The sequence below is a fragment of the Ochlerotatus camptorhynchus genome, unplaced genomic scaffold (assembly GCF_037179485.1).
Source record: "Ochlerotatus camptorhynchus isolate MF236.1 unplaced genomic scaffold, CSIRO-AGI_Acam_v1.1 ptg000443l, whole genome shotgun sequence".
NCBI classification, from domain to species: Eukaryota; Metazoa; Arthropoda; class Insecta; order Diptera; family Culicidae; genus Ochlerotatus; species Ochlerotatus camptorhynchus.
This window is the reverse complement of record NW_027040929.1, coordinates 4,037,461-4,325,818: the sequence shown is the minus strand read 5'-3', so window position 1 is coordinate 4,325,818 and position 288,358 is coordinate 4,037,461. Positions and strand designations below refer to the sequence as shown.

The following is a 288,358-nucleotide window of genomic DNA, read 5'->3' as shown; positions in this document are numbered from 1 at the left end:
TCCGGGAAAACTGCTGGACAACGGAACACGTGTACCACCTTCGAATTGGATTAGTGTTTTCCGAGGAAGCGCCTGGCAGTGGAGTCCAGTGCGCCAAGAGTACTACCTTCATCAGTTTGTGATCAAACAGCCTGACCTGAATTATCGCAGTGCCAAAGTTGTGCAAGATATGAAAAATGTGCTTCGGTTTTGGTTGGAAAAAGGTGTTACTGGATTCAGAGTTGACGCCCTACCATATCTATTCGAAAATGAAACAGTCAATGGAGTGTATCCGGATGAACCGAAATCAGGAACTACCGACGATCCGGATAATCCAACTTATCTCGAACATCCCTACACACAAAACCTGGACGAAACATTTGAAATGGTATATCAGTGGCGCGAGGTCTTGGATGAGTTCAAAGCATCCTCAGGGGCTACCGATGATCTGATTTTGATGATTGAAGCTTATACTCCGTTAGAAAACATCATTCGATTGTATGGTTCCGGAGACCGGCGCGGAGCTCAAATTCCGTTTAACTTCGAAGTTCTGAGCAACATCTTTAAAGACAGTACGGCTGTAGATTTCCACAAATATGTCATGCGCTTTTACGATGCTCTGCCGCCAAATCAGTATGCAAACTGGGTGGTAAGTAGACCTGTTTGAAGCCAACATAGCTCTTCACCCATTCCATATGCAATTTTCCCGATTTCCAGCTAGGAAACCACGACAACAAGCGTCTAGCTTCCCGACTGGGTGTCGCCCGTGCCGACCTGTACAACATCGCCCTCAACACGTTGCCCGGCATAGCTGTGGCCTACAACGGTGAGGAGCTTGCCATGGAAGATGTCTACATCCCCTGGAAGGACACCGTAGATCCAGCTGCGTGTAACTCAAATCCTCGAGACTTTATGCTGTATTCTCGGGACCCAGCCAGAACTCCGTTCCATTGGGATGACAGTGTGAGTGCCGGGTTCTCCACTAGCTCCAAAACGTGGCTTCCGGTCTCCCCCTACTACAAGCAGAACAACTACAAGCTGCAGAAATCCACCCCGAGAAGTCACGTGAAAATTTTCAAATCCCTGCTGAGACTGCGCAAACAGAGGACCCTGAGAGAAGGGTCGTTCGATATCAAGCTGGTCGACGAGAATTTGCTCGTTTACAAGAGGGAGCTAGCCGAGGTCAGTACGATTGTGGTCGTTCTGAACTTCCATAAATCGGCCCGAACGGTGAATCTGTCCGAAGTGTTCGAGGGATTGCCGTTGGAGTTTGAGATCATTACTTCCTCGTTGCAGACGAACTATATCGATGGGTAAGTTAGGGTTAAATTTTAACTATCTAATGACATACGATTGATAAGTGGGAAGATTATTCACTGATTTCGATGCATTTTTTTTTTCTATTTCAGCTCCGTTTTGGACCGCGATCAGATCGTTCTCCCAGCTGAAACGGGCATTGTTCTAGAAGGAAATGTCAAAAATGGCGTCTAAACGTTGAAATACAATCAAATGCTAGTAAAATTCTAGATTTTGTTTACTATATTAATTATTAAACTTTACTTGGAAAAAGTTATTAACGCTTAGAATTTTACTAAATTTTCGAACTCCTGAACTCTAGAAAAATCGCGATCGGACAAGAAGTAAAAAAGAAAATGATCAATATGACGCACAGCACAAATTTTGGGAGACTCAGCACCATTTGGATTGGGCTACCTTTTATTTAAGATTCTGGGCATCAAAGAGTTTCAGGGTCGAAGATTTTCAGTCTTTCAACAACATTGCAATTAATTTTAGACAATCATCTGAAACTCGAGGCTTCTCATCCGGGTCAGTCATTCGAGGCATACATTCTCATCTTATCAAAGCTCGAATCTAGATCACCCACTCGAAGTATTATTCAAGGTTTAATGTCAGAAGCTATTATATTAAGCCACTCGAGGCATATGGGAACTATCTGAGCCACCCAAAGTTATCATTTGAGTCAGCCATTTGGAGCGAACAAAAAAAAATCATTTGATGCTTTATATAAAATATAAAAGTATTTCATGAAAAAAAATATTGCTTAGTTCGAATCGGGGAGATATGAGCGCCCCTCATATTTTAAACATTTTCATTCAAAAGAACATTCGGTAAACAGTGGCAATTGTGAAACCCATGATTACTTACCGTGGGTAGATCACCTTTTCGTGGTACGAAACAAACACATCTTAGTCCTTGTTACTTTGTATGCCTTGTTAATAGTGATAAGTCCTCGGGTTGCCTGGACCGAGGATGATCTTGAATCAAGCAAAACATGAGTTTTTGTAACACTAGTTTACAGCATTTTCGAACTTGGTAAGGTGATGATCATTTCCAATGCAAAATCCTACGCTGAATTCAATGCCGTGGTCAGAAAAAATTAAAGTAGAGCCATTTTTGAGATATACAAAAATTTTGATTTTTTGAATTTTGGACAAAAGTACGATTACTAAAATGTCAATATCTTTGGAACTAGTGCAGCAATTTTAAATCTTTTTTTATGGAAGTGAAGCTAAATAAATTTGCTATCGTTCACTAGAATATTATGTCTTAATTAAAAATTTAATTTTGAAGTCATTTAAAAATTTACAGCTTTTTTTTATTTTTCCTGCGAATTTTGCATAAAAAATCTTGTTTTAATCAACATTTTTAATGGGATAAAAAGATTCAAAAAATAATTCCATAATTTATTCTTAAAGTCCATTCAAAACCGGAGAAAATGAGCCTTTAATGGATGAAATCGGTTGGAAATTGTCGAACTTATGAGCACTTTTGTAAAACACTTAAAAATGTTGCTGAAATACAACAGCTTTAGAGTTCCTTTTCTAGGTGTCGTTGTAAGCATCCAAATCGCATGTAAAGTTTTCATGGGAGATTCTTTTCTCTACATATCAATTTGATTAAGGCATATCAGGATTTAAAACCGAGTTGATACAAAAGAAATTTATTTAGGTTTTATTAAAAATGATTGAGAATCGAATGACTTTGTCTTCGATGTTTTGAACTTGTTTCTCGAATCAGAAACCAACAATAGTCACCCATCATTGCTTCATCCCAAAACCCTTGGTAACGACGTTCCATCATCTTCATTTGTTGGTGAAAACGTTGGCCGTGCTCATCACTCTCGTCACCAAGATTTTCCGGGAAAAAATCCATGTGAGAAAATGTATCTTCAAAGACATATTCACACCTGTGTTCAGTGAAATAAAAGGATTTGAAATTAATTATATGTAACAAACACAATATTTTTGATTAATACCTATTTTCTCATAATTTTTGAGCAATTCATGGACGGCTTCCTCATAATCTGGGCTTCTGAAATTTCCTCCTTCTTCCTCATCTGGTGTCAAAACTGTATTGAATGCGGAATCATTGAGCAGTTTTTTGATCTGTGGGCCAACAAATACACCTTCCTTTATCTTTGCGTCAGATAAATTTGGAAATACTGATTTCAAGTACTGGAATGCCGGCCCTTCTTTTTGCAACGCTTTGACGAAATTTTTGAATAGCCCAAGTTTTATATGTAGTGGTGGAAGTATTATGCGTTCTTTTACCACAAGAGGATCATTTTTAACGTTGTCTTTACCAATTGTGAAATTATCCCGTTTTGTCCAATCTTTTCGGACGTAGTGTTCCTTACGAGCTCGACTGTCCCATTTACACAAAAAACACATATATTTTGTGTATCCCTGTTGCAATCCAGTCAACATGGCAACCACTTTAAGATCGGAACAAATTTTCCAATTGTGTTGATTGTAATTTATCAAATTGAGCAATAGAGCCATTGATTCATACGTTTCCTTCATATTAACGGCATGAGCTAATGGAATAGAAGGTTTCTCATTCCCTTGATGCAGTAAAACGGCTTTCAAGCTCAACTTGCTGCTATCGATGAATAAACGCCATTCAGCTGGATCATATGGCTCACCAAACTCTTCAAACAAGCCGTTTACGTCATGGCAAAAACATGCCTTGTCCTTTGTAGAATAATATTTGTCAAATTTCTTGTGACGATTCCTGTGACAAGAAATTTTGACCTCCTTGCTCAGCATGTTGTGTTCTTTCAAGCGTGATGCCAGCAATTCGGATTTCTCCTTCGATAAGTCGAGATCTCGCACCAAATCATTAAATTCGGATTGTGTAAACAGTTTTGGGTTTCTTTCCAATTCCACCTCGAAGTCTTCCTTGCATTCCTCCTTGAATTCCTCCTCACTTTTTGTAACGGTCGATTCAACAGAGGGCGCTCGTTTCCGCTTTGGATAAACAGGATACGGGACCGAACTTGAATGTGGAACAGGTTTTGTCATAGAAGCCACTTGTGGATACTCAACTGTTTTGTGACGTCCTTGTTGCTTAACTTTTGTCAAGCAGAAATAACAATCCGTTGCATGACAAAACGGTCGACGCCATATGGTGGGCATGTCAAAGGACAAATAGCGACTGACAGATAACAAATAAGTGAGTTAGTAAGTAAGACATTAACACTTATCAAAAATAGATGAAGTAAGATAATGTCGATCAGGAAAGAACAAAGCACTACCATGCTGTACATAAATTGTTTATATGAAAGTTATTCAAAAATTCAATTTACCTTGCGCCTGACATCCACCTAGCCAAGCACGTTTTGCACGAACTACATAATACTTTTGGAATCCACGGTTCGTCAAAGTCTCCAGGATCAATTTTAAAATAAAGCCTGTATGCAGTTTGCAACGAAGCAGTGAAATTGACCGATTTTGTAAATATATAGTTGCCACACGCGTAACAAAACTTTTGAGGATCATTTTTACACTTGAATTCACGTTTTGTCGTATACATCGTTAAGCAATGTTAAAGAAAGAAAGCTGTCAAATTGAGTTGGTTGCGTTAGGTTCTCGCCGAGCGGTCTCACAAACACTAGCGTAAATAATATTGTTGAAAATATCCCATTTAATTTTGCGTGACAGCTGGTAGTGTTAGTGAAATGCAACATATGCGTACACGTCCGCAGAAAGGCAGACTGGAAGTGGTGCATGAACCTAGGAGCGGGACAACGGCCAATCTTGGAACATTCAATTTCCATGATTTTACAAAAAATTTCATAACTTCGACAATTTCCAACCGATTTCATCCATTAAAGGCTCATTTTCTCCGGTTTTGAATGGACTTTAAGAATAAATTATGGAATGATTTTTTGAATATTTTTATCCCATTAAAAAATGTTGATTAAAACAAGATTTTTATGGAAAATTCGCAGGAAAAATAAAAAAAAATTGTGTAAATTTTTAAATGACTTCAAAATTAAATTTTTAATCAAGACATAATATTCTAGTGAACGATAGCAAATTTATTTAGCTTCATTTTCATAAAAAAAGATTTAAAATTGGTGCACTAGTTCCAAAGATATTGACATTTTAGTAATCATACTTTTGTCCAAAATTCAAAAAATCAAAATTTTTGTATATCTCAAAAATGGCTCTACTTTAATTTTTTTCTGACCACGGCATTGAATTCAGCGTAGGATTTTGCATTAGAAACGTTGGTCAACCACTAAAGTTCACACTTTTTATGTTGTTTTGTAAACTAGTGTAATCAAAGGAACACATCTTAGGCTTTTTTTACCCTTCTTACAAAGAAGGGTATAGATATCACTTGAAAAACCGACTATCGATCCGAGGCCCCGAGGGCCGAGTTTCATATACCATTCGACTCAGCTCGACGAGATCGGAACATGTCTGTGTTTGTGTGTGTATGTGTGTATGTGTGTATGTGTGTGTGTATGTAACGAAATGAATGCGCTCACGTTTCTCAGCAACCGCTCAACCGATTTGGACAAACTCGGCGCCAAATGATAGATCTTGAGGTCCCATTGAACGCTATTGAACGGTGAACCGATTCCGGAGATATGGTCGGAATAAGATCCGGTGAATATGGGCCTTCACGCTGGATTTAACGGAAAACGTATCAAAACCATCATATACCATTCGACTCAGCTCGACGAGATTGAAACATGTCTGTGTGTGTGTACGTGTGTATGTGTGTATGTGTGTATGTGTGTATGTGTGTGTGTATGTAACGAAATGAATGCGCTCACGTTTCTCAGCAACCGCTCAACCGATTTGGACAAACTCGGCGCCAAATGATAGGTCTTGGGGTCCCATTGAACGCTATTAAACGGTTTTGGAATCGGTGAACCGGTTCCGGAGATATGGCCGGAATAAGATCCGGTGAATATGGGCCTTCACGCTGGATTTAACGGAAAACGTATCAAAACCATCATGCGACACATCAAATTACTACAGAATTCAAAAATAAGATCAATGCAAGTCGTGTTAAGTGTTCCAGACCACATTGGACACACTTGGACATGTTCCGGGTACCCCGGGGAAGTTGCTTGAATATGAATTGAATTAAAACCCATTAAATCACATTAAAATACGATGATAAGGTGATTGGTAGCCTCACCAAATAGACTACACCCGGATATATTCCGGGTACCCCCAGGCAGTGGCGTAGCGTCACTGGATGACACGGGGGTGGGAAGCTTGGTCACTGATAATGACAATAAAATAAATAAACTTGAATAAGTAAGAAGGGTCTGATCACACCATAGGTGGATAAATTCGGGTTTTTTACTTTCTTTTTGCCTTTTTGATAGTGACAAGACTCGGCTGTGCCCACCGAGGATGATCTTATAATAAGGAAAAAATGAGTTAGGTAGTTATTTTTCATCTACGTGATTCCTAATCTTTTATTCGCTTTTCTCTAGTTTGAAGTGGTTAAGACTACACGGCGAATGAAAACGACTCAAATTTGAGGATTCTGATGCATGGTCATTGTCGGTGTTACTGCTTGATTTTGTTGCAAAGGAATCCGTTTTTGACTGACAAAGGGTATAAAGAACGGCACCTTACAATTAGAGTCGGATCCTTGCGATAAAGGCAAGAATGACAACTGTATCAAAACCGAATACTTCATCATTTATCAATAGTAATGGAGTAATAAGGCATGCACTAAACTAAAGACACGGGACAATAGATCAAATAACTGGTGTATTGGTCTGGTGACAAAAACAAAAGAGAGTGTTGTTCAGAGAATGTTAAAAAACCTCCAAAGGTTAGCAACTCTCTCAATAACAGGTGCAATGAGAAGCACACCATTGAAGACATTGGGTGCTTTGCTTTATATGCTACCATTGCATACCAGCCGAAAAGTTTGCTCTAATGATTACAAGGAGGACTTCTCAGGATTCTAAAAACTGTTAGTATCACCTTTTATTTGGGGTCTGATGTTAACATGTTTAGCGCTTGCTGGTGGCTCTCTTGGTGTGCCGGATTGCGTGTCTATAGATATACATATGTCTATGCAAATAGACTACCATGCATCGTGACCATGTACAATCGCTATAAATCAATGGAAACGCATAGTACACTGGAGTCGCTTTTTACGCGGTTTTTTTTTACACGGTTTTTTTTACGCGGTTTTTTTTTACGCGGATTTCGGAATTTACGCGGTTTTTTTTTACGCGGATTCCGGAATTTACGCGGTTTTTTTTTACGCGGATTTTGGTTTTTTTTACGCGGATTTCAGAATTTACGTGGTATATCGCTTTTTACGCGGTTTTTTCTTACACGGTCTTTTTTTACTCGGTTTTTTTTTACGCGGATTTCGGAATTTACGCGGTTTTTTTTTACGCGGATTCCGGAATTTACGCGGTTTTTTTTTACGCGGTTTTTTTTTACGCGGGACGTATCACCCGCGTAAAAAGCGACTCCAGTGTAGTCTAGTCACATAAGAGTATTGAGCGAAAATCCAAAACTTTACAACTTCAAAAAACTATAACTCAAAATAGAAAAAAAAAAACACATCGCTGATTTATATATGTGTTGATATGTTGTGTAAAAAAGCCTAAATTGTCAAGGAAAAATTTAAAAACATATTGTGCCCTCTGTCTACCAACCATCAAAACCATAAACAAAGTATTAGGCTGATGTTTTGGCAAAAATGTACAAGTGAAACACATGAATAAAATAATTAATTTTCATTTCGTGTAGAACATACGGTTTTCAAATGGCTCGCAAACGCCAAGCCGAATGAGTTCTCACCACTAATGTGTTCATGCCAACTTGAAGTTTCATTCGTCCATAGATTATATGAACGAATCACGCAGAATTTGACAACTTTTTTTTTATCAAAGAAAAGGTACTAAAATACTTAACAATCACATTTTATCAAACTTATTTAAAACAAGCTATAACATTAAAATATTGAGACCATTATGCATCCATTAGTTAGAATAGAATTGAATACAAGAAAATCATTAATGGATCCACTGGCTTCGGTGTCTTCAATGAAAACTCTAGCGCCTTCCGCAAACTTCAGGAACCTTGTTCCGTTTTTGTTGCTGAGCTGGCAGCAATCAACTTCGCATTGGGGATGATTTCCAACATGCCCACAGACCATTACTTCATCTTCTCGGATAGTCTCAGTTCGATTGAGGCTATTCGGTCGATGAAACAAGGTAGGCACTCATCTTATTTCCTTTCAAAGGTAAGGGAGCAGATGTGTGTGCTGGTCGAAAGATCATATATGATTACCTTTGTATGGGTCCCCTCACATTGCTCAATCCCAGGCAATGAGAAGGCGGACTCTCTCGCAAAGGTGGGCGCGCAGGAAGGCGAATTTTATGACAGGCAAATTTCACACGATGAATTTTACCATTTAGTGCGTCAGAGTACCCTTTCGAGTTGGCAAACCGATTGGGACACTGGAAATCTTGGACGGTGGTTACATTCAATTATTCCTAATGTTTCTTCGAGAGCGTGGTATAAAGGCTTGGGCTTAAGTCGTGACTTCATTCGCGTGATGAGTAGACTTATGTCCAACCACTACTCGCTAGATGCTCATCTCAATAGAATAAACCTCGTGGACAGCAACATCTGTCGGTCTGGAAACGGTTACGATGACATCGAACACGCAGTTTGGCAATGTACGGATAATGACGCCGCCAGAGAGCGACTTTTGAATACCCTCGAGGCCCAAGGAAGACAACCCTATGTTCCTATCAGAGACGTGTTGGCAACCCGTGATCTCTGCTATATGCAGTCCGTTTATGTTTTTCTTCAAATGTCTAGTATAAGAATTTAATTCCTTTTGTCTTTTGTCTCTCTTTATTAGTTTTTGTTTGTCTTGTCCCCCCGTATCGATGAGTCTCATCGTCGCCCACTGGTCACCCACCATAGCCGGTCGAACTCCGGACGAAGCTAGAACAGCACTACCATTCATACTGGCGACAACACTCTGATGAGACAACGAAACCCTACCCCAAGCTCCTCCCCTGATCCTATCCTTCGAAAATGTACCCTTCTAACCTCGAGTAAGCCGCGAGTAATCGGCCCAACTCCTACTAGACATAGAATTAAGTGAATCTTGTTACACACAGTGAACAATGAATTATCGGCTCCGTAAAGCTAACGCGATTGAGCCTTCCAAATAAACGAACTAGATAAAAAAAAAAGAAACTCATTTTCTGAGAAATATTGACCATTGAACATCTTGTTTATGTCTGGTAAGGTCTGTTACAAAATAGTTAGTTTTGGAAAAAAAAATCGCTCTAAATTATGTCATTGTTTAAACACTTCTCATGTATAGTCTACATTGGCTTGACGAACTGAATAAATAAATTAAATAAAAAATTTAAACATCTTTTAACGTATTTTAACCGTTGCCACTTTGTGCAGCATATTTTTAACAAATATATAGGGGAAATGGATGTGCCCCTAATTTTGACCCATCATACATAAATTGAGCGATCGACTAAATTTTCAATAGCGACCAAAAATATCCATTAGTACCGTCCCAATGACGCGTTCATCTAGACAACATTGATAAATAGCAGATTTTTAGCGATGGGCCCAATCTTAGATCCAACAAACATTGAATGTTGAATAAGAGCTTATTCAGGCAAAAACAAGCTTCTTCAGCTAAAAAATAGCTTATTCAGCTGTTGATCAACTCAAATTGTTTGTTGGGATAGGCCAACATTAGAGCCATTTCCTCTATTTCTTAGCTTTTACTGGTGAAATTTAGTTATGTCTCTTACCGGTTCGAAAATATTGGTTCACTTTCTCTTATTTTTTCTGAAATTCACATACAAGGCCAATGAGATCAACCCAAATTTGAGTTCAGTTTACTCATAAATCGCAAAAAGTGCAGTAACTCAGCGCAGATATTTTTCATATTTTGTGATAATTGTATAATATAATTGACTTTATTTAGCGCGTTTTATGATTTTTTAGAAAGTTCCCTGAATTTCTACGAAACTTCCCTGAAATTAAAAAAAAAATCCTTGCTGTCAAAGAATTTCCCTGAATTTCTATAAAATTCTCAATTTTTCTTCAAACTTCGAATTTCTACAAAGTTTAATGAATTTATACAAAATTAAATGAACTTCTACAATATAATTAACACTGTTTCGAAGTTAAATAAAGTTCCATGAACTTCGCCGAGCTTCTGCAAATTTAGCTAACCTTGAATAACATTTGCTGCAGTTCTAGAAAGTTTAATGATCTTCGAAGTACTACGAAGTTCAGCGAAATCAAATTATATTCACCCGGTATCAGTCAAGACAAGGACATTTCGGCCATCTCGTTGAAGATTTTTTTATACCTGCCATCCCTGTTTTCCACAACAAAATATGCGAATGCGGAGTGCCGAGTACACTCTCCGATCAATGAGCGGTAAACAGGTGAGGCAATAGACTTCTCTGGCGTTTGTTAAATGGACAAAAGTATTAGCGCAGAACTTGAGGTAAATTATAAGTATTAGTGCAAGAAAACCTTTGAAGCTACCCAAAGTTCTGCACTAAACTTGTGCAATTCGCAAACGTCAGCGAAGGCTATGTGAATTCGTCGTTATCCCACTGTTTAAATGGTTTCAGTGAGTGTGATGTCAGAGAGGTTCTCACCTGTTTACACTCATTGGGGATAGTGCACTCACGCGAACGTCGCGACGCTGGAGCACAGTGTCTCGTTCTGCTTCTGTCAGATTTTCGCGATAGGCAACAGTGACAGGTTCACTAACACTATCGTATACTTCGCATCCCATGCGCATCTGTGTATGTGATCGCGTGAGAACGCTTTTCTTTTTCTAGCCATCAAACTCAAACCCCATCAGCACCCAGCAGGCAGCAGCAGCGAGCAGCATTTTTATATCATACGACGTCGTCGCGGTCGCGGTGGATGGATTGTTGAGGAGTTGAGTTGTCATCGTTCGGAGTAGTTTTCCTCGGTGGAAAAAGAGTTGGAAAATCTCCGTCGTGGATCTTTTTTTCTGTGCTCCGGAGTTCTAGGCTTGGAAGTGTCATAACATTCAACCAGGGCGGAATACACGAACAAACGAATAGTGCAAAAGGAGTGCCGTGCGTCGACAAGACACGGAAGCCAAAAAAGTGGTCTGCGACGCTCGGGAAAGGAGAGTAGCAGTAGGACGATTGTGATTCCTTGGTGCAAGGTTAAGATTCCGAGGCTTTCGGAGAAAGGCGAGCATGGGTAATTTTCTTCAAAAAGAATCTTCCAGAGAAAGGAATCGATTACGCTTTGATTGGATTGCAACATCAGTGTTTTTTTTCTTTGAATGATTTTGGTTGTGTCAATGAGCGGTAGTTGATTTTTAGATTTTTTTAAGAAAAAAGTTGCCTTCGTATGACATAGCGTGAGTTGTTGAACTATTTCTGTATTAATTCGACGGAAGCGCCGACTCGAATCCCTGGGTTATCGTTTTGCTGTGATGAATGGATCCTTTGAGCACACTTTTTCATTGCTATTTTTATAGATTTAAAGCGAACGTCCAAATATGAACCACCGCTCATGTGTCACCAACAGGAACGTCACTCGCTTCTTTTATTACTTGATTCATAAGCAGCAAACTGGAATGACTAATGAATGTTTTTTTTTGTGTCGCTCTCATCTCCGTTCTGAATTTCAGCGTGTGTAGAATAGAGCTATCCGGGCCGTTACGTCTACTCGATTAACCTACGAGCCCTTCGTGTATGCTCGCTCTCGCTGGTGATAACTAGTCGCTGTCGTCGTAGTTGTGGTCTTCAGCCAGTAATTGAAGACTAATCTAATCAATGTGTGCTCCCAGTTCATCATAGCGGAGGCAATCCATCGGTAGCGGTAGCATCCCGGGTTCTAGCTAACAAAACTGATGCTAATTTGAATGGAGTTACACAGCGAACAGCGGCAGCAGCAGCAACAACAACAACAACAACAATATCAACGATAGCCTCGTCGTCGGTATGCGGTATTTTGGTGATAGGCGTTCCCGAGTTTGTTATCAGAAGCGAGAAAGACTCGGAACGGTGACGACGTCTACGGCCCGTATCGTCAAGTGGTACCATCATTATTGACGTTGAAAGAATCTGATTACTCACCGGAGGGCATACGGATAGTTATTATCCGTGCGTGCGTGCGTACATGTGTACATTCAAAGAATCAATACGAACAAACGAGTAATAGTTGTTCTCAGTCTGGATGACGTTGTGGTAGGCAATTGTATCCTACTCGAATATACAGTTTTGTAATCGTTCGTAATACCACCATTTACCAGTTAGTAGTATCGTTTTAAAGTGCTCAAATCAATCCATTGATTGTTGGTGGATAAAGTGTGTGTTAGGAAGTACCTATACCTTCGACCAACGAGAAGACTCCGTGTGTAGCTTCTCGCAGTTTTAAGGAAGCCAAGTACAATCATGATAAAAGCATGTCAGCAGCGATGATCTCCATTGTACACTGTTTGGCAATAGGGATACTGATCTTCTGGTGCGGGAAATGGATCGTGCACGCGATGGCCATCACCTATGGCAAGCTGAAACTACACAAAAAGACCACCTCGGCGACGCTGCCACGTGAAACACCTTACCCATCGGTTTCCATTCTGAAGCCATTGATGGGGATGGATCCAAATCTCTCCAGCAATCTGGAGACGTTTTTCCTGATGGACTATCCCACGTACGAGTTGCTATTTTGTATAGAATCATCCGACGATCCCGCAATCGACGTGGTGAATCGATTACGGGAAAAGTATCCAAACATCGAGACAACGCTCCTACTGGGAGGATCCAACGTTGGCGTCAACCCAAAAGTAAACAACCTCTATCCGGGCTACCTGGTGGCCAAGTACGAGCTGATTATGATTTCGGACGCAGGAATCCGCATGAAATCCGACACCCTAACGGATATGGTGAATCACATGACCGAACAGGTCGGCCTCGTGCATCAGATGCCGTTCGTGTGTGATCGGGAAGGTTTCGCAGCCGCTTTCGAGAAGATCTACTTTGGAACAGTCCAATCGAGGATCTACCTTTGTGCCGATCTACTCGGCATCAACTGCCACACGGGAATGTCCTGTCTCATGCGGAAGGACGTCCTCGATGAGCTCGGAGGAATCCAGTCGTTCGGATGCTATCTGGCGGAGGATTTCTTTCTGGCCAAAGGCTTCCACGACGCCGGTTGGAAGCTCACCATCAGCAGTCAGCCTGCCTGGCAAAACTCCGGCATTTGTGATATTAGCAGCTTTCAGGCACGACTTATACGCTGGGCGAAACTGCGTGTTGCGATGGTACCCACCACCATCCTGCTTGAACCCCTGTCCGAGTGCATCATCGTCGGAATGTTTGCCTGCTGGGCAGCGAAAATCCTATTCCGATGGAATCCACTCGTGTTTTTCCTCATCCACACCCTGTTCTGGTTCCTGTCGGACTGGATCCTGCTGTCAATCATCCAGAATGGGTCGTTACCATTCAACAAGTTCACCTTCTTTGTCGGTTGGGCGTTCCGGGAGCTCAGCGGACCGTATCTCTTTTTCAATGCCCTCTGGAACCCGGCCATCAGATGGCGGACGAGGGTCTACAAGCTGGCGTGGGGCGGAGTGGCCTACGAGCTAACCTCCCAAATCAAATCGTAGCTTACCCACTCACAACACGAAACCCACAAAGCCCACACTCATCTAACTATTATTATTTTGTGTTAACGATGTATAAAGTCTAATTTATAAACCAATCCTACACATAACGATATATTTTCGAACATTTTACCTATAGGGAAGTTTGTTTTAGCGTTTAAGCAAAAAAGATTCCAACCAAACAGTCGAATCGCGGTTTTCTACCTTTCGTTCGTACGCATCTTGTGTAAATATTTATGTAACTGCTAAAAACAGTGTTATTTACTGAATTAGAACCCCCCGCGCATGTTCCCTGGTCGCTACGTTCCTTTCAGTTAAGGCAAGAATTGATTAATATCAAGGTGAAGATTCGATACGCGTCTAATAAAACAAACAAAAAATGTCCAAAGCACTACCGTCAAGTACCTGTAACTCTTATTTATTGAAGAAACCTTGAAGCTCTGACTTTTGGTCACATTTCGTCGACTGATTCGTGTAGTAGTGGGAAATGGGTTAAGTCAAAAGCACTATGGCATTGATTAGTCATCTCGGCCTTTTTTTGTATACTGTTTCAACTGTGTAAACGGTCTTTCTTATCAGGCTATCGAGTGGGGAACGTCGTCTCGTGGTTGCGAGAGTATACGATAACAATCGCTATTTAGTTAGCTCGGTATGGTACACACCTACTGCTGCAATCTCTATCCTGGTAGCGCGCGACGATTCATAGATAAATACTTATTTCCCACAAATTTCATACGCCCCATCAAGGAAAGCATAATACAACATTCTAGAACGATGATATGCTATCTTAACTCTGTGCTGTGGTTTACCTGCTCGGTCTTAGCAGGTTCGATTTTTTATCGATTTAATTTACATCAACTGCGATAAAACCGGTTCCAGGGAAATACCACTAAGTCACTTTTCGATTATTTCGAAACGCGTGAAATATTCGTATATGCCGCGGTTTAATCTCAAGCTGTCCTTTTGGTCGACGTTAAGTCAGCGGGCACTAGTAACCAAATTTAAAGACATGAGATAATGATACCAGCATTGAATCAAGAATTACCTCAGTTACAGTTCACTGTTGTCACATTTGGTAGATGAGCAAAATTAGCACGCCAACTCACGAATCGATTTTATTTTTCCCTCTCCGAATTCCATGAAACTTCGTTGATACACGCCTAATTTTTCAAGAAGGCGGATTTTCCTATTTTTCAATAAATCATAGCACGAAAACGGCTCACCTAATCGAAATGACGTCTAAGACTAAGTTGTAGTAAACTCGATTACCATTTCAGACAAAAAAAAATCACAAATTTTCATATTTGAAGATGCTAATTTTAAATAACAGACTAAAGTAGGGGAGTTTGGTAAAGAGAGATGATAAAACCGATTTTTACCTTCCTTAAAAGTTGTCCTTGCTCACTTTCTACTCTAAATACAATTTTCACACTGCCGTACTCTAATGGTACTATCAACTCTATACTTTCATCATACAAAACTTCTATAGTAAAAAAGTACATTTTAAGATTTTTAAGCTTAATGTTTATTTGAAAGCTCATAAAAATGCTAACTTATCTGAAATAATTGATAAATCATAAATTGTCTTTTAACCGTTATGTAATTTGATGAGAGCATCGTAATGGTGAAAGAGACTGGGGCGTAAAACTGAGAGTTCGCTACCTAACAAAACATCCTGAGTACTGCTCTGGGTCTGACTTAACACCGACCATTTGTTGTTGCATAACCCCGCATTCCAACATTGAACTTTAATCTAAGTTCTGAAAAATCGAAACGGAAACAAACCCGAAAACATGAATAGAACACACCGCCGCCAGAATGAACAGCAATTTCATCACCCATCGCTCAGGAATAGCTAGGTAGCGAAGAGCAAAGTCAGACCCGACCCCGATAAGGTGAGACACACAGCGCGGTAGGGGATTAGGCGTCCGTTCGTTGGGATTCGTCGTGCGATAACAGAAAGTATAGCCGAACCAGGCGCTGTTGTACCAGTTCTGTGCTGTAGCAGTAGCACCATCAGCGCTGATGATTGAATCCAACAAGTAGAATGAACCGTGCCTATCCTCCGGAACGGGGAAGGTGATAAGGGTATCGGGAAAGCCTGTTGCGTTTGAACAGTGCAAATTATATATAAAATTCATCAGCAAAAAAACTTTTGACCTCACCCTCAGCAGAGGAGCAACAAGATGCGAGAAGACCCGAACCAATAAGTCGCCGCTGGTAGGTAATGTGGGTACGTGCTATCTCCCATGGCAAGCAGGGGAAAGTGGGGCAAGATGTCCACCCTAACGACAGTCGAATGAAATTTCACTATTTTAATCAGAAAATAATTCTTACAGAAGCTTCAAGGGTTAGTTTTTTTCCTATGAACTTTGATCATAACCTAGTCTTAACTGTATGACGAACTTGATCAATTTCATTATATTGTGTTTTTGTAAAGAGCATGCACGCTGTAGTGGGTACTCCGTTACTGATCAGAACCAGTGAAATTGCACAGAGGACCACATAGATGGAACTTGGGGTAAGATTTCCGTCTTCAATGTACAAGTTCACTGATTAATAGATCAGATCACTATGTATAGATCAGTACCAGATCAGCATCAGATTGCAGTGAATTGATTGTTTTTCTCTCGTTTTAAAAATCGAGATGGAAGTAAATGGGATCGAAAAAAATATCGCTGTGCTCAGAAAACGAATCCCATAGAAACCGATTAGATCGTAAGTAGTATTGATCGATTCTTTTAATCGAAATTGTCTTTGTTTATAACTTGGCTACAACACCGTTTCTTGCCGTATTAGATGCCAGATAGAAGCTACTTTTATCGAACTATGTGTTGAATATACATGGCCGTGAAGCAGTGTTGTAAATTTTCATATCATTCGGTTGAAGATGAACCAATACAACCTTTCAATCAATTATGTGTAAACGAATTCTAACATGACCATAATTTGAAGAGCCCCTTTCTACTTCGAAGCTCATTGTAATTGTCAATTGAGTCACTCACTATCATTTGATATACGACAGTGGGGTGTGGAAGAAACCCAGCAAAATGGTCCCGAACAGACAAGTCGACCCGTTGTCGGATCAATGTAAGACGATTTCGACCCAATGTCGTGTTGTTGTCGGGTCAATTTTGGTTTCATGCCGGGTTAACATCGGGTTGGGGTTTGGTAGAAGTCAGGTTGGTGTCGGGTTGAATTTGCTTTTTCACCGTTTATGTGTAGGTTACACTCAATTGAATAATATATAGCGTTTCTCAAATGAGAATGATCCATGCCTTCGTCAAATGACTAAGCAACTGATATCACCCATTCAAAGGAGGTCCTCTTTGATAGCGAATAGCTACTTTTCTCATTTTCATCAAAAATGATCAAATAATTTTGAGAATTTACAGCACTGCCGTGAAGATGCAAAGAGAAAATCGACGAAGAAAATCTGTCAATGCCACTTAGGACCTAATCCATTGTTCTGCTTGAATTGCCAAGAGACGTGGTTTAGACATAGAGGTAACTCTAAGACTAGAAGGTCCCGAAATAACGTGCTCAACTTTTTGGCTCAGCTCTGGTACTCTCTTCGGTCCCAAGCTAATCGATGCACCCCTTGAAACATAGGAAAATCCACGAGCCCCTCATTTTATCTGTCAAACTTTAATAGCGAATCAAAACAAACCTAGTGTAGTACTAGAATTTCGACTAGAATGGGATACGTTAATCGTTTGCTTGGGACCAATAGGCTAGTCAAGTAGTGAGCCAATTTGAAATCGTTAGTTTCGTATTGATTGTTGGTTTAGAGGTGATCCACGTCTTGTCCCATATGGACATCGTACCCCACTTTCCCCTACAACGGTTCGGACAAAGATTCAAAACGAAAAGGCACGCTTGTTTGCGCTGAATTTAGGTACAAAACACAGAACAGAAGGGGAAGTGCAAACAATTCGGTGAATCAAAAAGTGGTACGTTTTTCTGCTCAACAAGCGATGCGATGTGGTAGCGTTCCACACTGGATGTCTATGCGCACTCACACTATCATGTCATCATCTATGCGCACTTACACTATCACTAGTGTTCGCCAAATAATAGTGGGGTCACTTTCTGATCCGAAGTTCCACTTCTGTTCTGTGTACAGAACTAACCTATTTGCGGAAGACATGGAGGAAGTAACGACCATTGTAAGTGATAATTAAAGCTTATCTTCCGCGTCTTTGAATAAGTAATGAGTAAAGAAGAGTGTTTATTTGAATACACGCGTGGTCAAGAATACGACTCATTATTTGGTGGGGTGCACGATGGAAAATGACAGGTGGGCAGGAACTCACAGTCTCCCAGTGTTGTTGAGTTCTTTGCCGTTAATGTTCACGAAAAGTTCACTATTTTGCTATACAGAAATTCAAAACAAAAATTTTATCTGCGGATTTGAACAGTTTTTGACCTGTTTCATACTACCGGAAGGTGTATGCTGGTCACAAATGCCGTGCCGAACTGATTTCCTACTCAGTTAATCAATCTTTGATGTGAAATTCGCTAATAAACACGAGGCGCATTTCTTATAGCAAACATGCCATAACAAAATGGGCATGGTTCATTTAAGTAAACAAACTAACACTTCTTCCGACTGTTACACCTATGTATTAGCCGTCTCGGTCTCGGGTGGGGTGTGTACATTTGCCAAAATGCATTATCAATCGCATTTACGTTGTGAATCAGCTAATAACAGTTATGGATCAGTCCATGCTTTGTGTTAATAAGAGGCGTCGCGTGCCTCATTTTTTACCAAACTGTATTCGTTACCTATTTAGCCAATTTACCACACCCAACCGGGAAATGTTAGATTCTATTAGAGATGAAAAGTATGCAGAATTAGCAATATTTCGCGACACAAACAGATTCTGGTTCAGATTCACGACACAAACAGAATGTGGTCGCGGGAAGGTTTTTAAAATAAATCTGTTATTTTTATGTTAACTTATTTTACGAACAAAGTGTGTTTCCCCAGATGTATTACGTCTAGAAAATCATCTCGTGAAGGTTTTTACAAAAATATGCATTCTGGAAAAACATGAACTTCCATTGCATTTGTTGTATTAAACATATGCAGAGGATGTAATAAATCCGGGATTACTACAAAAGGCCGAATCAAAGAAGACCGAATCACAAAAGGCCGAAAACACAAAAGGTCGAATCACAGAAGGCCAAAAACACAAAAGGCCGAAAAAACTCGAGAAAGCGACACAATGGACAGTCCACTTTGTCTTTTTCCCGAATTTTTCCGACCTTTTGTGTTTTCGGTATTTTGTTAATTTATTTTTAATAAATTTAATAACATTATTAAAGTAAAGTTACAATAATCAATATTCTGCATCTTCGAAATAGAATAAAATTGAAGCTACCTAATAGCCATTCGATTTCCGTAATGAAAATTAAAGAAAAACTTAAAATTTGAGTAGTTTTGTTTGTGCAGACTTCTTCAGTGTCTTGTAATGTAGTCAAGTATTAGCAACAATTAATACGAAACTAACGATTTTAAATTGGCTCACTACTTGACTAGCCTATTGGTCCCAAGCAAACGATTAACGTATCCCATTCTAGTCGAAATTCTAGTACTACGCAATGTTTGTTTTGATTCGCTATGAAAGTTTGACAGATAAAATGAGGGGTGATTGGTTTTTCCTATGTTTCGAGGGGTGAATCGATTAGCTTGGGACCGAAGATAGTACCAGAGCTGAGCCAAAAAGTTGAGCTCGTTATTTCGGGACCTTCTAGTCTTAGAGTTACCTCTATGGTACCAGAGCTGAGCCAAAAAGTTGAGCACGTTATTTCGGGACCTTCTAGTCTTAGAGTTACCTCTATGGCGCTACTGTATCTGTCGCTTGGGTCGTTCTCATTCGCCGTGTAGCGAATCAAAACAAACATTGCGTAGTACTAGAATTTCGACTAGAATGGGGTACGTTAATCGTTTGCTTGGGATAGGCTAGTCAAGTAGTGAGCCAATTTAAAATCGTTAGTTTCGTATTGATTGTTGGTAGCGCTGCGCTCGAGTGAAGGTGGAAGTATTGCATAGAAATATGATCAAATACACAAACCTTTCTTCCGAGGTTGTAATCTTTGCTACCAAATTCGTTCGAAGCATTTACCTTTGCACGGCAGATGACGCGATTGTGTCGGTCTCATAGCGCTCGTATGAGAAAATTGAAGAGTGGCCAGTCTTCTTGATATGTTTTCTTCGCCTTTATGTAGAGATGGTTGCAGTTTTCTTCACACATCGCTTTCAATCATAGTAACATCCCGGTTACTGCTTGAATTAGCGGCGCCGGTGGTGTAGTGGTAAGCGTGATTACCTCTCACCCCAGCAGGTCTAGGCTCAATCCCAGTCGGCGCCGCCGGAATGTTCTAAGGCATAACATCTCTGATCACGGAAAGGGAAGTAAAGCCGTTGGTCCCCGGTTCATGAGTTGATGGGTCAATAGGTAGGGTCCAGGTGTGGAAGCTGGCTCCCTGGCGTCGGTAGCATTGGTGCTCAGCACGGAAAACAAATCAAAGAAAAAAAAAACTGCTTGAATTGATTACCTGGCGCTGATCTCTGTTAATATTTGTGAATTTAGAAAAATGCGTTGCCCTCCCGTTTTAGGCACCACGCGATTTATGTTTTTTGCGAGGTTTTTTGGCATTCTAAAAAAAAATGTATCGAACGCTTTTTTTCAATTTAGATTGTACTGGATTAGAGGTCCATGTGGTATTTCATGAAAAAATGCCCAGAAAACACTACACTCAAAAAATTCTACACGTTTGATTCTCTTGATTTTTCAAATGCACATTCAAATTAATTTGATGTGTTTTCAACATTCATTTGAAGTGCTTTACACTTAAGTTTTATGTGTTTTGAGCTATGAAATGTTGAAAAATCTTACCATATCAATGTGAGTGCATTGCACGGAATTCATTTGCACAATTTATTAAATCCATAACATAAGAATTTTGGTATGATTTGCTTGTTCTGCAAATGTAAACAACAGAACTTTGTTTGCCACCTGTCAATTGCATAAGTTGATTCGAGTTTTCAAATTGTGTTCTGTATTATCCCAGGTTTTATCATTCAATTAGCTGCTGAAGAAGCAGCTGTGATCTTCACGATATTGTTCAGGTAATTCATAATAGAAATTTATGATTGATTTTCTTGATACATCCTTGATTTAAGCAGCAGATAAGGTACTGTGAAACCGAGTTTGGATTAATTTTACTGCAAACAAAATCGGGATGGTAATTTGTTCACAATATGCCACCTAAACAACTTTTTTTTGTTCAGAATCGATGTAATTCAGGATTGGCAAGGAGATGATCTTTGGTGAAGAAGAAAGGTGCAGTTCAATTTTTGTCAAAATATTCGTAATGTCGTTGTCGAACGAAATTTTGAAGAACGATCATCCGCATGGCGATTCCAGTCGTAGTCACTGCAGCTGGAGGAATATGTGTTCCTTTCGCGTGATTTCTCGACCGTAACGGAGAACGGGAGTAAGAACGAGGCATGTCTGGACCAAGCAAAATGAATTTCAATAATGTTCAGTATTATTATCTTTTGTAACTTAATAAACATTTTAAATAAACTATAAAAAAAAAGATTAATATTATGCAGGACACTCAATTCATATATGATAGACAATTTGATCACAGACAAACAGACATAACACTCGAAAATTGTTCATCGAACAAGCATTTAACGGACAATTTAAAAGTATCGTAGTTGGTAGTACCGGCACCTGTGGCGCGCATACTCAATTCCCTTGCGTTTGACGTTTACACACTACCGCCATCTGTTCAGCGTACTACCAACAATCAATACGAAACTAACGATTTTAAATTGGCTCACCACTTTAGTAGCCTATTGGTCCCAAGCAAACGATTAACGTACCCTATTCTAGTTGAAATTCTATTACTACACTATGTTTGTTTTGATTCGCTATGAAAGTTTGACAGATAACATCAGGGGTGTGTGGATTCATGCAGAACATGCAGGGGTGAGTGAAATAGCTTGGGACTGCTTGGGACCGTTGTTCTGGTACTGAGTGAGCCAAAAATAATAATGATTTTCTTCGGGACCCAGTGGTCTTAGAGTTACCTCTATGGTACTACCCACCACAATGTACTCAACAGATGGCGGTAATGTTTTAGCGAGGATGTTTTACAGTGAGAAATATTCAATGTGTTATGTCTGTTTGTCTGTGATATGATGTTGAGAGTAGAATATTCGAAAATTATGTGATTGGTTGTTGACACTGACATTTGAAGTCCATGAAATCCGAATGTGTAACAAATGGCTTTATAGCTTTACCACAGACAAACAGACATAACACTCGCAAGTTGTTCATCGAACAAGCATTTAACGGTCAATTTAAAAGTATCGTAGTTGGTAGTACTGCCACCTGCGGCGCGCATAGTTAGTTCTCTTGCGTTTGACGTTTACACACTACCGCCATCTGTTCAGCGTACTACCCACCACAGTGTACTCAACAGATGGCGGTAATGTTTTAGCGACGATGTTTTACAGTGAGAAATATTCAATGTGTTATGTCTGTTTGTCTGTGGCTTTACTGAATAGATTGTATCATCTAATTCACACAAGAAATATATGTGTTAAACAATTTGCGCGAAATCAAGTGTGAAACACATTATAGTGACGTGCTCATTTTTTTGAGTGTAGTAGGGGCAACAATCAATACCAAACTAACGATTTTAAATTGGCTCACTACTTGACTAGCCTATAGAGTTCTCCAGATGCACAAAAGTGTGCGTGAGACCGCGCGCTACCTTTTTAAGTAGTTGTGATATCGCGATACGTTTTTGGCTCTTCTTCTTTTTCATTTTTATATATGGATGTTTGGATTTTAGTGTTCGTGAGATTGCGCTTGGAGATCTCTATTGGTCCCAAGCAAACGATTAACGTATCCCATTCTAGTCGAAGTTCTTGTACTACGCAATGTTTGTTTTGATTTGCTATGAAAGTTTGACAGATAAAATGAGGGGTTATTGGTTTTTCCTATGTTTCGAGGGGTGAATCGATTAGCTTGGGACCGAAGAGAGTACCAGAGCTGAGCCAAAAAGTTGAGCAAGTTATTTCGGGACCTTCTAGTCTTAGAGTTACCTCTATGGTAGGGGAGAGTCAGTTAAGACGGACACTGTAAAAAATATAGACATTTACTGCTTTAAATTAAAAAAAAACTTGTTAGAATAAATGTATAACTACAATATAACCTGAACTAAATGAATTGGTTTGTTTATGTTAAAAGAATGCAGTGCAAAATCTGTTGTTAAAAAATATTTGTATTTAAAGCAGCAAGTGTCCATCTTTCCTGCTATGTCCGTCATTTCCGACTTTCCTCTACATAGGGGAAATGACGGCTTCGGCATGCCAGACTATTTCCGGCAACCCAAATTGAAACACTATTTTCACTGGATTTTCTTACGAAAACACTTCGCTGAATGCATGCAAATGATTCTTTATGCTTTCAGCTTCAATTTGACTATATTTTTACCACTGAGAAAAAGCAATCTAGCAAGGTTTTCTTGAAATGAAACACACGCACTACAAATTGTAGCTAATTTCGAGTTGCCGATAATAGAACAGCAGATTTACATGCAGTTCAAATGGAACGGTTGCCGAAGAAAAACTGGTTGCCGACAATACTCGCTCTCACTAGAGAAGATTGGAGCTTTGTAAAAGCGTTTCAAAACAGTTTTTGACAATTCTTTCGACTAAAATTGTTAGAGCAGCTGGCAGCAAAAGATTGTAAACAAACCAATACTGCATATGTGTGCGTTCCTTAGAGAAAAAGGCTATAGAAAGAAGGTCGCTGCTTAGGTAGCCGATAATACGTAAATTCCCCTATATCTGAGGCTTGAGGAAAATAATAACTGATGCGTCGTGTTGCCAAAAATGGTTATAGGCACTGTTTTGATTTTTTTTAATGGAAAATCAGGGAATATCAAGGAATTTGGTTTTCTTCACACCCTTTTATAAAAAAATATATCACGCAGTAATTCGTTTTTCATGCTTAGAAACGTTAGTGCCTTTTCCAAATTTTAAATCGAATTATCTATCGGCAATGTAGGCTAAATCACGGCTTCGACAATATGTTTTCCAATATTCATCAGTGAAGTCCTTGAGCGCCCAGTTTTTGCATGTGCATTCCGAGGGGGACGACTCTATCTACGATGCAGAAAAGATTGTGTTTTGTTGTGGCTAGCTGCACGCACTCTGAGTAGATAGAAGGAAGATTTATGTCGATTTTGAAGATTTCCTGCAAAAAGATGAAGCGCGATGCAAGTAGATGCGAGAAATGAAAGATGATTTTTCGAAGATTGATTCGCTAGTGTGAGATTTTTTGAGCATCTAGAATTGAAATTTAGATGTGTCGCCCCCCTCGGTGCATTCATCATGTTTCAGAGCATCGTTTGGCTAAAATTGATTGCTTAAGAACTTCGTCATTTACTCTATCTATAGTGATTTATACTTCAGCTTAAAAACTTGCTCTTGAGATGGAGGTTGGTGCAATGTTACCAACGACAAACTTACAGCGAATAATTCATTGTTTGTTCTAATAAGTCCTGCGTCCAACGTCGCGTCCAACCGCCTTTACAAATGATACCGTCTGGCGTGTGAGCCAAGAAACTCACCATTCATGTTACAATGGTGAGCCAAAACTACCCCTCATCTGAAAGATCATCGTGACCCACCGGGAAGTGACAGTTGCCTTGTTTGTGTTTGTGTGGTTAGTAATCTCGCGAGAAAATCGTAATTTTCTCACTGCTTTTCTTGGTTTTTCTCTCCGGAAAAACACCACAAAATCGAGTCGTGAATCGCCGTGTCCTCGTCACTTTGCTTTTTCAGCACGCACTCTTCACTTTTTCATCGGTCGTCTCGCAGTCGCGGCGGTGGCATCTCGGAAAAGTCTTGTCCTTGTTCGACGAATGATAATATTTTCGATTCAGTCGGCAACAATTATTGCATCGAAAAGTGAATTAGAAAGTGCCATTAGTTTTAATTTATGAAGGCTCGCCCAGGGTGGATTATTTCGTGTGCTTTACGGTGGGAGGAATTGGGCATCCTTGTTTTTCCGCTGTTCGGAGAAGAGCGTCCGTGGAAGGAAAAATTTTCCTTCCTTAGGTCAGGAAGAAAGCAATCAAAAAAGAGAGCGCATTTATGAGTGGTGCACAACAAGAAGCGAGTTGAAGAAAATGTTGAAAGGAAAATAGTTCTCGGAAAAGTTGAAAACTTGGTCGTTTTTCGTTTTCGTCTCTAATATGCTGTGTTTGCTGTTAGCGCTGCGTGTGCCATCATCATCGTCGTAATCATTACCGCAGTAGCAGAAGCAGCGTAGCACCGTCATTGTAGACAGGCCACAAAACTCTTGTTCACATCTCGGAGTCTCGCAGTAACAACACGACGACGACAACGGCGAACGGCGGCGGCCGCGGCAAAACGCGAGAAAACAGAGCTATTTTTAGAACGCATCTTCGTTTGCGAGCGCGATTCAAAGTCAGAAACTCCAAAGGAAATAGCAGCAGAAGAAACGAACCGCGCGCCTGATGCCGTCTCGATTTGTGGAATAGGCATTTTATCACCTTCCTCCCGGCGGGGATTAGAAGAAGCACCAGAAACACAAAGGAAGCCGCAGCGGCAGCAGCAGCAGCACATGACGTCACGTCATTACAACTTAACAACACTGTTCGGTCTCAGTGCTGCAATGTGCCCTGCATCGTAAAATGAAAAGGTGGGTAGCAGCTAGCTAGTTGGTGATGTTTTCTTTCCTAAACTGTCAAGAACGCATCAGCATATAACATACTATTATTTTGATTTACTGTCATTAGAATTGTCACACTAATTGTTCTATTTCCATTTCATTACATTTCAGGCTGAAAATAAGCCGTTTTCGCGGAATTGGATAATGAAAAGTCGCGCGCGTACAGGTTCCAGTGGGGACAGCTTCTTTTGATGTGACTAGAATGTGATGAATGGCCGCGGAAAAGAAGTGACTCGAAGAAAACATAAAGAAGTACCATATTTCATCCGCCAATACTAGGCAGCGGGGAGAAGATACCGTACGATTATTCAGTAGTGGGAGAAAAGTGCAATATCGTAACCAAGTTCTAGTCATCAACGTCGTAAGTTTCGCGACGACAAGTACTACACAGCCAGAAGAGAAATATACACAAATGTTTGTTTAGTTTTAAGAGCAAGGAGAGAAGTTGTGCAACGCTGCAGAAATCTCACTAGCTGAAGGGATGGTGTGTGTTGTGTAGAAAGGGTACCTAGCTCTAGTAATGCTTCTTCTGGGTTGGTGTTCTGTGTGAGAAGAAAAGTCATTTGCCATAGTGCCATAAATAATAGAGAGTTGCAGAATTTTTATTACAATTCTCCTTGAAGGAGACACTCGGGAAAAATTTCGTGTCACACAAAGAAAATGGATTGTCAAGTGTAGTGAGAGAGTGCAATACGACGAATTAAAATCCAGTCATCAAGTTAGAAAAAGATTCCATATTTTCAATGACCTACACCATTATCGGCGAAGGAGCGAAATAATTTATGTTCAGTGCTAGCCGCAGTCGCATTTTTACGCGTAGTTTTGTGCTGTTGATGGCCAAAGTATGCCAAACACAAACGAAAATACACATTCCGGCTCCTCCGGTGACGACCTCGGCAGTACGGATGAGGTGAAAGTATTCAAAGACGAAGGCGACCGCGAAGATGAGAAAGCCTCGTCCGAGAACCTGCTCGAGGAAAAGTTCAACCTGATCGACCTGACGGAAAGTGCAGAGAACCTGGTTAAGAACTCTTCCCGCCAGGATCTGAGTCCACCGTATGCTGGCGGTGCCAGCGGTGGGAGCAGTGCTGGAAAGCTAAACTCTCCCGACCACTCACCTGGCTTCAATATGGGATACCTGCCGCCTTATCAGTATTCCAGCGGGACGGCTAGTGCAATACAGGGCTCGATGAGTAAAATAGGTTTATCGCAGTTCTTCTGCAACGAGGACCCCCTCTCCAACCCACCACCGGCACATTGTGGAATCATTCCCTACCAGCTAGATTCTAAAGCGATCGGTCTCTCTGCGCGACAATCGCTCTATTCCTTTTCAACTAGTCAGTATCCCTATCCCATACTATCCTCCAATATGCTACCGGTGCCTCCTTCGTGGCATACTCCCTCAATGTACTCCACCGCTCCCAGCTTCCGAAACTCGTATCCTTCCTCACTTCAAATCTACACCACCTTAGCTAGCGACCTCTATTCACGCTACCAATCCTCGTCCCTTCTAAACTCGGTACACCCACACAATGTGCTCAGCCAGGTGAAGCAGGAGGTGTCCCCTTCCCAGGAAACTTCCCACAACTACAGTATACGGCAAACCAATCATCACCCAGCCGGTAGCAAATCCAACGATATGCCCCAGGAACTCACAAACCGCTATTCACGGGCTTCGATCGGTGGTAGCACCGTACCCGGCAGCAGCAGTAGTTCCAGCAGTGGTGGTACCAAGAAGAAATGCTCCTCCGGTGCGGACCGGCAGCAGCCGCAGAACATCAAACCACATATCAAAAAACCCCTGAATGCATTTATGCTCTACATGAAGGAAATGCGAGCGAAAGTGGTAGCCGAATGCACACTGAAGGAATCGGCTGCCATTAACCAAATTCTTGGCCGGAAGTGGCATTCTCTGACGCGGGAGGAACAGAGTGTGTACTACGACAAGGCACGCCAAGAACGGCAGTTGCACATGGAAATGTATCCTGGCTGGACCGCGCGGGACAACTACGGCTACGGTGCGAAAAAGAAGCGAAAAGCGAAAAAGAAGGACCAACTGGGGTCGGAAGCGGCAAGCAGGTGAGTGTCACATCATTTTTTTTTTGTCTGTTATTGTTATGGGGATGGAAGACAGTCGCATCTAGTGGGTGCAACGTGAAGTGTGATAACGAGTAGGGGAAGATGTGTGAGTTTACCGAGCTTGCTACTGCGCCAAAAACGGAATGGTAGGGTGGGGATTTTGCACCATGCTGGTAGATGTGGGACCTGTTGAATTCCGGTCGTGGCTTTTTGGCTGGCGTGTGGTATTATACCTATACTTGTGGCACGAGTGTCTCTTGATAGCAACGAATCTTTTTCAGTCAACATCACGGAAATAAGCATGGTTTGGAAATTTACTGACGTCAATGTGAGACCGGCGGGCGGTTGCGTGCCTCCATGCGTTTCTATTGAAATGCTTACAGATCGATGGAGGCGGCGGCAGTTTGTTTGGTGGATTAATTCGAAGCAGCGTGCCGTGGTGCTAATAAATTGACAAATTCAAAATTATATTTCTCAATGGATCGCTACCTAATTGGGGAATAAATTGCAATTTCTTAGCGAACTTTTAAATGTACTGTAATTTACATACTATGTTACTAGCAATTTTTTATTAGGCCTTCTAACAACTCTTAAGTAGAAAGAAAACCTGAATTTATCGACCTATGGTGAGATTAGTCCCTTTTTACTACTTCTTATGTAGTATAATGGCTTTTCTCTGCTTTAGATCATATTTCTAGATAAACATTTCAAAAGGTCCTATCCTATCTGCATTGATCGATTCTCTTCATTGACTTCCTCTTTCGTCAATAACTCAGCTACAAAGTCTTTCCCTGCTGTATTTGACGTTTTTGACACTAGATAAGAACCTCCTTTATCAAACTATGTGGTAGAATTAGCGCAAAATACGTTTGCATAGCAGTGGTTACGAAAAGAGAAAGTCGATGAAGAGAATCGATCAAAGCAGATAGGACCATGTAAAATGTTCATCGAGATTTAATCATCTGCTCTATTATTGCACTGATTATTTTCGAACAAATTACTTTTGTTTACGTTCATATGAGTGGAGACCCAACAACGATCAAGGGTTCCCTTCACCGCTCACTCCAAAAATTAACTTAAAATAGACATTATAACCAATAGTTCGTAACGAAGGCGAGTTTTTCTCAATATCTAATACCTCATTACTTTTTAATCACCGCCTTAAGTTCATCCACCCCTCTATACAATTTGCTATGTAGGCTGGAGCTCCATCTTGCTAACAAGAGTAATATTCTGTAATACATTTTCAGAACAGCAGGCATTATTTTTCTGTAATGTTCGATAAATTTTGTCTGTCACACTTTCTAATGAAAACGTCATATTATGACATTTTGTATAAGGGGTGGGCTTCAATTAATTCTACTAAAATCCTCAAGTGTGGTCCACAGGTTTATTTTGTTAATTAACATTCATTTGAGCAATATAGTGTAAATGAGGGCTTCGGCAATACCTTTGCCTATTATCGTCAGGAGGGTAAACAAAGTCCTTGAGTGCTCAATTTTGTTCAAACAACGCTCAGAAACATGCTGAATGCTCAAAACTTAAGTCTTAAATGGACCCCACATGACACATGTTTCGGCAACACTTCCGACAATATTTTCATTTTTCACATACATCTTTCCAACAATATTTTAGCTGGATTAACAATACAGGGCTGCTCCTCACAAAATTTGATTTATCCGATTGCCTAATCCAAGACACATGACAACTTTCCTGTCAAAAGATGCTCAAACGGAAGGGGAAAATAAGCGGAAATAGGGTAGAGAACCACTTCGGTCTAATCGCCCATTTTCGGCCTATTGAGCAGAAAACTTCAAATTAATCCATGATTTCAGAGTTAACAAGTCAATTATGCGTTTGGTTCGATACTTTAGTTAATAAGCTACGGAACGAAGTCAATGAGAACGCGTGATATGAACGTTTGCACCCATTATTCCCAAAAACAAAAGAAGCGCTCCGACCGAATCAATTTTTATCTTCATGCGATAGGCCGAAGTGAATTCATTGGCGTTTCAATGCGTTAGGCCGAGTTTGGAATCCGTAGGTCAAGTTTGGCGTCAAGAAGCAGTGTTAGGCTTTTGACAATATCTCAACGAGGGTCGGAGGCGAACCAGCCTAAGGCTGAAAGCCTCCTAAATAAAGCTAAATTAATTAATCTCAACGATTGGGTTCTCTTTATCAAATCTTACGGTACGTATAGAAAGGTAAATAAATTTATAAGCCATCAGTAATAATAACATTCCGTTTGGTGCTAAACTGCGCTAGATTAAGAAAGACTAAGTGCGGGTTGTGCTTAATAGGCCCTATTGAAACGCGAAATGAAACTTTTCAATATTTTCGTCATCAATATTATTGACAACTCTTTTGAGTATTGACAAAATTTGTGATCGTGTGGTCGAAGTGCTTTATGTTAAGCAAACCCCACACGTATCAATATATGAACGCGGAGGGGAATTATTGACAGTAAAGGGTGGAACGGTCAAAAATTGGTTGACTCAAATTTGGCGAATTTTTTTTAATCGTGCTTTTAAAAAACTTCAACACCCCTCATTTTGTAGGTCTGTGTGTACGGAATGTTCCCTCTATATTGTTTTTGTATTGGCGTTCCGTAACCTCACTTTTTACCTGTGCACCAACTTTCAAAACCAGATTTAATGCCATATTCATACTCGAATCGGTTGTAAAATACACTTAATCTTCTAGTCTACTCGATATCTATCCATTGCAAGCAATATTTTGATGATTGTTTATGTTTTGAAAGTTGGTGCACAGGTAGATTGAGGTTTGGGAAACGCCACTGTGTTTTTGCCATTTTCCTTTCAGTTGTCAAAATGGCTTCGAAGCTAGAGGGACAGCTTATCAAAATTTTGCCCGCGCATAACCGAAGTCCAAATTATTCCCATGCAGATTGATTGCGTGGGAAATTTTATTGCGTTAAAATAAACGATGAAATATACGTCAAGGTAGATTTCAAACAGCTCCCAGGTCAAGAGTTTACACGGCTACCGGAAAATAAAAGGTTCAAAATAAGTTTAAGCAGACAAAGTTGTCAAAGTTCCCGAGTGAAAAACGAAATTTTCGTGACAACTGCATTGCCAGCCAAAGTATTTATGAAAAGAAATGTTTGCAAAAACGATTGTTGCTTACTTTGAAGAAACTCAGTTGTTCTGTGCTGTTTTGGCCAGACCTGGCTTCCTGTCACTACGGAAAAATGGCTCAGGAACGGTATCACCGACTAACCGACATGAATGACCATAGCAAATACAATAAAATTTCTGATCAAAGCACACTCTTGACATCTCGCTCCGTGTTCGTGGGAAATATTTAGCTAAGCCATGAACCCGCATGCAAAAGTTATGAATTTGTTCGGGTCTGATCAATTCTGGACAAATTATTTTTTATCTAGATCAAAAATTTGTATGGTTTTGACAGTTCGGGTCACTGCAGATTTAAATCGGCCATTTACGATTTTCGGGCATAAGTCAGAATTAAGTGTCATGTCGGTTTGTCGGTGACGGTATACTGCCAACAACGTGCAAGTCGTACCCAAGGACAAAAACCGTCCAAACTCGCCGGAGCTGCACTCAATTGAAAAATATTGGGCAATCGTTTAGCGGAACCTCAAGTAAACTCAGAAAACATTTGGAAATGAGAAACAATTCAATGAAAATTGACGTTCAGCATCCAATAAGGTTGGAACATAAGCGGTACAAAATCTGATGGAAGGTGTGAAACTTAAAGCCCGACAGTTCGCATTTGGAAAATCGGAAGCCTAATCAAATAATTTTCCTGTATTTTGTAGTCATTGTACTTCAAAAAGAAATAAAGTTTGATCATTTATACAATAATCAGTGTGCACTTAATCATGATTGACCAATTTTTGACCGTTCCACCCTTTATTATTTGTTAATTAATTGTTAAATTAAAATCACTCATTCCAGCCAAAAGGGAAGTTACTCAAAAATAAGTAAACATGCTTTTACTCAAATTCGAGTAAACGTGCCTATGGAGGAAACAGGGTAACGGTTACTCAGATTATGACATTTGACAACTGAGTAAACCTTACCCATTTCGGTAGAAACGAATGAATGCCCCATGAATGCTTATGTATAAATTGTTTTGTCCAGGAAATATAAAAAAAAAATACATAATGAAAATGATAATTCTGTATTTATTGATACCAACGAACTATTTCTTAGAGTTTACCAACTGCTTCACTTCTAAGAACTAATTTTCAACTCACTTCGTAAAAATCGCCTGTTCACAACTTCAAATTGCGCCATTTCGAACTTCGGAAAAATTGATATCAGAACTATTTACCCAGAATCTGGGTGGATTCCACCCATTTACTCATTTTTTGACAACTCCATACATGAGTGTGATCTACCCAGTCACTGAGTAGCCTCAAAATAGCGTGTACAGAAATATTGTCAATATCGATGTGTTGACACCAATGAATGTATTTACAATACGATTATTGTCAATAAAAGCAATCGTGTAGGGTCCACTTTACTTTCATTAAGTGGACCCTACACGAAGCTTTTTATTGACAATAATAGCATTGTCAATACCTTCTATATTGACGTCAAAACATCGATATTGACAATATTTCTGTATTCACATCATCAATATAGTTGGAGGCGAACCAGCCTAAGGCTGAAAGCCTCCTAAATAAAGCTAAATTAAATTAATCATCAATATTATTGTCAATAATTTCCCTTCCCGTCAATATATTGATACATGTTTGGTTTGCTTAAGATATGCTGTAATTTCCACAGAATTAATGTGGAAATCTTGTAAAATTGTATATTCATGTCGTGCGGACGACGCAACTAATATTTTTCAAGGCGTAAACGCTTTGCTAATTTCATTTATACAGCCTTGTATTCAAATACTATACGATATGAAGCAATTGTTACTGAACCTCTACACATCCAAATCTTGCGAACTTGGTCAGCAACGTCTGGCTTTTTGAACAATCCCTTATTGCACTTATTGCATATTATTTGACATTTTTTATACAGCTGCTATTCAACACTAAGCAAAATTCAATGATTATTTTTATTTGTCCCACACATGATTTTTTGCACATGATATATATGTGGCCGGCACATAGTTCTTATGTGTACACATAAAATTCATGTGTAACCACACAAACTATTCATTTGACTCATAAATTTCATGCGTACTTCTGAGTGGATTCTGTTTATGTGTGGACACATGAAAATCATGTGGAATTTGACATGGAAATTCGCCAATAAAAATTTGTCGAATCTTATGAGTGTACTGTTTAGATGTGTGTGAAGTTGAAAGGCGTTTATTCAACATTTTCCTGAGTGTCTAATAATCACTATACAGTTTTATATTGATTGAGAAGCCCAGATAGGGTATGGCACTTCGGCTGACCACGGTTATTTTGTTTACTGCATTCTTAATTTAACTCGTGAGCGAAGAATTCGATGCATGAATGTTGGATGTAGCTGTTTGTCTTCATTGTTTTTACGCGTATGACGGAAATGGGTAATAGGGAAGAGCGCTACTTCGTCGTAATCGCCCATTTCCGTTCTATCGAGCAGAAATCATCAATCATATCAATGATTTCACCATGCACAAAACAATAATACGTTTGTTCCGATGCGTTAGTTCATTAGCTACGACATAAATCCTATTAGAGCGCATTGTATGCATATTTACGCTCATTGTTCTCAAAACAAAACAAGCGCTCCTAGCGCATCCCCTTTTTCTCCGTTTATCCGTAGGACGAAGAAAATCTAATGGCGTTTCAATGCGTTTGGACGGCATTGAAACGCGTAGGACGAATTTAGAAGCAAGAAGCAGTGTTAGATTTTTAATAATATCTCAACATTGTTTGACTCTTTATCAAATCCAACGGTACGTACGGAAAGGTGGATAAATTTAGAAGTTATCTTTGATGAAAACATTCCATGTTTTGTTCAAACGCTTTCCAAAAAGCGTGGTAAAGCGCGGGATGTTCTTAGTAGGACGGAAATTAGATCAAAAACCCTATAGACCCTAACTATTGTTTTTACATGGTGGCGAATTCCCTTCTTTCTTCTTCGCACTTCAAGCTTATTGCATATCGCATATTAGCAGCTTATTGCGTGCTCTCAACTTAGTGTTCTAGATGCACTTCCACAGTTATTAATTGAGACCTTTCGATGCCTGTACCATTTTTGCTTTGGTATAATTGTGGGGCAAGTACAATCATACTCTATGCCCAGGGAAGTCGAGAAATTTTCCAACCCGAAAAATTCCTAGACCGGACCGGGAATCGAAGCCAGCCACCTCCAGCATGATCTTGCTTTGTAGCTGCGCCTTTACCGCCTGAGCTAAGGGAGGCCCGGGTGGCGAATTTGTTGCTTTTATTTTAATGAGATTCAGATTCGTCTAAATTAGTTAGAAGCAACGTCTAGTACTATTAAATACCGCGTCCCTCGGGGAACACTTGTATTCCCTCCAGGGGTTGATAAAGTGCACGAAAGGTTATTTATGACTATATATGTTTTAGAAGAATAAGGATCAGAGTTTGTATCGTAAAACTGCTGTAATATATTTGTTTTCACTTACCTCACTGTATGGAGTAGAAAAAAAAAATGAGACATACCACAATTGGGTTCTTTAAGGGTATTGAGGTAAATGCATATTCGTAATCTGCATTAAAAATGGAACCAAAACCCGAAATTTCATCAATTTTGGTACACTGGAACTATTTTAAATAAATACGATAACATTTGCAAAAAATCACCTTATTATCGCCCCTCGGTGTCACTTTGTATGGGAGCGAGCTGTCAGTTTGTTAGTTTAGTGTCAAACAGTGAAGTTATTATTTTGCTTTAAATCTTGATTTAAAAATCGATATGAAAGTGTGTGGGTTCGAAAAAAATATCGCTGTGTTCAGAAAACGAAGCTCTTTCAGATGATGTATAAAAAACAATACATTTTTCAAAATTAAAGAACCCAATTGTATAGCGAAAAAAATCTTTTTCTGCGTTCTTAATTATAATTCAATATGTTTTCATGATAGAAAACGCTTTCACGAAACTTTTGATGCAAAAGCATCTGGTTTATGTTATATTATTATTTTTCCAGAGAGCCTCAAAGTTCAACTTTAAAAAAATCGTTTCAACTTGCCCCGGTGTACACAGAAAAAAATTCTGAATTTTAACTATCGCGTAAAATCTCCCCTCGTTTAATTTTGAGCTACAATTGGCATAAACAACGAAATCGTTTACAAGCTTGCATACAATATTGCTAATTTAAGCGATATTGCGCTTACATTTACACGAAATATCGTGTAAATTTATGCCAAATCAAGCGTTAATTTTATGTGCGCTATATCTCGCAGAAATTTACATGAATTTTTCAAACGGTGTACCTTATTATGATGTCTTACTTTTGAAACCTGTCAATTTCAATTTTTGAAAGTCACAATCGGTGATTTATAGATAACTAAATGAGCAAAAAAACATAAAATATCTGATTCCTACTCTTATGAAGCAAAATTGACAGGTTTTATATGTCAATCACATGCTTTGCAACCACTTCTTGTATCTTACAAATAAAAAAAATATGATCATAGAACTTAATGAATGCATAATTCCGAAAAACGTTTTTATTATTTGAAATGAATACACTATTTGTAACCTTGAATGATGATACTCCGGACGATCTGGAAAAGTAAGACCGCCCGACACAAGGTACGGTGGCCCTAACCGAAGAAATTGTGAAATCGAATACAAGCAACTAATGGAAAACAAAAAAAAACAGCACGGGTGAGAATGTGGAGCGTGGAACATGCAAAAATCAGGATCGATATCGTGAACGGATGGAATAGCTGTACCGCGTGAACGACAAAAGAAAGTTTTACAAGAAGTTAAACAGTTCACGCAAAGGCTACGTGCTATAAGCCGGTATGTGCAGGGACCTTCATATGAACTAGTGTGAGATGACCGAGAGGCAGAAGTAGTATGACGAGCACCATAACGGCGGTGTAGGTAAAGTGTAAGGGGCCTCCCTTAGCTCAGTCGGTAAAGGCGCAGCTACAAAGCAAGACCATGCTGGAGGTGACTGGGTTCGATTCCCGGTCCGGTCTAGGAATTTTTCGGGTTGGAACATTTCTCGACTCCCTGGGCATAGAGTATGATTGTACTTGCCACACAATTATACTAATGCAAAAATGGTAGCAGGCATCGAAAGCTCTCAATTAATAACTGTGGAAGTGCATCTAGAACACTAAGTTGAGAGCACGCAATAAGCAATAAGCTTGAAATGCGAAGAAGAAGAAGAAGAAGAAGAAGAAGGTAAAGTGTAAAACAAAAGTGGCACAGCAACAGACTTAAAAAAACGTGCAGAAGACGAACGACAAGTTCCCGACCCCAGACCTACAGATGAAAGAAATCGGTCGGTTGAAAAACGATAAAGCCGCTGCCGTTGTCCAACTATTAAGCGTGCTATTAAAATACGGCTGTGAAGCAGTGGCTAGAGGGCTACACTGGGTAATTGCCATGATTTGGGAGGAGGTAATTCCGGATGAGTATGCTGTGTGTCCAATGTACAAGAAGTTGTATTGCGCTTAGCGTGCATCTTAGTATTGTTCCGGTTGGGTAGTTATCGAAAACCATTTTCACCGGGCTGTCGTCTGAAATTCTTACGACGTGCCCAGTCCACCTTGGTCGTCTTATTTTTGCGGTGTCATCGGTCACATCGGTTTTACCAGCAACTGGTGCAATTCACGGTCGATTTGACTTCTCTACGATCCGTCTAACTGCACCACACCATAAATGGTACGCAACAGTTTTAGTTAAAAAAAAAAACATTAAGGGCGTATTGGTCCTTCACGATAAATCCTTGTCTGGTGGTCGGTACAGTGAACCGGGAAAAAAATCATGAATTTCGACGTCAAATCGGGAAAAAATATACGTCGTCCTCTCTTCGAAAAAAAATAAGGCTTCGAATAAAAAATCATGACCTTTAGAGTGGATGAGATTATCAGGGTAAATCACTTTGAAGGACTATTAAGATACTGTGGAGGCGAACCAGCCCCAGGCTGAAAGCCTCCCTAATAAAGATAAATCAATCAATCAACTATTAAGATAATTTTGATGAAGACTCCAAAGGAATATTGTTTATTTTCTTTTAATCTCATCTGAAATCGCAAGATCAACAATTGAAATGGCCTTAACTCCATTTTGTAAACAAACATTGTAAGACCATTTTCTCGCGAAGCCATTTCAATTGTTGGTCTTGATCTTATCTTAATGAGGAATACGATGGGGAAAAGTCACTTTGAGTAAACCTTAACTAGGATCACACAAAGAGGCGAAAAACCCCATATAATAAAAAATTCAAAATGGTTAAAATCAATATATGCATAAATCAATAAAATTGTGTTCTTTCCGAGGCAGGCATCGGTAGGTCACCATGGATGTTTCCCATAATTCAGATGCGCGTGGACCGAAAAAAAAGAGAACAGGAAGCAAACATCATCAAAACTTAAAATAATAGTTAGTCTGATTTCAAACCTGATTTAGTTAGTCTTCTAACAATCGCTGTTTCAGTCTATTTTTGAAATCTGATGCGGTGGTGGTGTAGTCAAACAGCTCATAGACTTTGTTGAACTCCCGACGCATCGCAAGTATAGGTTTGTTCAGTCCGTAGTCCGTTCTCCGAACGACGTAAAGAGACTGACGGAGCTTTGAGGTTTATTTGTTCGAGAATCCAAGGTGCATCAACAGCACCAAGCAATAATTTTCCTCCAAACAATGCTCTCGAGGAGTCACGTCTGCCATGTAAAGATTCCATTCCAAGCAAGCGGCGTCGAACTTCGTATGATGGCATGTTCTTTTCCTTTATTTAACGTCGGTCTCTGTTTTGCCATCGGACATCGATTGCCATCCATTGACGGCAGCCGAATGTGCAGGAAGGCAGCTTCCACACCTGCGTAGGATATCGCACCCATTCACAACACACATGGGCCGGGACCAACGGCTTTACTTCCCTTCCGAAGGAAGACGTGACCAGAGATTTTTATGCCTCAGAAAAATCCCACCGACCTCGGCTAGGATTGAACCCAGACCCATTGGGGTGGTATGAAGGCATGTTAACTATATTGTTCTAAGGAAGCAGCCTAAGAGCATATCTGGTGAATTTAGCCTGTATAGCTTCGATTCTGCTCATCCAGATGTTGGTATGCGAACTTCACACAGCGCATGCAGTTTCTAGAGTTGAACGAACAAGTGAGTAATAAATTAATCGTAAACTGTGGGGATCAGTAGATTGCATGATAAATCCTAGATTGCGATTGGCTTTTGCTATTATGTTGAAATAGTGGTCTCATTTACCCGTTGTTGAGGAGATTTCAGAATCAATTCAATTGATAAAACCAAGAGAGTTTTGACTAGAACTTCAAAGTCAATTGTTTACAAGGTTATTTTTTGAAGAATTTTAGAGGAGAACTCCAAGGTAATTCTGTGACAAATTTTAAGACAATTCTAAGGCATGGGAAATCTATGGAAAAAATTAAGCGATTTTGAAATAAAATGATTGAATTAAGCTATTCAGTGAACTCTTAGAATAATTATTAAAAATTCGATGAAAATATTGGGATGGGTTTCATGACTTTTTTTTAAAGTGTTTTCCATATAATTTCTGACAAGGAACTTCTAGAAAGAATCTAAAATTGACTATACAGGAATTTTGAAAAGAACTCTGTGAAGGGGAATGATTCTAAAGGAAATTCTTGAGATCATTTCAATAAAATTCTGTACAGAGTTGTGAACGAATTTTAGACCTAGATTATTAATTAATTTCGAAGCCGATATCATTCTGATATGATTTATCGACTGCTTTCAGGGCACTTGCATCTTGCACTTATGGCATAGTAGTCTGGATTTCTGCCCTATTAATCGCACCAAGTACACCAATGTTGCCTGCTGAGCAGTTTATGGAGCATGTCAGAAAAATATCATCTTCATAATAAATTAATAACTACTTATCCTGACGTTCAATTCAAATGTGGTCTAGAGCAATTTCTCGACTTCCCTGGGCTTATAGTATCATCAGTGGCGTCGCGTAGCCTCACTTTTTACCTGTTCAACAACTTTGAAAACGTTATTTAGGGTCATGTTTACATTCAAAACAATTTCAAAACGCTCAGGGTCTCCTGGTTTTACTTGTTTGTATTCATTGGAACCAAATATTGTTTTATTTGTTTAAGTTTTGAGAGCTATTGAACAGGTAGATTGAGGTTAGGGCAACATTACTGAGTATCATTGTGCTTGCCACACAATATACAAATTCATGCATTGGTATTGGCATCGAATGCTCTCAATTAATAACTGTGGAAGTGCATTCAGAACAATAAGTTGAGAGCACGCAATAAGCCAATATGCGCTAAGCAATAAGCTTGAAATGCGAATAAGAAGAAGTACTAAAGCAAATTCGCAGATGAGAAAATTTCACATTAGTATAGATAGCAAACTTTTCCACTGATCATTACAGCGAAGGACTAGAACTATGAAAACGAAAAGTTCACTTTCCCATAGTAATTCCCATATAAACTTCAGTGCACTATGAGTTTGCATCTAAATGAGCTCAAAGTTTGGTAGGATTACCATTTGAAATCGATTGACTTTGGTGGAGCAGTGGGTATCTAGAACATTTGTGTAGAATATTTTAAAACGACGTTTCATCCCTCATTTCGAAAATAGTTCTAGTAACTAGGCAATGCCTTCTGCAGGCAGAGCACCTTCGTGTTGCAAGTTCGCAGTTGGCATAAAGATTTAAAAAAGAGTGGTATCTAAAAAGCGTGACGTGTTAGAGAATTGATGTATTTTAGACTTTAACTCAGGAGACCTTAAAAATTTAAAATATGGTAAAATATCTCTGTTATCAAAAGTCGTGTTACACAGTTTTGTTAGTTGTTAATCTAGTTGTGACACATCTTGCATCATAAACTTTTGGCGATTGCGTACAGTTAGAAAATCGATGCTTGCCTTTTTTGGATGACTGACATATCAATTTTCATGATTCTATTTTCGACAGTTTTATAATAATTTTTAAGTTATATTTTGGTCACGTTTACGTCACCTTTTTAAATGAGTTTGGTCACTAACTCACTATTTTTTATTGCTTAATGTTGCCATCAGCCCTGCAAGCATAAGAAGATACATGAAGTTTGAAGGGATTTCTATGTTGTCTTTTAATTTATTAACGGTTAAAGTAGTGTTAAGTGTTTTATGTTACATTCAATCAATAATTTGTGACCTTTGATCAGTATAATATCTACAATGTTCCGAAAAAGGTTGTTCAAAAACACGTATGAACAACATTCAAACTTTGTTTTTTTTTTCGAGAAAATTATCTTGTATGCACCATGAACTCTTCTAGGAAATGTAACGCGCTTTCTAAATAAGTAGAACTAATTTTCAAGGTTTTTTTTTTCAGTTACAGCATATAAATTGGAAACGTTAAGTCAAACATTTGTAACGTCACGTGTCACTTCTAATGTTTCTCCACTTTGGATGCATAGTGCCTAAAATAAATAGATGCACAAACTTCAAAAACTCTCCTAGTAGAACAGTTAAATATTAACAAAAGCAACATGATAAGGTCAAAATTTGAAAGGTAAGATCAGCCAGACAGCGAGTATATTATTTTCTATGTTGTTCTAGAAATAGTATCAATTGTGCTGAATTATGAGTATAGAAATCAAATTAGACGTTGCAAATGTTTCTGAACCTCGCAATGCATTATATCAAGTCATTAAAACTTCTGGTTATACCATATGGCAGTAGCCACCATGAATGGATTAAAAATACTGGGCTCAAGTCAAAACTCACACATCTTTCAGATTCGTTATCACTATTGTAATCACACGCAAATTAATCGCACGCTTTCGTGTACTCTTCTCACTTATATAAATATACAAATTATTCCACATCCTGCAGGCGAAAGAAAATTTGTATACGAAACGACGAATCCGACAACTACGACGGGACTCGTATGTCGGATGATTACATGAGCAATTACGGTACCGTAGTGTAATATTGAAATGCGCATCGCATCCTACCGAACAACCACAACAACAACAACAAATCCCACGCCTATAAGACTTGAACGCAACCGGAAACGAAAATACCGAACATTATTCTTCGCAAAACCATACAAAAGAAAAACAACAGAAAACGAAACGATCCCAGTTTACAAACCAAATCTAGTTCAGATAATGCAATGTATACCAAGTGAACAAAAATCTCAAATCGTTATTTTAATTTTAGCTAATTTATTGAATTGTAACAAACAAACCAAAAATGGACTATCACAATTTCTGTTGTAAGAAATTATTCTTCCCCTGCTGTCTGGAGTCGAATTTTCGGTTTTTTGTCCCAGCATGGAAAAGGGGTTTCCGTACTTAACTTTAAACTATACACACTATCGTTTAGGCCCGTACTATATCAATTTTTATGTTCATTGATAAGGGAGGGAATGTCACCTAGAAAGCAGTGATTTTCAAGGGGAAAAAAGTAAAAGTGACGAAATACTTATTAGATAAAGAAAAAGATAACAATCTGTGGTGTTTTTAAAAAAAAGTAATTTAAAGTGAAACCAGTGGCGACAAGGTGAGAATGAAAAGAATGAGTATGACAAGTCTTTAGTCGAGTAAGGTTAGAAATGAAACCAAATAAAAAAGGTATATAGATATAGGTATATTAGATATTTAGAGGGTAACCATTTAACTACAAGTGTAAGTAAGTGTTAGCATTAGTTCTGGTGGAAAAGATAACAGAAGTACAGCAATAATGGTATCATTTGAAGAGAAATGAGAATTATTGTTATAATGCGAAGTAAGTAGACGAAAGAATATGAGTATAAAATGAAACAGGGAATGAAACAGAACACTGGCATTGTTCGCCGGTCGGTTTTTGAATGGCAATTCGTTTCCGCTGAAACAATTAGGATCTCTTTTGAGGCGGGAAAACATGGAAAATACGACGATGCTGATGATGAAGATGATGATGATGATGATGAAGAAAAAAAAAACCAGTCGTAAACACAATACCGGGAAGGGGAAGTAATTTATTTGACTTATTTTCAGGGAAGTTTATAATCTTCCTTCACCAACGAGCTTATAGGAAAATTATGGTACTACTTGAGCGGAAATGAATTGTTATTTTATCACTCTTGAACGCATTAGGTTTAGGAGAGCTCGCATGTAATTTTTCGGGCGGAGTGCGTATCGGTGCTTTCGTATTGTTCTGATCCGTCAATCCAACCTCCTACCCTCCTCGTTCTGCGTCTAGCTGTATTTATGTATGTACGTACCGTCATCCTCATTAGGGAGTGAAGTGCTCATTTCGCTATTGCTGCTTCTGAACTGGAGAGAGAGAGAGAGAGAGAGAGAGAGAGAGAGACAGAGATTTGATTGAAATGTTATGATGATAGAATGGAAATTTTCCCAAGTCGACCAACAATTCCTTATGTGTCTACAAAGGATGTGTTGAAAGTGTTTCAAATACTACTGTTGTCTTATGAATCAACCTGGGTTCATTTGTCACTTAACGCTTTCGTTTCCAACTTGTACATCGCTGACAAAAATTATTTCTTTGTTCCTTAAATTTATGTGCTGCCTTCAATGTGGCCAATCGATTTCAGCAATCATTTGGATAAGGGGCTGTGCAAAAACTACGTAGATAGTTTTTGATAGATTTAAATACCACCATCTCCGGGGACGGGGGGCTCCCTCCGTATAAAGACAGACTTCTAAAAAAATGTAGACCGTAGGCATTTACCCAACTCCCCCTTCTATTTCGTAAATTGTTTAGGTAGTTTATGTACAGTCCCTAAATTAAAGTGTTTTTTTTTTTAATTTGCGATGTATTATTTTATATTACTAAATTACACAGTTGTACAATGTGATTCTTGAAATGAATCTGGAATCCTCTACAAATATTCCAGTTTCTGGAAAAATCAATTTAATTTCTGACTTTCTGAAATTTTTTTCTAAGGGACCATGTACTTATTACGTAAGATTTTTCTATGGATTTTCCCCCTAGGTCAGATCTAACATCGAACTTTAACATGTTTTGAATTCTTCATGTTATTCTTTATGATTTCGTAAGGTATTTCTGATATTTTCAGACTCCCTGATAACAAAACGTAAGACAATTTATTTTTAAAACCTTACGAAATCAGTGGATGGTCCCCAATTTAAGGCGTGTTGCATTTTTTAAACTTAATTATTTACTTAAGTATCCTGGATAATTTCAGTGGTAAAAATAAGTAACGTGAAAAAAAATATTCAATCTTTGCGGTACTAGCTTTAGCTTTAACATGGGCCCAGGTAAAATTCCTATCGCCGCAATGAGCCCCTGGGTCTGCCTGTACTGCGATGACCTACCGGGTCTAATTTAATACAAACGTTTCAGATTCCGATATAAACTATATGTGAAAAGTCCAAAGATTTAATAAAGTTGAGAATCTAAGCCTTGCAATCCCGTTGGGGAAATGGAAGTAAAGCGTATTCTTTACTTCAACACTCATCGTCCAATAGTATTTGTTTCGAACGGCGATGGCTCAAAACAATGGGGCATTCTTCTGAAAAGTTTGGGAATCTTTTCAGAAATTGTGATACAATTTCAATCAACCTTTCACGTAAACTACGTTATTGTTTTCTAAGTATCCCTTTCCATTCCAAATTATGATTTCAGGTATGTGATGATCTTGATGATTTTGCATACTTTGTTTTGATAGAAATTATTTTGTTCTAGATTAAATTAGCTGATTAGGCAGTTTTTTACATAGTTGGAGATGCTTAACGTCAAATATCAGACTTACAGGGATCATTTTATACGATAGATGAGCAGATGAAAGTATAGAGTTGATAGTTCCGTTAGAGTACAGCAGTGTGAAAATTGTATGTAGAGAGTAGAAAGCGAGCAAAGGTCAATTTTGAGGAACGCACGAATCGGGTTGATCATCTCCTTTACCAAACGTCGGTCTCTGTTCCGCAATCTAGTGCCAATCACCGACGGCAATCGAATGTGCAGGAAGGTAGCTTCCACAACTGCGTAGGATATCGCATTCATTCAACCAACGGCTTTACTTCCCTTCCAAAGAAAGACATGACCAGAGATTTTTATGCCTCAGAAAAATCCCACCGACCTCGGCTGGGATTGAACCCAGACCCATTCGGGTAAGGAAGCAGTCACGCTTACCGCTACACAACCGGCGCTGGCTTTGTTGCATCTAGTCTATCTAGTTTTTTTTAATCTGCATTATTCTGTCGAAAAATAATTTACAACTTTCGACCAAATTTGGCCACAAGCTAACTATGATAAACATTTCGGCAAAATAAAAATTAAATAGTTTGTAGTTAACACGGCATCAACTTTTGCAATTATGAGCAAACTATAAACTTTTCTTAAAATCACAGAGGAAGCTTTTTATAATATAAGCAAACTTATTGAAATGATTTCATCATCAATTGTTTTCAAATATTCATACTCGCAGTGGCTAAACTGTATATTTTTTTCGTAATTTCGTAATAACTAGGGGCTTGGAAATTACTTCTAAATAGCATGCGAGTTTTGGTAGATCGTTTAAGGGTTAATCATCATGAGCTATCATTAACTCACACTATACCCAAGCTCCTTCGTATTATTGATTCGTTAGGACATCAATTCAGCAGATCAATTACCAAAACGAATCCTACTGTAATCCCAACCCTTTTATCCAACATCCCAGTAATTTCTCGTGGAAGTCAACATATTCCTACCCATTCCTTTCTTGACCAGCATTCGGACGGGGCCTTTGCCTGTATTACCTAGTTTTACATCACCAGTATTTACACATTGAGGATGATTGCTAGTCCCAAGCAACGTACATTAGTTCTTTGTGTTATTACAGCTGATCTGGCAATATCGGAGTTGCATCCTCGGGCGGTTAATCATGCTCATGCTCATGAGCTATCATTGACACCCACCAATTTATATACAGGATGTCTACTACCTGGAAAAACCTGGAAAACCGGGAATGTACAGGGAATTTTATTTTTTCTGGAAAAACCTGGAATATTCAGGAAATTTTGGTTCCACTCAGGGAATTTTCCAATTATCACTTCATTCGCAATTCAAAAGAAGTTTTTCGTTCAGTTTCTCGAAACGTTTCTTAAGGACACTGAACTTGACAAGCATCTGACAGCTAAGACAACGTGTGCGAACGAGACAAGTTCATTCGGAGAGTCTTGTCACGCTCGCTCTTCGCTGATTTGTATGTGCAGGATCAAAATCGTCGTAAAAAAGAAACAGCCGAAAAAGAGAGACTGGCAACCGTCAAAAGGAAGCATACGAAGCATGTATTGTATAAGAATAAGCATGCGAGACAGCAGGTCTGAGAACCTACATAGATTTTTTTGAGCTTCAGAGAGGGTCGGAGATCTACTGAGAAATTTGTTGAGCTTCATGGTAGTTCGTAGATCTTGAGAACAGAACTACAAACAAATTAAAAGTTATTAACAGAAATTCATAAAAACAAAATCACAAGAGAGGTCGTAGATCTTCAGATAAATGTTCAAAGAAATTTACAAAACTTCAAGCAAGCAAAAATAAATTCAAATCAATTTGTAAAACTATAAGTGAAATTTTGCAAATTTTCTGGGAAATTCGCATAACTTCAGACAAGTCCAAGAATCTACAGTGAAATATAAAGTATTTCACAGAAGTTTGGAGATCTTCAGAACAAAGCTACAGAACTTTGGAAAAAAATAAAGGACTTCTGAAAAAATCACAAGAATCTCAGAAATGTTAATGGATCTTCAGTAAAAATTGCAGAACTTCAGGGAAGTTCAGCGATTTAAAAAAAATATTTACACGATTTCAAGAAAATTTGTAGATCTTGAGAGAGACATTGAAAACTTCAAAGAAGCTCAAATTTTTTCAGATAAATTTTGACATCTTAGGTAATCTTCAAGGAAATTTCCAAATCTTCAGGGTAACCCGAGAGAAATTTACAAAACATCAGAGAAGTTTGCAGATCTACTGAGAAATTTATTGAGCCTCAAGTTTTTTTTTTTTTCAAAAACAAATCGCAGCGAAGTACAAAAGTACAATATTTTGCAGAACTCCATGGAAGTCGGAAATAGATAGATCTAAAGAACTTCAGAGAAGTCCGTAGATCTTAAGAGAAGTCCGTAGATCTTAAGAGAAGTCTGTCGAACGTCAGAAAGTTAGTACGTTTTTAAAAAAATTTGCAAAACTTCAGCAAAATTCACAGATCTTCGGGAAAGTTCGCCGATCTTTAGATCAAGAATCCACAAAGAAATTTAAAGAACTTTAGAAAAGTTCGGAGATCTACTGTGACATTTATTGCACTTCAGGGCAGTTCGTATATCTTTAGAGCAGAAACACAGTACTTCAGAAAACTTTACAGAATTTGAAATAAATTTTAGGAACTTCAGAAAAGTTCAGAGTGTAGATCGTAAATCTACTCAAAAATTAGCTGATGTTTAAATAAATTTTCAGAATTTCACTGCGTTTCTTGGATTTTTAAAGACATTTACAGAACTTCAGGTAAGTTCGCTGATCTTTAGAGATATTTACACAGCTTCAGAAAAACTAGAAAAACTTCAGAATACTTCCTAAAACTTCCAGAAAACTCAAAAATTTCTAGATAATCTTTTAATGCTTTAGAAAATTGTATAGATGTTCAGAAATATTTGCAGCTATGCATTGAATCATGAAAATCTGCAGAGAAAATTAAAGAACTTTCGATAAGTTTGTAGATTATTAGAAATTTTGTGATCATCAGAGATAATTGTTGATCTTCAAGGATCTTAAATCTTCAGGGATTCAGGAACTTTGTAGATTTTTAGGAAAATTTGCAGAACTTCTGAAGAACACACAGAACTTCAAAGAAATCTGCAGAACTACCGAGACATTTGCAGATTGTCAGGAAAGATTGTTGATCTTTAAAGAAATTTTACCGAAGAACAGAAACAAAACTTTAGGGACGTTAGAAGGTTTGAAGACCTTAGATAAAATAATAATGTGTATAATTTGTAGGCACCTGGAATTTTTTTCATCCGACCTGGAAAAACCTTGAAAACTCAGGGAATTTGATTCCTTGGATTGAGTAGACACCCTGATATATTTGGCATGAACAGAAGTTGATGTTGTTCCAATGTTATAATTCATTTTGTATGAATTCCTTATTCATTTTAAACGTATGGAGCGCAAAATACACGCTACTTCTGGATACCTAAACTCAAGTTGAGTAACAGCAAATGATCACATACCACAAGATTCAACGTCTTATGCTGACGTTTCTCGTAAACGGCAAAGCTTCTCCGATCACGACCCCCTGTCAACGGCAACCACCGTCATCTTCGTCAACCGGGCAAATGATTATTAAAATACACGCGTTGCACGGAACCTGCTTCCGAAAGGGGAGGAGGGAAAAATCAGCATCAGCAGCACCAGCCACGCTTGAAGGATATAATTTGCTTTAAATCGGATCGAAATTTCCTATTTGCCTGTCGCTCTAACACAGGGTTTGATTTTGCTCTCGCCATCCGTCGTCGTTCTCCAGCGACCTCGTTCACCCTAGCTCTATAATTTGAACTCGATAATCCTGATAACCTTCAGAAACAGAAACAGAACAACCATATCGACGACGTCGACGGTCGTCAGCAGAACCCCGCGCACCCACCGCCGGCCGTCCTCGTCCTGGTGAGCAACATTCTCTAATTACCGGGAAAAGGGAATCCCTGTGCTACAGCAGTGGATGGGTTTTTTGTTTTCTTATTGCCAAGATGATGCTGCTGCTAGGTGCTGCTCTCTACGTCGAGGTCGTTGATGTTGGTGCTGTTGTTATTGGTCTGGTGGTGAACCCCAGATATGCTTCTTTCTTATATTTTTCGAGGGGTCGAGCGAGGCAGGAGGGGGAAAACTGCACCCGGGGAAAAACAACGAGAACAAGAAATCGCTTCATGTGTTTCGAATGAATAATTTTAATCTTCTAAATTAGAATTGAGGGGAGGAATATCCCCTTTTTGCTGCCAGCTAGGTCTCGCTGGCTCCTGTGCTGCTCTGGTTATCCTGTGCATGAGTGATGATACTTGTGGATGCTATATTGATGCTAGCTGCTCCTTATGAAAGCATTCCATCCGACCCGTGTGCGGTGTATGTTCAGAATTGTGTGCGAGATGAATGAATGAATGAAAGAAAAACGAGAATGCTATTTGCATTCAGTTAGTTGGTCACACAGTGGGTCAGAGGGCTGGTTTTTCTATGTGGAGTCGTGTGCACTTTGGATTAATGTTATGAAGGATTAATTTTGAGATTGGAACCTTGTGGTCTACTTAAAGTTCTATCGTATATCCAAACTAACAGTAATAGTGTTAAAGTATTTCGACTTTTGAACTGAGTCCGTCGAATCTGAGCCTTTTCTTCTTCCTGGGTTTTAAACTCTTGCACGAGCTTACGCTTACGCTTAACTTAGTGTTATTTGAAACATTTCCACAGTTATTAATTGAGAGCTTTCTTAGCTATGCACAGGGAAGTCGAGAAAATGTTCAACCCGAAAGATTTTCTAGACCGGATTGGGAAGCGAATCCAGCTTTTACTAACTTGGCTATCTGAGGCCCCATCATTAGATTGCGTTGGATACACGCAAAACAAATAAACATAAACATATTTATACAAAACCTTCACGAGATGATTGTCTAACCGCAGTATATTTGGAGAAGCAAACCTTTTTTTTCGAAATTCGAGCTAATATATAAATTACAAAATTATTTAAAATACCACATTACAGAATACTGGCAAACATTACAAATTATGCATACTTTTTATGTAAATCAGTAATATAATCTTACATTTCCCGGTTGGGTGTCTTGAGAAACACTAAAAAGGATTTCTTTGTAATTATGCTATTTGGCTTAATCATTGTTTATTTTACCCAATAAATTCCTCGCCACCCACTGTACATCAATGATGGTATACATATATCCATGGAGCGATCCAACTTTTGCACTAAAGAAATGAATATTACGAGTCTACTCAAGTGTATACACAGTATGATGAATGTTGGATTCCTGCCTGTCCCACCCCTCCTTACCAATCATCCTTAGCGGGAAGCATCTTGGGTATCCGAATGAAAATGATACTATTTCTCCCTATTCTCTGTGCAGTTGTACACCTTTCCTCCTGGAAGTTCCCATAGCTCCACCACAACTACCACCTCAGAGCCCCGTGCTCTCACTATTCGGAGTATAGTGCGCCTTTGTGTGGAGAAATGCATGAACTCCCATTATTCCTAAATCTTATTTTTATCCCCAGAACCAAGGACTCTGGTTTTCTCTTTCTCATGTGTTACCCCTCTGGTTAGTTAGTAGCGAGCACCTCGGAGTTTTCCAAAAGATGAGGATATTATCATTATTATTATTATTCTGATGAATTTACTATGCACACAAAGCACCCACCCAACTCATATCGCACTCCTTCCTGGTAGAATAGGATGTAGGTAGGGTAAGATGGGGTAAGATGCACCCCCGGAGCTAGATGATTTTTTCCCAATTTTGAATTCATCAATATATTTCCGTGGATTTATCATGCAGCATTGCTAGTTCAGACATTGAACATGTTCCTTAAAAAAGGTAAGAAAGGTATTTTAACCGCCAAAAAGTCATCTTGCCCCCATTTTACACTACATGATGCGAGATGATGGTTTCGCGATGAGAACGTGGTGCTGGTGCAGTGGTTTGGGAGGTCGCGTATTTGCACAATTCAAATGCAAACAACACAGTAGCTTCGCAAAGCATCAACACACACACACACACACACACACACACACATTCGGAGCGAGCGAAGCTAACAACAACTGTCGGTTGAAGATGTAAATAGAAATGTAAACAATACCGCTCCTTCCAACCATCCGACCACTTCCATACGGTTGTGTTTCGGCAGTCTCTCCGATGGAAAATGGAGAAGAAACGAATGCGAGTGTAACATGGTTCAGCTGGAAAAACGGAGCGGAAAAAGGCCACATGAACCCATGATGAGCATTGCTACCGTATGGTGTGTGGCAGTTGGTGGGTGATGAAATCAGAGGAATACGAGAGGTAGGAGCAAGAGAGGACTCCCGAAGAAAGGCGGGAGAGAGAGCTTAATTGTGTAACGTAGAAGAGTTTTCCGATTGTTTCTGGGAAAAGTGATACAGGACGAAGGAGGATGGCGCATATGGAATTGAAATTCAAATCCGCCTCGTTTCGTTTCCTTGTTGTTGGCCGCCACCACCGCTCGTCGTCATCGTCACTGTGGCCCAATCCGGTGTTGGTGCTTTGTTGTTGTGCCGACTAATATGTTGTTTTTATGACATGAGAGTCGCAGTAGGTGCAAGGCTCGGATGTGTTAATTTTAATACGGTTAATACTTTTGCTGGAAACCATACGGTTCAGTTGATGATGATAAAGGGAGCTACTTTCCTATGTTGGAACTCAAGTATTTGGATCTTTTTTCTTAAGAATTAGAGTAACTGTGGCCCCGTGGTAATTTAACCGGTTTTTTAATTTGAATCCATCTAATCTGCACGCCGTGCAAGCTAAAAATGGCTCAAACGTCATTCAGTGGAATGAAGTGAAGCGAAACAAAACTGCAAATAAGGCTAGGTTTTTCCAAGAAAAAATTCCCGAATATGGGAAAAGTAAAGATTGGATTCACTCAGTCTATTAGTACTACTCCTAGACTGAATAAAATTTTCGTTAATTTCCTCATTTTCCGGTAGATTATTGAGGTCTTCCACAGGAAACCATGAGGCTGAGTTCCTGTACTTTTGGCTATTATGAGTGAACCAAACTCAAATTTGCGTCGTTCTCACTCGCCGTGTACCAGAAATACGCTTTTCTGATGCTCATAGCGTTAATAGAAGTTCCAATTAAAAACAAACCCCGTTAATATGAATGAAGTGTTGTTCAGATTAGCGGGAGTCAACGGTACTTACTTTTGCCTACTTACAAGGTGTTTGGAAATGTTACAATCTTACTTACGATTTTTACTTTCTATTTTTTTTCTATGGGAATAGCTATTTTAAAAGTTTCCTGTGATGAAAGTTTTATGAGAATTGATAATGCTATTTTTTTTCAAAAAGACAGACGTGGGATTGAACCCAAGCCCTTTAGCAGACGCTCGGGTACTGTTACTCCGAATTCGTCAGAAAATTAAAAAAAAAGCTAGGCTGACTTAAATTACAGATATGAGTACTAGGGATTAGAATTCTGTAACTTCGTTAGCTGTAATTCGCTTACAAATATCCCAAACAGTAACCAACGTTAAACACACATACCTAGCTTTGGATAATCACGTCGTTCTAGAATATCCAGAGCATTTATTTGTAATAGCCAACGTTTTAGAAGATATGTGACTCCTAAGATTAGATTTCGCGTCATGTTCTAAAAAACTAAGCTTTAGGTCACAAATGACCTCGTCTAAAAGTGTCGTTCGATGCCGTTATCTCTTGGGAAACATCCACAATGTTCACCTACATTTAAGCATCTGAATCTGAATTCCCTACACAGATTAGGCAATTTGATTTCTCAATTGCAACAATAAAGGGCGAGGACGTCATAATGTATTTAAATGGAATCCTAGATTTGAGTAAATGTTAATTTTCTCCTATTTACCTGCCATCCCTTTCATCAAAAAATCCAAAACAAACCCCTTTTCCCGCAGTCACTTGTTTCTCGTATCATCGGATCAACTCCTCTAATACTCACAACCAAAGCAGCTCGAAAATCGTTACAACGCTTCCGGTCAAGTGCCAGAAGGGATTTTATCATCAGACTTTCAGAGATTTCCATCATCAACATTTGTAAACATTTCCCCACAGATGCGAAAACTGTTTCGTGTGCGGTCCGTCATCAGCAGCAGCGTGCCGACAGCACAGAATCAGTTTCAGCCATCCGGAAGCGTATCGTTCAAACACACTCATAAACCTGATCCCACCATCCCCCTTGGTTGTGTTTCGTGCACTATTTGGTCGTCCTCGTCATAAACATTCAGAAACGATTCAATCCTTTTCCGATAGTCAGACACAAACTCCGGGCCATCATTTCATTAGGGCGAAACTGTTTTTGTTCAACCACCGATTTCTCACAGATAAAAGTTCACTCCTGTAAATTAACGATGCCAGCTGGTAGAGGAAACATTCCTCTACCTCATAGTGTCGTTACTTTACATGTGTGACCATTTATTCGCGAGAAAACGGCGGCTAAAGCCATTGTTTACAAAAGCAAATTTCGACCTTTTTAAATCTTGATCAAGACTTGTTCTTCTTCGATATTCATCCCTTTCCGTGCACCACGAAACGGACCGGAGCGGACTCATATGGGATATAACATTTAAATCAAACCAACCGACCGACAGAGATCGACCGACCTGACACGCCACACCGACACATTGACTACCCCCGTCTCTGCAAGTGGCAGAACATCCTAGTGCGAGCCATATTAGGGATGTCCAGATTATCCAAAACGATAAATTATGTTTGACAAAACCAATTGTCCTTATGACTTAAACGAAACCTATCGAAACTCGTCCTCCCCGATCCTATCTGTTGATCCAGTTCGACAAACAAGAAGCATCTCTCGGGTCTGTCGAAAGCGGATGAATTGAAAGCAGCACATCATCTTCCGTCTAGTACTAGTAAGCCACATCACATCAGCAGGAAAAGCTGTTGAGATGAGGCGATGATAGCATCCCATGATGCCCCGGTGATGGTGATGATGATGATGATGATGATGAGCATGCGGAAAGGAATAACATGAGACAGACAACGGGTGTTTTCCCGACCTGTGCTGCTGCTACAGTAGTTCGGCATGGCATGGCGGCGTGGAACAACGACAAGGTAGTAGACGTGAAAAATAGAGTGGGCGCGCTGTGTACGTTTGATGCGACCGGTGCACGGTGGGTGTAAGGTGGGATGAAATCACCCCGAACTGAACACTGGATCTATCGGGAATGCATTGCAGGACATGTTTGAGAGTAGCATCGTTCCAAGGCTTGAATGAAATGTGAAAACAAAGTGCAACATTAAGCGCAAACGCAAAACTCGCTTCGAGTGACATTTGACTTATATTTATGCACATTTTTTTTTTAAGATCTTATTTAACAGTTTAATCAAACAGTGTGTCGCTTGGAACAATGGTTTGTCTAATCTCAGTAATATTGTCGATATATGAAGTCAATTTTGTATGCTTTTCGAAAAAGAAAATGGAGATCTAAACATGGCGCATTTAGACTGGCCCACAAAAAATAAAATTTCTGATTTTTCACTAGGAAGCCCCTAGATTTGTTCCTTTTGGTGATAAAACCATTCTTTGAAAGTTTCAGCTCATTTGGTTGTAAGATAAGCTGGTGCCAGGCATGGAAAATCATTTACATTAATTTCATGCATTCATTTGCCTCTAACCTTTTTCATCAACAGCATTTCGCAAAATGATGTATGCAGCTTTAGTAGGTTTTGTTATTAGCTACAACTCTTGCTCATAACTCAAATCTGTATCTCTTATACATCACGAGTTAGAGCGGGCAGAACTTGCTACTGTTTTTCAGTGAATGTAAAATACATTCACTGAAAAACAGTAGTGGCTTCTGTTCGCTCTGGTTTGTCATGCAAATGGGCAAATGAATGTGTTAGGTGCAAATGATTTTCCATGCCTGGCTGGTGCTTTTAGTGTGAATTTTGAAAAAAAAATACACCCCTACACTCTTTCGGTCATAAAAAGGTTTCCTTATTCTCGATTTGATTCAGATTTGTAAAACATGTAGTTCAAATAATGAGTAACAACTTTGCTAAAGACTGCATCATGAATTCAGTTAGTTTTATTGATATATTCGCTTTTGAATATATGAACATTTCAACTAAATTCCCTAAATAAACGTTAAACCAAAAGCACCAGCCCGTGTTACGCCAAAAATACCTGAAACCATGATTGGCATATACAGTTTTGGTCACGAACTGCTCATTTGCTAATAACTTTGCACAGAGTTGACGAAACATAGTTCTTTTTGAAGCAGTAGATAGAATAGAGTTTAAGCTTATTATAGATACGTAACAAAAAGTTGATTTCAATTCTAGTAATAAACTATATTTGTTTTTGCGTTGTAAAAATGAAGTGAGAAATGCTCGCTGCACATCGCGCACTTTAAGTGTAAAAATTCATTGGTGTTGGTTCAAATATCAAGATTTACCTACTCTTTGCATATCTAAAGTAAACTATGATCCTAATCTATCAATTACTTTAAAGAACAACAAATTTCAGCAACTGAGTGAAAAGTTGTCAACAAATGAGCAGTTGGTGTGTACAACTGTGCATGCCAAGCATGCCTGAAACATTCAGAGCGTACTTATCACACCTAAAGACACAAGTCTGTGGAAAATATTAATTTTTATTTTTAGTGGTAATCTTATTTTGTTGCAATTTACCAACAAAATACACATATAAATTCAAGAATGAATATTTCCATATTACTAACTTGAATCGTGATGCAATGTTGAGCAATGTTGTTCCTTATAGTTTAAGCTACATGTGCTGACATTCTGGGCTTAATCGAGTTTGCGGAACCAGCTCTGTGCTCTAAAGAGTTATTTATCCATCCATTTCAACCAAAATCCCTATATAAACTTTAAACCAAAAGCGTCAGCTCGTGTTACATCCGAATGATCTGTAATTTTCAGAGAGTGGTTTTCTCACCTAATGGCACAAATCTGCGTAAAATTTCACAGAAATCTGTGAAATAATCTTAGTGTGTAGTTTTGAAACTACTATTGACCCCGCGAGTAAGCACAGGCCCAGAAGCAGTAGCGTCTCCCTTTGCCTCAATCTATTATTATTATTATTTAACTTTATTAATGAGGCTTTCAGCCATGGGCTGGTTCGCCTCCAAGATGCCTCAATCTACCTGTTAACCAACTCTGGCTAATTGACTATAAATTATGTTTACAAATTAAGTTAACAGTTAATAAGTGACGCCGCTGCCCAGATGGGAAATATGCCTAAACCCAATGTCCTGGGGTGGGCAATGAAAACTAATTTTATCCTGGGTCTCGGCGTATAGTAGGGGAGGTTTTCGGTTTAGAAGTCCTAATGAAAGAAACTGAACTTGAACTTTATGGATTTTCATTAGATTAAAGATCAACAAAGACAACAAAATTAACAAGATGGCCAGTTTATCGATGAACTCATACATACTGTCTGTCACTTTCAGTCAGTCTCTATCACTGTTTCACTTTTCAATAAAACACAGTCTCTCAATAAAACAGCAAAAAAGGTTATCTTCCATTTAATTCCACTTAATTAATTTTGGTATCCATGACAGATACGTATTTCGACTATAATGTGCAGTCTTCATCATTGTCATTCCTCTGTTTTATTTAAAGCATTCCGCTAACAACCCAATTTCATTACTTCACAGTCTCTCAAACTTTGATGTTTTTTTGTGGTTTGTTTTGGATCCCCCACGCTGGTGAAAAATGAAAGGGATGCAACAAGTAAAACAAGTGAGGTTAACGTCTTTTCACTGATCTAAATATGGCTGGTAGTGAAGACATTACGTCAAGAAGAATTAGAACTTTTCCAAAATTCAAAGGACATATACTCTAGCGCAGTGCTTGAGCAAAGGTTGAAGCAATGAATGAGCAATACGCAAACCTTTCATCTGTGGTTGGAATTTTTGCTAACAAATTCGTTCGGAACATTTACCTTTGAGCGGTAGATGGTGCGATTGTGCCTTTCTTATGATTGTCAGTCTTCTTGATATGTTGTCTTCGCTGGTACACTTAACTGAAAGCTGGAAAAATGTATAGTTTTTTAAGCTTCGGATGGTGTACTTGTGTGTTAAGAGAAATTTATTTTGATACAGATGAAAACAGTTTTTTATGCACATCATTTCAGATTGCAAACAAGGAGTAGAGTCAAATGTATTTAAATAATGATCGTCTGTTTCTGCCGCATGTTTTAAAGATTTGATACCAGTTTGATTCCTTCAGGATCAAAATGCTTATGCATTAATTCGAAATCCAAAGATGGGATCTTAGCATAATTTTCTGTGAGTTACTTTAATCGTCCATGTGGTGCTGATTGCTACACGGAAAATAAAAATACCCTAAATGTGCGATCGTTTAACTGAAATTTAAGTTGAGCCTCTCACCGGTACACGTTATTGTTGTCAAAACAGGAACAAGAGATTCGTCTCACTATCGTTCAATGAGGTACTACCTAGTCAGCAATTTGAGTCAACTGAACTTAATTTTGGGTAGGAAAAACTTTGTGAGAAAGTTTTTATTTGTACACGTTAATCGCAAACTGTTTACTCAAATTTAGCTTATTGAATGGAAGTTGGGAGATGGGTGAAATGAACTTAATTTTAGGTTGTTTTTCATTTCGGTGTAGAGACTTGAATTTGCGAGACGTAATATAGGGTCAGTCAGACTAGGTGAAGAATTGTAAAAACTCAGGTGGCCAATCGGCGAAAGAGCCACGTGGAGTCGTGGGATTGTATTGACAGGAATGGTCACGAACGATGGCGGGCAGAAAAGATTCCGTGTTACCAATCGGGTGATCTGGTCCAGCAATAGGACCGAGTGCTGCAATAAAAAATGGTCAGTGATGATCCCGTGCAACAAATCGGTTGTTTTGCTTTGGTAATCGGACTACATGGTGCCCACAGAACCGATCAATCAAAAATCGACAAAACCGTTTATATGCTAATTTATATATTTCGATAGCCAATATCCCACGCACTATGAGAAAACGTGAGGGACTTAGCCTGTAGTCATTTTTAAGCATGGGATACATACCACGTAGAGAAAGATCTACCTAAATGAAAAAAATAGTTTGCTAAAATATGTTTAAATATGATGAATAAACAGTTTTAATTGCGATACCATTTACAAAAGCTACGAGAGAGGTGATTCTATACCACACTAGGCACAATTGTGTGCATACTGAGAAATTTGAAATGGATTATTGGCTTTGAAAATGTTAACCGTTCCAATCGACCAACTATCATTCAAATTTAAGTTGTATTTGCTGACACGGGTCGATTTAAAAATGATGTGCACGGTATTAGTTTGCTCCCTCTCTTTTGCATCACGCATTTTCCTATACCAATTACACGTATGGTTTCGAATTTTAGAACACCCCCAACATCCACCCCTTCCAGCGTGGTCGTCGTTATTGAATTGCCCCTATAAGGATGCAGAACGAACGTATGAGCCGTTTGCTACATCAAAAGTGCTCCACAGAGGTAATCCCGATAATCCGATATTGTGCGAAATCATGTGACTGTTCACACGTTTCAGTCCTGTGCAATTGCATTGATTACCATCTAGCCTAGCCGTATGTGAATTTCAAGCCAATTTGCAACCAATTTTCACCCACAATGCAACGGCGTCGAACACCGGGGAAACCGCAGGAGATGGGCGCGAGGGATAAAAGTTAAATAAACAAATATGTACTTCAATGTATAAATAACCGAAACAAAACAAAAACAAAAAGATTAATGTTTTGTTGTGATGTTTTCTGCTCAAATATACAAAATTGGACCGCTAGCAGGCTTGGTCTGATGTTGGCCGCTCATCGAGCTGCTGCACGCTTTTTGCGGATATGTTTCTGAAATGTTCCTACTCGATCCGGGACATAGCTATGAGTAGTAGCAACAGCAGGTTCCCCAATTTAAATATAGGGTAGATGTACCAGTTATGGCTATACGTTCCTATTATGGTGGGCTCCAATTATTATGCCCTATCGATATTCCCATGGTCCATCATTGGAACACACCATAATAGGAATGTATGGCCATAACTGGTACATCTACCCTACCTACATTGGCACACAACACACATGGCATATGGAGCGTTGTGTATGCACCGCATGGTGTGAGCGATTTGAGGGAATTAGTGAGTAGCCATCACCACACGCTACCTGATACTTGTCGGGTCTCCCGATCTAGGCTGACTGATGTTGACAATGAGAGGGAATGGGAAAATTTTGTTTGTTCACCTCAAGTGATTGTAATGCATACACTTTCGTAATAGCGCATGATGCAACAGACTAGCTAACCGTTTTTTTGGGGGTGGAAATCCAAGCTGCGGTTCGATTTACATCCCATTGGGACACGCATGCATGAACCGGAAGACTGATTTTTATGCTTTCGGAAATACCATACGAGAAGTCATTCGTAGATATATCTAAGCATTCGCAAAATTTCAATCAATTTGCACTTTTCTTCACTCGGTGGTTTCCGCAATTTTCCCGCCTCTTCCGGACAGATAGATCGAATATCTGTTGCGAGGGATTGTCCCTCCTCGTATGAAATTCCTCACATAACCAACGTGCACCGCAACGGACGAAAATTTATAGCCATTCCTTTTGCCTTGACCCCTTTTCCATCGCAACCTCAACACTACATCGCCTTCAATAGATATAAACATCATATAGGTATTTGACGTAACGCAGCTTGCATTTCTTTTTCTTTGATTTCACCGACAAGAACATTCCACTTTGTAATATTGTCGCTGTTGTAACGTAACCCGTCATACTCCTAGCATCTTGTATCGCAGGACTATTTCCCGACATGGATTCCCTGACACACCCACCAAACGAAATCTTAGGTGCTCCTCTTACATTTGAGGCGTGTAACAAAATGTTTTTTCAATGACACCGTGTGGAGTATGTTTTTGACGTACCTCGACCATGGTAACTGCACTTGTTGATTAGGAAATGAAATTATTAAAAAAACATTAAATTGTGATATTCACTATTTGATCCAAAGTTGACGTTTACCTTTTGTCAACGGATGAAAGCAATACAAAAGAGATCTAGAAAAACATCACTCAGCGTCAGTGACGAAAGATGGCATCCTGTCTCGCAGATTGTAGGGATAGGAACAACGACACAGTAGTGCCGCTCCTCACATCAGAAGAAGTAGCATGAAAAAAAATACGAACGTAATAGTGTGAATAGGCGGATCGCGAATGTGAGGAGCTTATTCTCGCTCGCAGAAATGTCTGAAGTGATGCTACTTTATGAAAAGGTTTCTAGTTCTCTTTTTCCTGCTCTCTTCCGTATTGTTTCATCTGGATTCTATGTGTGGATGCACTAATTAGCATCATCGAGCAGTGCTGGTAAGATTCCAACTACTTGGAACTTGGGGGTTGAAGGCAGTGTAGTTTTTGTTTTTGTTTTAGCTATACGTAAGAGTAACAGTATATCGCTCGTTGTATAACCTTTTTCATATTGAAAAGATTGAAGTGAAACTTGCGACATATTAAAGATCTAATAAAAAATAGTAGTTTAAAAGCGAAGAGGTGTTTTAATAAAATTTCACAATCTTCAACGTTAAACAATACATATAGGGGTTTTGACCCAATTTCCGTAATACTAATTTAAACCCATGAAAATTGCATTATTCTTTAGCAGATGCCTTCCAAATTTATTTACCTTCACCAATTTTTTGGTAAATTTTGTGGTAAAACCGTTGACTTAATCAAAAAACTGTCTTCAAAAGAATTGTTCACAAAAACATTGCGCATATTATGACAATTACCAATATTTGTCATGGCATACTATGAAAAAAATAAAAAAAACTAACTTTTATTGCAAAAAAGATAGAAGGGTAGTTTTTTTCAGCAAAGTTGTAGTACTCACAAAAATATGAAACTTTGTTGCAGACATCAAATTTGTATGACGAATAGTTTTGAAGATATGAAGCGTTGTTGATGAAAACCCCATTGAATTCAGTTTTTTAAGTATAACCTTTTTTATAACAGTTTTTGAAGTAAACAATGTTCCAGAAAAATGTAAACAACTACAAATACATGGTTTTGCTCAAGACAGTATATGGCTAAAATCATCCCTTTCAAAGTTATAGTACTTTTTACATTTATTTTTCTTAATTTCAGCTGCATATAGGGGAGAAGGTGGCAAACCGGGGCACAGCATCAAGTACCCTTTTTAAAGCTTAGACTCTGTACTACAAAGTAGTGAAAGTTTGGTTAGCGCCAATTCATAAGTGAGTGAATAGGGTCACGTTGAATGTTCACGTGTTTGGCCTTTTTCTATATAAAAATGTCTGTCTCCTCATTTATGACCGGTAAATTACGGATTATAGAAACAGATATTATCAAACTCATCCGTGAACAATAAGGAAATTTTCTCTATAGCGTACAAACAAGTTGTCCAGAATAATTTTTTTCGCATAAAACTCTGACGAAAATTCCAACGAAAATTTTAAAGAAATTTCCCCAAAAAGTTGGATGATACTTCCATGCGAACTTGGAATAAAATTGAAGTCTGGAAAAACTACTGATGAATATTGAAAGAAACTTCCGTGAGAAGAAGGAAGACACTTTCAAACAAAGCCAGAAATATGAGTGTGTTAATTAAGAAAAAAGTTCCAAGAGAAATTAGAAGAATCTTTTCGGGGAAGTTGGAAGTAAGTTCTCAGAGAAGTCTGAATAAATTTACAAACGAGTCTAATGAAACATCAGTTCTCTCGTCAGTTCAGGTCAGAAACTCTCAGTGCAAATTGGTATACTTGTGGGGTTTTTTTTACAGGATGCTTCCGAAGAAATTCGAAAGAAACTTCTGATAGAAGCCAGATGCCCTTCTCGGAGAATCTTCGGAGAGAAGTCAGACGCAATTTTTGGAGAAAGTTTGAAGACAGGAAAAAGCCAGAAGGCCTTGTGGGGGATGTTTGAAGAAACATTCGGGATAAATCAAAATAATCTTCCAGGAGAAGTTAACAGAAAATTTCAGACGACGCCCAGGGTGGCTAGCAAACCGGGAATACCGGGAATATCGGGAAATATCCAGGAATTTGAAAAGTAACCGGGAAAAACCCGGGAAAAACCCGGGAATTCGATGAGAGAATCGGGAAATATAAATTAACCATACCATAGGAACAAATTTTTACACCAGAATTTCAGAATAAACCTTAAAAACAGAGTGATTCTTTACCAAATGAATGTCTTGCTCTAGTTGCTGCATAATTTTCTTCAGTTTCTCGTCTCACTCAGCAATATTTAAAAAAACAATTGTCTCTATTATAGAGATTTTCAGCCTTAGTCAATATTTCAGTCTCTTATCAATATTTCAAATTGATTTTTGGAAGCAAATATTTGTAAAAACCGATACTGATTTATTCTTTTCCGGGGTTTTAATTTTTCGTTACTCAAAATTCTCATGATATGAATTCTAGAATTAATTTGGAATTCTGGTCTGAATTATCATGGATTTTTTTTATTAATCAGAAAACACTCCGCGTAATAATTGTTGGAATTTCTTTGAAACCCCTTTTAAGAATTTGATTGGAATCCATCTTAGAATTCCCTTGAACCCATTCGGCAACTTTGATTCTTTTGAAAATCGTTTCAAAAATTTCTTTTACCTCTATTCAAAACAGCAGAAATCTTTCGAGATTTTACTTAGAAACCCCTTGGAGTATTTTAAAGAATTTCTTTATAATTATCAGCAATTTATTTGCAATCAATTATGTTGGAGCTCTGTGATGAATTTTTCGCTCTAGGGTTGAGATTATTGTTCGAACACTCTTAGAACTCTGTTTCTTGTTGAATTCTGATCATAATTCTATTGGAATTCTTCTTAAAATTTTTGTCATTTTCCTCACGATCCCCATACAAATCTCCTCAGAATCACGTAGGAAGTTTACTTAAAGTTTTGTTTCTCACAACTCCTTTACGTAACAATTTAATTTAGAAATTGCATTCTTTTCCACAGAAATCCCTCCAAATTCATCTAACAATTTTTAAGGAGTTCATGTCAGAATAATTCTGGAATTCTGCTCAGAACTTCTGCTTCAAAAACTGTGTGGGAATCCTTCTCAATATCTGTTTGAAATCAACACTTTGAATTATTTTAAATTTTATCAAAAATTCCAGGGTTTGTCCGCAAGATTCTACAGATTGTTCTGTAATTTGTTATAACCCTTAAAAGGTTTCCAACTCTCAGAGCGTGACAATTATGAAACCACGACTCATAAGTATGATTTTATTTCATTTTATTTCAAATCTGTGACCTTCAAAAATTTTCAAAATCTCTCAATTTAATTATTTTTTCTCCAAATCTAGCATCACGAAGATTGTTATCAATCACAAATTTTGAAGAAAAGTTATAGTTTCAGACTATACACAAATTTCATAAACCCAGAATCTTGGGAATCTTCTTAAATTACATATTTTTATCCTTTCAGTAAATTCCTTTCAGCACGTTTTAAAAAATGCGTTCAATTTCGTTTTTTGTTTAATATTAACAATCGGGAAATTTTTAAGATTTGAACCGGGAAAAAACCGGGAATTTCAAAATGAAAATTCACCGGCCACCCTGACGCCTGATGAAACTTCTGGGAGATATCGAAGAATCTTCCAAGGCAAGTTAGAATAAACTTTAGAGAAAGGTAAGAAAAAACTACCTGTCATTTCGAAAGACAGATCCAGGGGAAGACAGAAGTCGGAACAAACTTCCAAGTGAAATCTATAAAACTGATAGGGGAAACTAAAAGGACTTCTGTAACAAACTCTCGGAAAAATCTGAAGAAATGTCCAGGAAAAGTTGAAAGGTGACTTTTGAATGGACCATTCAACAGAAGTGAAATAATGAACATCCTGGTGACCTTAATGTTATAACTGGTCACTGAATAATATTGTCTCTCGTTTCCCGTGGATTACAGGAAATACCTTAAGCTATTTCCCGATTCCAGAAGTACCAGGTAGCCAGACGTGTTTGGGAAGTAGAAACACTGTTTTGAACGAAAATAATTTTTGATTTGCTTACAGATGTACGACGGAAATTAGCGCCGCACGATTGCAGACGTTAACGCCGACGCTATTGACGGTTATCAATTAACAACTCTGGTTTTAACCTACCTATATACAAGGTGTAAATAAAATAGGTCTTTTGGTGGTGTTAGCTTATATGGGAAAGCTAGTATTTTTGAAAAATTGATGCTCGAATCCATTCTTTACAAAAGAACTTACGACCATTTCACTATTCTTCCTCGATATTTTCCTTTCCATCTCAAATAGTCAAGTATAAGGACTGTTCACTTTATAAAACGGACACACACTTTCAGTAACAATTTATGTGATTGTCTACTTAGCTGAACGCTTTCTTGGGCAAGCTCTATTTCTAAGCTGCATAGCAACATTTGTGAACAATACATTAGAAGTAGCCTGTATTTTTTACAATATTTTAAATTACGTTTGCTCTAAAATGCAATTAACAACATGTTTCGTACTCATATCGATGCAGCTGGAACACCTGGGTGAATTTTTGATTTGTGTCAAGCCAAATAATTTTTTTTGTAATTTAAATTCTCAATAATTCCATTTGAACAATATAGAAGCACCCAGCTAGGATTAAGAATATTAAGATCAGTTTTAAACAACAAGGTTCATGTACAGGATGAAATTTTCCAACCAATAATAACTGATCTTTTATCTATTATTATTATTGCAAATTTGATAATTAATCTTTATAAGCTCTGATCTCAGATGTACTGTTCGAATGTAACGTTACAAAAAGTTTAGAAAGCTATTCACTGACCATTTATTTTACTTATAACATTATTTGATTAGAAACCTCCAAGCTGAAATTTTCTTTAAAGCTACCAAAGCGATATTCTAAATCAAAGTAGGAAATAGAAAACAACAAAATTTTAGATAACTATACTAGATTACATTTATTTTTAGTAATTTTGCTACAAGATTGTCAAGTTTGCCCGGTCAAAAGAAAAGAAAGTACAGTCATCATACGCTGATTAGGACGCAACTGCAACCCATTTACCGACTGACATTCGATAGTTGGAAATGTTTCAAAACTGAAAAACTGTATGCAAAATAGTTCTCTAAATCCTTTAAAAATTATAACAATGCTTTAGTTTGCTACAACTACGTGGCTAATAACTACTTTTTAGTTGAGATGTCATGCAATTTGTGAACTCCTAACTTAAAAACACTCCAACGAGAATGACGATTTTTTACCACATTTACGACCTGGGAACGTTTTCTCAAGCGTTAATGTAAATTGGGAATTCAGAATAATCCAGATTCAGATTTCAGATTTCAACCGTAACCTTATTACTGCGATTGTCAGTAACATCACCCAACGGAGGTTTGTAAGATTTTCTTACAGTTTTGCATATATGATTTATATAATCTGTAGTAAATTACCTCGTAAGGTAGCAGACTTTTCAATGAATTATGTAGAATTAATTTTATCTAATTTAATAAATTCGATTGATTTGTATGGAATATTGCCAATTTACGTGATATTCCGTTCAATTAACATGAATTATAGTGTACAATTCAGGTAAATCTGTGTCGCAGAAATTTACATTTTTTTTAGCACTGTTCGTATTAAAATGTTAACTCAGGATGTTTACAACAGTCTGATATACGAACTACTTTATAGGACTACTGGGTATAGGAAATCAATTAAGTATTGGCCGTGAATTCTAGATATAAAATCTTGATTAATATAATAGGATTACATTGAACGGGAATGCATTGAAAAATATCTCCGAACCTTCTGCATAACTAATTTTATTTACATTGCAGTACATTTTTAGGCTGTTGCCATATTGACGCGGAACTCGAAGCGAAGCGTCAAATCGAATGTAAGGAATAATATCAATAACAAAAATTCCTTTGCATGGGCGACGTAACGCTTCGCTTTTCGCGTCAGTATGACACCGGCCTTACGCCCAGTTTTTAGCTTTGAGTTGCTTATATCGGTGAGATCTCGTCATGAAATGCATACGTGTATGTTGAAGCATGAATGTATGTGCCCGACTGGATTGTAGCGCAGCTCCACCTCCAGCTGTCCTGGCCGGTCATGCACAGAAAACCGTGCAAAGGGGCTGTCCATAAATAACGTTAACAGTTTTTTTCGAGATGTTGATCCCCTCTCCCTGCGTAGGCACCAGCTCACACATTTTTTTTTTATTTGTTAAGGACCTTAGACACTCGCCAACCCGTCCCAAACTGGCTATGTAGTTTATGGACTGCCACAAACGCGTATTATAATATGTCACTTGACATATTTTCCCGTTCAGCGGGTTCTGGCTCTGGCTTTTATTTTTCCCTCTATTGCGCGCACAAGTACACACATCTCTTCATGTCGTCGTCGTCGTCGTCGTCATCATCGTGGATGGGAACATAGTACTTGCTCTGATACTCGAGCCACTACAGGAGAAAGGAGTTGATGCACACACTTCCACCATGCACTAGCTAGCTGTGTCGTCTTGTGCAGCATTTCTTTTCTTTCACCCGGCACTTTCCCACAGGCAATGGGTAAAAAAAGACGGTGATAGGTTGACGTTTTCCACCACCGACCGTTTCATTCAGTTTGCCTATTTTCCTTGCATTCATCCTGTGGCATGGTTTTGTTCTAGCTTGACTCTTTCAATTCAGCATTTTCTCCAGCATTGCTTCCTATGTGTCTTTGACTATTATTTCCAGTTGGGATAGAATAAGAAAACTTTTGTCGTCAGTTTCCTACTGGCAGAGGGTGAAGGGGGGGCAGAGAATCCACCTACATCGCCCACTTGTTCATTCATTTCTCCCTTTGAGAGCATCCCAGGACTGCAGCTGCATTATGCATATTTGTGTATAAATTCTGTAATATTTATTTGTTTTTCCATGACACATGGCGAAGATGGGTGCCGTTGTTTTCGTTGCTTAGCCCCAGCACAGTCTCCTGCGCCCAACCGAACTCAGATGTTATTCACCATTTTGCAAGCAAAGCTATTTTTGTGACATTTTTAAGTTTAGTAGTCAGTGAATTGCATCTGCTCGGGAAATGATTGTCTGGCTGTGATGTAATTTGTTTGTCCTTGTTTCCATGGAAATGTGCACAGTAGGAAACCATGCGCTCCCATTATTGGGGAACAAGCATTAATGCAAACAGGGGGGTCTCAGATAGCCTAGTCGGCAAAGGCGGGTTCGATTCCCGGTCCGGTCGAGGAAGTCTTTCGGGTTGGAATTTTTTTTGACTTCTTTGGGCGTAGAGTAGCATTCTGCTTGGCACACAATATACAAAATTATGCATAGGTGTTGGCATAGAAAGTTCTCAATTCAAAACTGTTAAACTGCATCTAGAACACTTAGTTGAGAGCCGACAAAACGCTCACTACAAAAGTGTAAAAATCCTAGAAGAAGAAGATTAATGCATAAGTTTCATAACAAGGAGGGAGGTCCTCAGAAGTTATGACCGGGTATGTATTAGGTATAGAAAAAAACGCTACGAGAGTAGAGATGGTGATCCAAAATGTAGTAAGTCATATATGGATGGTCCTTTACAAGACAATCTTAAGGTATTATCAATTGTTATCAATTGATATTAATAATGCTTTCACCAAACTGTTACAAAAATTAAAAATAAAATACCGGATTCCTAGAAAACTAGTTTGAATATAAATTACATTGTAACCAGGACCAAACATACAAGCGTTCATACGTAAAACGCTTCATTCCGACTTCCCCAGTGAGGCCCCTGGTTTTCATAGGAACGAAACTTTTAACACAAGAGCTCAATTATATGGATTTTATAGAGGTGTAAGACAGTCCAAGTATTACGTCACGCTCTAAGAGGGCTTGGGCTTAGAACTCAGTGACAAGCAATGCATAAGGCATAGGAAAAACGAAGAGCAGGGGAGTCTAATTGTTCCTAAATTTCGTGTAACGGATCGGATCACGGATTCAGAGAAGCCAAACTACAATTTTGATTCCATGGAAAAGGGCTCTGAGCTTCCGTGAATAACCAAACCAACTTTCCATTAATCGTAATGTAGAGGATAGGTTTATATAATATATCTGCTATAATTCATAAATTCACCCAGAATGTTCCAGCCACCGCCTGTTGGTACAAAACGACGAGGGTTCACTGATTTCGAATCCTCTTATCGTTATTATTATTATTGAACCTAATCTCGCGGTACGAATTCCCAGTGCAGCAACTCGTATTCAGCTCGAACTGCACTCCACTCACAACCGATATTTCCATATCATTGCAAATTGAAATCTCGATTGATTGCAAAAAAGCAAACGTCACCGATCCTAATGACTGCGCGCTCGTGAAAGTACATTCATCAGACGACTGCAAAGTGCATCTCCAACTGCTTTTCCAACTTCCACGATGTGCACACGTGTTTGCGTATGTATGAGTGCATGCAGTGCATCCGCCAGGCAGGCCTTATTTCAAACATCCACCCACCCATCATCCACGGCGGAATACCATTACCGCACATTACCGACTTTGAGTGCGCTTCGCTGGCTGCATGAGAAATGCTTACCTCTGCCAATGTGCTGCACGGTGGCATTCCCTTCGATCCATCACGACAGATTTTATTGTGCGTATACCAACCGACGAGCAAGCATCGTCCTTGTGAAATGCACCTGTGCTCCATGGGTGGGGGAGAGGGAATGACGGATAAAGTCTCCCTATCCGACCCACCCTCTGGCATACTCCATCCGGATAAGGAAAGAATGAACAGAGCAAACGTCAAGGTATAAATAACAGGTTACAGGCTTTCAACTGGATTGAACGAAGGATGAAATAAAAAGAGGCCATACCTGCTACTACCACTCAACAGCATCAGCATCAACGGTGCAACGTCTCGTCCAGTGTCGGCGTGCCAAAGGATCTGGGAATGGATAGATTGTCCTATACGACAGACACCCGGCTTCGGGGTGAAGTAAAAAAGTCGTATTAACACGTTAGGCTAGTATGATTACTAACTGCTGACGTTTTCATTTCCTATTCTCATTTTTTCACATCCCACTCGGGTTCAGGAAAGGGCTCCTTTTTCTACGAAGAGGGCCTTTTCCCAGCTTCCAATGATGGACCACATTCAGCTGCTCCCATGGCTCCAATGAAATGTTCATGTTTGTGTATGTGTGTATGTCAACTTGTGGTGTGTTGAACTGGTTTTAGTGCTGTTGTTGATGTCGCTGAGGTTCCCTACAAGATATTCGTACACCACCCGGTCGGTGTGCCGGGTGGGTGTAAGACTGCGGGAAAACAGGTGGTTTCTGCTCGCATGTTGTTGGTGTAGGTTCGTTATAAAATGACGACGACGATGACGGCAAGTGCAGCATAAAGAAGAAGAAAAACGACAAGTCCTCCGCACCGGGGTGCAGCAGCATTGTAAGTGAACTATAATCAAATAGATTGTTGGGATGGAGTTCGGGATCGGGAAAATAGGGTGGCATAAAAGCGAAGAAGAGTACAAACGGCGGCGGAGGGTGAGACGACTTCCTAGGAAATAATATGTCGAATGATGGAAACCGAGAAAGCAATGTGAAACTCGGTGAAACCAAGTTGTGTACGATCCAATTTATATGTACTTTTTCATTTAAAAATAGTCGCTTTCATTAGTTGGAGAGGACTCGGTTGGATTTCTTTCTTTCCGTCAATGCTTTTCATCGTATAACATTGAGCGGTGTGCTTCCTGTTCCTGAGCCATAAGGTTGCGCTCCGGTTGGTTGCCTGCAGAGGTAAATCAGCGACATTTATAATGGGGAAAAATCACTAGCATTTACCACAGTGGAGCGCAAGCAGGAAAATTACCGTTCTGACCCTTTTCTATAACGATGGGATGCCATTAGTTTCAAGAATGTAATTGTACAATCTATCAACTGTTGAGAAAGCGATACAATGAGAAAAAATGCCATTCATGAGAGGCTTTTGATACGAAATACAGTTTCCGATTTGTTTCCATGTCCAATCATTTCGAAAGTTGTTATGTGGTTAGTTATGAAATCATTTTAAAATCGGCCGTGTTTATCCGATCTTTGTAGAATTATTGGCATCACGTGAATCAGTTGAACATGGTCAAACACCATTAATTTTCACTATAAATCGATAGCTTGCTACTTGTAAATTCACTTCCGTCGTAAGTTACTGATCTTTTTCTGCAAATAGGAAACTCTTGATATTAGAAAACTCACTCGCTTACGCTTTCCAGTAAAATCGTTTATATCTAATAAGGAAATGCTATCCCTTTTATGTCAACCAACATATACTTTAGTGAAATACAATTAACTTCCTAGAAACAACGTCAGTTTTTTTCTTCTGCTTATAATCGCTAGCCTAATCAGAATAGGAGCGGTAAAGGTCCGTTTCCCAATTTATTCAAGATTTTTTTAAGATTAGAAATCTTCTCCACTTTCCTAGACAGAGATGCAGGCTTACACAGAAAAGAATTCTGAATTTTAACTATCGCGTAAAATCTCCCTTCGTTTAATACTATACTTGACGTAAACAGTGCATTTACAAACTTGCATATATAGCGTTAATTTTATGTGTGCTATATTTTACAGAAATTTACATGAATTTTTCGAACAATGTAGAGAGTAATCTTTCGCTTAACAACTGTGTAAAATTCCCGAAAAACATTGAATTGAGGACATTCGTAATGTTCCAGTTGGGTCGTAATTGTCAAGAAAAAGATCCAAATAGTGATCCAATCAACCACTCTCAATCTCAATTTTCCAATTGCGTATTAATGAGTCCATTGCCATGACAGACAGCTGCCCCCTACTGGAGTCGAGTTCAGTAACACTCTAATTAAATTTTCAATCTGCTGACATTTGCACTAGCTGCAGATTTGTAGTCTACGCACCAAGAACAGCAAGAAGCACCATCCATCCGAGAGCGTAATCATCAAGTCAAATAATCACTGGAGCTTAATTTCATAAAATTTGTTTAAACTGTGAACCCCCACTGGTTGGCTGATTCCGTTCGACTGGTTAGGAGTCAAGCTGAAGACAAAAAGAAGCGCACTCATAACGAAATCAATCCCTTCGCCCTACAAACCTACGGTGCGCGGACCGGAAAATTGTATAGGACAATGCCAAGCACTGTTCCAGCTGTGATCGAATCGAACAGGCGAATCCAGAGTCCAGATGACAAAGTTATTGACAATGACATTTATTAGATTTTACAAGTGGAATTTACAGCAGCTCTCTTTCTCTCTCTCTCTCTCTCTCTTTCTCTTACTTCAGTATGAACGATTGCCTAATCGATAATGGCAATTGGCCGGATCCTTATCTATTTTTGTTTCCGAATGCACAAACCTACTGAAATGATTATTTAGCTAACGGACTAACTTCAAGCGTTCGCAGTACATACAGAAGCAAAACGAGCAAATCACTGTTGGTCGTCCTTTTTTATTTGCATTTATGCTTTCCCATTTCGCTCCGATGGCCTTGGTATGATGCTTCTCCATCATTATGGACGTGGACCAGGGACGGGAGGGTGTGGATGCGGAAGAAAAAGCGTTGACGAATGCCAGAGCGCAGCTATCCATCGCGACTAACAAGGCGCCCTTTTCGCTACCCTTGACAACTGGCGACGAAGCGAAATTTTTAATGAGTATTTACCGAAAGCATCAAATCAACGTGCTTGTTTACAATACTGATTTATGCTATTTATCTACACAGCACCGGTTGACTGACTAACTTACGCTACATGCTAAACTGGTAATTGTGATGATGTTTATAATGTGCCAAACTCACCCGCTAAAGATTGAGCCAATGTTCTGTTCCGCCGGAAGACAGCTTTCATTTTCATATCGTTTCGAACTCGAATTTTCTCGATTTGTGTGCCAAACTAGGATTCACGTTACGTTTCCTCTCATCATGCAATATTATTTAACTAGTCAAACGATGCAACCATTGGCCATATAACTAATTTAGTTCTCAAAGAGAGTCAATCGAATTTGCCAAAAAATGTAAGTTCTACCAAACAAGAGGGTTATTTTAGATTTGTAATCAACAAAAAGCAAAGAAATACTCGAATTTCAAAATACGGGAGGGCAATCAGATTGTTCTTTATCGATACAGGGACACCTTGATCGTCGGAAGATCTCCTACTTTCAAAAATATAGTCAAAGTCTGTTTTTTATAGAGAAACACTCAAACCAAGCAACAAATATAATTATTGTCGATATATTTACATTATCATTTGAAGACCACCAAAAAACTATGATGCAATAGTAGTTATTATTGAAGAAAAAAAAGCATAAGACACATACACACAGTGAAACCAAATAAGTAACATTGGATAAAAAATGTATACCTACATTCTCGGATAAAGCAAGCAGCAGAAATTTGATGACAAACACTTGATACCGGACAAGTATTAAGTGAATAAATAAAATGATCGAATTTATCATAAAGTAATTATTTAAAATAATAACTTTTTTATTTTCCGTTTTGGTAAGACTTAAGTAAAGTAATAGTTTAGCGAAGGAAAAAGGTCAATATTATTGAGGAAAAAACCACGAGAAAAATCAATTAATAAACCCAAACTAATGTGCAGCATTAAACATAGCGATCCGAGTAAAAGAAAACATCACAGAACAAACAATATTTATTCAAGCAAACAATAACAGACAATTTATACCAGTCACCGAAAAGAAAAATAAAACATTAACTCCCAAAACAAAACCAACCAACATAAAAATAAAAACGCAACGGTGACGCAGGATGGCAAAACCAAGAATCGTGAACAGGCGGATAACATGAGGTAACACAAAAAAGAAAGCAGAGAATATGCTATCGAGATGAAACCAGAAGAAGAAAATATTTGTGCATAAAAATAGAGCTATATATACAAACATAAACTGTAAAACCACTTTAGAAGAACACTGTACATGTTATTGTAATCATTTAAAAAATGCGCTCGCTTGTGGATTATTTATTGGGTAGAGAAACTCCTTGACAACATTCCACCCCGTGGAAGCAACCGATGATCATCTCTTGTAAAAGTCTCAATTTGCTTCAATTGTCTACCAGTTCCAGCCTGAATTAATCAACAAGGTAAGTCACCGAAAAGGCGTCTGAAATAAAATATCACATTTCCTGGTGCGTTGTTCACATGAATATTTATTTTCCCAAAAACTTTATTACATGGTTAAAAATCTGAAAAATCTTTTGCTGATCAAAATAGGTACCGTACCACACGCCGGACGATTTATTAAACCGGACTTTTTTTTTTTAATTCACAATTACATCCACTTTGCAACATACTAATTATGTTAGATGAGTACAGGATCATTATATAATTTACGAGGTATTTAGATCATAAAGTTTGCTTAATTTAGAATTTGGTTGCACAAAATAGGTCATTTCTCCAAGAGGAAATAACATACATAGACGCTAAAGGGTATCATTTTGTAGGTTTTTTATTCAGCTTTATGAGAAAAACAATTCACCGGTTTTTTGGATGAGTTTTCGAACTTTTCGTTGAATATCTCCCAGCATGTCTTGCACAGTAGTACTGTCAACCTTGGCTGCCATATTGTTTCCACCACTTCTCCAAATCAGATGGTGTTTTAATTGTTTTGCCATATTTCTTCAATTTACGCCCAGCATTTTTCGATGGAACGAAAATCTATACAATTTGGTGGATTGATACTTTTTTTTAAAATAAAATCGACATTATTCTCATTATTAATCACATCCCTGCTGTATCGAGTCTGTATGCAAAGTCGAGCCAGAACTTTACGGAACCTTCGGGTGACTAAATGAATGACAAAATTCTCTTCTGGAGACATTCCTCCTTGTAAAGTTGTCCATTCATAGTCATCCCTGCGATGAAAACCTTTGTTTTCTTTCCACAACTGTAGATGCTTTGCCAAATCATCAACTTCTAAGCAAATTTATCTGCAGACTTAGTGAACTTACCCGGAGCATCCCCTTACATTTGGCAACGTAAAATGTTTGACCCGGAATTTGTCCAAAGTCCATTTTTACGTAAGTCTCATCGTCCATAAAAAAACATCCGTTATACTTGGTCAGAACTTGCTCGTACAGCTTCCTTGCACAGTTTTTGGCAACCAGGTTTTGTTTCAGCGTCCTTTTTGGGATGTCTGCTGGCATGGTTCGACCGAAAACCTTCTTGCATACAGATTTACCGAACTGTACTGTGCGCCGCACTGAACCTTTCCCCCAAATCACGTCCGGAGATCTCAGGTTTCTTTTGGACTGCCCTTATGATCTTAGCTCGTAATTTCCGGTCATATGTTCCACTTTTACGTTTGTTTTGTTTTGCGCGATCCAACGTTAGTGTCTCCCGGTAACGTTTAAGTACGGTATTTACAATCTACTCTGTCAACAGTTTCTTGCTACGACAACTAGAGGCGCTACAATTAATAAAAAGAATAGGCCAAATACTAACTGGAACAGACTTTATTTGCCCTTAACAATATTTGTTTAAAGTTTCTGGGATTGTGGACTAAGTGTTCCGATGCCTTAAGGTAGCCAGTATCCCTCAAAATTGAGGTACCTGGCTGAAGACCATAGAGGTGCTGGAAGTGGATGTGACAGGAGCAGAGCTACTGTACACCGTTCGAAAAATTCATGTAAATTTCTGCGAGATATAGCGCACATAAAATTAACGCTATATTTGGCATAAATTTACGCGATATTTCATGTAAATTTTAACGCAATATCGTAAACGATTTCGTTGTTTATGCCAAGTATAGCTCAAAGTTAAACGAAGGGAGATTCTACGCGATAGTTAATATTCAGAATTTTTTTCTGTGTACACAAGCTGATTGATTCCTTTATTTAGGAGATTTTCAGCAGTAAGTTGGTCATCTCCGGAATCGTATACATGCTGCCATCCCACATGCTAGAGACACGCTCTCTACCAGATCATAAGTGCAACTTCCTAGATGATCAGAATATAAAGGTATAGCTTATACACGAAGTCCACATGCAACTACCCGAGCAAAGTTAGAGATCAAATTGAAATCAGAATTTGCTGTTATGATGTAACTTATTTTGAATACTCCATTTGATCTCATTTTGGTTGATTTAACGGTTAACACAGCAAAAATGAGAGCAAAATTTTACACTGTTGAATCAAACGGAAAACTAATTCTGCTTTCAATGAAATCAATTTGATTACTGATTTTGCATTCATAATGTTTGACTGAATACGGGCCTGTCGTTAATGGTTAGCATCCTTGCTTCTCACGCTGAAAGATTTGAGCTCAAATATCACCTCGGGCTAGTCACGAATGACCTAAAATACGTTAAACAAATCAAACAAACAATAATGGTTAGTTCAACGACAGATGAACTTAAATCAAATTTTAAACAAGAAATTAACAGCAGAACTTCAAGTTAAGTTGCTTTGATTTAAAAAGTCTTGACTGCATAATGAAAGCACAATAAGATATCAGACTTCTGTCGCGACAATTGAAATCAAAATGAGCTTTCATTATGATAGGAACTGCAAACTTTAATATCGATTTGCTTTCATTTTGTTAATCGACTTTGCTCGGGTAGAGCTGCGTAGTGAGAACTGATTACATTATGAACTGCTATGCTTTCACGAAATGGCCTTGACCAACAACTTTGCCGCAGACAATAACTCTATATGGAAAGGATCACGAAATATTCCCCTAAGGGTGACCAGGGGTAGGTCAACTTTATATGGTGGATCACAAGCCCCTGCCCCCACAGTTCTTTCGATTCGTATTGGGATCCCCAAACGGCGCCGGTGGTGTAGTGGTAAGCATGATTACCTCTCACCCCAGCAGGCCTGGGTTCAATCCCAGTCGGCGCCGCCGGGATGTTCTGAGGCATAACATCTCTGATCACGCCTTCCTTCGGATGGGAAGTAAAGCCGTTGGTCCCCGGTTCATGAGTTGATGGGTCGATAGGTAGGGTCCAGGTGTGGGAGCTGCCTTCCTGGCACGTCGGTAGCATTGGTGCTCAGCACGGAAAACAAGATCGACGGAAAAAACAAACCAAAGGAAAAAAATATTGGGAACCCCAGCAACTGCGCTAAATTTGAATGAGTTCTTTAAATTTGTATTGGAGAATGTATTGGAAACGGATAAAAACCAGCCTTTTGCTTGACAAAATTTCAAAACTTGATCAATTTTTACCAAACCAGGGACTTAGATCGAAAAAAAAAAAACTATACAGAACAACTTCGTCGAAGACTGCACATCGATTCGAGTGTGCATAAAGTTGTTATTTTTTTACTATCGCCCTGGTGCTCTGCGCATACCTACAAATTTATATGCACCCCAAGAGGGTTGGCGCGGAACACATTGCCGAAAATTTAAAAAAATATATATAAATTTTTGCACAGATGTCGAATCGATTTGCGGTCTGTATAATTTCGTTTCCCATACAATTTCCCTAAAAAAAATTAAAACTCACCCGCAAATCCAGATCGTAACCAAATTCGTTCAAATTTCGAATCGAAAGAGCTGTGGGGAAGTAGATGGTTGTTAAGTTGATCCACCCTAATGACCGCCCTTACCCCGCATGATTTTTTTTTTTTGTATCATTATAAAACATCATCGAATGAAAAGGCTATTTAGCCTGGAACTGCTAATTTCTTCAATAAACATCACCGTTTTCTTCATAGGTCAGAAGTAGCCTTCGGACGAAGACAACATATCAAGAAGACTGACAACTCTTCCATTTTCTCATACATCCGCTATGAGACAGGCACAGTTACGTCATCTGCCACTAAAAGGTGAATGCTCCGATAGAATTGTATAGCGAAGGTTCTAACCCCAGAAGAAAGGTATGTGTATTTGCTCATTTTCCTATTCGTTGCTTCCACCTTCGCTTAAGCGCAGCGCTACTGTATCATTTGTTTGCAAACCTGGTTAATTTGTCATATTTAATTATCTTAAAGATAAATCGTCCAGCTCGAACCTGTGTAGGGATAAGAGGTGGGACCATCATCATCATCATCTGTCGCTTGGATTCTTGTTGCCAGTCTTCTTGATATATTGTCTTCGCTTTGGGCCACATAAAAGGACACGGCGGCTGCGTGTTGGGCGTCTCTGATCTACGATGTTCTGCGTGCATAGTTGCTAAAGGAGGCTACATTGAATTCAAATAGTATGTAGTTAGTTTTCGAAGATCGTGAGATTGTTATTTTCTAGAACTGTTTCACTGGAACTGGAACTGGAAGTATAGACCCGAACTGATTCAATAGTTTTCCAATCAAAAAGTGTTTTGACACCACTTTATTTATTTCATCGAGCATATTCATGCTATGAAATATTGCAAATACAGCAAGGTATTGCTTTATTTCTTTGTAAAAATTACTATGTTTAATAAGTTTCACTTAAAAAAAGCTGTTTTTCCAAGTATTCGACCTGCAAACCAATCCAGGCCTGAACTCTTACCATTAAATTGGTACCAATGTTTCTGTAAATATCTGCCAACGGAATAAGCAGAATAATTTTGACCTAGCGTAAATTTAGAAGTTTTCCAACTTTTTATCAAAAATATGTGGTTAGATCCAATTTAAACCTTAGGAAACTTACTGTATTATGTGCATTTGCTTAAGGGAAAAATATAACTCTACACAACATAAAATTAATTTGAATAATCGTGTCGAAAATATGGTGTAATATTACTTGCCAAAAAGGAAAAATATTATCATTAATACAGTGCACCAAAAAAGCTCAAAACTACCACTTACTCATCTGTCATATCTCAAAAACTATTTACCCTTGGAAACACATCTAGTACAAGAGTTTTCCAAAGTGTGGTGAAAATTTGAGCTCAAATATTAAGAAATAAAAAATCCCGCCCATGGTGAAAATAGGCCATTTTTTGACAATTTGGATACCTGCCGGTAATCAGTCTGTTTACTGTAGTTACTATAACAAAACCAAAATTTTTGTACATTTATAAGAATTAACATTAAATAACCTTCAAATTGACGTTCTAATATTACGAATAGCTTATTTGGTTGTGAAGTAATCTCTTCTGAAAGTTGCAATTTTCAAAAATCTCGAAAATTCAGGTTTGTAGCCCAGAAGGATCTAGGCACTTCAGAGTAAAACCAAAAAAAGGCGTTTATTCATAATGCCAAAATAAGAGTTTTGGCCAAGTTTAGCTCAAATCGGTGACATCGACCACAACTTTTTTAAATTCTGTACCCACTTGAGCTGGGTGACCCCTATGTTAGAAGCTGCATGCAATTTTAACGAAATTTTAAATCACATGTGCTCTAAAATGCAACTTTTATACTCATGTCGACGCATGGAAAATCATTTGCATTAAATTTGTGCATTCATTTATATTAAGCTTTTGTAGTTTTACAACTTGTGTTAATAACTAAATCTCTTATGTATGACGAACTAGAGCTGACAGAACATGTTATTGTTTTTCAGTGAATGCAATTTACATTCACTTGGAAAACAATGGTGGGTTCTGGTCGCTCTGGTTTATCATGCATAAGAGATACAGATTTGAGTTATTCACAAAAGATGTAACTAATATCAAAGCCTACAAAAGCTTCATACACAATTTTAAGGAATTCTGTTGACAAAAAAAAAAGTTAGAGTTGAATGAATGTCAATGAATGCACAAAATTAATGTTATTGATTTTCCATCCCTGCTCATGACAATATAATTTGAGACGCGAGAGAGCCAATAGACGATGTTTGAGACTATAATTCATCCTCAAAGTGTAAAAACTGGTGATCTCAAACTAGGGAATACCAGCGCCGGCAGCGCCCGAACGCAGGTCAAGAAAGGAATGGGTAGGAATGTGTTGACGTGTCACTCACTTTGATGGAAGCCGAGGAGTCCTCTGCACTTCCACGAGAAATCACTGGGATGTTGGGTAAGAGGGTTGGGTTTGCAGCAGGGTTCGTTTTGGTAAACGATAAGCTTAATTGATTGCCTAACAATCATATAACGCGGAGGAGAGTGGGATTGAACCCACGGTCTTCTGCTCAATAAGCATAACGTTTGCCAATAGGCAAACAAGCTCCTTTGTAATAATCGAGTCATATTAACAAATAAAACGATTGACGAATCTTGAATGTGGATGGGCCTAAAAATAGACTCATGACGTCCTGCTCAGTATGCAAAAACGGTCGTTCTAAGGCCACCGAGCCCCTCATATCACATCATACCGTTACTCGAGTTGTTGTAACCATTCAAACCCGGCACCGACGAGGACGACAAGTTTTGCAAAATACACGATAAACAAGCGATTTGACTGTAAATCACTTTAATACGAAAGGACCTGGGACTGCGTTTTTCTGCTCAGTAAGCAAGCCACTGCGACCGACGATCTTTCAAATCCGAAAACTAAAAGCTACGAAAAGCACTTATGCCTTCATTAAGTTCCACTTTCACGCGACGTTCAATGTTTCGATTTGCTATTTACGCATTGTTCAGGCTATCATAGCAAGCTATGACCGACGTGACGATTGTTTAAGCCCTGGTTGAACAAACTATTCAAATTAAATTACGTTCTCGAAAATGCGCCTTATTTTTTTCTAAACATTCCGAAACATTCCGCCCAATATCTATGAGTTACGATTTTCCACAATAGTAGCCTGGGATAAATCGTAATGTATTTTTCCCGACAAGATTCAACCATGTTTTTACACCCGGGTGCACACCATACCGACAGTATCCTTCTTCTTATGTTATAACTAAAACTCCAAAATAGATCGCGCTCGATCGAGGTTATCCCGCCAGGAAACTAACGGATGGTTTTTAACTGGAACCAGGGATGTAAACCGTTGACGTTTTTTACTACACTCGCTTCGTTGTCGTGCGCGACAGTCTATTTGTACTCGTACTCTCATGCTCTATCGTCGTCTCTCTTACATATCACAAACGGTAGAACAACATTCGAGCAAAAAGAAAAGTTTCAAACAACTATCATATGACATGAGTGATTCCGTTCTAATTCCTCAATTTGGTGTAAATTAAACCATTTCTGATCTGAAATGTTATAACTAGGACATCGTTGTTTGCTATTTTCAGAATTCACACAAGCACAACATCAGCAGCTCTTATAATGAGAAAAACTAAAATACATACATTCGTGACGGTCTTCGACGACAGTGTCGTATGACAGAGCCTGTCATATGACATTTTAGTTTAGTACTGTAATTTGATAGCTTGTTTTGCAAGTGTCGGAAGCAAAGGCAGTAGATTATCACAGAAAATGTGTCGACTACGGTGACCGCTCACAAGACTGACTGGAACAAGCTCACCAAATACAATCAGTAAGGCAGCACCAACACAACCTTAAACGAATTTTGGGAAAATTTCAAAAGGAAAGATACCCACCACCATAAAACCTCCATCAAACTCTTTGAATCATAACACATTATAAACAGCAAAATTATATGCAAGCATCAAATTTATGAAACAACTTTTCTTTTTCTTCCCGAACATGGAAAACACATAACCTTGTTGTATTTGTCGTATTAGATGCTAGAAAGTCGACGAAGAGAATCTGTCTATGTTACTTAGGACCTATTGAAATGTGAGCTTGAATTAATAATTTTAAATGATGTTGTGAGCCTCCGTGGAGTAGAAAATGCTATAAAATTCTTAGTGGACATCTAACAACATTTCGATTAACCTGTAAATTATCTCCAGGACAATTCAGTGAATGGTAAATATTTTGGTAACACATCTTTGTATACCACGAAATGTTGTTTGGCTTATAGAACTTCAAGATCTCAGGTCTCTTGTATTGATATATGCTGTTTCCGACATATCAAAACAACATGTAGGTTCATCTTTGGCAGCGAAATTGTGAAGTTCTTAATATTCAACATTTTAATGTAAATCTCATCTTATATTGTTTTCTACAAAGTAGACGTATTGTAGAGCGATTCTCCTCAAGAAATAATATGATTACCTCTAAACGGTTATTTTTTATCGCCACTGGCTGATATCAAATATAATATTATCTACTCTTTCGCTTAGCTGGCGAACGGATTTCTTAGTGATGAAAATTCCATGGCGATTATGAGGAGGATTCTAGGATCCGTGAAAAATACCTTCGGAATCGAATCCTGATGAATGTGGGCGTCTTAGTGTAATACCTGTGTAAAGAGAAAGAGAGAGAGAGAGAGAGAGAGAGAGAGAGAGAGAGAGAGAGAGAGAGAGAGAGAGAGAGAGAGAGAGAGAGAATCCTTCTCTTTCTCTCTCTCTCTCTCTCTTTATACGGAATCGATCTTTAAGGGTACAATTCCAAAGGAATTGTGCAATGAGTTTTATGGAAATTCCGAGAATAATTTCAAGGTCTTCTCGGAATGAACTTCTTGATAATTATAAGGAGAATTCCATGTAAATTTTCAGAAGAACTCAGAGGGGAACTGCTAGATAATTAAGAACTTTAAGACAATTCTGAGGTGAATTGCATGAGAATTCTAAGTAGAATTCAAGCGAATTAAAAAATTGAAGGAAGCTTCAGCGAAATCTTAGAAAAAGTTTAAAACTCGAAGACAATCTAATTGAAGGACGAATTTCATTTATTTTTTTGAGTGTTCTTCAGAGAATTTCTCGACTGTTTTAAAAATAAATTTTAATGAAAAGAACTTTGGGAAGGAAACTGATTTTAAAAGAAATGCTTGAGAACAATCAAATAAAATCCTGTAAAGTTCAGAGCGAATTTTCACAAACAATTTTGAAGACTTCGACCGCAGAACTAAATTCAAGATCCGGGAAAAAACTGCTGTCTTAGTAATGACTCTTTTAACGTAGTGATATCTTCTGCACAATCGCATTTAGTTATATGTCTAATTAAAATGTTTATTGCATTAATTCCAGGGAAAATATGGACGGGACTAATCGGGATTGGCTGGTAACCATGAATATGACACAGTTTGATGAACAACTATCTACATATATCTCTACACACACAAAAATGACATATGCAAACAATGTAAGCATGCATGCCTCTTTGGAAATTTCAAGCAACTCAAGCAACAATATAATAGCTATTTATGCAACTCATTGCAAAATTCTATTTTTTCAACACCCGTCGTAATTATCCAACGAGGCTTGCCCACTCGTGCTGGAAAAATCTTCTTTTTGGAACTTGTTGCATAAATAGCTATTATATTTTTCAATTATGCTATACTAATATTTTACAGTTTTCTGTAAAATGCACGTAAACTGTCTCATAAATATAAGCAATACAATTATAAGCACTATGTTCATAAAGTATATCGATTGATGATGCTATGATATGGAACTACCACTCAATGTTGCAAGACAATTGTCGATAGACTGTGGATTATATTTGCGGTTCGACTTGACCAAGTTTAATAACCTCTAATTGAACTTAACCTGCCATTGGAGATAAATCAGCCTGTGGCTGAAAATCTCCTAAATAACGGTTTGGGTGAATCCGTGGGCAACATCGCCCACGATCATCCACTGGATAAATGAGAATCTTCTTCCAACAACAGGATCATACAACGGGTCAAAAAACAGGCCATCCAACAGGAGGATGTCCCAATGAGTGGGAAGAAGAGCCCACCCTCTTTTCACGAAATGTTAAAGACAGGGAGTTGGCATTTCCACTCTTCCCATCCATTTCGCGGTGGACCCTCCCGTACCCAGCATATAATGTTTCATATAATAATGTTAAGAGAAAAATAAAGAAAAGATCTCACCCGATATGTTGCAAAGGAATCCATGACATCACGATTATTTCGAAGAGCTCCCATAGATATGCTACCGGTACAACTACAACCAGTGTTAAAATCAGCACTCTCGTCTTTCCTTCCTCACACAGCAGTGTAAACCCCCATCAAACACGAAACACACTCTGCTGCTCCAACTAAAGGGATCTCAGCAGAGAAAAAAAGGACTGCGTCCACTTTCCATCACAAATCACTCGCGATACAACGGCTTCAGTTCATCGGTACAACTCTCTACCAACGCCGAAATCAGAGCCGACAACTCTAGCGACCGATAACAAACGCGTCTTAAATATAGCGGCCACGGCACACTTCGATTGATGTTCTTAAAGTATATCGATTGACCTCAAACTCATTAATACCTTTTTCCTTTCTATCCACTGTGTGGTGGTGTAAACACAAATTCAGTAATGTTAAAGTTGGAAGGTTTTGAAAATATTAAATTTAGACAACAGCAATACTAGTTTATAGATATTTTGCCCTTACTCAGATCTAATCAATGTTAACTGTTGTACACAACACTTGCACAAACGTAGAAAAAACTAAAATTCATGTGAGTATTAGTTGAATTTCAGATAAATTATTTGTTCATTTACGCAACAACTAGCACAGTACATCAAATTTATCAAGAATTAAGACACCATTTGAGCCCACACGTCCATGTACAAACAGATTCTGCAGAATGCTGAAACTCTGTGCGTTTCAAGAACCGTCACCGGCAGCATAGCAATGCGCGGAAAAGTGGAAAAATTAAATTAATTTTTTTTCGCTCTCTGCTTGCTAACTGCAATCATTTTTCATCGCACAAGAAACAGCAGAGACCTAAAAATAACCAGGTCGAGGAAACGATCTTGTTATACACGCGTTATTCTTTTATATTTCTCGTCGGTTCGCGCCCTCTAGAGCTTGATGGCGCAAAACTTGTACTACAATGATGTTATTACTTGCACGCTTCGAGAGAAATGACTTGAGCTCTGGAAGTGGAAATTCTGCTCTGCTGGTGGGTGAAAATGGCAGTGTGCATCACCAGAGGGAGTTGTTGTTGTTGTTGTTGCGGACTGCTCTTGATGTTTTACACCCGAAAAATTAGTGTTTCTCCCCTTCCACCAGAAAACGCGTACGCAAGGTGGCGACGGCAGCGACGTCTTGAATGGCTTCTCGTTGGATTCTCGTGTAAGTTGATTGTTTATTTCCTGTCGTTGTTGTTGTTACTTTTGTGCTCGTCCGAATGCGTTGCTCGCTTTTCATCGCTCCTCACTTGTTTTTAAACAATTTTGATTGGCCTCGCGCCATGGAGCCAAACATCAAGCAACATTTCAGGAGGAAGAGTAGGTTCTGCTGGTTGGAGCGTGAATGAATCATAAGTAATGTTGATTAATTACGACAACCGTCGTCATCACTATGCTCAAACATGTTGGGGGCTGGCATGAGGGGTGGGGGTGGTTTTGGATTGTTAGTTAGAAACTGGCGGAATATATTTTCCTCTGTTTATAGCATGTAGAATAAATAAAATTGATGGATTGTTTTGATAGATGATAGAGTAATCAAATTTTTTGGCTAATGGATTTCGAGTTTCGTCTCTACCGTTTTTTCATAGGGTAGATGTACCAGTCATGGGAGCTCCATAGCCATAATTGGGGTAATAGTGACGTACAGCCATGACTGGGACATCTACCCTACTAACGATACTTCATTGCGTTTCCATCCAACTATTACTGCTGATTACTGAAAATGAACAGTTTACTATTTCTTACAATAGACATGAACTAAGAGCATTACCAATTCATAGGTACACCATTTTTTCCATGCATACTCCCCCACCTTCCCACAGGGAACGACCTCACTCTATAGCGGCTACTGGAAATACAAAAATTAAGAACAATAGTCTGCGGTTTCCTTTCTGCTGGGTGTATTTCTTTTTTTTTTGTTTCCATGTAACCCTTCACACCCTCGATGTGTTTAATACATCATCACTGCCTCGCACTGGCGGCTATTGAGGCGGCATTTGCATTCAATGTGTCGCCTAAGAGAGAGCTCATGCCAAATTATGTAATTCAACGGAGGACACACTTTACTTCTCGAGGCGTTTGTCGTAAGGACAGAACAAAACACAATCCAGTCCTCAGTTTAGTTTCGCGTCGAGGCTCGCAGACCCGACTGACTTCCGATGATGGGGTGTTGATGGCAACCGCAGCAAACCCATCCTCCCTTGAATTGGGGATGCACTGTGGTATAACGATAGGGTAATTCTTTCTGGTACATGTTTATCATCCTGCTTGTAATTGTCCAGTCGAAGGGGAGAAGGGTGTTGAGCCTGATGACAAATTAAATAACAATAGCTACGCGAATTAGTAAAATAAGTACAGATTAACACTGGGAAAAAAAATCTATTCCTGCGTTGGTGGAAGCTCCACAATATCAATTAAATGATAATGTTAATAATTGTTCATTTCCGTTAGTCTTTTGAATGCTGTAAATTCCGATTATTAAATTTACATTTGTTAATGATTATGTTTAATGAAGTGTAATTGAAAATGGGAAGTTATTAACAAGATGCCACATTAAATAGAAGATGATGCTGCTTCCTCCGTACTGTGGTTCCCAGATGAGAAGGGATTGTTTTCGGCTTGGAAATTTTCTTGACTTCCCTGATCATTAACTTTATGCTTGCCACACATTATAAGAATAGAAACAATATTATAGGCTTAGAAATCATTCAATGGACAACTGTGGAAGTACTCGAAGAACACGATAATCAAGTAGGTGTCATATTTTAGTTGTGACATAAACTATCCAACTTCAGGAGAGTAGGCTCCGCCTTTGAACAAGTTTGACGTGCATTTTATTTGCTGTGATTTTTTTCGGAGAAACGATTTCGGCATATTTTTAAAACAGTATAAGAAACCAATTTGATAGTGATTTCTAAAGTTATTCAAGTTTGGGGCTGTCTTTCCGTGACTCACAACAGAACCCGTTTCATGAAGTTTTTTTCGGAGCTTCAGAGGCAGCAGCTCTGTAAACAAACTCCTCCAGTGAACCCCCGCCGTTATTTCGTTTGCGACGACGTCACGGAGAAACGAACCACAAGGGCTGATCCTGGGGACTCTTTTAGTGATATTTTATATTAGCTGAACCTGATCTGGATGATCAAAATGGGAAAATTACAAAAAGATAACAGATACAGGACTACAGGAAATTCTCCCTGAAGAAAAGGAATCACTAGGAATCGGGATGTACTCAAGGAGAGGCAACATGCTAATTCTGTTGAACAGTACCAGGTGGATATCATCCTGATTCAAGCAAGAAAGGTGGACCATGAAAGTACCAGTAGCACCATGCAATTTCATTCTGTTGACATTGCTCATGGATTCATTTGGTGAGTTCGTTCCTACTTATTAACACTTGTCGTTTGATTTAGGCACGGTTCGATTTTAGCAACAAAATCACAAAACCGTTCGCTTTTGGCACGGGGTTTAATTTTGGCAACGAGCCAAGATTGAATGGAATTTGAAAATAGTTTGTTTTTGCTCCTTGTGATTACAGCTTTTAATAAAAGAATTATTATTACTAACGTCTATGTCATGGCGATGCCTCACAGTGGTTTTGATATGTTTGACGCATCTTCGATGTGAAACATATATCAAACAGACAAGAAAAATGATGTAGGTATATATATCATTTTCCAGGATGCTTTCAAAAACTGGCTGTGTTGGCGTTAGATTAGATTAGATTAGATTTAGACATAAACTATCCAACTTCAATATACGAAAACAAAGACATGGTATTGATATCTTTCTATTTTAATAATGTTGGCCACTGGTCCATTCATCATTTGGATGAATTTTTGCATCTGAAATTAGATCACCGAAGTTGAAGTTGGTAAAGCTGAAAAAGTCGTGAAAATTTCAAATCATTAACCCAAGGAAATCAAGCACGGAATCAACTCGTACTACAATAATAGATAAAGTCCAGATGGTGTATTGATTAAATACAATTTTATTTTAGAAAAAATAATTCATACATTTTGTATGTAAAAATTAGGTCCAAATTTTGGTTATTCTCCAGAAAAGATTAAAGAGGTGTGATTTTTCTGGAGGTGAATCTACATATATTAAATCTTGGCTGCTGATTGATCAAATATTCAAGGTATATTAGTTGTCTTGTAAATTTTAGCTATAACGGCCTCTTTTCTGATTTTTATCTCTCAATCTATGGAATCTATACGAAAACTACGTTTGAACGAAAATTCTAGAACAATACGAGGAACATTATGCCGTAGACTACACATTTTTATATCATGGGTGGAAAGTTCGTAGAACATATAGGGGAAAAGTTCGCTTCGGCAAAACTTTAACGTATTATCGTCTACCCCCCTTTTTATAGCACCCATTTTCCAACTGCTATATTTTAGGAGGAGCAGAAATTTTTCTCATGTAGTATTTATCAAAACATAGATCTTTAATTTGGCGTCAATTCTAATAAAACACGATTAGTACGAAAATAGTCACATCAATTATTTTTTTGCGGATAAAAAATATTATCGTTTGTCGCCACAAATAATGCTCTCAAACTGTAATTTTTCATTTGTTGTGGCTTAGAAAAATAAGGAGTGTTAACAAATCGAAGAAATCCACCAGATACAAAAAAAAGGTGTAAGGATATTGTGAGTGAACAGGTAATAATACTTGGTGGCAATATACTGCCGCTCATCGCAAGTCGGTCCTAGTTGCGTTTTTGTTAAAACTAAGTTTTACAACAGAAATTGTACCTACACGGAAACAAATCCGATTCCATTTTCATGAATAAAAAATCATGAAATGAAAAAACTTGCCATCCCATGAAATCGTAACAATGATTCATGATTTCGTCAGGGAAATTCATGATTTCATAATGCAGCGGAATCAAGACCGCTACAAGCGTTACACGTACTTGGCAAACAGTGTTCATAAACCACTCTGCATAGGTATCTCTTATACGCCTTTTGTCTTCTAACTAATACAAGTATTGATAGTCTAATGGTCAAAGTATGGGTTTAATGATCTCAAGGTTCTTGGTTCGAATCCAGTTTGATGCTTTATTTTATTCTTTTTACATTTTTTGGTTAAAACTTACACCCATGATTTCAACTCGGATGATTCATGATTTTGGGAATGTTTGCTGCGTTACGAAAAAGTTGTTCATGATATCATGAATATTATTCATAGTGTATTTTCACAACATGAAAACACACTGTGTTCATGAAATCATGAGTCATTTTTCTCATTTCGGAGATCGGATTTTTTCCCGTGTAATCATCTATATTTTCATAATACTGGATGAACTCAAAAACTTTGTTCTGGAACAGTTTGCAAAAACAGCGAAACAACGCGCTTTTCTTGGCTTACTGATTTATGCTATGGGACGCCTTGGAGCGACCGTTTTTGCTTTCTGAGCAGAAGGTTTTGGATTAGGACCCAATCCGCTTTAAAAGATCGCATCACTTTCCAAAGTGATTCCAGATCTAATTCATCCTTCCCACTAACAAAAACGTTCTTCCAGTGACAACCGTGGAGATGCAGAAGCGTTTTCGGTTTCTAGCAACAACCGGTGTCGAACTAACAATCTTTTTCCACCCCGATGATCGTAAAGACGTGACCGGTGTCGTTATTGACAATGGATTGCTAATATTAAGCCTCATTCATAAGACTAGCAACTAAGAAATGTATGGTCGTCAATGCTCTCATGCTCTAATATATCTCTATTGCCGTTCCTACTCACCCCACTTCCTCACTCATCTGTCTTGTAGCATCTAGGCTTGAAATTAACCATTTTGTCAAAGGGTTGGTTGGAAATGCTAACATGACGCTTTAGTGTGATAATTTATTAGCTAGAGAATGATCTTTAGAAGAGGGTAGGTGGATAGTTCCGTTAGTGTACGGCAGTATGAAAATTGAATAGAAGTTGAAAATGAGCGAAGGGCCATTAATGCGACAGTATAAAGTCAAACGCACATCTTTTGCCCAACCCGTACGATGTACGCGGAAATGCTCTCGCCACGTGGGGCTTTAGGTAGTGATGAAACGCCACTAGAACTATTCCATAGCCGCAGTCTGTAATGAGCAAAAGGATTTTTTTTTTTTATTAATTACTTTATTTGTACAGGCTCAATCGAATAAACTTTACAGAGCCGAGTTATCATTTTCGTTATACATTATTGATGTCTTATATTTAAAGTTAGAGGAGCTGGACCGGATACTCGCGGTTGTCTCGAGGTTAGTGGATATTTACAATTTTTTTGGATGGGAAAAGGGAGAAGGAGGTTTGAAATGTGGTTTACGATACAAATGTTTAATTAATCCTAAAACATGAACTTATTTCTATTCATCTTGAAAACAAACATAAAAAACCCAGACGTACAAAATACAAACTAAACACAAGGTTAATCAAACTTACAATCTAAGGTTAATATTCTTAAAGTAAGCATATATGAGTTTCATAAACTCCAGATCACGTCTAGCCAAAATATCCCGAACTGGAACATTAGGTTGTCTACCTCGAGCCGGAAGGGAATCGTACAGCTAGAATAGTGATTGGACATGAGGCGAGACATCATACGAATGAAGTCTCGACCCACATCCAACCCCTTGAACCAAGGACTCTTCGACACTTTAGGGATGATCAAATATAGCCATCGTCCCAAACTCCCTTCACTCCACTTATTCTGCCAGCTGACGAGTGACTGTTGACGGTAAATGAAGAAAAATTCATCGTAGGCGATTTGTCGATCGTAAATATCGCCTTCCATAGCGCCCACCTTTGCAAGCGAGTCCGCCTTCTCATTGCCCGGAATCGAGCAATGAGATGGGACCCATGCAAAGGTGTATGTATGTATGTAAGGTAGCCACCATCCCTTCGAAGATCTTGTCTTGTATGCAGCTCCACTTAATAGCAAGATCAATTTGAGCTACCGATCTGAATTCACAATATCGCTGTATGAAGGGCCAAAAACGGTGGGGTGGACCCGTAAGCAGAGACACTTACGCGAAATCCACGGGAATTTAAGAATCTCCTTCCAACGATACGATCCAACAAATCGAATAACGCAATTCGCAATACTTATTAAGCTTCCTACAGGATGGTTTGTTAAGAAGGGCGCGTCAATCTCCATGAAACTGTTGGAGTAGAATTCACACCATCACAATCGAATCGGTAGGATAAAGAAAATAATAGTGTTTATTCCCTCCTAGACTCCGGTTGTCATACCACTCCAATCGTCCAGTTCCATGTCAAATGATACCCTGATGCTCCCTCCTAACCCAGTATTTATTTATATATATAGTAAACATATGTAATGGAGAAATGAAATATATCAGAACATTAAAATACGTAATAATGAAAATACATTTATATGGATAAAAAAACTGGTATTCCGCAATGAAAATAATAATTATTTTACATTCAATATGATGCAGCTCTATGTCTCCTCAGCTCCCAATAAGGAAGATGTAACCCTGAAATTTCCAGGTTATATTATGCAAATAAATATTTTTAGCTAGAATGATACTTGATATGTTTGTGTTGTGTTATGTTGTGGGTGAGCTTGGGATTAAACCCATGATGTTCTGCTCATTAAGCAAAACCGATCCCTATAAGGTTATCGAGCATCTCAAAACCAAAACACTAGATGGCAAAACATGATTAAGCCCTCACCTGGTATGTAATGAACAACAGAAATACGCGATAATTCATATATTTTCAGCATATGATGCAATATCACAACTGTTAATAAAAGGAACGGATCCCATCTTATTTAAGACCTGGATGACCTGAAATGTGTGTAACCGGGTTAATACTTATTTAAATGTAATGTAATATTGAAAATGCGTTATAATGCCATGCCAATAAACACAAGATTTTTACAAAACAGATAATGAACGATTCAGATTTCTTTTCAAGCTGACACTATGCTTCCCTGGAGCCGCTCATAATAGCTAACATTAAGAATTAAGTATAATAAAATGTAATTTACAATAATATTAAATGATGTAAAGTCAATAATGAAAGATATGTAGTACTATAAACACTATACAAAAGATGGGACCCATGCAAAGGTGATGACAAAAGATCTTAAAGATAAAGCACTTAAAAGCTCTCGTATTTTCATGAGAAAATACGAGGAGTGCTTTACCGGCCTCATAGAGCGAATAGCTTCGACAGAACTGAGACTATCCGTAAAAATAAAATAATGATCTGGTGGAATTGAGGCGATCGTTTCTAGCGTATAGTATATTGCCGCCAGCTCAGCAACATATACGGAACAAGGAGCTTGAAGCATTCGAGAGGCGCTATGAAATTCGTTATAAATACCAAAACCAGCGGACGCCTCTATTAGTGATCCATCTGTGAAGAACGATCTTGCGGAATCAACTTGGCCAAACTTAAGAGCAAAAGGATGACGCACATCTTTTGCCTGTAGACTTGAAGACATACGGATTAGGCAAAAGATGTGAGTTTGACTTTATACTGTCGCATTAATGGCCCTTCGCTCATTTTCAACTTCTATTCAATTTTCATACTGCCGTACTCTAACGGAACTATCCACCAACCCTCTTCTAAAGATCATTATCTAGCTAATAAATTATCACACGAAAGCTTCATGTTAGCATTTCCAACCAACTCAGAAAATCGCTAACTTCGCGTACGAATTAACATAAAATCACTTTGATCATTTTGTCAAGTTTCTGCATTACTTTTCCATCAGATGCCACTGCTGTTGTTTTCGGTGACATCTACCAGAAACTATGCATAATATGTGTGGCCCTCAGTACCTACGTAAAAAAGAAGGGACTTCGGATGTTAATCTAAATACATATATAGAAGTACCAAACTAAAAGTAAGAAACTATTGACAGTGATCCGGGAGGATTGTTTATTTAGTAGTGAAAATTTCGTCAGGATTCATGTACTTGTTCAAAAGTTATCGAAGATGGAACGTGACAGACGTGAAAAAATTTTGCACACTCACATTTTGATGGACGATGAAACTTACGTAAAAATGGACTTTGGACAAATCCCGGGCCAAAAATGTTACTTTGCTAAAACGTAAGAGGGATGCCCTGGATAAATTCAAATTTGTCTTTGCAGATAAATTTGCTCGCAAGTTGATGATTTGGCAAGGCATCTGCAGATGCGCAAAGAAAACAAAGGTTTTCATCACTGGAGGGACTATGAATGGACAACTTTACAAGGAGGAGTGTCCCGTAAAGTTCTGGCCTGACTTAGCCAGCTGCCATTAAAGCCACGATGTTATAGAATGGTATAAGCAGAACAATGTCAATTTTATTGAGAAAAGTATCAATTCACCAAATTGTCCAGATTTTCGTCCCATTGAAAATGTTTGGGCAATTATCAAGCGCAAATTGAAGAAGTGGTGGAAAAGGATGGTAGATGAGGTTGACAATACTACTGTGCATAACATGATGAGAGGTATTCCACGAAAAAATCGAAAATTCATCCGAAAAGTTGATGAATAATTTTTGTTGTATTTATCACTTAAAGCTAAATAAAAATCCTACAAAATGATACCTTTAGCGTTTTTGTACTTTATTTCCCCTTGGAGAAATGACCTATTTTGTGCGGCCAAATTCTAAATGGAACAGACTTTATGTGAGGCATGTTGAAATTAAGCTCGTGAGAGAGCATTTTCTCTCTCAAATTTAATTTTTTGGCTCTCTGGGAACTGATTTGAAGCGGTTAGAAAATGTATGGCAAAAAACCTTTTTTATTTAATTGTAGCTAGTTTACCAATAATTTCCAGGGAAAATGGTGATCGACAAAGTTCATGAATAATTTATTTCGGTTGTCGTCAACTTTTTTTGACCTGATTATGCATCCAAATTTCTATATGGAGATTTTTATTACTTACTACCAATAGAACAGTGCGATCAGAGTGAAAAATAGCCTTGGCTTAATGGTCCATTTGTGACAAGCAATGCACAAAGAATAAGGAAATCACGACGAAAAGAATTCCTCCCGGAGGTAATATTTTCAATATTCCAAATTTCTATAAATTTCTTTCGACACTAAGGAATTATTAATATTCGAAGTACAAAAACGCAAATATCATCGTTTACTCGTAAAATAATATTCTGTTGTCACAGTTGAGCTATACATAAACAGCCTGCATTGTGATAGACGATGACATTCGTTATCCCTAATCACGGTGGCAACGCATAGATCGTGGGGACGCATGTAACATTCACAGACCGCATCTCATTTGTTCATATACCAAAGGGCACACACAATGCACATACCAGCCACACAGTGTGCAACCCTTTCCCACGACATTGTATCCGTTGCAAGGATTTGCTATATCCCCCCGCTGGCGACTGTTGGGCATAATGCAGAGAAAAAAAAATGTATATGAAAAATCACTCGAAAAGCGAAACAATAAAGCGCACACCACTGACTGGTGCATTGCCAAGTTGCCATTCGGTTTTTCAGCTCCTGCGGGATAGTCCATGGCAGCAAGCCCTACAAGACGGAAACATGACAGGTTGCCAACACAGAGGGTGGTTGGTGGTGGAAAAACGTTGAATATGGGAGAGCAAAACAATGGGCAGGAGAAATGTTTTAATTCTTCAACATCTAACCGGAGGGAGATGAATTAAAAATTAAAAATCATTTTAGCGCTGCTTTAGAGTGGTTTTGCTGAGTGTGAATGTTATTTTCAATTAAAGCCAAATGATACGGGGGCGTACCCAGACCGGTTGGCGCCTGAAGGTACCACACTCCGTTGAACGCTTCCATTAGAGCTGCTGTGGTAGGAAGTCGGTGAGGATAAGTTCAAGCAAACTCTAGAACCAATTTGTTTGTGTCATCTTCCAAAAAAGCGAATGATTGAAAACATCTTCTCCCCATTAACCTGTCGGTAGGCTGAACCAATACAAACCATGGGTATACCGAAACATTTAGTTTGCAATTGCTCAAATGAACCACTGCTGCCCCAGAGTTTGTAATATTATTGACTTCACTTACTCGATATACATAGACTAATATCGACTAGCGCGATTTCGAATATCTGAGTTATAGAATTAATGGCAACGTAAATATTAGGATTACGCGCGCAGAAATGGCATGAATTACAACTGTGCCAAATTGGTTTGGTTGGAAGTTATTTCAGTCGGTAGAATAAGAGCGGGTGGGGAGATTGAGTGAGGAGCAGAGAAAATGAATTACTACCTTACATCCATTTGGAAATATTGCTATACATATCCAATGAAATGGAGAATGGAATGAACGGCATTCGATTATTCACATCTCATAGAAGAGGGCTGTTATTCTCTATAACTGATTGGATACACAGAACATTATTAGGTGCGGCAAGGATATGCTAACGTCGGTAGGTGGTAGCAACAAGGTGTACGAACACCACAGGCAGAGAGAGAAAGCGACACGGAAGGGATCCAAACCAAATAGCAATCGTTACCAAACTAATTAGTCCAGATAGATAGAATAGCATTCCATTCGACGGACGGAGGGAGCTGGGATGCGGCTGTTCGTTATGGCAAGTGATTTATTCGATTATAAATGTCTGAAGAAATGCAGCAGGGAGGAAGCTGTGTCTTCACTGGAGTGCAAGATTTACGACTTGTTTACGCCTCCGTAGTCATTCCGGAAAAGGTGAGTGATTATACGCGCATACATGCAAACATGCATTCACCCCTGGTCCTCAAACAGCAGGTAAGTATACGGCTGAGAAAGCAACAAGCGTTTTGGCATTTCCTGTTCCCTCATGCCTGGTTTGTCTTGTGTCTAACTCTCTCATTCTATGAACCGGGGAGCAATCTTGTTGATATCATAATAAATGGATCGAATTGAACGAACGAAGCCAAGTGATCATCGCATTAATTGGAGCGTTGAGATATTTATGAGTGTTGTATTCTCGAGATGTCTAACACACGTGAGTGAGTGGTGGATACTAGAGAGGGTCTAGTATAAGAGAGGAGCGGATTTAAAACAAACTGCCAGGTCCAGGTGATTTCTAGCAACACTGCCAATGCAATCAATATAGGCGCTGCTCGATTGGCTCTGCCTTTGACAATTCGTTTGGCTCAAACCCAGCCAGTCCGCTTCTCTTTTATACTAGACCCTATCTAGTGCACACCTAACCGTGTTCGGGAATGAGGCATGGATTTCAATGTTTGTCATTTTCATATAAACTAAGTGTAAACTTAACTAGTGGTGTTCGGATGCGGGGATCATTTTGATTGGACAAAATTGTATTAGGGACGGGCCCGGTGTAGTGGTTAGCATAGCATCACGCGTTCACGAGTTCAATTCTCATCTCCGGACAAGTAACGGTTGACCTAAAATGTGTTAAAATGACTATAATACAATCAAATAAAAATAAAATATTGCAAATTTTGGTAGGAGTTGGTGGCCTATACCGAAACAGGGTCGCTTCGACTCACTTCGCTGTAAACAAACGTTTTTAAGAATTATGGAGTCATTGGATGCTTTAATGATATTTTGTACTTGTAAGTTACAAGAAGAGGTTTTAAGATATGTGTTGTCACATCAAACCTGTTAATTTTGCTTTGTGCCTCTCTACAATTAGCAATTGTATCGTGAGCGCTCACTCGGAGTTATACAATCATTGATTGTGACTCTTTGTAAGTGAAACTGACAGATTGTATAAAAGGTGTCCACGATGAAATTGCCACACACAAAATTGATTCGGAAAATTCGAGTTTTCATCCGATTGCCATCAAATTTTCAGGGATTGAGAAATAACTATTAAACTTCATTTTACCATTTTACTCGTATTTTATTTACAGTCCATACGCAAATGCCCGCACCTTGGCCTTAACCCCGGCCATAAGATTCTGCACAACCTGTGAATCAACCGTTTTTGCATGTAAACCCATACTTTCTTCAGTTCCGCGACTGTCTTCACTACCTTAGGTCGTTTAAGAAGGTGCTGCTTCATAATCGCCGAGTACTTCTCGATGGGGCGGAGCTCCGGAGTGTTGGGAGGGTTGAACATTTTCGGCACGAAATTGACCTTATTGTCCGCATACCACTTCAGCACGTCCTTGGAGTAGTGGCATGAGGCCAAATCCGGCCAGAAGATTGTTGGGACGTTGTGGGCCTTCAGGAGAGGAAGCAGCCGCTTCTGGTGGCACTCTTTTATGTACACCTGTCCGTTCATCGTGTCCTGGGTCACGAAAGGTGCACTCCGCTTCCCGCACGTGCAGATGGCTTGCCAAACCAGGAATTTCTTCGCAAATTTGGACATCTTCTGAGTGCGGACATGCTCCGGAACGCTGAACTTATCCTTGGCCGTGAAAAACAGGTTGCCGGGGATCTGTTTGAAGTCGGCCTTCACATATGTTTCGTCGTCCATGATGCAGCATTCAACTTTTGTCAGCATGTTGAGGTACAACTTCCTGGCACGGGTTTTGGCGGACTTGTTCTGCTTCTCGTCGCGATTAGGGGCCTTTTGTACCTTGAACGTTCGAAGCCCAGCCTTAGTTTTGGCCTTCTGGACAAAACTTCGGCTTAGGTGCAGCTTCTTAGCCACATCCCTAACGGAGGCGTTCGGATTTCGGTTGAAGGCCCCAACTACGCGGTTGTGATTTTTGGTGTTGTACGGAATACTTTTTCCTTCACTTCTGGGCTTCCGATCGGTGGTCAACCGTTCCTCGAACCGCTTAATTACTCGCGACACCGTGGAATTCGCGATTCCCAACGTTTTAGCGATGGAACGATGCGAGAGATCCTTGTTCTCGTGATGAATGCGCAAGATTTTATCACGCACGAGCTGTTCTTTCGACTCCATTTCCGCGAGTTTTGATCACAGGACTTTAAAACTTGCAGGATGTAAATAATGCACTATGAACTAAATCCACCCAAATTTTCATTAAATTCTACCCCACGGTTAAAAAGTTAGAGCAATTTCATAGTGTGGCAATTTCATCGTGGACACCCTTTATGTCAAGCACATACTTTACAACCTCTTTTGTAACCTACAAGTACAAAATACAGCATAGCATCCAATGATTCCATCAACCAAAAATCATGTTTTATAGTGAAGAGAGCCGAAGCAGAATTGCCTATAAGTAGTATAAGTAGTCAATATGAACACCAAGCCAGTTTATTATAGATTAAATTTAAATTTTGTTTATTTGTTTACCAATCGTTGATTATTGTGATTCCGCTTAACAGCTTTTCAATCTTCAGTTTTTGGACATGTTGTGATTTGTTCCCTCCTATCGGTTGGAATATAAATTAAACGATTTGTTCTGTTTAATTTGAATTGTTTACTACTTATCATAACCTGTACTAACATTGAAACCTAATATATTTGCAAATGGGTCAAACCCTACTAGTGCATGAACCTCGGATCATTTTCAGAAACTTGTTCTGAACGATCTGGAGTTTTCTGAGGTCTGTTTTGGCGCATCCTTGCTACACTGGAGAACCGTGCTCCAGCATAGGTGACAGTTCTTGTTTGAAGACTATTTCCTTTTTGATGGTAAAGGGTGGAACGAGCAAAAAGTACTCATACAAAATTAAGTGTAGACAAATAATGTTAATATATTAATCATAGATTTTATGTTATTTTGGCAGCTTACTCTCACATGAAGCCCTGATATTGTTGAGTTCACTCTATGCATGCATGTATCACAAATATTCTGGATGATGATGCCAGCTGTCATAAAGATAATTGCTCTTCAGCTCATCAGTGCAAATCACCTGGCCGACCAAATAGTTTTCTTGAAAATATCATCTGATTTTTTGCCTATGTTTTCCTGAACTAGTTCTGTTCCGGTTGCAGTATAAAGTTCTTGACCAGGAAGCTATTTAAAATCAGTCTTCACAAAGAATGATTTGAATTTAACGAATGCGCGTGCAGAATTTTAAAATACTGGTTCACTTGTTTGGTATGCAGTTTAAAGTGCACTTTAAAAATAAAAAAAAAATAAAAAATTAAAAAAACAACACTTTAAAAAATAAAAATCTCTTGTCATTTTCTATTTTGGAATTATGCAGCTGGTCGGCCAGGTGATTTGCACTGATGAGCTGAAGAGCAATTATCTTTATGACTAATGCATAATTCCAAAATAGAAAATGACAAGAGATTTTTATTTTTTAAAGTGTTGTTTTTTTAATTTTTTATTTTTTTTTTTATTTTTAAAGTGCACTTTAAACTGAAATGCACTATAGGGGAAATGTAGGTAATGTCGGCCTACATGTCCCTAATTTGGGCACATCGCTAAAAGTCTGCTATTTATCAATTTTATCTAGATGAACGCGTTATTGGGACGTTACTAATGGATATTTTTGGTTGCTATTGAAAATTTAGTTGATTGCTGAATTTATGTATGGGCCCAAATTAGGGACACTTAGGCCGACATTACCTGCATTTCCCCTATTTGTGTTGATTAATGTTGTTAGAAACTTTGGACCGACAACTGAAGGTCGGGAATAGTCTTTTGAGCATCAGTATACCATTATTGACTCAATCATCCAATTGCAACCGAAATAGCAGCTTACTATCGAGGATCAGATCGATGTAGGTTATGTCTGACGACCATTTAGTTGTTCGAAATCTTGACCTTCGTCGTCGGCTTCAAGCTTTCGGTATTTCGATGTGGAAACACAATATTCTGCGTCTTGGTAGCATTCACGCATATTTTTCAGCTGGTGAGGTAATGGGCTGATGGCTGCAGGACGAAAGTATCATTCTCACCAATTCACTATGGTCAAAAACGCAAAATTTCACGACAACAATCGATATCTCGAAAACCATGCACTGTAGAGGTTTGACGTCTACAAGAAAAGATTTTCAACTCCAGATTGAAGAAAAGATTTTTCAACTACAAATTGAAGCTTGGAAACGAGAGACTGGATGACTCGTGCTTTGTAGCTGATTGGCGATTGATTGATTGATTTATCTTTATTAAGGAGGCTTTCAGCCTGAGGCTGGTTCGCCTCCAAGCTGATTGGCGAGTCATCATCAAATACCGGCAGTTTCTGTACACCTGCTAGCGGTAGAATATCTTAAGTGTTCAGATTGTACAGTTGCAGGCCCAAGATACTACCCTGGATTACATCATATGGCTCGCGTCGGTCAGACGCTATCGAAAGCCTTCTCTATGTTCATCAATGCTATGACCATGGTTTTGGATAGCTCTTTGAACCGGTTGACTAGGTTGGTCACCCTTTGGAGTGTTAGAGGATTGTCGACTGGCCACGCCACTGAAATCCAAATAATTCTTTTAAGAAGATGTTGTTCGCTTAACGAACTGGTGGGATCCTTACCCGACCTTGGATAGCTTTCAGTCGGGTCGGAAATATCCATGTTCTAAAGTAGAAGATTTTTACCAGGACAACACAGCAAAAAAAAAATTATAATATTACATCCAAGAGGATGCACTTCAATCATGTCGAAAATCTCATGTAATTTTTATGGCCACAAAAATAAACAAATGCAGTAAAAACAGCGTAATGTCAGTTCATGCACTGTATTAATTATAATTTTGTCCTTTTTAGCACGTAATATTACACCATATTTTTAACACGATATCTATCCACTTTGATGTGATATCAAAATTAATTTTTTTGCTGTGAATATGACCAGGTTAAATCTGCTATACAAAGTCAAAATCTGGCATGACTCTTTCCGATCTTAATGACACATTCAACATGTTTTCAGCATTGGAGATTATGATTTTTCCACACATCACGAGACTATTTTGACACAAGACTGATTTTTGAAAAGGGCGTATGTTTTTTCACATATGATTTTTTTTACTCTAATTTCTTTAACTCTAAAATCGATATTGTATCAAAATTGAGTCTGAGAAGTTGTAGAAATTTTATTGGACTTTAAGAAAAAAAATATACACTGAAAAAAATTGTTTTTTTTTTTGAAAAATAAATATAAAATGATAGTTTCTCTTCATTCTAACGTACGATTTTTTTTTTCTTTTTTTTCTAGATTACCTTATGTAATAAGACAATTTATAAAAGTTATACGAAGTTGAAACAATTTCAAATAAAAAAAAGAAAGAAAAACTATTCATGAATTTTTCAAATTTGATGAATTAGAATGAATAAGAATATTACAATAATTGAATATGATTCATTAGGTCACAACAAATCAAAATGATCTCGGTGACTAACATCCTAAACGTAGCCGTTTATGGGTCCGATGTTGCACAATGTTGAAGTGTCCATCGAAGCTCGTCCCGATACTGTCTATGATATGCTTGCACCATTTCCGATGTCGTTCGTCTAAGGTGCTCGTTTATTAGGGAGGGTCTTCATGTTTCGGGAAGTTCTAATACCTGTTTTAAGGTCGAAAGGTAGCTCAGGGAGTTAGTAAATTTTCTACACGAGCGACGCTTCCATCGGACTAACAATGTTTTGACCCAAGATAGATAGCATTAGCCTTTTCAGCGGATGTCAGAGAGACCTTGTTATTAACTCTAAATCATGGCCCGCTTAGCAATGGAAAACATTTGGTCTATTACGGATTTGAATTAACGGATTTGAAAACGGTTTTCACTCAAGTGCATACTATTCCTAATATTTTATACGAAACGAATTATTCGTCGCGGTGTCGAAGGAATTCTCGAACTTTTCCCAAAATACGATCCATCAAGCGGCGCACAACGGTCTCGCGCACTGTTTTGGTGATTTTGTTGCACCAATTTTTCACCTGAGCTGTACATTTTACCACCAGTTTCCTCTTCATAATTGCCCAGTAGTTTTCAATAAGCCTGAACTGTGGAAAATTGGATGGATTGAGGGTTTTCAGAACAAACTGGGCTCCGTTGTCATTGTACCATTGTTATACTTCCCGGCTGTAGTGACAACTCGCAAGATCCGGCCAAAATGTCACCGGACCATCATGTTACTGGATGAAAGGCAGAATTCACTTCTGGAGACATTCGATTTTGTAAACCTTCGAGTTTAACATTTTCTCAGTGACGAAAACCTTTGTCACAGCTGCAAATTCCCTGTCTGATCCAGTGCGCAAAACAGTCAGGTTCATTGAGTCATTTTGATATGAATATGAACTGCCATCTGCCTCATCATTCACTACCTCGTGAGAGCTTGAATGATTCAGAGGTAAACGAGTCACTGACAGCCGAGCACTCAGTCAATAGCTCAGTCAACACGTTTATTCTGCCGTGATGGATTAGAACACCTATATGTAGTCACCTTGCCTTTACCGTTTGGTACAAACGGTCTGCACAAAGCAATGGATTGAATAGTGCAGTGTTTTCACACTCAGCCTAGGCAGTCAATAATTTTAAGCTCTGGTCAGATCATACACTCAAAATAATCGACACGTCAATGCTCCGTGAAAACATATGTAGATTTTTTCCATAACACTTTTCACGTAAGAGCTACGTGATCTTCACATGGAAGAACTCATTTCAATACGCTTCATCGTCATTGGATTAATACGTAGAAGTTACGTGATTCTTGGGATGGATTTCATGGCGGTTTCCAATGATTTTGTTGTCAATTCGTTTCAAACAGAATATATTTTTGCTGAATACTACAATTATAAAAAAAAAACACTATTTTATTTGTTTTTTTTTTTTTTTTTGTTCAAGTGTGATATTATATTAAAATCCGATCGAGAACACGAACTTCAAGACAATATAATATCACAGACAAACAGACATAACACATTGAATATTTCTCACTGTAAAACATCGTCGCTAAAACATTACCGCCATCTGTTGAATACACTGTGGTGGGTAGTATGCTGAACAGATGGCGGTAGTGTGTAAACGTCAAACGCAAGGGAATTGACTATGCGTGCCACAGGTGGTGGTGCTACCAACTACGATACTTTTGAATGGACCGTTAAATGCTTGTTCGATGAACAACTTGCGAGAGTTATGTCTGTTTGTCTGTGATAATATGGTAATCATACTTCATAGAACAATGCGTTATAAGTCCTTCTCAATACCACGGTACTCCTTGTCGTCCACAGTTCATCTAAATTATAAAGGATATACGATAAATAATTTCAAATTCAAAATCTTAATCCAATTATACTTGCAATTTGAAAAGTGAACAATAGAATAGCAATCACAATTATTTGATGTTCACGATGAAATGTAAACATTCTAATTGAACTGGCGCCATATTGTATTCCACAATGAGTGGGGCACTCAATGTTTTTTTCAGACGTGCAAATCACTTAAGGTTTACGTGAAACTAACATAGAATCTGTGTATGTGGATTTCACGTAAGTTTCATTGGAAATATCAGTGGCTTCGAATGGAATTTCCTTTGATGTCTATGTAAGATCTTGTAGATTTTACTTATGCCACGTAAAATTGACTGAAAACAAAAAAGTGAGACTCCACGTGATTTTTCACGTAACAATAACGTGTCAATCATTTTGAGTGTATATTTGCGTGCGAATTTATCCGCTAAAACAAATTTGAATCTACCAGGGAGGGGGCGACCCTGGCGTAGCGGTTAGCATCCATACCTCTCACGCCAAAGTCACGAGTTCAAATCTCACTCCGGACAAGTCACGAATGACCCAAGAGCGTTAAAGTGACTATAATAAAAAAAATCTACCTGGGGCACCTCCTTGAGCCTTCGCCTTGTAAAATTGTGGTCCTGGAAGCTGTCCGAAGTCGGCCTTTACATAGGTTTCAATATCCATAAGTATGCACCGACTGGACTTGGTCAGCAGCAGTTTTCGAGCAAGGGTTCTAGCTACGGTATTCTTCTTGAGTGATCGATTTGGTTGCCTACTGGCGCGGTAAGACTGTAAGCCTACGCGGTAGCAAATTCGCTGCACTGTACTACCGGCATACTCAAATCATGATCGGACATACCTAGGTTGCTTCTGATGGACCTCACGACATTTCCATGGAGCTGACGGTTGGCAGTTCCACTTCAGCGTTTACTTTGAGGCTTCCGATTCGTCATCAAGGTTTCCCTGTACGTATTGAGCACGCACTATACGGTGTTTTTAAGAAAATTCAACAATTTAACCAGCTTGGACGTGGACCACGATGTGCACTGCACACGATTTTTTTCAACGCTCCTCTTGCATGGTAACTGTCTCCAAAACAAGAGCGTTTTATGAACTGGTCAATATCTAAGTTATTGTTGTTGTTAACAAAAAGACGTCACAGTGTTCACTCGGCTGTTGACAAAAGCAGGCCACTCTCGATGTGTGTTCTTCATCATCAGTTCTTTCAGTCGATGCGTCGTCGACTTTAGAAAGCAACCGTTCCGTGATGATTTTGTGAGTGCTGACCACGTTTTGCGTCCATTACTGCAATGGAAGCGCTCTGACCCTCGATGGCGTAACTGTCATACAATGAAACCACTGGAAGCGGCTCCAGTTCTGATGGAGAAGGCTTTTTGGATAGCGGAAGATAAACGTCTACTAGGAGCGCTGTAATAAGCAATCAGTTATAAGTTGTCACAAGAGAAAATCGATGAAGAGAATCGATCAAAGCAGATAGGACATTTTGAAATTTTCATTCAAACATACGATCAATCATTATAATGCTGTTTGGTATACATAATTTTAAAATATGAAAAGGTGGTAATATATTTCTAATTATAATTTCACCGCAAAACTATCCATTGTTGCCCGTGGGATTCGTAACATTTGTAATTTCAATCACCTGAAAATACAGTATTGATTCCGTAACTTTTTTTACATAAAAGGAAAAATGTTTAATTATTGCCACCTTATTTTTTATGCATTAGAAACCCTGATATTAGTTTTATGAAATATTAATATGACAGTTCAACACCTCGACTGTGGCAAAACTTCACCGTTTGTACCTCAAACGCTTTGATCTAATCGTGAGAAGTAGAAAGTAGCATTAAAATTTGCCTTCTTACCATTTTTTTTCCAATGAGGCAGGTTATTGAAAATGCACAACACTTCCTCGTCCTCAAAGGATGTTGCATTGGCTCATAGATTAATGACCCAACGGGCCTACAACAATGCCATTTATATTGGACATATACCATCAACAGGACAAACCACCCACTTGACAGCGCGACTTCTCCGTCAATCGACTCATGTATTTTTTATAATCCATACTTCTCATTTATTCATTTATTTCGTTTTCTTCCACTCAGCTCAATTTCTTTCCGTTATACATATTATTTCCCCATTGTGGCACGCTATACTCTATTCGTTTGATGATTTCCACAGGGCGGATTGTAATGTACGTATGTACGAAAGTATGTTATCCCGTTCGAATTTTCAGAATTTTCGCTTTCCAATATCGATTATTATTCGCTGGAGCGTATTTTCCTTGCAATTTTTCTCCTCGTATTTTTTTTTGCGTCCCGATATCCGCTTCAATTGCCGTTAGAGTCGATCGACGACGACCAGAAAGCAACACACGGTATGGCAAGCATAGCAAGAAATCGAAATGGGAGGTAAATTGGTGATGGGTGGCATTTCGGTCCCTTGCTTGGCTGATGGAATACACGTAGGAAAATCCCCGCGAAGAGTATAGCGTGCAGAAATGAGAGAAGAATCATTTTTTTTTAATATAAGGACTGATGTTCTTTTTATACAGTTTTGCAGAGTTCTCTTCCTTTCTTTGGTTCGCTTTGTAACATGTACATTAGTCAGATTTTTCTCCATTGTTATGTATGTACATTATACAAGCTTCGCTCAAGGTGGCTGAACTCGCCAGATTTGTCGAATGGATTCTGTTTTACTCGTCAGAACTAGGGCTGCCTGCGTTCAACAGAACTGTTTTAGGGGATCCGCACTATTTAGACGTAGGTCACTCCGCATCGACACACGTACTTCCATAAAATCGATCTGAATAATGTTGTTTACCCCATAACATGGCGCGTATGGTGGAAATGTATGTTTGATGGGAATGAGATCTTTATGGCGAAGTAGTGTAAAACACTATTCATAATAAGAAACAACGCAATACAAACAGTTCTGATAGTAATTATGAACCTATTAAAAAAATCTTTAACATGAAAATCATCCAATTATCGACTGGATCATAAACTGGAACCAAATATATACTCCAGTTGTCTCTACCTGAGAGTTTAACAGTGCTGCCAACGCCGGATCTGGTCTCTGGATCTCAGCAATGTTATCATTCTAGAACAATTTTATTCATCATTATGAATTTTAGCCCAGAATGCACCAGAAATAAACCAAATGCAGCTTGAAACATGTTCATCAGTCATTTAAAACATCAAGTTTAGAAAGGTTGGGCAGGGCTGGAGTAGACCGATCGCAGAATTTTGTCATGTTTTCAGAAAAATAATTCAAATTAATCGACAGTAAAATGTTGTATTCTCATTAAAATGGACTGAAACGTCCTTAAAAAATATAAAACAACGATCTGAAAACTGTCAAATCGTAGGTATTACTTCACCTCATAAAAAACTCCATTATACCACATCTTGAGAAGAGATTACATAAATACACAACCCATCATGCTTCATATATCATTATCCTGAAGTATGTTTTCATACACAAGGGCTGTGTTAAATTCTTTCGCGACAACGAGCCACCGAAAATATGTTCCATTGAAGGGAGCCCCCCACCCATCAAGTCCTTCTTCTCCCTGCAGTGATCCCGCCCGCTCTCGGTGTGCATATCAATCAACGCGACGCGACGCACTGCTCTACCCTATGCATATAGCATAGCATCCCATCATAGCACCAGAGAGGGTACAACATAATCACTGATGAGTGGCAACACGAGTACACCACACCGGCGTCATCGTGTTACACACCGAAAACCAGACGTCGACGACCACTCGAAATTGCACGCGACTCGTGCTCCTCAAGGACGCCAACCAGCCGGTCCTTCCATCCAACCAGCACCAGAAAGTCTCCCAGAGCATATCGTTGATTTATAATTGAATTGCTCTCTTTTTTACAACTCAAATCAAGTGTACAAAATTCAACAATTTCTACAGCGCCTTTTTTAATTTTTATTTTGTTTCCGGCCTTTTTCCCACTTTTCATTCATTCCCTTTTCGCAGTCTAACCATCCACCATGAGGAGGGAAAAACGAGCTGGATGCGAACTTTTCCGCCCACGGACAGTGAGTGCCTTGACTTCGTGCAAGTGTCCAAAATTTCGCACACCAGACAGCCAGAAAACAAGAAATAGGATGCACAACCTTACGACTGTTCCACTGTTCCATTTGAGGGCCCCCGTTTCGGAACGTTATACAAAACCAACCCGACTCCGTATCCTTTCCGTTACCTTCATTTTCTTCCTTCGTGGTCCACATCAGAATAATGACACATACTTAATTTTCCGTTTTATTCTACTTTTCCTGGCTTTTCACTCGGTTTGTTGAAATGCGAGCAAATCCAATCTCCTTTCCATGGGCCATGAGCAAGGGGATGATTATTTTCCCGTACCATGATATCTCATGTTTTTCTTAGATTTTGCAACGACACAAAATGTGCATACTGTGTAAGTTTCTCCATTGTCGTAATACGTGTTTTGCATATAGAAGAGAACCGTTTGAGGTGTTTTAGACCAATTCTAATAGATCAACAAAACTGTATCTTTCATGTCTTCCAATAGAAATTGCATTTTGGCATTTACTTTTAAAAAAGGTATGAGCTCTCAATCCCCAACCAAAGTAAATGGGCTACAAATAGTGAGTCGACAACATGGAAGGAGCGTTAGCGCTGGTTCTCTCAAGTTGCCTACCTCACGCTTCCTGAAGAGAGATGCTGGTAGCGTAGCCAGGGTATTGTCACCACTATAAATACATGGAGATGGTGTGGTTCTGGAGCGTCTGCTCACCACGGAGGTGCGGCTCAAATAGCGTCTGTCTCAGAGCGTGCGACTGAATAAGAATTGCTGTACCACGTCAGCAAAACCTATGGTGGCAGCCCCACCAACATAATGCAGATGTCGCGACCCTGGTAAGGTAATACCTAAACCCCCAATATACACAAGTCCACTCACCACTTTTTCTCAGCTGTTTTTCAACCGCTGATTTTGGGAGGAATTTCTGTAGCTGATCGCGGAAATTTGCTGAAAATGACGAAAGTCAATAAGGGTAATTTGTCAGTTGTTGCACAGCTAAGCACGTGTTTTTGTTATTTCATGCTGAACATTGCATTAGGTCCTAAGTAACATTGACTGATTCTCTTCGTCGACTTTCTCTTTGTATCCCCACGGCAATGTAAATTCATTCCCAGGTATTTTAAGCACACAGATCGATAAAAGAAGTTTTTATCTAGCATCTAATACGACAAACACAGCAAGAAACGATTATGTGCTCAAGTTATTACCGGAAGAGAAAATCGACGAAGAGAATCGATCAATATTACTTAGGACCTAATGCAATGTTCAGCTTGATTTAACGAATTTACGAGGTTGAAAATGTTATCAAAGTAGGAATTCCACAAGAAATCTTCGGTTGCGATTCATAAAACATTTCCACAGCTCATTGGTATTCTATATTCTTTAAAACTTTCCTTATAACATTTTTTTAATGTGGCTCAGAACCCATTTGTTGCACGCACCATTTGCATTGAAGTTCTATTATTGCACAATTTGTATCTATTTATTGCACACCCATAAAATATGGCTAAATGCAACTTGAATGAAATTTCACTCGTTCTGATAGATGATTGAACGTAACTTTCAGATATATTGTACTCACGATATCAGTTATTTCTCGCACAACACAAGAAAAGGGCCTATCATTGTTGATCGATTCTCTTCATCGATTTTCTGTTTCGCGAATAACCCGACTGCTAATGAATTTCCCATTCAGTGTGTGTGCAAGTGAACATCATTTTCTGTCGAACTGTGCTGCGGACTTAGCGAGAAATTCGTTTATGTTGCCGTGGTAAACCAAAGAGAAAGTCGATGAAGTGAATTGATCAACAAAAATAAGCCCTTTTCAAATGTTACGCGAGAATTTTAGTTATTTTATTGAACCGGTCATCCATGGAAGGAAAATATACGAAGCACCTGTTATATATGAAGCGTTGCAAACCTTCAGGCGTTATCCCCATAGACAATAATCCAAAACCTAGAGTCTAAATACGATCCAATTATTAAACATTAATGTTTTTCCTAGAGTCGGTGTATAATGAGTCACGCCAAGAGAAAAACAGTTGAACTCGCATCACGGTTTTCGAAAGATTCCCTTTCTTTTAACTTGGCAACAGAGGACTTCTGCATCAACTTCAAATGACTTCTAGCGAGGAAAAAAATTAACGGCTGTAGTAAATCATTATATCAGTGATTTTGTCGAATTATCTTAAAGAAAAATAGTAGAAATTGTCATTACAAAACGTATCGCATGACAAATGTAATGCTCACTGCGTGTATATGATCATTTCTTCGATTATATTTTATATTTAATTGCAATACCTTTCGTGGACCTGTCACAGCATCGTAATGCTTGTTTACTTTGCACGATAGGTAGCCGGTTTGACAGTTCAATAGGTAGACTTGGCTTCACTCTTGGCGTGACTGATTATACACCGACTCTAGTTTTTCCTTTAAATTTGACATGGTTGATGGGCTACCAAGGGCGTAGCCAGGTTTCGAGATAGGGAGAAGCGAAAAAAATTTACTATGGAAAATTTGGCCAAATGCCATTTCACTGAACGCCATTTCACCGAAAGCCTTTGTGTTGCTGAGTTTAGGAGGGGTAGTCTACCACCCCCCCCTACCACAATTGCCTACCAGAATCGAAATGTAGTTTGCTACCAGAATCGAAATTCAAGATCTCCACGAGCGTTTTGAAACGATCACGAAAGCATCGCCAAACTGTTCTACGTCACTTTCAGTTCACTTTGCTGGAGGTACGACAGAGGATCAAATAAATGACCTCATTTCGATGGTGATCTGCCGGAGGATACTACTATTGACGTCGAATATTAAACAGGTTTCAACAAAAAGGAAGACTCAGCAGCAAGGATACATAATACATCAGCGGTGAGATCTAACTGATATCAACGAAATATAAAAATATGAAATACATACCAATAAATACGTGCCATATACAAAGGATTGTTGAGAACCGAAAATTGAACGATGTAGTGATCAGCTTCACCCCGTTTTACGGTACTCATGACAATACACTGGTGGAAATTAATATAAAGACAGTTGAAAAAGCATGTCCCTGCAGATTTCCGGGATCGTAGGCAAAATTAAAACCACTTGTGTTTAGAAGGCAATTTATCAGTCAACAAGATAAGCTGCAGAGAGAATCATGTTTTTTATCAATTTAATCATGTGCGTAGGAGAAATAAATCAAAATATGATTTTGTCCTTCGGAAATAAGCATGAAGACGACATACAAAAATGTATTGGAAATTAGTCATTTCCGCAGATTGAGTTTAGATACCAAAACAAGTGATTGCACCAGAATAACCGATGCATTTTTTCTAATGACTTATAAATTTGACTTATAAACTTCCGCAAAACCTAATCGGTAGAAGTTTCTAAAATAAATTAAATTGATTTGGTTACACTTTAGTGTTCATCGGTGAGTTATGTAGCCTCAATCTGCGGAAATGACTAATTTCCCATACATTTTTGGATGCCGTCATTATACTTGGAATTATTTCTCCTGTTGCCTGATAGATTGTCTTCTAAACACAAGTGGTTTTAATTTTCCTACGATCCCGGAAATTTGCAGGGACAAGCTTTTTCAATTGTCTTTATATTAATTTCCACCAGTGTATGCGGTCACTTACCCAAATTCACTTTTATGTAGAAACAGTGAACTTTTTCTCAGAAAATGTAGGACTAATTTTTCTGCATGCTTTTAAATCAAATTTTGATCAAATGTGGAGCGTTTTAGGGCGTCATAGAGGACACAGAACTGGTAAAAAATGAATATTTACCATAATGACAAGAACCACGTACAGAGCAGACATAACCTACTGGATATTTGTAAACCATCATCCTTAAAAGCATTTATCAATTGACAAGGTGCGCCATCAATAGGGAGTTCGACAAAATACCATCCGTTAAAAGCGTGAACTATGAACAGTGAACAGTATGCCGAATGTTATGCCTGTTTGTTCATTCCTTTATTTAACGTCAATCTCTGTTTCACAATCCAGTGCCAATCACCGACGGGCATCGATTGCCATCCAGCTTCCACGCTTGCGAAGGATATCGCACCCATTCAATTCAACACACTTGGGCTGGGACCAACGGCTTTACTTCCCTTCGGAAGGAAGACGTGCCCAGAAATTTTCATGTCTCATAAAAATCCCACCGACCTCGGCTGGGATTGAACCAAGACCCATTGGGGTGAGAAAGCAGTCACGATTACCACTACACCACCGCCGCCGGCTTGTGTCTGTTTGTTGGTACAAGAAATATTGCAGTTTGGGAATGACACCTGAATCACCCAGTCAAGCTAGCCACTGAGAGCTATTAATTAGTGAGATACCTACCTGAAGCTAACCCTTAAAATTCATAGACACAAAGAAACAATCACATCGATTACAATAACCTTACAACAATTCAAAAGCTTCCCTTGTTACTCTGTGTAACAAAACCAAACACATGATTTTCTCCTTTCATTCAATAAAAGTGAATCCTATTACGTACAGTGCCATCAAATGCACCCATTCATATATCCTCATTTAACCATGGAAGATTCCATCATCTCTACTTGAGAACGATATTGTTGTGCATAAGCGTAGGTATATTTCTCCTAATTGATGATTTTGCTTCTCTCCCATATCTATAATTTATTGTGAGCAACCGGAATGAAATAATTTCTATGTAAAATATTGTTATATGTATTTGCTCTGCTACCATCTCGTTCGCCCATTCCCAAATACCTCTCCAACAACCCGATCGTTGCTAGCGCACTTACGCTCATTGCCGTACCTCCGTGGCCTCTCATTCCACCCACGCGACAACCTTTTTACGGATTTTCCCCCTCCCCATTCGCTCTTCCATTCCACACGCGTTTGAGTCTCCATCGTTCCACCTACTGGCTTTTCTTTAGAAAGGATCCGATCCGATCCGTTTCACTCGTCAACAACAACAGTAGTAGTAATAATACCAGTCCACGCTGAGAGTAACGATTTGGGGGGCGGTTATAGATGGCGATACAGAAAAATATCTGTTTCATCATTATTTATTTCTCAAATAAATTTGAATTCTACCCAAGTTAGCATATAATATCGGTTCCTTGGTGGGTCGTAATTTAGCACCGGTTTCCAGCAAGTCCCAAACATCTACTGAGTTGCAGAGGGCACTCTCCTTGAAGCAATGCAGATCTAGGGTTACCAGTCAATAGCAGCTTAGGCTTCCGGGTTTAATTATGGACAAATCCACGCCAAATAGGGAATTCCAGATGTTATCTCTCGATACACTGAACTTAAATCACATGTAATCTCCATTGGCAAAGTCCGTTAAATTTCATTGGATATTCAATGAATATATCACTTTGAAAAATCCAATGAATGTTATGTGCCAATGATTCCTATATGATCATCATATAAGACATATGTTACGGGGAACAGTGTCACCAGAAAAAAAGAGATACAAGTCATAGGATTGTCTAATACTGAAAATTTATGTGGTTTGACATCTCATTTTCTTTTCGTGTATGAGCAACACATATCCATTTTGTGCTGGAATTCAGCAAATTTTACCCGCGGCATTTTTTTCAAAATGGACTCAAAAAACTTGATCTTGTTTTCCGTACTAAGCCACACCTGGACTCTACCTATCGACCTATCAACTCATGAAACGTGGACAACCGGCTTAACTTCCCTTCTGAAGGAGTGATCAGAGATTTTATGCCTCAGAACATCCCGGCGGCGCCGACTGGGATTGAACCCAGGCCCTTTGGGGTGAGAGGCAATCACGCTTACCACTACACCACCGGCGCCGCTATTCAAAAGCTTATAAAAATGTTAAATTTTCTGATATAAGAATGGACACTTCAAAATTGACAACACTCGTAGAACAAAAATTGTTGCTATAAAAATAATGCATCATCAAAGTAAAAATTCCAAAAATTTGTAGAAAACTTTCATAATTAAAATAATTTTTTTTGGTTTAAAAGTGTTTCTTTCACTTTTGACTTGTTATTTTAAAAGTGCATTTTTTTAAATAAAAGTTGTAGAATTGTCAAAAGTACCTCATCATTGCGAAGTTTTTGACAGCATAAAAAAAAACAACGTGATCTAGCAGGAGCAGCAGCAGCTTCCACTTTCCCACAATTTGCAGTCACCGATGAGCCATTTTTCATTCTCAGTACCGTTAAACGGGGTAACATTGGTAGTCTTTTGAAGTATATTCTAAATATTGTTTAGAACAATGAATGTGTTTCAAATTTTATTTTATTTTAAACAAGTACTGAGGATCCTAGAGTCAATTCGTTCGTAATATGTTTAACGGAAAATAAAGCATTTGCACTATTTTTTGACGTAGACTACGTCTTACGGGAAGCTACTCGGGGTAAATCGAAAATCTTAAATTGGGGCCGTCACGAAAAGGTGTAAGGTTTTGAACGCTTATAACTTTGTCATTTATATATGAAATTAAAATCCAAATACACCAATCGATAGGAAATAACTCTCATAATCTGCTACAATAAACGCTTTTTCAATTTTCCATAAAAAAAAAACTGTTGAAAAATGTACACATAAAAAGTGATAATTTTATAACTGTTTTCATGAATTATACGTTCTCCCCAAACCCAGTCGTCATAATCGAGTACCATTTGGTTGCACATCGTGCTGCTTGAATCTGAAAAGTTATAAAACAGCGCTGTTTTCGTGCCTCAACTCATGTTCGCTTCGGACGGCAGGTGAGCAGGTAACAGGAACAGAACAGTAGGAAGGCAGCGGTTCCTGTCAAGCGCGCAGCATTCGAGTTTTCCACCTCGAACCTTGTGCGTCGTTCCCGTCGAGATCACTGGCTGCAGACAGCGCCGTTGCTTTGATGGCGCAAGTACTTCGAAGTGAATCGACCTCCTTGCCTGAGTGGTAACGATCCCGCATTCTACAAATCTTGATTACTGATAGCCCACCCACGTAACTGATAGCTCGCCCACGCATACTAACACCACTATATCAGCTAGGATCAGGGATGGAAAATCATTTACATTCATTTCGTGCATTTATTTACATTCATTTGTCTGTAACTTTTTCCATCAGCAAAATACCGTAAAATGATGTATGAAGCTTTTGTTAATATCAAAAGCTACTACAACTTTTGTAAATAATTAAAATCTGAATCTCTTATGCATGACGAACTAGAGCTGGCCGAACATGTTATTGTTTTTCAGTGAATGCTATTTACATTCACTGAAAAACAATGGTGGGTTCTTATCGCTCTGATTCATCATGCATAAGAGATACCAATTTGAGTCATTTACAAAAGATGTAGCTAATATCAAAACCTTCAAAAGCCTTCAAACACTATTTTACGGAATTCTGTTAATGAAAAAAGTTAGAGGCAAATGAATGTAAATGAATGCACGAAATGAATGAAAATGATTTCCCATCCCTGGTTGGGATACCGTTAGCATGTTAGCACCCCAAATAATACCGGAATAGCTGTGGAACTATGTGTCCTTCAACAAGACCTTATGCGGAAAACTTCTAAAATACAGTTTTTGGAAGCCTCTGAAGCTTTCAGCCCATTTGGTGGAAAAATAAACAAGTTATTGCGCATTTGCACCAAATTAGACTCAGAATCCCTCAGAATACTTTTACTCAGACCAGTAAAAATATAAATGGACGATTTTGAATGTAAAATAGCACTACATTTTACTATACAAGATCATATAGTCGGCGTTAAGTCAGAAGCGACTAAGTAGCAAAATAAAAACAAAAAAAGAGTTAATGATATCATAAGATCAAGAATTCCCTCAGCTATATTTCACTTTTTCAGCCAGATTTGAAAAATTAGAGTAGCAATTGTCCCATTACATAACACACAATATTAAACAGCCAACTTTAAATTCGTTTTTCTCGAAATCAAAAAAAAAAATCACAGTTCGGTCTGACTTGACCGATCATATCAACACGCTAGTAATGATAGACCTCTGAAGCTCAATATTTGTATTTTGTCTTGCTTGAGTGAACACTATTTTACGGGATTATTTTCAACGCAGAAGTGTACTTTGCTGTGTAAACGTTGGTGGTGACTTCTTATTACATACACACAAGTCTACACTTAAAAATTAACCAAGTTTAACATGTTGTAAATTTGTTCTGTTATGATCAATTGAGTTGAAATTTTGACTCAAAACTTGCTTTTCCATTGACCTTTGTCCGATCAGCTATGCACAAATTTTAATTTCATTGTCACCTTCCAGCAGGTGCTTCAAAAAATTTAGTATTTCTTACACGTGAAACTCAAAATATTTATAGTTTTGCGTCAAAATTTCAGCTCAATTGATCATAACAGAACACATTTACAACATGTTAAACTTGGCTAGTTTGTATGAAAACGACCTTTGTCCGATCAACTTAGCACCTCTATGTACGTAGGTACGAAATGCTGAATTAAGGTTAATGTAATAAATTTAGGAAAAAGTTGTGTCATATCTGTATTACGGATTGTTGCTAAGCTTCTTGCTTCAGGAATTGTATTGAATACCTGTCAATCAACAAACTTACTACGGCAGCAACTGAATTCTTCAGATGTGTTAGTGCTCATAGGATTTCATATCAGCCACCATGATGCTGAATTGAAACAATCAATTTGCGACGACAGATTTCTAAATAGTCCTAGTGTTAGTACCGTGGACCCTCGGTGAAATTAAAAAAAGCACATGTATTAACGAGCAAATAAACCACAACTTGATTGTACATTTCGCTTACCAAAGCCACATCTCTTCCTTCGTTGGTTATGAATGGGCTATTTTTCAAGTTAATCCTTTAATCAACGAAAATTGCCGCTAGGAAAACTTTGTTGGTCATAACCATCCGACACCTCTTCTCCATGTTCGATAAGAGTGTAGTAGCTAGGTCGCTTTCCATCGTTTTCAAAACAAAACAATACTTTTCCCACATCAAGAACTCGAGTTGCTCTTCCAGTTGAGTTTGTTATTTCGATGTCGCATTGAAACGTCGTTTAGCGACGTCTCATTGCGAAAAGCGCATGAGCTTCGGCTCACGCGACGTCGCATGATACTCGTTCTCATGAAACGCATACATCCGGAAATGTGCTGTGCTTACAAAACAGTGCGACACACTGACATTATGAGAATGTGAGATGCGACAAAACTGAAGAGAGAGAAACAGAGTGTTACAAATCTCTTGCGCATGAGACTGCTATGACTATGAGACTATTCGTATTGCGTCTCGCATACGGTAGCGCGCGCACTGGAAGCCTGATTCTATAATCAAAGTTACCCGCATTATCAAAGATACCCCGTTTTACGGTACATGAAAATGGCTCATCGGGACTTGCACGATACGAATAATAAGATGGACGTTCGCAGTAACGCAACCGAGCGAAAGGAACACTCCAATTGCGGGATTTAGTGGTAAGTTAATTAAATTTTCGAAGACTTTCGATCCTGCTTCCGATTTTACTAATTGATGTGTTTTGATCATCAACAGCCTCGTCGATCTTGCCCCTGGTCTTGTCGATAAGGAAGCCTACTCCAACCATCACCATCAAGATGCAACTCTTCTTCAGGCACGTCCCACACCGAGTCTATCAAGAGCAAATTATTCCATCTACTAATCGCGAGTGCATCAAACGACAGCAAAACAACATCATGTCTGCATTTTAGATAGTCACTCCTCTCGGCTCAATCATCATTGAAAATATAAATAAACCAAAATGAATTGAATTAAATAATACTATGGTTCATTTTATTAAAGCATAAAGCAATGGAATTGAAAAGAATTTATATTCGACACAACGTAATTGCGATAAAACTGCATATCTATGGAATTAAAACCTTTCATGAGTCAATTTAAAAACTATACGTTTGACAGTTGTACAATTCGAAATTTATAAAAGTAGAGATAAGATCATAAACATTTCAAGCATGTACTATCATACATGGTAACTCTATATGGAACCAAGATGAGCAAAAAAAAGGCGAGCAAACGAGGAGTTTCGGTTCGCTAGCTGCCTCCGCCGCCGCCGCTGCCGCCATTAGCATGCACATTACATTTTTCAAATTCAGCAACCCTATTCCAATTATTTTTACATTCTATCAACTTTACTCGGTTATGCTTATGCCTTCGAAGTCCGGGCACGCTGCGCCCAACCACCCACCGACCAAGCGAGCTATATCTAGCATATCGCGTACTCCCAATCATCGAAATCGGGGTTCCGTTGGGCTCCTTTCTCATATGTGCCATTTCCTTCGTCGTCGGTAGATAAATGGCTCGCAGAACTACGATGAAAGCACGAAGAAAACGGAAAATAAACTGGCAGCATACAAAACATGGGACAAAGGTGGGACCGACCACGGGGGCAGACGCGGGTTGGGTCCGGGATTTAGTGTAGAAATACCATCGACTTTTCTTCTCCTTTTTATCGTCGTCGTCGTCGTCGTCATTTCGGAATTTCGATGGAGCATCCCCACGCCGCCGTCGAGCCGCGGTCTGTTGCCTGCCTGCGAAGGAGGATGGAAATATTAAACCAACAGGAAAGCGAGCAAAAGGCGGGTGGGTGGATGTGGACGGTCTGTGGAAAATGCTGTGGGTAAAAGGGACACAATTTTTTGGTCTCCTCTGGAATTACTTTGAGAAAGATTATGTGCTTACTGCTTATATTTATTTTCCCTGCCGTCGTCCGTCGTGTCGGTGGGTGACCCCTCGTTAATGCCTACCTACTTCTTTCTACCGTGAATATTGATGTTCGACAGACCAAAGAGGAATTGAGATTTGTCGGACCAAATGACACGATGGGGTTCTTAAAGCATGAGGCTGGAAAGGAAGCAATTGAAATCTGTGAAATACGTTTTAAATTAATAAAGTTTAGATAAATCGCCTAGTTCAAGTTCAAACCATAAAAAGGGTTAAGAGACGGGACCATTACCAGCACCTCACGATGGAGAGTTACCACCATCAGAGACTGCTAACGATTGACATTATTAAAAAAATATTCCATGAAACTTTCAACACTCGGAAAAATAGCACTAAAATCGCTCAACTGGAGTAGAAATCAAATGGAGAGTCACCTCACTCGTGACAGCGATTCACCTCATCTCACGCAGTATAGGCAACAATCAATACGAAACTAACGATTTTAAATTGGCTCACTACTTGACTAGCCTATTGGTCCCAAACAAACGATTAACGTACCCCATTCTAGTCGAAATTCTAGTACTACGCAATGTTTGTTTTGATTCGCTATGAAAGTTTGACAGATAAAATGAGGGGTTATTGGTTTTTCCTACACGGCAAATGAGAACGACTCAAATTTGAGTTTAGTTCACTAATAATCGCCAAAAGTGCAGGAACTCAGCGATGAGTTAATTTGCCTCATGTTTTCCCAGGTTTTTCCAGGATTTTCCAGGGAAAAATTCGCGAATTTGAGAAAAGTAAAGATTGGATTCACTCAGTCTATTGGTACTACTCCGAGACTGAATAAAATTTTCGTCAATTTCCTCATTTTCCGGCAGATTTTTAAGGTTTTTCACAGGAAACCATGGGACAAATTTTACTCATCGCTGAGTTCCTGCACTTTTGGCGATTATGAGTGAACTAAACTCAAATTTGAGTCGTTCTCATTTGCCGTGTAGGAAAAACCAATAACCCCTCATTTTATCTGTCAAACTTTCATAGCGAATCAAAACAAACATTGCGTAGTACTAGAATTTCGACTAGAATGGGGTACGTTAATCGTTTGTTTGGGACCAATAGGCTAGTCAAGTAGTGAGCCAATTTAAAATCGTTAGTTTCGTATTGATTGTTGCCTATACTGCGTGAGATGAGGTGAATCGCTGTCACGAGTGAGGTGACTCTCCATTTGATTTGAGTGAACTAAACTCAAATTTGAGTTGTTCTCATTCGCCGTGTATGTTTCGAGGGATGAATCGATTAGCTTGGGACCGAAGAGAGTACCAGAGCTGAGCCAAAAAGTTGAGCACGTTATTTCGGGACCTTCTAGTCTTAGAGTTACCTCTATGGTATAGGCCTCTCTATCTCAACTAATCTAATTTCAAATATTTTTCTGTAAGAACTGATTTTCAAATTTCCGACATTTTCTCGGTTTTCCCTGGTTGAAATAAAATCCCGACTCTTTCCGGGTTTTCCAAATTTTCTCAATAAAGTTGTCAGTTTCCTGCCGTGCCACCATTAGGGGCTGTCCATAAACTACGTAGACAGTTTAGGGGGGGGGGGGGGTTGACAATTATCCACGGCCCATACAATTTTTTTTTGTATGGACAATTGTCTACGCAGGGGGAGGGGGGGGGTCAATAATCCCAAAAAACTGTCTACGTAGTTTATGAACAGGCCCTTAGCATAATGGCTGATATGGACAAACGGCTGTACAGTGCCTGGCAGCACCAAAGTATACATTCAGGAGATACCATCCGGGAAGCTGCAGAACAAGTCGAATTGACGCGATACAGATTTTTTTTATAATCTGAATTATACCTCTGGAACGACAAGTCTGCACAGTTAAAATTTCAAACGAAACATGGTTGCAGAGGATCCCGAAGGAATGCCATGTTGAATGAGCATTAATATTACATATACACACCAAATTTAATTCGTTGAAAATCAGTAAAATTTTGCTGATTTTAGACTTGATGAAAGATCAGCAAACTTTCCAGTAAAATAATGCTGCTGTATCTTCGAGCAATTCCAACTTCTGTCAAAATGACAACATTTTACTGAAAATCAGTCAAGATTTCAGATTCCATTTTTACTGATTTTTTCAGCAATCCCAAATTTTATCATTTAGCAGCATTTTGCTGAATAGACTCAGTAAATCGATATTTTCCTTACTAGGAGCATGCAGCTTCTGAAGAAGATTGTTGATAGAAATACACAATATATAGAATCACCGGCAAGATCACCTGGCTCTTTGCCATATATATTTTATTAGATACAACCAGTGTATTTACCAAAATAATTTTAGTTATTTCCTCCTCCTCTGATGTAGATGGTGGGTGGTGCGTACGTACTTGCGACTGTGACGCTAACAGTTTGACAGATCATTACTGGGTGTCCAGCAAACCGTTTATGTTAGCTGTATTTTTCAGTAAAAAAATATCGTTTACTGTCTTTCAGTAAAGCATTGCTTTGCTGATCATGATCCAGCAATCCGTTTTACTGAAATCTAAATCCTAAATTTAAATTGCTGAAACTCAACAGAGTTTTGCTAATTTTAGACTTGATGGCAGATCAGCAAACTTTCCAGCAAAATAATGCTGCTGAATTTTTCATCAATTCCAACTTCTGTCAAAATGACAACATTTTACTGATAATCAGCAAAAATTTAACCAAATTTCTTCACTGATTTTTCAGCAATAAAAAAAAATCTGACAGCTCACAGTATTTTGCTGAATAAACTCAGTAAATCGAATTTATTTTCACTTGGGGCTGGCAGCTTCTGTTAAATATTTTTGATACAAATACACAAATTTAATTTTTTTTATCCTAGAGTCTTTTCCATGCATAGTTTATTAAAATTTAATATAGCCAGTGCTCTTAAAAACAAATACTTACGATTGTTATGCTAGCAGATTGACAGCTCTTTACTGGGTGTCCAGCAAACCGGTTGTGTTAGCTGAATTGTTCGGTAAAAATATCGTTTGCTGTTTTTCAGTAAAACTTTTTTGTTGCTGATCATGATCCAGCAAACCGTTTTACTGTTAATGAAAACTAAAATTTGGTGTGTAGGACCTCAAGTCGATAGGCAAGCTGTTGAAAGTTGGAGACGACTGTAAGGCCAGCGGCTTATAAGTAAATCAATTGAAGTCACGCATAAGCGATCAGGGGTTTGACATATAGTTGAATACACGTACTCAACATCAAAACAACAAAACATATCATGGTACCGCTTACAACGTTGCAGATGTTCGGTACGCAGCAAACTTAAGCGATATGACAGCCATATCCATCCCCTGTAAGCGATGCATGCAAAGAATTTTAGACACATAGGGGATTTTACGTATTCTCGTCAAGCTAAGAAGCGTCCGCGATTCTATTAGTATTTCCTCAGCGTCACGCACACTTATGGCGTGTTTCTTTGTTTACATTTATCTGTGGCTTGCTTCTCTATCCATTCCAATCGACTGAATTCTCCAAAACTGCTTGAAAACGTGTTTACAACGCTCCAAACATCTTAGATGAGTGTGACTATTGTCGGCAGCCTCTTTTTCTTTGGCAGTCTTTCCATTTGAACTGCGTGTTAAACAGCTCGTCAGCAACTCGAAAACAATCGCATTTCGTAGTGCACATTTTTCATTTAAAGAAAAATATGCCATAACAGGATTGCTCAGTCGTAAAACTGAAATCAGATAGAAGCTGAAAGATTACGAGTGAAGTGTTTTGATGGGAAAATACAGTGTAATTAACGTTTCAATTTTGGTTGGCCGAAAACCGTCAATGGATGCCGAAGCCGGCACTTACCCTGCCAAAAACCTTTAAAAAAATCGTAAATTTAATAATCAAGCCTTAGAAACTGTTATTTGCTTTCGAAGTTCGTTGAACTCCCTTCTCAAACCTGGTGAAGTTTTGAAAAATGCTTCGAAAACTTCCGAAACTATCATTCTAGCGTTCAGAATCATATGACCCTAACTGCGGTTCTCTTAATCGATTTTCTCTTTTGTTAATAACTCGATTGGAGTAACATTTCTCGGTGCGTTTGATGTTGCTTTTGCTAGCTAATACACCCATTCATTTCACTGTATTGTAATAATTTAGGAAAATTTTATTCATTTAATTAACTGTGGTAATGCGAAGGCCCTTATGATTCTGAACGCAAGAATTAAAGCTCCGTTAAGTATTCTATTACCTATTACAGTGAGATTTAAAACAGTTAAAAATAAAAGAATTTACGGCAATTTATGATGATGTCTCGCTTAACATTTGCAAAAGGTCTATCCTCGTTGATCGATTCCATTCATCGAGTTTATCTTTGCTTTACCACGGCAACATAAATGAATTTCTCGCTAAGCTCGCAGCACAGTTCGACAGTAGATGATGTTAGCTTGCGCCTGAAACAACACACTTATTGGGAAATTCATTTTCAATCGGGTTATTCACGAAAGAGAAAATCGATGAAGAGAATCGATCAACAATGATAGGTCCTTTTCTCGTGTTGCACGAGAAGTAATGAAATTGGGTTATTAGGGGAATGCTTAAATGAAACATCAAAAAATGGTATCTTCCATTTAATCCCACATTATTAATTTTGGTATCCATGACAGATACAATGTGCTGTCTTCATCAGTGTCATTACCACTGAAGACTTATCAAAATCTGACTTCCTTAAGTTCTCATCGCCTAGGTAAAAGCGTTCCGTGTTTTTCACTTGTTTGGAAGCTCCTTATAGCAAGACTTTCCACAAAAAATCACAAAAATTGGTGATGTTTTCGAAGAGTTACTAATCAAATCTAATCCAATCCAATTGATATTCCTCCATCATCTATAGGCCTATTCTGCGCGGCGTGTGATGTGAGGTGACAGTGAAGTGATGGTGAAGTGACAATTGTCACCTCGGGTGAGGTGACTCTCCATTTAATTTGCATGGAGAGGCACCTCACCCGAGGTGACAATTGAGTTCTTTAAGGGTATTGAGGTAAATGCATATTCGTAATCTGAATTAGAAATGGAACCCAAACCCAAAATTTCATCAATTTTGGTACACTGGAACTATTTTAAATAAATTTACAAAAATCAGCTTATTAGTTTGTCTGTTTCGTGTCAAACAGTGAAGCTATTATGAAAGTGTGTGGGTTCGAAAAAAATATCGCTGTGCTCAGAAAACGAAGCTCCTTCAGATGATATATAAAAACCGAGATATTTTTCAAAATTAAAGAACCCAATTGTCACTTCACCATCACGTCACTATAACCTCGCCTCACACGCCGCGCAAAATAAGCCTATAGACGAGTGCACGGATGGATTTGAGTTCACTCACTCGACAAAAAGTGACACAAGAGCGGGGCCCTGTTTACTAAAAATGAACACATATGTGTTCATTTTTAGTAAACAGGGCCCCGCTGTTGTGCCACTTTTTGTCGAGTGAGTGAACTCAAAGCCATCCGTGCACTCGTCTATATGTTTCGAAGCTGCGTCACACATACCAAAACGACCAGGCCTACTGTGCAGCATCCCGAAAACATCGGGCCTGTTTAAATCGCTAAGCGCTGACAACATCTGAGTAAAATAATGTGGTTTCATTATGCCTTTCACACAATCATGGGGCATTTAACGATTTGTAGTGACTAAACTTCCATAAAGTTTACGAACTTTGTCCCACTGCTCTATAAGAGAAAGTTGTAAATATTGAATAAGGGATCCTGTACCGTTTGAATCAAAATGCTTTGAGATATCAGAAATTTTATTTTTTCAACTAAGGTCAACCTTTTGACCCACCTTATTCTACCTAATTTATCGGGATGCATCACGAATAGTACCTATGCTTCTAACGTGCCCTGATCATTGTTCAATTGATCCATAGTGTAGAGTATACATTTTTTAAGCAATTCCGCAGCTGAAAGCCAACCACGATATTAGCAACTAATGTGTACGCCGATACCATTAATCCGTATATTTGTTTTCATGTGTCTGCAAACAGTTTTCAAATAAGTTATGCCTTAGTAAAGATGACTCGATACTCCAACGGTTGCGGTAGTAATTTAAACAAAACCTATATGCATCGTAAAATATTCATAGATTGTTTTCCAACCCACGGTATTAGAGGCTGCGCGGAATTAGTACAGGCTACGGTACCTCAAAAATAGTTATTGATCACCTTGAAATAATCTCAGAATTTTTGAGATAGTACTGAATGTATCCAAATAGTATGAATTTGACCTAGGTGCAGTGTACTTGCACTCGAAGTCTAGCCTTCATTCTCAAATGGCGAAACGAGGAAAATATATTGATCTAGATTAACCTTTTGGGAACTTTCTTTAGAAAGTTTTCCGTTATTTTTAAATGCAAAAATGCAGTTTTGTAAAAAATAGGCTAGAATAAATATAGAGTTTGACCACAGCTGTAAAATATCTACCGCAGGTATTGCGACGTTTACACATGTATTACCACAGTCAAATTTCGCAAGCAAAATGCATTTCACACATAGTGGTTTCATCTTTTGACAGTTAAATGTGGCATCCTACAAGAAAACAGTTACCTTGTTGTGTGACAAATAGTCACTGTGATCGACTGTGACAATTGTCATTGTTGCAAATGTTTCAGCAAAATGATATTCGACACACTTCACTATTATCACAGAAGTCAGAACAATCATGCAAAGCATAATATCCTATAAGAATAAGCTAAATAATGCCAACAATTTGGTATGTATCATTGACAAACTTGACGTATTTTTGATGGCGATTCCTTGAAATCTTGATTCGTTGACAAGGGCCCATGCATTAATTATGTCACGCTAAATCGAGGAGAAATTCACCCCCCCCCCTATCGTGACGTTTTCCCTATACCTAATGCACTGATTGTCACAAAATCTTAGAACTATAGATATGCGAAGATTAGACAAAGCTTAACATTTGAATCAACGCTAATCAATTTAACACTTAAATTCCGAGATGTGTAGTGAGCATTTCTCACCTCATTTTTACAACGCAAAAACAAATACAGTTTACTACTAGCATTCAAATCTACTTTTTTACATATCTATAACAAGCTTACACTCTATTCTATCTACTGTTTCAAAAAGAACTATGTTCCGTCAACTGTGTGCAAAGTTATTAGCAAATGAGCAGTTCGTGACCAAAACTGTGTATGCCAAGCAAGGTTCTTCGTGATAACCGCTATCCGTCTTCTGGTTCGCCCGGGTGGTGTCAAACGCCCGGTCTGATCTACGAGGTGTGCTGAAGGTGTCCCTGGAAAATTAGCTTTGAAGCAACAGAGACGCACTCTGTACGGTTTCGGAGGTTAAATCATCACCAACTTTGGCAACAAAACGGCTCTGTTCAGGGCCAACAAGCTTATTACAGTACAGAGTTGGAATATAATTTATCTGTGTCTGTTTGTCCATATTCAGAACCAAACGCCCCCAACGACCACACAAAATGCTCTCCAGAGTTGTAATATTGTAACCAATTTTGGAAGCAGGGGTGCAAGTGATTTTGATAGATTCTCTTCATCATCTTTCTCTTTGAAAGAAAATACTACAAATTTGGTACGCCTACAATTCAAAAACGGAAAGAGTTAAGATAATAGATCATCGATCAATTAATGTTCCGTCCACTAGCGGTCCTACGTCAAGCTTCCGTTCGTGCCCCTAGACACAGGCCCTTCTACTTTTTTACGAAGAAATACTGGCCATCTATTTCCATAAAGGCCACCGAAGGGCTCGGCTTGATAAGCCCTCTGAATTATTTTTCTGACGTTTGTCCCGAACACCAATGAAATCGCTTTTAAATTATGCATAGTTAAATTAATTTAGATTGTTAACAACACATTCTCATCTAATGAATGCAAAAGAAATTTAGGCTACATGAAACAGGACTTTTAGCTAGACTTCTAAGGTGATATAGTACGTCATGCAACAATAGCTGTCCCTACAATCATTAAATAAACGTGTTTTGGTGTGCCTACGAAAGACATCTTCCTACAAAATAGTAAATTATCAACGATATGTTTTAAGTAACTATTGATAGACCTTATTTTCTATGAAAATACGAGAGCTTTTAAGTGCTTTATCATTAAGATCTTTTGTCATCACCTTTGCATGGGTCCCATCTCATTGCTCGATTCCGGGCAATGAGATGGCGGACTCACTTGCTAAGGTGGGCGCTATGGAAGGCGATATTTACGATCGACAAATCGCCTACGATGAATTTTTCTTCATTTATCGTCAACAGTCACTCGTCAGCTCGCAGAATAAATGGAGCGAAGGAAGTTTGGGACGATGGCTATATTCGATCATCCCTAAGGCGTCGAAGAGTCCTTGGTTCAAGGGGTTGGATGTGGGTCGAGACTTCATTCGTATGATGTCTCGCCTCATGTCCAATCACTACTCGTTAAACGCACACTTGTTCTGTGTTGGGGGACAGCAATCTCTGTGAATGTGGACAAGGTTACCAGGACGCAGATCACATTATTTGGTCTTGTGCTGAGCATCGCGGAGTCAGATATGAACTGTACGATTCCCTTCGGGCTCGAGGTAGACAACCTAATGTTCCAGTTCGAGATATTTTGGCTAGACGCGATCTGGAGTTTATGAAACTTATATATGTTTTCTTTAAGAATATTAACCTTAGATTGTAAGTTTGACTAACCTTGTGTTTCGTTTTTGTTTTGTTCGTGTGGGTTTTTTTTAATGTTTGTTTCTGTAATAATTGTATAATTACACTGTGGATACCAAATTGAATAGGAAAAGTTCATGTTTTAGGAATAATGAAATATTTGTATAGTAAATCATAACTCAATCCTCGTCCTCCCTCTCCCCATCCATAAAACTGTAAATCTCTACTAACCTCGAGATGACCGCGAGTAATCGGTTCAGTTCCTTTAAATCTAGGTTTAAGACATCAATTATGTATAACGCAAATGATAACTTGGCTCTGTAAAGTTTATTCGATTGAGCCTGTACAAATAAATTAATTAATAAAAAAAAGACCTTATTTTCTGATATAGAAATCTTATAACAGTATTGACATTTTGAGCTAGTCTAACATTTTTCGAATATTAGAAATTAGATTAAATGAAATTGTTAGTTGAACTAGGCATCTGTTGCATTAAGCTTGCAACAGATTTTTTGTAAACTAGGTTCAATAAGTTGATTTTTAAGCGGGTGGCCACATTGCCCCACTTTCTCCGGTTCAAATTACGTAGGTATACCAAAATAGAGACACATTCATCCTCGCGACGTATCTTACACAAGCAAGGCAATTTTCGGCATAAAGTAAACCCGTAAAAAGTGCTATTCTTCGTAATTATTACTAGACAGTTAAACAACCGCCATTTCCGTTAGTGACACTTACACATCTAGATTAAATTCACTAGGTACACTAAACTAACGACTATTTATTAAAAAAAAACGCTCGCACTGGTACCATAGGCAAAACACCTTTTCGATACGAGTTTTTTTTTTTTTGTTGTGAAAACGAGCAGGGCTTCTTTTTGGTTTGAGCTTTTGACGTGTCATAAATGTACAAACAATGGCTTCTGCAACACTCGCATTTAAAATTATCGGTTTTGTTATATTTTTTACAAACAAAAAAACTCAAAATGGCATTTGATTGACTAGAATTCCGACGTATCCTGCACGGTAGTACCTATGCAGGAGAAGGGGCTAACGATACAAAATTATCCTGTTTTGGCAAATAACTATATCTTTTATTGTACGACAAGATCAGTTCGGTACGTTACAAGACTTTGGTACGAATGCTATTCATATGAAGGGGGAAATTCAACCACCACTGATAAACGTTTCAAAAGATTGAGTGTTTGTTAATGTTGGTACTTACAGATGTGCAAAATTAGTTATCATTTCGCTACGCGTGCAATTCAAAAATTTCTCTACTCCATGATTCGTTGCATTATATTACAACAGCTACTGATTCGTTTCTTGTTAAAAATTCACTTAAACTACGGCACCGAGAAACAATGATGTGTTAGTAAAAGCAAATCCATTTAGTTAGTCAAATCTTCTAGCAATTCTTCGGTGCTGCGGTTGGCTTTCTTGAACTCTTCCATGTACTTTGGCGGAACGGTCCATTCGAGCAGTTCCTGAACGTTTTGCTTCAGCCGAAAGGCCGGATCCAGCGATTTATCGTCGAACGCTTTGCGCCCAGCGCATTTCAACGAATCGACGAGAACGTTATCGATCAATCGCTTATCGAAGCCCAGGTCTTTCAGCCGTTCTTCGGTGGAGATCTTTTTCAGCAGAATCGCCACCAGAAATCTCATTTGCGACAGCGGCATCGGTGGTTCGACTCCACTGTTGGCAGCTTTAACCTAAAATGAAGTGGTGAGGCTCGTCAGTAAAATTGCCCTGCTTTGTTGATTGGTAAGCATCCTACATTTCTATCGATAATCTCTTCAACACTAGTAGCAGACTGCGCTTCCGCCGCACAGCTTGCCATGTGGTTCTGATGGTCCAGTTTGGTCTTGAAAAAGATGTTACAGCTTTTGCAAAGGTACGATTTGTCCTGATTGTGAATAGAGAGCATGTGCTTTTTCAGATGAGGAAGCTGCGAAAATCCCACACTGCAGATGGGACATTCGAATGGTTTTTCACCCGTGTGCTTCCGGATGTGCAGCTTGAGAACACTTGAGTGGGCGAATGCCTGCCAGCAGACCTGTAATAAAGAAAGTGGATAGTTATCGACGTTATCACGAGATTGAGGTTTCGAAAGTACCTGACACCTGTAGGGTCGCTCGCCAGTGTGGATGCGTTGGTGAACTACCAGTTGAGATCGCTGGGAGAAAACAGCCCCACATACGGCACACCCATGTGGGCGAATCATCTTGTGAGTTCTCATGTGCTGCGGCAGGTGCCCCTTGAACATTTTGTTGCAAATGTTACAATGGAATGCCTTCAGATTGGCATGGTAGCACAGTAGGTGCTTTTTCAGCGCATCCGGGCGGAAGAATCCTTTCCCACAGATGTGGCACGTGTAGTCCCGGATGTCCATATGGCTTTTGAGGTGCATCTTGAGGTTGGCAGCACACGAAAACGCCGACGAGCAGTGTGGACACTTGTGTTTCCGGACTCCATTGTGCGTGGCAAGATGTTGAGTCAGCTGAAAGAGTCGAAACGAAATATTGAACAATTTTGCTACCAGTAGAGAACTACTTTAAACATCCTTTAAAGGATACATGGTATACGCAATAAGTGCGCCGTAGTACAACATCAGAGAAATGTCAATCGTGCCATGCCGTAACGACATCGACGTTCCAATTATCCGGTTCTTGTCAGCAAGGACATGAAAGGAATAAGCTCTATTTGCTATTCATATAGAAGGAAAAGAAATATACGGTGGAAAAAATAAAAGAAACGAAAGAAAACTGCCGGGAAATAGGCTCTGGCAACTGGCGAGGCGAGAGAACGAGAGGAAAACAGCAGCGGCACAAAAAGCAATATTTGTATAAGTAATCAATTTATCGTGTTTTTGATTACAACCCCGTGCTGCCCATGTTCCCCAAAATAAACCCCGTCTCGCACCAGTTTCAAAAGTTGGTTCACCCAAATCAAGCTTCCAGGAGCATATTTCGTAAGCGAAAGTACATAGCAGAAGCATAGCCCTAGCATTGACTGTGGGGAACGGGACTACATCTCTATTGCTCCTGACCTGACTGCACATATGCAAAGCATCAGACTGAGAAGTGGAATAGCGATGGAGCGGAACGCTCGTCGTCAATCCCGAGGAACGGAGGCACGGGTGTCAAAAACAGGAGAATAATTTTCAACATATTTTGCCTGGAAGCCGTCGTTCACTCACTGCTACGGCTACTGCCTGCCCCCGTGTGCCTGACGTGTGCGCCGCTATTCGTACCGTGCCTGCCGTACTGGAAAAATCGGCTACCGACGAATGAACCCTCTTCAAACGGGGAAGGCTCGAAGCGGGGGAGTAAATATGAAATCTAAAACATAACGCAGCCGAAGCACCCGTGCTCCCCGTTCCAGTTTATTTAATGCAAATAATATATTTCAACCATGTCGGGTATTGAGTTAATTACCGTATTGAAAAGCTCAATACATGCATTTAAATATCTGTAAACATTTGTCTAATGCATAGGACATTTTTAAACGATTTTTTTTTTTGAGTCAACAAGATGTCACTTGAAAGTTTAATTTATCGTTGAATAGTGCTAATAGCTTCAGAATTCCCTTTGTTCTATTAATCGCTTAGCGCCGACCTCCATAAATCACGTCACGCATTTAGGGGCGGGGAGGGGGTTTGAAGAAACGTGACAATTTATGACATATTGGGAAGGGGAACTAAGCTCAAACGTGACATCACATTTGCTTACGTTTCAAAAAATATACAACGAAAAATTTGATTTCTTTAACGAAGTCGGATAAAGCAATATTTCTCATTCAGCACACAAGCATTTTCCATCATGTTTTTTTTTTTCAAACCACGAGCTGTAATTTTACTGTTATATTTTTTTCTCTTCAAGAGAAATTGATGTTGATTTGAGCTATTAACATTTTGTAATTTTTTTTGACGTTGGATAACGTATTTCGGCAAAATACGGGGGTACAAAATTGACAACAGTCATTTTGGATGCGTTACGAAAAATTGAAAAGATTTTGAACGATAATAACTCAACCGTCTCTCGATAGATTTACGAGATAATGGCATCAATCGATTGGAAATATTTCTAGCAATTTGCTGAATGTTTCAAAACTATTGATTTCATTCTGTAAACTATTGAAAAATGGTTAAAAGTAAACCATTGTCTATAGATGGTGAAAATCGATTGATTTTTTTTATATTCTTATACTTATACAAGGTCTCCAACCGAGACATCAGATGCGAGTATCTGACACCTCTGATATTTTCTGTTCTACTATATAAGCGTCCAACAAGGTCGCCCGTTCCATCAGATCAGTTTTATCTACACTGTACACAAACATCATCCTCTGATCATCATCAGCTCATTCTCTGCTTGAACGTCAAGCAGTACAGTTCGGTCTTTGCTCGCTCTGTCGAGTTGTTCTAAAGTTTCTAGTTTGTTCCAAACATTCGCAGTTTAATCGCGTCGTCAGTAGTGTCGGTCGCTTCGTGTGATGGGAAGACAGCGCTCCCGGAGCAGGCTCCGAGAGAAAACGGAGAAGAAAAACAGCGGTGAGGGTAGCTTGAGTGTACCTATTTCGAATAGGTACGCTACTCTTCCCACCGATGTAGGGAATCCCACCTCAGCCACGGTGAAGCGGTCTAAGAAGAGGAAGAAAAATCAAGGCCAGTCCGATGGTGCGAGTGGACGGGACGATACCACCGCGACGAACGTCAGCGTCATTGGTGATTTCGGCGACGCCGTCGACAACGAAACTGCTGCCAGCCCGAGTGCAGCAAAAATGAAGCTTCCTCCACTGGTAGTGAAGCAAGCCCCACTCAACACGCTGATTGGCGATCTTTCATCGCTGGGCGTTGCAGCTGAGTTTAAGCTCGGCAGGATCGGCACCAAGGTGATGCTCCGAACCAAAGCGGAGTACGAAGTGGCCGTAAAATATCTGAAGGATACCAAGGCGGAATTCTTCACGCACGACATCCCCGGTGAGAAGCCCTTCAAGGTAGTCATCAGGGGTCTACCAAACTTCGACCCCAAGATGGTCGAAGCCGAAATCAACCGGTACAAGCTAGCCCCAATCGCTGTCTTCCGAATGACAAGGAGAGATGAAAACGTGAAGACGTACCCGGATTGTCTTTTCCTGGTGCACTTCCAGAAAGGGACGGTGACGCTCAATGCGCTACAAGCCATCCGATCGATCTACTCCATCATCGTACGGTGGGAGCCATACACAGCAAAAAAATAATTTTGATATCACATCAAAGTGGATGCACTACAATCATGTCGAAAATTTCATGTAATTTTTATGACCACATAAATAAACAAATGCAGTAAAAGCTGCGTAATGTCAGTTCATGCATTGTATTAATGATAATTTTGTCCTTTTTAGCAAGTAATATTACACCATATTTTCGACATGATTGTAGTGCATCCACTTTGACGTGATATCAAAATTATTTTTTTGCTGTGTACCGTGGCGGTCATCGTGACGTAACGCAGTGTCAGAGGTGCCTCAATTTTGGACACGGTACCCGCAACTGCAACATCAAGCCACGCTGCAGCAACTGCGCTCAAGAACACGCCACTTCTAACTGCCCTGCGGATGGAGCCGTGGCGATAAAATGCGCTAACTGTGGTGGTGCACATCAAGGTTCGGACAGACAGTGCTCCAAACGCGAGGACTTCAAACGCATCCGAAAGCAGGCGTCAAGCAACAATCAACCAGGACGCAAGAAGGACAAAACCCCAGCATTAAGGACGGAGGATTTTCCGCCTCTTCGTGCTCCCCAGCAAAGGCAAGCGAATTCGCGGGTGCAACCCGCCCCCCCTCAAGAAGCTTCCGGTGATTCTGCTGGTCAAAGCTCTCCATCCCCCCCTGGATTCTGGAGACAACCAACAGCGCAAAACAACAACCCCGATCTGTTCTCAGCGGATGAAATGATGGAAATTTTCGTCAACATGTCCGGTGCTCTTCGTAAGTGCCGCAATAAGCCCGAACAGATCCAAGTGCTCGGTAAGTTCATCATTCAGTATGGCGTATAAACCGCTAACTATCGTCACCTGGAATGCTTGCTCTGTAAGAGCAAAAAAGATTAAGCTTGCCGACTTCCTCCGCAAGCACAGCATCGACGTGGACCTTCTAACCGAGACCCATCTAAAGTCCGGCGACAGCTTCTGGTTGCCTGACCACAACACTATGCGGCTTGATCGCACCAGCTCCAGGGGGGGTGGTGTTGCGGTCGTCGTCAAGAAAGGAATAAAATACCACACTCTGTCCCATATCCGCACCTCTATCATCGAGGCCCTTGGTGTGGAGGTGGAGTCGTCGACTGGATACGTCCAGTTCATCGTCGTCTACTGCCCTCGACAGTGTGCCGCCAGCAGTGGACTAGCGGCTAAATACAAGAAGGACCTGTCCACCATCACCCGTACCGGTTCCCGCTTCGTAGTTGGAGGAGATCTGAATGCTCGCCATGAGGCCTGGCGGAACTACCAGCAGAACCAGAACGGTCGTCTCCTGTTCGACCACTCACAGCATGGGCTGTATTCCGTTTGGTTTTCGGATGAACCAACATTCATCTCACCGGCGGGCAACCCATCGACGCTAGACCTGTTCCTGACAAATATCGGCTTGTCCAAGCCGGTAGCCTTGAACGAACTCAGCTCCGACCACCAACCGGTGGTGGCTGAACTGGGCTGCAACGTGGCTCCTGCTTCAAGCCTGCGCAAGGACTACCATCGCGTAAACTGGGCCCAGTTTGGACGCGTGGTAGACAGGTACATCATCGACAACCCGCCGCTTGACACCGTGGAGGATATCGACCGAGCGTTGGAGGGACTCCACCAAGCCATAACCGTGGCTGACGAGGCGTGCGTCCGACGAGTTCCTGTGAGGGGTAAGTTTAGTGCCATTGATTCCCACCCCCAACTTTTGATTCGTCTGAGAAATGTTCGTAGACGCCAGTTTCAGAGGACTGGAGATCTGGGCAAAAAACGTGAAATGGCTGATCTGAACAGACAGATTGCTTCCAGAATGGACTCTCTCCGAAATGAAAGTTTCGGGCGTGTTGTCCAGAATCTGGACGACCGCTCCAGACCATTCTGGAAGGTAGCCAAGGTCCTGAAAACTCATCCCAAACCCATTCCACCTCTCAAAGTCGAAAATGATGACGATCGGCTTTTAATCACCCCACAGGAGAAAGCAAATGCGATCGGCGAGCATGTCGCTTCATCGCATTTGCTTGGCTCGAATATCCAAAGTCCGCTCGAAGATCAGGTTGCGCAATGCGTTCAAAACCTAGATGCCTCCCCTTGTGTCGTGCCTCCGGCGGATATGATTACAGTACAACAGATTTGCTCAGCGCTGAAATGCACCAAGAACATGAAGGCTCCCGGGTTTGACGGTATATTCAACTTGATCTTGAAGAGACTCAGCATGAAAGTGCAGTCTCTTCTAACCGCTATCTTCAACAGATGTTTGGAACTGCACTACTTTCCAAGCATCTGGAAAGTAGCAAAAATCATACCAATCCGCAAACCCGGTAAGGATCCAACATTGTCTTCAAGCTACAGACCAATCAGCCTCCTTTCAGCGCTGAGCAAATTGTTCGAGAAACTCATTCTCAATCGTTTGCTCAAGTTTGTGGAGGAAAATAACATTCTCCTTCCGGAACAGTTTGGATTCAGAAAGGGGCACTCTACCAATCACCAGCTAGTACGGGTGATGAATAACATCCGAAGTAACAAAGCTGTATCCAAGTCCACAGCCATGGCCTTGTTAGACGTTGAAAAGGCGTTTGACAATGTTTGGCATGACGGACTTGTGTACAAGCTTTCTAACTTCAACTTCCCATTACATCTGGTTAAAATCACCCGTAACTACCTTCAGCAAAGGTCGTTTAAGGTATCGTTGAATGGTTGTCTTTCAGACACGTTTTCCATCCCAGCAGGAGTCCCGCAAGGCAGTTTGCTGGGCCCCTTGCTTTACAGCATTTATACTTCCGACATTCCTCCCCTCGGTGACGGTTGCGTGTTCTTCCTGTTCGCAGATGATACCGCAATAGCCGTCAAAGGAAGGATGCCTCGCGAAATAACGAACAAACTTCAACGATGCCTTAACGCCTTTGCTGATTATGCCACCACGTGGAAAATTAAAATCAATCCCTCCAAAACACAAGCGATCATGTTCCTCCATCGGCAATCGCCCAAACTGAAACCGGCTCCATCTTGTACTGTAATCATGGATGGCACAAAAACGGCGCCGGTGGTGTAGTGGTAAGCGTGATTACCTCTCACCCCAGAAGGCCTGGGTTCAATCCCAGTCGGGGCCGCCGGGATGTTCTGAGGCATAACATCTCTGATCACGCCTTCCTTCGGATGGGAAGTAAAGCCGTTGGTCCCCGGTTCATGAGTTGATGGGTCGATAGGTAGGGTCCAGGTGTGGGAGCTGCCTTCCTGGCACGTCGGTAGCATTGGTGCTCAGCACGGAAAACAAGATCGACGGAAAAAACAAACCAAAGGAAAAAAAAAAAATGGATGGCACAAGGGTTGAGTGGTCCGCTGAAGTAACCTATCTCGGGATGTTGATCGATGAAAAGCTCCTCTTCCGTTCGCATGTAGAGAAAACTGTAGTCAAGTGTTCTACCTTGGTTAGGTGTCTGTATCCGCTGATTTGCCGCAGATCCCGCCTCTCAAGGGTGAACAAACTGGCCGTCTACAAACAAATCATAGCACCTGCGATCCTCTACGCAGCTCCGGTGTGGGAATCATGTGCAAAGACTCACAGGAACAAAATTCAGGTAGCTCAGAATAGAGTGCTGAGGATGGTTCTTGATCGTCCATTCGACACTAGAATAACAAATTTACATGAAGAGGCAGGCATTGCCAAAATAGATTCCAAAATTAACGAAATTAAGACTAAATTTGCACAAAAATGTAATTTATCAGAACATGCTTTGATAAGCAATTTGTATATAGCAGGTTAGGTGTACATAGAAGTTGTAGGTTAGTGTAGTTGTAAATAGTAGTTATAAGTAGACTTCTTTTTCCAATTCAAATCATACCAATCCCACCAAGGTGGTCATACTTTAAAATAGGCCTGATAGGACTAGAAACTGTAAATAATAATTAAAATCTCACTGTACTAAAGTTGAAAAGACGCATCTGTGTCACTTGAAAAATTCATACATGTAAACCACACAAACACAAGAAATAAAGATCATTTAACCGCCCGTTCCATCATTGTCTATCCGATCGTCGACCCAGCAGCAGAGCAGCAGAGCAGCAGTACCAGAGCAGCGGCAGCAGAGCCTGGGGGCGAAAGGGCAACTACGCCGAGTGCTCCGGTATACTGGGCCGCCGTCATGGAATGCCCAGCTGCTGCAGTTCTCAGTCGGTCGTATTCACCGTCTGCTCCGCAAGGGCAACTACGCCGAGCGCGTTGGAAAAATGGCCACAACATTATCAAGAAAGAGTTTAACGTACGTATGCGAGTATCTGACACCTCAGATATTTTCTGTTCTACTATATAAGCGTCCAACAAGGTCGCCCGTTCCATCATTGTCAACAACATCAGCCTAACAAAACGGCCCTTTTCAGGGCCACCAAACTTTCGCAAAAGAGTTATTAAAGAATATTCCTAAAATATAATGTACACAATTAAGTACAACGTTATTCAACGCCAACCCTGCGGTCGTATCTAGTATACAACCCTTCCAACTTTTTCTGATTTATTTTGCACTTGATCAAAACAGAAATAAACATGTGGTTGTTAGTAAACCTGCTTTATGAAATATAAAGTTCAGACAGGATCGACATAAACGCATCAATGCATCAATGACATCTCACTGTGGAAGTCTTGGGTTTGAATATCATCCCTGGACAAGTCACAAAATAATACAACATTGGTTAACCTTCCTAGTGCATTGGGAATATTTTTGGGCTGGAAGCACTGTGTAAAAAGTAACTACAGACAAATCTTCTTATCCCGATGTTCTATATCTTAATTTTTTAAAGGAATTTTACCTTTTGGTACAGTAACTCGTCTCTACTTCTTCATATTTTGATCTCTAACTATGTTGAAAGGTGAAAAATTGATATATCACTGTTTTTGAGAAAAAACGGGTATGAAAACATAAATGTTCTTTTTTTTTTAATAGAATACCAGCATATCCCGATTAGCAATTTCCTGGTTTTTCCCCACCTTTCAGAATTTAAAAAAATTACCCTGTTGTGCGATGTATAAAACCAAATGTGGTTTAGTAGAAGGGATCAATGGATTAAATAGGACATTATTGTTCCTGGACGTTCGGTCTTTTAAATTTGTCTATGTTTTAACTAACTTGAAAATTCGCTCAAAACTCTTTACAATTTAATTGAATGATTTTAAGAATTTCCTTTAGAATAATTTTCTTTCAAAGCGTTCTTTTCAGAATTCTTCTAAAATAAATTTAAAATTTTCTCTGGGAGTCCCATAATTTCTATGCAACAATCCAGAAATTCTCTGCAGAACCTAGACAACCAGAAGTCGTATAACAATGTACAGACAGTATCGTAAATTGCTACAGTTTAAGTCAAAATCGCATATTAGAATGGCATACCTCGCATTATGTTTAAGTTAAATCGTATAGAATGCAAATTTCCGACTTATATGCGATGACTCATTTTTCCGTCGTACTGTATCACATATTTAATCGGATTACATCGTAAGACTTTTCAAAATGGATTTGTTATTACAGATCAAATCGCATATGATGTTAAAACAACTCGTTTAAAATTAAACGAAAATATGCACGTATATGGCCTCCACTTTTGTACGTATAAGCCATTTCTTTGCATTCTATACGACTTGTTTGTTTGTATATATGTTTGTATATCACGAAAACAACTTTGAATATACGTGCATTCTGGTTGTCTGGGAACACTCCAAAAAGTTCATGGAATTCATCCTAAAATTCTCTTCGGTTTTTTTTTTGTGATTATTCTGAAGCTTCATTCCATAATTCTTAGTAAAATTCGCTTGAATTCTCTTCAAAATTCTCATACAGTTCACCTCTGAATTGTATAGACATTTTTCTCAGAATTATTTATCTTGAAGTTCTCCTCTAAATTCTTCAGAAAATTAACTTTAAATTCTCCATAGAATAGTCTAGAAATTGTACTCGAGATGCATTTGGAATGAATCATATCATTATCTTACAACTAGCACATTTTTTTGCCACATTATTTTGAGGTTTTGTCTTCTTGAACCTCGAAAAAATAATAATAATAATAATTGCCTAATTTTATAGTAATCTCTGGTAGAAGGTTGTCCCACTCGACTATGGGATAAATTCTCTTAAAACTCTTCTGAGAATTTCCTTATTGGAAATGTCCGCTTGATAATTTTCACGGATCCTGAAATCATCTTCACAATCGTCATGGAATTTTTCACAAAACTTCCTAACAATTCTACTCTGAACGCACACCTTTGAGTTCTAGTTTCCTAACAATTCTACTCTGAACGCACACCTTTGAGTTCTAGTTTAAACATTTAGTGTTCTTCCCAAAATTCCCTTGGAAATTTTCTCTGAATCCGTTAAATTCAATCTGAAATCTTCACAAAATTGCTATGGAGTTTTCATCATTTTTTTAATAGTTCTGTACAGTGATTTATGCTGAAAATCTAGTCCAGTCCAAGGGTCCAGATTTTTATTAAGGTCCACAATCTTATTTTATTCGATATATCATCGAAATCCACGGGCTTTTCCCGGTGATTTCGAATTTCCTCGGTAACCCGGAAATATCTGTCATTCTACAATGAACATCAGCTTGTAAATCATAGGCGTAGCCAGAGGGGGCAACGGGGGGGGGGGAGGCAACTACCCCCTAAACTCAGCAATACAAAGGCTTTCGGTGAAATGACATACGGCCAAATTTTCCATAGTATTTTTTTTTCGCCCCTCCTTAGCTCGAAACCTGGCTACGCCCTTGTCGCAAATCGATGAATTTAGGTTCATTCTCGAAGCATAGTTGTCTAAAGGCGTAGCATAAATCCGACTCAGAAAGGAAGAGGAAAAGTTTCCCATGAAAATACATACTTTTATGAATTTAAACCACTTTTTCTAAAAAATATTCTTTAATAAATAAGAGATCACATGCCCCGTAACGTGGGTAGATCACCTTTTCGTGGTACGTTACGGGATGTAAGATCTACCACCGATTCTTGACTACTTCAAACTAAGGAACAGGATTTTTCAGTAATCAAAGGAACACCCCAACTAACATTGCAAGCTTTATAGAGGTTTTATAGCATTCTTCAAAGCTAAATCGTGGTCTACAGTACCTTCATAAAACCAAAATTGTTACTTGGTACATCTTAGTCCTTGTTACTTTTTATGCCTTGTTGATAGTGATAAGTCCTCGGCCAAGGACCAAGGAAAAAATGAGTTAGTTAGTTCATCTATGTGATTCCTAATCTTCCATTCGTTGTTCCCTAGTTTGAAGTGGTTAAGACTAGGGTTCTGATGCATGATCATTATCGGTGCCGTTGCTTATTTTTGTTGCTAAGGAATCAAATTTTGACTGACAAGGGGGGTGCCTTTGGAGGGTGTTCCAAAACTCCGAAGGGTATAAATAGAGGGTCCTTTCAATTAGAATCGATTCCTTGCGATGAAGGCAAGAATGACAACTGTATCAAAACCGAATACTTCATCATTTCTCAATAGTGATGGAGTAATACGACATGCACTAAACTAAGGACACGGGATATACTACAATAGATCAAATTACTGGCCGCAGTGGTGTTATGTCCCGAACAGAGAAAAAAAAGATCATATTAAGGATCAAAATCTATAAAATGTTCAGAGTTGGGAGTAAATGCTATACTAATATCAACATGAAGCTTTAGTGCGATAATCTATTAGCTGTAGAAACTTCTGAAGATTGTAGATTGATAGTTCCGCTAGAGTACGGCAGTGTGAAAATTGAACAGAAGTTGAAGTTGAGCGAAGGCCATTAATGCAACAGTACTAACTCAAGACTATTCACTTTATTTTGAAAAAAAAAAACCTTGAAATAATAAGGGTAAGGGCGGGGGGCAGCTCATAAACTACGTAGAGAGTTTAAGAGTTTTTTCAAGACTTTTCGATTAATTTATTCATATGACCCATTATCTTTGCATTTTAGCTGGAATGACTACATCAGAAATTCTCCCGGTTTTTCCCGGTTGCCCAACATATTTTTCCTAGTTTCATATAAACAGCAAATTATGGTAAAAAATTAATACCGGCATAATGATTTCAGCAATTCGTGTCACTGAAAAAAAAAGTCGCTGCATTTTATTTAAAATGCAGAAAACCGGAGAAACCTCCCCGTCTATTGAGAAATAATATGCAGAATTTCAAAAATGTCTTAGGTTTCATTTTTTTCGAACGCTCATTGTATCTAAAAGCTAAACGGAGCCGAGGGACTAATATTTGTTTTTTTTTTTGTACATTTAGGGGAATTGAGTTCTTCCATTAACATATTGGAATGTCAATTAAATATTTGTACCGTAAACCACATTTCAAACCTGCTTCTTCCCTTTTCCCATCCAAAAAATTGTAAATCTCCACTAACCTCGAGACAACCGCGAGTACTCGGTCCAGTTCTTTTAACTTTAAATATAAGACAGTAATAATGTATAACAGGAATGATAACTCGGCTCTGTAAAGTTTATTCGATTGAAACTGTACAAATAAAGTAATTATTAAAAAAATGGAATATTAGATCCTCCGTGCTTGCTTCAGATTTATACTTTATGAAGATCGCCTTCTCCTCAGAAATTCAATACGTGGCGTATATGTCACCATGATTCGCGTCTTATGATTTAACGAAGTTTGAAATCTCGGCCATGTTTGGCCTTGAGCTTTCATCTGGATAGGACGAATACAAAAATTGCTTTATTTCGACCATTGTTGCGAAAATTTTGCTCCAACAGCGACGACAAAGAGTACTGACCGAGCTGCAGGCAATTAACGCGCAAGAAAACAATACCGTGACAGAGTAAACAACCGTCAATAGCGTGATCGACACCTAGAGAAACAAGTCTTGCTGTGTCCACAGCCGAATGCAAACTGATGATTAGGTTTCATAATTAGCATAATTTAGATGATTTTATGAAGTCCGAAATTTGAAATGTTGTTAAATGCTCCAGAAATTTGAAATTTGTTCAAGTAACATGTAAATTATTTGAATGGCACTAAACCGGATTGAGCATATTGTATTTATTAAACAATGAGATCCAACATTTGAATTCGCGGACTTAGACATTTTATTGATGATTACAAGAGAAAATTTTCATTAATTTGAGACTAGGTCAGTTTTTCACATTCTTGATCCATGCAAGATTTCTGAATTCAAATATGGTGAATTTTAAAGATCTCAGCTTTAAAAACAAACATAGCTTAGCATAGACAACATTTTAGGAATTTAAGGTTCAATTTACTTTGATGCATTTTCGAAAAAATCAAAAGCAGTTTTTTCGATGCATCGCTTCATATTGCAAAAAGCTCGCGTCATTTTTTCCCTTTGCTATTTTACAGCAAATGACGCGAGGTTTTTGCAATCTGAAATGATGCATCGAAAAAAACTGCTTTCCAATTTTTCGAAAATGCATCAAAGTAAATTGAACCTTAATGCTTCGAAGCATTGGATAGAGAATTATGATGAGAATGCCAAATGAATTCTGGGGAGACTTTCACTGGAATTTGTTTAGAAATTTCTGGTTATTTTGAGAAATATTTCAAGAAAATTTTAAGGTGTACACGTGGTTTTTAAGGTAGATCTAAAGAGACTATTACGTAGATTATGAGTAGTATTCAACGGAACTCAAAAACAAATCGGAGGAAATTTCAAGGAGCATTCCAAGGGAATTTGGAAGAAGGTTTCAAGTGAATTGACCATGCGGTAAATTAAATGATTATATGACTACAATCCTGAACCTACTAACCTACTCCACGCACTGCTTAAAATTTGTTGATCGATCGATTAATCACAGAGAAATTGTGAGGAGAACTGCAACGAAATATGGATAATAATTCCAAAGGAATCTAATTTTTGTAGAAGTTTAAACTAGTCTGAAGCAAGTTTCAATGAGAAATTTGAAGAAATGTCATAAAGTTTGGAAGGAATTGGCTGGAAATATTGTGCATATTTTCAAAGACACTCTAGGTAATCCAGGATATTTCGAAAAAAAATTCGAAGGAGTATTTCAAGAGATCTTCCTTAAGAGCATTTTTAGAAGCATTTCAAAGAAATTGTGAGGTGAAATGCAAGATGTGATAAGACTTCTCTAAATTCTTAATGGCATACCTAGAGATTTCCAGGAATATTCCAAGCGAATTGTAAAGAATATAATGGAGAAAAATTAAAGCAATTTCCCTAGAGAATTTTTAAGAATACAAAGATAAATGTAGAGTTAATTTCACGAGTTTTATGGAGCGAATTCCTAATGTGTTCTACACAAAATCCCAACTTTTATGGAGCATATTTATAGGTATTACCGGCCAAAACCAGAAGATTATTGAGGTAAATCTTTAAATTAAAAGAATTTATGAAGACATTTTGGAATGAGCCTAAAGAAATCCTTGAAATGTGCGAACATATCCTGAAACATGTTTCAAAGAAATAATTTGGTTAAGTTTTAGATTCCACAAATTCGCACCGATAAATGTCTTGATAGTAGTTGTTTACAGCCCAGTGAAATTTGGTCTGCTAATCCTGGAAAGTGATTGGTTTCATAAACCACCTGACCTGACTGGGAACGTGTCGAGGCAACTAGCTGATCACTCAATTAATGGTGATGCGTATATTAAACAGGGATATACTACAAAAGTTCGAATCAATAATGGACGCAGTAGTTTAAATCCTACAAAAAAATTGATTGGATTTCCGCAAAATTTTTTAAAAAACAAGTTCAATGATTGCTTGAACTAACTCATTGGTTATTTTGGTGCCACAATAAGTACTGACATGCTTAACCATGATATCATGTACGGAAGATTGGTCATTTTCGAATCATGTTCAATGTTTAATGAATACACAGAAACTAGCTGAGTAAACGCCTAAATGTATGTATCTTCTAAGAGATCATCGATGTTCAACCAATGACGAATTTTGAGAACTTTTAACGATATGCTAGTCTATGCGCCCAGGGATGTCGCACCCGCCGCCTCCGGCTTGGTAATACCATCCCTTAACAAGGCATTTAAATATTAATAGGGTTAGGCATGTTAAATATTGAGGGAATGGTAAGTATCGTTAAGTACATATAATGGAAAACAAGAATGTGTAAGCATTATCGTTAGTTAAGGAGTGACACTGAGAAATTGCATGGTTACTGAATAACATTATATCTGCCTCTTTAAACTACGGGTTAAATTGTGATAGTACGTGAATTAAATATGTGAAAATGTGTGACACAAAGGAGGTTAAAAATTGAAATTTTTCAATCGTCCCGAACCTGAGACTATTTTGATCAATAAGCTCTAAATTTATTAAAAAAAAAACACTCACCTGACCACCTCGTGCGAACGTCTTCGGACAAATGGGACAATTGTACGGCTTTTCACCGGTGTGCACACGCATATGCAACCGCAATCGCTCCTTGATCGGAAAAGTTTTGCCGCACAGATCGCACGTGTACAGCGTATCTGTCCCGTGCTGCGAAGCAATATGGTTCTTGAGGCAACCAGCTTGGCGGAACCGATTGTCACAGTGCGGACAAGCGTACGGACGCTCATCGTTGTGGATGCGCAGATGCTTCCGTAGATCGTTCGCTCCCATGAAATTCTTATTGCACACATGACACACGTACTGCTTGCGTTCCTTTTTCTTTTGAGATTTGTGTCCATTGCTGCTGACTTCGGACGTATCCTCATTGGACGTATCCATCACAGGAGAGGCGGGTTGTTCGTTGTTATCGACCGCCAGCACGAGCAGACCATTGTCAAAATCTTCCAATTCGGGCAGAATCGGTTGCTGCGAATGAACCGCTGGCTGCTTCGGTACAGTTTGAAGCGCTTCCGGAGGTACATTATTGTTACTTTCCTCCTTGAGGGCGGCCGCAGCTTTCCGTTTCACAGCACCAGAGGTTGCTTTTGTGGCTTTGGTTTGTCGAGAACGTTTCATTTTTTTCGTTTAATTTGTTATTAGAGCAATTCACCAAAAGGAAAATGATATTAAGACAGCGATAGGATAGAATTTTACTTAAATGCACAGTTGTACTTCCTAGTTCTCATAGCAACTTTGACTAACGCTTTGTAAATATGGCACTGAACGTCTTTGGTTTCCTTTTCCTTGGTGCAATACGACTAGCACATCGCACTGCTTGTTGTTAGTGATAAAGTAGAATGTAACGATACGTGTTAGTAACACCACCACCAGATAGCGATAAGCAACTGATTACATCACTGCTACATTTCAATGGAGTTTCGTTCTACTAACTACCACCGCACTGCTTGTATTGTCCTGCGACTTTACTTCACTACTTTCTTAGTCGAGCGTACCTTTGCCACACTCGACTGTGTCCAACCGAGCCAGCCGGCATTATGCATAAACACATTCGCTTCTTTCCTTGCTTGCGTTGCTCCGATTTTATATAATATTCATTCCATTCGGTACGGGGAAGAAATTGAATTGAAATTCTAATTTATTCTTTTCACAGCGACGAACCTTTTTCGATGTCTATAGTGACTTCCTCCCCGTAGGTCACCCCGAGGTGACACTACTGTCGTCGCGTGAAATGGTAACGACCGTCGAAGAACTGGAACAAGAGAGTAACAAGATAATCGACGGTTATTTTCTACGACGGCAAACGTGAGAAATTTGAAGATTATAAATAAAAGATTTGAACCAGATTCAAATATTTACCATTACTTACTAATCACACGCAGAGGGGCCAGTGACTTTGAGCTCGCTTTTGAGAGTATGTTCTTCACTGCTGCGAGGCTGAGCGAATCGTGTGACGACATTAAGATAAGCTGAGTAAACAGAACAGTGCGCTGATAAACACACTCTTGGCAGCGATAGTGATACGTTTGGTGCTAGGGAAATGTTGTAACTGTAATGAACGCAACTGCAGCTAGCAATGCCTCCTGGTGCTGCTGCTGATGTCGCCGAATGGTGCACCAAAAGAGAGTTATGAAAAACTTCAACACAGGATAAAGTCGGAAACCCTTCGCTTTGTCGAGGGGTCTGGCATTAGGAAGGATCTCTCACTGTGCAAGCATATGGCACAAATGGGGTGGGGTGCGGCCCTCTTATGTACACGGGGTTGATTTTTTCTAGCAGGGAGTTAGGTATAAGTTCAATGTTCCCGTTACCATTCGGTTCTTGGAATACGTTCGGAAGGGTCAGTGAATTAATTCACTTTCCGGAGGCGCAGATTTCCTATAGGGTGACCGATCTACATATTCTACCGCTTGTAAAAATTGTATCAATACTCATAACCGTGATTTTGAAACTCAATTATAGTTTGCCGAAAATTAGATTTTGCTTGACCGAAACAGCACCATGTATCTTAGAAATTTTAGATGAATTTTTCAAACGGTGTAGGTATTGACTAGAGAGGGTCTAGTATAAGAAATTAGCGGATTCAAAACAAACTCAAGACCAACAATTGAAAAGGCCTCAACTCCATTTTGTAAACAAACCTTGGAAGGCCATTTTCTCGCGAACCGAAACCTACATTCGCAAACCTTAAACACAATCGGATAGAAGAGAATTTCCCCTACCTGTTCGTTTTGTTGGTTTGCGTTGGCGAACTTCGGTTCGCGAGAAAATGGCCATACAAGTTTTTTTTACAAAATGGAGTTGAGGCCTTTTCAATTGTTGATCTTGAACTGTCTTTCACCCTTTCTAGCAAAACTGCCAATGTAATCAAGATAGGCACTGCTCCATTGGCTCTGACTTTGACAGTTCGTTTGGCTGAAAACCAGCCAGTCCGCTCCTCTCTAATACTAGACCCTCTCTAGTATTGACAATTAAAAAAATGTGGTTAATTATGTTACAAAACTAATAAAATTGTATCATTTCAAGCAATGTGATTCTATGTGCAGTTTCATGACGTTGCATATTTATACAAATCGAATATCTTTCGGAAAATTAGGAGAAGATACAATTTCAGGGAAGCTGTTGTTGAACCGATGTAAACGTGGTTCGGTTAGCAGAGATATACTACAAAAGTCGTAGAAGTTTAACTTGTTTAACTTTAAGGTGCTTGTATCTGAATATCGTATCCCAAACAACCGAAAAGAAGAACTTGAGGTGAATCGTTGTGTAATCCTTATTTCTGATTACTCTTACTATTGGAATTCCAATTTCATTAAAGATGTCACAACAGTGTCCGAGATGTGTGCCCTAGAAAACTTGAAATGATAGGGCAGAACAACAATCATGACGGCCAATTTGAGGTCCTCAAGAAATCATCTTAATGAAAACACTGTGATATTGATTTTTTTAAGATGAATAAGAAAGATTTGGAATTACGGTTATGTGAAATTATTGAAATATAAAAGTCTGATGCAAAAACTTGCAATGTGATGAAGTGCAGCATCTTTCTTGAATTGCTGTCAAGCTGATTGGACAACTAGGTAGAATCAAAGTTAGATGGATATAAGTGAAGTTTAAAATTATTTAATAGTAATTTCCATACAAATTTCAAAACATTTGCGTGATCACTAAACCTTCATCGATCTTTACCTTGTTTTGCACTGACTTATATTTTTGGGTTAGGAATCAAACTGGAGAGTGGCCTATAAGAAATCTAACACTTTTTCAAAATATAACACGCTACTGTTCACTTCAAGAGTGCGACATGACTTTCGAGGATTTGCAGTAAGATTGTTCGTTTGATTTTATCGCTTTATGGACTGCTCATGTTTTCAAGAAGAACTTGAAGTTGAAGAGAGAGAAATTACTCAAAATAATCGAAACTGCTGCACATGTACATAAAAAGCAAACTATTCCACTTGAACAAATCTTGAATAAAAAAATGCGCCTCTCCGTACAACTGACAAGTGAGACCTATATTGAATTTTGAATTAAACTATAGAAAATTAAAAATGTATGGTACAGTAATTACCCACTTTGTCAGCTCCTCCACGCATCCGAATTATATCTTTCAATAATTTTACATAACCGTAATTTCAAATCTTTCTCATTCATCTTCAATATGGATGTTTAAGACCACTGAAAAAGCGCATGGGTTTCTTAGATCATCAGAAAAAAAAAATCAAAAAGGGGGCTGACAAAATCGAATCGTTACTGTATTTGATCAATACCCAAGCAACGACCCAAGTTTGATGGAGGCTTTAATGCATTCTTGAAGTCTAAATCATGATCTACAAGGGTGTGATAAAACCAAATAAAACTGTTCTTATGCGAGCTGAAAACATCTTGTTTCTCCGAAACGTTAAGGCACAGACAAACAGACATAACACATTGAATACTTCTCATTGTAAAACATCGTCGCTAAAACATTACCGCCATCTGTTGAGTACACTGTGGTGGGTAGTACGCTAAACAGATGGCGGTAGTGTGTAAACGTCAAACGCAAGGGAATTGACTATGCGCGCCACAGGTATCACTACCAACTGAGAGACTTTTAAATTGACCGTTAAATGCTTGTTTGATGAACAACTTGTTAGTGTTATGTCTGTTTGTCTGTGGTTAAGGTATTTTTGGATAATCCATTCAACACAAATCAAACGAATTTCATGAAAATTGATAAGTAAAGGTAAACGAATCTGAGCGTTACGTGACAATCAGAGGCGTAGTGAGGGTTGGCAACGCCCCTGGCAAATCATAAAAATTTTACCGTTTTTAAATTTTTTTGTTGTATTTGCATTGTAAGTATTTGACATAATTTATTTAAAATATTGGAGAATTCTATCAAATTTTTATTATTACACGCACAAATTTGTGATAAGTTGAGTCAATTAAATGTATACAGCAATAAAATTCATTTTTATCACATCCAGGAGCTTTATTCATATGTTTAGAGGTTGTAAGGCCATGACAATCGTTACTTAAAATCAATTTAAATTTTAGCCATACGAGCTTTAACTGCAGCAAACTGATCCAAAATAGCATCCATATCTAGCTCTGCAAGCGATTCCTTTTCAGTTGAAAGATTAACCAAGCCAGAGAGTCCGTATTGGCTCATTTTGGATCGTAGATGATTTTTTTTATATGCTAAGTTCGCTGAAGCTAAGTTGAAACGATTCCAGCATAATAGAAAGTCTAAAAAAAAATCAAAGAGCCGTTTCGCTGTTATGATAAACATCTTGGAGAGAATATCCGAGAATACAGCTCATGATGTCTAAATAAGTCGAAAAGCTCAGGCCAGGTAAAAGTTCTTTCATCTGTGTATTAAAAAATTTCACTTCTGATGAATCAATATCAGAACCATACTTTAGCTGAAATCTAGCGCTAAATTCTTAAATTGTTTAAATTTAAAATCAATTTGTTTCAATAAATCTAGAGCCACGTACACCGCGAAAACTAAAAAATAAATAGAACATTTTTCATGTATCGTTTTATAACGCTAGGTTTTTTTTTAAATATTTAGAATTGTGTTTTTACATGTTCCAAACTGTCAACCTGAAAGTGAACCATTGATAGGAGAACACAGGAGAAATAGAATTAGATAAAGATGTCGAAATCATGATAATAAGATCTTTTCGTAAGCAATTTTTAACATTTGACATATTTTCGTAAATTTAAGTACTGTCTGCACCAGGCATGGAAAATCATTTGCATTAATTTCGTGCATTCATTTGCCTCTAACTTTTTTCTTCAACAGCATTCATTCCGTAAAATGATGTATAGAGCTTTTGTAGGTTTTGTTATTAGCGACAACTTTTGTTAACAATATAAAATCCGTATCTCTTATGCATGTCGAAGCAGAGCGAACAGAAGCCACTACTGTTTTTCAGTGAATGTATTTATTTTACATTCACTGAAAAACAGTAACAAGTTCTGCCCGCTCTAGTTCGTGATGAATAAGAGATACAGATTTAAGTTATAAGCAAAACTTGAAGCTAATAACAAAACCTACAAAAACTCTATACATCATTTTGCGGAATGCTGTTGATGAAAAAAGTTAGAGGCAAATGAATGTAAATGAATGTATGAAATGAATGCAAATGATGTTCCATGCCTGGTCTGCACTATGGTGATTTTCTCTACAGTGCGTCAAAAATTGTTCTAAAACGTTGTTAGGGGCTATCCATAAAAAAAATTTAAAAATTTGTGGATGATTGTTCACGCAGGGGTCTAAAACCTCTCAAAAGCTGTCCACGTGGAATGTGGACAACCCCTTACAACTAAACTTCTCAAGCGAGCGTAACTTTTGTTGGCAATCCGTTAAAATTCTGCACAGCATTGATGCCATTTTTTTTGAGCAAAACCTCCCTAGAATGCCCGAATATTCATCATTTTCTTTCATTTGAGAACCTACAAACTTTGCTACTCGTTCTCCTTCTGCCCTTATTCATATCCCAATATAAACATCATGCATCACAAAATATGCCCTGTCGTCAGATCGACTGAGTGTGACTCATATGTATTACATATGTACATTATTTATGCTTCCTTTCTTCAACACTCTCTTCGCGTCATCAGCTGGCCAGTCGATCACCAACCAGCCACCATATCCCTACCCTCTTCTCACAAAACCCATCATAAGAATAGTACAAACCCGCGCGCTCGCACATGTGTTTCGCACATTTTGTTCCGCCGCACTGCACCCGGCTTCTACGCGGGAGAACTCGAACGACGTTCGACAGAGAAAAAAAAAATCTATGCTGACAGAGACCTCTCGGAAAGCAACGAACTCGGCGACAATCATAATGTTTAATGAAATAAAGGAAAAGATGCGATAAGCGCCTTGCGAAGCGAAAGAGCAAAGCACATGGGTTTAGGCTGCGAATCGAAATGTGATATTTATTATTGTTCCATTTTTTTGCTGCTCAATCGAAATTGGGTTGGACGCTCTTCATCGAACCTTTACTGTTTACAAAAATGAGCCAACGTAAGCAATTTATGACCCATTCGATCGTCCCCATCTGATTTGCGATAAATTTCCATACTGCGATGATGGTTTGCACTTATGCCCAGTTGAATGATTTCTATGAGCGCATAAGTAGGAAGACTGTTATGCAGGGTAGGGCTTCCGGTTCTCTACCGAGAATCTCGTGCATGCTGATCACTGGAGACGTTTGTTCATTCGACTTCATTGAGCGATATGGACGATCACAATCATCTTATGAGTGCGGTCACGGTTCAGTAGTTTGGAACAAAGATCTTCTTTAAATCGTGCGCACCATACACTACTGCTATGGGTGAGGAGTGTGCGGTCGTTTATGTTCCATGTATGGTTTTATTTGTTTATGAACTAATGATTCACGGTGTGCTTTTTTAAATGAGTATGAGTAATCAAGAAGTGGTGTAGAATGTTGTTATCTTATCAGAAATTAACGAAATGAACTTGCAATTCGTTTATAAATTTTTACAATGGAATCATACAGGACGGGAAACCGTTCGTCCGGGTGTACGTAATCTATTTTTGAATGACTAACAATAAACAATTTTACGCAAAATATTGTTGTTGCAATCTACAGTTAGCACACTACCGTCACAAAACGTTGCATTAGTATGATTGTGAAACTGACTGAAGCTACTCACATAAAAGTTATCATGACCGTACTACAACAGAGCTGCCCGAGAAAAGTGGTCCATTAGTCAGTTAAAATATTGAGACATTCTCTGACTACATTTCAAATAAGAACATTCAGTTCTTTCAAAGGTGAGGCTCGCTGTTTCAACAGAATTGAGTGGCACGGAAAACCCTCTTATTTGAATAAGTAGCGCAATCCAGCCAAATCTCGAGTAGGATGATGCCCAGTTACGACATTGAGTAGTGCACCAGAAACCATTGAACACCTCGTAGATCTGAAATGGCATCAACTTAATAATCCTGCTTATGATTTTATATTAATTGAGCCTTCACTATAAATTTGCAGCATTCAAATACATCAAACATTAGACTGGCCCACAAAAATAATGTCAAATGTCAGCCCTTATTTGGACATTTATTTATAATGTTCTACGAAACCCATACGTTTTTTAAGTGGTCTTATTGCACCAAAGGATAACGTAAACATCCATCTTGATGATGATTTTGAATTACGGTTATTTGAAATTATTGAGAGATTAAAGTCTAATGCGGGTCATTACTGTACCTCTATTTTGTTGAAATAAACGATCCAAATGCTTAAAGAAAACATCGTGTGGTAAAAAAAAATCGAGTGATAAGCGTGATTGCCTCTCACCCCTAAGGGCCTGAGTTCAATCCCAGTCGGCGATATATCCATGATATCCAAAGTTTATTTAAATTTCAGAATAATAATGAAAATTATAATGCGAGTCTGAACGCTGAATTTTTTAAATTATCTTATTAAAAAAACCGCCGGTAAAAATTATCGATATCAATATTTGTTCGCCTCATTTAACAGCCTTAAAAAAAGTCAGCGTCTGATCATAAATTTCAAGAATTTGAGGCTTGGATCTTTTTTAGGTTTAATTTTTAAGATTTCAGATCAGGAATTTTTTTTTTTGAAATTCTGGGCCTAGAGTCCAATATTTCAAATTTTATTTTTCACGATTCTTGGATTAAGTGAAACATTTTAGATGTCAGACTTAAAAAATTCCTAAGGGCTTGGAAACTTGATCTCGTACTTTAAAGATTTTAAAAGACTTTTGAATGTCAAATATCAATAAAATGGGAATTCCTCCTATTCTGGAAAGATCTCCCAATGAATTCCAAAGGAATCCTGAGGAGAATTTAAAAAAAAATCTAGGAAGAATTAAAAGGAGAGAGATTTTTAGAGACAGCTCCTTGCCTGGTGAATTTTAAGGAGAGATTTCAAGATAGTTCTGAGTCAAATTCCAAAATAATTCTGTGAAGGGGATTGTTGGGAAAATTCCAGATGAATTAATACCCGGAACAGACTATAACTTATATGAGCACTAATACATAAACCTAACCCGGGGATGTAAGATTCGCTTACAATTATGTGGGATTCATCATCAGAGGATGTTAGTGGAGACCGCATGAACCGAGGATGCGATATACCTAGCTGCGGTCCAATGCAAGAAAATTGGAGACCGAAAAATGTAGAGTGTATTAGTGAGTGAAATTAGTTATGTCGAAAAAAAATAGGAAACAGATTGCCGAATGAATGGACTCGAACCACGAACGTTGCGATTATCAGACCTGTGCTTTCTACACTGCTCTCTACATGCTTCTTAATAAGGATAGCCTAAAAGCAAACAAGAAGCGCTCATTTCCTCTCATACTCGACTTCGTATGCTTTTTCTGCTGGAGAGATTCGAGGCAACTGTGTGCGTCGTTCTACAATGTTCTACAATGTGCGTCGTTCTACAAGCTTACTGGTATAGTCGAAAGCGTAGATAGAACACGAAATAAAAAAGACAAAAAACCATCACACCGCCTGCATGATCAATTTCTAACATTCGTTGCGATGTTCATGAACAGAGGATGATAGGAAACGGAACTAACATTCATTGTAATAAATTTTTGGTTTGCGTGTAGGATTTCCAGTGAAAACTCAATGTATGAGTGCTCATTGCAAGACAGCCTATATTACGTGATATATCAGGCATAACATTCGATAACGGCACAAAAGCATTTGTAAACAAACTTTCTAAGGCCCTTTACACGCGAACCAAAGTACGCCCACGCAAACCAATACCACTTTCGGAAAGGTGATAGTTGCTCCTATCCGATGATATTGTTGGTTTGCGTGGGCGTACTTTGGTACGCGTGTGAAGGGCCTTAGAAAGTTTGATTACAAATGCTTTTGTGCCGTTATCAAATGTTATGCCTGATATGCTGTAATGTGAACGGGGTGTCAAGAACATTCAGAAAGGAGAATTTCAAGGATTTTCTGGCAGAATTCAAATGGAACTATGAGGAGAATTCAAAGGAAATTAAAGTTCCTTACATCTTGGAGCTGATAATTAACATACTGAATTCGATCGCGTGATATCAAACTTGGAATGATTTCAAGCAAAAGTTATATGGTTTCGTGACTTGACATAATCATGTTTATTAGAACTGAGTCGTCTTTCATTTATTTCCAGTTCCTTACAATTATTCTTTTTTAAAGCCATTGTGAAGTGATAGGTAGTATGTAATCGTTTTTGAATACTTCGAAAGAATGATTGTGATAATAGTATCCTCAAAATTAAATCGGTATTTATCGGTATGAAAACGAGAAAATCAGTAAATCGTTTGTCCTCAATTATTTATCGGTGTTGAGCTAAAAAATGATTTATCGGTAGGTCTGGCAACGCTGGCCGCAAGTATTCCGGTTTTTACATAAGCACTATGCCTTGTGTTGGCCTTAGCCATTAGGAGAAAAGGTTGATACCGGGTTCGGTTATTGAAGTGACACATGGCATGGTCCATGCATGAAGAAGGATATAATATATCACAAAGTTTTGCTATTCAGAAGTTAGTAAATAGTTAGGAAATAGTTTCGCAATTGACCATGACTCTTACGAAAAAACATCAAATCCCTTTTTTTTTTAATTAAACCTCGCGAGCGAAAATCGTTTAGTAATTTTACAAAATATCGGGGAATTGGCTCTTAAAATTGGCATATGGATTTATAAATTTAGCACAACGACAAAAATATCCAATTGTACAATTGTTATTAGAACAATGCGTCATCGAGACAATACAAATGGATATTTTTCGATGCGTGAAAAATTGTCACATATTAGTTCCTTCGAAATGTATGTTTTTCCTAATATTAGGGACACTTAGACCGACATTTGCAAGAGAGTTCGTGGGGCAATACCAGGCGGGATTCATGGGTGCCCGCGGTACCACGGGCCAAATTTTCGCGATTCGGCAGGTTCTGCAGAAATGCCGCGAATACAACGTCCCCACACATCATTTGTTCATCGATTTCAAATCCGCATACGTCACAATCGATCGAGATCAGCTATGGCAGATTATGCACGGGTACGGATTTCCGGATAAACTGTCGCGATTGGTCAAGGCGACGATGGATCGAGTGATGTGCGTTGTTCAGGGACACGCTCGAGTCCCTTTGAATCTCGAAGGGGGTTACGGCAAGGTGATAGACTTTCGTGTCTACGAGGCATGGAAAATCATTTACATTCATTTCGTGCATTCATTTACATTCATTTGCCCCTAACTTTTTTCATCAACAGAATTCCACAAAATAATGTATGGAGCTCTTGTAGGTTTTTTAGTAGCTACAACTTTTGTTAAAAACTCAAATCCGTATCTCTTATTCATGACGAACCAGAGCGAACAGAAGCCACTACTGTTTTTCAGTGAATGTATTTTACATTCACTGAAAAACAGTAACAAGGTCTGCCCGCTCTAATTCATGATGCATAAGAGATACAAATTTGAGTTATGGGCAAAAGTTGTAGCTAATAACAAAACCTACTAAAGCTCTATACATCATTTTGTGGAATGCTGGTGATGAAAAAAGTTAGAGGCAAATGAATGTAAATGAATGCATGAAATGAATGTAAATGATTTTCCATGCCTGGTGTCTACTATTCAACATCGAGTTAGAAGGTGTGATCTGAAGAGCTAGGATAGACACGGGTGGCACGATATTCAGGAAGTCTATCCTACTTCTTGGCTTCGCCGTTGACATCGACATCATGGCACGGAACTTTGAGACGATGGCGGAAACGTACATCAGACTGAAGGCTGAAGCTAGGCGGATTGCACTTGCCATCAACGCATCAAAGACAAAATACATGAAAGGAAGAGGTTCTAGGGAAGACAACGTTAGCCTCCCACCCCGAGTTCAGATTGACGGTGACGAAATCGAGGTGGTCGATGAGTTCATGTATCTAGGCTCACTGGTGACCGCCGACGCATTATGGCAGGGAATCGTGTCTACTTTGGACTCCGGAGGACGCTCCGGTCGAATAAAATTCACCGCCGCACGAAGTTTACTATCTACAAGACGCTCATTAGACCGGTGGTCCTCTACGGCCACGAGACCTGGACTATGCTCGTAGAGGACCAACGCGCCCTTGGTGTTTTCGAACGGAAGGTGTTGAGTACCATCTACGGTGGAGTGGAACGTGCACCAGCTGCTGGGAGAACCATCCATCGTTCACATTGCAAAAATTGGGCAACTACGGTGGGCTGGGCACGTCGTAACAATGCCGCACGACGACCCAGTGAAAATGGTTCTCGAAAGCACCCCAACAGGAACAAGAAGAAGAGGCGCGCAGCGGGCAAGGTGGATCGACCAAGTAGAAGGCGACCTGCGGACCCTTCGCAGACTACGAGGCTGGCGAAGCGTGGCCATGGATCGAGTAGAGTGGAGACGACTTTTTCGGACAGCAGAGGACAACAAGGCCTTAGACTGATTGGTAAGGTAAGTAGCTTAGACCGACATTAGGGACATTATGTCTATTTGTGGCAATTCTATATAAATTGCCGGTTTTCTGCAAGATGTTTTCAAATTTGGTGTATGTCTACCTTGAAGGCTACTTAGATTACAATTAAATTTGATTTTCACTTAAATTAAACTGCGAAAATTTCATTGTTTTTAATATACTTAAAAATCAGTTTGGGAACATTCTTACTACTTTGCCTTCCAGCTTTTGGCAAAACGGAATTTTTATCTTTTTTTCCTTTTTATAAATTTCACCGAACACTTTATTCAATTTGTGATCGTGCTGGACCATTATTTGGGGATTTCAGGTGCTTGGCATTTCCTAAAAAATTGTCTAGTAGGTTCTAGCACAAATCAGAAGATGTAATAGCAGATGAGGTCGTGTTGCCGAAAAGGGGAAGGCGTTGCATACTTTGTTGTTTTATAGTGACTTTAACATATTTTTATATATATTTAGGTCATTCGTGACTTGTCCGGGGATGAAACTTGAGCTCGTGATCCATCTCCAGTATAGCACATGTTTTCATAATTGTAACTAACAAAATGTCAAACAAGTTGCACTTTAATTGACAGAGCCTGTAGATAAGGGGCCTCTCTTAGCGGACGCAGCTGTAAAGCAAGCCCATGCTGAAGGTGGCTGGGTTCAATTCGGTTGTGTGTGCTACAAGAAGACGTTGCAAATATGTATTTGTTACATAAAACCTATCAATTTTGTTTTCTAAGACTCCTAAGATAAAATCGCTGATTACGACTCTCAGGAAGCGAAATTAACAAGTTTTATGTGTCAAACGCATACATTGCAACCTCTTCTTGTAGCTTGCTAATAAAAAAACATGAACATAAAATTTACTAATTACATAATTCCAAACAAACATTGTTTTACCTGAAACGAGGTTCTAGGGCAATTACGAAAAGTAGTCTGCTGATATTCTAGTATTATTCAAAGGAAGTTCTTGCGAAAGTTTAAAATAAATCCGAAAAGGGTTTCAAGGAGAATAATAAGCAGAAAATATTTCAAGAACCCGGACACAGAAAGAAAACATCGAATTACTTTAAAAACCTTGAAACTTGAAGACATTACTTGAAGTTTTGAAATATACAGGCATTATTATGTATTTTGAAACAAATTTAAAAAAATACTTATGTCGTATAACAAAGCATAACTGATATTTCAGTTTCAATAGGTTGGGCCTTTGGCCTGATTCTCCAATACCAAAAACATACCGCAATTTCAAAATTAGTTAATATTTACGTTTAGTGGACAAACCGATCTTAATGCTATAATATTGATAAATAAATAAACTATCATACAGCACAAAGCGACGAACCTTATAATTGCATATTCGATAACAGAAACAAGTTAGATTTCAGTTTTCATATACTATTAAGCAACGATATGGAAAATACAATTTTTAATAGCATTCTGTTAAAAAGTCAAGGTCGCGCAAATTGGTCAAAATTATCCATTCTGATGATCTCGAAAATAAAGCCGAGCGCAGTTGTTCAAATAGAACTTTCCAACTAAACACGTCTTGCAATGATTAATACAGCTTTTGATTTTACTATACTCAACTACTGCACTAGTTATTTTAGATAAATCAATTTGAAATTTACCCTAACTGCAAAGCATATTCACAACTCATCATGAAAGTAAACCACATACGAGCCACAGAAGCCCGAGCGCCAGGAAATTTAAATGCACTAATGAAGCGAACCCTACCGATTAATTGTCGTCGCCACGATCATTACTGCAGTGTATCAAATTCATGCTACAAAAGAATGAAGTCGTTATGAGGGTATAAGGGGGAAAATACCACCATGTCATCACATTTCGCTCGCCAGCGCAGAGACCTAGAACTGCTATTTGCCGAGCCTTCCTCTTTATCAAGTAATTTTACACGCGAAACAAACGGAATCATGCAGAAAGTGAGTTATTTCTAGTACTAAGTGAACGAAAACAACGACACATACTTACTTGATTATAAACGTTGAACCTAAGGCCATGTACCGATAAGAGCGTAATTACGAAATTCGAAAAAAAAAATGTAAACATAACTAGATGCGGCGACCGCAAGGCACCTCGCGACACAAACAGCACACGATCCAATTGAGACAACACATACTTGCTTAAAGCACTTGCAGTAGGTCACAATCAAATTTGACTTATTGTTCTACCGTGGCCACACCACAATGATAACAGCCCTCTCGTCTGTCTCTAGCTCTGTGTCTTTCAAATGGTTGCGAGAATTAATTCACGGCGAATTGACCCTCCGATCGTCAGCCGCTCTCCGTCCGACTCCAAATTATGTTGATTTGTTTCAATTGCTAGATTCCGGGAACGCGATCACACGATCTCGTCGCTGTGACACTCGTTGAATGTTCGCTGTACAGGATGCAGATGCAGCTTCCACAAATCGATCACTCCTCCACCAACCGATGTCACACAAGAGCAACCAGCAAGATGGTGGTAGTTGAGTGTATTATCGCATCGCAGTCGGGTGGAGGGTTATTCGAGGGTACACATGTAAAATGTATTTAAAAATACTATGGCGAAGCAAAGTGAACTGAATGCCTTGATTGTTGGATCGAAACTGCGCGCGCGCGCGTTCGTCGTTTCTGTTTTTTTGAATTTTCCTTCTTAGGACCGATCGGATGGGTGATGCGGGGGCTCTGATTAAAGATTTTACTGAAGCGTTTGGATTTCTCTGGCAAACTGTTATAATTTAATTTTTGCACTTGAAATTTCAACTTCTTTCAACATTCAAGTGACGAATGTAAAATAAATGTTAACAATAGTCACAATTCACATAAGAAAATCTTTCATTCAACGTACCGTTCCCTACTGTAGGGTGGTGGAGGTTAAAATGGGCACCCCAAGGAGATTGATGATTTTTAATTTTTCGATTTTGCCCTGATGCAGGATGGGTACAGTATTTTTAATACAATCATATTTTTCTTTGATTGTATTGAGCGTTTTTGAAAAGTGTTGCATTAAATTTGGTTGTGTCAAAACAGAATTGCGTGTATTTCGTTAGTAATAATGTTAGTTTAACTTAAGTTTTTTGATACCAAATACAGATAGCAACTTGGAAATATCATATCTATGTGATAGCTTCATGTTAGATGGCATTTCCAACCAACTCTGAAAATCATATTTTACATTTTTAATTTGAAACCAGAAACGTTTTCTAGCTGAATTTTCTTTTGTGTGTGGGGGTAAAACTGACAAGCATTGGAGTAAGATGTGCATTCAATGGTAAGGTTGGTAAAACATTTTCGATGATTATTTGGAACTGTAGTTGCTTAAAGTGATGCCTTGAGCTAGATAGCATGTTTGAAATACACGCATACTATTTGAAAAAAGACTCAGTTAATGAAATAAAAGATCCAGAATTAATGATCCTAAATTTCATGGAAATTATTAATATTTATTTATAAAATTTCAGCATTTATTTAACTTGTTAGTTATTATGAGACTCATGAAATCCACACACAAGAAATAACAATTCATGCTATCACATTTGCAAAACTTTTGTCCCATCACCTATCCATTTTATCCCATCGATCAGCATATTTTTAAAATATTGTGAATTTACTGCTGAAGACGTACTTTTTTGAAAATGGTTTTACACTTTTTGCTGTTAAAATGCTAAAGTTTGAGCTTTCAAAAATAACATTTTGAGGATGGCGTCATATGTTTTGATTATTTCGCATCGCTTGATAGTTTTAGAAAATCACTGAATGTTTCGATTGAAATAAGATAGCAATAAGGAGTGCATGATCAAAACAGTGGTTTCCCAACGAAACAAATAATTGCTCGTTTTACCATACCTGCCCATTTTACCCCCACCTCTCCTAAAAGAAATTTCATATAGAGCACTCATCGCGTTGATCGGCGTATAGCCTTTAACCTCAGTAGTCAGTATACTCGACCGAGCAACACCAATAAGCCACACTACTAGCGAAGACTACGCATGTGGCGACGTCATTCTCCACTTTCAATTAGGCTAGAGGAAGCAGTCAAGCCGTTTTTCACCATTCGAGCGACTTGCGCACACCAATCTCGCGTCTGCTATATAGGTTAAGGATCTGGCGTATGTTGGTTGATGTGATGCAAGTAAAAACAAACTATTCTCGTGAACGCGGTCGGTGTAAACGTTTCCAAAAATAACTTCATTTGACTGTAGGAGCAGAAGCATATGCGCACTAGAGTTATAAACAGATCTGAACGTCAACTTCGGAGATTTAATTTAGCGCTGTATTTTGAGTACGGTTTCTGTATTACAACAAAAGACTTCAATATTGAGCAAGTCTTTTGTTCAAATTTCCAATCGAAACAAATTGAAAAGCATAAAAGCCTTATTTATTAGGTATTATGATAAATATGCATTGAGTTAGCTTTAAGATTTAAGAGCTTTAAATTTACTAATGCTTCCAATCTTTTATACACATTAAGTAGTTTGCCATGCACTTTTTAATGAAAAGAATCCTAGCCATTTTTTATGAATATATCTGGAAGTAATTGATACACCCAGTAGGCAAATGGAAGCTTCTCTTACAGTTCTGTATTAAAAAATATGCAGAATCCGTGATGAATTACCGCATAGGGTAAGTGAGCCAGTTTTTGGCCCAAGAGGTTCCCTTATTGTCACTATCTTAATCTATATAAAATATGAATTTCTATCTGTCTGTCTGTCAGACCTTTATAGACTCGGAAACTACTGAACCGATCGGCGTAAAAATTTGTATGCAGGGGTTTTTGGGGCCGTGAAAGATTCTTATGATGGTTCGAGACTCCTTCCCCATCTGTAAGGGGGAAGGGCTCCCATACAAATGAAATAGAAATTTCTGCATAACTCCAGAACTAATCAAGCAAATGAAACCAAATTTGGCATGTGGAGGTATAAGAAGATGATCATAGGGGGTAGCTCCTTAGATAGGAGGGGAGCTACGTACAATATAGCATGCTTTTTTTTTGAATCGGCGAAGCTTATATTGAATCCCGAGCAAGGCCGGGCACACTCAGCTAGTAATCAATATTTTTCATGCTTTACCAAATTTATTTCCATGCAAGGTTAGAACTCACATTTTGTCATATGTCTACGCTAATAAACCATGAAAATTTATTTTAAATTTTACTTGGGCCCTAGGGCCAAAAACTAGAGCACTAGTGCCATAACTGGCTAGTTTACTCTATACTGGATATGTAATATAGTAGTACGAAGATGGTTCAATTGTTTATATAAATTTAATGCATGAATTAAATTGATTTTTTTCCCAACGCTTTGGACTTGTTCATATAAAAAACGTTTCAAATAATAAATCACCAGATCTATCCGAAACTACCTTAATTATGTCGCTAGATATATATCATGTTTGCAAAATATAGCCACCTTTGAACCATCGTATCCAGGATGCATATTCAGTTGAGCGAACTTTTTCCTTCTCTTTGTCAATTTGTTTTTGTACAAAGCCTTCTTTCAGTAATTCGGTATTTTTTCAAACTATACTTCATTTACACATGATTTTCTCAACTGCATTTAATGTTTAATTCATAGTTCAAAGATTACTTTTGTACGAAACAAAAATGTTTGCGGAATAAGAAAGATATAGCCAGTAGCGCAAAACATGCATGTACATCAAATGTAAGCGTGAATTTCTTACATCCTCTGTATACTGCTCAACGAGAAATGTGATGGCAGTACTTAACGGACTGTAGTGTTACTAGTATGTTCAGAATGAATATTGTTGTATACCTTGCGTGTCAGAACAATAGAATAAGCTAAAATCATACCGTCACTAAAATCGTTGAATCTTTTGTATACCAATCAGATTTACAAAATTATACACAATTATATAATATTGAACATCTTTCACTAAACTAGTTGTTCCTCTGTCGATATCTTAAAACCAAAAAAATACAATGCATTACTTGAACATTAATAAACATAATCCCAATATTTTATGATTATTAAGACACATTTTTTTAATACACCAAAAAATTTATATCTTTTTTTATATATAGGGGAAATGGCTCTAATGTGGCTGATGGATCTAAGATTGGACTAAAAATCTGCTATTTATCAATTTTATCTAGATGAACGCGTCATTGGGACGGTACTAGTGGATATTTTTAGTCGCTATTGAAGATTTAGTCGATTGCTGAATTTATATACGGGCCTAAATAAGGGGCATTTAGGCCGACATTACATCCATTTCCCCTATATAGATACTTTTTCTAAACGTTTGAAAGTTTTAGACTTTTTGTCGTAAGATTAGTTGTTTCGATTGATGTAGAAAATTTTTTAAATGCTTAAACTACAATGTTTTTTTTTACAAATTTTCAATGAGCCTACACTCTTAGAAATAACTAGTTTTACCCGTGACGGAATCCATCTTTGACATAAAAGATAAGACGTAAACAAACATATCCTGCGATTTATTTCGTGATTAATATAAAAGTTGTGTGAGCTCGGAAAAATGTACGAGCTCCCTGATTCCTGTGTATATTCTTTAGATTTTTTTTGTGAATATTTGATGCAAAAAATTTTATTTAGGAAAACATAGCTTGTTCGCTCTGTGAACGCTAGTGAACACGAAATTAATGCCACACACATTTTTTATCCCGAGTTACAGACTGCTCTAAAAAAATGTGTCATGTGTGTTGTCGCTAATTTGAAACCAGCGGTTAAGGTGATTCCTTGTAGAGTCCACAAATGCAGGGCTGTTACAAGATTTTCTAAATTTGATCCGCGAAATCCGCGATTTCTCAAAAGAAATCCGCGACTTTAAATACTAATCCGCGACAAAAAAAAATGTTTTCATTGCATAAAAATATCATGTGTACACTACTACATGGCATTTCAAGCTTATTGATGTTTGCCTTAGATGTTTGCCTGTTCCCAACTTAGTGTTCTTTGAAGTACTTTCACATTTTAATTGAGAGCTTTCTATGCCTGCACCATCCTATGCCCAAGGAAGTAGAGAAATTTTCCAACCCGAAAAATTAATAGACCGGACGGGAATCGAACCCAGTTGCCTCCAGCATGGACTTGCTTAGTAGCTGCCCCTTTGCCGACTGAGCTAAAGGAGCTAAAAATAACAATTTATCATCTTCAGTTATTTATGTATAGTATAAATTCTAAGTAATTGGTGAACATAATAAAACACCCTTACATTATGAGATTCTATTGAATAATTCTGGCCTAGATTTGATGAAACATTATTTAAAAAAAAATAATGCATTTTAATTTGAAATGCCAAATTTCTTAAAAATTAACCTTCGCGTCCCTGACGTATTTTGCTGTCCTAAATGTTGAAGTTAATTTGGCTCTAGTTTTCTCTATTTTTTACCGATTCAAACCAAACACCCTGCACATAATCGAGAAATTACCAGAGTTTTATTAGTCACACTTGTTGGTCACGTCACGGTTGTATATTTACAAGGATATTCCTTGGGTTCTGTCCAATGGGGAGACATTTTCATTTTTTTTTTCTAATATGAACCTAGCACTTTTTGTTGACAAATCATAACCGAATCGTATATATGTGACTCTGTGGATCATGCACGACTTATTACTATGTATACCGGAAATTATAGATTTTCCAAATCGTCCAGGACATCAGTTGATTTGTTCTACTAGATCAACCAAGACTGCAATAATGTCTGTAGTATCGAAAAATGACCAATCAGATTTAAAGTGTCTATGTGGATCATGCATGATCTATTTCTGACTAATCCAGATGTTCAAGGTTCTTCAAATCGTCCTGGAGTTCAGATAATTTGATCTACTAGATCAACCGAGATTGGGACAATGTCTTTAGTATCGAAATATTTCCAGACAGATGCACAGTGTCTATATGTTCCCTGCGCTTTGGTCAGAGAGCGTATAGGGCATCGTTGTGCCAGATTGGTTTAGGCACATTTCGAGTATGAGAAGGTGGTTACAGTTTGCTCAAAAGTGCCTGAGCAAAATGCAAGTACTTTCAATGATTACCCGTAGTTGCAATACCCAAGCAGCAACTTTGACTTTGTAAGAGTTGTTTACACCAGTATTTAAACTTAAAGAAGGTTTTGAAACTTTCATAAGGTGTACAATGCTGTTTGGGTAGTGAAGGTATAATTTTGAACTAAAATAGGATACAGTCAAAACATTGAGAAACATAACGCATAATTTAAAAAAAAAATGCCTGGATTTGCAACCGATGAACCATTCTGATGGCCTACCCGAGCAAAGCTGAAGATCAAATTGAAATCAAAATTTGCTGTTATGATGTAACTTATTTTGAATACTCCAGTTGATCTCATTTTGGTTGACTTAACGGTTAACACAGCAAAAATGAGAGCAAAATTTTACACTGTTGAAGCAAACGGAAAACTAATCCTGCTTTCAATGAAATCAATTTGATTACTGATTTTGCATTCATAATGTTTAACTGAATACGGGCCTAGAGTAAATGGTTACCATTCATGTTTCTCAAGCTGAAAGACTTAGGCTCCAATCTCAACGCGGGCAAGTCACGAATGACCTTAAATGTGTTAAACAAATCAGATAAACGATAATCATTAGTTCAACGACAGATGAATTTCAATTAAATTTTAAACAAGACGTAAACAGCAGAACTTCAAGTTAAGTTGCTTTCATTTAAAACGTCTTGACTGCATAATGAAAGCACAATATGATATCAGACTTATGTCGCAACATTTGAAATCAAAATGAATTTTCATTATGATAGGAACTGCACACTTTAATATCGATTTGCTTTCATTTTGTTAACCGACTTTGCTCGGGTATGGGTACCCAAGTAACCATAAAGTCGCAATAAAGCTTGGTATATACTCACTTTGCGATAATATGGTTAGTTGGGGAATCCGATGAAAATAATCACTTCTTGAAACTAATCCCGGTTGTATGTATTTCTTTCTTTCTTTCTTTTGCAATTTGCATATAACACCGACGGAGTGCACATTCCAAGTGCTGGGTGACCTAAAGATGACCAGTCACATGGGACAAGAATGTCCTCCCAGAAAAGCAGGGGAATACAATAAAATTTGTTTTCGTTGAAGGATGTATCACAACAAAGGTAATTTAGATGCATAAAACAAATTTACATTTATAGCACAAGAAACAAGGAAACGGGAAAGGAGACGTGAACATCAAGGTACGATGAAGACTCACTCATCACATTGGAATAACCAGATAAGTACACTTGCTTTTTATTTTATTCTACACATATATCCCAATCATTTTATAACTAAATACGTGCCAGAATAAAAAGTTTTTTTTTTCTGGAAGTGAGAATACACTTGTATATTTTTGCGGGGCTTATTGTATCAGAAAATGACCTCAGAATGTACGTGCAGAAACAGGCATTCTTGAAATGGGTCGTTTGATGTACGATAGAGCTGTCACCTTCCATCTCCAGGGCTAAAAATATTTGCACATTCGACATACAGAAAATGCAGATAAGTTTCTTCCATAAAAACTCTGCCGGTACAGAGGGCGATGGATTGTACTCACACACACACACACACACACACACACACACACACACACACACACACACACACACACACACACACACACACACAGATGCACAGTGTCTATATGGATAATGTACACTGAAAAAAGTTTTCATGTAGTTTCCATTGGGAACGCAGATGATATTTTTCCAATAACAAAATTAATGATTTTTACCTGAAATTCACATAATATTCATATGATCACATGAATTCTATGTGATAAATCACATAAGGTTCATTTGACGCATACGGTTCATGTGATTTACTGGTGCGAATCCCAATTATGAGATCACATGAAAGTTATGTGAAATTATAATGGATATTTTCCATTAGAAATGTGATTTATTTTTTGAGTGTATGATTTATTTCCACGTATACCAGATGATCTAGGTTCTCCACATCGTTCTGCAGTTCAGATGATTTGTTGCATACATGGTAATAGGTTGGCATGATCCACATAGACACTGCAAATTTGTTTGGACATATTTCGATACTACAGATATTGCATTAGTCTTGGGTGATTTAGTAGAAAAAAATCTGATCTCCATAATGATTTCAAAACCTATAACATCTTGTATACGTAGCAATATGTTGGGAGCCATCCACATAGAAATTTTGAATCTGTTTGGACATATTTCGATACTACAGACATTACAGACTGCAATCTTGGTTGATATAGTAGAACAAACCAACTGAACTCCAGGACGATTTGGAGAACCTAGAATATCCGGTATACATGGCAATTATTCGCATATATACGATTCGTTTATGATTTGGCAACGAAAAATGCTATGTTCATATTGGAAATGTCTCACATTGGACAGACCCCAGGGAATTTCCGTGTAAATCCGGTATGAGATCATTTCTCGATTATTTGCAGGGTGTTTGGTTTGAACCAGTAAAAAATTGAGAGCTAAATGAACAACAAAATTGATGACAGCAAAATAATCCGGGACGGAAAGGTTACAATAAATTCCACAATTTTTGTGACAGCACATTAGTCCCTTCGCGATTTTCGCGACATCATTTAATGTTTCCGCGATTTTCGCGACTGAAAGATCAAATCCGCGACAAATCCGCGAAAATCGCGAAATCCGCACCTGTTGTAAAAGCCCTGCAAATGGCCACCACGTAGGCTATACATGCACTTCCACTTCGAATTTTCAATTACACACATATCGGAAAATAATGACCCATTTCACCTGAAATTGCTACTTCATGTATGCTGCAGTACAGCAAACGTGGAGTAACAGTTTCATTGTGGTACGTATCGTAGAAGCTGATATTTGTGCAGTCAAAGTTTCGAAGTGGTTACGAGAATAAGGATCTCACAGCGAAACACCTTAAAGCCTGGTACGCAGCTGAAAAGTAATGACGTTTCTACGTGCTACGGGATAGGACACGGAATGCTAAAGAAATTTCTTTCCTTTAGCATTTCTTGACCAGTTCGCAGTTCTAAAGAAATCGGTAAAGAAAAGATCGATTACATTGGTATCGTGATCGACATGAAGGTGGCGTATTCTGAATGTTATTTAACCATTAGTCCCAACTCACAATTTGTGTATACGTATATGTGACGTAGTGTGCGTACGATAAACGTCAGCAATCTCTATACAAAGTCCCACCGAGGGGCACAAAGATGGCGATTTTTGCTAATGTAATCACAGTTACTAAAAATAGTTCCGATGCGCAATTGCATATTCGTTATCTGCTTGTCAAATGAAACTGAAACTCCAAAATTTCATCAATTTTGAAGCACTGGAACTATTTTAAATCAGTGTGGTTACATTACCTAAAATCACCATCTTAGCGCCCCAAAACTGACAAAATGGAGTTGAGGCCTTTTAAATTGTTGATCTTGAATTATGAGGAAGTGAGAGGTGCTTTATATTGAGTAATAGTCATGAGAACAACATGCTATCGCTCGTTATGTTATCTTTAAGTGGACTACGTTTAAGCTGGACTCCCGTTAGTAGGGCTATAAGGGCTATAGCCCACCTAAATGGAAATCCAACGTCATTTTTGACAGTGTAGATTCCTTTTCGATACGCTCATGGATGAACAATTAGAATAGCTGCTAAACGATTTCGATGATAATAAACAATCGGTATCCCTCAACCAATGCTCAGCTTTGACAGCCCAGCTAAAAAAAATGGGCTATCGGTTTAACCCAACTCACCACATCAACGAAAGTTGACTGTACAAGAAACGAAAATTAATTATTTTATTCATGTGTTTCACTTATACATTTTTGACAAAACATTTGCCTTATACATTCCATAACACAAACCACATAGGTCCTATAAGAATGTATAAACGGTATGTGTGACCATTTTTATCGAAAATACCCTTTAGAACGGGGCGAGATCGTCACCATTTGTATATGTAATAATCGCAATTAATATATTAAAATATTTTCTGTTCTAGTTCTTTAATGTCTGCTCTGGCGCTTAAGGTTTGATATGGTTCAATTTATTCCCATACACGATCACACGAGGAACGAATAGAATCCGTCCAAAAACCATTCCTTTTATACGCGCTTCGCAAATTAAATTGGGTTCTTCAAGGGTATTGAGGTAAATGCATATTCGTAATCTACATTAAAAATGGAACCCAAACACAAAATTTCATCAATTTTGGTACACTGGAACTATTTTAAATAAGTACGATTACATTTACAAAAAATCACCTTATTAGCGCCCCTCGGTGTCACTTTGTATGGGAGCGAGCTGTCAGTTTGTTAGTTTAGCGTCAAACAGTGAAGTTATTATTTTGCTTTAAATCTTGATTTAAAAATCGAGATGAAAGCGTGTGGGTTCCGAAAACGAAGCTCTTACAGATGATGCATAAAAAACGATACATTTTTCAAAATTAAAGAATCCAATTGGACCACATTTCCTCTTCCATCATATGAAGCACGCTTCATGATCATCAACTTACAAACACTCAAAGAACGCCGTGAATTTGCAATGCTTTTCTTCACCAACTTTCACATCGGATAGAATCATTATAATTACTCTCACAATTAAACTTGTACACACCCAGTCGGCTTCTTAGAGCTCGGAAATTATCATCAGAAAACGTACACAGAACAAATTACGCATGAAATGGCCTAATCAATCGAACGATGCGACAGTATAATCTACACAGCGAAGTCATTAGCATCAGTATGTCAAAAGATCAAATTAAAAACCGACTAAAACATAATAATAGAAAAAATACGTAGCGTGTAAGTAAAACATTGTGACCATAAAAATGTAGTCTACTTTTGCTTGACGAAATAAATTAAAAAGTAACTTTCTCCGCAGCGTATTCACATTTTTTTTAAATGTTTAATTTCGGAAACGCACTTATAAGATTCGAACTATATCGGAAGCATAGTTCTACTCACTGATTTGTTTTACACTCAACTTGCTTGTTATCATGCTGGTAAGTTATAATACTAAAAAAATTCTAGTCATTTTCATCATGGCAAATTCTATAACAGAGGGAGTATGCATATAGTATATGAATATAGTAATGAATAAGTTACTCAGTTACTAACAACTCTCTACAATGCGATATTGATAGTCCCTTCTGCTACAAAAACATTGCGGTTATCCATCAAACCATCAAATCAATGAAAACCAAAAACCAATGTTTAGTATGATTCAACTTGGCAAATATCAAGTTGTAGAGAGACTGTCACTCTCCACAACTCGATGTATTTATGTCAAAGATTAGTTATATAGTTATGTTAACATGTAACTAGATTTAACCTGAATTTTGTTCACGCATAGGTACGTATTTTTTAATGCATCGAGACATAAAAAAGTGTAATGACAATTAGTCTACCCTATGAAAAATAAATTAGGTACAGTCTTTCTGCTCCTATCTTAGTGTCTTAGCATCAGTGCATTTTTCTATATTATATAGGTACACGTTCTCGGTAAATATGATAGCATATAGTTCAACCCCTATCTGAACGATTGCCACAATTAAACGCACCCACCCAATATAGGGACTCGTGCATTGAAGTCTCTTGCATTATTAGTACTGATAACAATGAACCTCCTATGGGACCGCACTCGAGGAGCACTGGGAAACATGCGCGATACAGCAGAAACGATAGTATAGGGTACCGAGCTGTGGATGGATATAAAAAAATAAAGCAAATGTTCAAGGTTCCCCACTTGTGATTTACGAGAACTTTAACGCGAAAATCCACATTTGTTCGCATTGCCCAACTGATAAACGGCGACGGCGGATTTCGCTGACGTCGAAGATTAGGTGTACACTTTTTTCGGACAGAAATTTCGCACTCGGGCGTGAACCCAGCAAAATTACGCAAGATCTATTTTTAAACTAGCGCTCTTAATTAATCAATTGATTCTGGTGTGCGGACATTGGAGGCGGATGTGAGTGCGATTTTCACTGCTGCTACTGAAGGGCCAGACCATTCCTTCTGGAGCACAACACTCCCATGATTCATTACGATCACCGGGAGGGTTTCTAGTGTTAGGCCTGTGCAGTCATCAATAGTGCTTCGTGGCATTTAGTCGCTTCTACTAGCATTCAAGATAGCAAGGGGAGGTCAGTGCGAAAAACGAAAATATGGATCACAAAATCACACAAGCAAGGATTTTTCTTTTTTTCACCAGACATGCAGGAATTTCTTTTCTTTGCGGTAATAAACGAAAACACAACGGGTTCATGCAACGAAAAATACAAACATTTAATCGAAATATTAGAAGTACTTACAGCGATAGGTTATTTTCTGCCGGAGAATTAAAATCACGGGAAATTCGATAGAAAGACTCTCAGAAAATAGGGCAGGAACTTCTATACAATAGCAATCACCCAGTCGTTCGAAGATTTTCACAGTCGTTTTGCTGATACTTCCACAACCAGCGGTTGACAGTTCTTGATTGTTTACTGTTTTGCGCATGCGTCTCGACGGAGAAGTGTAGCCAGTTATTTCTCTGGGAAGCAATACACTCAAAGCAAACTCAACCTGTTTTAAAATGGTGCATTGCAATTATTTTCAACGGATATTCGAACATTTTGCAGTAATGGAAGTTTATTTTCCTAATAAATGGACCAAAAACTTGATAAGTATAACAATATTATCCCAAGGTAAGAATCGTTATCGTTTTGTGACTATTTTTCCCCGAGGCTTTTCTTAAATCTTCAACCCGTATTGTAATTGATTTCAATGACGTAAAACTGGCATCATCTGCAGACTAGTTTCGCAAGCTCACTGGGCATACATCCATGATAGCCTTTACACTGGTGTAAATGATCAATGTGTTTTCAATGCAATGTTTTATTTTGTATTAATTACCAATCAATTTAGATAATAAATACGCTCACTGTCGAAACATAAGGGCATAACTGTGATGATTGATTATGTTTCGTTTATTTGACGTTTTTTTTATTAATTTTATCCAAAAATCTTCTAGTAGATCACAACTAAACCTAATTTTGAATCTCAATGATCTTTTTTACTGCTACGGTTACGGTTTTACCCAAAGCTATAAGTAAAAAAAAAAATAAACCGGCTTATGGAGGTTAAACAAATGAAAAAAAACGAGCAAACAATATATTATATTAACGTAACTCAATGGGTTCTTTAAGGGTATTGAGGTAAATGCATATTCGTAATCTGCATTAAAAATGGCACCCAAACTCAAAATGTCATCAATTTTGGTACACTGGAACTATTTTATATAAGTACGATTACATTAGCAAAAATCACCTTATTAGCGCCCCTGGGAGCGAGCCGTCAGTTTGTCAGTTTAGTGTCAAACAGTGAAGTTATTATTTTGCTTTAAATCTTGATTTAAAAATCGAGATAAAAGTGTGTGGGTTCGCTGTGCTTAGAAAACGAAGCTCTTTCAGATGATATATAAAAACTGATATATTTTTCAAAATTAAAGATCCCAATTACCTTCAGTAGGAAACGAAACATACCTGATATAACAATAACTTTAGGAAAACAGAACGCAGACAAGTGTGATAGGGTCAGGGATCTAGGTATTCACCCCTATTCTGTATTTCGTTTCGAACGAAATTCTCATACAAAAAAATATTTTTTTTGTATGAGGATTTCGTTCGAAACGAAATACAGAAAAGGGGTGATTATCTTAGACTCAAAGCTTACTTTCACCGATTATTACACAATTATTAACAGAGCTAACAACATGATTGGTTTCATAAAATGTTTCTGCTACAATTTTTACGATCCGTATACAATAAAAACATTGTACATTGCTTATCTAAGGTCGATATTAGAATATTGTAGCACAGTTTGGTCTCCTTTTTCAACCTCACACGAAGAAAGAATAGAGTCCGTTTAAAATCAGTTTCAATTGTATGCACTACGCAAGTTAGATTAGACTGTATTTCCTCTGCCATCTTATACAGTTCGATGTATGCTCATAAATATGTTCTTCTTCTTCTTCTTCTTCTTCTTCTTCTTCTTCGCATTTCCAGCTTATTGCATATCGCATATTAGCTTATTGCGTGCGCTCAACTTAGTGTTCTATAGATGCACTTCCACAGTTATTAATTGAGAGCTTTCGATGCCTGTACCATTTTTGCATTGGTATAATTGTGTGGAAAGTTCAATCATACTTCTATGCCCAGGGAAGTCGAGAAATTTTCCAACTCGAAAAATTCCTAGACCGGACCGGGAATTGAACCCAGCCACCTCCAGCATGGTCTTGCTTTGTAGCTGCGCCTTTACCGACTGAGCTAAGGGAGGCCACACAATTATACCAATGCTAAAATGGTACAGGCATCGAAAGCTCTTAATTAATAACTGTGGAAGTGCATCTCGAACACTAAGTTGAGAGCACGCAATAAGCTAATATGCGATATGCAATAAGCTTGAAATGAGAAGAAGAAGAAGAAGAAGATGTGTAATGTAATGGGAAAGAGTGGACACAGGGTGGGGAGTTAGACAAATAAAAAAAATGCACCATTTCAGATTTATACTTTAAATTATACAAAAATTTGCAGAAATAGCATTATAACATAATATAACATCCTATAGAGCTAAAATTATCCTAACATAGTTAGCATGCCTTTTTAATGAATAGTCATTCAACACTCTTGGGTCTTTCGTGACTTGTCCGGGGATGAGATTTGAACTCGTGACTCTTTGGCATGAGAGGTATGGATGTTTACCCCAACACCGGGACCGTCTCAATTACGAAAGTTCTCAATGGTAAAGGAACTTATTTATCGTCTTTCTCTCGTTCAGTTTTCGATACCTAAGTAAATCGGGGAACAAAATATTGGCCGTTGGTTGCAACATTTGCAGAAAACTAACTACCGAATTTCAAATTGCGTACACTTTAACGTAATCAACCTGTAACGTGCTATTACTATTCCACGATGGATACCAACTTCCGCGTGCACTCCAAAACATGTGCATTGCCTTCACAGAAAGGTCCTTCCAAGGTTTTTCTTGGAACAGATGGAAGTCGTAGTGACCGCCAACACCAACTCCCAAGTTGATGTAGAATTCCTTATCGAAAGGTGCCATCCGGTTTCCGCTCAGCCTCCACAGATTCGCAATTTGCGGTTTAGTGGCTTTAATCTCACTATAGAATCCTTCATCCGGATCGATGTGACAGTAAATTTCGTCATCCACTTCCATGTAGATTCCATCCGGACTCCACGTGAGACCGAACACATGGAAATCGTCATTCCAGTTGCCGGGTCTCGTAAGAGTACACATCTTCGAACAGCGCAGAGGCTCCGCGTGATTCAAAATCAACCCTCCGGAGAGCTGATTCCGCAGTTTTGGCCCACCGGGAACGTAAGCAACGCGCATCAAACCTGAGGCATACTCGTCTCGACCGTAGAATTCATTGCTCGGTTTAAGATATAATTCTACAAAAAGTTAGGACTTATTCTTCGATTAAAGATATTAACTAATATGAACTTACGTGGAAAAATCCAATCACCTCTGGGAAGTTTAGCACGAATTAAAATTTTCCCATACAGGAACTTGAACGAATTGAAGGTTGATATTTGCGCAGAAAGTACCGGTGGAATCATGTCGAAATCGATCTTCCGATCTCTAATGCAATCCCGTGAATTTAACAATCCCGTGCATTCGGAGGCGAACATGAATTTTGTATTGGTTGACCCCGGACCAAATTTGCTCTCGAACAACGAAGGTCGTATGTGGAGTTTGCCATTACGAAGCTGAATATTTTCCTTAAAATCAGCATAGACCATAAACTCGTTATCGGGATCCGAAGCAAATCGGTTCTCGATTCTCCACTGTTGTGCATTCAATTCCTTGGCATCGAACGTTTCTTCGAAGATCAGTTTTCCACTGCACACTTTTCTTCCATTTACATACGTTTGGGCCCTATCACACTCTTTGTATCCCAGATCTTCAGCGCTAGTTTGCGTTGCAATCGTTCGAGTGCGTATCAACGGAGGCGAAGCGAGCTCTTTGGACTCATAATCGAACGGTCCCAAAGGAATGTACGTATCCTGGTCGACTCCCTTGGTTCTCCGTTCGTTATTCTTATACACAAATGGAGGCAATGTGCTTGTAGTAGTAGTAGTTTTCCGACCAGTACCCCCACCTCCATCACTTCCTGGAGTATTACCGCTATACTTGGTGATCTCATACGATCCATAGTTCCCACGGTACGTCACACTGTTGTGCGTAATCCCCGTTTTGTAGTAGATCACATCCCCGGGTTTCAGTTCCGCTTTGCGATCAACGAACGTAAACCGACCATTCCTTGGTTGAGAAATGGTTTTCGACCATCGGCCAACTTCGTACTCATCTTCAAAACGTTTGTTTAACTTTGCGTAGAATGCGAATTGGGTGATGCCGACATCGGAAGGAATCCACGCGATCAGACCCTTCGGATTGTATACTTCGAAACGTGGCTTCGGCGGACGGTAGCGCGTGTTCCGCCGCGGTGTGCAATCGGTTGGAAGCACCACGGAAAGCGTGATTATAAAGACGAAACTCAAATGAACTCGAGCGTACATTTTGACTGCATGAGCGGTTCGATCGATACTGAGATCGAGGATGAGTAAGTTTACGTAGGATCGTATTTTCCTTTCCCTGGGATCAAACCTGAGCATGACTTTTGATTTATTTCAGATAATTAGTAACGATCAGCGAAGGCAGTCATACCTGGTGTGACTGGATGCACGCAACGGTGTCTAAGATGATCTACGCGCTGAGCGCGTAGCTAAAACGTGGGAAAATTGCTAAGACAATTGCAGGTGATACATAACTGTGGCTATAGGGCATCAATTAGAATTTTGTTTTCTTACTATTATTCGTGTTATATTTAAATAAAATCACTGGTTTGTTTTCAATTCAGCTAACAAGTTGTCACTTTTGTTCGAGGTTTACCTTCTCGTCTAATGGGATTACTTGTTCCTATTGCATACGTTTCAAGCTAATAATGATTACTTCGATGTTATGTGTTGTACTACATACCGCAATTAGATTGATTGATTGATGATAATGGTTTATCACTTCCAAGAAATTTGCTTTTTAGATAAGTTGGAAACTAAAAAGCTTGAATTTAATAAAGAGGCGACATGTCCAAATCGAATTCCCTTGAAATTATACTCAAAACATTATTTCAAAATTCTACAACGCATGGGTTACGAAGTTTACAGACTTCTCCTAAATATTTTTTTCCTTGATTTGTTTTCCGTCAATCTTGTTTTCCATGCTGGGCACCAATGCTACCGACGCCAGGGAGGCAGCTCCCACACCTGGACCCTACCTATCGACCCATCAACTCATGAACCGGGGACCAACGGTTTTACTTCCCTTCCGAAGGAGGGCGTGATCAGAGATGTTATGCCTCAGAACATCCCGGCGGCGCCGACTAGGATTGAACCCAACCCTGCTGGGCTGAGAAGTAATCACGCTTACCACTACACCACCGGCGCCGCTGACTCCTATAATTATAAATAAATCAATGGGAATACCGATAATAATTTAATGGGAATCGAATTATGAAGATGATTCCAAACAAAATCTCTGCAGAATGTCAACCTAATGAAGCTTAAGAGAGATTCTTAAAAAACAAGATCCAGGGATTTTAACTATAACAATCCTTTCTATCGCCACCACTTGCAAGGAGGTGGTGACCAGGACAGTTCTCTGTCATTCTAAGAGGCAATTTGTGCAACTTGGTTAACGCGAATACGATTGCGGATGTTAGGGAGAATGAATCAAGGAAACAGCGACACCGGTGATGTAGTGGCAAGCGTGACTGCCTCTAGTGAGTGCCAAAGGGCCTGGATTCAATCCCAATCGGCGCCGTCGGGATTTTCTGAGCCATAAAATCTCTGATCACGCCTTGCTTCGGAAGGGAAGTAAAACCATTGGTCCTCGGTCCATGAGTTGATGGGGCGATGTCGAGGGCCAGGTGTGTGTGCTGTCTCATTGGCGACGGTAGCATTGGTACTCAGTACGGGAAACAAGATCGACGGAAAACAAATAAAGAATAACAAACCAGGAATACTCATAAGAATACTCAAGGGAATCCTGATAGTAACTATGAAGTTATATTAGGATGATGGGGTAACCTTTCTAATGATATAAAAACATTAGAAAGCGGATAAATAGAATTCGAGATACATTATTTAGCAAAAAGTGCAGACTTCATTTGCAGTTTGGGACCCAAGTCTTGTTATACTTTATAACCCAACGGCTTCGGCTTTATTAACTAGGCTAATGGAGGCCAGCAAAAATATTAGGACCTAAATAAATGACTTTGGTACTTAACTATTTGACTAACAAAAAGCTTTTGTAGGTAGTTCTTTCTAAAGTGACAACATTGCTTATTTTGTGTTGGAATTTAATGAAAAACTTTCAAATAGTAATTAATGCTTACCATAATATACCGCAGCATTTTGGTACACTATTCCTGTTCAGTAGTATCGTCCTGAAAATGCCCAAATTACATGATTACGTATATAGCACAACTATAATCAACAATCGCACAAACCTTCACTTCACCAACAACCGTTGTCTTCGACTCCGTATCAGCAGCAACAACTGTTTTCATCTCCGCATCAGCATCCGGTTTCACCTCTGCTTCCACAACAACCTCTTCGGATTCGTCCTTCTCGGGATCCCGCTCGAATAGCAGCACAAGCTCAACGTGCGGTGTATGAGGAAACAAATCAACCGAAATTGCCTTCTTGACTACAAACGGCACACCCCGCATCACCTTCGAACAAGGCCGCATCAAGTCGACCCAATTCTTTACCGCACTCTGAGGCGAGCAGGATACATAAATCAACCGGTTCAAACCCCGAGCGTTGCGCAGTTGAGTGATCGAACGGACATCTGCAATGAAGATATTTTGTAATGAAAATTGAACATTTTAAAATATTCAAACTTACGCAATCCAGCCCTCGGAGGATCCACAATGGCCACCAGATTCTCCCCTGTTTGGATGTTGGCATTCCTAATCAACGACGTGATCAAATCATCAGCATTCCCAGCGAAGAATTTACAATTATCGATCTTGTTCAGTTCAGCATTGTACTTGGCATCTTCGATCGCTTGCTGAACTATTTCAACACCCAACACCTGCTTGCAGTGTTTGGCAAAGCACAGCCCAATCGTTCCGGTTCCACAACAGATGTCCAAAATACTCGTCTGTTGGGTCGATTCAGCGAGATCGATTGCGCACTGGTACAGCACCTCGGCGCTAGGAGTGTTAATTTGAAAGAATGCCAGAGGACTAATACGGAATTTTAACCCGTGAATAACGTCCACAATGTGCGTTTCTCCATGAAGATGCTCAACCGGATTTACACTTTGTCCTGCCTTCCGTTTTTCTATCTTTTCCAGATAGACTGAACTGATGCCAATTTCTTTGGCCTTGTCGGCTGTGAACCATTCCACAACAGATGCCTTGAATGCTTTCAATTCTACCTCACTTAGCGACTGCGGATGAATCCCAATAACAACCATAACTTCTCCCGTACTGCTGGAAGTTCGTACGGTCAACTGCCGAAAGTGGCCCTTGTACGTTTCCGGGCTGTACACTTCATACGTGGATTTTCGAACGAACTCTTCATAGAACTTTACAGCATTTTTCATCTTATCCGAAACATTTTTCAAATTCTGAGGCGACTCAACGTCCAGGAATCCATTCGAATAGCTCCCAACACGGAAACCAACTCGAATTTCACCATGCTCATCCTTCCCAACGGAAAATTCGCACTTGTTACGATACCCATCGACTTGTGGCGATTTTCGAATGCCTTCCAGTTTACACGGTAGCCCATCGTGCAGCTTCCTTTGGGCTTCTACGTGTGACCTCAAACCGGGACAATTTTTCCAGATTTCTTTTCCGAGTGTTATGAGCACGTTTCGCATTTCTGACTGCTTCTGAACCAACTGATCTTCATAGCTGAGGTAAGCCAATGCCGTGACCGATTCCTCAAGAGACTTTCGCTTTTTTATCGAGACTACCCCATCCGCACCGGATGCTTCGTTCCTCCGCTTTACCAGGGGATCCGGTGCGGGTTTTGCTTCGAACGCCTGCAGCTTTTTGTTCTTCCACGTGTATCCATCAAGGGTTTTTATTGCAGCTTGTCGACCTTCTTCATCCCGGAAACACACGAACAGAAACGGACAACCTGGCCGCATAATTTTGATCTTGTTCGTCGAGAGGGATAGTTCCGTGTTTAGTAGTTTTTTGAGTTCCTATTTAAAAAATAAAAATTTCATCGTCACCGTCATTGCATACTGCTTAATGATACTTACAGCAATTCCATAATATTTCGGCAGATTTCTTATTTCAATCTTGAAACGTTCCGACGTGAATCCCGTTGAGTCGAGATAGGCATACTCATTTTCCTTAGCTTTTACTGGCGCTGCCGGTATCTCCGGTTTTGCCGGCGCATCAGACTTCGTCTCCGTTTCATCGGGTTTAGATTCGGGTACCGAATCACGAACAACAGGTTCAGCTTCCATTATGTATTACTGGAATTAACGAGCAAAAACTGTATAAAAGTTCAATTTTTCGGACCGGCAGCGTATTTCACACGTGTGTTTTGTAAACAAATTGATGACAGCACAAGGACGTATTTTATTTTTTGCCGATCGATGCTCCCGGTAATGAAATTTTTACAGTACAATATCTGAAAATTTTTTTTTTTTTTTTTTTTCCTTTGGTTTGTTTTTTCCGTCGATCTTGTTTTCCGTGCTGAGCACCAATGCTACCGACGTGCCAGGAAGGCAGCTCCCACACCTGGACCCTACCTATCGACCCATCAACTCATGAACCGGGGACCAACGGCTTTACTTCCCATCCGAAGGAAGGCGTGATCAGAGATGTTATGCCTCAGAACATCCCGGTGGCGCCGACTGGGATTGAACCCAGGCCTGCTGGGGTGAGAGGTAATCACGCTTACCACTACACCACCGGCGCCGTTAATATCTGAAAAATATCTAACTCTCACTCAAAGATAAATTAAATCAAAAAAGCTTAAAAAGTATGCAGTTTCCCGCTTCACCTTATTGAGTCCGAGCCATGATTACTTCGGCAGTAGTCATGCATGATTAAAATCGAAATAATCTTTCCAGTATTAAATTTTATTCTTTTTCAGTACTGATATATAATCAAAAAAGATTAAAATTCAATCAAAAATTTTCAAAATAGAATCAAAAATGATTAAAAAATATTCAAAAAAAGATAATCTACAATCTAATCAACCATGATTAAACTGGGATTAATATAAGATGCCTATTTTTTAGAAAAAGAGGATTAATTTTTAATCATTCGATATGATTAAACTGAGTTTAATGTCAAATTGATTAAATTTCAAGCAAAATGGGAACACAGAGAAAAAAAATACCCTAAATTTAAGTTCTTTTTACTTAATTTTGGGTAATTTTGAGTTTTGCATCCCACTCTCACTTTTTGTTGTTGTCAAAAACGGAGAGAGATTCGACTTTCTCATGACTATAGTTCAATAAGCTACTAGTGAGCATATGAGATATTCTCAAATTTGAGTCAATTGAACTTAATTTTGGGTAGAAAATACATACACGGATACGAATTTTGTTCATTTAAAACAAAAATATAAATGTTTATACTCTAAACATATGAATTATTCAAAGTAAATTGAAAGCATATTTAAAACTAAAATATTTATGTTTGAATTAAGGTGATTCCCCGTGGCGTCCTTTTTCGTGTTACACTTCGCAATTTCACATATAAAAATAATAAGGTTTCTGTGAATGCACGTACACAGCAAAAAAAAAGTAATATCGATCAACGTAATTCAAGCTGATGTATGAAATAATGATGTAATAGCAAAAAACAGATACAATATTACATCAATGGATGTAATTTTGTTCGCAAAATCGATGTACATCGTACAATGTGATATTACACAACAGATGGATTGACCTGGTTGCAGCAGTTTGGATGTAATATTCAACAACTTTTTTTGCTGTGTAGCTGAAACTACTACTTGTTCTATGCTGCGGAGAAGCAAGCAATGTCTGAAATTTGCAGGTGTATAAACCTTGTAGATCTTGAGTTGTGTGCTCTTGAAATTGCGAGGTGTGATGGAAAAATGGACTCTACAAGGAAACACCTTAAATTCAAAAGCATGTTTATTTCAACAATATAGGATTTGGGTAAACGGTTTTTAGCGTGTCATGCCTTTTTATTTCCTTCTTGTTACACAGAAACAAAATCCATTGGCAAAAATACTATATTGATGGTTTAAATTAAATACTCCCACAAACAAATTTTTGCAGAAACGAAATTCATTTAATTTAACTATTTTTCCTATCAAAACTACTATGCCGTTTGAGTAAGCATAGTAGTTTTGACGGAATGGTAGTAAATTTGATAATATTTATGGTCAACTATACTGAAATCATGGTAGATTTAAAGGTATTAAGCGTAGTTATACCATAGAGGTAACTCTAAGACCACTGGGTCCCGAAGAAAATCATTATTATTTTTGGCTCACTCAGTACCAGAACAACGGTCCCAAGCAGTCCCAAGCTATTTCACTCACCCCTGCATGTTCTGCATGAATCCACACACCCCTGATGTTATCTGTCAAACTTTCATAGCGAATCAAAACAAACATAGTGTAGTAATAGAATTTCAACTAGAATAGGGTACGTTAATCGTTTGCTTGGGACCAATAGGCTACTAAAGTGGTGAGCCAATTTAAAATCGTTAGTTTCGTATTGATTGTTGGTTATACTGAAAATAAGTATTTTCTGCAAAATAGTATTCCTAACTATAATCTTTGTTTCAGTGTACATTCAGAAAAAAGTTGGCCCAGTTTTTGCTCTACCTCAACAGAAAACGATTCCATTCCGGATCCTCCTCCGACACCGAACATAGAAAGAAACCGGTATGAGGACCAGTGGCAGGAATCGAGGCAGAAAAGGCAAAACGACGCCAATAACACAAATTTGCACCAGTTCCACTGAACTGGAATCCCCGGACACCCACCCCGACGGGTCCTCGCATCCTGGACCAGGACCCCACCAATTCCCACAGGTCACCCTTAATCTCACCCAAAAAAAGAGCAGGAATTTAGATGCCCTGCCCGAAGATCTTATTTTAATATTTCTTTGCAAACCGTTTTATTTTGCTTTACCCTGCACTCAAATACTAAAATAATTTCAAAATATATATGTTTATTTTAAACATGAGAAGCATGTTTAAAATAAACATATTTATTATTGTTCGCATAGCTGTCAAACCAAACAAAAACAAATACGTTTATTTTCAACACGAATATTTTTGAAATAAACGTAACATTATTTTTAGTTTAAACATTGATTTCACATGACTTCAAACATGGAATACGTTTGAAATCAACCCAATTTATGTTTGTGGTCAGAACAAACTGAGTTTACGTTTGAATTTACCTCAAATATTTTTGTTTCGACGATAGTTTTTTCTGCGTGTACTATTCATTTAACTCATAAATTTCACGTGTGCTTCTGGGAGGATTCGGTTTATGTGTGGTCACAAAAAAATCATGTGGAATTTCACAGGGAAATTTATCAAAAAAAAAATGTGCGGAATTTTTTCAGTGTACGTTGTTTATGGATCGTCTCCTAGAGCTCTCCTTTTTATTTTAAATCACTTATTAGATGCTACATGCATAAATTAGGATCACCGATTCCACGACAAGTTTGTTTCCCCGGAGATTCCATATGTCTTTAGCTAGAAATATATTCCAACTTCCACTGCAAATTTATGTTCTGTTGAACCAGAAGTTTCTAGTAGCCCAAAAGGTTCATCTTTTTTTCCAACAGAAGTTTATATCGACTTCTTCCCGAAGCTACTTTGACTTCATACGAAAGCTTCTTCCAACACCCCTCAGAAGGCTCATCAAACTTAATTTGGAACATTCTTTTGGCTTCTCCTAACAAAAAATTACCATAAACGAGCGATAAGCCTAATAATAGAACTATTCCATAAATGAATTCTGGTGAATGTGGGCGTCTTAATGGAATACCTGTATAATGAGAGAGAGGATTAGTATTTTCCATTTAATTCCACTACTTTATTTGCTTATCCTTGACAGATACGCGTATTTCGTCTACAATGTGTAGATTTCTTCAGTGTCTTGTACTAATACTCGACTTGCTTGGTTTGGATGATACTCCGATCACGTCAAAATAACCATAATCAATTTATTAGGGTCTCCCTCTGGGAGTGTCTACTGACTTGCCGGGATTTGTTTTTCCTATTTCCTTCTGTATTACTTGCGCCCCAGTATAGAAATTAAAGGCGTAGTCCTACGTCAAAATCATGTGTAACCACACATACTTTTCATTTGACATATAAATTTTATGTGTACTTCTGGAGTTATTCCGTTTATGTGTTGGCATGCTCGTTGGCAAGGCACTTGAAAATCACATGTCACATGGAAATTCGTCAATAAAAATGTGTGGAACTTGGTGTGGAATGTTTTGCGTGAGCATGATCTGAAACAATGTCTCTTGCATGGTGGGTATATAAACACAGCAAAAAAAAAATTAATATCGATCAACGTAATTCAAGCTGATGTATGAAATAATGATGTGATAGCAAAAAGCAGATACAATATTACATCAATGGATGTAATTTTGTACGCAAAATCTATGTACATCGTACAATGTGATATTACACAACCGATGGATTGACCTGGTTGCAGCAGTTTCGATGTAATATTCAACAACTTTTTTTGCTGTGAATGGTGATACAGCTTCGTCATTATATAGGCGTGGAGGTCGCGGGGGGGGGGGGGGGGGGGAGTGCGGTTTTAGAGCAACTTGTAAACAAACTCGGTCGCTGTCCCATACAAAATTCCAACATGGCTGAATCATGAATTTTACACATTAGAACACCTATAAGTAGTCACCTTGGTCTCTGGCATCCCGATGACTACACGGTGCTGCGCAAAAACCCATTAATGGGTATAAAAACACCCATTTCCACTAAAAGTGCCCCTCATTTAATGGGTAAACTATGGTTTACTCATTAATGGGTAAATGGGTGGTCTGTCAATAATTGGGTGTTTTTTGCCCATTTTCTTAAATTGTGTTTGCCGTAAAATGGGTGAAATAATACCAATTTTTTCAAAAGGAGAATTCCAGCACTTGGTTATTTGTCCTCGTTGATATAAAAAACTCTTATAATACATTGAAAATAAATGAAGGTGTTCCGATTAAATTTACACGAAATATTATGATACAATATGGTGGATAAAATAATATTTACTCATCCGTAAGCCTCTCCAACGTTCCGGATTCTAACCTTTTCCGGAGATCACCCATTTTCGCTAAAAAGCTGCGGACAGTAACTGTTTGCATACCCAATGAATCGGTGACAGAAATGAGACGATAAAATTTCAAAGTGGGTAAAAAATATAGCCATTATTCAACCGTGAACTGATTCTTTAAATGGGTATTTTTTCACCCATTTTATAATTTTTAAATTCCCCCATATTTTGACAGCTACATACTAGAGTCGGTGTATAATGAGTCACGCCAAGAGTGAAGCCAAGTCTACCTATTGAACTGTCAAACCGGCTACCTATCGTGCAAAGTAAACAAGCATTACGATGCTATGAAAGGTCCACGAAAGGTATTGCAATTAAATATTAAATATAACCGAAGAAATGATCACATACACGCAGTGAGCATTACATTTGTCATGCGATACGTTTTGTAATGATCAGTAATGACAATTTCTACTATTTTTCCTTAAGATAATTCCACAAAATCACTGATATAATGATATACTACAGCCGTTATTTTTTTTCCTCGCTAGAAGTCATTTGAAGTTGATGCAGAAGTCCTCTGTTGCCAAGTTAAAATAAAGGGAATCTTTCGAAACCCGGGATGCGAGTTCAACTGTTTTTCTCTTGGCGTGACTCATTACCCGCATAAACGCGAACCATAAGTTGACCTTATCTAAAATGGTTAAAAATTGTTTATAATCCCTGCTAAACTTTAACTGAAATGGTTATGGAACTTTACATGAACGTTTAATGATAAAGTTTCAACCTTATGTATTATGGTTTTTTGGAACTGGACCTTACAAATAATGGGTTGTTAAGAACCATTACCATTCCAAATTCTTGTTTTCTCCATACATTTTCAGAAAGAGAACTATATAAGAACGTTTTTACTTATGATTTGAGAACATTAATGGTAATGGTTATGGTAGTAAGTAAGGTCCATCAATGGTTTTGTATTATCGCTCAACTTTACGTGGAATATATCGTGAATTGGTAATCAGTAAATTACAGGCAACCAATTCGCGATATATTCCACATAAAGTTGATCGATGTTACAAAACCATTCGTGGACCTTACTGACTACCATAACCATTACCATTAAAGTTCTCAAACCATAAGTTAAAAGGTTCTAATATAGTTCTCTTTCCGAAAATGTATGGAGGAAACAAGAATTTGGAACGGTAATGGTTCTTAACAACCCATTATTTGTAAGGTCCAGTTCCAAAAAACCATAATACATAAGGTTGAAACTTTATCATTAAACGTTCATGTAAAGTTCCATAACCATTTCAGATAAAGTTTAGCAGGGATTATAAACAATTTTTAACCATTTCAGGTAAGGTCAATTTATGGTTCGCGTTTATGCGGGTATACACCGACTCTACTACATACATGGTTTGAAAATGAGTATTTTTTTTACCCATTAATGGGTTTTCAGGAAACACCGTGATATATTTTTCATATTATTGAAAACATTGTTTTAGATCATTTACAAATGCCAGCTGACAAACTAGTTCTAATGGATTCAGTGCCGGGTATACATTTCATGAACAGATTGGAAAGCGAAACACCATTCAATGTAAATTTTACTTGCAGGTTGGGCAACTAAATCATTCGAGTATAATCAGAATGGATATTTTTTGAGAAGTGATCTCCTCTATCGTTATTTGGCTGTTAACCAAATTTTGTTAAGCTGTTTCTTTCGTTTACAAAAATTAGCCATTTTTCAAATGACCTTTCGTTTAGGTTTACATTGGCGTAGAATTCTAAATTATTAAATCAATATCGACATTCTAATCGACAAAACATCTTTTAGGGATATACTTGTTAGTGGTAAAGCGACTCCAGTTTCCTGTGACGTTTCGAATATTTCGGCCAATCGCGACAGCACACGAACGTAAACTTGCCACGTCCAGCTTTTCCCAGCACCGTCATCAACTTCGTTGCTCGTGAGCCGAGCCCACCGCAGTAGTCGTCTGAGCGTTGATGTAAGTAGTCGTGGTTATTGTTAAGATTGTTCAGTTTGTTAAGTGGAATTATTATTCAGAAGTTGGCAAAGTTAGAGTATAGCAGTTTCTTTTTTTCTTGTGAACATATTCTCTGCTTCCGTTAACCGGTGCAATTGCTTGTAGTGTTAAAAATATAAAAGCTAAAAGCCTACTTCCGGCCCATTGCAGTTCATTGGCAAACGCGTACCGGCAACGATTGTGTGCTGTCTGCTGCTGACGACCGTGCATTGAATCAGAAAATTTTCTTCTTTCTCTCCCTCCGGTACATCATCCTATCTACTTGGGAATATTGCAGTACAGGACAAAGCAACGGGTAGGCTAAGGAAATAGACAACAATATGCGAGTTCTCAAGTCGTTAAGTTTGGTGCTTTTCGTCGCCGGATTGGCCCTGGTGGCTTCCGACGTAGAAGTCAAGGAGGAGGATGGCGTGCTGGTGCTGACGAAGGATAACTTCCAGAAGGTGGTCGAGGAAAACGAATTCGTGCTGGTTGAGTTCTGTGAGTATCCTACATACCAACTGCTATCGATTTGCTTGGGCTATTCTCCATCTTGGAAAATTTCACTGCTGGAATCCTCATTTCTGTCTGGTCTGGATACCAGGACAGTACATATATAGAATGATAATAATTGAGTCTAATGTAGGCGAATCGAGACACTGTATCAGGTAGTATTTGGTGTACAGTGCAATGTGTTCATTTGTGGAGCTATGGCGTGTGCAAGAGGTGAAAAACGCCAACACATCTCCAAAATACCAACCCGAACGGCTCCTTTCCGCGCAACTGAGTTCGTCTGTTTGTCTTATCTAAAAATGAGGTTTCTTTTTAGTTTTTCTGTACCTCAATCGTATCCAGGTTTTTTTTTTATTATTATGAACCAGTATTATCTTCTTGTATACGTGGACTGTTCCGTTCTTCCATTCCTATACACGTAGTCGTTCTGTCGGCTTGTACAATAGATGATGTAGCTTTCTTGCTTCTGGATTAGGTTTTCGCACACATCTAGAGGCGGAGAAAAATGTGCACTCGATCTTCGCTTGTGGTTGGATTACTCCATGCATCTCTAGATAGTCGATCATAATTATTATAGTTAGCGTCACTATCGCGTTGGTGGGCCTGGGCACGCAGGAACAACAATATGAACATACACAGTGGATATAATGTACAAAGCGGGATAGTTGTTTTACGCTTTTTTTGCTCCATTCTGGAGCGCAAAGTCTTCTGTATTGGTACGTCAGTACGCACTAACACGCCTATATCGGTACAGGCTAAATCATCCACTCGCAATGGCATCATCGCGGTTCGTGATTTGGTGGTAGTGCTGCACAGTACTGCCTCGTCGCCAATGTAGTAGATGGGATAGTGTTACCAGGCAAATCGAAATAAGGCATACCATCCAGGGAGAAAGGAGAATGTCATCACGACACAGCGAGACCGTTTTGCGACGACGACCACGATGATGACGAGCCAAATCTGGCATAAGAGTGCTGCAGAAAGAGCGAGCATTGGGAGGTTGGTGTTGTTGGAAAAAGATGAAATTCAACCGGTTTACAAGATCCGCTATTTCTATATAGCATTACGTGGTCGGTCTCGAAATGAATGTGTGCCTGCGCGGATCCAGCGCGGAACGACGCGTTGGCGAAGGCATTAGTCATAAAACTGAGGCAAGCTTTGGTCTTTGAGTGAATACAAAAAAAAATACCATGCCGTTTTCAAGAAAGTGGAGCATGGTTCGGAAAGTTTTATATGACTCTTGAAATGGGATCGATTGAGCGCGATAATCGAATCCTAATTTGGCACTGATTTAATTAGATAGAAGTGGCAGTTTGGCCAGTAGTCTTATTTTAGTTGACAGTGCAACTTAGAATTGGACTAGATAACATAATTTCTCCACGTCTTTACTGTGGTGCATATTGAAATTCCAAACAGGATATTTGAATTCGAGACTATACCATGCACAGAAGGTTTTCACAATAATAATGCAAGTTTGAACTGACTCGTTTTTTTGGCCAAGGTAGTAAGGTGGGGCAAGCTGGATCTTCTTGGTTTACTATTTTTTTTTTGGATTGTCAACATCAACAGGCTTATCCCCAATGCTGATTTTTAAAAAGCAAATCATTATTGAGGTTGCATTGAACCTATTGAGTTTAACATACAAATTAAATAACAAATGTACTAGCTGACCGATCTTGTCCCACCTTGCCCTACTAATTTTAGTTGAAGTTCTCAATTCTGTCCCACCTTGCCCTACTAATTTTAGTTGAAGTTCAGAGTCTGATAGTATCTTCAGATTAGCATGAATAAGCTTGAAGATTATCACTCCCTGATTTCACTACTGATATAGATTCTACTGCATCTTGCAACAATAGCGAGCGTGAGAAATTCGTTCGCACTGGTTTCAGATCGTGTTTGTATCAAATTCTGTTAAATTATTACATTTGCAATATACCTTCGTTTTTTACTCCCTAAACTATTGTAGTTCAAATGTGTATATTAAAACACAGGTCAGTAGTTCATTATATTTCTTTTAGTCTTTCCAGACACGCAAAATAAAGAAAGAAAATACTAAGACCACACTCACTAAAAAATATATCAATCTCGTATCAAAACTTATTGTTTGCTAATAAGTATTAAAGTTAAAGATCCCTGTTTTTTTTCAGAAACTGTCAAACGTTAAGGTGGGACTTTCGTTTGACGAGCTAGTTGAATGAAGTTTCTTATTGACAAAATACCCTGTTTTAAGCAATCAACAATCACCTAGAACCTAATTTCATTAGAATAAGTTTTTATTCTTGTGTATATTCCGTCGTTCTGTTCCGCAAGCAAGTGCCATTCACCGACGCCATATCGAAACACATGGGCCGGGACCAAAGGCTTTTACTGCCCTTCAGACACGACCAGAGATTTTCAGGAACAGTTTTAGAACAGAAGATGTCTGTCTCGTGCCATGAATTTCATTTATTTGATAATATAACGTTCGAGTGAGTATTTGCGCCAACTTTTACGAGCACTTGCGCGCTGTAAAAAATACAACATGTCAAAAAGTCCTGATTCCCGGAGTCCTCTCACAAACATTGATCTATATGATGAAGGTATCAAATTCCTTGAAATAATTTCTTAAGCTCCACGTTGAGCATTTTCCAAGATCAGAATGACCCACACGTTCTCGAAGGTTAATGAACATTAACGACCGTTCTATCTACTTGCCAACCGGCAGACGACGGTTCATGATTACGTGTTATTTTCACACACACAAATCACATACGTGTACCTCCTGAAACACCTTTCAACTCTCCACGAAGCAATTTCTTATCACCAACAGGTTCAATTTTGTTCGTTGTCAGGTTACAAAACGACATGGACATTCAGAATCGTGGTCGGTTATCAGTAGCAATAGCAATTACCAGCGGTTTCATATCAAGATCGCGAGAAAACTATGACGGCAACGAAAATAACAAATCAGATAACGCACATTTCTTGAAGCGCATACACCACATTCCACGTCGATGTGACAACCGGACGTTAGAGAGAACATGAACTTACAAAGTTATCAATCAAAGTTAAGTTCCCTTTGCTAACTGCAGCAAGTCGCTGAAGTTATACAAAACCGGATTCTCTTGGGGAATCTCCAAATTGCGACGCGGCCGGCCGGTGCTTTTTTTTCGACCGATCGCACCAATACGCAATCGAATTTGTTTGATCATTTCTTTTCCGCTTGCCGGTCGGAGTAATAATGAACAATAATAACACTTAAGTCATCATCGCACCAACACACGGCCACGTGTTGCAAAGACTGAAAAAGAGAATGGATGCTAAGGTTATACAATTTACATATTCGGTCAATCACCCCGTGTTCACAGTTTCATGTTCTAAGCTGTATGCACCTGATTTCCACGTTAACCCTCCGATTGGAATGTGGTTTTTCACGACGCATCGATCCGGTCAGCTGATTTTCATGGAACATTATGTTCCCTCCCCTCATTCTTCTTAAATCTAATAACCATAATTCTGCTGCGCTGACGAAAGCAGGCAGGATGAGTGTCGAGTGAGCTTTCATCAAACATATCAAGACGGCATAGCCGAAGCGAAAATACAGTTATCTTTCTCCCCTTCTTGCGGTGATTATTGCTCGTTGTGTTCTTCCTTTCATCTTTCTTTGGTCTGTTGGAAAACTTGTTCCAATGGCATTAATAGTGTGGTGTACTGTACACTTTCTTCCACACACACATACCACCTTCCAACTTGGACAAGCCTTCCAACGTGGAACGGTACCTAGAAAGACAAGACGCCTGACTTGATGATGTAATTCAATCGAATCGAAAAAGCATGTTGTGCGCCTATCTATATCTGCCGTCTATCGTAGCTCCGTTTGTGGAAGCAAAACTGGACAACTGAGCAGAGCAACAAGTAAAGTAAACCATCTCTCAACCAGAGGAAATCCACATGCGCTATGGTTTCGCATATGGAATCTGTCCATTTCTCGATGGGGAGAAATTTCAGAAGGTAGCTAGGTACCTACATCTGGAAAATAGTTCACAACTTTCGCACAGCATGGCAGCAACCCCTGGGGTGTGGCGAGTTAAGTGCTCTTCCAACTGTCGATGTCGACTAACAAACAACGTGGTCTTTTGGAAATCACTTCGGTTGGCACTTCTAGCGCACATAATTACTTCAAATCTTCCACCACTAGATGCACAGGCCTGTTGACAAACACTTAACATCAGCATCAGATAATTACGTGAGAAAGAATGGTAAAACGTCGTTATATAATCGTTTTTAGCTAGCATTACCGGATAACGATGAACCGGCCTGTTCGCCGTGCTTTGCATAACATAACCTTAATTGATGTCTGAGTTGTTATCTTTGCTAAAATTATTGGAAATTCATGGAACAAGTTGGGCGGAATATCAAAGAACAGTTTGAAGGACTTGAGATTTGCGGGGAAATTTTAAGGGATATTCTGAAGAAAGAAAACGTAGAAAAATATAACAATCTATCAAGCATTCATATGAACTGGAGCTAATATGGAAAGGTTGTCTGGATTCCCGAATCATGAGAAAAAACAACAGATTTTGCCAAATAAAAATTGGCCTGGTCGTTCCGACAAACGTGCTAAACCTGCGAAATGCATTGTGCAATTGATCCCCTAACGATACGATGGAAGAGCTGCTGTCAAAACATGTCAAGAAACCCATGCAGCTCGTCATGTCACAGCATGTTCCTTGCATTGCTTGACTGCAAGGATTTTGTTCTTCCGAAGGATCAACAGGCAAAAACTGTGTAATTTAATATTTTGCCTACCCACGTCACCATTTGAGAAAAAGAAAACCCCCTTTCAATTCCGCTTCAATGCCATTTTGGCTCAAAACAGAACAAAAATTAAAGCATGGAAACGTGTAGGCACAGACTGATGACCATGCATTGACGCTGCTGACGAGAGAGTTTCTTTTCCTCCGTTGCGTCACAACAGGGTATGTAATAATAATGATAATGATACCTCACATCAAAGGACAGAAATAGATTCCACTCCAAGTCATTCATTAGATATGCATAAACCAGCAATTCCGAATCATGACGAATAATTTTACTCCCACTTGTTTCATTCGCAGATGCTCCATGGTGTGGACACTGCAAAGCACTCGCTCCCGAGTACGCCAAGGCCGCCAAGGCTCTGGCCGAGAAGAATTCCCCCATCAAGCTCGGTATGGTTGATGCCACCGAGGAGCAGGAACTGGCTGAGAAGCACGGAGTCCGTGGCTACCCGACGCTGAAATTCTTCCGCAGTGCCACTCCCATCGAGTACACCGGAGGCCGCGAAAAGGACACCATCGTCTCCTGGTTGGAGAAGAAGACTGGCCCAGCCGCCAAGGAACTGGAAACTGTTGCCGAAGCCGAAGAATTCCTCAAGGAACACAACGTTGCTGTGGTCGGTTTCTTCAAGGACCGTGAATCGGCTGAATGCAAGGCTTTCTTATCCACTGCCAACGCCGTCGATGACTATCCATTCGCCGTCACTTCCAGCGAGGATGTGTACGCTAAATACGAAGCCAAGTGCGGATCGATTGTCCTGTTCAAGCATTTCGATGACGGAAAGGCTGTCTTCGAAGGTGAATTCACCGAAGAGGCTCTGAAGAAATTCGTTGCTGCCCAGGCTCTGCCACTGATTGTTGACTTCAGCCACGAAACCGCCCAGAAGATCTTCGGAGGAGAAATCAAGAACCATCTGCTGTTCTTCATCTCGAAGGAAGCTGGACACATGGAGAAATACATTGAAGCCGCCAAGGAAGTTGCCAAGAAATACCGCGAGAAAATCCTGTTCGTGACCATTGATGCTGATCAGGAAGATCACCAACGTATCCTGGAATTCTTCGGAATGAAGAAGGAAGAGGTCCCATCGATGCGCATCATCCATTTGGAAGAAGATATGGCCAAGTACAAGCCAGAAACCAACGACTTGGCTGCCGATAAGGTTGAGGCATTCGTTTCCAAGTTCTTCGAAGGTAAGATCAAGCAGCACCTGTTGTCTCAGGAAGTACCAGAGGATTGGGACAAGAACCCCGTCAAGGTTTTGGTTGCCGATAAGTTCGATGAAGTTGTTATGGACTCCACCAAGGATGTTCTGGTCGAATTCTACGCTCCATGGTGCGGACACTGCAAACAGCTGGTCCCCATCTACGACAAGCTGGGTGAAAAATTCGCCGATGACGAGTCGATTGTGATCGCCAAGATGGATGCTACTGCCAACGAGCTGGAGCACACCAAGATCAACTCGTTCCCAACGATCTATCTCTTCCGAAAGGGAGACAACCAGAAGGTCGAGTACCGAGGAGAGCGCACTCTGGAAGGATTCGTCAACTTCCTGGAGGGCAAGACCGAGGTAAGTGTACTACCAAAATAAACGCATTATAAATCATATTAAGCTAATTTTTACTTTTCACCCTAGGAACCCGAGGTGGAGGAAACCGAAGAGGAACAGAAGCCAGAAAAGGATGAACTGTAAATTGGCAGGAGTGTTTATACAAAGAGCTAAGAGCCAAACCACATGAAACAAACTACCAGCGACATCGGAAATCAATTATGTGGTTAACAGAATACATCATTTAGTAAGAAACACAAACACTTACCAAAACAAATACACTCTCACACATACAATACAAACAAAAACAAAACAACAACAAAACGCGCAGATAACAGACAAACGCAAGCAAAACAGAGAACGTAAATTTCCACCACCCTTAAACCGGTATTGACAGTGTTGTAAAATAGTCGCGATAGAGTCCCTTTTTCCTCTCCCAGATAGGCAAAGGCGATAGAAGAAAAGTAGAAGTTTATCTTTCCATGAGACTGTTTTTATTTAATAGTTTTGTGCTGTCAGGAGGGAGACCGAAAAAAAAAAAACTGTAAAAGAGAAAGTATATGATAAATTTGGATTGATGTGAAGCGTCGAAGAAAGAGGATGGAGTTGAAGTTAAGGTAACAGAATGCATTTTTCAAATGTTATATTAACATTAAACAAAATAAAAATATGAAAAGAAAACAAAACCGGAAGGTAGTATGATTTTTTTTACTGTAACTAACAGAAGGCTTCCATTGCGCCCACTGCATCGTTTGTTGATCGATCAAGTAAGGCGAAGTGCACATGCTGTCCTGCTACTTCGAAGTGCCCTCAAAATGATCATTCCGTCTAGGGTTTCAGCACAAAAGCAGTTTATTTTCAATTCTACTAACATCCCTCCATCATGGGAAACACATTGATAAGAAGCAGCACGGCCAATGAGAGTAACTCAGTAATTCAAAATTTTCCTAGATTTTCTAGAAAATCGAGAGATATTTCATTCAGTCTATTAGTATACTCTTAGTCTGAACAAAAATTTCGTCGATTTTTTCTCATTTTGAAGCAGTTTTTCCTGGAAAAGCAAGGAAAATTTAACTCATTTTTGCAATTTTGACACTTTTGATGAGTTACTCTCATTGGCCGTGAGGAACAGGGTTTTCTCCAAAGTTGTTGATTGATAGGATTTCCTCTTTTCGGAACTAGTTTTTGAAACTATCAGGAACTTAACTTAAAACAGCAAGACAAACGGGAACGATAATAAAGTGATAGAAAAATTCGACACTAAGCTGCCTGTAATTGTATTCAATGTTCCGAAATGTCATTTAGTCTACGCCTAAAACGCAACTTATCGGGCATCTCTTCGTCATTTCTACACGCATTTTCTGAAATTGCACAATTGTTGAACAGACGGCTGAAAGTCTCTCTAATAGAGAAAAAACGGAAAATTGTCCAAAAGAAGCAGTTTCCATTATTCCTTCGGTGGAAGGTTGCCGCCTCCCTTAGCTCAGTTGGTGGCTGGGCTCGATTCTCGGTTTGGTCTAAGGATTTTTCGGGTAGGAAAATTTCTTGATTTCCCTGGGCATGATTGTACTTGCCACACAATTGTACTAATATGAAAATGGTACAGGCATCGAAAGCTCTCAATTATAATAACTGTGCAAGTGCATCTTGAACACTAAGTTAAGAGCACGCAATAATGTCTGTTTTCTTCCTTTATTTAGGAGATTTTTAGCCGTAGGCTAGTTCATCTCCGTAAAGCACGCAATAAGCTTGCAATGCGAAAAAGAAGAAGAAGAAGAAAGAAGGTTTCCGTCATTCGTGTCCTTATATTGGCGAAAGACTTCCACTTTCAAACAAAACTGTTAACAGAAGGCGATCACATTTGAAAACGGGAACATGGTCTGGTAAAATGGACAATTCTAGATAGAGCTGGAATTAGGGCCTAACAGCTTTTGTAAACAATGACTTCTCTTGATGATTTCTAGAAATTCAAGGCTCGTCCACGCAACATCCTCATCGGGTAGGGAAAGACTTCCCCTATCCGATGGTTAAGTTGGTCTGCGTGGACGTGCCTTGAATTCCTAGAAATCATCAATAGTAGTCATTGTTTACAAAAGCTGTTACGCCCTAATTCCAGCGCTATCTAGAATTGGCATAATCGTGAGTTAATTTACAATCTATGATTATTCCTTCTATGAATTGCTGATTTTTCTTTCACAAAATCCAAAATGGTACTTTACTTTAAGCGGGAGAATAGTTCATTAGGGTTGGTTAAGTTTGTTGGAGTTGTGATTTGCACTCCCTCACGTCATCACTCCCCAGGTCTGTATTGGGGTCATAAAAACTGTGCCAAATTTGAACAAATTTGGTTGCGATCTGGAGTTGCGGGAAAATTTTAATGTTTGTATGGGAAACGAATAGAAACTATTCGATTTGCTTGACAACAAAATAATCAAAGAGTTAGTTCAAATAATCATTAAACCCTGCATTAAACTTGATTTCTTTAAAGTTTTACAGAAGTTTTCAGAATTCACAAAAATCATTGGTTCATCATCGATGATCACCTAGCATATACATACATTGAGGCGTTTCCCAGGCTACCCTAATAAAAAAAAATAACCATAAACGAACGATAATCCAAATGATAGAAGTATTTCACAAATAATTATGAACAAATTATTGGGGTTGTTCTGGGTATCCTTCATGCTTCGAAGATTACCAATTCTCCGTTCATTTTTGTATGCCGTCCTTATATTTATTTCTCCTACGTACATTATGCTATTCATTCTTTCTTAGGCTTATATTGCTTCATATATACACGATAACGCTATGTCAGAAATGAAAAGCAAGAATTATGTAATCTTCTTTCCTTTTTGTTATGAAAAACTGCCTTTGCGCTCGAGCCGGTAGAAGAAAACGACCAAATTGTTGATAAGCTGCTTTAAAAAGTAACGCCGAAAATGATACACGTGTGTTAATGGGAATTTTTTGGTTATGTCTATTCTCGATTCCGATCAAGCTATATCCTCAACCGTGTATATTGCAACAAAGCAGGCAAGCAATATATCAATACGGTATACCTCGATATAACGTAGCTGTCACTTTTGACTTACATCGCAGACTTCTAGCTAACAATTATTAAATCAAACAAAGTCATGACACCATCGAATAATTGGTCATGCCAATTTATAAGACTGAATTGTTATTTGTGAGATATCGACGATGGAAGTCAAAAGTGACAGTTAAACGCTGTGCAGACTGGAGAGTTATAACATGTTATAACGGTTGTCAAATAATTGCAACACAGAAACCACCATCAAGATAGCGCTATAACATGTCATAACTCTGTAGTCTGAACGTACTATTACCAACAATCAATACGAAACTACCGATTTTAAATTGGCTCACCACTTTAGTAGCCTATTGGTCCCAAGCAAACGATTAACGTACCCTATTCTAGTTGAAATTCTATTACTACACTATGTTTGTTTTGATTCGCTATGAAAGTTTGACAGATAACATCAGGGGTGTGTGGATTCATGCAGAACATGCAGGGGTGAGTGAAATAGCTTGGGACTGCTTGGGACCGTTGTTCTGGTACTGAGTGAGCCAAAAATAATAATGATTTTCTTTGGGACCCAGTGGTCTTAGAGTTACCTCTATGGTATACCTGTATATCCTTCTACAACTCCGATCTAAAGCCCTACAGTAAAAGTATGGACGTCTGCCAAAAGTTGTTCCAATTGGATCGTAAAATAGCACCGCTTTGCTCGATTGGAACAGCTTTTTTTTCAGTTTTGTGGTGCCAGTCGTCCATACTTTAACTAGAGGGCTTTACCAACAATCAATACGAAACTAACGATTTTAAATTGGCTCACCACTTTAGTAGCCTATTGGTCCCAAGCAAACGATTAACGTACCCTATTCTAGTTGAAATTCTATTACTACACTATGTTTGTTTTGATTCGCTATGAAAGTTTGACAGATAACATCAGGGGTGTGTGGATTCATGCAGAACATGCAGGGGTGAGTGAAATAGCTTGGGACTGCTTGGGACCATTGTTCTGGTACTGAGTGAGCCAAAAATAATAATGATTTTCTTCGGGACCCAGTGGTCTTAGAGTTACCTCTATGGCTTTACTCCGATCAAGCTATATTACAAAGAGAGTTTATCGTGGTAGTAGTAGTAAGCGTTTTGTCTTTACCGTTGGTTGCTTTATGTGTTTGGATTCGCTGAGCATGATAATGTGGCTTCCAAACACACATGATTTAGAATTCATCACCCCGGGCAAGATGAGGTGATGAGAACCCCTCATCAACAGCCTCGTCGACCTGGCCCCTGATCTTGACGGTAAGGAAACCTACTCCAACCATCACCATCAAGAAGCAACTCTCCTTCAGGCACATTCCACACCGAGTCCATCAAGAGCAAATTATTCCATCTACTAATCGCGAGTGCATCCAACGACAGCAAAACAAAATTACGAGCAAAATCATGCCTGCATTTTAGGTAGAGCCATTCCTCTTGCCTCAATCATCATTGAAAATATAAATAAATTAATATAAATTGAATGAAATATTACTAAAGTTCATTTTATTAAAGCATAAAGCATTTGAATTGAAAAGAATTTATATTCGAAATATAAACATACGTAATTGCGATAAAATTCCACATCTTTCGAATTAAAACATTTCATGAGTCAATTTAAAAAATATACGTTTTGGATTGACAGTGCTACAATTCGATTTGAAAGTTTCAACCTTTAATAGTAGAGACCGAGCTACTTTTGCATTAACAGTTGGCTGACTTTTGACTTTTGATTGCTAAAGACTTTCTACCAAAAAGAACCAACGCAAACTTTTGACTCTACCAATGGTTTTCAATATTTTATTTTTTACGTGAATTTCGGGCAATTTTTGCTAAACCTTCGTTTATTTCAGTTGTTTGAAGATGTTCAGGTTTTATGACTTCCGCACGTTGAGCACGTTTCTTCGGGACCTACTAGCATAGAGGTAACTCTAATACCAGAAGGTCCCGAAGAAACGATCTCAACTTTTTGGCTTAGCTCTGGTACTCTCTTCGATCCCAAGCTAATCGATGCACCCCTCGAAACATAGGAAAATCCACGAACCCTCATTTTATCTATCAAACTTTCATAGCGAATCAAAATAAACATAATGTAGTACTAGAATTTTGACTAGAATGGGGTACCTTAATCGATTTGCTTGGGATCAATAGGCTAATGAAGTAGTGCCCAACTAACAATTTTCACAACGTAAACGCTTTACTCATTTCATTTATACAGCCTCAAGCTGTATTTAAACGTTATACGATATGAAGAAACCTTTACTCAACCTCTATACAAGCAAATCTGGCGAACTTACTCAGCTACTTATGGCTGTTGGAACGGTTGGGAGAAGCTCTTATTGCATACCCATTAACGCTTCTATACAGCTGTTATCATGCTGTTTAGTTGTGTGTGAACTTGAAGGGCGCTTATTCAACCTTTTCCCGGTTTATCCAATAATCACTACACAGCTTTCTCTTGAAGCCGGATTAAATACTGTTTACGCTTTTTTATGAAGGAATTTATTGAGTTTATTTTGCTGTGAATCAAATTAATCGAAATTAGTTAAAATCATCACCAAATTATTTACCCTGCACCGGAGGAACCTGTAATCGAACTCGAGACGACCTCATTGGCAAACCTTGACACTACCAACTGTGCTACGCCAACACTTTGAACTTGTGTAAACAAATCAACATTCCCTTCTACAACAAATTCACTGAGTAGAGGCTTTATAATAGTGCACATGAATCACTTTTCTCGACTAGTTATAAAATAGCAGAGTAAAAGCTGTAAAACTGCACACGTCTAAAAATAAACCTAGTTGACTGTGAAAATGCTTCCGACGTTGCTCTAACACAGTTTATAAGCTGAGTACAGGTTGTTTAGTTGTTGAAAAAGCACTTTTGATGTTTATGTTATTCAGCAAGAGTGGTTGGTTGTGTAGAAGCCATCAAATGAGTAATATATTCACTTTGTTAGCTTTGTTTTGCATCTACAAGTTGAAAGTTGATTAGTGTGTGTATAAAAGTGACATTAGCGTTCATTGGCTGATGTTATTCAGTGCGACTGACAAATCGAATAATGGTTGTGAGAAAGTTGAGTAAACGCTCTTCAAAACTATTTTGCTAGCTTTTGCTTGTAGCTGTATCTGCAGCTTCTTTTCAGCTACTTTACAGTACAACGCTGGAAAAATTGGCTTACAAAGCTGAAAATGTTAGTTGGGTGAGCCAATTTTTAATCGTTAGTTTCCACCAGGGATGAAAAATCATTTACATTCATTTCGTGCGTTCATTTACATTCATTTGCCTCTAACTTTTTTTCATCAACAAAATTCCGTAAAATATTGATGCAAGCTTTTGTAGGCTTTTTATGCTACCTACATTTTTCGTAAACAACTCAAATCTGTATCTCTTATGCATGATGAATCAGAGCGATTAGAACCCACCATTGTTTTTCAGTGAATGTAAATTGCATTAACTGATAAACAATAACATGTTCTGCCAGCTCTATTTTATCATGCATAATGATTCATATTTTAGATATTAATAAAAGTTGCAGTTAATATCAAAAGCTACAAAAGCTTCATACATCATTTAACGGTATTCTGTTGATGAAAAAAGTTAGACGCAAATGAATGTTAATCCATCCACCAGTTGTTAATACACTCCACATTTTTCATTCTCCATTTTCTTGCATTAGACCGCATCCTCCGTTCATGTGTTCTCCACTAACATCGTGCGATGATGAAACCCTCATAATTGTAACTTAATTGAACTTAATTGTAAGCAAACCCTAATAAACGGGTACCATACACTAACGATATCATAGATGGTACGACCACAGACAAACCGACATAACACTCGCAAGTTGTTCATCGAACAAGCATTTAACGGATAATTTAAAAGGATCGTAGTTGGTAGTACCACAGACAAACAGACGTAATTCTTCATTGTGTATCTTCGTTCACGCATTTAACGGTTGATTTGAATATTATCAGTTCCGCGAACTACTCTCCGCAGCGCTGGCATCGGATTACTTTGACGTTTCTATACATTCTATAAAACTTTTATGCAATATTGTTTGCGAGTTAGCGAGCAATCTTGTTTTCCGCGAGAAGCCAGAGAGATGTCGTTACTGAGGTCCTATGTTTTGAGATACTATGTTTTCAAGAAAAACTTTTTCAAAGTGTTACGTCTGTTTGTCTGTGGTAGTACCGTCATGTGGCGCGCATAGTCAATTCCCTACCGCCATCTGTTCAGCATAGTGCCCACCACAGTGTACTCAACAGATGGGGGTAATGTTTTAACGACGATGTTTTACAGTGAAAAATATTCAATGTGGTATGTCTGTTTGTCTGTGGTACAACCATACCTCAAAAAGTTGGGATGATATCTAGAAATGGTGGTTGGGCGCTTCTTATGATTACTGTTTATGCGGTTGGGTGTAATAGGGTTGATGCATATATTATGTCACGCTCTAGGGGGAGGGAGGGGGTCCAAGATTTTGTGACAAGCAATGCATTAGGTATAGGAAAAACGTCACGATAGGGGGGTAAATTTCTCCTCGATTTAGCGTGACATAATTAATGCATGGGCCCATACAGGCAAAGCTGTCATGACCAGGGTTTTATGGATGGGTGGGTATTAACTCATTTTATCTAGTGATCCCTTCGACTGCATCGCATTTGGTTTTATGCTTAATTGAAATGTATTTCCCACAACCAGGAAAATTATCAAAATTCAGGAAAAAAACGGGAAAAATATGCGAAATTGCAAATTGGGATTCATTGGTCAACATGTCTAAGAGATGTCTTAAATCTAATCGACGCAGTGTAGTACAGATGACACTGATGGTGGTAATCTCCAACACGAAACTAACGATTTTAAATTGGCTCACTACATGACTAGCCTATTGGTCCCAAGCAAACAATTAACGTACCCCATTCTAGTCGGGTTCGTCGATTTTTCTTAGTTTCACGTTTATTCGGGACCTTCTAGTCTTAGAGCTACCTCTATGGTATTATCAACCGGTGGACACTAACGATTTTAAATTGACTCACACTGGACTAGCCTATCGGTCCCAAGTACATCGAAGAACGTATCGTATGCGACGAAAAATGTGAAAAGGCGAATAAAAGTGCGATTTTACGTTAAATCGTTTTGGTGTCTTGGTTCATAAGGAATAAGTGCGTAGAAGACACCAAGGCAATACAACGTAAAAGCACAGACAAACAGACATAACACTCGCAAGTTGTTCATCGAACAAGCATTTAACGGTGGCGCGAATAGTCAATTCCCTTGCGTTTGACGTTTACACACTTCCGCCATCTGTTCAGCGTACTACCGATTACAGTATACTCAACAGATGGCGGAAGTGTTTTAACGACGATATTTTATTTTGAAAAATATCAATGAGTTATGTCTGTTTGTCTGTGGTAAAAGCGTTTTTTTATAAGCAATTCCGCACTTTTGATGAGTCCATTTCGAAATGCAAAATACAATATTGAAGTTGGGAAAGTTTTAAAAAAAGCGACCTGTATTTTTAAAAGTATTTTGAAACACTGACTTAAAAATATTTTTTAATGATCATGGAAAAAGATTCAATTGGTATAATCACAGACAAACAGACATAACACTGGCAAGGTATTTGCCGAACAAGCATTTAACCATAGAGGTAACTCTAAGACTAGAAGGTCCCGAAGAAACGTGCTCAACTTTTTGGCTCAGCTCTGGTACTATCTTCGGTCCCCAGCTAATCGATTCACCCTCGAAACATAGGAAAATCCTAGGGGCATCCCACTCTAAACTTTGTATTTCTAACGATGTACTTATAAATTTCTAGCTGATATCGTAGATACCTATAAATACTTAAAAATACTTAAGAAATACCTAGTACTAGATTGCTTTCCTGGTTGCTAGACAAATTACTGATGTTTGTTTACTCAATGTCAGGGATTTTATGTGTCAGGTTGGATTTTGTGCATTGCGAGCGTTAAAGTATTTAGTGAATAAATCATAAAAAAGAAGAGATTTACAACTTCAGAGGAAAGGTCAATTATGAGTTTCCGTTTATGAGAATGTGTCTTTCTTCTGACATAAGAGAAAATTAAAAAAAAAATCTGCTTTCCAGCTGCACCGATTCTCAACCTGAAGTACCCGTCTCTCTTATTTAAGTAGCTATATTTGAGATAGTATTTGAGCAAACACACGTTTCTGAACAAGTTTCATTATGATATTCACTCCTATTTCCTATTTGGATCGAAATAGATTTGTCATAAGTATTTTTATTGAAAATTTGTTTCGATCAAAATAAGGGTAGATAGGTAATACATAAATCCCAAGTAACAATTTCGGTTTTATAGGGGTTATCTAGACCATGATTTAGACTTGTAGCATGCTTTAAAACCTCCATAAAATTTTCAATGTTACTTGGGATAGATAGAAATAGATAAGTGACTTATTTGAATCCATTGATCAAATTCAGTATTAGGCAAACATGTGAAAGATGACATTGAGCCAAATGTATACCAAAGTCATGGTTTATTTAATATATATATTTATGTATTTTATTTGTCAAAGCTCATTTGCATAAGCTTAATGCCGTTTCCGAATTGTCTCTTTCATCGTCCTCATGTCTTCTTCCAATTGTGATATAGATTCAGACTTCAAGAGAGCTATGGTTAGGCTACCTGAAAATGATCGCACGTCCAGCAGCTTTTTCATCTTTACAGGAAATTCACCAAAGCTCCGTTGAATGATGTCTGCAAATGAAATATTTAATATAAAACAAGTAGTAGCAGTAGTCAATTAAATTATATTCAAATCCTCAAAATACCTTTTTTATCCAATCAGTATGAATCAGTAACTCTTCAGTAGACATTTTGCAAAATTCACGCGTAATGTTTGACATCGACATGAAAAACAATTGCACTAGAAACCGATGTTATAGCCAAGACTTACTATGATCAAAATAACGTCAAGATAAAAATATTTGAAAATACTTAAAAATATTTAAGAGAGATTTAACAATACTTAATGAGTATTGGAGCTAAAGTTTAGAGTGGGATGCCCCTAGGGAAAATCCAATAACCCCTCATTTTATCTGTCAAACTTTCATAGTTAATCAAAACAAACATTGTGTAGTACTAGAATTTTGCTTGGGACCAATAGGCTAGTCAAGTAATGAGCCAATTTAAAATCGTTAGTTTCGTATTGATTGTTGATTTAACGGTCAATTTAAGAGTATCGTAATTGGAAGTACCGCCACCTGTGGCGCGCATAGTCAATTCCCTTGCATTTGACGTTTACACACTACCGCCATCTATTCAGCGTACTACCTACCACAGTGTACTCAACAGATGGCGGTAATGTTTTAGCTACGATGTTTTACAGTGAGAAATATTCAATGTGTTATGTCTGTTTGTCTGTGGTATAATTATGAACACGATTAATGCAAGAAGGATTCAGTCATGGCTTGTCATTATGCAGGAAGGTATGAAGAATTAGAAGAAAAAAAAACTCTAAAAAACGATGAACCTCCCATTCTAACTATTTCGACAAATCCTGCAACACTGCCAAGAGCAACACCATACGAGAGCGAAATTCGCTCATTTCTCTCACAGCATAAAAATGTCCTCTTTTCGTGATGCAACATAACGTATATAATGATGACGATGACATGTTGTCGTTGCTCTTGAACTAAATTGTTTCAAAAGTTTTAGACTCAGAAGTGTGTGTCGGTGTTAAACTTTGTTACGAAATTATACATCAAAAGCATATAGAAAAGGGGTTGACTTTTATGAATTTAATCATGTTGAAAATATACATACTTTTAGAAATTTACGTATCACACACAATTCACAAAGCAAAATATGAAGCAAGAGACCATATGGGGAACGCCTTCTCTCTTTCTCCCTCAACTCTCCTTCTCCCACATCCGCCAGAAGAGAGCATGCTACGATTGTCGAATCACTGATGGACATTCAGTTTCATTCCAGTCGCGTCGCATCAGCGTCGTCCGTCAGTCCAGTGGATTGATTGCAAGAGTAAACATTGCGTGTATCGTCGTCGGTCGTTAAAAACATTTTCCCTTCAAGCGTCCGGTTGTTTTTGCTCTAAATGGTGAAACTGAATCAATCAGCGAACTGCGCTACTGCTACCAATTGCTAAATCATTGAAACGCTCAGTATCGCCCCTCAATCCGTCGCATCGAATTAGCATCTTCTCGTATGCAAAGTGTGAAAATTAGCGATAATCGTATTCCTCAGCACCCATATTGTTGATACCTACCTACCTCGCTGTCGTCTAAATCGCGTATAGTCGGTCGTCGGGAGTGCCATCATTATTTTGTACAAGAGTACAAGTCAGTTGCATGTATAAGTGAGCGTAGGGAGGAGGTGGAAAATTTTCGCCTAGCTCTACCTGGAAGTCCACCGTTGCATCCCCGTGAAGCTGTGTAGAACGGATCTTCCACAGTTGCAGCATCAATATGGATCGAGAAGCGGAAGCATCAGCAGTGCGTTTTTCGTTAGCTAATCATTATTGAAGTTAACATTGGTGAATTGATGTGAAAACTCTATTTATGCCCAGAAAGTCTAATCTGCTGTGGTGATTTCTAGATGGGATTTAGCTAGTGCTGGTGAACATAGTGGTGGATTTGCATCCTGCTTCCAAAAGCGAAGAGAAAGTGCAAAATTTGCAATTCATCTCGGTGTAAATATACCTACCTTCGTACACACAAAATAGTGAAAGCAAAAAGGAAAAATTGGTGCATGGGATTATAAGAAAAGAAAAATAGCACTGGAGAATCCAGAAAAGTTGGTGGCGTTTTTCTTCTCTATTGATTTTTCCTTCTGTATAGCTATGCTTGTTATGATATGTTTTTCGCTGACAGCATGTTATTGTTTTGAAACATGACTACCTTCTCTCTCTTTTTCTATCCTTCATGCGTCTTCCATTCCGTGCATGACCTTGTGCTTCTCCTCTTTTAGCAGTGCTGCGATTGATTGGAAAGTGTACCTACCTATTATTGTACTGAAGCAAGCAGCACGAAAGTAGTTCCGGATTGCATAAACTTCCCCCCTGAACGAATGAAGTAAAGCACGACACTAATTATTTCTCAACCGTCTAACATAAGGAAAGGTCGAATCTGATTGATGGGAAATCAATTGGCCCCATGCTTTGGAAAATAATGGACGGTTTATACGAATCATATGCGTAGATATTGTTATTGGCGACACAAATACGTATTGCGTCATACTGTTTTTAGTAAAACGCAAATTTACTGCATGAATGTATTTTTATGGAATCTAAAAATGATTTACCCTCTGTTTTTACATTTAATGATTATGTTGAGTTTACTCACGCGCGAAAGTTAAATTTCTTAAGATCTCATAGTAGATTTTTCATCATTTAATCATTTATTAGATTAGACGCTTATATTGCCAGTTATCGCAAGTCGGTCCCATGAGTTTTGGTCTTAATTGTTTCAATCGAAATGATAGTAAATCACCTTAATGTTCATGACACTAGATAAACTCAACAGAAAAGTTCCGAAAAAGTTTGTATAATCAGTCGAATTGAGTTGTCTCATTACATAAGAAGCAATGCTGTAAAGCAAAACTTAAGACTTGCGGCTTGCTGATTTTTGTTATAGGACGGACTAGTTATGCCTGGCAGTATAGGAAGCAAAGCTGGTGGAGGGCTGAGGTTAACCGCAGAGTACGAATCTTGATAGGAAGTATCTTTGATTTGAAAAGTAGTGGTGACACAACATAAATAAAATGAATAAATATGTTAATAAGCTCTTAACGAGAAGAATATTTTATTTCATATCAAGATCTTGAATAAACGATATGACGTGTACAATAGTTGAATCTGGCAGAGTTGTGTAAAATCAAGGATTATCGTTATCGAGATAATCGTTTGCCTACAATTTGTTTATACAGCACTACAGCAGAAAGGTAACGTTGTTTGCAGTTTCAGTCGGTTTTTTTTTTAATTTCTTAATAGGAAAATGCTTCGCATACATTTTTTTTTAATTTCATTACGTTAGAAATTCCAAGATGCAAACCTTCTTTGATCGGGATCAACTAGTTTTAGTCTCTTTTTAAATAACTTACATATACACTTACTTCAGTAACAACTTTTCTTCTACAACTGCCACCGTCCACGAAACACATCGGTTGATAGTTGTCCGTCCTTCGAAAAGCCAATATAATAATAATTTTTGTCGCCTAGGGGCTGTCCATATAACACGTGGACAGTTTTTGATAGGTTTTAGGGGTAGGGCCTGCGTGGATATTTTTTTTTAATTTGTACTAACCGTGGACATTTGTAAACCCCCTCCCCTTCCAATCTGTTCACGTCTTATATAGACAGCCCCCAAGCTATATTCGGGTGTAAAAAATCATTGCACGCTTTCAGTAAATACCCTTCTTTCTTACGTACCTATACTATTGCTTGCTATTTTCTTTCGTTTCACCGAACTATGAAAAACGTGTGCATGAACTATAGGTTGTAAAATAACCACATACAAAAAAAAACTTTCAGTTGATGTGCAAAACCCCGAGCCGTCTCCGTTAGCGAGCCGAAGAAAGCAGCATGGAAGTACTAATCCACGAACCGGATGATGGAACAGCAGCGAAAGACAGCGAACAATTTCTCAAAGCATCGTCACCAACTTTTTTACTGCCAGCCACTACCACTACTACTCTTACCGGCAGAAACAGCCCATCGTCAGTGTCGGTGGGGTCTATCACGCCAACGAAAGCGAAAGCGGAGTTCATCTGTGACCTAGATTTGCACTCGCCGGTGATCGGTACGAAAGATCGTCCCTATCATCACCATCTGCTGCTGAATCACCATCACCATCATCACTACCACCACCTGCAGCTCCACGGTTCCGGCTCTGCCAACAGCATTAACAAATCTCCCACCGCCAAAAGTAGTATCGAAATGCGGGACAACTACTGCTTCTACCGGTTGCAGCGGTTCGTTTCACGAAATCCGGTGCTCAACTACCTGCTGCCGCTGTGTGCGATAGCGGTGTTAGTGTTCGTGATCTATGCCTTCCGGGATTATGCCAAAAGTTTGCTCTACTGGATCGAGATGCAAAACTCGTGGATCACCTTCTGTATATTTTTGTGCCTGTTCACGATTGTCAGTTTTCCGGTCACGGTCGGCTACCTGGTGCTGATCATCAGCAGTGGCTATCTGTTCGGATTCATCAAGGGCCTGCTGACGGTGATCATCGGAGCTAACCTGGGAGTAGCCATTGCACACAACATCATCAAGGGCATGCAGTCGAAGCTCCCGGTGCATAAGTGAGTATTTGGCTTCCCTTTTATTTATTTTCTTGTTGGTCTAACGCTAAAACCCGGATGCAGGCTGTGTTCCATTTGGTGAATTTTCACTTAAATTTGACAATTCGAAAATAAATTAGGGCAATGAATTTCGGTTGGACCTATCCAAAAAATAAATCATGGTCGGACCTATTTTTACCTGTGCCAATTTAGTCCATATGTTCTAAGAAACTTCTTCTAAATGCTTATAACTATAACGAAAATGTTTTTTTTAATGATTAACATATCGAAGTATTCTTCAAATAATTTCGGTAACTCTAAGATCAGAAGGTCCCGAAAATACGTGCTCAACTTTTTGGCTCAACTCTGGTACTATCTTCCTTGGGACCGAATCACTCCTCAAAACATAGGAAAATCCACGAACCCCTCATTTTATCTGTCAATCTTTCAAAGCGAATCAAAACAAGCATAGTGTAGTACTAGAATTTCGACTAGAATGGGATACGTTAATCGATTTGCTTGGGACCAATAGGCTAGTCAAGTAGTGAGCCAATTTTAAATCGTTAGTTTCCACTGGTTGATATCATCAGGAAGATTGCTATAACTATTTTATGAACATTTAAAGTAGATTTCAATTTGAATTGGTGTTAACTGCTACCCCGAAATCAAATAGTTTGAACTTCTACACCTATAGTCGGTCTTTTATCTACCAGCTTATGCATAAGCTCTTATAAAAACGTCAGATCCAGAAACAAGAAGAAGTGATGAACGGCTTAAGGAACGGGATTATCCTATTCGCACTGTGGTTTTTCTCAAATAAAAAGAAAATTCTCAAAACCCATCCTGAAGACGCTGATGTATCATGCTGCACAAAATGAGCGTTGAAAGATGCTTGGAAAAGGGTCCCTTTTCCATTTAAAACGTTCTACACAACAAAATGTACTCCTGATGCTGTAGCTCATACCTCCCACGCCAACGCCACGAGTTCAAATTTCATCCCCAGACAAGTGACGAACGGCCCAAGAGTGTTAAAGTGACTCTAATAATAATTTTTAAAAAATGTGCCCTCTCATTTCAATATAATGCAGGTCATTAAGCCAGCATTAAGTTGTATTTGAATTCGTTAATAAATTCTAGATGAAATTAAGGTTAATTTTTGGGCAATTCCTGGAGATATTCCAGTGTTGTGTGTCGCCAATCACCAAGACCTCGCAAATATCACGGATTAAAAATAGATCGGTTAAACGAGAGACATCTGTTGTTATTGAGATGTACCGAATTCTAAACGGGATGTATCTATCAAATTTATACCGAAATTAATCCGACGTCGCCGCCACGCGTGGCCAGTGTTCAAAGCGGTCACCCTTGCAGCCGCGCCAAGTTGAAACAGATTTCCAATGCACCGAAAATTGTTCGCCACTAATTTGGAACCGGGCCAACAGTCAGAAAGCGCTGATTGATGCTATGCATACTGATTTTCCGACGGAAATAATGGATATGTCGATTGGAGTCCCTTTCGGGTACAACTGGAGATGTACAAAACTTGTTTGCATTTCTAATTTAAATTGCAATAGGCAACCTGTAAATTCAATTGCTATTCTTGTATTGTCATTGTAAGATATGTTCAAAACGAAATATTACACATCTACTGAAAAGTTGAGCTTCATTGGTCGTAATGCATCCTCTGCGCATCACAACTCTTTAACGGTGGTGAAAACACCCTACTTTCCAATCCACGCTAGAGGAGAAATGTATTTACTGATGGGGCAGTGGAAGATCGTTTAATATGCACTGCTGAGCCGAATTGAATTTAATTTTCCCATGCTCGCCCTGCCTCCGTGGGCTGATCACGGGTACTTGCCTGGCCCGAGCACTCGATACTGAAAAATGAATTACATATACCTACATAAATATAGTATTTATTGACGCAAAATCATCTGCATTGTTGTTGCTGTGCGAACCACGTTCGAATCAACAATTAGCCCCACTGAGCTGTTTGTAGCCGAGGCATGAATTGACCGTGAAAATACATCAAGTTCAATGCGTTCAACTGCCACTGCATTGACGATAGACTCAGACGCTAATGTTCGCTCGTATAGATTGCACTAAGATGGATTAGATAGATAGAGAGAGGTCTCAGTACTTGCTACGGCCTTGTTGTATCGCTTGATATTTATCTTTGTCGAAGTGTGTTGTAAATGACGTATGCTGTGAACATCTGATATCGGTGGTGTAAAGATTGATGTAGAGATATACACAGAAGTTGTCGCTTTATAGGAGCCATGAACTACCTTGAACCTTGATGTGAACCAATCAGACCGGTTTCTCAGCTTACGTTGCACGTTGTCTATCAAAATCAATTTAGGGGATATTAGTGGGACCAGTGATGCCACATTTTTTCGATTTCCAATCTGTATTTTCATCGCAAAAAATCTTTTTATTCTGTATCTGACTGACAAAAATCTGTAAACAAATCTTTATTATGGTATTAGTACAGCTTTACGTAATTCTCATTTGAGTTAATTCATAGTTCAGAAGGCCTTTGTTCAAAGTTTAGAATCTCTAAAAATTACTAATGTTTACTTTCTAAAGAATGCATGGGAATGACACTGATGAAGACTGCACATTGTAGTCGAAATACGTATCTGTCATGGATACCAAAATTAGTTAAGTGGAATTAAATGGACGATAACATTTTTTGCTGTTTTATTTAGCATACCGCTAACAACCCAATTTCATTACTTTATTGTTTAAATGATCAAATATTGTCATTTTAGTGGAGATTTAGTTTCAAAGTAGCTGAAAGGCAATTGAATTGAATTGCATACATTTTACCAAACAGTTTAGATTTCGGTAAAAATTACCGAAGTCGGCGATAATTTCTAAGTGTGTAGAGGAAACCTATTTCAGCCGTCTTGACTGCCGTATCGACAAGACGCTATGGACCGGCCATGGTGTACATATATGAACTCGACTGAAGTGACGCCTTGAAAGAAGCTGTTCTAGATGAAAACACGATCCTCTGTGATTCGGAAGAGACGGACTTAGTTTTGCTAGGTTTGAAGAGATTCATGATTCAGACAATACCTACAGAATTTTTCGAATGATCCCCAACACCGGTGGGTATCCGTTTGTCGTATACAACTTCTTGATTGAATCCTTGTATCATCAGTTTTATGTATCACATTCTCTCACTAGTTTCGTTTGTGAGTAAACTAAGTATCGACCCGAGTAGTAAACCTTAGAAACGATTGGCAAAATGTCAACAAATAGAAAGAGAAACTACCATTTCTTCCAACGAAAAATCAGAAGTCCATTCAAAAGATTCCAAGTCCATTCGAAACTAATAGCGAATTCGTTTATTATCGGGGTTAACACCAGTTCCAACCCAGTGCGAAACCGAACTTTTTGTCAGTGTGAACCTCAACCTGAGCTAGGTTTTAAAAACAAACGAGCAAACTTACGTTTGTCAGAAAACAAGCAGACCCAATCTTGATACCCGATCCAGGTTGGAACTGAATAATAAACAAATTCGCTATAAAACAATAATAATTTATTTAGTGAAGAAGATGATTTGAATTCAAGCTGTTCAAAAGAAAGAAAAGATTATTTAGTTGAAGATGCTATTTTGAATAACAGACTGAAGTGGAGATTTTTATACGATAGATGAGGAGGAGATGAAAGTATAGAATTGATAGTTCCGTTTAGATTACGGCAGTGTGAAAATTGCACACAGCAAAAAAATAATTTTGATATCACATCAAAGTGGATGCACTACAATCATGTCGAAAATTTCATGTAATTTTTATGACCACATAAATAAACAAATGCAGTAAAAGCAGCGTAATGTCAGTTCATGCATTGTATTAATGATAATTTTGTCCTTTTTAGCAAGTAATATTACACCATATTTTCGACATGATTGTAGTGCATCCACTTTGACGTGATATCAAAATTATTTTTTTGCTGTGCATATAGAAAGTAGATAGCGAGCTATTTATTAAATAATGTCTGATGAGCGGCCGTTGAGAGATCATAGATATGTTCATTGTATATTTCATATGGATGCCGAATAATTACCGCAAACCAGCTTGCTCAAGAGCAATAAACTATTGAAAATTGAAAAGTTGCAATAGAAATCTATAAGTTTCATTGTCATTGTTCCAATAAAAAAATCTAAATGCGCAATAAAAAATATAAAAATCTTTCTAGCCTTTTAGATTAAATTAAAACTGAACAAGAACAGAATTTTCGCTTCTTATGACGCAATAACCGGAAGCGTGGTTTAGCAAAAGGAAAAAAAGGGTAAATGATGGCTTCGGCACACATTGAATGTTTTCGGCATCCAACACTTGAGCTTTAATTTAGCTGTATTTTCTCACCAAAACGCTTCGCTGAATGTATTTCAACGATTCCTTAGGCTTTCAGCTTCAATCTGATTACATTATTACGACTGAGTAACCTTGTTCAAATGAAACATGGAAATGTTTCAAATGGAAAGGTTGTCGAAGAAAAAGAGACTGCCGATAATAATCACAACCACCTGAAAAGTTTGGAGCGTTGTAAAAACCAAAGTAGCTACATATAGGGGAATTTACGTATTTTCGGCAACCTAAGCAGCGACCTTCTTTCTATAGCCTTTTTCTCTATGGAACGCACACATATGCAGGTTTGGTTTGTTTACAATGTTTTGCTGCCAGCTGCTCTAACAGTTTCAGTCGAAAGAATTGTCAAACACTGTTTTGAAACGCTTTTACAAAGCTCCAATCTTCTCTAGTGAGAGCGAGTATTGTCGGCAACCAGTTTTTCTTCGGCAACCGTTCCATTTGAACTGCATGTAAATCTGCTGTTCTATTATCGGCAACTCGAAATCAGCTACAATTTGTAGTGCGTGTGTTTCATTTCAAGAAAACCCTGCTAGATTGCTTTTTCTCAGTGGTAAAAATATAGTCAAATTGAAGCTGAAAGCATAAAGAATCGTTTGCATGCATTCAGCGAAGTGTTTTCGTAAGAAAATCCAGTGAAAATAGTGTTTCAATTTGGGTTGCCGAAAATAGTCTGTCATGCCGAAGCCGTCATTTCCCCTAGGTGTTCTAATTTGTCAAATTCATGATTCAGCCATTTTGGATTTTCGTATGGGACAGCGACCGAGTTTGTTTACAATTTGCTCTAAAACCACACTTATCCCCCCCTAGCCCCGACCTCCTCACCCATATAGTAACAAAGCTGTATCACCATGTATATACCCACCATGGTAAAACGTTTTCAAACAATTTTGGACATTTCTGTCGATTTGAATGGATTGATAAGCAGCAAGCAGCAAGCAGCAGATACATATAATCAAACATAAATGTGTGCGTGACGCTCCTAAATAGCTTATAGAAGTGCGGACGCTGCCTAAATTGATGAGAATACGTTAATTCCCCTATATTATACAATTAAATACGCTTCACTTGACTAAGGAACACTTCCAAACTACTTGTATCGTTCAACTAAATATTCTATAATATTTGTTTTAGTTAAATTTATCAAGAAAATAACTAGAGCTAACTTCTGCTCTCCAGCCGAGCTTAAATGGATTTAACCATAGAATTGCTAAATCATTTAATCTGACTATAATGAGAGAGAGAAGGATTAGTAATTTCCATTTAATTCCACTACCTTATTTGCTTATCCTTCACAGATACGCGTATTTCATCTACAATGTGCAGACTTCTTCAGTGCCTTGTACTCGACTGAAGAAATCTGCACATTGTAGACGAAATACGCGTATCTGTCAAGGATAAGCAAATAAGGTAGTGGAATTAAATGGAAATTACTAATCCTTCTCTCTCTCTCTCTCAGTATACAGGTATTCCACTAAGATGCCCACATTCATCAGGATTCATTTAATCTGACATTTAAACATACTGTGGGGTCTTCGGAGAAGGCTTTGACAAAAGTAAAACTTGAAGTGATTGTTATTCATGGTAAAAAGGGTTTTCATAAACTTATGAAATAATTGGTTAGTAGAGAGAGGGAGTGTTAACCTAAACCAGTGCTGCAAAATATCAATAGCAATACCTACAAAACGCTGAATTTCATTAGCCACCTGATGTCAGTATCAGTTCACACAGTTATAATAACAATATCATTCGCCTCAATGTCAGTGCGCAAATGACATTGACATCGTAAAGGGACTACTGATATTAAAAAGTTCTGCCGCAAATGATCCTTATTTACGCCAGCTAATCGAGTACCGATCTTTATAAAACTCATTAGTAATATTAGAACAATGCAACGGTTATGAAAAAAGTTGATTTATTGGGATAAACTCAACTTTTCCCCAGTGATATTCATATGGAGAATAATATCAAAGCCTTACCGCCTGATATTATGCTTACTACGAATATCAATGTCGAAAGTGAAATTCAGTGCTAGACCAATATCGTACGTCAATTGACATTGTTGACAGCACGCAGCACTGACCTAAACAGGGAAATCTGGAATTCATCATTCATAAAGCGGGTTTGGATTTGGTAGAAGGCATATTGATTAATATGGATTTATAAATATTCAACAATCACGTCGATACTCGTGAAGTCGAATGTTAAAGCATAAGTGTTGAGGTCTACGTGTTTATGACCCACTTACATTGATAGTACGTTACATTAGTGCACTCGCAGTGAGAACAATGAAACGTAATAGCAATGGTTACTTTGGTTTGAGATATTTCCTGGTTCTTGTTTTAAGAAGGGAAAGTAATTCAGAGCATAGCATATAAATCGAAGCACAAGAATGTCGACTCGTCGTTATCTAAATTAATCGGCATAAGGAAATGAAGTTTTGTGGAAACAAATGGTACGCGTTTCTCAGGCGCAAAGTAAATAGTGAATTTACATACTTGAGTTTTGTAAAATAAGCATGATAAATGGTAACTTGAATAAGTGAGTATGATTACGCCACACCTTCCCCTAAGAGAAAAATAATGCAGCAATGCGAAATCAATTTTTGAAGGTAATGCTCCAAAAATCTTTACATTCGTGAATTAAAACTTTGCTACTTATTGTTTAAAATAAAAGAAAGAAAGAAGGATTAGTAATTTCCATTTAATTCCACTACCTTATTTGCTTATCCTTGGGCCAGCTAGTCACTATAATGGGTCAGTTAGTTCTACGTGTTAAAGCTTGCTTCAGATAGAATTGGAACAAAAACAATTGCCTGTATTTCAGTTATTTATTATTGAATTCAAGATCTTTTTTATACAAATGTAGCGTTTTCTTCATACTTTTAAGAAAAAATACGGATAAAATTATTCGTCACGGTTTCGAAGGAATTCTCGAATTTTTCCTGTAACACGGCTCATTAGGCGGCGCACACCTTCTTCGTCCATCGTTTTAGCTATCTTATTCCACCAGGTCTTCATCTGATTGATGTCTTTGACAACCTTTCCCTTTGCCTTGAGTCTCTTTTCATGATTGCCCAGTATTTCTCAATAGGGCGGAACTGGGGGGGCGGAACTCTGCATACCATTCTTGAACGACTTTACTGTAATGACAGCTTGCCAAATCTGGCAAAAACATTACGGGATGGTCGTGGGATCGAATGAACGGCAAAATTCGTTTTTGGAGACACTCTTTTTGGTATAGTTCCGACGTCATTGTCTTATTTGTAACGAAAACTTTCGTTTTTTTGCCACAGCTGCAAATGCCCTGTCAAATCATAAATTTTCGTGCAAATTTGTCGGCAAAAACAAATTTAAATTTGGCTGGAACATCCCCCCGAGCCGTTGCCAAGTAAAATTTTTGACCTGGGATTTGCCCGAAGTCAGCCTTGACATAGGTTTCATCGTCCATCAGAAGACACCTGTCGAACTTGGTCAGCACCTGGTAGTATAGCTTCCTCGCACGGATTTTGGCCACACTATTCTGTTTTATGGTCCGATTTGGCTGTTTGCTAGCTCGATACGACTTGATTCCTTCCCGGAGTTGAGTTCTCCTCACGGTACTATGGGCAGCACCGAAATTTCTGGCCAAATCACGGTCCGACAGATTGGGATTCCTCTTAATCGTCTTCAAAATCTTACCACGCAGTTTCCGGTCGATAGTTCCACTCCGACGATTGGCTTGAGGCTTCCGAATCGTCGTCAATGTTTCCTTATATCGTTTGATAACGCGCCATACGGTATTTCTGGGCAATTTCAGCTGTTTAGCTAGCCTAGATGCAGACCACAATGGATTTTCCAAATAACTGTGCACAATTTTTTCCCTTCTTTCGGCTTCCATGTTGATTGTTTACAAAGTACAGTGGATTTGCGGAATGTCAAAAATACATACGTGAAGCTGACAAAATTCCCGACACGTGGGCGCCAAGAACTTCCAAATCCGTCCACCAGGAGCACCACAATATGAGCAAAAGTTTGTTCCAATTCTAAATGAAGCAAGCTTTAATCAAATGGAAGTGGCCCATAATTGTGGGTGGCCCATAATACTGGGGTGACTGTACAATGTGCAGACTTCTTGAGTGTTTTGTACTAATACTAGACTGGTCTACTGCAATATTTCAAAAACTGGAAATGATAATTAAAAATTTAAAAATGCAATAACATTATAGCAAATGTAATGATGTCAGTTCTTGTATTCATTGCAAATGAGGTATAAACAAACAAATTGAAAACATTTACAAAGAGAAGAAACTCATTAAGCACTGACAAAAAACGTTACAAAACCGCAGCTGAAATTCTTAGCTTAATCCAGTTCTATGCACGATAGAGTGAAGGAGTGTAATTTCTCCATACATATCAACCAAAATCCCCAAATAAACTTTTAACTAAAAGCGTCAGCTCGTGTTACAACCAAATGAGCTGAAACTTGCAGAGAGTGGTTTCCTAATCTAAAGACACAAATCTGGAGGGTGGCCCGTTGAAAATAAAAACTTTTATTTTTTGGGCCAGCCTAGTGTAGAACATTGCACGATGTGAATATGATCATATCAAGCCGAGAATAAGTTCGATTGAGTGCAACTACTTGGCCTATCCGAAGTTGATGTCGCCGTTTCCGTATAGTTGGAGACGAACCAGCGTTCGGCTGAAAGTCTCCTTAATAACTAACTAGCATTTCCGTATAGTATGACAACGTTTATGAAATAAATTAAAGTACGGTTCCGGTAAAGATTCGTGATCCTTCTGTGAATTTTCGCTAACCTCCACTAGCCGCCTGCGACTTTTGCTCTTGGAGTGCTGCAAATAAGTCTGCCGTACAACTAGCAGAAGCTGAGTACAATTGTGTAATAAATTATGAACTGTGTATCTTAAAATTTCAAACATTTGGAACCAAACTAATTTCATTCACAGGATTCCTAATTCAAGGTTTACATTTTTCATTGGCAAAGCCTTGATGAAATTACACTTCATTCGGAGCTAGAATGATAGTGGTAATGCTTTTGTCTTAAGGCTTAGGCATTTGGTGTCCTCTGTAAACTTGTTTAAACTTTAAAACATCTTTTTGCCATTTTACAATAAGGGTTTGAGGACCACTCTTATTGCAAAATGGTAAAAAGAAGAAGATTTCAAGTTTTAAAAAGTTAAAAGCGAACCGATTTTAATTTGGTAGGGCTTTGTTTAAACTGAATACAAAAGCACTATCGTTCTAGCTCCGAATTTGGTGTAATTTCATCAAGACTTTGCGATTATTCTCATTGTTGTTCTAAAACTAACCTTCTTATTTTACAAACTAGGGATACATGATCTTCAAAAAAAGTTGAGGTGAGATGTTTTCAAGCTAGCTTGTTGAAGAAACAATGTTCTATCTCTTAACTCTTTTAGCAATGTTTCTGAAATAGCTTAGGGTGTTTCTGAAAAAAAAAATCGCTTTTAACTTTAACATTTTGATTTCCAATTTCTTTGTGAAAGTCACCTTCAAATGATTTTTAGAGCCTATTGATATGCACTTTTCTAACAAAGTAAATTGGTATTTGATCGCGCATGGATATAGGACCCAATTTGTACGTTGTGTGATAGATGTGATAAATAATGATAGGGTATACGTCCCTAACCTCGGTCTAATATGCAGCCATAGATTACGTTTTTAATCATAACTCATCAATTAATTTACCTGCAAACGATATTCTACTGCTAAATGGTATGCTTAGATATGCTTATCATGTCGTTTGCTATCAGGAACCGCAAAAAGTTGAAAAACTTACTTTTTTTAAGACAAAAACTCACCAGGGAAATGTATGTAATATCGGTCTATTGTCCCCAAATTGGGTCTATTTATGGATGCAACTTCGTCCTATCCTGTTTGATTCTCAAAAAAAACGCTCTTGGTAACGTTTTCTTATGTATTTTTTTTTATCACTATCACTGTTAACTTAATACTCTTCATTCCTCAAAACATTTCTTAGAGAAAATTTTACGAAAACTACATTAAATCACTCAAGTTAAAAATTAAAAATTAAAAATTTCGCTTATCGTCTTTCGACCGCAGAATATCTAAATCAAAACATTGTGATGTTCATTATACAGATTTGGCAGAAAAAATCTCCCTTCCTGTTCGTTCCTTATCATCCAAATGCAAACCACATTGTTGACGTTACTCTTATTGCTATATGCTGTCAAATGAATTTCATGGGCCAAAGTTAGGAACATAGAAAAGAAATGTGTCCCTAAAGTTGGGTCCATGATTTACTTGTGAAAACGTTGTTAAACAATTAAAATAAACATAAAATATTCAAACAGTAACTGTGAGTTTTACGTCTAGTGTGTATTATCAGGTAATTCCATTCAATAAATGCCATAATCAGGCCATTTGATGATCGTCAGTGCAACCTTCCCATCTTAACCTTAGAAGTCATGGCGGCTAAAAACTCCGAACAGAGTGATATTCTCAACCAGTTTTATTACTTACGAGAGCTGAAAATGTATTGAAATGTTGTGATATAAATTGATTTGTGTGTGGTACACATTTATCAATCATCAGTGATCAATATTTTCCTTATTTTTTGTGTAATATTCCTTAATTAATTATTTATTTGCGTGATAGGCCGAATGAAAGGACTAGACCCACATTACATACCGTAACCCTATACGATCGATTCACTGGCCGTCCTGCCATGGCGGAGGTAAAAGTACTACAGACGTTTATTTACTGTAACATAACAAGAACAGTACAAAACAAGCAATGACAATGATACATCTATGAGTAGGTACATTAGGTATTCCATGTTAAGTGTAGAGGCAGTATTAGTCGCCTGCATGAACAGTATCTTTTAACAATTATGCGATAACAACACATTACTATGGTCCAAGATGATAATTTAGCAAGACAAAATTCATAGTTTTGAACGCACTTCCGTTTTTTTTAAATTAGCTTCTTTCTTCTTATTCGCATTTCAAGCTTATTGCTTATCGCATATTAGCTTTTTGTGTGCTCTCAACTTAGTGTTTTAGATGCACTTCCACAGTTATTAATTGAGAGTTTTCGATGCCTGTACCATTTTCGCATTAGTACAATTCCAGAACAACATGTGAAAAGGGCATACAAGCTTTTTGTAAACAAACCTTCTTATGCCCTTTTCTCGCCACCCATATGACACCAACGCAAACCTTTAACATCACCGGGTAGGGGACACTTTCCCCTTCCCGATGATATTGCTGGTTTGCGTGGGCGACCCTCGGTTGGTGAGGAAAGGGCCTACAAAGGTTTGTTTACAAAAAGCTTGTATGCCCTTTTCACATGTTGTTCTGGAATTGTGTGGCAATTACAATCATACTCTATGCCCAGGGTATTCGAGATAGTTTTCAATCCGGAAAATTCCTAGATCGGACCGGGAATCGAACCCAGCCACCTCCAGCATGGTCTTGCTTTGTAGCTGCGTTTTCACCGACTGAGCTAAGGTAGGCCCCAATTATCGTGATCCTCAAACTAACTTTTTTTTGAAAAAAGAGACACATTCTTGGTGGGAAAAGTTTCTCGAAATAGAAGTTTTTCTCAATAAATGAAATAGGTAGAAATATTTTTTTCATTCAATCAAAGTGGTTTGTTACTTTATACGTGACGTTTACGATTTTCAGAGTTAGTTGGAAATGCTATACTAATATCAACATGAAGCTTTAGTGCGATAATTTACTAGCTAGAGAAAGTTCTGAAGAGGATAGGTTGATAGTTTTGCTAGAGTACGGCAGTGTGAAAATTGAACAGAAGTTGAAATTGAGCGAAGGGCCATTAATGCGACAATCTAATCAAATATGCACCTATCTCATACTTTGATGGATGAGGGGATTTGAGGTATGTCCTCAAATCCCACAGGCAAAAGAGTTCGCGTGTCAGTTGCTTATATACTGTCTGCAGCTGTAGAATATTTCTACCGGCGTTTATCAACTAATCAAATTGCCAAATTGACATATGAATCTCTGCCCACAAAAGCAGATACGTCTTCTTAATCTTCATCCTTGAATACATAAGTACATACGTTACTGGAAGCGAATTTGTAATACACCATTTCGAAATCACAATTGTCCGAACAAATTTTGTCATTTTCTGTGATTTATAACCTAAAATTTGTATTGAGTTTCAAGTAGGTACTTAATAAAACTTCGTGAAATCACTCATGTCATATGAAGTATTTATTTACCATTAATATTTGCAAACCACATCAGCAAGAACCGATAGGCAAACCTAGATGTTATTGACATGCCCCATTAGATGTCTCCAATCTCGTATTCGTATCGTTACTCTGTAGACTCAATTTTCAACCTTAGGTGACTGTTTGAGCAAGTGATTTCTGAGAAAGAAGATATAGTCCCGTCGTTCAAGGCGTCTAATAAAGCGATGAATCTGACACAAACCGGGCAGCTTTCGTGTCGTGTACATCACACTTATTATTGTGCTACCATAACCGCGCTATGCTACGGATAACTGACCAAGGGGCTACGCAATGGTGCACACTGGCTGTGCTGGTTGGATTTAAATACTCCCGAATTAGTTAACAGTAGACCCCCCGAGGAAATCTGTCTCCATTGCACTATTTCAGTTGTCTGTGTGTGCGCTTCTAGGGTGCTTCAACCAGCAACGTCAGCGTCAGTGGAGCCATTTCGACACACTTCTTCTAACTGACTGACTATTGATGTAATTGCCTTTTAACACGAAAAGTGTTGTGCTGGGACTGCTGTGTTTGCGTATTTTTGTTAGTGTTGTTGACGGTAGTAGCCGAAGGGTCGGCTTAATTGCACTTAGCTGTTTGAGTTTTTAAAGAAAAACTTCATCGTCTTCGTCAGCATTCATGCGCCATATAGAGGAACGAAAAGAACTGGTGGTTCAGTAATGGCATGCGGATAAAATTATCATTTAACCAGACCAAGTTCGGATTAACCTCGCCGGACTAGGAGACGATAATTGTCAACACGATTCGTCGAAATATATGACTAAGCTCGTATACGCAGTAGTGGTAAGGGAAGTCGTCCCTTGTTGAATTACTGGCCTCACAGCAATACAGTAGAGCATTGTTAAGGTTCGTTAAAAATGCTTCGAATATTTTATTGTAATGCAAAATGACACCCGGGGTACGTTTATTTGCGCATGACGATGTGTCAATAACTGCGATATTTGTTGTGCGACTCAAATGGGTGGCACTTGTGTCAATAAAAACTGAATAGAGTGAAATACTGTCCTACGGTGCTTGCGAATGTTGTCTGCACACATGATAATAGAATTGGTTACCTCATGACTCAAAATTGTGGGTAGGTAATAGTAGAATTTATTGTTATAATTTACACTTATTATTCGTGAGGATAGTGCTAGAAATGTATTTAGTGGTCAACTGTTAGATTTGATGGGATATTAATTTTAAGACAAGTTTATAAAAATCAATTGTATGACTATCAAAATGGACAAATCTTGCTCAATTAAACAACATAACATCAATATTCTGCTCTGGGGCCATCAGTTCAAAAACATCAGCTGCGTCTGGTTGTGCAATATCATCACACCACTTTAGCTGGTCCATTTCTCTCACATTCGCTATTCACTCTCGAAGTCTCGAGGCCAAATCAGACTAAATGCCATTTGGTTAAAGTCAATCAAGAATCTCCAGATTGCACCATCATCGTGTTGATGATTCCGTTCAACTGGAAATGTTAGAATCGCGATGAAACCCTATGGCGATCATTCCTTCCCATCACGATGTAGTAATATATTGCAGAAAACCATAAAGCAAACATAAATCACCTAACTGACCTTACCTCAACGAAAGCCGGATTCCGTGAAACGCTATCATCCTGTGTCTTGTTGCGTTGCTGCTGCTGGAAAAATACTCGTAAATTTTCAAGTTTCATCTCTCTCAGGCACCCATCAGACGGGGCCTTCCTCAGCTCAGTCGGTAAAGGCGCACCTATATTAAGCAACACTATGCTGGAGGCTACTGGGTTCGATTCCCGGTTCGGTCCAGGAGTTTTTCGGGTTGAAATACTTATTGTACTGGCTACGAACGCTTTCAATTTACAACTGTGGATGTGCCCAAAGAACACTAATTCTTTAGGGCCGGCGTCCCAGTAGGGACGTAATAAAGCCTTAGAAGAAGAAGAACCCATCAGACATTTGAAGGACGCCTCAGTACCTGACCGCCGTGTTACCTGCGATAAACAGTATGTATTGAAATCGAAAAAAAAACACCTAGACTCCAGTCTGCCTGTTACACCTGAGTTACGGTTTGTTTCATTACTTCTAGCTAGGTGTGGCACGCAGCAGGGGAAACTCTGGAATCGATTTTCACAGAATTACCAGAACGCGTTTCATGTTTCATACCTAATGCACGAAAAGCAGCAGATATTTAATACGCCTTCACATGAATTTTGGGCAAATTGCTTTAGCACAACGTAAAACAGAAAGACGTTTGTTTTGCACGTGGTCTGGGCGAGAAACGGAACAGAAAACCTATCGGAAGTTCCTTTCACGAGGGTGTTTACCATAACCTGCCTGCCGTGCTTTACTAAGCTGGTGTTCGTACATGGTGGTGGGGTAAGGTATACTGTTTGGCTCTACTTTCAATATTGATCTGATGATGATTGAAACGGTGTGATAAGCAGCACTGAGTGGATTGCAAAGCCTTGAACTTGTGTTTTTGTTGGTTGATGTTGCTTCGTAGTCACTGAATTGATTTATTTATTTTACATTTGTAAAAGATTAGACAAAACAAAAAGGCTTGGCGTAGCTCTAACCTCAATATTCCTGTGCACCAACTTTCAAAACGTTTACAAATCTCGGAATACTGCTTGACATGTACTGATAGGTCGCTTGCTATCGATTCGAGTCTAAATATGACTATAAATCAGGTTTCAAAGGTTGTGCACAGGTAATCGTCATTACTATTATCCTTAGAACTTACAAAAAGCAAGTTTACATTTCGCTTTAAAACCTGATTTTCTCTTTATAAATGTACTGAAAGTCTTGGATATATGTTCAAAATTTACCCGATGCCTGTTTGAGTGCGAACTCAAAATTATTATAAATAATGATGTAGAATTTACGTCTACAATGTTGGTAGAAAATCCTACCTGTGGCCTAGCTTGGTATGCAAAGTTGTACATAGCAACTGCACATTTGTTGATAACTTTTCACTCAGTTGTTGAAATGTATTTTTCTTTAAAGTAATTGATATATTAGGATCATAGTTGCTCTCATGAACTCTACACAGCAAAATAATAATTTTAATATCATCAATTACCATAGGGCTGATTGGGAGCAATATCGAACATTTATGGAATATAACTTCGATCCAAACATTCCTTTGCAAACCAAAGATGAAATTAATTGTGCTCTTGAATCTCTGACTACTTCTTTAGTTGAAGCAAGAGCTGCCTCAGTACCAAAATGCGAGGTTAAATTCGATTCAATTATAATAGACGATGATCTTCAGCTCTTGATCCGTCTTAAAAATGTCCGTAGAAGACAATATCAAAGAACACGCGATCCTGCCATGAAAGTTATCTGGCGGGATTTACAAAAACAAATTAAAAAACGATTCTCTGCCCTGAGGAACAAAACTTTTGAAAATAATGTTTCTAAATTAGACCCGAGTTCCAAACCCTTTTGGAAACTTACAAAAATTTTGAAAAAACCTCAAAAGCCAATTCCAGCGCTTAAAGAAGGTGGTAAAATTTTGATCACAAATTTGGAAAAAGCTCAGAAACTTGCTAAGCAGTTCGAGAGTTCCCATAATTTCAGTTTGGGTCTTACTAGTCCTATTGAGAATCAGGTTGCTCGGGATTTTCGGAATATTTTCTCTCGGGAAAATATTTTTGATGATTCCTGGGGGACTGATTTGGACGAAGTAAGGTCTATAACTAAAAAGTTTCAAAATATGAAAGCTCCAGGTGATGATGGAATTTTCTATATCCTCATCAAAAAACTCCCAGAGAGTACCTTGTCTTTCTTGGTAAAATTATTTAATAGATGTTTCCATTTGGCATACTTTCCTGATAAATGGAAAAATACAAAAGTTGTTCCAATTTTGAAGCCGGATAAAAATCCAGCTGAAGCTTCTAGCTACCACCCAATAAGTTTGCTATCTTCAATAAGTAAACTTTTTGAAAAGATAATTTTGAATAGAATGATGCTTCACATCAATACGAACTCAATTTTTGCAGATGAGCAGTTTGGATTTCGCCATGGGCATTCAACTACTCATCAACTCTTAAGAGTTACCAATTTAATTCGTTCAAACAAATCTGAAGGCCACTCAACTGGAGTTGCTCTTCTAGACATAGAAAAAGCATTCGACAGTGTTTGGCATGAAGGTTTGATTGCTAAATTGAAAAAGTTTAATTTTCCACTTTACATTATGAAATTAGTTCAAAATTATTTAACTGGCAGAACTATGCAGGTAAATTATCAAAATTCCAAATCTAATCGACTACCTGTTAGAGCAGGAGTTCCTCAGGGTAGCATTCTTGGGCCTATATTGTATAACATTTTCACTTCGGACCTCCCTGATTTGCCTCAGGGTTGCCACAAATCTTTGTTCGCTGATGACACAGGCATTTCCGCTAAAGGAAGAAGTCTTCGTGTTATTTGCAACAGACTGCAGAAAAGTTTAGATATTTTCTCTTCTTATTTACAAAAATGGAAGATTGCTCCCAACGCTTCCAAAACTCAACTTATAATATTTCCACATAAGCCTAGAGCTTCCTTTTTGAAACCTAGTAGTAGTCACATAGTCACTATGAACGGAGTTCCAATTTCCTGGTCAAACCAAGTGAAATATCTTGGATTAATACTTGACCAAAAATTAACTTTTAAAGATAACATTGAGGGCATTCAAGCTAAATGTAACAAATATATTAAATGTTTGTATCCTCTTATAAACAGGAAATCCAAACTTTGCCTGACGAATAAACTTCTAATATTTAAACAAGTTTTTAGACCGGCCATGCTTTACGCTGTGCCAATATGGTCTAGTTGTTGCACTACCAGGAAAAAAGCACTTCAAAGGATTCAGAACAAAGTTCTGAAAATGATTTTGAAGTTGCCTCCCTGGTACAGTACTACCGAGGTACATAGAATTTCGAATGTTGAGACTTTAGAACAAATGTCCAACAAAATAATTAATAATTTCCGGCAAAAATCGTTACAATCCTCAATTGCAACGATTAATTCCCTTACACTTAGATAAAATTTAGTTTTAGTTTTTAGTTTTAAGATTTCAATTGTTATACTGACATGCAGGTTTAAAAAACCTGTTTAAAATACTGAATTGCCAAGACAGGAACAATGTAAAAACACTTAGATATATATCATAACAATTAAGGCTGGTAAGTAGTAACTGGAGCACCTAGGTTAAAAATGAAATGTAATTTATTTTGAATTTGGAAGAAATAAAGAGTTAAAAAAAAAATAATATCACATCAAGGTGGATGCACTTCAATCGTGTTGAAAATATGGTGTAATATTACTTGCCAAAAGTACAAAATTATCACTAATACAGTGCATGTACTAACATTACGCTGCTTTTACTGCATTTGTTTATTTTTGTGGCCATACAAACTACATGACATTTTCGACATGATTAAGGTGCATTCTCTTGGATGTAATATTAAAATTTATTTTTTGCACTTCAAAAAATTTCAATTTTCATTAGCTTTTTTTGAAAAAAAAAATTATGCATCGGTAAAGACATTTTGGTTAATATGTTTTGACCATAATGTCTTTCCCTACGTTGTGTATTTGTTAACGGTGGAGATTTACAGAAAGGGGAGACTTTCATAAGCACGAATAGAACAATCTCAATTTCACCACTTAAATTTTGTGTGTGGCCTCCGAGAAGCATGCTGCCTGCTCGCAGGTAGTTCAGACACTTATGGACTAATTACATATGAATTTTCTTCTCTTAATATTAAGCATCGGACAATTATTTTCCATACCAAAAATGGTTCTACAAAACAAACTATACATAACGTAAACAACAACAGTGAACGGCATAAAGAAGAAACAGTGAAGTTGATGCATATAGTTTGTGAGGTAAGGTATTAGTCAAATCATCCCAAAAATTATCCTGAGTTGAAATGGAAAAACCCCCAGTAATATTTGAATAGAACCTGCAGTGTATCGGTTTGTGTAAAGTGTAAGTCAAAATATGTATGAAACACTTTCAGTATGCTAGACGTTTGAACAATTTTAGTAAAACACTCGTGTTGAATTTTTGTTTTTCGTTGAGAACGGATATGTATGCCTCATCTTTATTTTGACTACACAATTGCAAAATTCTAGAGAATTGGAGATATTTAGCCACAATATCCCAAATCTTGAATATTTGATCAACCTGTAGCCAAGAAGATCTTTCAATATAAAGTGTGCCCATACAGCTGTTTTTTTTAATAAAATTAAGAGCAACCGTACGGACATTTTACTGATACACTGTATAAAGCCTATGTCATTGACGCTTGAACTCAGTGAAGGTGATTTATATGACCTCTGAAATTTAATCCAGAAGTGTTAGTATTTACTCTGTTACTTTCAGTTACAATAAGTCCGCATGTATGTATTACCTCTATCAATTGGATATTAGTATTACATACACACTTCCAGGTTTGAACATATTATTTTCAAACCTAGCGCGTATTTAGTTTAATTTTGATGTTTAATTTATAAATAATAATAATCCCTCCCCATGGACATGGAGGTTGACGTTACTGAAGCAAAGGGTTATGTTTAATTTCTTTATATGTATTTGCAACGATGATGATTTCCTATAGTGACACATATCACCTTCTTAATGCTTCAGTATGCCTCAAAAGATTAATTCTTGGTTGTTAATAGAACTTCCTTGATGCAATCGGCTGCTTCATGCAGACTGAGCAATTCTGATTATAGTATCAGATTTGTTCTGTATACAGAGGAACTGGGAGGGCTTATTAGAAACTTCTCACCAATAAAGTAATGATCTTCTAGTAAATTTTGCATATCATTTTATTAAAATTTTATTTAATTTTAGCATACTATTTTTGTTATAGTCAATTGGCATTAGCATACAATACAAGAGATTTAATATTACTTGCTCGGTTTTGCGTAAAATAATCAATATTTATTTTGCTTGTAATTACATTTGAAAGTTTTTTTTGTGGTCTCAAAATTTTCCTAGTTTGGTTAGAAGTTTCGAAGCTAACGCATGTCCACAGGCCTAATAGAAAGATAGACAGAAAAAGTGTACCATGAAAAATGGTTGCATGCAGGGTTGCTTCCACTCACTTGCTATAGATGAGTGATTGTCGGCGTTTTGAATTCGTTAGATGTTGTAATGGAGATTTGTGTTGTTGGATGCGGGAGGAGATTGGAGGGCGGGTGTTTGACGCATAGAGCCTGTCAGTTTCGCTTTCAGAGTGTCGCAGTAAGCGGTTTTATGATTCGTGAGCGCTCGCGATTCGTAGAATCGTTGATTGTGACTGCAAGTGGATTTGGCGGGTTTTGTGTGTCGGACGCTTGCTTTTTGGCCTCTTCTTGTGTCTAACATGTGTAGAGTATCATTATAACGTCTAATGGTTTTGAGATTCCTGGTTACGTGAAATATATTTGTGAGGATATCTTTTTGAGATTTTAGTAGTCACGTTTTGTTTATAGTTTATTTCTTTCATGTAATTATCGTAAATAATAGTTATTCAATAATTGATAATTCATCCATATATTCAAAAATAAATTAACCAATGACTATAATTTGGATACCTAACAATTGGACAGAATCACTAGCAAGAATAGGTTGCAGAGTGTTCGCCTTCGAAAATATCGATACGTTTTTTCAGGGTTGTAGTTTTGGTTTTCATCAGTAGTGGATTTAGGTAGTATTTTTAGGTAACTATTTAGCTTTTAGCACAACTTTGCTACTACGAATCCACAAAAGACATTAAATTGGAGGCGGATTCTGGTACGGAACTACAGGCTGCTATTCTGAGCAACTTATCTAAATAAAATTAAAAATTACATTCAGGTATTAGTTAGCAAATGTGGATAGTAAGTTAGATATGTTATGGTATGAACTTTTGCAACGTTTTTTTTTTTTTCATCCAGTTCACTTTAAAACAAACAAGTATGAAAGGAGATTGCTTAGAATAAAGATAAAAGTAATAAGCGCAATATTAAACGACCTTAAATTTGAATCTGATACGGTAGGTCATATAACAGAGTCGATAGCCATTGCATATCAACCATCTCTTCCTGCTTATTTTCCTAACTTTCACTATTATTGCTGTTACTCTGACTATCCCCTATGTTCAACAGCTTTCCTTACTATCCGGTATCGTAAACAGGATTCATTTGACCCCTGTGATGCCAAATCTATACCTCTACCCTGGTGCAGTATGGACAAGGATTTTTCGCTGGTGACTTGGCCCTATGACCCCCTTCTGTGCTTGAAAATGAAAATGAAAAATGAATAATTTATAAATAATAATAATAATAATAGGCTCGGTCTCATATGTTCCGCTGGTCTGCCGCCATTGATTGCTTCTTTTGGAATCCCTTGTACTTTTTCTCTAACGCTTCATATTTCATTCCGTACTTCACCGGCAATTTACTTCCGTAGATCGTCCTTGGTCGGTTCTGACATGATTCCGCCTTTTTCAGGTTTTTCTTGTTTTCCGAGGGAGATAAATCCGCACTAATTTCCGTACCTGGTTCGATGTTTACTCGCTGGTTGGTGTAACCGATATCATGTCCACCATCTGTTACTGTATTGGCATGTTCATCTGGCATAAGGCTCGCGTCTTAAATCGCTGGTCCACCGAGCACTCGGGATGAGTCATTGAATCAATGTAGAGTTTAGTATGAGATTGTGTTACATGCAAAGTACGAAAAGAGAATGAATGGAATTCGAAACGGATTAGTTTCAAGAAATGATAGTTTCATCAGATTCCCCAACTAACCATACTGAAACAAAGTAAGTAAATACAATCTATATTGCGACTAAATGGTTACTTGGATACTTATATGGCGGTCAGAATGATTCATCGGTTGCGAAGTGAAGTATTGCTAAAAGTGATGCGTTATATTTCTCAATGTTTTGATTTTATCCTCAATGTTATATCATAGACAAACAGACACAACACATTGAACATTTATCATTGTAAACACTATCGCCATCTGTTGTGTACACTCAACAGATGACTGTAGCGTGTAAACGTAAAACGCAAGGGAATTGATTATGCACGCCACAAGTGGCGGTAGTACCAACTAAGAAACATTTAAATTGTCCGTTAAAAGCGATTTCAATGAACATCTTAAGCATGTTATGTCTGCTTGTCGATTATCATAACTTCACTATCGCAACTCCGGGTTATCTGCGAAAGTGCTTGCATTTTTCTCAGACACTTTTGATCTAACTGCAATCACTCTCTCATACTCGAAATGTGCCACGACCAAATTGGCACAACGACGCCCTTTACGCTCTGACCAAAGCGCAGGGATAGGGGGAAATGGATGTAATGTCGGCCTAAATGCCCCTAATTTGGGCCCATACATAAATTCAACAATCAACTAAATTTTCAATAGCGACCAAAAATAGCCATTACTACCGTCCCAATGACGCGTTCATCTAGATAAAATTGATAAATGGCAAATTTTTAGCGATGGGCCCCATCTGAGATCCATAGGCCAACATTAGAGCCATTTCCCTTATATGTTAGATAAATTTTCTAATAAAGTTTGTTTCCCTCAAACACCCCACCCCCTTCTAAATGCTTACGTAATTATTGAATGTTCGAAATAAAACTCTTAATTGATAACTGCGCTTCGAAGAACACTAGTTGAGGGCAGCGTATGAGCGTCGAAACTAGGAAAAAGAAGAAGATTGAAGAGATATATTTAGGTATACTTTATTCCTTTATTTAACTTCGGTTTCTGTTCCGCAATCTAGTGCCAATCACAGACGGACGTCGATTGCCATCCATTGACGGCAATCGAATGTGTAGGAAGGCAGCTTCCACATCTGCGAAGGATATCGCACCCATTTTCAACGCACACGGGTTGGGACCAACAACGGCTTTACTTCCCTTCCGAAGGAAGACGTGACCAATATTTAGGTATAGTCGAATAATTTTCAGTAACAAAACACTTGACTTGCAAGAAGGATAATAAGTCTATGGATTTCACTCTGTTTCAATTCTACTCAGTGCCTGAGTTGATTTGAAATAGAGTCTGAAGTAACTCGGTTAGCTAAAGCTGAGAATCCCAACACTGAGAAAGTGATACGTTTGCCTTACCATCTAACGAGCCACCTCAACTATAGCTAGGTCTTTTGTGTAATGCGAGTGTCTAAACTATAACGGCGCCTTTTTACCGTCTGGAGATAAGCCAAAAAGCATACATCAGACGTATCCTACAATTCCCGGTGCCAGTGAGATAACTATTGTGTCACACGAGCAGAGACCCACTATGATGTTATTCTACCCATAAAACTAACTCTTTTCTTTATCGTTTCTCCTTTCTTCTCCTGCTTTCAGGTTGATCAAAAATGAGACTGGCCGTGCCATCCTGCGAGTGATATCAGGACCACGAGCATTTAAAATAGTATTATTCACTAGACTGACACCGATTCCCTTCGGACTGCAGAATACGATTTTCGGGGTAAGTTGACAACTAAAACAAGCGAGATGGTTTTCCCCTATTTCAAGAACTTAGCTGGAAGGAATATTTTAACGTCGATTTACATCATCAGGTGGTGCTTTCGTAGTCAAATATTTAGCTTCTTTTCAACAAAGCCGGATTATGAAAAAAACCCTGCACAGAAAATCCCCTTTTTGCTAGTCTGATGTTTAAGTAGTGTTTTCGTGGTCGCGACTGAAACATGTTTCGGTTTTTCGATTACACAATGTTGTGACACGTTTTACGCCTTGGCTCATTGACCTTTCTAACGTTTATAACACGCACACTTGCGTAGTCCTATTTTCAAGTGCAAAGTTTGGATCCTCACAATCGCTCCAGCCAAAAATGTTGGTTTGTTATTTATTGGTATCCTCACTTTCGGCCTATCAATTATCGTCCGCGTAGAATGGACTATTGTTGAATAAGCGCAAATTGTCTTAAAGACAAATCGACAAAAAGCCCCAAGTCTTCTGTCGCTGAGGATCACGTGTTAGTGTCATTTGTCGCGTTTGCCTTTGATTGATCGATCCGCCGTCATGCATGTATGAGCTTACCCTAGCTTACCTACCTGCAGTTTGACGCGACGAAGCGAAATAAAAAAAAACTGCGTTAAAATGTAAGACACGACGTTATTCATTGTCACTTGGAGACTACTCAACGCTGACTAATGTTTTTCCTCGGTTGATCCGTTCCACTTTCGCACCGTCACACGGATCTCGGACGATACAACGATAGACGCCCCCGTTTCTCCGCCGACGGAGTTGGCGTTTGTACTTGGCATCAATGGGATGGGTTTCTGCTGCACGTTTTTCACTCACATAAACAAAAAGCGAAAAACAGACCCATTTGACGCAGCGGGTGTTTGTGTATTTTTCTTCTTCTTTTGGGAACTGTTAAGAATGAAAATTATTTTCCCAGTCTTTCACAATGCTACGAACCGAAAACGTAAACAAATCGATAAAAGTCGCCTGTTTTTCTCAGTCTTTGAGCCGCGAAACGCAAGCTACAGCATGTTTGATTCTGTCATCTGTGAGGGGGTTTGATCTGCGTTTTTGCTAAATCAGATAATAAATCTTTTGAAATTGAATTCTGTTTACTCAAGAGCAGAGATTATGCCATTTTCTCGAGCATTTGCATTGCTTTTGAATCATGGTTCATTGGGCATGGCGCCGTGTTCCACTCTGGTTGGCGCTGGTTTGCTTGCAGTTTATTTCTCGGCAGGTTGTGTTAATTCCCTAATAAAATGTGTATGGTTATTGGACTTGCAGGGTATCATCCAAGCCATACGTGGAATTATCAGTTGGGTTATCGTTCGGGTATGGTATTTTTTTTACTAAGGTTCATGATTTGAGTAATTCCAATCTAAAAAGAGAGGGTTTTTAAATAGATCTTTCAACGATTCTGTAATGCTTTATACGCGGTATTCGACAGAATCAACCACGATATTGCTGTGGCATAGTTGGAAAGGCTTGGCATCGGTAGTTCCCTACTGCATTGGTTCCGATCTATCTCTGTGGCAGAAGCACTAGAACCAAAATTGGTGACGAATTGTGAGTTCCATTCCCAGCCCTGTCTGGTATTCCTCAAGGTAGCCACCTTGGGCCATTGATCTTCCTGTTGTATTTCAATGATGTCAACCTGTTGCTGAAATCCCATTGTTTATCCTTTGCTGATGATCTCAAAATCTACATGCACGTGAAAACGTTACAAGATGCTATGGAACTTCAAGACGACCTGGAGACAGGTGGTGTGAGATGAATTAAAATGCTCTTAAATCCCAGTAAATGTACTGTACAAATACTCTAGACATCTTCCTATTTTTTTAAATAAAATTTATAGAATTCTAGGTGTTGTTTAAAATGCCTAGATAAACTTGGGAGTAATTTTAACATAACGCTATCTGCGATGATGATAACGTTGGGTTCGAAATTTTTTGATAATGTTAATCTTAGTCCTAAAGTTAACGCTTATTATTATGATTGATTGCCCTATTGCAAGAGTTGATGCAATGTATTGTAACTGAGACATTTGTGGATAATGTTAGGGTGTAATTCTACATCAACAATAGAATCTATATCTACTATCGGCGGATCTACCATTTGTAAACAATGGCTTTAAACACAATTATCTCGACAATCAAAATACATTGACGCAATCTAGCACCAGCATCTCATAGAGCAAACTTCCTTTATCGGTATTGTTAGTTGGCGTGGGTGTGTTTTGATTCACGAGAAAATTGCGCTTAAAACCATTGTTTACAAATGGTTGATCCGCATTTTCAATTAATGATGATGATGATGATGGTCCCACCTCTTACCCCTACAAAGGTTTGAGCTGGACGAGTTATCTTTAAGATAATTAAATATAAACATATTAACCAGGTTTGCAAACAAAATCGAGCTGGTTACAATTACAGATATAAATGTCCTGTTAAATATGCTATAGGCATCAACCAAAAACATTCAAAGGGTAGCTAGTTATCAAAAGTCCAAGTATAGTCCTCGACAATACTTCCATTTACACGTGACCTGGGATTTACACGTTTAAGCTTCCGCAGTGCCAGGACTATATCCAAGGAAACGACTTCCAGCCAATCCTTTACTAATTTAAGGCTTTTGCCACAATTTCCACGTATTAGTCATTTATACCTGTATTCCGCGCGCGAGGCTCAAACCATTGTAGACTACTCAAAGCTATTTTTACTATTACTACTACAAAATCAAAAAAACTAAAAATCCATCATCACCATCGAGGCAAACAATGTAGTTTTTTGTATATGCTACACAAATTACTAAAATGTCTTGATGACAGTCTCCATACAAACTAATCCGTTAGTGATAACTTTGTCAAGATACATGATTTATCCATTCATAAAAAATTAACTGCTCAATAAACAGCTTTTACATGTGAAATGCAGCGTCTCTTGAATTCTGTAAGTGTAGTTGCACGCTTGATGTGTCTAGGCATCGAATTGAAAACATTTATACCTTTGAAAAATAATGAATTTTGTGAAGCATTATTCAAAAGATGTGGTGTTCTTACTTCATCCGCGTTTCTAGTGTTATATCTATGAAAATCACTTCCTCTTTCAATCCGATCACACAAATATCGAGGCAGCAAACCGTTAACTACTTTAAAAATGAACACCATAGTCAAAAACACAATTCTTTGCTTCACTGACAGCCATTGCAAAGCGTCCAGCATAAAAGTTGAGGAAGTGAATCTATTACATCTTAAAATCAAACGCATTACTTTATTCTGCAAACGCTGTAATCTCGATATTTGTGTTTCATTGGCCAAAAATAAAATGGAAGGGCAAAAGTCTAGATGAGGGGAGATGATTGATTTGTATAACTGTATTTTACTACCAATAGTTAAATCGTTTTTCAAGCGACATAGGATTCCATACTTCTTGGCAATTTTCTTGATGACATTGTCAATATGAGAATTGAACTTGAGTTTGTCATCAATAATCACGCCAAGATATTTAATTTCCTGAACGCGATCAAGTGTCTCATCATCAATAACAACAGAGACATCATCATCTACACGATTCCGCGAAATTACCATGAATTTAGTTTTACTTATATTCAATTTCAATTGTTTATACTTCAACCATCTACTTAGAGAACGCAAATCTTCATTCAAGCGTGAAACGGCTTCTTCTAAATCTTTAGCTGCAATGAATAACACAGTATCGTCAGCAAAAAGATTAATATCACAAAACCGTAAAACTCGTCGCATGTCATTAATATACATAATAAATAAAAGGGGCCCTAATACACTTCCCTGAGGCACTCCAAGGTCATTGTCAACGGGACAAGATACAAAATCATTAAAAACAGTCCTTTGTGTTCTGTCAGATAAATAGCTTTCAAACCATTTGTATGCAGAACCCGAAATTCCAAAGCGCTTGATTGTTCTCAACAATAAGGGCCTAGAAATTGTCTCAAAAGCGCGTTTTAGATCCAAAAACACAGCAACAATCGTATCTTTATGCTCCAAATTTTCTTTCCATTTAGCTAACACTAAGTTTAACGCGGTTTCACAAGAATGGCCTTCCCGGTATCCCGATTGTTCCGGTATCAACAAACAGTTACTATTTAAATATTCTAACAGCTGGCCTTTTACAACAAGTTCTAAAATTTTCTCTAATGTGTGCAACATGTTGATGGGACGAAACTCTTCGGCTTTAATCGTCCCAGCAACTTTTTGTATAGGAACAACTAAAGATTCTTTCCAAATATGCGGCACGTGCCCAGATTGCAATGATTGATTAATAAGGTCCCGCAGAGTGTGTCGAATGACATGAAAGCAATCTTGAATAACTCTAGCATTAACATTATCTACTCCAGCCGTTTTTCCTAATGAAAAGCAAATATTTTTAAGTTCATCTAATGTAATTGGGTGAAAACCATTAAATCTACAATTACTATTAATCGGCTGTTTTATTTCGTCCGGTTCATTGATCAGTTCAATAGATTGATTGATCAGTGAAACGCTCTCAACGAAATAGTCATTGAACTTAGAAGCAATTGCTGGTTCTGACTGTTCTAATATGCCATCAAAAGTTATGGTCCGCGATTTACAATTACTAGGCTTCATCAAAGATTTCAAAATTTTCCATAACTCTTTGCTGTTGTTTTGATGCTGATCAATTTTCCTCTGAATATATTCACATCGAGTTTTCTTAATTGATTGTGAATATTTATTACGCGCGACCGTGTACCTATTCCAATGATTATCACTATTAGATCTACAAAACTTTTTGTACCATTTGTCCCTCTTACGTTTAAGACGCAAAAGATCCAAATTGTACCAGCTGTTCGAGTTTTTCAAAGAAACAAACTTTTGTTCAACTAATTTATTGGTACAAGTTTTCAAAACGTTAGTAAGAACAGCTGCATCTTCATCTAAAGTTCCGGTAACTAATGGAAAATCCACGCTTCTCTCAACAAGATTCGAAACAGCTTGCTTCGAATATTTCCTCCAGCACTTCAATTTTACAAAATTATCGTTATCGTTAACACTGTCTAAAACATTAATTACTAAAGTTTCATGATCGGTTATTTTCAAATCAGCTTGAGTAACTGAACTGACAGAATCAAAATTAGAATAAACATGGTCAATCAAAGTTCTACTGTGCCGGGAAATACGCGTACATTCACTTACTAATTGTTTTAAATTAAAGAAATCAGCTAATTGCTTCAGATGGTTCGAATTGCTAGTATCATGCCAATTAATGTTAAAATCACCCGCAAGTATATTTAATTTACTAGAATCTAAAAATGTCTCGAACCAGTTCTCTAAAATTTCAATAAAACGCTGATTACTTGAACTGGGAGAATGATACAAAACACCATAATTACCCATCTTCATGCCACGTTCAACTGTAATGCCTAAGAACCAATTGCCATCAATAACTTTGTTTTGGCGAAGATTGAATTGAACTGATTCTTTGACATAAATAGCAACACCGCCAGTGTGCCTTGAATGTGACAAACAAGCAGCAGCTTTATATCCCGGAATGCTATACTGATCAAAAGATTCAATTTCTACAATATGTGTTTCTGCTAACAAAACCAAAAGTGGACGATTATCTTCTACAATCTGACGTAATGTTACGTAGTTTGTAGATAACCCCGCAATATTCAAATACAAAATCTCTAATTTACTCACATTACTACTGGAACTTGGTTGCTATTTATTGAAATGTAAGCTGCTTTTTTTCTGATCATATAGTTTTTTATACACAAAACAATTAGAACTAAATGCTGCGTGGTTGACGTCCAGATTTAATTTACGCTCTTTATTAGTTTTTAAACAATTAACGCATTTCAATACAGTTGACGTACACTTAGAGGTGCTATGTTGTTTGCTGCATCTAGAGCATCGTTCGCAATTTTTGCAATCCGTGCTTTTGTGCCCAAATTCTCCACATCTGAAGCATCGCAAAACATTAATCGCGGGAACTATCGAGCACCGATCAAACCCTACATTTACTTTTTTCGCACATAACAAACATTTATACGTCTCGATATCGACTTCAATCACAACACTAAACTTGTTGTAAGTGAAGCGTGGATTTTCAAACATGTTAACTACTTTTACATCATTAATTGCGATGTCTTCATTTTGACTTTTTAAGAAGTCAATGAAGACATCGGAGGAATACTGATCGCTCCTACTGATTAAGAGAGCTGTCTAAGACTGTTCTTTTTTTGAGTTCATATATTGTGTGGCAAGTACACTGTCCAGGGAAGTCGAGAAATTATCCAACCCATAAAAAATTCCTATACCGAACCGGGAATCGAACCCAGCCGCCTCCAGCATGTTCCTGCCTAATAGCTGCGCCTTTACCCACTGAGCTTAGGGAGGCCCCACCAATGAAAGTAGTAAGGTTTGAATACGCTTAAATTTATATGAAATATCGTGTAGCCTTGTTCTGCGTTACTTGTTTGCTCTAAAAAAATATTTTTCGACAAATCTGCTGATGGAAATAATTAATATATTTGCTAATAACTGTGTCAGAAATGACTCAAAATAATGAAAGGAAAACATTTTTAGTAGGAAAAGAAAACATTTTTCGTTCTTTTTCAATTAACTTTGGTATGTATCAACAGTGAAAAAAAAAAAGAATATATTTAGCTAATACAGTAATGACCCGATTTGGCATCCCATAATTTAACATAACCGTAATTCCAAGATGGATGTTTAAGGTATGCTTTAGTACAATAAAACCACTGAAGAAGCGTATGAGTTTCGTAGAACATTAGAAAAGATTTTCAAGAAGGGAGTTGGCAAAATCGGGTCATTACTGTATTCAACTTTTTATAAATTAATACTGTTAAAAAGAAAATATATCATCGATTTCAGGCCGATAAACATAACGTGAAGTACTCAATGGATGCTTCCGATGAACTTCAAACTAATTCTGAAATGAAATTAAAGATAAATGGAATACATACCCCTTAAGTTATAACAGGGTTGGAAGCAGGTTACTGTTTAGTAGCTAGATCACTATTTGCAATTCCAGTCACTAAAAAATAACCTTTGTCATAAAAAATTCACGACTATTTCTTAAATTTAGTCCCTAAAGTAACGTTTTAACGACCAATGTTGTGAGCAAAGAATAGAACTTTAAAATCTAACAATCACAGCTTGGAAGTGTTCGGAAAATCATTTCTAAATCTCATTCATTTGCCTCCGTGCGAGAATAAACTCGCGTGCAAATGCGGCAACAAAATTCACACGTGAGATTCTCATGCATATTCACACACTCACACTCACCTTAACGCCGAAAAATCATGTCATCTTTAAACTCATAAAAACCACTCAAACGTTAATTGATAGCATGCTTATGCATGTTGTGTTAGTTTTCAAATCCCTGATACACAAACAATAGTAATAACAATGAATAACGTCAAACTATAAAGAAATTAATTTTTGAACCTTGGGGGCGACCCCGGCGTAGTGGTTAACATCCATACCTCTCACGCCAAAGTCACGAGTTCAAATCTCACCCCCGGACAAGTCACGAATGACCCAAGAGTGTTAAAGTGACTATAATGAAAAAAAAAAAAAAAAAAAAAAAAAAAATTGAACCTGAAAACTTATCGGTGCTTTTGGCGACGTTGAATTTTGCAAGGCAAAACCAATAGTCGCATAAACTCAAGCATAAAATTTGTGTTAGAAAGATTCATTACAAATCAGAGTGTAAAGCCTGAAAAGAAGCGTTTTATTTTTTTGCCTTTCTTGTGATCTCAAAATTGTCATAGTCCTATCACAAATTTTCTGAGGTTTCGAAAACAATCCTAGACCAAATATTCTGGTTATTTAACGTGGTCCAGGAAAATTTTCAAGCTCTTGACATTTTTTCCAGGACCAGAAATTTCAAAAATATTTAAAACCCAGTAGGCTTAGTATTCATTAGTATTAAAATCATGTCACATAATCTTGAGTTCCTTTTAAAGTCCATTAATTTGTATTTTATATTTTTTTCCGGACTTGTAATTTGGAATCAAACAATCTTCAGGTCCAGGTTTTAGGGAAAAAAAATATTTGTCCAAGATCATAACATGTTTTCTATGTTTCAGGAACATTTACATTTTTCAAGGGTTGTGAACTTACATTCTACATGTTCAAAAAAAATGTATAACTAAATCCATAAATTTTCACGATGGAGATTTTAAATCCTAGACGCATTCTATTTTTTTTGTTCGTGATTAATGAGATTAAGACTGCGCTCTAGGAAAGTTGCCTAGGTCCCAGAGTTATGAACTTTTTTCTATGTATGAGGTGTTACAGAAGTTACTAGTCTCAAGGGGAATGAAGCAAAGGAAAAAAATAAAAAAGATAACGATAATTTGATTCAAATACTAATGGCTTACTTAGATCTACATTTAATTCTAGACTACAGCTGTTCACGTTGCCAAACGCATTACTTCATCTATATCCTACACGAAACGAAAATCAATTATTTTATTCATGTGTTTCACTTATACATTTTTGCCAAACATCAGCCTTATACATTCCATAAGACAAACCATATAGGTCCTATAAGAATGCATAAAAGGTATATGTGACCGCTTATACATTTCATTTGACACATGATCTTCATTAACTTTTTGCAAGGCGTCTGCTTATTAGTTGACTTATACATTTTATGAATAATCAGCTATGGAAATTTGCCAAAAGGTATAAGGAGATTTCTATCCGTGTAGATCTTTAATATTGACTGTCATACAATTGTCAATATTTGTCTAAATCGTTGACTTTGAACATTTTTCTCTGTGCCTAAATTTTTGCATGTTAATCACCAATTCGAGATCTGCATCTAATATTAACTTAGTAAATTGTTTGTTTAAACAAATTGAGGAAAACAAAAGAGAGCAGATTGATGAAACGATGGTTAGAGTTGCACCGTGCTCTTGTTAATTCAATTCATTTTTTTTACGAGAACAAATTTATGGAATCCTTAATCCTGTAATGGTAACCTTAAATCATGGTCCATTTTGGAAACCTGGTGTGCATATGCACCCCACACCATGTATTGTTGTATCTGATCTTGATTATTTAGAAGGGTGATGTCTCTAGAAAAGTTTATCAGAAGGTGCTGTGGATGGTAGACAGATAAATTTGGAATTCTGTCACTAGGCAGTACTACTGAGCATCTCACATGCACATACCGTGAATTGCTGTATCACCAGATCCTGATTATTTCGACGGATTACGCAAAGTCGATCAGGGGTCAAAGACTGCTGGGAAGGGGACAAATCAACTCGGAATTCTGCCGCTATGCGGTGCTAGTGAGTGTTTATATATTTTATACTGCTGTATCTGCTGATCCAGATTATATAGAAGGATAATGTTTTAGGAAAGTCGAGCAAGAGGTCAAGGGCTGCTGGGAAGTGAACAGATCAATTTGGAATTCTGCTACAAGGTGGCGCTTGTGAGCATCCCACATGCAAATATTGTGTACCGCAGTTTCTCAAGACCCTGATTATTCAGACAGGTAATGTCTTCGGGAAAGTTGATGAGGAAGCTAGACTGCTGATTAAATAGAAGGGTAATTTTTCGGCAAAGCTAATCTGGAGATCAAGGGCTGATACTCACTGAACAAAACATGTGATTTTCTGAACAAAACATGTGACTTTTAGTGCACCGTGTAAAATACAGGTAGTTTACAATCGATTCTAATAGATAATTATTTCTAATAAAAAATCCACAATGGACTGTTATGCTTTTATGGGCAGATCTGGTAGCGTAAATTTCTTTAACATGATGGTTGTGTTCGGTTGCTTGGTTTAGAGTTTCGACAAATTGACGTTTGTGTTTTCAAAAGCAAATACGACTTTTTGAAATTTCATCCTTGATTTCATGTTCCCCTGGGATCTATCCAATGACAGATTCGATAATCAGAGACAAAAGAAAAGTCTTCCCGTTATTTTCAAATTAAATTCAAGGAGGACTTGACTTTTGTTCGTGATTTTTCCATTTTTCGGAGAAATATTTCCCAGTGAACGCCTAGCTTAGTGATGTGCAATCACTTTGATTGAACTACTAGTATTTTATTTGGCTTTTTCTAAATAACTGATATTAAATTATAAACCTATATATTTTTGAGTTATTTGAACAATCAACCTTCCTACTTCCCAAAGTACATATTTACTTTATTATCACTAATCCTCCACCGTTGCAGATCAGCGCTGTGAACTCACGCAGCTACCACACCGGTACGGTGATAGGCCTGCTGCCGGCACAAACAATCAACGTCTATCTGGGATCCAAGCTGCGCTCGATTCATGAAGTACTGAACGACCACAACGCTGCCCTTGGATTAGCCGGCTATGGAGTATTTGTGGTAGAGGTAAGCCGTCCATAACATACATATTGCTCGTTTAATTTTGTTTGGTTTGTCGTTGCCTGTAATTAACCGCGGTGGTTTTTTTTTGTTTTCTTCAATCACCAATCTCTTATTTACACAAACACAGGTGATTGTCGGCGCAGCACTGATGGTGTGGGTTATACAGAAGGCCCGCACGGAGCTATCAGCGGCCTTGTTATCCGACATGGATTCGGATGAGAAGATTCTGATCGAAGTGGAAGCGTAGGTTTGTCCGGGGCCTAAATGGGCAAGCAGCTTTTCACCAAAGACGAAAGCTTGTCGTCGTGAATACCTATAAAATTTATTTGTTAACCAATGTAAGGTATTTAGGGTAGTTGAGGATGAGCAAACAAAGAACGAATCAAGTCGAATATTTTAAGCATGTTTTGATGGTTAGATGTATCCAAAAATGGAGAACTATTTTAAGAGGAAATGGTAAACGACGGTGTTTTGTTCCTATGAAACAAACAAGCTAAGCGAATTGAAGCTTTTCCCCGTCCGGAAAAGCGGCGATAGGAATCTACAATTTGATATCAATCAATTGCTCCACTGTCTATCTTTACGTTAAAACTGAAAAACCGTCCATAATGCTTTATGAAATTGAAGGTTATCCCATTTTGACAAGATTTTGCCCTTACCGAATAACAGCGCGCGCTGACATCGACATCAGAAACACTCCACATACTTGCATCGAGCGATAACCGATAAGAACGTAAGTTTACTAAAACACGTTTTATACTACTACTAGATCAAAGAAACCCAACAAAAAAAAACTCGTTTGATCCTCCACCGTTAATGGAATTCCCCTGAACGAACAAATCGCGAGCGCTTCGTGGAAATTTGCGCGAAAGTCATCTCATTTAACGGACGTACCCGCGACATGTACGTGTGTAGAATTATTTTGCGATTATTTGCGGCTACTGTAACAATGCTATATCAGTATGGCTAGAGTCAAGTAAATAACACACAGCAAATGAACCTCCTTTCCGTAAATAAAAGGTCGCGATTATTGGAATCATTTCGTAACTTTACTTGTCCTGGGCCTGTGATCTGAGCATTTTCGGGTAACTATTCACGTGGCTGCTAATGGAAAGAGAACAGTACAAACTCAAAGGCCGCATATTTGAATCATTTCTTTTATATCCATATTTTACGACAATAGAATAATATAAAATCGCTATATGACCTATTGACTCCAAGATGCATTTTCGTTCCATATTGTATCGTCTTGATCTTTCCCATAGCACCTTCTATCGAAATGTATATAAGAGATGTGATAAAAAGATGTTCGTAAATTTTGTTATCAATTTATATAAGGGTACGCTCAATGGTGGAAGTAGGTACGTTTTAAATGTGTCCTTCCTTTCTTCCGTTATTTATTGTTTTGTATGATAAAATGGAAATTTTCCTTCTTCATGGATAGAATATAAGTTAAGAGCTAAGTACTAAAGGCACCGAAAAGACTCCAAATCTGAATAAATTTGTTATGAACAGAACGGGAGAGTTGACAAAAAAAACTAGAACATATCCGATATCCATGGAAGAGTACAGGAGCAAGAGAGTGACAGAGAGAGAGACGGAGGAATATGAGCACTATAGTGATATCTATCGGAGAGTAGGGTTAGCTTTACTTGCATGCAAGTGAATGTGCTGGGAGAAACTGTTTCTGTACAATAAATGATTCTCAATCATTTTTCAAATAGACCAATCTACCTTGATCGATTCTCTTCATCGACTCTCTCTTTCGTAAATAATTCGGCTACAAAAAAAAAACGTTCCCTACCGTCATTGTCGTAGCAGGTACTAGAACATAGAACTGTATGTCGAAAATATACGGAATATTTTAACACAGACAAACAGACATAACACTCGCAAGTTGTTCATCGAACAGGCATTTAATGGTCAATTTAAAAGTATCGTAGTTGGTAGTACCGCCACCTGTGGCGCGCATAGTCAATTCCCTTGCGTTTGACGTTTACACACTACCGCCATCTGTTCAGCGTACTACCCACCAGAGTGTACTCAACAGATGGCGGTAATGTTTTTGCGACGATGTTTTACAGTGAGAAATATTCAATGTGTTATGTCTGTTTGTCTGTGATTTTAACACGGCAGTGGCGATCCAAAGAGAATGGCGATGAAGAGAATCGATCAGTAAATAGAACTTATTGAAAAGTGACGCGTGATGTTTGTTTTCTATTATTGTATCATTGATGGAACTTGAAACTCCTTTTGATAGAAGAAACCCGAGTAGACGAGAATATTAAATCAAAAGCAAGTTTTACTATTAAAATCAGTTTGATAACTATTAGTTTGATTGATATAAGAGGTAAAATATCAAAAATAATATCTACACATCTATGGGACCATAACTGAGTAATAGCAAAGTCAGTTGTTGCCATATCTAAAGGATAGCAAAAATGATAGTAAATTAATAATTGTGCTATTATATCTCATTAAGCTATTGGTATGTTGTTTAAATTAATAAATTTAATGACATATTAATAGCTTATTTTGCTATCAGATCAAAATAAGCTCTTGAATTCATGATACCAAAATATCATAACAATCGCCAATTATGCTGTGATAACAGAAAAAGCTATTAATTAGCTATTGCGCACAACTTACAAATAACATATTAAGATATTGATAGTAAAATTTGATATTATTTTGCTCTGGTTTTACCCGGGAAGAATGTGGATATACTTCTTTATTTTAAATATCTCGGAAGATAGTTAAAAATGAATTTTGATTCTAAATCAACTAAACTTTTGATTTAACTTTTCTGAAATAAATCGCCAATTTCTTGTGCACTGTACATTTGATGTTAAGCTGGGTTTAGACTAGGCAAGCGATATTTCCTGAAGGCTTGAAAAGTTGAGCCTGGTTCAACTTTTTTCAATTCAAGTGAGTTGATCAAGTCAGTTTAATGGCATGGTTTACACGTTCAATTCGCGTTCAAGCCAGTTGAATTCAACTGACTTGATCAATTGACTTGCCCTGTCTAAACCCAGTTTTAGGTTGACACCAGCGAATCCAAACACATAAAGCAATCAACGATACAGACAAACTCTTTCTGCAACACAACTTAATCGGAGTGGTACAAGGATAATGATAATATCGACAGTGAGCATGCATAAGGGCGTAAACGCGATGATCGATTCACTTCATAGATTTTTTCTCTTTAAATTGTTACAGCTAAGGGAAGCAATTTTCTGAATTGTTTCCAATACAGGACTGTAACAGGTTGTATTGGCTATCAAAAGCAACAACAAAGGCACCGAGAATTGCTAATCCAAGAGAATCGATCATCGTGGTTACACCCTTATGCATTCTCAGTGTCGATATACTGTTTGCCTGCTTTGTTGCAATTAGGTTTGAGGACGGTGCGTCGGGGTTAACCTCAATCTGATGACAGTTCAGTAGTACTGTTTACGTGGACTTAGTTGATTTTTTCTTGGGTAGATTTTCTCGATAATGTTTTAGACTGCAATGATGCAGTACCTAATATACATGGTTGAGGACATAGCTTGATCGGAATCGAGAAAAAACATAACAAAAAATATTTCATACACACCGACACGTATATCATCTTCGGCTTTACTTCGTAAAGCAGCTTGCCAACAATTTGGTCGTGCTGTGTTGCAGGAGCTTTTTTTTATGTTTGGCTCGTAATTCCATTTCATTCCACCATCTTAATTGCTTACCCTCCTAGTCGAGTTCTCCAGTGTCTTGATACTTGACTCGAAGTATTTAAAATCAGTTTGAAATATGGTACACAGCATGTACATTAAGGTGGGACAGCTTAACAGCCCCCTGCTCTCCACTACTGTTTCGATTTAGATTAAAATTCCCAACAACTTTACCAACTTTCAACGAATTTGGAATGTTGTAAGCAACGAGATGGTGGACGGTGGCATACAATATTTGGACTATGTCATGAAATGTCTCATAACTTTACATGATCTATAATATAAACTTGTACGATATATGACTCTACAGTTATATGCGTTATAATCAACATACATTTACACTACTTTTTCGAACTATCTACAGCAAGCCGAGGAAAACGCTGTTGAAAATGTATTTGTCTGTCCGTAGGCTCTTATGAATAAGATAACCAAGTTTTGGAATTTTTAGCGATATTTCCTGAAGAACACATGTAACTATTATTAGCCAACGGCTGAAAGTCTCCTTAATAAAGATATAAAAAAAAAAAAAAAATGTAACTATTAGTGCACAGTGTAAAATTCCTAAAGTTTACAATCAACTTTAATGGATAACTCACTTCTGCCAACAATCTATATGGGACTGTTATATTTTTATGGGCAGTGTAGGACTAAAGTAAAATGATAATAATTTTTTGGACAAAAGTCGAATCGAATATTATCTTCGACAAAGTTGTTCTGCATAGTTTTCCCAATCTAAGTCTCAGTTTTGGTCAAAATTGAGCATTTTTTTAAATTTGTGATTATCAACTGAGTAGTACCGGTCCGTTTCCCTAGCAAACTTTAAAGCTCATATTCAAATTTAGCACAGTTGCAAGTGCAGTGGGGAGCAGGAGGTTGTGCACATTACAAAATTTAACAAACAATAATTTTAGATACTTCCTTGTAAAGTCGTCCGTCGCTTACATTACAAAATCTGTATTACAGATTTGGAAATGTCGTTTAACAAAACTGTAGGCAGAAAGGTACATGCTTCATCTTTTCGAGAAATGCTTCCTAACAAAAATCGCTCAATTAGCCGATTCGGGTACGTAGCTAATCAGCTGCTTACCCTGCCCAGCAAAAACAAGTTAAACACGCGTAGGCTTTCATTTTGAATTTTCGGCATACAAAAAATAAAGCGGATTGCAACAGTTTAGATAAATTAGTTATTTATTCTAGCTAATAGAATGCACTCATGCTAGGAATGCAAGTCTATTATATAAGCGTTAAAATCTAGTTATTGTTTCCTATAATCATAAATCACAGTACTAAAATGGAATGACTCAACCGTTGTTGGAATCACAGAATGTCAGTGTACGATACCCGAACGAACTCAACACTTTCTGCATCCACGTTTGCGCTTATTTTGGTAAGCTTGGCAGGCATAGTCTATCACAGTTAGTGCGTACTCTGCATCCAACATGTTGACACACATCGGTGGTTTCAGCCGAAGAACCTGAAATGAATCGTGTTTGTTTTATCAATTTGTTGAATTAATATTAGTTTGAGGGAAGATGCATAATTGACGGAACATTTTAGGGTGACCAGCCATGTAGCAACAAGGGTGAGGGGGGCCAAAGTTGGTGCTTAATGAAACGTAAACGTTAAACGTTTGTTTACGTTTGATGAACCACCAACTTCAAGGGAGTTCAACATGGCTGATCATCCTAAAGTGCTGCGTGCATCTTTCCTAATATGATGCGTCCACAAAACGTAAGTTAGTACAAAATAGTGAAGATGGATTAGAACCGCGATGATGTAGTTAGGTGAAGTCACACAAACACGTAATTATACTACAGCTATATTGGATACCGCCATTTTTTTCGTATCTGGTTAGCAGCTACACTACTGACGAAGGTTGGAAGTAGTTAGGACGTTTGGAATTTATCTAGTCTGAGTATTCCAGAAAACCGAACCATCAATTTAGTTTATTCGTATATTTGTGCCAATTTTTTTTTTAATTTTAGGCCCTAACAATTTTGCTTTGATGTTCTGAGGAGTGTATGTGTTAGTTGAAATTTTCCCCCAAACGGGCCGTAGTGGGATTTCAGTCTCAGATAAGTTTGTGAGCGCTCTCAGAGTGACGCTCGAGTGCAACATCTAGCACTTGCAATGCAAAGTCGACATCTTCTTTTGTTAAACACATCGGTGGTTTAATTCTAAGTACCTGTTGAGGACACAGTGGTTAGGAAGATAGATATACAGGAATTATAGAAGGCAAAATATGGGTTTTTTGAGTTTACATTAATATGGCGAATTAGTTTCGTTGCCGTTTTAAGTTGGGTTGGATAAGTTGGGATTACTTACGTTAGCGTTCAAACCGCCTCGTCCGAAAAGGACACCCATGTCCTTGCACATTTCCCAGATTTCGACAAAGTGTGGAGCACTGAGGTGCTGGCGTGTCTCCTTATCCGCCACCAGCTCGACACCGATCATCAGACCCTGGAAAGCATAATATTGTTGTATGTAGGATATTATGATAGTTCTATTCCATTAAATTGTAATATTGATTTGAATTCAAAAAATTAAAACGTTATACTTAAATTAATTAATTAATTTATCTTTATTAGGGAGGCTTTCAGCCTTGGGCTGGTTCGCCTCCAAATACTTAAATTACATATAATATTACAGAAACACTGATCTGGAAGATCATTTAATCTAAATTCTAGCACCTTCAGGAGAATCTAGAACGCCTACATATAAATGGATTGTAAATGATTCTCATGGACTCTATGAACACGGTGGGATATTTTTCTTTGCTTAGGAAATCGTGCAAGCCGTGGTTGAACCAGAAGATCAAATAATCTGAACTGCAAGGCACTTTGTTGTGTATGTTGTGGTCAAGAAAGCTTATTCCGAATTATGAATTTTGATTTAATAAGCATGCTAAGGGTATCGTCCCTGTCCAGGTTCAAGTTCATGCTATCAAACATACAATCTTCACAAGGTTTTGAAGATCTTGGCCATTAAATATGGCTGTCATATTTATCCTGTATTGTTCACATCCAAAACTACAACTTCGCTAAAGGAAGGATGTAGCTATCAGTCACCTGTGATTTTATATACACAATTAGAAATAAATATTGTTACACGAGACTTAATGAATCTATTGCGTAAATCATGGAACGCAAACAAACACGTGATGTATAATTAAGTGTTATGAATCCAAAACATACACAACTTGATGGAAATTGTGATTGATTGACTTGAATTTCTCTTTCTTTTAATTAATTCTAATGTCTTAAAGGTCGCTTGCAGTCTCAGGACACGGACATTTACATGACTTTTTCGTAGTGTTTAACCATTCATAGAGCCTGGGCATATATGACCACGTGAGCCCGAAATGGGTAATCGAGTATCAGACAATCATGATGTAAAGACAATCGATTAAAAATGAATGGCATATTTTTATGTTATCGATTAATTTGATTAAGCGAGAAGTAAATGAACATTTATACGAAGGCTCATAGTGTGCTCAGATTCAACCCCTGATCAAAGCGCATCTGGCTGCGTTTGGTTTTTTTTATCACTCCCGTATACGCCCCCTTTTAAACTAAAAAAACAACATTACATTCTAGCTCCAGTATTGATCAGTCAGTCAACATGAGAACATTAAATTTGCTGTGCGTGGTCATTAGCTTTGCTCACTGCTGCCATGGATCAAAGATGTGGCGATATAACCTCGCCTTTAACAACCCACTTAACTGGAACGCGGATCAACTTCCAAAACCAGGGCAATCGATCCAATATCCAGTGAAACTAAACGCCCTAGCAGAACTTCCGAGCAGTATCAGTGTTGGATCGCTGATACTGCCATCCAGTGGGGCTGTACTCATACCGGAAACAGACTTCTCGTTACTTTTCGAAAACGATCGAAAGTATCGAGAAACGGCTGTTTTCAAAACTCCTATCCGCAGACCGTATTACTCAACGCACAACTGGCAAGAAGTAGACGATTTGGGAAATGTTGTTATTGGTTCGAACCGTGCCACTCCGCATGTGGAGCGTATTCCGTGCCAGTTCGAAACTGCGGTATTCGGTAAAGTTCCTTCGCCAATCGATTTGCAGTATCACTCAGCTATCGAAGCTAAAGATATCAGTTTCGGAGGAAGCAAGGGGTTGGACGAGTTCCGCCGATTTCTGGTGTCTGACCTGGGGCAGTACGTTTTCTACAACGCAGAAGAAACTCTGGTGACGGAAGGTAAATGCGGCAGTCCGGAGAAGTGTCCCTGTCAACCCGAATGGGTCAAAGAAGCAGTTTGTGCCAACGAAGTTTGCCCGGTTCCGAATTGCTTGAGCCCCATTGTTCCCAAGGGCCACTGTTGTGCCATATGTGGAAGTGTGCTCTCGGTGGATTTGAGTAATTTCGTTGAAAATTTTGATTTGAGTGATTTCATACGGAAGCTGGATCGAAAAATTGCTTCATCGGAGGTGGATCAGTCGCTGGTTGAGTACCATGTTAGCGTCGAGAACTATGCTCTGCAGTTGGTGCTTATAGATAAGGGAGACTACGACGAGCAGAGCGTTCAGCTGATGAAAAGCTTGGAGCCATATTTTGTGATGCGGTTTCGTAATGGTGAGTATGTGCGGATCAAAGTACTGTCTGTACAGGAAGTAATTTTTAAGAAAACTTATCATAAATGGCAGGGACAGACATGAAGGAAAAGTTCCTAAAACTACACTCAAAATGACTGGAAAATAGTGTAGGATTATAGAATCTACTCTCTACCTATAGTCCTATTTTTAGCATACCGCTAAAATTTTGGCTTGAAGCATTGTTACACGTTGTACATGATTTATTATGTGTAGGTAGAAAATTTCAAACATAGCTTACAAATCCCACTTTAAAACATCATTTGTTTAGACTCAAGATTTGGTTTTTTTTTAAATCTAGATTTCCTTTGTTGTCAGTCAACCGGGAATACAGTTGTGTATAAAAGATATGCGAAATTTGTAATCTATCGAAAGAAAACGTTTTATATAATACCTACTATATGTTAGCTTAACTTTATTAATCAATGTGATTCTAGAAAATCAAAATAGTAAAACTATCTATTTGAACTTTTTTCAAGAAAAAAATTCAACGATTTCTCTTCAATTCACCACAGGTCATAATGTCGTCCATTCAGGACAACCGCACATCCCGTACCAGAGTGGGCAGCTGTTCCTAGTAATGTTTGTTTCCCTGCTGATGGTATCCGTTTTCTTCACCGTACTGTACGTGTACTATTATGATGACAAAATGATACCTCGTGTTACGGCTATAGTACGGAATAGAACGTTTTTCACGTCGCCATTCGTCTTTGCACGGTTTGATCCAAACAACGCTAATGACGACTCAACAGTGGATATAAATTTCAACCCATCAGGAATTCAATAATCCAATGTTTGAGGAACAATCTGAGGGAGCGTCTTCTACTGTACCCGACCAAAAAGTTGAAGAAGAGTCGTATGTCGATGTAGAATTGAACTTGAGGAAATGAATCCTTTCCGGACCGGTTAAATATTGTACATTTGAAGTTATCTAATAAAGCACAATACCATCAACTTACCTTTCCTCTTACATCTCCAATGACATCATATTTATCGCGTAGATTATCGAGACCTTTAAGCAGGTATGTACCAACGTCACGGGCATTCTGTTGCATTCCCTCTTCGTCGATAACCTGAAAAAAAAACAAGTCCACCGTAGTTTTCACACACCTCCCAGCAAACAAGCTACTTACATCCAACACGGCAATACCAACCGCACTAGCCAGCGGATTACCACCGTAAGTATTGAAGTGCAAAGCCTGTGACAACGTTTCCGCCACCTTCCGCGAAGTCACAACGGCTCCAATGGGGAATCCATTTCCAATTCCCTTCGCCATAGTGACAATATCAGGTACGATGTCGTGTCCTTCGAAGCCCCAATAGTGCTCGCCCGTCCTGGCGAACCCAGTTTGAACTTCGTCGGCCACAAATAGACCTCCATTAGCCCGTACCAGCTCGACCGCCTTCTTAATGTAGCCCTTGGGGTACTGAACCGTTCCTCCTACTCCCTGAATTGACTCCGCAAACATGGCCGCCACCTTACCGCGGGGTAGCGAATACTTGAAGATTTGCTCGAGCTGTTCGTAATACCGTCCACTGGCCAGGCATTGGTCTGCAGGACAGTCGCAGTGCCGCGTGGTTTGCACCGGTGAATCTCTACAGTTCTTTCCACCCCAAATTCCGGTGTAAGGATCGGGATTCATAGCATGAACTATTCCATTACTCGCTCCGGCCAGCGGATACCTCCACGTCGAATGTGCAGTCAAACCCATCGTGTAAGGCGATGCTCCGTGGTAAGCATTGCGGAAACTGATAATCTCATTGTTTCCCGTATAGAGCCGTGCCATCATCATAGCCAGATCATTCGCTTCCGAACCGGAGTTGACGAAGTAGACATTGTTCAGATCTACCGGTAGTTTGGAGAGCAGTTTCTCAGCATACTCGTGGACCTTGGGGTGCATGTAGATGTTGGTTGTATGCCACAGGCTGTTCATTTGCTCTTGCAGTGCAGCATTGACTTTTCTGAAAATCAAGAAAACGTAGAATTTGAACCTGCAATTCTCATCATAAACAGACGTCTCTTACGGATGGCAGTGCCCGACTGATACGGTAACAATTCCACCAAACATATCCAGATAGCGGCGTCCTTCGTGATCGAACAGCCACTGCATGTTACCTTTGTGGATAAGCAGTGGTTTCTTGTAATACGAAGTCACGTTCGGGGTGAGGTGTTGCTTCCTCATGGCGGTGATCTTGTCATAGCTATGCTTGCTGTAAACCTTAGCCTTGTGGTTGGTCTTTGGCAGCTCGGGGCTCTCCTTCACATTGGTGCTGGCCTGCGCCGAAAGGCATCGCCGCAGCGTGGCCGCAGAATTGGGTGCTGCAAGGGTAGAAGGTGTTAGACATTAGTAAGGGGTTGTACCTATGTATATCGAATCCCATTTCGGTCAAGAACTCGTTCGGGTTGGGAAGTCTCTCAACTTCCTTGGGCGTTGAGTATCATTCTGCCACGTACGTATACATATTCAATTTGATCGTCAATCAGCTGGACGCGTTTTTAAATCGTTCCTAGCCAGGCGCGTTTCGTTTTTTTTCAGCCTTAACTCATTCAACCATGGTAAAATTCAACCTTGCACCAGAGTATCTGTCATCTCAGCTTGAACGTGGAAGATACATTCATAATTACAAGGTCTACTGATGATGTTCGAGTAGCGTCTTATTTTAAAGCATCCACGCAACATTCACTGTTTTACAAGGGCGTTAAGCTGTACAACTTCTTGCCTAGGGACTGGCGTGAAGAAAATAGTGTGAACGTCTTTTAAAGAAAATGTGTGCGAAAGATAATATTATGGTGTGAACCATGTTGTATGCGTAAATGTGAAATTATTTTCAATCAGATGGTGACTATGAAGCCAAAAGGAAGAAGCCTGGGCCACATAGGACATAGTACTACAAAAGCAACGCGACGTGCAGCGCTGTATAACCCTATATTGGACTCCAGTCTCAGTACTCAGATGCGTCCTTCATAATGAACTATCTAATGGCTAAAAATCACGATAATAGAGCATAATAAAAAAAAAACTCATATGCGTACCTGTTCTCAAACAGTTCTGTTCTGACTAGAAACAATAGGAAACCTTTTAATAATTATCTAATTAGATAAATATGCCCAACCAAAATTCCCATGTACGGGAGATAGTTGTGGGCCATCATCAACATCATACTCAGGTGTCTACTGATTTATGGTAAATAAAATTCCCTGAGTTTTCCAGGTTTTTCCAGGACATCAACGAATAATTTCCAGGTAATAAATGAAATATTTCAGTGTCAACATTTCAAAGGGGCGTAATTGCATTTGTAAACAATGTCGAACATTCGTCGATTTCTCGCGAATGAAAGCTCACCTCTCCAAATTAACAATGCTAGCTGGTATAGGAAACATTCTTCTACCTGTTGGTCTTATTAATATTCATGAAATTGACTGCTAAAGCCATTGTTTACAAAAGCAATTACGCTTCTTTGAAATGTTGACACTGATTTATTTAAAATACGTTAAAAATATGCTATGGGGCAGTTTATAATCTATGTAGACACTTTAGGGATGGGGAATGTCTACGGTCCATACAAATTTCCAAAAATGTGTATGGAAGATTGTCTACGCGGGGGAAGGGGGAGGGGTCTAAAATCTCTCAAAAACGGCCTACGTAGTTTATGAACATTTGAATATTTCTGTTAGTTTTTAATCTTGAAAGCTTCTCATGGTCCAGAATCCTGTAAAATTTTTCCTAGCCCTGAATGAATGTCAAAAAATGCTACCCTAATCTTGAAGATTTGATTTTTCTTAATCCAGAATCAATAGAACTTTTCTACGTATGAAATCCGGAGTGATTTGAGATTTGGGCGTAATTACATTTGTTAACAAACACGTCAATCACTGATTTCTCGCGAATTAAAGCTCAATCTTGAAAACTAATAACGCTATGAGGTAGAGGAATGATTCATCTGTCATTTGGTATAGTTTGTTCACAGACAAACAGACATAACACATTGAATATTTCTCACTGTAAAACATCGTCGCTAAAACATTACCGCCATCTGTTGAGTACACTGTGGAGGGTAGTACGCAGAACAGATGGCGGTAGTGTGTAAACGTCAAACGCAAGGGAATTGACTATGCGCGCCACAGGTATCACTACCAACTGAGATACTTTTAAATTGACCGTTAAATGCTTGTTCGATGAACAACTTGCAAGTGTTATGTCTGTGGTTTGTTCATGAGATTGAGCTTTAATTCAAGAGAAATCGACAATTGACGTCTTTGTTTACAAAAGCAATTACGCCCAAATCTCAAATCACTCCGGAAATATCAAATAAAAAAAAAAAAAAAAGTCTCAGATTGGGTACAGAACTACTTCGGCCTAATCGCCCATTTTGGGCCTATCGAGCAGAAAACTTCAAATATATCCTTGATTTCAGAGTTCACAAGTCAATTATGCGTTTGGTACGATACTTTAGTTAATAAGCTACGGAACGAAGTCAATAAGAACGCGTGATATGAAGGTTTGCACCCATTATTCCCAAAAACAAGTCAGGCTCTCCGACCGAATAAATTTTTATCTCCATCCGATAGGCCGAAGTGAATTCATTGGCGTTTCAATGACGTTTCAATGCGGTAGGCTGAATTTAGAATCCGTAGGCCGAGTTTGGCGTCAAGAAGCAGTGTTAGACTTGACAATATCTCAACGATTGGTTTATCTTTATCAAATCTTACGGTACATACGGAAAGGTAAATAAATTTGGAGCCATCAGTAATAATAACATTCCGTTTGGTGCTAAACTGCGCTAGATTAGGAAAGACGAAGTGCGAGTTGTGCTTAATATGCCGAAAATGGGGTAGTTAACCCTATTTGATTTTTTTTACCTTGATTTCTCTTCTGCGGCTTAAAAAAAATTCTAGGTTTGAATAATCTTGATACTGGAGTTGCAGCTTTTCACTGGATTTTTTTAGGATTTTCAAAACAATTTTCTTAGAATCATTTCAAAATTTCCACAGAGTTCGTCTTAGAACTCTCTTTGGTATTCCCTTACAATTTGCTAAATAATACTATAGAAATTATCTCCAGAAGGCTCTTTGATTCACTCTACAGTTCCCTTAAAATTCCTTATTAGGTTCGCTGTATCACCCTAGACCTTCAAAAGAATGAATCGAAATAAACTCTCCTCAGTAATAATCTCCTGAAATTCCCATGGAACAATCTCCGGAATACCATCTTAATTCCACTCAAAATTCTCAAAGTTCAGTCCCGTAAATTTATATCAAGGAATATTTACTACCTTATTTGCTTATCCTTGACAAGGATGTCAAGGATAAGCAAATAAGGTAGTGGAATTAAATGGAAATTACTAATCTTTCTCTCTCTCTTCATACAGGTATTCCACTAAGACGCCCACATTCACCAGGATGTGTTATAAGCTATTAAACAAGATATAAGAACAATTGTTAAACATTGTTCTTGTATCACGAAATCCGCTTATCTCACTTTACAGTTCTTTAGACTATACACGGCATCAATGTTAACAATTTTTCATAATAAACTTAAAGGTTTATGATGAATAGTATTCTGCTCTTCAACATTGCGAAGAGTAACTGTTCTTTTCACATGACATGTCAAAAAAATATCATTTCAAAATCCAAGCATTTTCTTGGAATCCTTTGCAAGTTTTATGAAAATCAGATTCCTATGAAATTCTTCTTTGAACTCGAAACTCTCATACCTAGAGATCCATCGGAATCCTTTTGAGAAATCTCTTGAAATTCTCAGTTGAATTTTCTTTAAACTTTCCTCAAGAGTTTTCTTTTAAATTCTGCTGCAATTTGATTTTAGATTTATCCTTAACATATAATTCTTTCAATATTTAGTTTCGGAATTTCCTTGAATTACCGTTCTGACCCTTAATTTGAAATTATCATCAGAACACCCTTTTAATTATACTTATAATTCTGTTTGAACTCTAATCTCCGATTTTCTTCAAGTTCTACTAGAAATTCTACTGCTATTTTCCTCACGTGTCCCATTAAATTCCTCAGATTCACCAAGGAATTCAATTCAAAACATTCACTTTTCTCATCAGAAAAGAAATAATAAAACCTGGAATTTCTAAATGAAGATTCACTGGCCTCCCTGAGGGGATTCCCTCTTTGTATCGCACATAATGAGTCTTTCTCTGCAGCCTTCATAACACACACTGGCCTGAGATCGAAGATGATCACTGTCCGTTTGATAAACGCTTGCTGCTGGTTGACACACAAGAATCAGATTGGGTGTATTTGAGTGAATACGGCAAATTGATTTTAATAGCACAAAATGCCTATAAGGAACCGGTTGGCATATTCATGGTTGCTTGCTTATAAGTAGGTTGCCATTCAGATTCATCCTAATAGCCGAATATCATCCGACTTGAAGGTGACTGGTTCTATTCGAGTGCGTTTAAGCCCCTTTTCTTAATAAGGCATTGAATAGGCTACTGAAGCCCAATAGCGGCCTTATATGCATTTTTACTAATCAGATTGATATGATTATGTTCCTTATCAATCAAATATGTACCAACAAAGATAAGAATTACCATCAAAGCTCGACAACAGTAGTCATTCTCATCGTTAAGTCCATCTATATCTCTTAGTTGGAGCGACACTCATTTCGCAACCTATTTATAAACCGACGACAACACCGACTACTATATGGACGATGATCAACAAAACCTTCACGAATGCCACTGCCACACGGTTGGTGTTATGTGTACATACATATTTCATAAGTGGAGTCACTTTCCCCTCAATCTCCGTTTATCAGCATCGCGGGTCAAAGTTTCACACGTTGCTATTTACGTTTTTGTGATGCCGGTTCATCGTAAGTTCACAACGTTTTATTTACATTTGTGCGCACAAGCTTATCACCGATACTACGATTATAAGCATATCAAGTGGTGCAGCATTTTATGGTTGAATTGTTATTTAGTAGGTACATGCAAACTGCCAAAAAGATTAAAATGTGAAGTAAGGACTAATCGGTCGTTGAAAATCATCTTTAACTTCTAGTATTGGTTGTTGATATTCGATATGTCTAACCTAACAATGTGAGTGAATACAACAATTCACTTTTCCTATCGAACAATCACAAGCATTGATTTGCATTAATTTAATGTCGGTATATTATATTTTCGCTTATCCAGTGTAATCGATCGTACTACGTTACGTTCAGATGCAACGCAATTGCATTTTGTTTACCTCGCTGCATCCAGAGCGTAGGAGTGGGCTCTCAACAAACCGGGATGTATAGGGTGGCTGACCGCATGTTGGACATCAATAATCGAAATAACGCAAAATATACAATCTCAACTGAACGTATGACCAAAATAGGCGTGGAAGTCCATCATAAGTAGGGGTTTCCCCCTTTGTATCGTACAAAATGAACCATTCTCTTCAGTCTTCAGTCTTCACAACACACACACTGGCTAAAGATCGATGATGATCACTGTCCGTTCGATAAACTCTTGCTTGTTGGTTGACACAAAAAATAAGGAATGATAAGTTAAGCTCTTTTTGTTGTGTATTCGAGTGCATACGGCAAATTGCTATTAATAGAACAAAATGCCTATAGGGAACCGGTTGGCATATGCATGGTTGCTTGCTACCCGTTAGGCCCGTTTGACTACACTCTGGAGTGGAGGTTCTTGTTTATCAACAGTTATTATTGTGTAATTCAATCAAAATTTATTAAAAATAAAGTGGTGATACCAAGCCTACAAGCCTATATATATACATATATCTCACATGGCGAACCATGTAGGCGAGAATATTAAAAGTGAGTGTAGTATTTGCGACTCAGCACGAAAATATGGGGACAAGTGCGTAAGATGCTGATCATTGTTGATTGACGCCGCACATATTTTTTTCTCTGTTCTAAAAATGTTGATCAGCAGGCGCGGCAAAAGTGAGTGTAGCGTGTGGCAACATATTTTTCATTTAGTTGAAAGGAATTTAATAACCGTGCGAGTTCTTAGGGTTGAATAAATTAGCACACAAACGTGTGTAGCTGCTTTCCCTGGAACGTTTCATTGCATGCAGCCTGCTACGATCGCCCTAATAAGGCTTACTGATTATACATGCGGGGTGAAAATAACGATCACGTCAATCTCATTTCCATAGGTTGCTGGTACTAAAGGTCAGTACTGTTTTCTTCTTGTTCCGTTTTGCAAGGTCTTTTTCGGTGCAGAGAATTGCTATTCACTTTGAAGGTGTTTCGCTGTGAGATCCTTATTCTCGTAACTACTTCGAAATTTTAAGTGCACAAATATCAGCTTCTACGACACGTACACCATTAAAACTGTTACTCCATGTTTGATGCACTGCAGCATACATGAAGTAGCAATTTATGGTGGAATGAAGCACTGATTTCCGAGATTTGTGTAATTGAAAATTCGAAGTGGAACTGCATGCCTACGTGTTGGTCATTTGTGGACTCTACAAGGAATCACCTTAATATGCTGCGCATCGCTTGTTGGTGGACAAAACGGTCGAGTGCCGTTATTTTTTTTTTCTTTTTTTCTATTTTTTTTTATGTTCGCTTTAACACTTTTGGGAGTTCCGTTGTATTGACTGAAGTTTAAATCAACAACTAGATATGTAAGAAAAATAATTATCGCAGCATTGCTTTTTGCATCTTGGCGCACGGTTGTTGGTAGTTGGTTGATCGCGTGAATGCAGACAAGAAAGGAACATGACAAAACGCACATACGGCTCATCGTTGTTCACACACCACCGTTCAATACACCATTTCGCTTGCATTTCATGCCTCCATTAACGAAGCAAAATACATGCTAATTCTTTATACATTTTGAACTAAGCGACTCCATTATCACCAACCTGATAAGGGTAGCTTCTTCAGCAGCATCGTTGTCCTCGTTTCAGTCACTTTTCTCACGTTACACTCTTTCTGCACCCAACGACTTTTCGAATGTTCAAAAATAAAACTTGGACACGATCACTGTTTTCTCAAGTCTACTTCACACCAGCCTGTTGTCAAATATTAGTCAAAAATCTTGCGATAAAATACATGGACTTGTTCCTATATGTAGAAGAAAAAAAAACACACGACGTGAGTCCGCTAATCAACCAAAACGATTCCCTCACGATCCCGTGGGAGTCTGCGATCTATACTACTACGCTGCACAGCTGAGACTGTACGGTGGCAACTAAGCACAAAGGGAATATATTCGTTTTACATTACACTATAGGGGAACTGGTGTAAAACGCACCGGCAGGGTAATACGCGCCACCATGTTATTTCGCATAATAAGACATTTTAAACGACTATTAATTGTGTTAGCAGGTAGTATTAAGGGTTTGAATGCGATTCCCAATTAAAGATTGACAATATTTGCTTCCAAAAAATATATATAAAAAGTAAAAGTTTCTCGTAGTGCTTTACATCAAGATTTATGTTCGATTGTTTGATATGAGTTTTCGTAGGCAAAATAAGAGCATTCACAACTCATGATATATGAATCAACTTTACTGCATTACCAGCTTCTTGGTCTGTGAGAAAACAGAATGTTTTTCTATCATAAATAAAGCGTTTTTAATGCCTAAAGTTCTGCGCTGAGGGTGTGGCAATATGCGCCGAGCGACTTAGTAGTTCCTAGTAGTTCAAACCGTTGACGTTTGAATTGTTGTTATGAGTTATGTAAAGCAGAAGTTTTAGACAGTGAAAACCTTAGAAAGGTATACAGGTATACCTCGATATAATGCAACTGTCACTTTTCACTTCCATCGTCGATTTACAACAAGCAACAATTCAATCCCGTAAAACAACAACACCATCGGATAGGTGAAACAATCCCCTATGTATTCGTAATGTTAATTTGTTTGATTGAATTGTTGTTTTCGAGATATTGATGTTGAAACTCAACAGCAAGGTTGCGTTTCAATCCTTTCAGGTAAAACAATGTTTTTTTTTTAATTATGAAATTTATGAAACATTATTTATGAAATTTATGAAACATTATATATGTGTATTTGCAACCTTTCTCAAAAGTTACAGTTACGTTATATCGAGGTACACCTGTATTGAATACAGCCTAAATTTATATTTCCTGAAATAATATCACTAGAATAGGTCCCATATGTATGCAACCTACATATCATCGAGCATAAAGCCTAACACCTACGCACTATGGAGTGAAGCCGGTCGTTATTGAAATTATTTTCCATGAATTATAATTTTTATACTATTTTTTTTCAAATTCACTGATAGATTTCAACGTCAATTGTAAAATTTCATGATAATCCGACGAGAAACGAATTTTGTGCTTAGCTGTAAAAATGAAAATTCGTCGAAATTTTGTAAATTTGTGACCAAGGCATGACACACTGATGTTTCTCGAAATTCAATGAATACACGCAGAGGAAATCCGGTGGCATAAAACAACAAATATTGTTTACTGATGAATGTGGGCGTCTTAGTGGAATACCTGTATAATGAGAAAGAGAAGGATTAGTAATTTCCATTTAATTCCACTACCTTATTTGCTTATCCTTGACAGATACGCGTATTTCGTCTACAATGTGCAGACTTCTTCAGTGTCTTGTACTAATACTCGACTCTCGACCAGTCGAGTATTAGTACAAGACACTGAAGAAGTCTGCGCATTGTAGACGAAATACGCGTATCTGTCAATGATAACCAGATAAGGTAGTGGAATTAAATGGAAATTACTAATCCTTCTCTTTCTCATTAAACAAATATTGTTGTTATTAAACAACAAGTACATACTATTTATTTTAAAGCATGTCATGGTAGAAACAACTCATTTTTTTGCTCGTTCCATTAAAATGTTCAACAAAACATATTGTTGATTTTAATGAGTATATGATACATTTCAACAACAGCTTGAATTTTATTCCATCTCCATTTAATGTTGACGTTGATTGTAGAAGAAAACTCATCAGAACGGTTAATTAAAATACAATTAAGTAATTTTGTTATCATTCCATAATTTCCACTTGAATTTTCCTGTAATTGCTGTATTGAATGCACAATTTTGTAGGAGAATAATCAGGAATTCATTTCTATACCCAACCGTACCGAATGGATAAAATTCAGCATTCTGGCTGTTGGGTATTTTTTTTTAAACGCACCGGTAAAACTGCCATTCATTTAATCACTTCCATTGCATGTAAATAGTTAAATTTTATTATTACAGAACTATCAGCAAGGTCATCACAATTCACAATGACAACGACAACGATTCATGCTGTTTGCTGATGAATCCTGTACTTTCTCTATTAAACAATAATAATAATAATTTAATAATAAACCGATTGCAATTTAAACTGTTGAAAAAAAAACATGGCATTCCATTCAATGACTAACGAATAAAAAAAATATTATTTCATTCATAGGTTCTGTTCATTCAATGTGTCTTACATTGTTATTTTCAAAATACTGATGCTTTGTTTCAAAATAAAATATCGTTGAACCACTTGCACAAATAATTTCGTGGGAAACAAACAATATTGTTGAAACGATAACACAATTTTGTTGTTTTAAAATAATGAATTATGAGCTGGCACATAATACTGTTTTTTTTTTCGTTAAAATTATGCATACTTACTTACTTTTCTGCGTGTATGACTAGCTAATTTGAATGGCATTGTTTCTCATCCTTAACGATAAAAACTATTACATTATATAATAAAATCACATTAAATCCGCAAAAAAGTTCAATTTAATTATATTACTAAATCACTATTTCAAAATGGAAACAATGTTTAGACAGACCTATACAACGACTCTGTAAAATATTCCATATTTTTTTTCAACTTTGCATTATATTTGCTTTAAAAAATTATAAATAAATATTTTAGAACCACCCTAGAATATTAAATTTTATAATACCTTATTTTGAACAGGATTTTGAAAACAAAATGTTGATTCCGGAGCATAAACTAACTCAAATAGTATGTTGATTACAATTTAAAACAAAAAATGTAATTATGACCGGTTTTTGTATGGATTCGCCCCACTGGTCTACGTGGTGGAGCTTATTACTCTCGCTAGTGGCGCATATAACCCAGTAAAAAATAAAAAAAGTACAATTTTATGTTTTTTTTTTTTTGTAAAATTATTTCTTCGGATATAGATTTTTACATGATGACAGGCAAACAGATATAACACTCACAATCACATTCATCGCAAATATGGTTTTAGTTGGGAATGTGCTCGTATTTGTTATGGTGGCGCCACTTAAGCGTTAAGCAAGCTATACCACATTTCGAACTTATCAGTGATGCCAGTGCTTTTTTATGTAAATTTAGTAGATGTCAGCTCTTGAATGTGATGAGTGGCCAAGGCATCCCACTTGAGACCAGGGTTACTTCCACTCACTTGCTATAAAAAAATGTTTTTCGGAATTATGAAATCATGATATAGTATAATGCTAATTAGTACTTGTAAGTTACAAGAAGAGGTCATGAAGTATATGTTTCACACATAAAATCTGTCAATATTGCTTTCAGTGCGTCACAATCAGCGATTTTACGACTCGTGAGCGCTCACTCTGAGTGAACACTCACATATCATAAGATCGCTAATTGTGACGCTCTTAAAGCGAAATTAACAGGTTTTATGAGTCAAATACATACTTTACACCCTCTTCCTGTTACTTACAAGTACAACATAGCATTATAACATCTAATGATTGCATAGTTTCGAAAAATATTTTTTTATAGCAAGTGAGTGGAAACAACCCCCCCCCCACATCTGTCGAAAACATAAAAAAATGGTTACATATTAATTTGAGAACAAATTGTTTTTATGACTGTAATATTCTATCAAAGTTTACTAGTTTACCATGAATATCATTGATTGATACATATTATAATTGTTTGCTGTGTACACATTAAAGTGATGAGCGGTGTTAGAAATGGCATCATTAGTGATGCATTACCACGTTTGAAAACATGTTTCCAGCAAACTAAACAAACAAAACAAATCCCTGCAATAAGTCTGAGTTTCTGTGAATATCTCCGACGAATCCGTATTTCTGTAAAATTCAATCAAACCGACATCACTGTCTTGTATCTGTTTGTTTTTATTCAACACAACTGCACCATGGTGTGCCGACAGATCAAGGAAAAAGCAACTAGTGAAAAAATTGCATGAACGAGGGATGCTCTGGTTGCAAACCAATGCTTGGTAATGTGCATGACAGAGGGTGCTATAGTGTCCATGCAAAATACACTTGACGATATTTTTGAAAAATTTCTTTTTAAGAGTTATGTCTGTTTGTCTGTGACGTTACTGTATCATCAAGAAGGTTCATGAATGCACTGAAATGAAATGTATATTTTTCATCAATAAGTAGCGAAAATCGATCATTTCCTTAGGGGGCGCGTATTACCCCACGTTCCGCAACGAGTTTAGTTGGTCTCTGTTCGGTTAATCTTGGTACAAGTTATACGCGAGTACGCAAAGTAGAATATGCTATGACTAGAGTCGGTGTATAATGAGTCACGCCAAGAGAAAAACAGTTGAACTCGCATCACGGTTTATGAAAGATTCCCTTTATTTTAACTTGGCAACAGAGGACTTCTGCATCAACTTCAAATTACTTCTAGCGAGGAAAAAAAATTAACGGCTCTAGTAAATCATTATATCAGGGATTTTGTCGAACTATCTTAAAGAAAAATAGTAGAAATTGTCATTACTGATCATTACAAAACGTATCGCATGATAAATGTAATGCTCACTGCGTGTATATGATCATTTCTTCGATTATATTTAATATTTAATTGCAATACCTTTTGCGGACCTTTCATAGCATCGTAATGCTTGTTTACTTTGCACGATAGGTAGCCGGTTTGACAGTTCAATAGGTAGACTTGGCTTCACTCTTGGCGTGACTCATTATACACCGACTCTAACTATGACGTGTGTGCGATATAGAGTCTACACGGTAACCGCAAAATACCCAATAATGACTACAAGTAAGCATTTTCGAGGGAGACTGGGACCATTGAATGAGTAAAAATATTACCCATTTATGAGTATTTGTTATTCAAAAATGAGTACTTACTACTTGTTTTTGTAGTTGTAATTACTCATAAATGGGTAAAATTTTACTCATTTAATGGGTAGTCCCAGTTTCCCTCGAAAATGCTTACTTTGTAGTCATTATTGGGTATTTTGCGGTTACCAAGTAGAGAGCTTTTGGTTGGACGAGATTGGCCATCGGAGGGAGGCGCATGGTTTCTTGTTTTGATACATTTTCGTCTCCACTAACTGAGATCGCTTCTTAGCGGCGCCGGTGGTGTAATGGTAAGCATGATTACCTCTCACTCAGCAGGCTTGGGTTCAATCCCAGTCGGCGCCGCCATAACATGCGCTTGATGTCCAACAGCTAAGTGTAAAATTTAAGACCTATAAATTTTTAGTAAGTTGACAATGCTTTTCTAGTTATTTTCGTTTGTAACTGTAGTAACTATAGTATATGTAGTCTGTATAATCTGTACTTTTTTTTACAATACATCATTGGGACTATTTCTAGTCTGTTGATGCAAACATAACAAATAAATAAATAAATAAATAAATAAACATTATCATCATCATGCGGTGGATGTGAATGAATGAAAGTGAATGAATGAAGTAAATTGATAACATTTTTTTTAAATCTTTATTTAAGAGATTTTTAGCCATTGGCTAGTTTATCTCTAAATTGATGACATTAGGAATAATTTTGTTGGAAGTTGTTAATGGTTTATATAAATTTTACCTGTTTGTCATTCAAAGCTCTGGAATCTCATTCCAAACTGTGTTTTTCTTCGGTTCCATTAGCAGAGCTCAAATTGCTTGAACCGCCGAACTATATTCCTGGAAAGCTCTCTCCATTCGAAGCCCACTGGGCACGTGGTAAGCCAAAAACAGTGTTCACGATTCATTCATTTCGGAGAGCTCGTTCATTTTCCTGTTTGACAAATGCTGTCAAAATCCGTTGTGTGCGTCAAATGTGTTTATAAACGAGTGGTGGAGTGGTGCAAATTTTTGTCTTCATTTCCATAATCAATTTCAGCGAGTTTTCGATCGCCCGGTCGAACATTGTTCGTGAAATCGATAAACAATAGAACAGTGAAGTGTTTGTTTATATTTGCGCTGGTGGACAAGCTCGGTGTTGCAAGAAATTGTCACATTCCTGTGCTGACGAAACGTAGCGCACCGTGAATTGGATTCGCCTCTTACTCGCTTCCTTCGTGAAAGAGTGAAAAAAGTATGATATGCGTGGAAGAGTGAATTTTTAACTCAAAATATACGGAGCGCTGTCCGGATCTAAGCAATGAAAGTTGAATTTCCTAATACAAAAGGTAAGCGATTTATTTCTAGCTTCATATTTACCTATTGTTTGACGTTTTCTCAGAAATTTGCGAATATTTTTGTTACCAAATCGAACTTTTTTTTTTTTGCTTTTCCACGATTTCCTTTTTGTGCATTCTCTCTCATTCTACCATCCACGGAGAGCAGCAAGCAGTAGTTCTTTCTGTTTTTTACGTTCACTTTGTAGCCGCCGCACAGTGTGTGAATCGACTTAAATTGGAACAATCGGCTTTGGGCGGCTTTCTACCAACGTTGTTTTTTTTTTTAGAATATTCTGTGAATTAAAAATGCATTTTTTTTTTCCTTTCAATGACTCAATGAATGTCAAAAGTTCCAATTGAATAATGACTGGAAGCTCGACTGGAAGATATTATTAAGTCAGTTCCAAACTAGATATTTTATTCCACTCGAATATTGAACTCATTCAATATTTCAATAAGCAGTGAATTTACCCTGCTGTCTTTTTATACAAATTTCGTGCAAAACTAGGTTTACGCTTAATTTTTGAATTTATGCGAATTTTCAAATTTACGTGTATTTTAAGCGACAAACTTGTTCATAAGTTGCCGCTTGCAATTTAATTTTGTAACTTTAGGCGTTAGTTCGTCAATTAAATATCGAAGTGTTTAGATGCTGCAATAAATGACACTAGTATTTTTTTATAAAATTGTGGACACGGTTTATTAACACGTTTTTAAACGCGGTTTGCGTCACTTAGTTGCAATTTACACAGTACGTTTTCAACGATTTATCGAAAATAACGCAACTTATCAAAATAAATCCAATCACGTTATTTGTTTTGAGTCATAGGTAATATAATGTCATACTTAAACTTATCACAATATTTTGTTTATCACGATCTTTATCACAAAATAAAAGCATTTTAGCGAAGATAACAAATCAAGAAGATCTTTGTTAGCAAATGTCGTTCGACAGGTGAAAAGTAAACAGTTTCAGTTTCAGAACGTTGAATGTATCGAGTTGGTGAGCGGTAAGGTTGAATTGTGAGGAAATATTATGACATAATTAAATGTGATATATGATAAATCGATGAAGATCATTTCGGTAAGTATAACACATAGCTTAATCCTGTAATTTATTTCAGTAATTGCTTCAACTTCGATTTACAAAAAAAAATCTGATGATTCATCTATGGTGTTATGGTGCTATAAGTAATTTCCATTACCTTAACCCAAAGCCCTCTAGTAAAAGTATGAACAATTGTCACTGTATTTTTACTGTACGCTAATTTGAAAGTATCCATTATTAAGTAAAATTACGCCCATAGCGGCTTAACTCATTAAATGAGTAAAACTGATTTGCTCATTAATTAATATTCGCCCACGGCTAAAAATCTCTCTAATAAAGGAAAAAAAAAAGATATTCGACGCATGTGTCAATAAATGCCATTAAGTCTATAAGGAATTTAAACCTTTAAACAAGTTGAAATCATTAAAATACTTCATATTCTTTATTGTACATAATCACATAATCGTGGACACAAACACTACATCACATATCAGCAGAATTGTCCTGAATGCTGAAATATTCAAGAGTTGCAGGCATTGAGGAAATTATTGCAGGGTAAAGAAATTGTTTCTAGTCGTGCATAAAGAAATAGAAGAAGAAAGTTTTCAACATAACCCAGGAAAATACTGGGATTAATCCCGTAAGGGATGCCGATCATGAAACGGGTTTCGATTCCTGTGTACGTAAACCTCGTTTTCCTGTCCGTTAACCTGAAACCATACCATAAATTCCACCATACTTCCACTTCCACTTCATAATAATCGGTTCCGGACCATATCCGGGAATTCCGTATTTTTTTTCCAAATATTCAGTTTTATGGTTTGACATTGATGAAATTATTTGTACTCCCGTTCGAGGCATTATTTTCTGATCACATCTGCTGGCCCTATCATACCTTTATCGCGTATTTTTTTAAATAGAGGTACTAATCGCTCGTATTTTTACCGCGAACTCCGACCGATTTGCAGGATATTTCACAAATCAGTGAACACTTTGCGCTTTCACTTCACCAGGCCCATTTATACCCATTTACTGCAAGAAGGTATTTTAAAAAATGAATAAAAATGACACGCTTTTCTTTTTTTTAATACGCACTGTTTTACAGTTAGGAATGAATTCAACAAATGAGTACAATATACTCATTTAATGTGTACTTCAAAGTTAGTGTGTGTACCAATGCTGAAAATTTATCATTGTATTGAAAGAATTCTTGTGACAGAATTATGTTTGGCTTTGTCACAGGAAAATCTACTCTCACATTCATTCATTCGTTTTTTTCTTTCAATTTAGTGTCACCGTTAAAAACACAGCTCAGAAATGTCACTTAATTTTTGCCCGCTACAGTCCAATTTGTTTTGCAGTACTGATACCAGAAATGTTACCATCAGATAGTTCGCCTTGTTGCAACTTAAAATTGTTTGTATAGCATTGCAACTTCAAATGTCTTATACAGCGAGATCTCGTTTTGGCGACACGACTGCTTCATCTATGTGCCAAAAAAAAACCTTCGTGTATCGAGCAGATCCCTTCGGAATACAACGATATAGCAACAAAGTTTTCATCGAACTGATCTCAGCGCGTATTTTTCCGTTTATGGCTGTCAAAGAGCTTTTAGATTTTATCGAACCAACTGGACGTTTTACTTAGTTTTTATTTCAGATGAATTATTTTAAATTTAAATACAAATAAAAAATTGAACCCGTTTTCGACGTGTCACAATTAAGTTCTAAAATTTCAACCCTCGGACGATAATAAGTATTGTCGAAACCATCATTTACCTTATAACAGTTATAAATCCTTTCAAAACAATGTCATGCGCAATAAAGCATACTGTTCGTTAGACGTTAAATAGTTTTCAATGAATCAATATTCTAATAATATATTGAAGAGAATAAGAACGTTACATAAAGCATTCATGATACCAAATAAGTGTTGTATTTATGTTTATTTAAAAGTGAGAAGAGATGCGCATCTCGAAGCTCATAGCATATCAATATCCTGTTTATTTTTTTATTTTGGGTGGAAAGTGGGCTGACAAATTCCTTTTTAAGGTTATTTTAGTCTGTTACCTGACCTGTTAAGGAGCTGTTCAAATCAGTAAATATTGATTGTTAATTAATTAATTTATCTTTATTATGGAGGCTTTCAGCCTGGGGCTGGTTCGCCTCCAAAAGAAATATTGATTGTCCTCAGCTAGCCGTTTTGATCATCGACAATTTTGTCGAATTAATGTCGTGTTCTGCGAACAAAGAGTGGATGTATTTGAATAAACATGCCTAGAAAATGCTTCACTGATTCTCCTCTGGCATCGCTTTTAACACTGCGGACGAAAGGCTTTCGAGCGTCATATTGAACGAATAATGCTTGAATGCTAAACCACACCAAAAGTATAACTCAAACCTAATAACATTCAGCCATAAGGCACGCCTACTGTGTTACCTGTCTTATAACGAATATACGTTGTATACACGCAGAAAAATGGATTTTTGTTTCAGGCCCTAATGCATTTTGTTATTGATTCAAACATATTGTATCACTGTTTCAACGAAACATATTTTTGAATCAACAAAATGGTTTTTAGAAACAACAAACAGATTATTGACTCTACAACCGGTTTGTTGATTCAAAAATATTTTTCTTTGAACTAACCGAATAATATATTTGAATCAATACCAAAAATATATTAGGCCCTGAGCCAAAAATATATCCATTTGAATTTAAAAATCATTTCTCTGTGTGTACGAGTACCCATAAGCCCATACTATACCATACAACGTATGACTCGTCTAATTTTGCATAGCATTTGCAATGTAAAATTAGACGAACTATACGTTGTATTCTGGGTACTCGTATACAACGTATATTCGTTATAAGTCAGGTAACACAGTAATCATTTTTGTTTTATTGGGACATCAAATACAAGGTACGTGGAAGGCTAATGTATTAAATATATTGTCAAAGTTTATTCAGACATGGAAATGAAAAACTTAACTTAATTAATGAAAATAAAAATAAATTGACGACAACCTTCCGTTTATATGTTTTAAGTCCCACATACAATAGATTGTTTTGCAAAACAATAAGTTCTATTGTATTTTTATATTTTTATACAATAAAATGTATTGTACTAATAATATATTTGATTGCATTGTTGCAATAAGTTTCTTTGTCATCAAGCCTTCTGGAAGATGTCTCGCATAACTTGTACTATTGAAAGATCTTGGTTATCATGTCCTGTTCACAACCGAACGAAAATGATAACTTGGCTCTGTAAAGTTTATTCGATTGAGCATATACAAATAAAGTAATCAACAAAAAAAATGTCCTGTACACTGTTCTAATTGGAATGTATTTTAACTATCGTTTTTTGTTCGATCATTCCCACTGTGCCGCTTTATAGCCGCCGCCGCCGTCGCTCTCGCTGTCGAGTTCATTCATCAAAAAAAACTGCAGCCGTCCCGTTTGTTTCATTCACGACTACCGACTCACTACCAGGAACCACATGTGAAACGCACACACCTTCATGCAGCAGAGCGAGCTTCACAAAAGTTTATCAGGAGTAGCAATCCAGGGTTGCTTGTTGAATGAATGATGGTTGTGTGAGTGGGCTCTGATGTCACAGGTACCGTTAGGGTGCTATGTTCGCTTCAGTACATGGTTTACTCACTACGTCATCAGCTGATGCCAGTGCGGAGAACCTGGGAACGCGAAACCTTGCGGAATACTCTCTCGATTTCGTTGTATCTGTCCCATCGGTCCAATTCGTACATGCATCTGTCAGTTAGTTGTCAAAATTCAGTGTGAGAGGTGTGTGAAAACGAGAAAAGCCTACTTATATTGTGTGTCCATTGCAGCAGACCTTCGACGGGAAAAAAGTCGAAAAAGTGTCCGATTTTGAGACCCTAAAAATGGTTGTTATCGAAAAAGATTGGTTGGGTTTTGTTGTACGCGGTCGAGTCTAGTAAATCGTAACCAGTTTGGGGCAGAACGCAGCATCCCGGTGCAAATCGGTGATCGGGATTTGTCTCGCGAGGATTTTTCTCCTCACCACCACACAGAGCACCAACTAGCAAAAAAGCAGCAGCAACAGCAGCACAAGAAGTAGGGTGAAAAGTTGTTAGTTGTCCATTGCGATGTGCTAGTGCGGAGTTGTTGTGTTTTAAATTGTAGGAATTTTTTCTTGGTGTTGTAAATATTGTAAGTATCAGTTTTGGCAAAATTGTGATAAAGTTGGGACATTTGAATGATATTGCCTGGTAAATTTGGCTTCATACGGGACGTGAAAAAGTGCGTTGTTTACTTCGAAAGTGCTACAATCGGTTCCGTACCTTAGGGCAAAACAGTTGTACCGAACCCCAATAGCCAGCCAGCGGCGGCAGAATAAGCCTGAAGGAAGAGCTCAGAGAGTTCTGCGTGTGTGAAAAGAGGACGTCTCTCGCTGTCGTTTTGACCGTGTGCTCGTGGTCGTAAAGTGTGTGTTATTGGAAGATCTCTCTGCGTTTTTTTGCTTTTACGCAAAACAAGAAAAATGTGAGCTCGAAAATACACAGCAGCAGTGAAAATTTAGGTGACCTCCGTAGGATCTTCGAAGCAATACTCCAACAGAAGGATTCCATTGATATTCCCCTAACTAACACTCGAAAGGATATCCTCGCTATTGTTGACCAAAGGTAGGATTGTTTTTCGTTGATTAGCTGTGTGTCTAGAAAATGTTGAAAGAGAGATTTCTCTTTTGGTTCATCTTTCCTGTATGTGAGCAAATTTCACTCTTTCAACAGCATAGCTGTCAAAATGGCAAACGATTGTTATAGAAGAAAGTAAATTTTGTTTTGGATCTATTCCAACAACAGTGTAGTTTTTTTTTTTCTTATTGGGTTGAAGGATCTGTCAGTCAAAAGTCAGAGCGAAATCCTTCCAAATCAAATGGGAAACAGTGGAAACTCGCGCGGAAAGATGGGGAATGGAAGACACTGGTCAGCATTATTCCATTGATGGTTGCTGCTGCTATCGATGACGGAGCCGATGTCGGCAATGTCTACAAGAGTGACGATCTCTGTCTCTCTACCATTCACAATTGTGACGTATTTGTTGGGCATTCAGTTTTGAGAATGAGAAAATAATAGTAGGTCATCACATGTTTGAATTAGTTTCAATGTCGCTTTTCACAGTGTGAAACAACAGTGTTGCCAATATCCAATTGGGTATGCTCTTGGTTTGTATTTTTTACCATTGAACCACCCTAATGTATGCTTGTTTGTTTTGATGTTGTGTGTCATTTCCCAACGTTTAATTTTGGTTTTACCATTCTATAACATGAGTGACGTTTAAGCAGTTTTAAGTCTGAATCCGAATAAATTAAACTACATGAACCTGTTTTCCAATGGTACAATCATTGACAATCCGATGGTATTTGCTCACACTGTAGTCGCATCGAATATGCAGTGAGTACGTGAGTAGTTCCACGCGTGAGGAAGTGAGAAAAATGCAGAAAATAAGTTTGTTTATCAAATCACAAGAAGGAGCTCATTACTTCACAGTGCGTGGAGAATAGAGTTAATGTTGTGAATTCAGGAAATCGTTCAAAGATTCATTCAAGCAAGTTTCAATACCATCGGACAAGCAATACGATGCAGACAGGAAATGTGTAGTTAGTGTCATGGTAAATAGGTTACGCTGAATGTCCCTTCTCGTTGGTGCTAACATTTGCCAGAGTGGTGGTGCTGGCAGCATCAGTGGGTCATTGCCACCCGCCCAAGGTCTGAGGTGTACCTACGTATATTTTTCGTATTCATCGAGTTTGTATGCAGAAAAAGTATGCCGATCGTTTCCACTTCCCATGCAAAGTGGCAACTGGGAACCGGCCCCTATGATCGGGATATTATAATTAACAGCATCGTAACGGGAAATGAAGGACATTGATCTTTGGCTTGGATGGCGTTCTTTGTATGCTGCGGCAGGGATCCTTTTTTGCTGTTGTTGTTTTTCACGAGTGTCAATGATGTGTTGTTTTTGTTGTTGCAAGAATATGCGCAGGAGAGACAAGTTGAAGTTTGCACGTTGTTTGGTGTTCTTACCGTAATCGCACAATTCGTCGAGGTGACCATATTCGTACTTACATACTCGTGATGAAATCAAGCGTAGATGTTACTTAATAGAATTGTGATCGGTGTATGACAGTTGCAGAAATGCCATTTCCCAGAATGAGTTATTACCCGGAGGTATTGGAATGAAACTTATGAAAAAGCGACAACATGGACAAGCATTTTAGATCGCCATATAAAAACTTATCTTTTTCAACAAATAAAAGACAAACAACACATCATTGGGACTATTTCTAGTCTGTTGATGCAACCATAACAAATAAACAAATAAACAAATAAAAGAAGCGTATAATGAAAGAAGAAATTTTGATATTTGTACATGATGATCACTATACTGGGGATTTGATTGGAAAATTATACCTATTTACATAGTTCCAGTGTTTCGAAAACGTCTCAAATCCAAAATTTTTCTATATGATTTCAGTGTCCTTAACACTTTCTAAGTCTCAGACAGGTGATCTTTTTGGTAAAAATTCACAATTTGGAATATTTTTCCATGTACCATGTCCGGCATTTTGAATATTTTTGTTAATTTTAAATCCTTGAGAACTGGGAATTCTAGAAAATCTAGAATATTTTACCATAGATTGACCTCAATCTCATCTGTTATCATTCGCAGACTAGCGTTCTATTTCACCGTTACACTTTTCTTAAATTTGTAGATTAATAATCTTGAACAATTTTCTTTGTCAAAAGATCATGGAATTTATTCTCAATCGAAGTCTCAGAATTCTGAAAAAATATCTTAATCCTAGATCTTGAGTTTCTAAGTACGAATTTTGAAAAAAATAATAATCAATTACTGAATTTTCTAAACTATTTGTTGAAACTTATCTCAGGCTATCCACAGACAAACAGACATAACACATTGAATATTTCTCACTGTAAAACATCGTCGCTAAAACATTACCGCCATCTGTTGAGTATACTGTGGTGGGCACTACGCTGAACAGATGGCGGTAGTGTGTAAACGTCAAACGCAAGGGAATTGACTATGCGCGCCACAGGTGGCGGTACTACCAACTACGATACTTTTAAATTGTCCGTTAAATGCTTGTCCGATGAAAAATTTGCGAGTGTTATGTCTGTTTGTCTGTGGGCTATCTTTGAATATTTCTCAAGAATTTCCGTGGGATCATTCCAAAATATCTTCAGAGCTACTTTCTAGATTCCTCTCAATACTCTTATGATTCTCTCCGGTATTGCCTAGAAATATTATCCATAACTGTCTCGGATTCTTATGTAAAACCCTTAAAAGATACCCTACAAAAATCTCTTGAAATTCACTCTGCATTTATTTTCGTATTCTTAACATCAAGCACTTGACGTTTTGATTTTTATAAAAATATTGAAAAAAATGCAGGGTAACCAATGAACCGGGTAATCGGGAAAACAGGAAAAAAAACCGAATTTTTGAAGTCACCGGGAAAAACCTGTGAATTTCGATGACAAATCGGGAAAAAATATAATTCGTCCTCCCTTAAAAAAAAAACCTCAAGACCCTTGGACTGGACTAGATTTTCAGGATACAGTCACTTTGAAGAACTATTAAGAGAATTTTAGATTTTTTTTCCCAAAACAAATTTGAGCAGATTTTAGAATGAATTTCAGAGGCAACACCATGGTATTTTAGAGAATATTTTCTAGGGAGTTTTAGGAAAAATTCTAAGAAAGTTTTGACTAGAACTCCCTAGTCAACTGAGTGAGTTCAGAGTAAAACATTTAAGTAGCTCTCTGGAAAATTCCATGACGATTGTGAAGTGTATTCCAGGATTCGGGAAATACCAAGGGAATCGAATTTTAAGGGTACATTTCCAAAGGAATTCTGAAAAGATCTCTAAGGAGATTCCAAGGTTAATTCGAAGCGCAGGAAAAAAAAACAGTTTTTCTTTTAGATTTTTGATATAATTAACAATATTTTTAGAAAAATCAAACCGAATCAAATCAAAATATTTTTGCAGCCGTAAACTTTGCTTTGATCAATCTCGCGAGAATGGGTTTTAATTTCTCTCCATAATTGTTTGAAAATTTCTCTTGGCATTCTCTTTAGAATTTCGAAAGTATTTTACCAAAATCCATGCGCATTTTCGATAAGAATTTAGTTAAAATTCTTCTCAAAATGCCCTTGAGAGTAATTGTGTCGTTTCCTTGGTATTCTCTTAAAACACTCCTTGGCAACGCTATGCTGCTTTTATAAGCCGCATAGTAAGTCCCGTATGAACTTCAACGGGTCATTTCAGTATGAAATTGTAACAAAATGAGCTCAATTTTTGAGAGAATGATCAGGACTTCAGTCGAGGACAATCGATATTTTGAACAATCCTAATGCGTACTACATTGCATGTGAACGCATAACTATTCCATGTTCTGTGAAACTTTCTTTACATATGAGATAGTAGTTATGGTCCATCTTGATCCTTGTAATGTACTCCAAAACTACCAAAATAATAATGATAAGCACAACAATTTCTTTCTTTTTTTCCATTCGCAGAATTTATCGTCAGATGTCGAAGCAAAGCATAGTTTATTGAATCCTACTGAACAGTTTCAAAGACTGTAAACTCTATTGTGAATGTATAAGTCAACAGTAGTCCTGTACAAACCACAATGCAAAGCTTGGAGCCTGCATCATGTCAAGAAGCTGATGTAAGTACAATTATATCGCATATGGATATAGTAGATAGCATAATTTGCTCTGTCTTCCTTTTGTAGTATATGTTAAACGATGCATACTGTAAGTTAAGAAAGTCTCCGTCGAGGCAGCAAACGCTGGTGATCGATCAACCGCCGCAGTATCCGAGTCTACCTAGTCCTATTCTGAATGACAGTACCCCACTGTTCAACACTAGTAGCAGTAGCAGTGCGACTAGTCCGCTTCCATCGTCATCGTCGTATGCGACCTTGAGCGGGATCCACTCAAACTCGCCGCCAGCGACGCTACTAGCAACACCCTGCTCGTCCTCAGCTTCCTCGTTCCTCGGATCCGGGGGTAGCAGTTCCACCTCCCAGCTGCTCAAATCGTCCTCAAGCAGTGGTATCTCGGGAAGCAGTTTAACGCTGACCAACCATCATCATCATCACATCGATAAGAGGGGAGCAACTGATTCCGGCTACGTCAGTAGTTCCCCGTCTAAGAAATCAAAACTATCTTCCTCGGCCGGATCTCTAGCCCCATTAGCAGCATCAGGGTCTTCATCAATCAATAGTTCTTCCACGGGCTCTAGTAATTTTTCCGGTAGCAGCAATCACCACCACCATCATCATCATAACCAACACCAGCAGCAACATCAATACCACGGCAGTGGCAGCAATTATGGCCCGACCGGCTCCCCTCAGCACACCGGTGCAGGAAATTCCGGCGGTTCGGCGGGGACTGGTGGAAGCTCGAACCCTACCGGCAGGTTTAACATACATGACAAACTTAGGGAATTGTATCTTGAATTACTAGCTGAGGACAATACTGAAACCAACAGGGTGAGTTGAGACAGTTTTACGGTTCCTCCGTGTGATTTGTAATTTTAATGTGCTTATTTTGTTGTAGCTTAACTTAAGAAACACATCGTTTCTGCTGGAGAAACTGGTGTTGAGAGAGAGTCTCAACACCCTGATCCTAAATCTCTATCCCGGCAATAAAGGATATTCGTTAGCATTTAGAAGAGGAACTGATCAAACTAACGATGGAGGGCGAAATGTAAGTGATCCCAAGCCAGTTCTCAGCTCAGTGTTGTACGGTGACGGACAAAACAATAAGACCACTTTTAAGTTGAACATGAAAATCTTCCTATAATCGTCAATTAAAAAAAAACAGTAAAGCAAAACCACTTGGCAAGTACTTGTACTACCTGTAACAGCGATAAAAAGTCTGATATTTAAAAAAAAAGTTCCTATATTATTAAGCATTCCTAAATTATTCGAATCCATCATTAATGACAATGTATTCTTACAGATTAGAACTGTAATTACTAGCAGACAGCACGGGATTGTTTAACGACGATCTACAGCTACCAACTTGATACATTTTGTGTCATTTTGTTTAAACTCAATGGATAAAGGAAATTATGTCGAAACGCAATATACTGATTTTAGTAAAGCATTCGACAGAGTTGATATACCTATCTAGCTTTTCAAGCTTTCCAAATTAGACTTCAATCCTAGGCCACTGAAATGGATCGAGTCGTACTTATCACGGAGGACACAAAAGGTAAGATTTGACGGAAATCTGTCCACCATATTTAATGTAACATCTGGTGTGCCACAAGGTTTACATCTTGGTCCATTACTGTTTATCTTATTTGTCAACGATATAGAACATATTTTGAAATTTATTCATGTTTCTGTATATGCTGATGAAACTTTTCATGGATATTTCTAAAGCAAGATCTTCAACTATTTCAACATGAAATTGACGTTTTTTACACATGGTGTGACAGGAAAACATTAGAACTAAATGTAAAAAAAACCAATTCTGTATCGTTAACAAGAAAGCTACACGACACAATTACTCTTGGCCAGAAAACAATTAAATATGCTATCCAGTCAGAGACTTAGGTGTTATCCTCGACTCCAAGTTAACCTTTGCTTATCACTATAATAGCATTACCTACAAAGCAAACAACATGCTCGGGTTCATTAAAAGATTTAGTTTGCACTTCAATGATTCTTACACAATCAATACACTTTACTGGCCACTTCTCGAATATTGTAGCATAGTTTGGGCTCCATATCATGATACACATGTGAACAGCATTGAATCAGTTTAAAAGCAGTTCTTGTGGTTTGCTCTAAGAAAGTTGGGTTGGACGAGTTTTCCACTTCCATCTTATGAATCGCGTTGTATGCTAATTAAGCATGTAAAGTCCTATCGATATGGGACTGATATGCGATTATGGGCAGAACAGCTCACTGCCAATGCATCGAACAAGCCCCAGTACACTACTAAGCCGTTCAAACATGGTATTTTATTGTGGTCAGGAGGTGTTTTCGTGGTACGGGATTGGTTCTATCTTTTGGATTGAGAAAATATTGGATCAATAGCTGCACGCAATGCCTCTGAAATGGCAGTTCATGCGAGACAAAGCAAACTGCTAGTTCCATGAAAAAAAGATTTCCTGGTTGGCAAACGATTGCCAACCAGGAAATCTTTTTTTCATGGAACTAGCAGTCAATATCCCCAAAGCAACGATGCTTTGGGGATATTGAAAACAAATTTTTTAGAATTTTCCTGTTCGTTAAACCTTACAACAATTTGCCTCTCCGCTTCCGTACAATGCGCTGCACGTCCATAATTCTCTATAGGTTTCTATCAAATTCAAAGTAAACGTATAAATGGTTATTTGTGTACCTTACTTCCTTGCACCATATTAAATTAGGTAAATTTTACCTGTGGCACTCATAATAATTATACGTTCAAATCATCGGAACTATGAAGTAGTCTTATTTTTTGTCCCAAGCTTTTTCCATGTGCTAAATCAATTTCGATTTTACATTCGTATGAGGCGGCGTAATTTGTCAATCAGCCAGTATTGTAGAACGTCATACTTGTACAAATGCTGGCCTAGTAGTTTCGCTTTGCTAAGAAATTTAGCAAAGATTTTCAAGTTCAGCTTAAAGGTGGTTTTATTGTTTTGTCCGTCACTGTATTTAAATGTAGAATTTAAGGGACTAATCGTTTGATTGGTTTCCAGCAGATCTCAAAAAGTGGTGCTACATCATCAGAACGTGCTGGTTCACCTTCGACGGGTGCATCGATGGATATCAATTCCGAGCAACTTCAGGAGACCATCCGGTGGCCGTACGAAGAGGAGGAACTGCTCGAGTGCATCGATCGCGAGGAAATTCCGCTCGTGCTTGTCGATATGTTCGAGAGCAAATGTCCGGGGTTGTTCTACTCGGGCTGTGTGATTGCGGAAATTCGCGATTATCGGCAGTCGTTTCCGATCTTTACCTGTGATACGTACCATGTGCTGCTGAAACCCACCAATCAAGTAAGTTGTGTGGAACTTTCGCTTTGTCAGGGTAATTTTACTAATGGAATTTATTTTACAGACTCTATTGGCCGATGTGAACCTACTGACGGCGGAGGGAGATTGGAGTCCAGAGGAGAAAATTGCTCTTGAAAGTCAACTAGTGTTAGCAACGGCAGAACCGCTATGCTTGGATCCCAACCCCGAAGTAGGTATTATGGCCATCAACCAACAGCATCGTCGTCACATATTCAATACGACACCAATTCGGCGGCAGGCGAAAAAGTTCTCCCAAGTCGCCATAAATCGCAAGAGGAAAACGGATCAGTTCACTCACAGCTTCGGTTTGGAGCTGAGCGATTTCATGACAAAATACCGAGCGAAACCCCGCCAGTACACGGCTAGCAAGCGAAGTGTCGTTAGTTTTACACTGCCGAAAAAGCCTTCCGATGTGACACCAACTGTGAAGGTGCCAAGTCTCGACCTACCTGAACTGGCTCCACCTCCGGAGGTGAATGTGGAAAAGTTTGCTCGCAAATACGATGGACCAAAGGAAAGTCGGGACTGTATTCCGCAGCTAATCGAAGAGTACATTCTGGAAACGGATCGCGTGGTTAGCCGTGGCGATACGAGGACCTACCATATAAAGCTATCAATCTTTCAGCGACCGTCAAATTCGGAATACTTGGGTGAGCTGTACGTGGACAGAGATTACCGGGAAAGCGAACGTAACGGGGAAGCATGTCAATTTACGCTGGGGACGAGAGCGCATGCACATCGATACATTCAGCAGTTTACGGAAATATTCACCGAGGAAGGTCGGAAGTCAGTCAAAATTACGCACTTGGTGCCAGGTCAGGTTCCTAAGGTGCTCCATACTGCTGGAATGCGGGAGCAGAGTGTTCAGCAGCAGCAACAACAACAGCAGCAGCAGCAGCAACAACAACAACAACAACAACAGCAGCAGCAGCAGCAGCAACAACAACAACAACAGCAACAACAACAACAACAACAGCAGCAACAACAACAACAGCAGCAGCAACAACAACAACAAGCAATCCAACAACAACAGGCTCATATCCAACAACAAATTTCGCAAATTCAGCAACAGTTGCAGTCTCAACCTACGCATGCTTTAATAACCCGACTGCAAGCTACAAACCCGGCCTTAGTGTCCCAAATTGCGTCAGCTGGCGGAAACATAACGATAAATACAACCAATCCAGGCACCCTTCCAGGCAATCAACAACAGATACAAGTTCATCAACAACAACAGCAGCAGCAACAACCCCAGCAACAAATAACTCAACAACAAATCATAACTGCTGGACCGTCCTCTAACATCATCACTATCGGAGGTGCGACATTGCAACAGCACCAACAACCGCAGCAACAGATACACATACAACAGCAACAACTTCCAAACCAACACCAACAGCAGCTTGTCACGACTAATGCTGCCGGACATCAGCAAATTTTTACCACCTGTGATACCGCCAGCAATGCCGTGCAGCAAGCCACAGGCACTACAATAACCATGCAACAACAACAGCAGCAACAACAACAACCGCAACAACACATACAGCAAATTCAAACTCAAACACACCAACCCCAGCAGCAAACGTTAAGTCTCAGCAACGGATCGCTGTTGTTGGTTCAGCCTTCGGGACAGATATCGAACATTACAACCGCTACCGCTGGTAATCATCAAACCGCTGCAGGTGCTAGTGGCAATGTTGTCACCGGAACGCAGAATATCCAAGGCTTTACTTTTACCTCAGCTCCACAAACTGCCACTATCATCAATCAGAGCGGTGCAACCGGTACGACAGCTACTGGAAATCGTGTCCCGCTGCTGGTAAGGCTAGAGAACAAAGCTTCGCAGCAGCTTCAACAGCAGCAGCAGCAACATCAACAACAACAGCAACAACAAACCCAACATGTTCAATCCCAGCAACAAAATCAAAGCACTGCTACTACTATCCATACGAACAACCCAGAGATCAACGCTATTGCACTCAGCATTATGAATTCAGCCAATCAATTTCGACAACAACAACAGCAACAACAACAGCAGCAACAACAACAGCAGCAGCAACAACAACAACAGCAGCAACAGCAACAACAGCAGCAGCAGCAGCAACAGCAACAACAACAGCAACAGCATCATCTCGTCAAATCGAATTCAAATGCTGCCATAATCAGTTTGCTGAATAGTGCTCCCGCTGCGATGACAAATTCATCTGTGTTAAACAGTGGTTTGACTATCCCGGTAGGAAAAGGTACAACAGAACTTCAGCAACAGCAAGCACAGCAACAACAGCAGCAGCAGCTTAACCAACAGCAGCACACCATCCATCATCATCAAGTGACTGGAACCACAACGATATCGAGTAGCGCCGCAGCAGCATTGTTCAATAGCGTTGGAGGACGGAAGATACAGATACAGCAACAGTCAGGGGGCCAGCGGATACTGAATCACACGAACCTGATTGCTGTCAGCAGTAATCCTTCGGGTGGAGGTCTAGGGCAGACGCAGTTGATAAATATTCAACCAGCTACTGCCAACACAAACGACCAGCAACAGCAGGTTCAGCAGCAACAGATTGGTCAACTGCAGCATTCCAACATTCGGGTTACAATGTCGGCGCTGGCTTCTCAACTTGCATCACCTCCAGCAATTCTCACTACTTCCAACCTTCCACAAAGCTTTAACGTGGTTGCCTCTTCCGGACATGCGGTCGGTGGCCAAAACTTTACCAATGTAGCCAACAATACTACCAGTAAATTGATAATCAATAGTACAAATCCACGAATACTGAACATCAATACAAACAACACGAACAGTTCGAATGCGGCGGCTGCTGTTGCTGCTGCTTTGGGAATTCGGCGAGTAAGCGGAGCTACCACCGATGGAAGCGGAGGTATACAGCTGCAGATTCAAGGGGCGGATGGCATTCGACGAATCGCCACTGGCACCGGCAATGACATCCAGCTCCAAATACAGGGTATCTCATCGCCCGGCAGTGATCACTCCAATGCTTCCTCATCTGCATCCGTGAATGCAGCTAGCGGAGGTCCTAGCGGTACCAATGCCGGTGCTTCAGCAGCCGGAGGAACTGGCAATATCATATTCAACAATATGTCAGGATTAAGTGCTTTACTAGCCACCACTTCTCCATCTCCTCAACAAACGGCGGCCGCAGCAGCAGACAATAGTTCGACGCTCGGCGTGGCAAACACCTCTAATCTAGGCAGTAACAATAGCAGTAGCAACAGTAGTAATAATAATTCAGCATTAATCGAAAGACTGACTTCATCTAGTAATATAAATCTAACTAATAACCTTCCGACTGCGAGCCCCGGCCTGCAGTTTACGATACCGTCGCCGAAAACGCCCCAACAGCAGCACCAGCAATCTCAGCAGCAGCACCTGCAAATTCAGTCACCATCGTCATCGATATCGCCACTCTCTAGTCCTCCGCCAACGGTGACCCTCCATCCTCAACAACAGCAGCAGCAGCAGCAGCAACAACAACAACATATTCAGCAACAGCTTCACCATCAGCCCCAGCAAACGACTGTCAATCTGCAGGGACTGAACTTTGCCAGTCTGCATGGTGCAATGACGTCGATTCCGGGGCTGCAAAATGTTCAGGTACGTTTGATATTCAAATATTTTAGGTGCCTGGGTGGTCTTTTCTAGTTGTTAGCTATCTTTCCTCTAGAAGTGGGAATTCACCTACTTCAGTTTACATATGAAGCAATCGTTTTTAACGTCATCATAATGGATATACTCCTTCTCTGAGTGAAAATATGCTTCGCTGGCAACAATTGGTTCAGACATTTTAAAAGTTCCTAAAAATACACTGATTAAGATTTTATGTATGTTTTATAAACATTTCAAACAAATTTGGGAATTAAGAATTAAAATGCCACATCATTTCAAATACTATTGTGACTTTTTTTTTGGTGTTTAGCTTCTTTTATGTTCAGGCCGAGTTGGCTTCACCTGCTCAAGATATATTTTGTTATTAATAACGATCTCTGCATCTTTAGGTTCAAATCCCAGGTTTATCCCAACCAATTTCGCTATCGCTGTCTTCTGCTCCGTCCACTGGTGCATCGGCAGCTGCCAATGTACTGAACGCGGCAAACAATGCTGCCGCTGGCGGTAGCACAGGTCACCACCAAACCACTAGCCTATTGGTATCCGTACCGGTGTCCAACGCTGGTGGCGGAGGAACCCAGCTGAATACCCTGAATGCCGCAGGAAACGCAGGTACGACCGCAGGCGCAACAGGAACCACTACCGTGGGTAGTGCAGCTGCCAACATACTCGGTGCAAATTCCCAAACTACAACCCAAACGGTAATGCTCGCCAATCCACAAACCAGTGTTGGCGGATCTAGTCTGCTCTCTCTGCCAATTGGTAAGTTGTGAGGAATCTTATGGTGGACATGGGAATGGTTTCTGAATATGGCGTTTGTTTACAGCTCAAATTGTAACTTCCGGTATGAAAGGATTAAGCCAGCAGAGTATACGTGCTGCCACGCCCCTGACAGTGAACACCGGTCAACCGGGTCAACAAATACAGCTACTCAATATAAGCCAACGACCGCGCAGTGGTCAACTTCCGGTGGTAACATCCGTCACTACTCCGATCTCGGCCAAACAGATAACCGCACGCGTAGCGCAGCACCGCACCTTGGCGGGTTCAACACTGAAAATTGCAACACCAATTACAGGTACATGCTTTTAACCATTCCAACACCAATAAACCTTCAATACATTCTTATCCATCCACCCCGATAGCCACACATCACAACCAACAGTTGGGCCAAACGATGAATGTAACAACAAATGCTGCACCTAATCAGCTTGTGATGACTGCGAAACAGCTTCAGCTGAAACTTCAGCAACAACAGCAACAACAACAGCATGTTCAGCAACATCAACAGGCTCAGCAAATGATTGCCACATCAAACCAACCCGCCGCAACGCAGATTCATATCCAGCAGCATCAACAGCTTGCACAGGTCCAACAACAGTTGCAGCAGCAAGTGCAAGCCCAACAACAGCAGCAACAGACACAGCAGATAACCATCAACAATAGTGTCGTATCGCCACTTCCTCTGCCAACCATTACACCTCCGCCGCAGCTCACGCACCACCAGAGTGTAGTCAACGCTCTGGCAAGTAAACACCGACGGAGATCGGCAGCCGACCTGAATAAGTAAGCTCCTTCCACACTCTGATTAACTTCTTTCCTATCTACCTATTCTACATGCAATAATTGCAACAACGCATACGGTTGCACATACATGAAACACGCGAAACCCACTCACAGCGCTCTTTTAGTCACACTAGCATAAATAGGATGTAAGAACAAATTCGATTGGTTGGTCCCTCCCACCAGTGACCCCGCTGTGTCGGGGGGGGGGGGGGGGGTGGAATTACGGTGATGGCCTTCCTATCTTAAGCCTAGGGGAAAGCCATAGTTTATTTGTTCGGTGAATAAACAAAGCTTTCTGTTTTAATTTAATTTTATGCAAATGGAGAAGAAACTATAAGCTATAAACCAATTTTTAAGCAAACAAAATAGGAATGTCGTATTGTGCGAAACAAATAAAACGAGAGAAAATAAGCATGGGATAGCATGTCAATGTTAGTGAGTGTTTGTTTTCTGTTGCTTGCTGGATTTTTTTTTGTTCACGATTTCTTCATAAAACTGATCTACAGATCTATAATTTGGGTCTTTTACGAGCATGCGAAATCATTGAAGATTGAGTGCGACATTTTTTTTTCGACTCCAAATAGCATCACATACGAATTTTAAGGTGCGTTCTAATCTCTTTCTGGTGTTGGCAAGGTGAATGCTTTTTCCTTCATCAAATAAGTAGGGGGAGGAGGGGCATAGTGAGCATTCCGTAGTTTGGCCCTGGATCTCAAGCTGCATGAAACAAATAAACTGGCAGTAGGTTCAATAACATTATGATATTGATCCTACCACCAACCAACTTGTTCCGAACGGCCGGAAGTCCAAACTGGTGCACGGGATGCTCACTATGCCCCACCTGTTCATTAGGCCCTTCTTACCCCTACCTACTCTTAAAATTTCCATTTCCATCACTCTTCAGACCTTTTTGGCAAAACTTACCTACTCGGCTAAAAAGCTTCCGAACACACCTTACACGTATGACTATTATGAACGATGTTACGTAAGGAAATATTCAGAGAAAAAAAATCCTTTTTTCGCAGAGAACGTACGCTTATCAATTACCGATCCTTGCTTTTTTAACTCTTCAAGCACCACACTGAACATTTAGTTGACATTTTTCTTATAATATGCTGTATCCCGGAATCTATTCATCCGTTTTATAATGTTTTTATATCGTTGGAAAGGTAACTTCCTCAACTTTTTATTAATCTGTTGGTCACGGTACTTGAAGCCTACCTAGTTTAGCATAAAGCCATTTGGCATACAGTCTGTTGGTGTAATGGTCGTTTGGCATAATACTGGGGAAAATGGTACTTGAAGCTGTTAGCGGTCGATGAACTGAATGAAACAAACCTTTTTTATGATTATTTTGGAAATCCGACCTTTCAAATATATACTGCGTGACATTTTGTATTGACACGATTGTATTAATAAACTGATTTTTAACTACTAATGTATAGAGTAATATGGGACAAAAGTTCTTTTTGAGGTTTTCGAAGCCCGTGCAAAATAAAAATTTTGGAACTTGTTTGGAAGGTCTTTTAAAGGCTGATTTTTCTCGAAAAAAAATCACAAAAATTGGTCATGTTTTCGAAGAATTGTAGGCAAAAGTTTGTTTCGGAATGATCAATTACAATATTTGTACCAACATTCAGGGCATGATTGCGTTTCTCTTCAAGCACCACACTGAACATTTAGTTGACATTTTTCTTATAATATGCTGTATACCGGAATCTATTCATCCGTTTTATAATGTTTTTATATCGTTGGAAAGGTAACTTCCTCAACTTTTTATTAATCTGTTGGTCACGGTACTTGAGGCCTACCTTGTTTAGCATAAAGCCATTTGCAATACAGTCTGTTGGTGTAATGGTCGTTTGGCATAATACTTGAAAAAGTTGAAATCAGCAGGGCAAAAGTTCGAATCTTGTCATTCACAAATGTCTAAAATGCAAACAATGATAAATGGAGCAGAATGTGACAAAAGCATTGAAAAAAATGTTAGAAACTGTTTTGCTCTTTCTCAGTTGATTCCCACCTAAATCTCTATGCCAGGAGTGCTGGAGTCCCCATGACTCTATTAAAGTTTGTTTTCATACATGTTTCGCCAAAGTAGGTTTTCCTGCAATTAAAATTTACAAAACTCAGCTAAGTCATGAAAGCTAAGCTGGTTTTTATACTTTCATCACTGAGCCCGTTGGTTTTTGCCTTTGAGCTTAAAACTAAGAATGTGTTATGAAAAAGTATTAATTATTTTTATGAGATTTCAATGCTTGATGATAGATAAGAACAGTAACTGCTTCTGAATGCACTGAACGAAAACATTCGCAATATTTCGACTGATTATTGTATTGCTCGAGCCCTTTTCGGATGATTTCCTTATGGTTGAATTCATCATCAACTGATGAGCATCCATATGACTGCCCTCCAAATAAAGGATGATATTTATTTGATATTTGGCTGTAAAACATACTCAGGACTCAGAGGACAACAATTTAAGGAGAGGATGACTTTCTGTTGGTAGAAGAAACTTCATCCACCACGAAATAGACAATTTTCGGTTTCCACGCTTTACGTGCTCGTGGGTCTGCTCAGAGCAACAAATGACGTTCGATAGAATTATTTACACCATCATTTTGAATGATTTACGTTAAAAGGCTGAACCAATACCAAATGCATTTCGATTTAAGATGACTATTATTCTGCAGAGAGCATTAAGCATTCCAACTGAAGGCCCTATCCCTTTTCATAACAATGTTCAGCCTGTATTTGAGAGGAAAATCATCTGATTTCAAGACAACCGTCATTCATTCGGTTGCAGCTATCATTCGAAAAGGCGATTTCGATGGTTTGGTACAGTGTGTTTGGCTCTCGTTTGACAGTTCACATTGGCTCCCAAGTGACAAGTACATTGAGTGAGTCTGCAGTACCCAGGTATTTACTATGGAAAGCCACTATTGTCGAGTAAATTTTGTTGTTTACCAAGTTTGGCCATATCTGGGTACAAACATGTGATTTCTTTATGTCGTTAGCACCATTATAGGACATTTAAAGATTTGTAGTGGCTAAACTTCGTAAAACCGTTTGTGAACTTTTACCCCATTGCTGAAACGAACTTTTGCCTCACGGTGAGGCAAAAGTTCATTTAGAACACTTTCCCGAAATAAAATTTCTGGCTTCGAATGCACTGAAAATTTATCAAAGCTTCGTAAGAAGAAATTGTAAAGTTTGAAAAATGCTTGTAGTTTTGAAATAATTTAATTTTCAAACTAGCGTCAAATTTGTGTCGAGTAAATTTAAAAATAGGCGTTACTGTTTCCGTCGATATAAAATCGATCAACTTGTTTTCTGATTACTGCCACTGACAGGTACACATGTATTTCAAAATTTAGTTCCTAATCACCGAAACTTATTAATAAGTTTGACTGACTTCGCTAGTTCCAAACAACTTAATTACTCGGTGTTATTTGAGGATTGTAGTTGATTTAAAATTTTAAATAGGCATGCGAACTTGTGGTTGCTCAATGCTTGATGATGCATTTTTGCAAGTTGAGCAAACATTTTATTAAAGGGTATTTTGATGGTTTTGGGCCTAATATAATTCCAATCGAATCCCAGGGCACATTCCTGAGTTAAACTGAGATCCTGAGGGTTGATGAAAATCCATTTCCGTAGACGCTAGACGTTGTTAGTTGTTGCAAAATTTAACCTCCAAATGGGTATGTGCGTCTCTTAATAGATGTTACATCTAATTGTGTCTGACGTAGATTGGCGCGTCTGCTCGATCCAGAGTCCAACAAAAATTAATCCTTCGAGAGCATTGGAGCGCCTTTTCAGTAAATGCAAGAATGGGAAAATGTTAAGAGAAGAGGATGATTTTTTTAATACTTGTAGTTCTTGCCCCTTATTGTGTACTAAATTCGAATTTAAGATAATGGTCTTGCTTGGATGATTTTTTGTTGATTACTCGGAGTTTTTGATTGAAATATACGTAGACAAACGTTGCCGTGACTGCATAGAGTGGCTTTATTGAGTATTCTAGGTCTTCATTGTAAACCTGGTTAGCTCGAAAAATTAGCTGCTCAGTGAAGTTTTAGTATTGTGATGTTGCTGCTATTGCAATTGAGATGGAATTAACTTACAGAATTTTGGAGGTGAAAGCGCTGATTTTAAGATTTTCCACCGGATGAATCTGGTCGCGAATTTGCGTTTGGTTAAGCGTATTATGCAGAATAATTTTCCTGTGGAACTGGGTCTCAAAATGTGCTCAAAGGAAAATAATACAATGAGATTGGAGACTGGGTGAATTTCTGCCTCTAGAGTTGAGTTCGGAAACAGTCAGAAAAGAACTTCTAAGGATGAGAAAATTACCATGCCAAGGACCTCTTCTCGCACCATGCAGCACGTGCTGTGCCCTAATTCCGTTCACCTAAGGCAGTGAACTATGTCTAAGTGCTCTAAAAAAATAGTCTTTTCGTATTTGAAAGCCACAATTACGCTATATTGTTTCATTCTGTTTATTCAATAGTAAAAAAATATGATTAAGCATATCACTGCACTTCTGCATTGATAATGCATACAAACTAAATTTGGTTTTGATCCTAATTCCAATCAGCAAAAATGGACTTGTTCCTTATTCCGTTCATTTGTGTGCCTATTTTTTTTTCCTCGGTTCGGGACATAACACCACTGCGACCAGTAATTTGATCTCTTCTAGTATTACAGTGTGTCCTTAGTTTAGTGCATGTCGTATTACTTCATCACGATTGAGAAATGATGAAGTATTCGGTTTTGATACAGTTGTCATTCTTGCCTTCATCGCAAGGAGTCGATTCTAATTGAAAGGTCCCGCTATTTATACCCTTCGAAGTGTTGGAACACCCTTTAGTCAAAATTGGATTCCTTAGCAACACCGATAATGACCATGTCTTAACTAGTCTTAACCAGTTCAAACTTGTTTCAAGATCATCCTAGGTGGACAAAGCCGAGTCTTATCACTATCAACAAGGCATAACAAGTAACAAGGACTAAGATGTGTTCCTTTGATTACTGAAAAATCCTGTTCCCCTAGTTTGAAGTAGTCAAGACAAGGAATCGGTGGTAGATCTTACATCCCGTAACGTACCACGAAAAGGTGATCTACCCACGTTACGGGGACTGTGTGCCTAATTACAATCACCTCAAATTATTACCATTTTAGGCCTTTTAGGTCGAACATAGTAGTAGATCATATTTAACGTGGGCAAGTTTGTAGTGTTTTATTAATTTTAATATATAAAAATACATTTCATTTCATGTTTGAATGGAAAATCATACAGAATGGTACAATTGTTCTTCTGTTTTTTTAAGTTGCTTTTTGATCAGAACTTTTTGCTTCTGTTGTTTCTTTCTCTGCCTTTCGGCTTTTTTCTTTTGTTTTTCCATTTCCACTTCTTTCTTAGCGTTCTCGAGTTTTTCCACGTACAAACGATAAGCTTGACTGGTGGCCACAGAAGGTGGTGAAAGCTTCTCCAGGCGCCATTTAGTTGGGGCTTTCTTCGACGCAGATGGCATACAAAATGGTGCATCAAATGCATCACGTGGTTCTCGATTTTCTTGTTGCGAATCACATTCCATCAAGGTTTCCGTGTACTGGTTGTTTCTAAAAATGAGTAAAACAACAACATCCAAGCTTTGTTCGAATCCGTGAAATACTGGCTCAACCAAGTCAGCCTGCGATACATTAGGTGGTGCATCCAGCGTTGCCCTAGCCTTTGCCCACACTTGATAGAGGTTCGTATCAATGACTGCTCCATGCCATACTCCAATGCAATAACAGCTTTGGAATACGCTCAATTGACCATGCTTTAGAAAAGGTTCAAGGCGATTCGTGAAGTATTGATCAGACAAATAAACTTCTGCTGATTTCCTAGGTGGTACTGTGGCTTCCGATGGTACCGATGATGGTACTGCGTCCCCCGATTAGAGCTGAATAATGTAAGGCATCGGGGTCAAACGAGTGTAGGCCATAACGCCGGAAGCCGTTTGTCAATATCGATTGCAAAGTTCGTCATGCAATCTACAGCTTGTTTCAAAAGCGGTGCGATAATTTTCTGTGGAAGCATCATTTCGCAATTGCTATCGATCCTCCATTCTACCCAAACTTGATTCCAATAGTTTTGAGCGGCCGAAAAAAGATGACGTCCAGTGGTTGCGTAACTTAGGTGGAACTTGGTGCAAGACAAATCATAAATTATATTCTTTTCGTGCAATATTCTGTCGTTTTTGGGGGAGACGTGAGACCTATGTCAATCGAGAAAAGTATTGCAGGAGACGATGTTTTCTCTACAGGACGAGTCAAGGGTAAAAAACATCCTTAAGAAAAAGAAATATCTCTCTGCATCCAGTACGATTCCGTTTTCCCTGCAGCCCATCCTTCAGATAATCTCTACCAAATCACTCTTGGCATTCGGGATTTGTACGGATACAACATTAGCGTTGGGGCTAACTGACCAGCAGCGTTTCCACAAAATAATGCAGTGTAAGAGTCTCTATCGGAGTTTCTCACTTTTGTGTGAACGTACTTTTGGCCGGAATCAGCTAAAACACTTTTCTTGGTGGGAATTGTCCGTACTACTGTCTCGTCCACGTTGAATATTTGTTCAGGGTTCTTTAAAACATCGGAAAACCCTTCATCCTTAAACATATTCATGAATTTCGGTGAACCATGATCTTATTTGCGGTTCAGAAACGGAAGCCCGATGATTAGCTAAGGTGCTCGGTACCCGTCGTGAAAGCTCCGGGTGGCGATTAAGAAACGAATTAATCCATTTCCGGCCAGGAACTCCGTTTTTGAACCCCCTTTTGCACTGTCTAGCAACCAGTCAGCAACTCGCTTTTCCCGGGCTAGCTTTGGATATTTTCTCAGGACCCTTTCACGCAGTGTTGAATTTGGAACTCCGTACAATTTGGCCGCTTTCCGTATGGGACATCCAGCCTTCACCTTCGCTACAGCGACATCCATTTTTTGTCAATCGTACTGCATATTTTTATGGCTGGAAATAGGAACAAGTAAACTCTTAAGGATCCTTGTTCCGGTCAAGTGTATTTTCCATATTTATTATCACTCAAATCCGATAGCAAACAAGAAGGTACACGGCGAATGAGAACGACTCAAATTTGAGTTTAGTTCACTCATAATCGCCAAAAGTGCAGGAACTCAGCGATGAGTAAAATTTGCCTCATGGTTTCCTGTGGAAAACCTAAAAAATCTGCCGGAAAATGAGGAAATTTACGAAAATTTTATTCAGTCTCGGAGTAGTACCAATAGACTGAGTGAATCCAATCTTTACTTTTCTCAAATTCGGGAATTTTTCCCTGGAAAATCCTGGAAAAACCTGGGAAAACATGAGGCAAATTAACTCATCGATGAGTTCCTGCACTTTTGGCGATTATGAGTGAACTAAACTCAAATTTGAGTCGTTCTCATTCGCCGTGTAGTGCACAATTCATAGACATGTTACCTGTAGTATCATGTTCTGGTGCTTTACAAGAGCTTTTTGCCTTATTTTTCAATGTAGAAACTTGAATCTTGTGACCGCCGTTATTAACAGAGTCAGCTAAGGAAAACAACAAATATGGCGGCGCAGTGCTGATAAAAATCCTTTCTTCTACACTCAATTTAGCTGAAAATGAAGAAAACCTTAACAGATAGACCAACTACCTGCATGAATTTGAATTTTGATATAAACAAATTCCCTTGATCTAGGCAACCTCTGAGTATCAAAAATAACATTTGTTTTTTTTCATTCGTGGCTGGATTCTCATTATCGCCTCTGTTGTTGTAAATATTGATATTCGTCTTCATCTTGGTCGGGATGATATTGAGGATCAAATGCAAAATGATTATTTTCATTTTAAACAAATATAGCGCTGAAGAACGTGGTTTTTAGACATAAGTCGACGGCAAATTATTGCCTCAAGCTGAACTGATGATAATATCGATGATTTAGGCAGTGTGGTCGACAATATTCAAAATAATCATTTTGCCCAAAATGTCGTTGATTATTTTGCTTTTGAGGATCACTTCTGATTTTGACAATTTTGGGTTTGATAATCGAGCACTGGTGAATATCAACAAACGCGTATTCGTTGATGTATAATAAACTCATTTGTTCATTTCGTTCGTTTCGTAACTACGAAGATGTTCAAAACAAACGCAATTCATCGACACTGGGTTGAAGCGATACTCCTTGCATGTGATGGTAAATGATAAAAACAGGGTGGCAGGACGACGAACAGTATTTGCTTGAATTAGCATTGTTACTCGCGACATACGGATATGCCCTTCAGTTTATTTTGCCCAGATATAATCATCAAACATACTGAATCTTGATTACTTTTTCAAAGGGACGTATCAGCTTTTGTAAACAACGCATTTGATCGTCGATTTGGCGTAACTGGGAACTATAGCTTACTAACACCACTAGCAGGTAGGGAAAAATTCCCCCTATCTGGTGGTAGTGTAAGCATGCGTGGGCGAGCTACCAGTTACGCCAAATCGACGATCAAATGCATTTTTTACAAAAGCTGATACGTCCCTTTGAAAAAGTAATCGAGAAATCACTGATGTTTCGCGACAAATCTGTTTGACATTAATGTTTTCATTTACGTGAAAGAAATTAGACGCAAATTAGAGAATTCGAGGATTTCGCGGTTCAAATTTTGAAAAAAGAAAATAACAGCCCTGTAATCACACTTCTGTCTATGTGAGCTCTATCGGACTCGGCTCCTCCATCCAGCAGATGCTTTGTCTTCAATGTCAGCGAAGCAAACAAATTGAATGGATTTACGGGTCAGAGCCCGAACATATCAGCCATTTGGTTGTAACGCAAAGAAAGATCTGTACCCTCTAATCTACAGTGAAATTGGTAAAGATCGTGGCGTGGTCAAAACCGATGTGTGGGTGTAAACAAATGTTGAATTTACCTGGAATTTCGGATAGATCAGTTTTTTCGTTTTTGATCACTTGAATACTCAGTTTTGAACACTTCTGGGCTTTCTGCGTAATATTAAATAAGTATCTGTTTATTTATGGCATTCGCTGTTCAGCCCACTGTAGTGCTGTGACGAAGTCATATTTATCGATAATATCGATATCATTTCGATATCGTATTTTGAGTATCGATATCCATTAAGCATATTTCATTTCCTTCCAACTTCATAATGCATTTGAAAAATCAACATCAACATCGACATTACACAAACAAAAATATTCATAGTTGAAGATGCTAATTTCAAATAACAGACTAAAGTGGTAATTTTTATACGATAGATGGAGGAGATGAAAGTATAGAGTTGATAGTTCCGTTAGAGTACGGCAGTGTGAAAATTGCATACAGATAGTAGAAAGCGAGCAAGGACAACTTTTAAGGAAAGTACAAATCGGTTTTTTTCATCTCGCTTTACCAAACTCCCCCTTTGGAGAGGGATGGTGAGGGGTGTGTGTCCCCGCCACCACTGGCAAAAATAGATGAACGCCGACCGCTCAAGTACCAACGATGTGTTTGAAACAGCTCTACCGATTTTTACCGCTCTTCAGTTGTTATTTGAAGGAAGGCATCCAGTCGTAGGTTTGGAAATTGCAGCTATTGTTACCCCTACCACGGTATGTGCTCCTATCCACTTTACTGCCGCTCTTCGCATGTCGGTCCCATGGCAAAAATCAGCAAGCCGAAAAAATCGCATTTTTAGCTTGATTCGTACCATTGCTTCTTATGTGATGAGACAACCAATTTGGCTGTCTTTCCAAACTTTTTCAGAACAAAGTTATTGAGTTCATCCAGTATTAAGAAAATATGAGTGATCAGCTACCATTTGCATTGTAAAACTCAGTTTTGACAAAAACTGCTATGGGACCGACATGCGAAGAGCGGCAGTTTAGTCCACTTTAGTCTGTTATTTGAAATTAGCATCTTCAACTATGTAAATCGTTGACTTCACGCAGAAGTAATACTAAACATATAGTCAAAGTAAAAATATTCAGTCCACTCTTCGAGGCTACATCGTCGTGTTTTCGAAAACAGATATTTGACAGAAGTTTCAGAGCCAAGTGAAACATGGAGCCGTACTCT

The 288,358-nt window shown here is 38.4% G+C and overlaps 11 protein-coding genes across 18 annotated transcripts in view; 7 read left to right on the top strand and 4 right to left on the bottom strand.

Moving 5' to 3' along the window:
* LOC135711906 (probable maltase) overlaps positions 1-1,545 on the top strand; it is a 2,020-nt gene extending 475 nt beyond the window's left edge. The window contains exons 1-3 of the mRNA XM_065234883.1: positions 1-628; positions 697-1,292; positions 1,389-1,545. The exon at positions 1-628 is cut by the window's left edge and continues 475 nt beyond it. Coding sequence (XP_065090955.1) covers positions 1-628; positions 697-1,292; positions 1,389-1,470 — 1,306 coding nt within the window. The 3' untranslated portion in view covers positions 1,471-1,545. The remainder of the gene's footprint in view (positions 629-696; positions 1,293-1,388) is intronic.
* Positions 1,546-11,189: 9,644 nt separating this feature from the next.
* On the top strand, positions 11,190-14,332 carry GlcT (ceramide glucosyltransferase). Its single transcript, XM_065234835.1, has 2 exons — positions 11,190-11,525; positions 11,962-14,332. The coding sequence occupies exon 2, from the start codon at positions 12,739-12,741 to the stop codon at positions 13,939-13,941; it is 1,203 nt and encodes a 400-aa protein (XP_065090907.1). The 5' UTR covers positions 11,190-11,525; positions 11,962-12,738; the 3' UTR covers positions 13,942-14,332.
* A 10,398-nt stretch (positions 14,333-24,730) lies between these two features.
* LOC135711872 (protein pangolin, isoforms A/H/I/S-like) lies at positions 24,731-71,551 on the top strand. 2 transcript variants are annotated; one of them, XM_065234848.1, is made up of 3 exons: positions 24,731-25,700; positions 25,842-27,809; positions 69,909-71,551. In XM_065234848.1, the coding sequence occupies exons 2-3, from the start codon at positions 26,575-26,577 to the stop codon at positions 69,985-69,987; spliced, it is 1,314 nt and encodes a 437-aa protein (XP_065090920.1). In that variant the 5' UTR covers positions 24,731-25,700; positions 25,842-26,574; the 3' UTR covers positions 69,988-71,551. The 2 variants fall into 2 exon arrangements, with proteins under 2 accessions (XP_065090920.1, XP_065090919.1); XM_065234847.1 differs by lacking the exon at positions 69,909-71,551 and adding an exon at positions 40,778-43,277.
* A 52,872-nt stretch (positions 71,552-124,423) lies between these two features.
* On the bottom strand, positions 124,424-166,671 carry LOC135711870 (zinc finger protein 436). Of its 3 annotated transcripts, none has more exons than XM_065234845.1 (5): positions 166,518-166,671; positions 140,280-141,528; positions 125,867-126,250; positions 125,528-125,806; positions 124,424-125,462 (listed from the first exon to the last, which is right to left on the bottom strand). In XM_065234845.1, exons 2-5 carry the CDS (start codon positions 140,892-140,894, stop codon positions 125,139-125,141), a joined length of 1,602 nt encoding a protein of 533 aa, XP_065090917.1. In that variant the 5' UTR covers positions 140,895-141,528; positions 166,518-166,671; the 3' UTR covers positions 124,424-125,138. The 3 variants fall into 3 exon arrangements, with proteins under 3 accessions (XP_065090917.1, XP_065090916.1, XP_065090918.1); XM_065234844.1 differs by lacking the exon at positions 166,518-166,671 and adding an exon at positions 154,230-154,314; XM_065234846.1 differs by lacking the exon at positions 166,518-166,671 and adding an exon at positions 141,636-142,007.
* A 2,201-nt stretch (positions 166,672-168,872) lies between these two features.
* Positions 168,873-170,786, bottom strand: GNBP3 (Gram-negative bacteria binding protein 3). The gene is made up of 2 exons (XM_065234777.1): positions 169,715-170,786; positions 168,873-169,658 (listed from the first exon to the last, which is right to left on the bottom strand). The coding sequence occupies exons 1-2, from the start codon at positions 170,784-170,786 to the stop codon at positions 169,102-169,104; spliced, it is 1,629 nt and encodes a 542-aa protein (XP_065090849.1). The 3' UTR covers positions 168,873-169,101.
* Positions 170,787-172,604: 1,818 nt separating this feature from the next.
* Positions 172,605-174,824, bottom strand: LOC135711905 (tRNA (uracil-5-)-methyltransferase homolog A). Its single transcript, XM_065234881.1, has 4 exons — positions 174,550-174,824; positions 173,175-174,489; positions 172,775-173,118; positions 172,605-172,711 (listed from the first exon to the last, which is right to left on the bottom strand). Exons 1-4 carry the CDS (start codon positions 174,757-174,759, stop codon positions 172,688-172,690), a joined length of 1,893 nt encoding a protein of 630 aa, XP_065090953.1. The 5' UTR covers positions 174,760-174,824; the 3' UTR covers positions 172,605-172,687.
* A 6,608-nt stretch (positions 174,825-181,432) lies between these two features.
* On the top strand, positions 181,433-189,684 carry Pdi (protein disulfide isomerase). Its single transcript, XM_065234834.1, has 4 exons — positions 181,433-181,546; positions 181,863-182,065; positions 187,174-188,441; positions 188,508-189,684. The coding sequence occupies exons 2-4, from the start codon at positions 181,906-181,908 to the stop codon at positions 188,562-188,564; spliced, it is 1,485 nt and encodes a 494-aa protein (XP_065090906.1). The 5' UTR covers positions 181,433-181,546; positions 181,863-181,905; the 3' UTR covers positions 188,565-189,684.
* Positions 189,685-199,473: 9,789 nt separating this feature from the next.
* Positions 199,474-236,632, top strand: LOC135711873 (transmembrane protein 64). 3 transcript variants are annotated; one of them, XM_065234849.1, is made up of 5 exons: positions 199,474-199,984; positions 202,021-202,793; positions 225,733-225,856; positions 236,076-236,243; positions 236,368-236,632. In XM_065234849.1, the coding sequence occupies exons 2-5, from the start codon at positions 202,072-202,074 to the stop codon at positions 236,485-236,487; spliced, it is 1,134 nt and encodes a 377-aa protein (XP_065090921.1). In that variant the 5' UTR covers positions 199,474-199,984; positions 202,021-202,071; the 3' UTR covers positions 236,488-236,632. The 3 variants fall into 3 exon arrangements, with proteins under 3 accessions (XP_065090921.1, XP_065090924.1, XP_065090922.1); XM_065234852.1 differs by having other exon boundaries at positions 199,474-200,181; XM_065234850.1 differs by having other exon boundaries at positions 199,474-200,285.
* A 4,491-nt stretch (positions 236,633-241,123) lies between these two features.
* LOC135711861 (alanine--glyoxylate aminotransferase 2, mitochondrial) lies at positions 241,124-253,688 on the bottom strand. Of its 2 annotated transcripts, none has more exons than XM_065234832.1 (6): positions 253,428-253,688; positions 246,590-246,884; positions 245,698-246,526; positions 245,524-245,637; positions 242,279-242,413; positions 241,124-241,427 (listed from the first exon to the last, which is right to left on the bottom strand). In XM_065234832.1, exons 1-6 carry the CDS (start codon positions 253,453-253,455, stop codon positions 241,305-241,307), a joined length of 1,524 nt encoding a protein of 507 aa, XP_065090904.1. In that variant the 5' UTR covers positions 253,456-253,688; the 3' UTR covers positions 241,124-241,304. The 2 variants fall into 2 exon arrangements, with proteins under 2 accessions (XP_065090904.1, XP_065090905.1); XM_065234833.1 differs by lacking the exon at positions 241,124-241,427 and adding an exon at positions 241,894-242,138 and having other exon boundaries at positions 253,428-253,684.
* Amnionless (amnionless) lies at positions 243,533-245,351 on the top strand. Its single transcript, XM_065234880.1, has 2 exons — positions 243,533-244,547; positions 245,080-245,351. Exons 1-2 carry the CDS (start codon positions 243,575-243,577, stop codon positions 245,349-245,351), a joined length of 1,245 nt encoding a protein of 414 aa, XP_065090952.1. The 5' UTR covers positions 243,533-243,574.
* Positions 253,689-264,737: 11,049 nt separating the features above from the next.
* On the top strand, positions 264,738-278,696 carry Spt20. 2 transcript variants are annotated; one of them, XM_065234831.1, is made up of 9 exons: positions 264,738-265,631; positions 269,554-269,708; positions 269,775-270,536; positions 270,604-270,753; positions 272,750-273,046; positions 273,108-276,683; positions 277,085-277,457; positions 277,522-277,773; positions 277,841-278,696. In XM_065234831.1, the coding sequence occupies exons 2-9, from the start codon at positions 269,670-269,672 to the stop codon at positions 278,263-278,265; spliced, it is 5,874 nt and encodes a 1,957-aa protein (XP_065090903.1). In that variant the 5' UTR covers positions 264,738-265,631; positions 269,554-269,669; the 3' UTR covers positions 278,266-278,696. The 2 variants fall into 2 exon arrangements, with proteins under 2 accessions (XP_065090903.1, XP_065090902.1); XM_065234830.1 differs by having other exon boundaries at positions 272,747-273,046.
* The last annotated feature ends 9,662 nt before the right edge of the window (positions 278,697-288,358 follow it).

What these genes read in the sequence shown, in the direction of transcription:
- LOC135711905 (XM_065234881.1), bottom strand. Translation starts at nt 174,759, where the DNA reads ATGGAAGCTGAACCTGTTGTTCGTGATTCGGTACCCGAATCTAAACCC. An exon ending in CGAAATATTATGGAATTGCT is followed by an intron (nt 174,490 to 174,549) that starts GTAAGTATCATT and finishes TTTTTTAAATAG; the next exon opens with GAACTCAAAAAACTACTAAA. An exon ending in TCCTCCGAGGGCTGGATTGC is followed by an intron (nt 173,119 to 173,174) that starts GTAAGTTTGAAT and finishes TCTTCATTGCAG; the next exon opens with ATGTCCGTTCGATCACTCAA.
- GlcT (XM_065234835.1), top strand. Translation starts at nt 12,739, where the DNA reads ATGTCAGCAGCGATGATCTCCATTGTACACTGTTTGGCAATAGGGATA.
- LOC135711872 (XM_065234847.1), top strand. Translation starts at nt 26,575, where the DNA reads ATGCCAAACACAAACGAAAATACACATTCCGGCTCCTCCGGTGACGAC. An exon ending in GGGTCGGAAGCGGCAAGCAG is followed by an intron (nt 27,810 to 40,777) that starts GTGAGTGTCACA and finishes CACATCCTGCAG; the next exon opens with GCGAAAGAAAATTTGTATAC.
- GNBP3 (XM_065234777.1), bottom strand. Translation starts at nt 170,786, where the DNA reads ATGTACGCTCGAGTTCATTTGAGTTTCGTCTTTATAATCACGCTTTCC. An exon ending in AGGTGATTGGATTTTTCCAC is followed by an intron (nt 169,659 to 169,714) that starts GTAAGTTCATAT and finishes AACTTTTTGTAG; the next exon opens with AATTATATCTTAAACCGAGC.
- Pdi (XM_065234834.1), top strand. Translation starts at nt 181,906, where the DNA reads ATGCGAGTTCTCAAGTCGTTAAGTTTGGTGCTTTTCGTCGCCGGATTG. An exon ending in ATTCGTGCTGGTTGAGTTCT is followed by an intron (nt 182,066 to 187,173) that starts GTGAGTATCCTA and finishes TTTCATTCGCAG; the next exon opens with ATGCTCCATGGTGTGGACAC. An exon ending in TCCTGGAGGGCAAGACCGAG is followed by an intron (nt 188,442 to 188,507) that starts GTAAGTGTACTA and finishes TTTTCACCCTAG; the next exon opens with GAACCCGAGGTGGAGGAAAC.
- Spt20 (XM_065234830.1), top strand. Translation starts at nt 269,670, where the DNA reads ATGCAAAGCTTGGAGCCTGCATCATGTCAAGAAGCTGAT. An exon ending in ACAATACTGAAACCAACAGG is followed by an intron (nt 270,537 to 270,603) that starts GTGAGTTGAGAC and finishes ATTTTGTTGTAG; the next exon opens with CTTAACTTAAGAAACACATC. An exon ending in CGGGGCTGCAAAATGTTCAG is followed by an intron (nt 276,684 to 277,084) that starts GTACGTTTGATA and finishes CTGCATCTTTAG; the next exon opens with GTTCAAATCCCAGGTTTATC.
- LOC135711873 (XM_065234849.1), top strand. Translation starts at nt 202,072, where the DNA reads ATGGAAGTACTAATCCACGAACCGGATGATGGAACAGCAGCGAAAGAC. An exon ending in TCGAAGCTCCCGGTGCATAA is followed by an intron (nt 202,794 to 225,732) that starts GTGAGTATTTGG and finishes TCCTGCTTTCAG; the next exon opens with GTTGATCAAAAATGAGACTG. An exon ending in TGCAGAATACGATTTTCGGG is followed by an intron (nt 225,857 to 236,075) that starts GTAAGTTGACAA and finishes CCACCGTTGCAG; the next exon opens with ATCAGCGCTGTGAACTCACG.
- LOC135711870 (XM_065234845.1), bottom strand. Translation starts at nt 140,894, where the DNA reads ATGAAACGTTCTCGACAAACCAAAGCCACAAAAGCAACCTCTGGTGCT. An exon ending in CGTTCGCACGAGGTGGTCAG is followed by an intron (nt 126,251 to 140,279) that starts GTGAGTGTTTTT and finishes CGACTCTTTCAG; the next exon opens with CTGACTCAACATCTTGCCAC. An exon ending in AAGAGATTATCGATAGAAAT is followed by an intron (nt 125,463 to 125,527) that starts GTAGGATGCTTA and finishes ACTTCATTTTAG; the next exon opens with GTTAAAGCTGCCAACAGTGG.
- Amnionless (XM_065234880.1), top strand. Translation starts at nt 243,575, where the DNA reads ATGAGAACATTAAATTTGCTGTGCGTGGTCATTAGCTTTGCTCACTGC. An exon ending in TGTGATGCGGTTTCGTAATG is followed by an intron (nt 244,548 to 245,079) that starts GTGAGTATGTGC and finishes AATTCACCACAG; the next exon opens with GTCATAATGTCGTCCATTCA.
- LOC135711861 (XM_065234832.1), bottom strand. Translation starts at nt 253,455, where the DNA reads ATGCTGCTGAAGAAGCTACCCTTATCAG. An exon ending in GAAGAAGCTACCCTTATCAG is followed by an intron (nt 246,885 to 253,427) that starts GTTGGTGATAAT and finishes CTACCCTTGCAG; the next exon opens with CACCCAATTCTGCGGCCACG. An exon ending in TCAGTCGGGCACTGCCATCC is followed by an intron (nt 246,527 to 246,589) that starts GTAAGAGACGTC and finishes CTTGATTTTCAG; the next exon opens with AAAAGTCAATGCTGCACTGC.